We start from the raw sequence: 287,595 nt of genomic DNA, 5'->3' as shown, positions 1-287,595 counted from the left end.
GAGGAGTAGATGTTGATAACGTATCAGTGTACTTGCCTGATGGTTGAGATTGTTTGGTGGCTATATGAGAGAATGTCCTTGTTTGTGAAAAACTCACATCAGTATTTGGGGGTGATGGACAGAAAATCATGTCAATGAGTTACTATGAAATGGCTCATCAAAAAAAAATTTGTTTTACATGGTGATTGCAACATCTCTGTGGATTTGGGATTGTTTCAAAATGAAAAACAATTAATTTAAAATATTTGATACATTTTCCTTCAAGGTTGTCCATACTTGTTTCCAATTTTCTCCTCTTCTGTCTAGAATATTTAGATTCTTGCCTCCTCATTCCACTTGATGGGGTGAGTATTGAAGTCATCGATGAGCTCTATGCTCCTGAATCCAGCGGTAAGCCCCAGGCTGGGCCTCATGCCTGCCTCATCAGTGGCATCTGGCAGGTTGATCTCATCTTCCTCATTCAGCCTCCTGGCCTTCCTCCCACTTTGCTGGCTGCTCCTTCTCAGACTCCTCTGCTAATCCCTTCTTGTCTCTCCTAACTTTTAGACCTTGGGTGCCAAGGCTCAGTCCTGGGGCCTTTTCCCTATTCTTTCTCCCCTCACTCCCTTGGAGACCTCATCCAGTCTTTATCTACTACCTCTCAACCAATGAGCCTCCAACTTCTGTCTGTAGTCTGTCCTCCTCCCGAGTTCCCCACTTGTGTACCTGACTATCTGCCTGCTCACCATCTCCACTCATATGTCTAACAGGCATCTCAACTCAGCATATCCAAACCTGAGCTCCCAACCTTCTGTTGGGAAGGTTACTCTCCCCCCAATAGTCTTCCTCATCTCAGTAAAATGCAACTCCATCCTTGCTTTGCTCAGGGCAAAAACTTGAAATCGCCCTAGACAGTTTAGTGTCTTTTATATCCCATATCCAAACAGACAGCAAATGACCTTGACTCTTCTTTTCAAAGTGTATTCCAAAATCTTACCACCTCTGCTGCTTCTACCCTGCTCCAAGCCACCTTCATCACTCCTCCAGACTATTACTGTAGCGTCTAACTGGTCTCTCTTCCTCTCCCTTTGCCCACTTCAGTCCATGTCATTCCTCTAATGACCATCCTGCAGTGAATGCTCATCTCAGTCTCTTAAAAGTCCAACTCCTAGTAATGGCCCACAGGCTACCTTAGATTAGGATGCTCTAGAGGCTGATGCTGAGACAAGAGCTTGAGTACAAGAGGTTCATTTGGGAGGTCCCCAGGAGCAGAGAGAGAGAGAGAAATGGGAAAGTAAGACAGGGAAAGGAAGGTTGCCAATACAAGGTGTGTTAAAAGTGAGTTATTGCTGTGGGCACCAGGGCTTCATGCTTCTGGGGACCTCTGGGAGGCTGCCGAGGGCATGCCTCACAAGCGTTAAGGCATTTGGGTATTTATTCACCAACTCCACATTGTCTGAGAGCTACTTCCAAGGATAATAACTCCCTGACATGCCTTGCTGTATTCCTGTGGCCAGAAAAGGCCCTCAGACAGAGAGCTGCAGGGGCAGTAGGAAGCCAGAGGGTCTGCACGCATCAGTGGGCAGCGCTGAGGGGACACAGGTGGGGCACCGGCAGCACTTTCTTCAAAGGCCCCACATGATCTGACTTCTGTCCTACACCAAGTCCCCCTGTGACCTCACCTATCACTCCTGTACTTACTCCAGCCACACAAGCTTCCTTCTGGCTGTGTCTCAAACACATCATGCATGATTTTACCTGCCACAGGACCTTTGCACTCGCAGCCACCATGCCCAAAGTGCTCTTCCACCAGATATCTGCATGTCTCCCACCTTACCTTCTTTAGGGGTTTTATCTAAATGTTACCAGCTCAGCAAGGCTTCCTGGGAAAACAGATGGCACCCTCCAGTTAGAACAAGCTGAAGAGAGTTTAATAAAATACTATTACAAAAAGTGGACAGGGTTTAGGGAAACCAGAAATGGTGATGAGTCACCCTGGGACTAATAAAGGCAGCCATAGTTACCATCCCTAGGCTTGAAAGGGCAAGAAAAGGAAGATGTTCTTGGAGCTGGGTGGGCTGCATGAAAAGACTCCTGATAGGGGGTGAGGCCTTTGGATGAGGGATGCTGACCTCAGTTGTATTCTGCCCTCCAGTCTCCTGAAGGTGTTTCTCATCAGCCATGACCAAAAGAAAGGCAGAGGATAAGAGAACCATGCTGTTCACAGATGTTAGCCCACCAGGAAAAGGGCAGGAATAGAGGGACAAATGGTAGATGTCCAGTACGTTGGCTGAAATAGCAATACACACATAACTGCCTATCCCTTTCTCTGCTTCACATTTTCCCCTTGACTTAGCACCATCTAACCTATGATACGGAGAAGGCAATGGCACCCCACTCCAGTACTCTTGCCTGGAAAATCCCATGGATGGAGGAGCCTGGTAGGCTGCAGTCCACGGGGTCACTAAGAGTCAGACACGACTGAGCGACTTCACTTTCACTTTTCACTTTCATGCATTGGAGAAGGAAATGGCAACCCACTCCAGCGTTCTTGACTGGAGAGTCCCAGGGACGGGGGAGCCTGGTGGGCTGCCGTCTATGGGGTCGCACAGAGTCGGACACGACTGAAGCGACTTAGTAGTAGTAACCTATGAATGTTTTGCTTATTTATTCATTTATTTTGATGGCGCATCTCCCTCTACTGGAGCATAAGCTCCACAAGGTCAGGGATCTGCCTTCCTCTTTCACTGTTGTGCATCAGCAGCACCGGCACCAGGCTTCCCAGATGGTGCTGGTGGTAGAGAACCTGCCTGCAATACAGGAGACACGGGAGATGCAGATTTGGTCCCTGGGTTGGGAAGATCCCCTGGAGGAGGGCATGGCAACCCACTCTAGTATTCTTGCCTGGAGAATCCCATGGACAGAGGAGCCTGGCGGGCTACAGTCCATGGGGTTGCAGAGTCAGACGTGACTAAAGCGACTTAGCACACACATGCACAGCACCTACACTAGTGCTAGGCATATAGTTGAGAGAAAGTGAAAGTGTTAGTCGCTCAGTCATGTCTGACTCTTCGTGACCGCATGGACTAAGGCCTGGAGGCTCCTCTGTCCACGGGATTCTCTAGGCAAGAATACTGGAGTGGGTAGTCATTCCCTTCTCCAGGGGGTCTTCCTGACCCAGGGATAAAACCCAGGTCTCCTGCATTGTAGGCAGATTTTTTTTACCATCTGAGCCACCAAGGAAGACCATAGGCATATAGTTGGTGCTCAATAAAAAGTTTCTGATTAGTTAAGGTTGCTACTTAGCTCTGGCAGAGAGAATAACACCCCCAAATATGTCCACATCCTAAACCTAGGAATCTGTGAATGTATTAGATGTTGTGGCAAAGAACAAGTAAGGTTGCAAATATAATTCAGGTTAATCAGTTGATCTTGAAATAGTGAGATTATCCTGGATTATCTGGGTGAAAGTGAAAGTCATTCAGGTGTGTCTGGCACTTCCAGGCCAGAATACTGGAGTAGGTAGCCATTCCCTTCTCCAGGGGATCTTTCCAACCCAGGGATTGAACCCAGGTCACCTGCATTGCAGGCAGATTCTTTACCATCTTAGCCACAAAGGAAGCCCATATATCTGGTTGGGCCCAATGTAATCATGAGTCCAGAAGAGTCAGAGTCAGAGATATTTAAAGATATTACAGTACTGGCTTTGAAGATGGAGGGGGCCATGAGACAAAGAATGTGGGCAGCCTCTAGAAACTGGAAAAGTCAAAGAAACACATTCTTCCCTAGAGCCACCAGTCAGCTCCACGGACACCTTGCTTTTAGCCTGGCAAACCCATGTCAAAATTCCAATCTCTAGAACTGCATCATGATAAATTTGTGTTTTAAGACACTAAGTTTGTGGTAATAAGTCACAGCAGCAATATGAAGTTAACACAATAGTTGCTGCTTTCAGTGGCAGGAGTGTGGACTCCAGGGCTGCCCCTCTGGCCCTCGTTAGCTGTGGGATCTCACACCTTTCCTTTTCTCTGTAAATGAGACTTGATCGCTCCTTCATCCCAGGTGTGGTTGAAGGATTTGGTGAGTTAATGCGTGAAACACTCATGGCTCAGAGCCTGACCTCCTTAGAAGCCCCTCTGCTTGAACCCAGGCCCTACAAGGGCCTGGCAGACTGGAGACAAGAAGTATTTATAGAAGGATAAATACATTTCATCAAATGATGTTCCATAATAGATGTCATCTTCTCTCTGTTTTTAGGACACATTCCCACATTTAAACACATTTTTTTATTGGAGTGTAGTTGCTTTACAAAGTTGTGTTAGTTTCTGCTGTACAGCAAAGTGAATCAGCACATGTACACATATATCCCCTCCTTTGGAGATTTCCTTCCCATCTAGGCGACCATAGAGCATTGAGTAGAGTGCTCTGTGCTATACAGTAGGTTCTTACTAGTTATCTATTTCATACATAGTATCAAGAGTGTATATACGCCAGTCCCAATCTCCCAATTCATCCCACCACCCCTCTTTCTCCCTTGGTATCCATACATTTGTTCTCTATATTTGTGTCTGTATTTCTGCTTTGTAAATAAGATCGTCTACGGCTGTATTACCCTGAATGTCCCCTGTCTTGTCTGATCTCTGAACCCCTATTTTAATTTTTACTATTGTAAATAAAATTTGAGAATCTTTGTGCACAGCTTTTTTTTCCCTGAAATTTTAGCTTTCTACTTCTTCCAAACAAGAGTTCTAGTTGGCTGCAAGGCTGGTGCTCATCACACCAAGCGGGTAGGTAGCTACCTACTCTGCCTTCAGCGCAGAGTGGGCAGGTGACCACCCCCCTCCCACCCCTGGGGACAGTGAGCCCCTATGTGGTCAGCCCAGCTGGAGATGGCAGATGGGGAGGGGAAAGAAGGCAGACAAGAGGCTGTGTCTGAAGGCACTTTGACAAATTCCATTCCTGGGCTGGGCTTCCACTGGGCTCCTCCACCGGGGCATGGGAAGTAGGGGAGGCTGAGAGAATGGAGAGCCACGAGAGTAAGTGATGGTGCCGCAGTCATCTGAGCCAAGGGAGCCTCTTCGTGATGCAAGAGAAGAGTCAGGGGCCAGTTCAGCAGCTCTAGGTGGTGCCGGCCAGGATGAGCACATCCAAACCACCCTCCCTCCCGGCACTCGTCCAGGACTGAGCTCTGAAGGCTGCACACCCACTACCTGGGCAGGAGGTGAGGGTTTCCCCAGATGTCTGGGGTGGTGAGAGAGCCTGAGCTCTGAGAGCAGGGGACAGAGGAAGGGAGGTGCCAGCCTTCTGCAATGCCAGACCACTGTCCATCTGCCACCTCTGTGCTGCTGACAGTCAGTGCCCCCCAAACCCTCAGAACCTGCATCTGCAACCCAGAGGGGAGGAAAGGGTTGTGAAGTGAAGCCAGCAGGAGAACAAAGGAGGCTTTGCTGCAGAGGGAGGCACCTTCATCTGAGGCCTCCAGGGCCTGGGGAAGTGACTCACAGGGCCCCCAGGAGGGATCCACCCATGGGGGCTCTGTGGGCCTGAGAATGCAGCCCAGCTGCCCTCGGGCTGGGAAAGGGGGTGTCAGTCTCCTACTTTTGTTGGGTGGGGCCTCCCCCAGCGCTCCCCCTACTGCCCTCCCTCAGGATCTGGTATGCATCCAGCCTAGGGGCTTTGGGGATGGCCCTGTGCTCATTGGACACTGCCAGGCCCGGCTGTCGCCACTGCTTCAACTTCTGCTACTTTGGCTGCAGGCACGGGCCCCTCTGCCCAAGCTTCACTCCCACTGGCCCAGCAGGGACCTGGGCTCCCCAACTCTCGCCAGGGCCACACTGCTCCTCTGCCAGAGCGAGGCCATCAGTGCCACCCAAAGGTGGCAATGTTGGTGTCTGACTCTGTCCCAGGCTCCCTGGATCCCTGCGATGAGAGCTTGGACAGCCCTGGCAGCGCACCCCGGCTCCTCGGGCAGTTGCACAACCTCCGCCGCCGCCAACTCCACCCCCCGCCCGCCCCAATTATGCTCCTTATATTGTGTGGCAACCGGGCGAGAATTCCAGGACCTTGTGCGTACTCGTACAAATCTGCTTGGTGCTGTTTGGCTGCAGGGATAGGCGTGTCCTGTGAGCCCCGGGAAATGGGGGTGTGTTCGCGTCCAAGGGGGCGTGGCCCGCGTCCGGAGTGGGAGCAGCCGCCCCGCCCTGCTGGTGCGGACTGTTCGCCCCAGACCGCAGCTTCCGAGGGAGCCCTGGCCAGAGTCCAGGACACAGAGGAGGAAGCTCCGGTGACATTCTAGACATGGGCTTAGAGCAGCAAGCTTGGCTCCCAGCCGCTCAAGCCCGTGGCAGGTGGCGCACCTCCCACTCCGTCCAGCCAGGGATGTGGGGACCCGTGTTCTCCTGGGGGCTGGGCGGGCATCCTTCCAGGCGCTTGGCTTAGGCGTTCTAGCGCTTCCCGGGCTCCGCCCCTGCTCTTCTAAGAATTTGTCGTGGTTTGTGATGGTTATGTGAGGAGGTCCTGGGAGTCAGGGCCGGGGTGACCCAGCTGTTGTCATCCTAGAGCCATGACTCTGGGTCAAGGAGATGATTGTCCAGCTTGCTGTCAGGCCCAGAGATAGCTGTCAGGACTGGCTGTTGAGTGTAATGGAAACAAAGACGAAAATCCAAATGCAACTGACCTCTGGCCCTCTCCTTTGTGTTCCTCCTGGGGAGTGTGCCTGCTTCAGTCCCTGGATGTCTCATTAGAATTTCAAGGATGCCTCGTTCACTATGGAGGTACCACTATGGAACTACAGTCATTGGGGCTGGAGAGGTGGTTGACTCTACTTGCAAACCAAGGAATTTGGGGGTAATTCGACAGTTGTTCGATGTTGTGACCAACTTGAAAACTGTCATATGGAAAGTTCTCTTCCAGATAAGTTTACAGAGCCTCTAACAATTCTTGTGGATAAATAGATGTCTTCTCTTAGCCTTGTGGGCTGTCTTGTTCTCCAAGCACCTGCAGTGACTGGCACATGCTGACCCTCAGTCATTGGCACTCATCGGGTGACCAGGAAGATAAAGATCTTTGCAGTGAGGACCCATTTGCTGACTGAGGTCCAAAGCCACTGCAGCCACATTAGGCCACTGTTCAAGTCAAAGTTACATGATCCCAAAATAGAACAAATACTGTCCCAGGACAACCTTCCATTGGGGGTGGGAGGGAGAGATTGGAAACTGGAGTGCTTCTTCCCTGTGAATAAACAACTACTTCCAAGCAGCAGTGCCTGGATACGCATCCCAGAAGTGGTTCCCACTCTCCCTGAGCCTCTGAGGTTTGAAGAGCTCCCTGTGGATCACTCAGGTGCCTTGTTTTTCCAATTCTGGGGCTTGGGAGCAGAGAGCTGCCATCTGGCATTCCCAAACAAGATCAGCCGGGGAGCAGGGGGTAAGGTTTGGGGAGTTTTCCCAGGGGCTGGGCTCTCCTTGCATTAAAAGCTCTCAGGGCAGTGCCCCTGGACTTACAGAGGATGTGTGGCAGGGCCAGATGCGGGGGCTATAAGATCCTATTCTGACCTTCGAACCTCACTGGGGTTGGGTTCCATCTGGGTCAATCTGTGGCTCCTGAGAGAATTTCACTGCTAGCCTGACCCCTGGCAGGAAGCTGCCCCTAGCTGCCATCCATTCCTTTTTCTTTACCTCGGTCCACAAAAGGCTAACCCGTGAGCCTTTGTCTCCAGATGGGGCAAGGCTTCTCTCTACATGGAGTTGCCCACTTTGGGTGGAGAGTGGGTGAGCAGAAAGGGGGCCAGCCACATCCTCATCACATCTGAGACAAGGCCAGCATTATGTGGCTGTCAGTTTGTGGCTGAAAACATCTGCCCACCCACCTTAAAGTCAACCGAAGTCAAACTTCGGTCTGATGACCATCAATCTGTGACATCACAGTTCTTACAACATCCCTTGTCAACCCAGATGTCAGGCTCAAGGCCAGCACCTGTCCTCTCTGACCAACAGCTGGCCCTCCAGCTTGATCTAGAACTGCCCAGTGGCTTGAGTCAAGTGCTCTGCCTCAAACTGAAGATTCTCTGGCAGCTCCTGCATTTGTATGTCCCACTTTGTCATCCCCTTAGGGGAAACTCCGATCTTATGGGTCCTACTGTGTCCTCCAGGGCCACTGCAGCTGACCTCTTGTGTCTGGGGAGTCAGGAGGGTAGGAAGGGCCCAGTGGGATGGGGCCATCTTAACAGACAGCATTCTCCAGAGATCGCAGGACTGCCTCCTGGATGGGGAGCAGGGTAGCCCCCAGTCCTGTGCTCTAATTTAGGCTCAGCTAAATTGGTCTTCCCTTGGTCAGGAGCCATTTCTCGCATCCTTGCTTCTCTACCCGTTTGTCAGCTGGTTTGGTTTATATATATGCGTGCATGCCTGCTCAGTCTTTTTGCGACCCCATGAACTGCAGCCTGCCAGGCTCCTCTGTCCGTGGGATTTTCCAGGCAGGAATACTGGAGTGGGTTGCCCTTTCCTCCTCCAGGGGATCTTCCTAACCCAGTGATCTAATCTGAATCTCGTCCATTGGCAAGCGGATTCTTTACCACTGAGCCACCTGGGAAGCCCCTGGTTTACATATGCTTGCTAAGTCACTTCACTCCTGTCTGACTCTTTGCAACCCTGTGGACTATTGCCCACCAAGCTCCTCTGTCTATGGGATTTTCCAGGCAAGAACACTGGCGTGGGTTGTCATTTCCTCCTCCCAGGGGATCTTCCCAACCCATCAAAACTGTGGATTCTTTACCACTGGCTACCTGGGAAGCCCCTGGTTGACATATACTCATGAGCAAAATGAATACAGTGTAAAAGGGCCCAACTCTCCACAGCAACTCTTTACCTAGACCAAGAAGGCTCAGTATGTGGGACTAGGGCTACTCAAGGTCCTTATTCAGTGGTCAAGCCAAGTCACAAGTGTGGGGGCAGTGGCTCCAGAGTAATCCACACCAGAGTACCTTTTTGTGGCTGCCTCGGTGGATCAGAAACAAAGCGCTACAGCTAGGTGTATAATTTATAAAATATCCTTTATTTATTCTATGGAACACAGTCAAGTGGGAGCTTCGGGAAAAAAAAAATTTTTTTAAGATAATAGTGTTGTGACCTGGTTTTGAGCCCCATTGATCAGGCAGTGGCCAACATCTCCTGCTGTGGCTTTGACAAATTCTCTCCTGCACAGGCAGAGAGGTCTGGTGGGAAACAGGGAAGTGTTGGCACAGTCATCTGTCCAGTTGCTTATAATCAAGAATAATTTATGAAGAGCAGAAGTAACATTTATACTGCTGGTTTGTGATCAAGAGATGACTTACAATCTAGTGTATTCATTCCAGGAAGTATAAAAATGTTTTTACTTATTGTTTATGGGGACTTTCTTAGAATTTTAGCATTTCTTTGGGAACACAGTATTTCTCTACAAATTTAGAAATTCCCTAGATTATATAAAATCAAACTTCCTGGTTTGACTTAATTAGTAAGGAAATAATTAAGAGTAACATTCAGTAAGGTAGTTACTCTTTTTATTTATTTTTTTAGCACAATGGTTTAATCAAAGATGGTTTGCTTGAAAATGTTAGGGGATCTCCACCAATGGGCAACTATGCTGGCTATCATGCCAGAAAAATCCATAAACGCACGCACCACTGAGCTGTTTTCACCAGACTTCCTTTCTAATAAACACAACACTTCTTCCTCCTCTCAGATGTGAACCTCAGAAGCCAAAATGCCCATGTGCCAACTGTAGGCATGTTGCTGAGCAAAGAAGGCTGGCAAATCTGTCCAGCAAATTCACTCTATGGTGGGATGGCAACAGCTTTGTGGCCTTGGAGGAGTGGCTGTGCATGCCCTCCAGGCAGTACGAGGTTGGTGGCCCCTAGCAGCAGGGGAAAAGGTCCTTGCTTAGTTAGAACATAAGAACTTTGAGGGAAAATACAAACGGGCTCATTAAAAGTGGACGTCTTGTGAATACGTTCCAACTCCTCCCCCTGCAACCCCCCGACCTAGGGGACCTGCAGCTCCCCATGCTTTCGCCGGCTGCATGTCCCCAGGCTGACCTGGGCCAGGGACTGCCACCTTCTCCTACCGCTCTGTGGTGCTCCAAAGAGGACGTCAACCCTCAACCAAAAAAACCGGAGGGAAAAATCACAAACGCTGAAAACTGGGTTCAAAAGCTCCCCCGGACACCTTTGGTCTGCCTTCCCCCAGCTTGTATCTGGTTAGGGGCTGTGAATCAGAATTCAGAAACTGTGCTGCCCAGAGGGGACAAGGTACAGCCGTGAGGAAACACCCCAAAGCAATAAATAACAGCCAGCTCGGGACCCTTGTCCCTGCCCCTCCCCCAACTACCACCGCTGGTTTTTCCTCCCTGGAACCCAAGGAATCTCATCCTCAAACCTCCCTGCTGGGCACGGAATGCTGGAATCTGGTTTCCCGCTTCGGCACAGGACGGAGCCTCAGTCTTTCTCGCTTTATAGCATCATTTATGGCATGAACTAGGAACATAATGTGTTTACACAAACACACGACAATTGTACATCAGCATCTTTACAATATTAAAGGAATCATATACAAGTCTACAGGCATCGTACAAGGGGTGGGGCCGGCCGGGACGCCCCACCCGCCCAGCAGTTCTCTGCAGTTTCTCCACCCCCTGGGGAAGAGCCATCTGGGGAGGGGAAGTGTGACAAGACAGGGGGTATCCATCTTTGGGCCTGTCATCTGGGAGGCAGCAGGTCTGCGAGGACTCCAGCAGGCAGTCCTCGTTGGAATCTGGGGCCAAGAACCCAAGGTCTGACTGTGTCCAGGTCTTACTGGCAGACTAGTGTAACCATAGTTTAATTAAAAATTCAGTATGCAGGTGAGTGTGGGAAAATCAGAGTGGAGGACGGCTTCCTGAGCTGGGGAGCCAGAGGATGCTGCTGACAGATGGGCTCCTCCACCATGGGGCCCATTCCTGAGGTAAGGATGCAGCGTGGCCCCGGTGCTGATCCCGACGGGGAGTGACTCCTCTCAGAGCCCGTGAGGGTGCACACAGATAGAAACCAAAGCCCCCGGGCATAAGTAGGTCAAGTGACGCTCAAGAGTGGCCTGTGCCCCAAGCGGCAGCAAAGACAGGGTCTCGAATGGTCCCAGAGTGGTCCCTCCCCCACGCCCATACCACCCTCCTCCCAGCAGCCCCACCCCGTGGGGCCGTGTTTCAGCCCCGATGGCACTGCCATGCCTGCCCTCTGTCCCTAGAGCAGGGACCAGGAGTCTCCAAGTCCTGTTCTGCAGGAACCCGGGCAGAGGGTCCCGCAGCTCTTCCACCGCCCCCACACAGACATGCTGCCGTGTCCCACTGAGCTGAGCACCAGATAAAGAAGCAGGGGTCCTTGTAGGCCTCTCTGACTTGTGCACTGACAGTTACTTCCGTCTTAAATACTGTAGAAAAATAAGCCATCTCTGACGCAAGAGACCCACTGGAGTCTGCCGCATGGAGAAAGACGGACAGCTCCTCTGGAGTGGACCGGGGAGGCCTCTGCTGACCCTGCCTCTGCACATACAGAGCCTCCAGGGTGCTGTACCAGGCTGGGAGCCCAGGGGCCCAGATGACTGGTGGCGGAGTTCCCCCCTCGGCATCTTTGGGTCACATCCATGGTCCTCTGGTGGGCATGCCTCCAGCATCCCACATTCTGTTATGATGCCCTGGGCCTTGGGGCTCCCCAGGCGGGCTCTGGACCCTCCGGCCCACCCTCAGTCTCATGCCCACTGCTAAGCAGGCGTAGGCAGAACTCCCCAGCACTGTTTCCAGGTCCCTGGGGGTGTCCCTAGGGCCAAGGGGCCTCAGGTGGACACTGAGGCAGGGCCTAGTCCAGGGGCTCCTGCTTTATTCGGACGGCAGTGGGGGTGGGCTGTGGTCGCCGCTCCTCCCGGCAAAGCACATACTCGCTGAACTGGGAGGAGTCCACGCCCCCCCCGCAGGATGCAGCCACGCTGAAACCCCTCTGGAAGAGCCTCTCCAGGACCTGCCAGGGAAGAAACAGGGGTCAGCAAAGCCCAGCGGCAACAATCTGCCCCCCCGGGCCTGGTGGGCAGGTGGGCACTTGCCAGACCCCTTCTCCTGACAGGGGTCTGGGCACAGACACCAGCGGGGCAGCCACAGAAGGGCCAGGGCCCCTTAAGAGATAAAACCTGGATGGGTGCCATCCCACTGCCCTCGGGGGTCCACAACCTTGACTGGGCCCCTCTCTCCCAGACACATGGTCCTGGGTCCCCCTCCCCCACTGAGGCCCCAGCAACAGAGACCCGGCCCCTGGCCTCGGGGCAGCCACCTGCTTCCCTGAGCTGGGAATCCCAGATGGTTTGAGGCCTGGGGCCTGATCAGCTCAAGGGAGCTCGCGGTGGAGAGGAGTTCTCTCCCATCTCTGCAGGTCTCCATGTCCACGTGGGTTTGTGCCTCTGTGAGAGGGAGGCTCAGTCACTGTGTCTGACACCCGTGTCCTGCAACTAACTAGCAAGTTCTGAAGGACAGCCTACAGTTTTCCCTACCAAGTGCGCTCTGCCCCAACCAAGCCTGAAGCAGGAGTCTGCTCTTGGGTCTGGAAGAGCCTGCGGAAAATAGGCCCCCACTCCATCTGGGGCTCTCCAACTCTTAGACCCATGTGGGGAAAACCAGTCTAGAAATGCTCTGGGAAGCTGTGCCGTGGGTGCTGGTGGCCCCAGGTCAGCATGATGAGGAAGGGGGCTCCAAACCGCCCCCACTCTCAGCCTCTGACCTGCTGCTCCTACTGCCTGGGTTTAATTTGAAGCCAAAGTCAGACTCTGGGTGTCAAATGAAGCACACTTTGTTGAAAATACTCTAGGCCATTTTTATAGAACATCCTTTTGGAAAAAAAAAAAAAGCACAGATCAATTTTTTTAAGTCCACCCCCCAGGCGCCATCATTTAATTATGAGCGGGACATAAATTATGCATCGACACATTGTTGCCTTTTCTGTAAGATGGCACGGAGGGCCTCGCCATCCCAGGCACCCGGCCTCCCCCCCACACCAATCTCCCTCTGCCGCTGCCCCAGGGCTTCAGGGAGGCAGTGGGGGAGGAGGCAGGGGCAGTCCGGCCCTCACCTGCACCGAGTTGAGCCGGCAGTAGCCGTTGAGCGGGAAGCGGATGACGTGCGTGGGGTCCTGGTTCCAACCAGCGTTGACCGAGTTGCACATGACGTCCCCGGTCTCGGGGAAGACCTCCTCGATGAGGGCCTTCTCGCCGCTGAGCGCGATCCGCTCGCCCAGGTCCGGCGTGACCCGCACCACCAGGCAGTCGCAGGCCCGGCTGCGGCGCCGCTGCTCCTGCTCCTGCTGCCAGCGCTCCAGCTCGCGCACCATGGGCTGTAGCTGGTAATAGCGCGCCTCCTCGTACAGCAGGCTGAAGTCCTGCAGGCATGTGCATACGGTGGGGGCGGTGGGGGTCCGCCCTTCGGGCTCCGGAGCTCCGCGCCCCACTCCCGCTCAAAGTCCAGGGGAATTGTGCCCCCATCCCCACCCCCAGCACAATGTGGGCTGGGATGGTTGTCCCCATTGTACAGATGGGGAGAGTGAGGCTCCGGTGAGTGTGCCCCCCAAAATCTCTGGCCTCCGCCCAATGGCAGTGGCTGGTGTGCACCTGTCCCAGACCCCATAAGCCCTTCCATCGGGCCCCAAAGCCACGGGAGCAGCTTTATCCCCCTCCCCCGAAGCAGAGAGAAGTTTCTAGAAAGACCTGGAGGCTAGACTAGAGGAGCCTGAGGCTGTGTGGATGGTTGGGGACCCGCTGCCTTCCCTGAGAGGACAGGCTGGGGTGGGCACAAGGCAGCCCCGGCCTCCCTCCCTGGAGATGCTCACTGTCCTACAGGGAGGAGAAAGGGACCTGCCTGGGTTGGATTTTCAGCAGCAGCAGCATCTACCAGACCTTTTCTGAGCCTTTGTTTCCTCATCTATAAAATGGATGTTATCACGCAGCTCAAAGAGTGGGTGAAGCTTAAAGGTCAGCAAGGTTGCTCCCTGCCTTCGCCAGCAGTGTGAGGAGGTGTCTGGGGTGGGGCCCCACCTCTCACCAGCAGCTCAACCCCGGGCTGGCGGGCTCACACTGACCTCCCCTCAAGGCCCTGACATTGGTCCCCTGCCCCCTCAAACACATGTCCACCCACACCCACCCTAGCCCTGAGCAGCTGATGACCCATGACCCGACCACTTGGCTCAAGTCCCACTGGTGAGCCTGAGGAGCCCTGGGGGCAGGCAAGGAAGCCCAATCCCCAAAGCTGGGCCCACACCGCTGGCCCTAAGTCCCTCTGCCTGCTGACTGACCCTAGCCTTCAGAGTCACCCCAGGCCTGCCATCAGTCAAGAGCCTATCCTGTCAAGAACCACAAGAGTTCATCACAGCTTCATGCCGGGCCCCTGTTCTCATCCACTAGAGGTTTTAAATGATATCTGCAAACCAGCAACCCCCACATCCTTCCTCAAAGGCCAGAATACCTCCCCCAGACGCCCCACCAGTTCTTCCAAATAGGCGTGGAATGCTTCAGCCTGTTCTACCCTGGGCCTCCACACATCCACTCAGGGCTCAAGCTTCAGGTCAGGGGAATCCCCAAGCCCCCTGACCCCCGCTATCCACACTGTGGCTTTTGCATCTTTTTCCCAAATGTGAATCTAATCGACCACTTTGTTCCACCTTCGCTGCCTCCACCTTCCTGCTCCCTCCACATCCTTCACACAACAGATCTGAGGGTCCTGCCCCTACTCACCCTCCCTCTGCATTCAGGGCAAAACACCCAGAGTGCAAGGACCGAGGACCGGACACAGTCTGCAGCCTCTTCCTGCTCTTCCCCTCCCAGTTCACACAGCCCCAGGCTGCCACCTATCTAGCTCCCTACCCTCGCTGCTCCTCACCCCCAAGACCCTCATACCCTTCTGCCTCTGTTTCTCCATCATCACCCAGAGAAACACCCTTCCCTCCAAACCCACCCAGGCCAGCTTCCCTGTGGTTCCCTCTCACCGTACTTCCTGTTTCTCTGCCCCTGTGGAATTTAAGTGGTTTTCTGTTCAACATCTATCATCCCATAAACTATAACCACTGTGAGCACAGGACCTATGTCTGCCTCTCCCCACTGCATTTTTAGCCTGAGTTCAGTTGCTGGCATCGTTGGGTCCTCTGGGTGCCAGAAGGAAGGACATTTGCTGGTTGGAGCTGGGGTAGCCCCAGCCTGGATTTCCTGCCTCTGGGATCCCTGAGCCACAGAGGAGTCCAACCCTGGAGGCAGGACTCTCAGAACCAGGTTGGCTGCTGCAGACAGGCTCATCCCAGGACTGGGGGGTGAGAACTTTTGTTTAAAGTTCTTTTTGGTGTGGATCAGGGTGTTCCCTCTGCCAAGTGCCGACAAGGACCAGCTTTGGGAACCTCTAACTCCTGTAACTCCAGCACAAGACGGTCCTTCAGCATACAACTGGGGTAAGCGCTTGCTGTCGCTGCTTAATTGTTGTTACACCCTGATAAATAAGCTAAAAATGTGAGAAAACAAAATTAGTTTAGAAAAACTGATTTAGCCCTCGGCTCCATCGTTTAAGTTTTTATGGTTGCCATGACAACCATGGGTCCGCTTATTAAGTCACAGCGTCCCCTGTGTAATGCCACCGCACAGGCTGTGCCGGGGAGCCGCAGGCTGCGGACTTACCTTGAAGTCATCAGGAAGCAGCAGTTTGGATGTCCGCAGGAAGCTCAAGACGTAGCGGAAAATCTCCCCATCCCGGTCGATGAAATAGTGTTGCTTCAAACTGTCCAGGACAATGGGCTCGGTGCCATTGAAGAGGCGGCTTATTCTGGGAGAGATGGAAGGTGGGATGCGGGATGGAAGGGCTGGTCTACTGCCCCGCCCCCCACTCCTTAGAGCCCACCCTGCTGGATGGGTGAGAGGCATTACATGAGTGATTCTGGGACTACCCAGGCCTGAAAAGGACGTGTGCACACACCGGTGGCAGCCAGGACACCAGCGTGGCAACTAGCACAGGCAAACGCCCCATCTACACTCACAAGCCATAGGCAGAGGGAGTCACACCCAGCTCTACACCCCTGTCCGCTGACACAGGTGACAGGCCTGTAAAACTACAGTGAGACAGACGCCTTGTCCCATGCGCACAAACCCTTGCCCAACAGACCCGCCCAGAAAACCCCCACCAACCATCAGATACCCCAGCCCGCAGCCACACACCTGGTGAAGACGTGTAAACCAGCCAAGACACTCCTGGGTCACACACCTCACCCAACCTGCATGAACAAGCATTGGACACAACACACCCAGCAACAGGCACAGGGTCACACGGTCTCCGCCCTCGAGCACACCGACCACAGGCAGAACCAGACACATCCTGGCGAGGGACACACCAACAACATGAGCCCACCAGAGAGACAGCTATGCGCACTCAACAAACTTACAAATGATCCACCCACAGCTTCGGCTCAGGGCAGACCAGAGGGACGGCACATGTGGGTGCAGTCACAGGGCACAGACACCCACAGTCCAGTGTGTGCACACCTACTACAGCATGTGACACCTGCCACAGGGTGTGCACACCAGTGAGGGGGGGACTGGGAGGGAGGCAGCTCCCAGCACCCCATCCTCTGAAGGGTGCTGGTTCTGACGGAAGCATAGGACCTGAAGGACGCTCTTGGGGAGCCCCTACGCCTGGCCCCCTCCACTTCCGGGCGGAGGAACCAGGCCTCCCCACTGCCCAGGGCGGCAGGCTCTGGTTTGGCTCACGTCCCCTGCAGACCTCCCCAGTGGGGAGGGTTAGGATCCCCTGAAGAGGGGTGGGGGACATCAAGAGCTTGACTCGGGAATAGGAGGGAGGTTGGCAGGGTTTCCCCAGGGACACCACCTCGGCAGGCAGGCCACACACACGCCCCCAGATGGACTCAGCATAGCCTGGGAGAAGGGTGGCTGGATCCCGGCCCCAGGCCTCCCAGCTCAGTCTGGACAATTCAAGGCTCAGCCCCCTCAGTCTCTACCTGCAGCGGCAAGGACCTCCAGGAAAGTTCCCGTCTCCCTCGGCAGCCCATCCCACCCTCCACTCCAAGTCACCCTCTCAGGCTGTCTCACCCCTGCCACCCAGGGCAACGAGCTGGGTAGAAGCTGAGGGGTCACAGCACCCACAGCCTCTCTAGGGGCCTCCCACCAACAGTGTCTGCTCTGCTGGCCTGGCACACTCATCAGCCAGGAGGTTGAGTGACTAACCCCTTTTCACTCTGGGGACATGGCCCAGTAGGGCTGTATATAAGTCAAAGCTGCCTCATAGATGAGTGTGAGCGGGTCAGAACCCATGGAGAGGTGTGGAGCAGCCTGAGTCTGTGAAACCAGGGCTGCGGTCACCCAGATACAACTCATCTCAGAGTTCCGAAAGCCATGGAGCCCTCTTGACCTCCCCAGGCCTGGTAACAATGACAATGGGGTACCCTCCCCTGCTGGCAAGCTCTGCGGGCTCCATGCCTATTCTAGGCGTTAAATTCCCCAGACCTAACCTCAGCAGAGCACGGGCATCCAGATGTCAGAATGAAGGCCACCTAGCATGCCTGGACAGACGGGACGGAGTGAGGCTGTCAGGCACCACGGGCAGTCTTCAGCAGACCGCAGAGGGACCCCATGTGGCACCGGCAGGAAGATGGAAGAGCCACGTCTACAGGTCAGCCTCCCCACGGAACTTTCTCCAGACTTCCTGGTTGAGCTCAAGCGTTCTGTGCAACAAGCAATATTTCCAGGCCCTTTGTGTTGCAAACCCCTCAGACCATCCTGGTGGTCTAGGGGACTCCTGGTCCACCACATTCCAGGGCTGCCTGGCTTCTAGGTCGTCTTAAGGGTCCAAGGCTAGAAGGCTCTCAGTCTGTCTTATCTTGGGACTGGCTGGTTCTAGGTCTTTCCATGGTTCAGCGTCTCTTCCCAGCCTAAGGCCTCTCGTGCCCTCAGGGTCTGAAACTATCAGAGAGGTGTGCAGCCTGAGGGAAGGTTAGGGCAGTCACCTCAAAGGCACCCACTGACCCTTGTGAGGTCTTAGAGAGCCTGTTCCTACCCCGGGCCACCCTCCAAGGGAGGCTGTAAGTTTGGGGTACTGACTTCAGACGGTGTATAAGGAATAAGCTGGCCAGTTCTGACCCCAGCTGATAGGGGTCACCTTCTTTTCTCTTCTTTCTTTTTTTTAAGTTTTGGCTCTAATTTCCTGGATGTTTCAGTGGTTACACCTAGGTTTACTTCCTAGGTTCCTGGACCTTGGTGGCCTCCCACAGCCAGGATGGACACCAGCAAGGGGCTGAGATGCAGGAGCTAAGTGATGTCCAGCAAGCGTGAGGCAGACACAGGAGTCCACTCCCAGTCCTGGGCAGCTGGGCTGGGCGGGTTCCGGGCGAGGACCTTTGGCCATCCTGGGCTGACTAGCACCCATGGGGGCTCCCTGCTATGGAGCCGCCCTGACCAACCAAGAACGACAGCCCAGGCCTAGCTCTGTGGGCACAGGGTCCGAAGGGGTGAAGGCACAAGCCCCCTTATCTCACAGCATTGCCCAGGGTGGGACTTGACATCCAGAACAAGCCCCCTCCCCCGGTGACCTTAACACAATCCTCTATTTCCAGGTGACTTATACCTCAGTGACCCTGGGTGAGCCACTGATCATTTTTTCCAGAATTACTGAAAAACTGTTTTGTTTTAATTTTAACATTCACTCAAAGAAGGAAGAGAGACATCTGAAGGGCTCCAGCCAGCACAGCTGCCCAATGCACATGTCAGGCCTGGCCTGACCCACTGTCCTGACTGTCCTACAAGTCATTCCACCTCCATGACCTCTAGGCCAGAGCTTCCGTCTCAGGAGCACCTCTCCTGCGGGCCAGGCCAGGCAGAGCCATCCAGGCAGAACAGCAGATTTATCCTGAGGTTCAGCCCTGGGGAAAAATGCAGACTGCCACCCACTCTGGGCCCATCCTGGTGGCCCGAGGGTCCCACAGGTCATGGGACCACTGAGGCAGCCTGGCCAGGGGGCCTGCCCCAAAGCAGGATGTGGGGTGGCGGGGCGGGGGGGGGGGGGCGGCCAGTTTGGACAGCTAGGAGGGGAGGACCACCCCGCCTGCCAAGCTCTAGGCAGCAGCCTGGAGGCAGAATGAGGAGGCTGGTCCTTCCAGGCCTGGGCTGTGATTACTCCAGAAAGGCAAGTGTCTGATTTCCAGAAACACTTTTCAGAGAGGTGGTGGGCAAGGGTTTTATGAATGTCACTCGCAAATGTCAGCTGATTAAGGGATGATCTATCTCAAACAACGCGTGAATGCCGCAGAAGGCAAAATTGAAATGAAATAAGCAGAATCCATCTCCCATCCTAGACAGGGCCCTGCCGGTTAGTGTCAGACTCTGGCAAGTTAGCGCCAGGCCAACATAGCCGATGTGGCCTCCTGGCTGCTGCCCCCCAAGGTCCCCAGGTCACAAGTGCCCCAGGCCTAGCCTCTGTCTGCGGAGGGGGAGAGCTCCAACCACACCTGCACCCCACACCCATATTCTGAACCAGACGCTGCATCGGCCTCCAGCAGTCCCTCCTCCAGGGCACCCCCTTGGCCTCCAATGCGCTCTCTATGCAGCCACCTCCACACACTACAAATCCTTCCTCCATAAGCAACCACACGAGCGACAAGGCGGCTAGATCAGAAAGCTTCCCAGAGACATCCCTCGGCATCTGGGGGATTAATTAACTCCTCTTTTTATTTTAAATGTCTAAAACAGAGGTGATGCCCGCAGGCGTGGCCCTCCCGCTGCCAGGCCTTGGCGGTGGCCACCTTTCGGTACCCGGAACAGGCGGTCCCGGGCTCAGCCAGCAGCATGCAGCATCACCTCCCGGAGCTGCTCAGAGACCCATCCCACCTCCAGTCAGCCCTGCTGTTACATGCCAACGGAGAAACCTAGGAGAGAAATGCCCGACAGGCAAGAGCAGGGCAGTGCCTGGAGCCCCCACAGGCTCAGGAATCAGGGGTACCAGGGAGCCGGGCAGAGGGTAAAGCTCCCTGGTCAGAGATCCTTCATCTGCTGATGGTGCTATGTGGCTCATGCTTGTCCATAGCTGTGGATATCCCCGGACATCCTGGAATTCTTAGCCAGTCACTGCCACCCACCCCCTCCCAACTCCAAAGGAGCCTGCTGCTAGCCCTGAGGGTCCAGCAGTAGCCACTCAAACAAAAATGACAAATCGAAGCTGCCCCCCACCCCCATCCTTGAACTTATGCACTACCCTAGTCGTTAAGACTTGGAAATAGGATGAACTACTTCTCCCCCAGATGATCCCAAGAAGTACACCGCATGGCTCAGAACCAGTCTCCTGCACAGGCCAGGCGTGAGTCACACACAAGAGGAACCTGAAGGATCATGAGGTTCTCCAGCCAGCTGCTGGCCAGCTTCGGGTGGGGCTGGCTCTGAAAAGTGGCCTCTGCCAGTGGGTCAGGAGCTCCACCAGTACCACCAGCTCAGGGCCACAAGTCCCTGTGCTGGGCAGCCATGGGCAGGCGGGGCTGGGAGCAGGGGGACCCTGGGGAGCCCCGTGTGTCGGCTGGCAGCAGGCTTCACATGTCTCCTATGGCCACCACACGCCCTGGTGCCGTGAGGGGCTCGGCTCTTACCTGGAGTCTGGGTACTTGGTGAGCGTGGCCAGGCTGCTGGTGTACATGTGGCCGCCCACGTCGATGTGCACAGGCGCATTGGACTTCGTGAGCTGGGCTGGCAGCGGGATCCCCTGGGCGGCCAGGGGAGACACAGGCGACCGGGTGAGAGACAACCGAGACATGCTTCCTCCCTCCTGGAGATGGAAACAAGGGGCACAACAAGGGTTTCTCCACGACGGAGCTAGGCACTCCCTTGATTGCCAATGTGATCACAGATCTAATCAGATCACTTCTGCTTGTGCCTGATCACATATTCGCCTGACAAATTATGGCCACCACTGTAATTAAGTGTATTTGCATCATTTTCTTCAAAGTACCAGAGGGGGAAAAAAAAGAAAGATGCTTATTAGCAATAAGAAATCAAGAAAAAAAATTTTTTTCAAGGTGTCAGCCTCCAGGGGCATAAAACAAACTGCAAAATTCTAATTAAAGGTCGCAGGCTTATGTGTTAGATGTGAAATATCCCCTGACAAACGAATCACCAATTTGTGAATTGGGATTCAGGGGTTTTTGCAAGTTTGTCTCAGTAACGAGACACCTCTAAATTAGTGACTTCCTCAGCACCTAAGGCGTTGAGTTTTATACATGTAGTAAATTTCACATCAAATTAAGAGCATTTTTGTTTCGAGAAAATACATAATCGTACAGCCAGTCAACAGCCATCTCTTGAGCACCACGGCTATGGCTGCAAGGAAGGACAGCCAGTGAGCAGGTGCTCAGGAAGAGGGCATAAAGGGGGCCACCAGCCCCTGACCCAGCCCACCCTGCCAGCTCTCACCGCCGTGCCGGTGCTGCCGTGGGCGTGAAGCGAGGACCCGCTCGGCCGCTCCTTGCGGTGAGGCATCTAGGCTTCCATCGCTGCCCAGAACATCTGTGGGGAGCACCGACAAAACCAAACACGACTTACTCCTCAATGGTCTTGGGTGCCGTGTCTCCCAGTCAAAGACGCTTATAATTGTCCTCTCTGAACATGCTTCCCAAGACCCCATGCCCTACCACAGAGATGGCAACTAGCCTGTCCCCACACCCCAAGGCAAGCCTCTGGGCCATCGGAGATTAGTTATACACACATGCATGCACACACATTCACTCACACACGTGTTCTCAGGGCAGCTCCATGTCTGCTAATTCAGCTAATGACAGTACTGAAACATATGCTCACCATTATTGCCCCCAAAATGTTTCAGAACAAATCCGATTTGCTTGGTATTTTGGTTTCGAGCCACATTACCAAGCGTGTCTCCTCTTGCTTCAGAGAGCACCCTGGGAACCACAGCTCGGAGAGGATCCCCCACCCTCCAGGGGCTGGAGAGCCCCACCACCGCTTTAAATACGGTCTCTGCAGTGTTAACATGCAGCCTGAGACTGGCTGGACCCAGAGAAGCCTCTTCCAGCAGGAGCCAGGGAAGAGCAAAAGTCACCAAGGAAGCCGCCGCTCCCTCTGTGGCTCCTTAGAGAGGAAAACTTGTCTTTGTTTGCCCAGCCTGCACCTCTGCAGCTTCTCCCCAGGCCCCCAGAAAGGTCTTGTCTGTGCCTAATATATTCCAGATCCCCTCAGGATCAAGCCCCAAGGCATTACAGAGATGGCCAGAAGGAGACAGCAGCTCAGCTAATGAACCCTCCTGCTTCTCCCTATGGTCACTCAGCGACTCTCCTCTGTGTCCCGGCCACCTGAAATTGTCCCACAGTCTCCAGAAGCTGCCTGAAGACATTCTGCAGACCCTACGTAGGAGGGTTGGAGAAGAGCAGTTTTAAGCAGACCCTTCCACTGACCTGGGGCTGGGGAAGGTGGACACAGGGAATATCACCCTCTCCCCTCCCCCCACTGGCTTCCCCACACCTAAAGCTGTACTTACTTCTTGCAGATTTAACCCCACCCTCCCTCAAGGATTGACTTTGTGCCTTGAAATTCAACATCCAGTTTTCATACATGGACCAAGGTCGAATGAGAATCAAAGCCTGCAAATTTCAGTCTGGTCATTCTCCTAGGATTTGTTCTGCCCTCCGTGTGCTGGCAAGTTCTCTGACAGGAAACGGGGGTGGGGGTTGCCATTAGCAGACAGTGATGTTTAACTTACAGCCATCCAGGGTCGGCTGCTTTTGGCATTCCTGAGTTCCCTCAAGTTTCAAGAAAGAAAACCAGGTCACTTATCTCAAGTTCTGAGAAACCAAAACACATCTCAGGAATGGGTTCTCCTGCCCTGGGAGGCTCTGCTGGGGGGAGGAGTCAGAAGGAAAGCCGCACTGAGGATAAACTGCTGGAAGGAATTCCAATGGAAATTCTATCAAAGCGGACTTTGCCCTACTACCAGGACGCTGCTCGGAAGTGACATTTCACACCAAGTACCCATCAAAAAGCTGCTCCATCCTGTTCTCACCCAGCCTCTTTTCCATCGCAAGCACAACCTGATGTTCACGGCAAACCAGACACTCACCATTGGAAGCCCCAGGCTGTACGCCTTGACGCGAACCTCCACTGCTCCCTCCGACAAACGCATCTGTGCTGGACAAGGACCCTTTCCCCGACACCACTGCTGAGGTCAGAAGCACAAAGTGGGTGCAGGAAGAGACACAAGTTCATTCTGCCAGCACCCGCATCAAACCCACGACCCATCCCCCGCGCGGCACGGCCCTCCCGAGGTCGGCCAAGACCGCCTGTTGCAGGGGCCTCGGCGGTACCGGGCTCCACGGCCCGGCCCGCGGGTTTCCAAACTGGCTGGTATTGACCCGTTTCTCCGAACTGAGGCGGGAGCCCCGGGTCCCACGCCCGCCCGCTGCCAAGCCCCGCCCGCCAGAGCAGAGGGAAGCGAGCAGAATGCCACGCTCATTTACACACAAAATGATTTTGTGTCCCATTGTGCTCGCAGTTGTTCAGCTCTCTGGGGGTGATTAAACTGGCTGAGCTGCGGCAGCTTGAGACGATTTCACTAAATCGCTTCTTCGTGAAGTCGCTTCTTTGCTAAGCTGTTATTTTAACCATAAAAGGTAAACAGAAGGCGCCTGGAGAACTCTCTTCAGCTCTGCGCCCAGGGCGCCAGCCCCGGGGCCAGAGAGCCGGGGGCCTGCCGAGTTGTCCAGGAGGTGGGCCAGAAGGGAGGCAGGCGGGCCACCTGGCGCGCGCCTGCCTTGCCGCGTAGCCCGCCGGCCGGTGTGAACTTCGGGGCGGCCGGAGCCGGCTGGGCCCAGGCCCGCGGCGCCGCGGGGCTGGGGTGGCCGCGGAACCCAAACCGCCCGGCAGGACCGGGAGGGTGTGCGGCAGGGGCGGGGCGGAAGACGAAGTTAAATCAAGAGGCAGACACTTAGAGACCACAGATGGGAAGCTCGCCTAATTAAGGACGTAAAAGCGCTTTTGTTCTCAAAGTTTATTGTTGCCAGGGTTTAAAAAAAAATTAATTGAAACTAATGCTGTTATTCACTCGTGCAGTTAAATTCCTCCATGCACATTTGAGACACGGAGTGAAAACTTGAAGCTTATCTTTTTGCAGTCGGGGGTGGGGGCAACGGGAGGACGGAAACGCGCTCCAGCTACGGGGGAGGAGGGAGGCATTTGCGAGTGTGAGCGGTGCCCGCGTCCAGGTCAGGGGCTACCGCCGGGCAACAGGGATCCGGACGCGGCGATCGCGTCTCCGCGCGGCCCGCCTGGGGGCTCCAGACCCCGAGCGCTTGGAACGACCACCAGCGCGCCAGCCCCTCCCGCTCTGTCTCGGACTCGCGGGTGGGCGTCACGGGACGCACGTCCGTCCCGTTGGAGACTTTTCCTCGCTCTGATTTGGACACCAAGCCGGGCCCAGTCAGCCTGAAGCCCAGGCTGCGTGAGCCGGGTTTTGACCTCGGAAACTCGCTGGCCCTGCAGGGCGTTCGGCCCTGCACCGAGGCCCGAGTGCCGGGACCTGAGGAAACCCCCACCCCACGCCACCCCACCCCGCGCGGCAGGAAGCTCGCTGACCGCCAGTGAGGGGAGGGTCCACCCGGGGCGAGGGCCGGCCCACGTGGGCAATCCCCCACTCCCGCGCCAGGCCTTTGTGCTGGGTGCCCCCTCGCCGTCAGCCCCCGCCGCCCTGCACCCGGACAAAGCAGCCGCCCCCGCCCAGGTCCGAATCCCGGCCGGGCGACTTTCCGGGTATTGCAGCCACTTCGGGGACTGGGGTGCGCGTCGCTGAGTGGTGGCCGCCCGCGCGGTGCTTACCTCGGAGCCGGAGCGGCGGATCGGGCTCGGGTGCAGCCCCCGCCCCCCGCAGCCGCTGGTCTTGGGAGCCGGGCTCAGCCTCGCAGCCTGTGCTCGCTGCGCGGGTCGCTCCGGTCTCGTCCTGGAGTTACTTTCTCTCTCGCCCCCAACCCTCCCCCCACCCACCCCTCCCGCCCCGGCCCCCGCTTCGCGCGGCCCCTCGCGGCGCGGCGCGCCGGGGCCTCCCCTCCCCGCCCTCCCCTCGCCTCCTCCCCTCCTCGCGGCCGCCGCCGCCGCCTCCTCTTCGCGCCGCTCTCCGGCTGCCCTCCCGCCGCTCCCACCTCCTTTCCTCCCTCCTCTCTTCTCCAGCGGCCTTCTCCGACTGCTGGCGAGAAAACCAGCCCCCCACCTTAGCCTGTAGCCCGCGCCCCGTCTCGGCCGAGCCCGGACGCAAAGGGCAGCGATCCGGCTCAAAATTAACCCAGCGCGGCGAGCGCGAGCGGGAGCGCGCGGCGACTCCTGGCTCGGGGCTCGGCTGTGCCGCGGGGCAGAGGATTAGAGTCGCAATTAGCTCCGCGCGCCCGCGCCTGCCGCGCTCGGCGACAAAAATGCGCCGTTTCCCTTCCTTTAGCCGGGCGAGTACACCCGCCTCCCCCGGAGCCCGCGCCTTCCCGCCGGGGCCTCCGCCAGGACCCTCCCGGGAGCCGTGCGCCCAGGCCCCCGCGCCCTCCGCCGCCCAGCCCCCCGCCCCCCGCCGGCCAGCCACGCGGCGCCCAGGCCTCCTCCGGGCTCGGGAGGGGGCGGGGGAGAAGCTGATTTTAATCATTGTCATTTCATCTGATGTAATATTTCCCCGGGCGCTTTCAGCTGGGCATAAATTTTCGGCTCCCAAATAAGTAACACAGGGCACGTTTCTCACATTTCTTGACTCCTCGGTTACAAAGAGGAGAGCAGCCGCCGCCGCGGCGCCCGGGGGAAGGGGCGGGACTTGGGAAGAAAGTAGGCTGCGAGTCGGCCGGGGCAGGAGAGGAGCTGGGGGCCAGGGCCACCCCTCCCCCTCCCCGGCCGTCCTCCCTGAGTCCCTGCCCCGACTGCCCCTCTACCGGGGCGCAGCGCCGCGCGTGACGTCTGCGGACGCGCGGTCTGCCACCGCCGGGGAGGGGAGCACGGGGGCCGCCCGGCCGGCCGCCCGCGGCCAGACGCGCCATTTCCTTTCCGCGCGCGGCGCGATGGAGACGTCTACCGCCAAGACTCCTCGCGGCACCGAGGCCTGCGCTCCGGGCGTCCCCTCGATCCCCGGGTCGGCTGCCCCGTCCTCCTCTCCTACCTCCTCCTCCTCCCCTTCCTCTTTCTCCTGTTTCCCTTGCGCCCCGTCCGTCCCCCCGCCCCCACCCCCCTCCTCCTGGACCATTTCCCGGCTCCTAGGAAACGGAGCGCGGAGCCTCCGGTGCACTCCGCCCGGCCTGCACTGCGCCCCCGTCCGGCTCTCCCGGGACGCCCGGGCCAGAGCCAGGCTCGAGCTGGAGGACCGGTGCGCTCCGGCCCGGAGCGGCGCTGGGGCCCCCACCCCGAGGTCCAGCCGGATCTGGACGCCCTCTAGCGGCCTCACTCACAGGGGGCGCTCGGGGCGGCTCCGAACCCGGGCGGGGGAAGGTGGTGAGAGGAGGACCCGGTGGGGCCCTGCCTGCGTTGACCAGGGGACCTCGCGCGTGGAAAGAGCTCCTCTAACTTCTCCACGCGGGAATAAGCAGAAACTTCCCTCCAAGGGAAGGTTTTATTTATTTATTTATTTTAGAGCTCGAACTACAGGAGAAGGGGGAAATTTTCTCATTAAAGTTACATCCCTGCAGTTAGTTCAATTACTTGATATATGCAGAAGATGTTGTAAATTTATAGATTTAAATAGCTTACAAAGATGCCGCAGGCCCCATCAGTTAATTTCCTTAATTTATGGATTTTTAGCTGCTCCTAGAACAGAAAGGGGCCGTGGAAGTAGGTCAGGGATCTGTACAGCGGCTGCAGCACGGCCCAGGGGCTGCCCACCCTGCTCCCCACGCCCTGGCGCCCTCCAGACTTCTGGCTCCCAGCTCGGTCCTGACAGTACCACTCTTTGCTCTCTACAGCTGGGCCAGGCCCTGCAGGTCTGCTTTGCTCCCTGGTGACTGCCCCAGTCTCTCCAGGGCTGCTCAAGGCTAAGGAGCAGCAAAGCCCGCATCTACACCCTTCCCTTCCGGCACTGAGGGATGGACCCAAATAAGAAGGGAAGCAAGTATCCAAATACTTGGACCTCCAGTGTCCTCACTTCAGTGCTGGCTGGGATCACAAATGGAGAAGGTCATGTGTAGATAAAACAAACCTTTTCAGCCTTTGAGTGCTTAGGGGGAAGGAGGAGGCATGAGGAAGTCAGGCTCCCTTTGCAGGAGCACCAGGGTGCAGGCTCAGTCATGTTCCACTCTTTGCAGCCCTGTGGACTGCAGCCCGCTGGGCTCCTCTGTCCATGGGACTTTCCAGGCAAGAATACTGGAGTGAGTTGCCATTTCCTCCTCCAAGGGATGTTCCCCACCCAGGGGTTGAACCCCAGCCTCCTGCATCTCCTGCACTGTCGGAGGATTCTTTACTGCTGAGACACCCTGGAAGGCCCATTGAGAAACACAGATCCACTGAAAACCTGCTTATCATGGGGCTGTCCCTGTGGCTCCCATCACCCCTCACCACTCTCCCCTCACCCCCAGGTGCCTGCTAGGGCTTCTTTGTTTTGTGTTCAATATGGGTGAATATATACATATAAATTAATACTTAGAAGATGGGTATAAACCAAACTGTTTTAGGAAGCCACATGGCGATGTGATTAGTATTGGTATTCATGATTTAACATTTCTTTTCCCACTAGATGAAGTTTCTAAGATTTGCAAGGTACATGTCAAGGACGGGTGTATAAATGGATTTTTATTTATTCACAACTCCAAGACTAATTGCTTCTCTTTGCCTCAAGGCCACGAGATTGGTTTTAATATGACACTTCAAAAGTATTCATGGGACTACAGAGATAGTAAGTGTCATTGTTAAAGAGACAGATCTCACCGTGGTACTGGTGACCCTGCAAAGAGGAGGTTCCATTTCATTTTAAATTCCTCCATGTTTTTTTAAGAGTTTCACTTTATACCAACTGTATTAAAAATGCACAATTTAATTGAAATAAGAACTGACCATTTTGGAAGACCTTTATTTCCTTAATATTGCTGGGAAATTTGTTTTCATATTCCTGAATCCTTTTATTAAAGAGCTGAACTTTATACGTGTCATTAAGAAGAGTAAGTTTGGGCCATAATTTATTCTCAAGTGTTTTAAAAGTTCCCGGCTAAATGTCAACCATCTTTTACATTGAGAGACTTGGACATGGGCTGTGATAGGCACTTAATGATCTGTGGTGTATAATGTAATGGTGAGGGTTTTTTTTTAATTGAAGATGTATAATTAGAACTGAAAACATACTGAAACATCTTGTGAAATACATCTCGTTTCATTACTATAGTCCAAGAAATTGGATGTGAGTGATTGGACGAAATTGGATGTGAGTCTAATCAGAATGGAACTTGCTTTATCAGTAGATTTGACTAGCCCTTGAGCCCTTATGGTTTACATATTTTAAAAAGTGGGTTCAAACTTAAGCTTGCTTTGAGGTTGCTGTCCGTGAGTTCACACGAAGCTGATGCAGGTCGGGCCCTGCATCTAGGTGCTGTGGATAAGACAGTCTCTGGACATTTCAAAGTGGTTTCCAGTGTAATTTTGTATTTTGTTGCTGCTGTCTGCAGACTATATTTTAAGATGAAGACCTAAATAAGAAAATGAGGTCCCAGGGTCTGCTGAACTCAACCTTTTCAGAAAATCCATGACCAGATAGCAGATGAATAGGCTGTATGTAACACAGCGGCTGCTGTCTGAGAGGGGCGAGTGTGGGGTGGGGGGTATGGGGAAAAGCTGGGGTGTTGAGGCAAGGCTGTCTGCTTCCCCACCCCAGGCTGCCTGGGGTGAAAACCAGACCCCTGTAGGTCTGTGCCCACCTCCAGGCTAGAATGGAGCCAGCCTGTCCCAGAGATCACAGTCTGACATCTACTTGACCTCTTCCTCCACACCAGGAATCCCCCAGTCTTCTTTCTAGGATCCCAGTGAACCTGGAGAATAAAGGGGGTAGTGAAATGGGGGGTGGTTAGTGCTGCTCTATGCAAATGGAGCTCCTGACTGTCAGCCAGTTGACCTAGTCCCTGGAGAGTTGCAGTCCAACTATGACTGAGAGATGGGAGGTAATAAAACAGGACCACTCAGCCCTCAGGGAGTTTTGCCCAGTCCCCAACACCATGCTCTGAGGGACTTCTGCTTCTGATGGAGCGAAAGTAGAGCCCATCTGCAGGGGCTATAGACCATCCCCTCCTTCTTGCCTTCTGCCTGCAGCCCAGGTATCCTGCTCAAAGCCAAGCCACCTGCCCTCTCCAGGAGCCAGCATCAGGGTGACAATGAGACAAGACCAGGAATCCTAACATGGTGGCAGTTTGTGGATGACCTCTCGGGGATCAAAACCCCACCATTGATCAATATTCGGCATCTGAACCTTCTTCCCAAGAGAAGTTTCAGCATGTTTACCAGATTCTCAGAGTCTCTGTGAATTTGTGTGCAAGTAATAAAACTCTTGGAAGAAAAGTTATGACAAACCTAGACAGCAAATTAAAAAGCAGAGACATCACTTAGCCAACAAAGGCCCATCTAGTCAAAGCTATGGTTTTTCCAGTAGACCATGTACTGGTGTGACAGTTGGACCTAAAGAAGGCTGAGTGATGAAAACTTGATGCTTTCCAACTGCAGTGCTGGAGAAGACTCTTGAGTCCCTTGGACTGCAAGGGGATCAATCAGTCCTAAGGGAAGTCAACTCTGAATATTCATTGGAAGGACTGATGCTGAAGCTGAAGCTCCAATACTTTGGCCACCTGATGGGAAGAGCCAACTCACTGGAAAAGATCCTGATGCTGGGAAAGATTGAGGCAGGAGGAGAAGGGGGCGACAGAGGATGACATAGTTGGATGGCATCACTGACTCAGTGAACATGAGTTTGAGCAAACTCCAGGAGATGGTGAAGGACAGGGAAGCCTGGCATGCTGCAGTCCATGAGATTGCAAAGAGTTGGACATGACTTAGTGACTAAACAACAAAACCCTCACAATGGCTTCATGATCAGGAAAGTAGATTTGTTTTGTATAAAAGCCAGTGGAGGCAGAGTGGCCCTGAAGTCCACTCGGAGAGTCAGCAGAGTGTCCAGGGACCCAGGCTCCCTCCACTTTCCCCTGCCGTCCTCTGCACACCCTCCATTCTTATGCCATGTCCTGCCTGGTTTCAAAATAATGTAGTTCAAAGCTTCCTGCGCAGAGAACAAGGAGGTGCTCCTGAAACCGTTTGGTGGTGTATCAGGGGCTCCGAAGAGCTCCAGTACCATAGTCCTTTATGTCACACCCTGGGAACTTACTGAGCTACAGTTTTATAATCAAAGGAAGAGTAGGGAGGGAGAGAAGAATTTCTTTCCCTTTCTTGAGTAGATATCATGCCTCCATCATCAGCTCCTCCTCCAGGTTGAGCAGGGGAGTTTTCTTGTCCCTGTGTGTACAAGGTAAAGAAAGAAAGTGAAGTCGCTCAGTTGTGTCTGACTCTTTGTGATCCCTTGGACCGTAGCCTACCAGGCTCCTCTGTCCATGGAATTTTCCAGGCAAGAGTACTGGAGTGGGTTGCCATTTCCTTCTCCAGGCAGTCTTCCCAACCCAGGGATCGAACCCGGGTCTCCCGCATTGCAGGCAGACGCTTTACCATCTGAGTCACCAGGGAAGCCTGGTGTACATGCTAGGTCCACAAATTATCCTTTTTCATGTATGCAGAGAGCATGTCCTAGGGATCATTGACTTCCTGAGCTCACTGGGCAGGATGTGGGTCTCATGCCAACATCGCTGTATTGTTTGGGGGCACGTCTCATGCTTCTGTTGCCTGGTTTTGTTAAGCAAGCCTGCTTGGTTTTATGGTTAAGCAAACCTGCTGTCCTGAGTAATCATTAACTTACAGGGGTCTCCCATATTTTTTCTACTTACAATCTCCTAATAAGATTAACTAATCTATTAATTAATCACCTATTTTGTCCCTCTACCCTGTCCCTATCAATCCAGTGGCCCTCACAGCTCTCTCTGGCCCATCCCACTGGCCAACTTGCAAGCCATTCCCAGGGAAAATGTGAACCAGTCAGGCTTAGTCCTGGCCAGGGGGGGAGCTGGAGGTGCTGCGTGGGGAGGAAGGTAGACCCTGAGCACAGTCAGGATTTGCCTGGGGAAAGGAGGAGAGGATGGGTTTTGTGTTGGGGACCCCAGAGGTGAAGAGCTGTTGACCAGAACCCTGAGCTGGAAGGAAGGAACAAGTGTTAGTCTCTCAGTCGTGTCCAATTCTTTATAACCCCATGGACTGTAACCCGCCAGACTCTTCTGTCCATGGAATTCTCCAGGCAAGAATACTGGAGTTGGTAGCCTTTCCCTTGCCTAGGGATCGAACCCAGGACTCCAGCATTGCAGGCAGATTCTTTTACCATCTGAGCCACCAGGGCAGACCCACCTGGAAGGAAGGCAGAGCACCTGCAGAGAGGCTGCCACACAGATGATGCTCCATATCCTTCTAGAGTCCCAGGAGACAGCTGACCTGCCAAAATATGGCTGCCCCCAGGCAACCAAGCCAGGCCACTGGCCCCAGGCCCTCTGCCCTCCTCACCTCTGGCTTCGTCTCAGGTCTCTTTCTCTGCAGCTACATCAGTGAAGTCACGAGGTCCTCCCAGCAACCCCTCAAGGTTTGAAGACGAGGCTGCTCCCTGTCAACAGCACCTGGTGTTCATCAGGGCCCTTGACATGTGTGGCTCTCCCCATGACACACACAGAAAAGAATTCCAGAAATATGAGGCTGTTGCGGTCACTGGGGGCCGACGAGGCCCTCCCTAGGGTCCTGCAGGCCTCGCAGCCAGTGTCAGGCTGGCCTGGACGCCTGGGAAACACCAAATCCTGCCCCTAAATGGCTTTGTGTGGCTGCCACTCAGGCTCCAGGCAACCACTGAAGTGGCCCTGGGTCACAGGACCCCAGGGGCCCTGCGCATGCATTGACACAGGCCTCAGGGAAAAATAGAGTTGAGACAGGGAGACAGCCTTTGATCAGTCAGCAACATGCCCAGGGCTCCTTCCTCCGGCCAAAGCTCAGTATACCCACCGTCTTCCTTGTCCCAGGCAATTCATTCTCCCGGGGCCTATTCTGTAGCAGCAGTCCCCAACCTTTTTGGCACCAGGAACTGGTTTTGTGGCAGATCATTTTACCCTAGACGGGGAGCGGGGGATGGTTTCAGGATGATTGCAGCACGTTCCGTTAATTGTGTACTTTAGTTCTATTATTTCTACATCAGCTCCGCCTGGATCAGCTAGCATCAGATCTGGAGGTTGGGGACTCCTGCTGCAGGGAGACAGTCTGTATATGGCAGGAACTTGGACTTCTGAGTACAACTGGGTGACCTTCAGTTTCATCTCATGGAGTCGTGTAGCCGCCCCTGTAACGTGAGAACAGCAATAGTGCAGAGCTGCTGCCCGCGTTGGGAGATTTCAGTGTGACAGCTAACATGGAGAACTGGGCTCAGCCCAGCGTAAGCACCCTTGGAAGGAGCATGGTTGCTCGCTCTTCCAACTGACCTTCCAGAACCTCTGGTGGGGCCGTCGTTACACCCCCGGATCCTACTTCAAGCCCTGTTGGCCCAACACCTACCTACAGGAGACACCCATAAGCTAGGGAAGGTGAGTGAGAGGGAGGCCCCTTGACTGCAAGATTTCGGGGTTAAAACCTCGTGATTGTATAATTAAGATAAGCATGTATACATTAAAGGGGAGAATGTAAAGGTTGCCTAACATTTCAAGATAAAACAAACTTCAGAGAAATTTCATGCTTGCTTTGGGCCATGCCCTCGGGGTAGGGGTAGGAAGTGTCCTTAGGCTCCTCGGAGCTCAGTGCGCTTGGAGGTGGATGGAATCCCAGGTTGGGACCCAGGGGGCAAAGAGGAGGCCCCGGAGGGCATCTAGGGTCTGCTGATAAATTCTTCCCATTTTTCAAACTGTGAAACTCCTTACTGGCTTTTTTAAAGTATTTTTAAATTTGAAGAAGGACTACATGATCATTGTAAAATAAAATCAAAACCCATACACACGGTGAAATGTACAAAGGAGAAACAAAAATTGGTTTCTTCGTCCCAGGGAGCCATGAGTCAGTGATCCGGTGTTTGTTCAGCCAGTGGCCTTCCTGTTCTTGTTCACGCGGCACAGATACACACAACGCACACACAGTCAGACACACGAGCACAACCGTGGACACAGATAGTTGCACAGACATAGAAGTGGCAGACACAAAGGGAGATGCAGTGCACACACAAGCACACACAAGGTTGCACGAGTGCAGATACACCTGGGGTTGCACAGAAGCAAAGACACATGTGCATATACGTCTGAGCACCTAGGCACATGTGCACACGGGCACATGGTGCTTAAACTATGGCACCAAACTCTTCACACCAGCCTGCAGTCTGTCTTCCCCGCTACTGTGTATTTCAAAATACAGAAAATCACCTAACAAATATCTACATACCCACCACCCAGACGTGCCAAATGGTCACAGCTCCAGTATTGGCTTCAGATCCCTTTTTAAAAATCAAATGAAAAGATACAGCCCCGTTTAAACCCCTCGCCTCTTCCCCCCACCCTGTAATTGCACCCCCAAAGGTGCTACAGTCCTGAGCACATGTTGATACTTTTTGCAACACATGAATGTATTCAGAAACAATGATGACATTTGTGTGTGTGTGGAACTTTCACATAGATGGTATCCGTGGCTGCCTCCTCTTGCACTGTGTTTTGGCCACTTAACTCTTCTCACATTCCTGGTAGGCACCCTCCCTTGTCACTCCTTTGATCTGCTGGGGGCTGGGGGGCTCTGCCTCCTGCCCTGGCCCCTCCCTCAGCCAGCGCATCTGTGTGTTATGTGTCAGGGGTCCCCAAAGGCCTTTCCTGGTGGAACTGGGTCTTTGATGCTTTTGCTGAAAACTGTGGTTTCTGGCCACTATGGTGTCAGAGGGAAGGAACGGCCCCACCTCCCACCTCCATCTCCCACCTTCCACCTCCCAGCAGGCTGCTTTTGGAAGAGCTGTATGGGTAGGTGTGGTCCACTCTTCCCAGCTTCCTTCCTCCCTCTCCCTCCCCCATCCCTCATTCCCCTCCTTTCTGCCTCCTCTCCCACCCCCTCCCTTTGCCCATCCTCCTCCTCCTTCTTCAGTCCCCCTCCCTTCTCCTCCCTGCGCCTCTCTCTCTCTCCACCTCTAGGCGATGCAAGCCTCTGGCTGGAAAGCTGGAAGGTCACCCAAGGAAGTGCAAAAAGAAAAGGCATCTTGCTATATCTCAAAATATTATCTCCCGACAAATTGTTACAGCTCTGTTTTTGCATTTAGGTCTCTTATCCTCTTAGGATTAACTTTTGTTTGTGGTTTGAGGTCAGGATCTAACAAAGAATTTGTTTTTCAAAATGGCTAGCCAGTCTTCCTGGTGAATCAAGCAGTAAAAATTTTATCTTAGGATTTTGACTGGGACTTGGGAGAATGAAGGTTTGATTTTTGCTTTCTTAACAGAGGAATGTGGGATTACAGGTAAATTGTAAAAAGAAGAAAAAAATTGTGATTTTAGTAATTAGAGTTCCAAATTACGTCCCACTCCAACACACACACCCACCACCACCACCACCGTACCCACCCTGACAGTCTCATATTCCTCTTCCTAGAGAACCTCAGTTTGGTACATGATAGACTAAATTATTGATACCGTTTTTCCCTGCCTTGCAGTGGCTTTTGACATCTATACCCTTGCCAGGGCATCATGCTTGGGAGAATGTACTCCTCCAATCCCCCATCCTGGGCTTCACTGAAGGGAAGTTAGCAGATGCTGCTTAAGGAGCAGAGGCTTGAAGTGTGTGAACCTGCCTCCTGATCGAGCTTCTGCCATTGCAGGAGGAAGAAAATGCCCCAGGCTGCCACTGACCTTCCAGGCTGAGCCCCAGAACGAACCACCACGTGGGTGGGGCTGCACTAGCAACCACCAACTCGTGAGCAATAAGTGGTTGTTGTTGTATGCCACTGAAACTGTGGGTTTCTTTGTCACGCAGCAAAAGCTGACCGATACAAACTGTATCCTTGTGTGTGTGTGTGTGTGTGTGTGTGTGCGCGCGCGCCACAATCCCAATCCAATTGGAATAGGAATGTATATTCTATATATATATATATATATGTGTGTGTGTGTGTGTGTGTGTGAGATACCTTTTAGTCTATGATTTAGAATTATGTAATATATATTTATTATAGATTATATACAATATAAATAATATATAAAGTAATATACATTTATGTGTATTTGTCTGTTTATTTATTACACATCTTGGCCCACCCTTAATATTGGCAGGGTTCAGAACAAGAGGATAAGTGGAGATCCACATATCTTATGTCTAAATACTTGAAAGTGAAGGTCACTCAGTCATGTCTGACTCTTTGCATGGAATTCTCCAGGCCAGAATACTGGAGTGGGTAGCCTTTCCCTGCTCCAGGGGATCTTCCCAACCCAGGGATCGAACCCAGGTCTCCCGCATTGCAGGCGGATTCTTTACCTGCTGAGCCACCAGGGAAGCCCAAGAATACTGGAGTGGGTAGCCTATCTCTTCTCCAGCGGATCTTCCTGGATCCAGGAATTGAACCAGGGTCTCCTGCATTGCAGGTGAATTCTTTACCAGCTGAGCTATTGGGGAAGCCCAGGCAAACTCTTATTTGCAGTATGTGGGATCTAGTTCCTTGACCAGGAATCAAACCCAGGCCCTCTGCATTGAGAGCACGGAGTCTTAGCCCCTGGATCACCAGGGAAGTCCCTATTTGTCCTTTGCTTTGGTTGCCCCGGCGTGTTCCAGGTACTGCAGCTCCTGAAAGTTGTACTGGTATGATAGGTCCCTGAAACTTCACTGGGCTTACCCCCTCACCCTTTGGAGTATGTGGATCCACAACGTACTAGCTACTTCTTGTTCATTCATTCTGATGAGCACGAGGTTATTGATACAGCAGATCAATGCAATATTTTGCAAGATAGGAAGCCAATTCAGATCTTTGGGGCCTATAATTAGACAGGGGCCTGAAGAGTGAATATATTTCTGGGGTAAGACTGTGAAGGTGTACTATTAGCCATTCCAACTGAACACAAACTATTTTTTAAAGATTTATTTTGGCTGCACTAGGTCTTAGCTGCAGCATGCGGGATCTAGTTCCCTGACCAGGGATAGAACCCAGGCCTCCTGCATTGGGAGCATGCAGTCTTAGCCTCTGGACCACCAGGGAAGTCCCTGCAAACTGTTTTTGAACCTCTTTCCTGTTAAGGATAGAACGTAATGCATTTGCCAGATCAATGGCCAAGTACTACGGACTGAGGCCGTGATAATTTGCACTAGCGAGACTGTCACATTTGTCACAGCAGCTGTGATTCTGACTAGAACTTGACTGGTTTGCACTGTCATCTCTGAGATCTGTCTTGTTTTTGCAGGGGCCAAACTGGTCAGTTCCATGGAACTGTAATGAGGACCATCACCCTTTGATCCTTGAGCTTTTAAAAGGGCGCTCCAATATCTGGTACCACCCTCCCCCTCCCCCATTTGGGATGCAACATTGTGTGTTTTTTTTTAATATTTTTAAATTTTTTATTTATTTATTCTTGGCTGTGCTGGGTCTTTGTTCCTGCATGCAGGCTACTCTCTAGCTGAGATGGGTGGGCTTCTCCTTGCGGTGGCTTCTCTTGTTGCGGAGCATGGTCTCTGGGACACACAGCCTTCAGCAGCTGTGTGGCCACACAGCCTTCAGCTGCAGGGGCTCCGTTGCCCCATGGCATCTGGGATCTTAGTTCCCAGACCAGGAATCGAACCCATGTACCCTGCATTGTAAGGTGGATTCTTAACCCCTGGTCTAGCAGGGAAGTCCCCGAGATACTTTTTTTTTTTAATTTACTATCTCAGAAGGGAAAAGAAGACAGTTTCAGAGGCTTCCTCTTTGCCTACCCCACCACAAAATCTCTCACCTTCCAAGCCAAGGAGTCAAAGTGGGGTTTGTGACAATTACTGTCTCTAATTACACTTTGGGGAGTGGGGAAATGACCACTGGGTGACGCTATGGACCCACTGGATCCACTGTGAACCAGGCCTGGTCCAGTATTCCATCTATCACCTGGGCTGTAGGGCCCCACTCTAACAGAGGGCCACCACCGTACACCAGAGCTCAGCGGATCTTTATCAAGCTGGACTCTGTCTTACGTCCTAGATTTATTCAGGTGGCCTCTTTCTGCAGGACACATTTTGGAGGAGGACTGAGGTATGATCACGAGATACACTTGCTTTGTGTTACCGGCTCATCCTGCGGGCTTGGTATCTCCTTTAGTCAGTGGGTTCCGGATCTGAAAACTGACCTCCAGAAACTTGATGAGGAATCCTGACATTTTTGTTTCACTGGGAGGATTGCCCTTGGCCTCCTGACTGTCCTTTCTTGATTTCTTTGATTGTACAGCTTGAGTAGGACATTTGTTGGCTGCCCATCTATTTTATGTCCAGGGAACACCTTGTTCTCGAGGACTTGCTATAGGCCTGGTCACCTGGGGCCACTCTGACCTGACCACTCATTATAATGATTGCATCCACCTCTCTTCGGATGGGTCAGCATCACCACCAGACCGAGACTGTTTGGGGCTCCCTTGCCCTCGTTGCTGTTAGTGACCCTTGTTCCAGGAGAGCTGACCCCACCAGCTCCAGGCCCACAGAGGCGAGCCATCGTCCACCATCTCAGTGATGCTGGGCTCCTCTTAAGTGCACATTCCCTCTGCTAGGGGAAGCGGTGTGTCCACCAGGCCCTCCAGACGAGCGTACTCCTCCACTGGTTTTCCCCGCCTTAGGGCTTTAGCACATCCACTCCAGCCCACCCACTCCACAGAGCCCTTTAATTCCCCCTTCTACCATCTAACACAAAAATCCCGGCTTCCTAAACATACAGGCCATGCTGTTTTCTGTGCTTCTTTTTTAACTTTTTAAAGAGTATTGATTTATTTGGCTGCACTGGTTCTTAGCTGCGGCATGTGAACTCTTAATTGTGGCATGTGGGATCTAAGCTCCCTGACCAGGGACTGAACCCAGGTCCCCTGCATTGGGAGCTCGGAGTCTTAGCCACTGGCCCACCAGGGAAGTACCTTTCTGTGCTTCTAGCAGCATCTTTGCGCCACCTCCATGGTCCTTGTTAGGGAATCCTACATCTCAGGAAAGTGCTGTCACACCGGTAAGATTTCCCATCAGTCTAGCCTTCTGTGTCTCTCCCACCATCTGACTTTGGATGATACACCTTCAAAATCCAGTCTCACCTGTGCTGTCCTGGCTCCTGCCCCTGGGCTCTAGTTCCTTTCCTTCCTTATCAAGTCCAGCACTGCTTTGGCCCAGTCATTGTGTGATTTGACCCCCAATTACAGGTCTAGTGACCGAAAGGGGAGATGGAGGCAGATCCTGGAGGGGCTTCATAAATCGCAGAGCAGAGAGTCTGCATTTTTCCTAAAGGAATAAGGAAGTAGTAACCCTTAATAGGGAGAAGGCAATGGCACCCCACTCCAGTACTCTTGCCTGGAAAATCCCATGGATGGAGGAGGCTGGTAGGCTGCAGTCCATGGGGTCGCTAAGAGTCGGACACGACTGAGCGACTTCACTTTCACTTTTCACTTTCATGCATTGGAGAAGGAAATGGCAACCCACTCCAGTGTTCTTGCCTGGAGAATCTCAGGGACAGGGGAGTCTGGTAGGCTGCCGTCTATGGGGTCACACAGAGTCGGACACGACTGAAGTGACTTAGCATAGCATAGCAACCCTTAATAGGGGCTTCCCAGGTGGCGCTACTGGTAAAGAACCTGCCTGCCAATGCAGGAGACATAAGAGACACGACTTCCATCCCTGGGTAGGGAAGACTCCCTGGAGGAGGGCTTGGCAACCCACTCCAGTATTATTGCCTGGAGAATCCCATGGACAGAGAAGCCTGGTGGGCTACAGTCCATGGATTTGCAAAGAGTTGGACACAACTGAAGTGATTTAGCAGGAACAGCAGAGGCAGCCCTTAATAGGGAAGAATGGGTTACTTCTGCAAGGCTCAGAGGGTTCAAGAAAATCAAGGGATTTCAGATTTGGGGTGCATCAACTCAGATGTCCCATCTGAAATGTCAAGGGGCCATCCTTTCCCCATCAGAGCACAGTCTTGACACAGAGCTAAGTTAGGTTGAGTTTAATCTTCTTTGGAACTTGGCTGCTCTGAGATCCTCCTCTTTGCTCTCCCACCACAGGACTTGAGGACCTCCTTTCACACTTAGCTCTTATCTACTCTCAGCTTTTGGTTATCTTTTTTTTCAAAGGGCTAGTCAAGTTTAGCCATAGCCACCTAATTCCACTTATTTTGCTATTTCTCAGGTATCCAAATAGCTGCCCTCAGCATTGCATTTCCTTTCACAGGTGAACTATCTTGATTCATTGAAGGCGAACGTTCCAACAATTGCACCGTCAGCTTGTTGTAATCCACCTACTCCTGTCGCCAGGCAGGAGATGGGCGAACCTGCCCCCAAATCCCACCCAGCACCTGCTTTCTCAGACTCCTCAGCTCTCGCTGCTGTAGGAGGGGTTCCCCGGCAAGAGGAACTTACTAGCACGCAAGGGCTAGATAAGGGAGCGTTCCCAGGACCCAGAAGTCGCTCTCCAATGCTGTGTCAGTTTCCTGTTGCTGTTATAACAAGTTGCCGCAAACAGAGTGGCTCAGAGCAGCACAAGTTTACTACCTTACAGTCCCGGAGTTCAGAAGTTGAGAATGGGTCTGCAGGGCTGTGTTCCTTCTGAAGGCTCCAGGAAGAAGGCGTTTCCCTGCTTTTTCCAGTGTCTGGAGGCTTTCTGCCTTTCTTGGTCCGTGGCTTCTTCCTTCCATCATTCTGACCTCTGCTTCCATTGTTTCCTCTTCCTCCCTGACTCTGACCCTTCTGCTTCCTTTAAATTCTTTTTTAATTAAAAAAATTATTTCTTTACTTATTTATTTGGCTGCAGTGGGTCTTAGTGGTGGCACGCGGGATCTTTAGTTGTGGCCTTTGACATCTTAGTGGCAGCATGTGGAATCTAGCTCCCAGATGAAGGATCGAACCTGGACTTTCTGCATTGGGAACTTGGAATCTTAGCCACTGGACCACCAGGGAAGCCCCTGCCTCCCTTTATAAGGGCACTTGTGATTACATTGTGCCCCACCCCCTCCCCGGATGAGCCAGGATCACCACTCCACCTCTCAATCCTTAATAATAGTGGAGAAAATCCTTTGGCCCTGTAAACTAGCATATTCACAAGTTCTGGGGGTTAGGACGTGGACATCTTTGGGGGCCATTGTTCAGACCAGGTAGGTGGAGCTTTGAGGCTGGATGGCCCTTCAGAATTGCTGTATGAGTGTGCCGGACCTTTCGTTTCCATGTCGATTAGACACTGGGTGCACCCTGGCCTTAAGCAAGCACCTGTCTTTAGCCTACGTGTGTGCCCGCTAAGTCCCTTCAGTCGTGTCCAGCTCTTTTTGACCCCTGGGACTGCAGCCTGCCAGGCTTCTCTGTCCATGGGGTTCTCCAGGCAAGAATACTGGAGTGGGTTGCCATTTCCTCCTCCAGGGGATCTTCCTGACTCAGGAATCAAACCCATTTCTCTTGTGCCTGCTGCAGTGGCAGGTGGGGTCTTCATCACTAGCACCACCTGGGAAGCCCCTGTCTTTAGTCTAGACAATCCCATAAGAGCATTGTCTGCCAGCGGTGCTTCTGACCCTGGCGGCTCTGCCCTCCGGAGGGGCATCTGGGTGCCTCACCATGGCATCCACCACCATCCCTTTTCCTCCTTCCCTCATTGGCCACACAATCTTTTACCCCTGGACATTTGCACATGCTCTTTTCCTTCATCTCCCTCTTGTCCTGATCTGGGTGCAATCACCACTTCCTCCAGGAAGTCTTCCCTGACTTCTCTATCCAGGTCATCTGCACCACAGCCCTCCGGAGCTCAGGAAGCTGCACCTGCGGTGTTAACACATCATTAGCATCAGACTCCCCAGGTAGAGCGAGCTCTGTGAGGCAAGGATGGGGTTTGGTTTTGTTCACTACTGTGTCCCCTTCACTGAGCACAGTGTGCCTCCCACAAGTGCTCAGAAGGTATTTGTTGAATAAATGAATGAGGGGAACTATTGCTTTCTTAATTAGGTGGATACATCAAATTCGGCAGCATGAGTGGATAGCATTTGTCTATTTCTCTGCTGATGACTATTTAAAGTGTTTCCAGTGTTTTAATAGCTAGTTCACATCATGCTGCAGTGATCATTTCCTGAATATTCTTGTCTTCCTGCCTGGAGTTTCTGCAAGACAGATTTCTAGAGATGGAACTGCAGGGGCCATGAGAGTGTCCCTGGGATGGGGACTGGGTCCAGTCCCTCCCTGGGCAGCGGGGTCCCTGGCGAGTCCCCTGCCTGAGTTTCTACTGTGGGCACAGAAGGAGCAGGAGAAGTGGGTGATGCACAGTGGGACAGGGAAGCAGCAAACAGCCCTCCAGGGGAGCAGGGGTAAGCCCGATAAAGAGCCTTGGTGGCACTCCGGGTCCCAGGCTTGGGCCCCTGCAGCCCTTCTGTGTGTGTGTGTCCCCCCATCTTCCTGGGCCTCTCATCAGGTCCTCCTTCAACTGAAACTGCTGCCAACACTTTTCTTATACTTGCTACCAAAAGGTCCCAGCTGTTGTAAGCTCCAATCACGTCATTGATGTCTGAATATATGACTTTTATATTTTACATGCCTTCCTTGGGAACTGAGAGGTGTGCATGTGTGTGTGTGTGAGAGAGAGAGAGACAAAGAGACTCAGAGGGATCTGTGAAAACCTTTTTAAAAAATTTTTATTTATTCCTATTTATTTTTGGCTGTGCAGGGTCTTCGTTGTTGCGCGGGCTTTTCTCTAGCTGTGACAAGCAGGGGGCTACTCTAGCTGCGGTGTGCTGGCATTCTCATTGCGGAGGCTTTCCTTGTTGCAGAGCTCGGGTTCCAGGGCACACGGGCTTCAGCAGTTGCAGTGTGAGGGCTCAGTAGTTGCTGCTCCGCGGCTCTAGGGCACTGGCTCAATAGTTGTGGGGCACGGGCTTAGTTGCTCTGTCACGGGGGCTCTTCCTGGATTAGGGATCGAACCAGTGTCTCCTGCATTGGTAGGCAGATTCTTTACCACTGAGCCACCAGGGAAGCCCTGTGATAAACTTTTGTATATATTCCAGAGGCCTCTGAAAAGATGATGCATTCTCTGGGGGAAGTGGTGCAAAGTGACATTTATGCTATAAGCTTATCAGCGTTTCCTGAGGTTTGTGACAGGAGCTGGGGGCAGGCTGTTCCGGGAGAGTCTTTTGTGCACCTGCCCCGACTGGCTCAGACAGTAAAGAATCCGCCTGCAGTGTGGGAGCCCTGGGTTCCATCCCTGTGGTGGGAAGATCCCCTTGAGGAGGAAATGGCAGCCCACTCCAGTATTCTTGCCTGGAGAATCCCCAAGGACAGAGGAGCCTGGTGGGCTACAGTCCCTGGGGTGGCAAAGAGTCGGATACGACTGAGTGACCACATGCACACGTGCACGCACCCACCCTCCCCACCGTGTTCCTATAGGGGCAGCAGAAGCTCTCTGACCCGACTGAGTGGCTGAGGGTCGATCCTGGTGGGGGACCCACAGTCCCAGCATCATCCCACGTGCTGGGCCCTGGTTCTTAGCAGGAGCACACGGGAGCTGGCACCATGTGCCCCCAGCGCCCAGCACAGTGCCTGGCACGTGTGACGGCTCAGGAAACCTGGTGTGGATGAGTGCCCATGGCCTCTCCTCTTATGGATCTTTCTTTTTTTTTAACGTTTTTTTCTTTTTAGCCTCACCGTGAGGCATGTGGGATCCTAGTTCCCTGATTGAACCTGAGTCCCCTGCAGTGGAAGCACAGAATCTTAACCACTGGGCCACCAAGGAAGTCCTTTTCTCAAAAAAAAATTATTATTTTATCTTTTGGCCGTGCCCTGCAGAAAGTGGGATCTTAGTTCCCCAATCAGGGATCAAAACTGCAACCCCTGCATTGGAAGGTCAGAATCTTAATCACAGGGCAGCCAAGGAAGTCCCTTATGCATTTTTTTTAATGCATCTTTTTGGACATAGAAAAGCTGTCACATCTCCAGGTCTCAAAGCCCTCCTGTGGCTTCCCATTGTTTCTAGCACAAACTCCAATCTCCTTATCACCACGAAGAGGTACTGTCTTCCCCACCCCGCACACAGGAGGCAAGCGTCCTGCGGGAACTCAAGCCCACTCTGCCTGGGGGTGGGGGTGGGGGTGGCGATTCCTTGGAGGGGTGTCCTTGGAGGCAGCCCTATGGGATGACACTCTTCTCAGCCATTGGGCTCCAGAGGCCGGTCACTCCCTGCCCCAGATCAGGGCCCTCAGCCCCACCCTGGGCCCTGCGACCTCACAGACCCCATTAGGCCAGCAACCCTGGCTGCAAACCCACGGAGAGCCTGAGCCCTGAAAAATGATGGCGAACCTGGTCCTTGTGCCATTCATTCTCCTGTGACCCAGGCCTCCCCCAGGGTGGGTGCGAGGCTGGGCGCCGAGGGCACCTGCTTGGTGGGAGGTGTGGATAGTGTCTCCAAGTGAAATGCCAAGTGGAGACGAATGACTCCTGAGTTGTGGGCACCCGGTACGTGAGGCCTGGGTTGAGCCAGGCGGGGCCTGGGGGCTTGGACCCCCAGCTGTTCCCCCCACCCCTTCAAGGGGCCAGGCTGCGGGCTCTTCACCTTCACCCAGGTGCCCAGGATTTCCCAGAAACAGTTGCCTCGGCTTCATGCCTGAAACCTCAAACACAAATAATTTTCAATTTGCCTGGGAGTTTCAATCGCACAATCCAATGTTAAATAATAGATTAGATGCCTCAGGGAGAGAAACAGGATTTAAGCAGAAGAAATAAATAAAAGGAAAAGTAAAATTCAGCACATGGGCTTGGAGAGTAAGAATGCAGCTTTCCTTCCTGACCTACCTGCCTTCACTGCCCTGGTCCATCCTGTCTGGCTGGGTCGTCTTTCCCGAGTCAGCCCAAACTGCCCTTCGCCCACCTGGGTCTCCCCACCAGCAGGTCCCAGCCCCACTGCCAGGCTTTGTACCCCGAAGAGAGGCCCAACTTGCAGCCCAGGTGATGCCACCTAGTTCGCAGTCAGGCTGACTCACACACAGCAGTTCCAGATAGGTAGACACAGACTGTCCCAGGTGACAGGCAGGTGACAGGAATGACGTGACGGGGTTGGGTGCAGGCACAGGTGTGGGATGAGGGCATCCTTGGACCAAGAGTAGGCTGAAGAACGTATGTCTGTGAAGCATGACTTTCTACAAGCTCTGTGCTCCCTGCCGCCTGCTCCCCTCCCCAGCCAGCTACATTTGGTCCTTGTCATCACAAGCAATCACACCATCTCCAAGGTCACAGACACCCAACGCCCACCTTACTTCCTCTACAGAACCCTCCACCTTCCCTGCCGGCAGCCCTTCCTGCCTTCACAGCCCTTCTTGTTGAGCCCAGATCCCTTAGGCCGCTGCTTCTGTCTCCCTTTCCTTCTTTCCACCCCATGTGCCCAGCAGGAGTCTAGTTCTAACCTTTTTCTGCAGAAGCATGAGAGCACGCTGGGGGATTCCAGGGCCAGAGTGCCAGGGGCTGAATCTTGGAACATCCTCTTCATAGCTGTGCGAGCTTAGGCAAATTACATAACCTCTCTGTGTGCCAGTTTCCTCTTCTGTAAAAACTGGGAGGATAAATGACTATACCTACCTTTCAGGGTTGTGGTGACGATTACATAAGGTAATATACATGAAATGCTTAGAGCAGTCTCCAGTATAGCAGTAAAGCCAGAATTCTTAACATTGCTTCAGAGGCCTAGGAGGGAACGAAGCGGAATCCTGGTGGTTCAGTGATTAAGATTCCATGCTTCCACTGCAGGGGACATGGATTCAATCCCTGGTTGAGGAATTAAGATCCCACATGGAAAAAAAGATGAAGGCACTCGACAAGCAGAGAAGTGCATGGATTCAGGATACACTTAGGGGACAGAGAGAATGACCTCCAGGGCCAGTCGGGGATGGAAGGCTGATGAGAGGCCTGGGGAGGAAAGCTGGGAGAGATGGGAGGTGCCCTGAGACAGCCGGCAGGGATGCGGTCTGAGGTCAGGGCTGGAGGTGCCGGTTTGGGAGTCCACCCGACAGCGGAGTGTGGGTGGTGAGCTGGTCCAGGGAGCATGGTGACTGTCGAATTCAGAACATGGGATAGCTGGGGACTCAGAAGCGAGCCATTTCTGTGGGGGGGTGGGGGTGGAACTGGCAGGCAGACCACAGTGGGTTCAAGAGCAAAAGGCTGGAGGAGGCGTGAGGTGGCGGGACAAGTTTTGCAGAGAAGGAGCAGACAGAAATGGGGCCAGGGCTGGAGGGCCTCTTTGGTTTGCGGGCTAAGGCTTCTTTGGTTTTGAAGACGGGGAGCTGCTGCTGAAGCCTAATGAGCCAGCAGAGAGAGGGCAATGCCTCTGAGGAGGAGACAAGGGGCTGGGCTCTGAGACGGATTGGAGGGTGGACCCTGGCAGGGCAGGGGGAGGGGGGCAACTGGGCTTGGTGCACTTGGAGCATCAGTTTGACAGAAGACGTGAGGGCCTATCTGGCCCTCCCCTTTCCTTTCACTGCACTAAGAGGCATTCTGTCAGTTCTGCACATTTCTGTGTGCATGTGCACGCGTGCATGTGCGTGCCCGTGTAGGCATGTGTGTGTGTGTGCACCCATGTGAGCATGTGTGTGGGGTGTGGCTGTGGTCACAGAAGGCTCGGGTCACCCTCATGGACAGTGGAGGACGAATGCTTGCAGGCTGTTGGTGGCCCTGAGAGTTTTGTGATGGTGAATGTGCGGAGAGCCCAGGGGGTCCTCTCCTCTTGCAGCTGAGGGGGCAGGCTGCAGGGGTTGGCTGCTTTGGGGTTTGCCAGGGGCAGGAGACAGAAGGAACAATGGCCAAGGTGGGTCAGGGTGTGCCCCCAATCTAAGCTTGCCAAAGAGGGGAGTGAAGCCGGCAGGACTGAAGGCAGCACCCCAGCTGACCCCTGACCCCTCTGTCCGTGTGGACCGGTCTATGCCCTCCAGGGCTTCCTGAAAGCTTACCTCCTCATTAGAGGGCGCTGGGGATGTTTGGGGTCCTCCGGAGCTGGTGGGTTTGAGACTGACCTCCACGGTCTGCCTGGAGAGAGAGTTGGGGAAGCATGGTCCCCGCGGCCCCAAGGCTGGGAGGGGCAGCGGGCAGAAGACAACACAGCCTCCTCTGTGTCTGGGGCACGCTCCGGACCGCAAGAGCCACACACAACCGGGGCGTTGCTGCCACCTCGTGGACAGGCCGGGGATGCTCAGGCCGCGGATCGGGAGTGAGGATTTAGCGCCCTCTGGTGGCATAGTGCTGTCTCTGCCTGCGAAGGCGTGCGCCCTGCCGCGCCCCCTTCCCCGCGCGCTCCTTGAACTGCACTGACGTCGAGCGGGGCGGGGCAGTGGGCGTACACAAACGCTAGGGCGCCCAATCCTCTGGGTGGGATTCCAGCACCAGGTGCAGTTGCTGTGCAGCTCTGGGAGGGACTCCCTGTGCCTCAGTCTTTTCATCTATAAGGTAGAGGCGTGGTCTGGGCTGCCAGGAGGGGTGTATCAAGCTGCGCGTGGGCGTGGCCAGCATCGCACCTGCTCATCAAGAGCGCTTTGATTCATGCCGGCACATCCTCGGGCCCCACAGTTTGGAATTACTCACTTTGACCTCTGACCCCGGACCCTCGTTCTGGGCTTCAGGGGCTCTCAGGAGCAGCCTGCCAACCTACTTTCGCCCCTCCCCCCTCTTTCGGAGGCCTACCCAGAGGTGGGGGGAGGGGACCGAAGTTCCCAGGTGTCCCCACCTCCTGCAGACCCCTGGGCACTGTCTGCTGTCATTTTGCAACTGAGTCTCCTGTGCAAAGGGCCCTTCTGCACAGCGTGAGAAGTCAGGGAGCAGCGCCGGCCTCACCGTCAGGCCCGACCATCCAGAGGAACCAAAGCTCAGGGCTCGCAGGCCCTCTCCCTCGCCTGGGCCCTGTAGACCCTGGAGGCCGCCCTCTCCAGCAAGAGGAGCCAAGGCTGACACACGCCGCCAGCCTTATCCAGGGTCATTGTACCCACCAACATGGGGGCCCAGAGATGGGGCAGGATGATTTCAGCCCTGCTCAGCCCCAGACCCTCCACCCCCAGGTCCTGGAGACCACCCTGGTCCATTCCTGGGGCCGTGTGCTTAGTGCTTAGTTGCTAAGTCGTATCCGACTCTTTGCGACCCCAGGGACTATAGCCCACTAGGCACCTCTGTCCATGGGGATTCTCTAGGCAAGAATATTGGAGTGGGTTGCCATGCCCTCCTTCAGGGGATCTTCCCAACCCAGGGATTGAACCCAGGTCTCTTGCATTGCAGGCTGATTCTTTACCGTCTGAGCCACCAGGGGTCCTGGGGCCATGGATCAACACTAATCATCCTGTCCCAGCTCTGGTCCCCCAGCATTGGGTGAGATGGGGGACATACCAGGAGGAAATTCGCTTGGTTAGCCATGGGTGCTCCCCAGAGAGGAGAGGGCTGAGAGGATAGTAGGAGAGAGAGGAGACCACCTCCTGCCCTCAGGTCTCTCCTGGGGCTCCCATCCCCCGCTGAGGGGACTCAACCTGAGGATGAAATTGATAAACAAGCCCTGCCTGGAAGGGGAGAGGATGCTGGACAACTGTCCCTCCATCCACTGCCTGTCTACCACTATCTGGAGGGCCAGGGCCCATGGTGACAGCAGACGGGAGGGTTTTGTCATGTCTTGGAGCCAGAGGTGCCGCTTGGCTTGACCTGGCATCTCATCTCCCCAGAGACTCTGGGGCTCACAGGCCTCATGGGGACCTTAGGTTTGGGGGACATCTATTCTCTTTAACCGGCTTCCCAGGTGGCACTAGTGGTAAAGAACCAGCTTGCCAGTGCAGGAGATAGAAGACTTGTGGGTTCAATCCCTGGGTCAGGAAGATTCCCTGGAGGAGGGCACGACAACCCACTCCAGTATTCTCTCTTGCCTGGAGATTCCCACAGACAGAGGAGACTGGTGGGCTATAGTCCACAGGGTCGCAAAGAGTCAGACTCGATGGAAATGACTTAGTTGCACGCATTTTCTTTAACACTCAGAGAGCCGGGCTCACGTCTGGGGAGGTCTTAGCCACTATCCGGACAAAGGCCTGGTAGGGACTTCACTGTGGGTTGCCCCAGAAAGGGCCCATTTGGAGGACCAAGCCTGCAAAGGGCACTGGGGGTTCAGTGGTTATTTTTTCTAACTTAATGGACCTGCATGACCCCTGGGGGGAGCCTGTAGCCCCTTCTTGGGTCCCTGACCCAAATGGCCCCCTTCAGACTATACCCCACAAAGTGGGGAACAAAGGAGAACTGTCCACAGTACCCCCAACCCCTCAACGCATATACAGGCTCACACGCATGTACACACACTCTCACCCCAGACACAGATGCCCATAAGACAGATCCCTGCCGCACCACTCACAAATATACACAAACACAGACTCGCATGCTACCCTCCTTCCCCAGAAACACACACACACTTTCCTGTATCAACAGTTAAGTCCACTGTCTCCAAGCCCTAGGGCTACATGAGGCGGGGCTTGGGGTCTGGAGCTGGGTCCAGGACCACCTCAGTGGATCCAGGGTGAGGTCTCAGGGCTGGGCTTCTGGAGCTTGTGCTGGGGGCCATCAAATGGTGATCATGATCATGGCCTGGACTGTGTCCCCTGCCACTGCCACCAGAAGGAAAGACCCTCTTTGATGGATGTTTTGTGTGTGTGCATGCGTGCTCAGTCACTTCAGTTGTGTCTGACTCTTCAGTCATGTCCATGGACTGTAGCCCACCAGGCTCCTCTGTCCATGGGGATTCTCCAGGCAAGAACACTGGAGTGGGTTTCCACGCCCTCCTCCAGGGGATTTTCTCAACCCAGGGATGGAACCCCCGTCTCCTGTGTCTCCTGCATTGGCAGGCAGGTTCCTTACCGCTAGCGTACCTGGGAAGCCTGTGTTGTGTGTGTACATCTGCCCAACCCAGGCCTGGTTGTCTCTGTGAGATGACACAAGGTATCTTTTCCTACTTTCCAACACACACACACACACACGCTAACATGGAAGGATGGTCCCCGGGGCAATCCTGATGGTCTCCAAGCAGCAGCACTGAGTGAAGGCGCCCTGCAGGCTGCCCCAGCCTGGCTTCTGGGTCTCTCTTTGTTGAGCAGACCAGTGACATTGCCATGTGCGTACATGCTAAGTCGCTTCAGTCATGTCTGACTCTGTGGGACCCTATGGACTACAGCCTGTTAGGCTCCTCTGTCCATGGGAATCTCCAGGCAAGAATACTGGAGACACATTTGCCAAATGTGTCCTCGACCAGAGACACTGTTTCTACATGGTGAATTCTGCCTCACTTTGTGGGCACCGCAGCCCAGAAGAGGCAGTTTCTGGGTCATGGTGAGCTAGGCTCTCCCTGCCTCTTCTCACTTTGACCTGGCTCTGGCCTGGGTGTGGGTCAGCCTCTCAGCCTCTTCCTGCCTTCCACACCTTCAAGTCTCTCAGGCTCTGACCCCGGCCTCCTCCCTGCCCCTCTGAATTCCTTCTGTGCTATGATCCAGGTCGCTGTCAGCGGCAACCCAAGGAGAGGTCTTGCCCTACTCGACATTCTTGGATGCCTGTGGCCTGGAGCAAGTAGGGGGCAGCCTCAAACCCCTTGTTCTACTTTTAAACTTTCTAGAGCCCCAAAAGAAAGATGGAGTAGCTCATGCCAGCGTGAGCCTGGCTGGGATCCAGTAGCCTGTTTCACCCTTCGGACCAGCAGCATCCTGTCAGGGTCTGGGAGCTTCCGCCTTAGCACATGGGAACAGACAGGGAGCAATCTCCTGGGAGGGATCCGCAGACAGGCCACAGAAAGACCCAGGAGGGCCTGCGGCAGACTGCTGGGGGACAGGCTGACAGAAAGATGAGACCCAAAGTTTCTGACAGACAGACGGCCCTAGAAACAGCCAGGCCGCACTTCCCATTAAAACAAGACCCCAAAACTGCCGCGGTCATGCCCACACTCAGAGCTCCAACACTTTCTCTGAGACCTTTCAAGAGTCACCCTGGCTTTTGACAATTTCAGAACCATTTCTGCATGTGACAGTGGAAGCTTTTGGAGGAGGTGGTTCCTCTACAGCTTCTCCCCTCCCTCCGCCAGTGCTGGTTCAAATAGAAGCAGGCAACCCTGGCGGCTTTGAGGTGTTCTGTCAGGCGAATGAAGTCAGGGATCAAGGCTAGTGTTGGGGGGTCTGCAGATGACATCATTGGGCCAGAGCCCTGCTTATCCCGAGGTTCAGAAAGCCAGAGACAGGACTTCCCTGGTGGTCCAGTGGTTAATAATCAGCGGGCCAATGCAGGGAACACGGACTCGATCCCTGGTCTAGAAGATTCCACATGCCTCAGGGTAGTTAAGCCCATGCACCACAACTTCTGAACCTGTACCCTCTAGAGCCCGAGCTCCGCAACAAGAGAAGCCACTGCAATGAGAAACCCTCCTACTGCAACTAGAGAAAGCTTGCGCACAGTAACTAAGACCCAGCACAGCCAATAAAATAAAATAGAAAAGCAAGCCAGGGGTGGCATCATTCTCACCCGGAAATGCCACACCCCCTGAGATCCATGTGCAGTGTAGCAGTGACCGCAGGGGCAACCCCAAAGGACAGTTGGTCTGGAGAGCTTGTCAGTGCTCTGGCAGTCCCCAGAAAGCCCCCACAAAGTGCACTGATAGAAGGGCCTCCACGGGGACAGGTCTGTCTTCTTTCAGGATGAAGTGTGCCGGTACTGAGATCTCAGGACCTCGTTGGTGGCGTCCTGGCCTTGGGAGCCTGGGTGGAGACGCTACTGCGGGCCCTGAACCGGCACTGCTGGGGCCTCTGCTTCTTCTGCGCATGCCCTGGGCGGGGCCTGCAGGTGCCTGGCTCCCACTATCCTCCCAAGGGAGAAAGAGACCCAGAAAGCCCCGGGGAAGGGTCCCTGTGCTCCCGCACCAACACACAAAGTATAGACACCCCTGCTCTGGAAACCATGTGCTTTATTTCAAACCTCATTCCAAGGGAAACTCCCCCCTGGGTCATAGAAAAGCTGCAAACCCTGCGGTTTGGTTCAAGGCAATGCTAAGGGAAATCCCTTACTGCTGGGGCCCTCGTCCGCTGGGCCTCAGACTTCCCTGGTCATCCCTGGTCATCCTGACTCTTCACGGAGCTGGGTGTGGGCAGCCGGGACTCTGGAGTGTCCAGGTCACCGCCCTCCCCCCCAGCCCCTAGCATCTTCCTTATTTGAGGAGTACGGAAGGGGGTTATGGGACAAGGGCCAGCGTCTGGTCCAAGGCCTGGGCCTCTGTCCCCCCGCCGAAGGGCCTGCGCCACCCTCAGAGCCCTGTTGCTCTGGGTACATCTCTGCTCCCAGGTGAGGCCCCAAGGAGGAGTGGGATGCCCCTGCGGACCGGTGAGTGGGTGGGGCTGGCCCCGTACCTCAGTACAGGTCTGCAAAGGGCTTGGAATAGTTGAACATCAGGTAGTCCATGTAATAGAAGTCGTAGGTGCGCTGCCGCTGCAGGGTAGAGAGCTGGGCGAAGTACTGGTGGGTGATGCGGGATGTCGTCCGCGCCTCCTCCGAGTGCCGGTCCTTGAACCGGGGGAAGGTCAGGTTCCGTGGCGCGTGGATGAGGCTCAGGAAGAAGTTGGCATCGTCCTCCATGCTCTCAAACTTGCCCACAAAATCATAGTCGATGAGACAGGGGCTGCAGAGCCGGCTGACATGGTCCCAGTGGATGTCCATGCCCACCGGCCGGTGCACGTCCAGCAGGTACTGTACGAACTCGGGGAACCGTACGCCAGAGCCCGTCCGCAGGGCCTCCCGAGAGGCGTTGGCCCGGTACCGGGCCAGGATGGCCTTGCCGAAGACGGGGTGATAGTAGCTATTGGGGTGCTCGAACTTGTCGCGAAAGGCGGAGACCAGCCTCTCGAAGGGCTCGCGCACGAAGAGCATCTTGGTGTAGGTGCCCAGGCGGTGGAGGATGCCCTGGCGGTCGAAGGTGTCCAGCCGCTTGAGGGCGCTGCCGTAGTGCACGGTGTCGTGCTGGATGTCGGTGGTGGACGAGGCCAGCCCGGCCAGCACCATGAGCACGCGCTTCCAGTTGGAGCAGCCTGCCTTGGGCACCTCGCAGTACAGCACGCGGTGGCGGTCCTCCACGAAGATGCGGGACACGTGGCGGGGCGTGACCGCCCTGCGGCTGCTGCTCGCGCGGTACTTGGCGCACGCCTCCCGCATCACCCGCTTGCGCTCCCGCTGGGTCTCGCGCAGTCTGGCCCAGCGGCCGTCCAGGGCCCCGGGGGCCGGCCGGGCCAACGTGCCGGCCGAGCTGTTGGCTGGGAGGGCCGCCGCAGCCGGCATTTTCTTGATAAGCAGCCGTCGGCGGCGCTGCCGGGGTCGCAGACGGGCCCCCACGTTTAGCTGAGCTTGAGGGTCCTGGGACATCCGCAGGCTCAGGCCCCGCGGGGCGCGGCTGGACAAGTCTCGGGTAACCCTCTCCGTGGCTGCCTTAAAAGGACCATCCTGGGAACTGCCTGGTGGGAGGTCCTGGGGCGAGAAGAGAGGTTGGTTAGTAGCATGGACAGATTGGCTGGGCACTAAGGCTCCCACGGGACCAGGCACTCGCCAAGGCCGGGGTCCCTGCCTCCTCTGTGGACTGAGGTTTTCTCAAATGAGGGCGAAGGGGACAGCCTGGCCCTGCAGGATGCAACCCCTTTGGTCTGAGCCCGCATACAGTCCCCAGAGCCCCGTCTCCCCTCAAGAGTCGTGGTGTGTGTGTGGCGGGGGTTGGGGGTTGGGGGCGGGGAGCAAGTGTTATTTTGGCCACTAGATGGCGCAGGTCTCCCAGGAACAACCTCCTGGCCAGGAGGCGAAGGGGGAGCTGGTGGCCTGAAGGAACCAGGCTCAGATTTAACGCTTCTATTAGCACAGGCGGGAGCCGCCATCCACGGGAAAGGGAAATTCATGGGTCCAAGGTCCCCGGCTTTGTTCCCAAGGCTCCTGGGAAAGGCAGGACACATTTTTCTTTCCAAGAATGGATTTAATGTGAGCTCTGAATTTCTTCCCTGGCCTCCCCAACCTTCCCCAAGCCGCCCATGCTGAGATTTATCAAACTCTCAGAACTCACGTTGTGCGGCTGCTGTGGCCTGATGCTGAACTTTATTCCTAAAAAGCAAACAGAGAGGATAGTATTGGCAGTGGAAGTACCACGTGGTCTCCTGTAAGCAGTGGAACCTGCCTGTAGGTTCCTGACTGTGGGCGCCTGGGCTCGAGGGGACTTGGTGTGAGCTTGATGAAAAAACAGTTCAGGGGGCCAGGAGGAGAGGCAAGCACGGTGCAAATGCCTCTCCACTTCTCTGACCCATGTGGAGAGTGGGGGTGCAGCAAAGACTTGGTCCCATCGGCTCCCACCTGATGTTCACTTCTGAGCATCCTACATCCTAGTGTGACCTGGAGAGTCCAGACGGTGCCCCGCCCACATACCTGCTCAATGGAGCAGCTGGGAACCTCACAGGCTGCCCCCACCTCACACTGTCATTAAGACACACGGAAGGGCCCCTTCAGGAAGATCTATCCATCTTCTTTCTATGTCCTGGCTCTGTGAATATGGCACACTTGTGTCTGTACTTGGCACACAGGTCTGGGAGTGGACTCATTCCCCTTGGATTGGGGCCTCCCCACTGGCTCTGGAAAGTTCCTTCACCTCAGCATCTGCTTTGCAATTTGGGCCACTAGCTGGTCCTGGAGCTCTAGGGTGAGCTGATCTCATTCTGCCCACCCTGGTTTCCTCCAAAGGGCTGAGGAGAGCCCCACATAGTGACTGATTGCAGGCAAGCCCTTACTGGGGACAAGGGGGAGATGGAGAGAGATCAGTGCATCACTGGCCACACCCTGGATCATCCCCTCTGCCCCCCCACCCCCCGCCAAGGAGTTGCTTTGTCTGCACTGGGGCTGGGGTCACTCAGGACAAGTAAGCTTTGGAGAGGCAAATCTTTGGCCAAGAAGAGAGGATTTGGCCCATTTGAAGGGAGGTCCTGGGAGGATGAGAGGATTTCCTTCAAGGAGGCGGCACTATTTAGGAGTCTTGGCCTTCTTCCCCATCCTTACCGGGCCACGGAGGCATTGGGCTCTTCCCGCTCCTGTGCCATGTGAGTGGACATGGCTTCTCTGAGGCTTTGCCACAAGCCACAGTCACAATCAGAACCAACGATCCTTTAAACAAGCGGAGAGCTCCAGCTCCCAGCTGGCACAATGGGGCACTGCCTTAGCCACACCTGGTTGAGTTCTGGCTGCTGCTTGGGGGTGGGGGTGGGGGGTTGTTCTGAAGACACTTGCCCTGTTGTGCCTGTGCACTCGCAGAGTTCCAGTGTCTGGAGCCCAGCTGGCCAGGGGACACCCAGGCTCTCTGTCCCTGACCCAGGGACTCTGCTGATTCTTTGTGAGGTCTAGTTTTACAGGTTCAGCCCCTGCTATGACCCTGGCCTTATACTGCTCAGTCTGAGGATGTGCCCACAGTTCTTCATTCATCAGCAAGTGAGAGTGGGAGGATGTGAGGTCACCTCTGGTTTGGGAAACCTAAATTCCCTGAGCCTGCCAGGACCTTTCCCAAGACCCCAAAGAGGTGCAAGTGAAGGCACAGCTTGTCACACTGCATCTTTCATCTGCCACAGTGCTCTTCTTTGACCTCTTTGTCCAGGGACTGACCCTTCCCTGGGCAAAGGGCCGAGTGTCCACACCTTTCTGGGCATCTCCCAGCTTATGAGCATTATATGTGTGTGTGTGTGTGTGTGTGTGCATGGGTCAGCTCTGAAACAGGCCTTCCTGGCTCTTCCATGGAGAGAGGGAAGCTCCATGTAGAACTGACCGCACCCCTCAGGAGGGTGGGGTGTGAGCAGTGGGTGCTTGACCTTGAGGCAGAAGCCTCTAAAATTAAGCCCCTCACCAGGATCCCCCAGTTAGCCCACAGCCTCCTTCCCTTGGCTAGCCACCTCCTACCCCCGCTGCACTCTTTCTTCATGTGGCCTGTCCCCAGCATGAGCTTCCTAAGCTCATTTCCAGCTGATACGTGCGGGTTTCCTCCTGCAGCTGATGATCACAGATCCCTCCACCAGAAGGGCCCCTCTGCACACTCAGTTTTCCTCCACACTGCCGGGTTTCCTTAATTATTTTCTTCTGGTGACGGCAGCTGGCTCTGTTAAATCACCTCTCCTCCTCAGAGTCTCAGATACGGGAATTTACTCTGCTTGTCAATCCTGTCAGCTTGTCAGGGTGCGATGGTGCTTATTTATATTCCTTTTCTGGAGCAAATGAGTCATGCCAGATTTGGCCGAGAGTGGGGCTGAGAAGCCACTTACAGAAGGCATCTTGCCAGCAGGCAAAGTGAGACAAGGATGTGCTTGCAGAGGTCACAGCCTCTACAGCCATGACCTCCCTCTGGCACCATTCCCTCAGCCTGGAGGGTGGTGGACTGTGAGGCCTGACCCATTTTTATCTGTGCAGACTTCACAAGAGGGCCCTGAGCCTAAGGGCTTTCCAAGGCTGGTCAGGCCAGAGCTCTGAGTGCGGGCTGGCAATAAAGTTCTTGCTGACAGAGCCCAGGGCTGCATGAGTCTCCTGACCTTTTGGGCACTTTTCCCCAACAAAGCCAACCTGGCCGAAATTGCCCCCCTTGAAAAAAAAAAAGGATTACCTTGTAGAAAACCCAATAACAGATTTTATATGGAGCTTGAGTTTGCCACAAGCTGAATGGTCATGACCCTTAAACTTATGGCAGCTTGTTTGCAAAGACTGTGAGCCCGTCCCATTTGGTCACTTTGGAATAAAGAAACTTAACAATGGAATGTAACAGAAATGGCCCCATTGGCCAGAGGCTAAGTGTCCTTACTTTTTCCATCAAGGAAGTAGCTCTACATGCACTGCTCAGATAAAGGTTGAAACAAAGACCACCTGCAGCTCTAAGATGTGACAGCTAGGAGATGTCTTGGGCATCTGAGACTTGGGGGAGGGGGGCGGTGGTCTGTGCATTCCCCAGAGGACTGCATTTCAGGACCCTGGACAGCTCTGGGGAGCCAGCCAGGGAAGAGCCTCTACTGCACAACCAGGAAAGTATTGCCACCAGGGGCCCTGGAACCCATGCCATGGGGAACCTGGAGGGGGCTTGGCCTCACTATAAGACCACCTGCCAAGCCCCCAAATAGGTGTACAACGCTAATGAAAGCCACAGCCCCGCCCTCTCTTCCATCCAGTGTCACCACGCTGCCTCTCATCTCCTGTCCCCGGCCTTCACTCTGCGACAGGAACCCCCAGGGCCAGTCATGTATGCACTCTCCTTTCAGTGTCTGAGTCTCCTGTCCTCTCCCTTCAGCATAATATTAACAACCTTTAAGGGAGCCCTCTCCCCCCATACAGTAAGAAATAAACAACCACTTTCTGTCTCTGGACAGAGGACATTCGCAGAGCGGCTGAAACACATGCAGTATGATAAGAGTGAGCATCGGTGAGAATAAACAAGGCGTGAGTTATTGAGGCTGCCAACTGCGCTCCACACTGTGAGCTCTTCATTGGCTGAAGGTTTTCTTCTGAGCGTCTGGCTGAAAAAGCTTTCTGGTTACCTGCCAAGGGGAGGCAGAGGCTGATGTGAGAGTGTGTGAGGCCAGTTTCCTATAATTAGGCCAGGCAGCTTGGACCTGAGGCAGAGCTGGGGAGGGGAGGTTTCAAGCATGTGGGCTGTTGAGGGGAGGGTCCCTTGCCCACCACTCCTCTCTGAATTACAAGAGGGAGACCTGCTGGGTTGCATTCAAAAGCCACAATCCTGGATGCCCAGGACCCACTGGGGGTAGGGCTTGGAAACCAGTCTTTCAGTCAGGTTGTGTAGACAGGCAACACTGATGTGGGTCCAAACAGGACCCAAGTACTTAGAAAGGGCTGCCTCATGAGCCCCTGACCCCTTAGCCCAGGTGGGTCATTTGAGGAGAGTGATTGCTATTCTGGCTGCTCAAATTCTAGCCCTGGGCCCTGACGGGCAGTGGGGAGAGGATCCTGGCACTCTAAACACTGCAACCTTGGGGAAAGCATGGCCATCCCAAAGGAGCAGACCCACAAAGTGGGGCAGAGATGGGAGGGAACTGGAGAGGCCACAGGACACGAGTGGAAGTTCAAAGACCCTGCCCTGTCGGGAGCTTCAGACTCATGGTCCTTGGATTCCCCAGAGGTTTCTGCACTGAGCTGGGATTCCTTGGCTCCTTTCCCACAGCCTGGATCTTCTAGTGACTGAGCCCACGTGGTGGACATCCCCATGCCCACACATCCACTTATGCTGCCCATCTGGCCAGGAACTCTAGGGGTTTCAGGCTGGAGGGAGCCAGAAGGGACATTGAAGGCAAATCCCCCACTGCAGCCTGGTTCCCTCATGTGTGAGAATCAGCCTCCAGGCATCGGTCGCACCCCAGGTTCCCTGGCAGCTGCCTCTGGGGGATGAGTGCCGTCACCTGCTCTGCTGTTTCCACATCCCAATTAGAAAGAAATAGACACCTACCATGCATGCCAGGAGAAAGGCCTCCCTGCTCTGGGGCAGCTGCACAGCTGGCCAGTGTGCAGGACCTCACACAAGCGGTGATGAGCTACAAGGTGTGAAACTGGGATGCTGGCAGGAAAAAAACGCAACCAGGGCACATGTACTGCCTTCCCACTGCGGTCAGAGAGGAAACCCCAAGGGAGCTGCCAGGCTGTACTCCACAGGAAATCTGAAAGGTTTCTGAATCAGGGTCCTCCAGAGAAACAACCAATAGGAGATATATAGATATATATACATACACATTATTTGTATATCATATAGCAGGGGGATTATTTTAAGGAATTGGCTCTTGTGATTGTGGGGTTTGGGTGAAATCTGCAGGGCAGGCCAACAGGCTAGAGATCCAGGGAAGAGCTGATGGTGCAGCTCAGGTCTGAGGGCCGTCTGGAGGCAGAATTCCTGCCTTCTTTCCTCCTGTGGCCTTCAACTGATTAGATGAGGCCCACCCACGTATGGAGGGTAATCTGCTTTACTTGAAGTCTATTTTCTTTTTTTAATTAATGAGAAGGATTGGGGGGTGCTGTGCTAGGTCTCTGTTGCTGCACTCAGGCTTACTCTAGTTGTGGTGAGCAGGGGCTACTCTTTGTACAGGCTTCTCATTGCAGTGGCTTCTCTTGTTAGAGCATGGGCTGTAGGTGCATGGGCTTCAGTATTTGCAGCAAGCAGGCTCAGCAGTTGCTGCACGCAGGCCCCAGAGCACATGGACTTTAGTAATTGCAGTGCGTGGGCACTTAGCCACTCCATGGCATGTGGGATCTTCCCAGACCAGGGATCAAATCTGTATTCCCTGCATTGGCAAGCAGACTGCTGACCACTGGACCGCTAGGGAACTCCACTTAAAGTCCATTGATCTAAAGGTAATCACATCTAAAAAATTCCCTCCCAGTAACATCTAGACTGGTGTCTGACTATCTGGGCACCATAGCCTAGTCAAGTTGACATATAAACTTGACCCTCACAGGAGGTATATTAATTTCCTAGGGCTGCTCTAACAGAGTATCACAAGGCTAGCTGGTTTAAAAATAACAAAAATTTATTCTCTCACAGTTCTGGAGGCCAGATGTCTGAAATGAAGGTGTCAGCAGGGCCCTGCTTCCTCTGAATGCTCAAGAGGAGCATCCTTCCTTGCCTTGTCTAGCTATCTGGCTGCCCCAGATGCTCCTTGGCTGCAGCAGTTTACATCCAATCTCTGCCTCCATCTTTTTATCTTTGTAAGTCTTTATTGAATTTGTTACAATATTGCTTCTGTGTTGTGGTCTTTTGGCCAGGAGGCATGTTGGATCTTATCTCCCCAACCAGGGACTGAACTCACATCCTCTGCATTGGAAGGCAAAGTCTTGACTGTGGTACCACCAGGGAAGTCCCCCGTCTCCATCTTCACATGATTATTTTATGTACCTGTCTACTTGTCTCTTCTCCCTTGGCCATTCTGAATTTTTTGGTTGCTCAGTCATTGTGTCTGACTCTGCCCCTCACTATCTCCCAGTTTGCTGAAGTTCATGTCCATTGAATCAGTGATACCATCCAACCATCTCATCCTCTTTTGCCCTTTTCTTCTTTTGCCTTCAGTTTTCCCCAGCATCAGGGTATTTTCCAACAAGTCAGCTGTTTGCATCAGGTGGCCAAAGTCCTGGACATTCTGAATTAGGGCCCATCCTAATGACTTCATCTTGATGACATCAGCAAAGACCCTATATATATTATGGTCACCTTCACAGGTACTAGAGGTTGAGACTTCAACCTCTTTGGCGGGAAGTGGGCACAATTCAAGCTCATAGTGGGGGAAGGGGGAGTGACTTCAGGGGGCTTTAAGAGCACTGGCCAGAACTGCCCAGAGGAGGCGAGGGAACACTTACGCTGCAGGATTGGGTGGCCAATCAGTGACAAAGGACTGTGTTAGTTCTCTGTGTTCTTGGGACAAGGACTGTGTCAACATCTGGCACCAGGCCTGGCATACAGCAGGAGCTCAATAAATGCTTGAGGAAAAGCTGATGTTGCCTGAACTGAGAGCTGGCCCTGGAGTGGGGGATGGGTATCAGGCTTCTCCAGGGTTCTGGCTGGAGTCCACCAACCCCCAGCGGGGCTTCTCCAGCTCAGCCTGGCAGCCTGGGGAGGGTCTGTGCATCTGGTGGCAGCTGCCAGCCAAGTGGCTGGATGGAGACATGTTCTGCCCTGGCCGAGGGTCTGTCCACCCACCCAGGCTATGCGGGGTTTGGGGGTCTGGGTGGTCAGAGCAAGGACACACTCAGCTGGCTGCCTCCCACTGCCACCTGGGGGGCCCCTGGCTGGGCCTGCCTCTGGGCCCCCATGGTGGCCATTCCTCCTCTGACTCTTCCTACCAGCTCAGGCTCTGCCCTTTGGAGGGGCAAGCCCTGCCAAACCCCCCCGGCCTCTGTCTGCCTACTTGTGAGCTGCTCTGTTCCTCTGGGCCGGTTGTTAATATATGCAGATTTGATGCAAAATGGAAGTTTAAACACTCTCAGCAATTAGAGGGCAGCTTGGACTGAGGGCACAGAATTCAGATGGAAGAAGCCTCACCAAAGGGCCTTAAATTCTCACTTGTGTTCACTGGAACATTCAACTCATTAAGTTCTCTGCTAGGGCCTCAGCGCACAGCCCTGCCATCTCTGCTGCCCCCAGGGCCCAGGGCACGAAAATGGGGCTCCAGGAGAGTGGGGGGGCCAGACAAAGGTGCCGGCTGCTGCTGAAACCCAAAGATGGATGGCTCTGGGGTCAGAACCTGGACCTTGGGGAAAGGCAGGGGTCAGGCCAAACGTGCTCCCAGGCAGGACGGTGGGTGGCCCTGCAGGGCCCTGTCCTCTGGCCTCAGCCTCTGGATGGGGGAGCTTCAAGTTGTTCTGAGACAACCAAACTCACAGTGGGGTCCCACAGTGACCCCTGACCCTTGGCCCAGACTTGAGCAAGGGTTTCCTCTCCCTTAACCGAGAGACTGCACCCCGAGTCACAGCTTTTAACAAAGGGTCGGTATATTGGGCTTCCCTGGTGGCTCAGCTGGTAAAGAATCCACCTGCAATGCGGGAGACCTGGGTTCGATCCCTGGGTTGAGAAGTTCCCCTGGAGAAGGAAAAGGCTACCCACTCCAGTGTTCTGGCCTGAAGAATCCACGGACTACAGTGCATGGGGTTGTGAGAGCTGGACATGATTGAGAGACTTTCAGTATATTTAAAGGGCTTCCCAGGTGGTCAGTGGTAAAGAGACCTCCTGCTAATGCAGGAGACATGGATTTGATTCCTGGAGGAGGAAATGGCAACCCACTTCAGTATTCTTGCCTGGAAAATCCCATGGACAGAGGAGCCTGGCGGGCTGCACTCCATAGGGTCGCAGAGTCGGACATGACTGACCATGCACACACAAGTCAGTATATGTAAAAAGAGGAAAAAAAGAAAATGAGAACACTGCTTTGTGACTTAACCTCCCTGAGCTTTAGTGTCCTCATCTGGTAAAGGGGATGAAAATACCTATCTTGTGGGTCTGCAAATGTGTAAATGAAGTGATGCACAGTGCTGGGCACAGAGAGAGCTCAGAGGATGGAGGTCCCCGGCTCGTGATGCTCCCATCACCTGGGCACCTTTGCAGCGCCTGGGTTTCCCTGAGCCCAGCTCCTGCACCAGCACAGGGACTCTGGGACCTGCCTGCGGGGGAGGGAAGCGGAAATCTTCCCGTCCTGGGCAGATGGGCACCTGACGGCTCTGACTGCTCCTTGCTTTGTTTAGTGATTCCATCCCCTCGCCTCTGTGATTAGGATCCACGATTCAGCTGAGTAGTTCCCTGTCGGCTCAGCCTTGGCTGTGAATTCCCTTGGAGCTGTCAGTGTGGCGCATCGGAGCTGCCTGTCAGTCAACCAGCCAGCCTGTTAGCTGGTCTGCAAAGCTCACAGCTGTGCTGCTGCTCACCCCCACACCTCTGTCCCTCACCCAGTTGGGGGAGGGGTGTCTCTGAGCATCGTCTGTGTGCCTGCCTGTTCTCAGGGGAGGGGTCCTCAGCTCCCACTTTGAGGCTCCCCTCTGTCCGAGCCTGGGGTGACTCCATCGTGTCTGGGGGTGGGGGTGTGGCCCCCGTGCACATGCCATGCATACGCAGCTGCACTGCCACGTGTGCACGTCAATTAGAGCAGGAGTTGGTAGGTCTTGTGCTGTGTTTCACCACGAGTGCACCTGTGTGCTTCCTGCTGTGTGTTCTGGCCTGCGCTGGGTGGGGAGGGTGTGTTCACATCCAGGCACAGTTCACATGTGGCACATGCTTTAGAACAAGTCCCGCTTTTTTCTTCCTTTTACGTATTCAACCTGGGCCTGGAAGGATAAACAGGAGCGAGTGAATGCTGCTGTGAATGAGAAAGAACCCAGTTCATGACACTTGCCAGCAAAGCCACAGTGGCCCCTGGCGGCCCCCATCCCTGCCTCCCCTGCAGTATGAGACCTGTGACAGTCACAGTCACACAGGCGGCCACCATCTGTCCATTCGCCCCACACCGAGCACTGCATGTGCCAGGCAGTGTCTTAGGCACCGGTGACAGCGTCTTGGCTGTGAACGAGACAGTCATGGCTCTGCCCTCATGGAGTTTTCAGTCTAGTGAGGAGGTGAGGCACTGAACAGCAGCCTTCCATGTGTGAGGGGGCAATTTAGGATGTGGTAGGCAGCATGTGGTGGGGGATGCCAGCAATCCCAGGGCATCAGGTGAGGTCTCCCTCAGGTAGTGACAATTAATTGGCACCTGGGCTTCCTCAATGGCCCCATGGGTAAAGAACCTGCCTGCAGTTCAGGAGACACAGGGGATGCGGGTTCGAATCCTGGGTCGGGAAGATCCCCTGAAGTACGAAATGACAACCAACTCCAGTATTCTTTCTTGGAGAATTCCACGGACAGAGGATCCTGGTGGGCTATAGCCTACGGGGTCGCAGAGTCAGAAGTGACTGAGCAACTAAGTCCAAACGTGGGTAACGAGGGCATCTCTGGCAGACTTTGGTGGCCTCGCACCATGGCATCAGGTTTCATGGAAGGGCGTCAAGAAACGGCAGGACCAAGGCTGCAGAGGGCAAAGGCAGAAGGTCCTTCGCTTCTCTCCTAAGCCCTGAGGGGACGCCTAGAAGGGGTTTAAGCTGAGCGTTATTGTGAATTTAAGGGTCATTCTGAGGTGAAGAGTTGAAAACAGAGCAGAAAGTCTGGTCAACGAATGTTGCCATTGTCCGGGCGGAGATGTCTGAGGCCTGGACCCAGGTGAGGATGGCCGAATATGGAGGAAAAGGGATCTTACTCGCTGGTGGTCCAGTGCACAAGATCTCACCCTCCAATGCAGGGGGTGCAGATTTGATTCCTGGTTGGGGAGCTAAGATCCCATATGCCTCACATCCAAACTCCCCCAAACCCCAAAAAACATAAAACAGAAGCAGTATTGTAATATTCAATAAAGATGTTCCTTTAAAAAAAATCTTAAAGTGGAGAAAGATGTGAAGACTATTTCAGGAGGAATAGTCAGCAGTGGGCGTGCTGGTTAAGGTTTAACCACTGGCTCCGGGGGTGGTGGAGTGGGGGTGGGGAGGAGCCTAGTTGGTAGTGTTTGCTGATTTCCGTGGTATAAATACTCCTACCATGGCAGATTCCAAGCTACAGGTGTGAATGTGGAGTTGGGACCTCATGGGCTGGTACCAGCCGGCTCCCTGCATCAGCAGGACCCAGGGACTGACCGGGAGCAGAGTCAGGGATGCTGGCTTCTTACTTGAGCAGTGGGTGGATGCTGATGCCCCTTCCCGCAAAGGGAGGCAGATCCTGGCCAAGTCTGAGATGCCAATGGGTCTCCCAACAGCAGATATCCACGATCAGCATGATTGCCAATGTACGGCCATTTGGGGTGCCCTGCTAGGGACCAGTGCATCCATCCCTGAGCCCCTGGGCAGCCCTTTGTAGGAACCTGACTCCCCCAGGAGGCCTGAGGTGCCTCCCTCATCGAGTGGCCCCTGCAGCAGGTGGGGGGAGCACGTCAAGGAAGCATCAGCTAGATGGATTTACAGCTGAAGGAGGGGGAAGAAGGGAGGACAGGGTTAGCAGGTGTATAAGTGGGGGCGCATTTGTGATTCTTGGGGGTCAGTGACAGTGTGGGACCAGCACTTTCCAAGGACAGAGAGCAGCGCTGAGGCAGCCAGTTACCTGAAGCCCCGGCAGTGAGCCTGGCCCGAGTCCTGCCTTTGTCCTGAGCCTGTGGGGAGCCACAGCTTCAGCTCTGAGTAGCCGTGGCCAGGTTAAATGGATGGATGTAATGTTCCTCTTGTTTGGCTGTCAGGGCCCCTGGTGACCGCTCTCCAGCCAGCTCTGCAGGAAAGGGCCTAATTTGGCTTAAATATTGGTGAGTTTCCATCGGGGGTGACCAGAAAATAAAAATGAGGGAGTCATTCTGGAGCCCGAGGCTGCAGTCGGCCCACCAAGGGGCTGCCTGTTTGCAGGAAGAATGCCAACCGCACCAACTGGCCCAGGCCTGTGACAGACGCTTCTTCACTGGAGCCAAGTCAGGTCATCGGAGGCTGCCGACGGGGCAGCCTCATTACCACGGTGGCCCGACCGCAAGATAATGATCGATCTGGTTCTGGCCGGCTTCTGGATGTGACAATCCGGCCGCCGCGTCAATTACTGAGCTGGTCTGTGGCTGTCAGACCCGTCACGGCTGTTGCCTGCGATACCCTGAAAAGCGACAAAGCAAATCCTTCTAGCTGATGCTTCCCTGAAGTGTCCCCCCGCCCCCAACTGCTGCAGGGGCTGCTCGGTAAGGGAGGCGCCTCAGGCCCCCTGGGGGAGTCGGGTTCCAACAGAGCGCTGCCCAGGGGCTCAGAGATGGAAGCGCTGGTCCTTAGCAGGGTGCCCCAGATGGCCATGCATGGCCACTGATCATGCCCAGAGGGGTCCCTGGCCTTGATTCCAGCACCACCCAGGCCCATCCGGTCTCTAGGGTCTCCTCCAGCCCAGCCAAGACCCTTAAGGGGCAGCAGCATTTCAGAGGCCATCCTCTGTGTCCCTGAGCAGAATGGAGTTCCTGGTGACTCACAGATGGCAAAGGGCAGGCAGGGGACCCTGGCAGTCAACCCAGGTGTTCTCTGCCATTGGTCTGGAGAGATGCAATTCACAGCTAAACAGAACCTCAAGACAGGTCCTTGGAAGTGGAGTTGGTCCAGTCAAGGATTGGGCCACCAGCAGCTCAGGAAGTCTCTGACCCGAGGATTTGGTCAGCTCTTCTTCCCTGGTAGCTCCGATGGTAAAGAACCCACTTACAATGCAGGAGACCCAGGTTTGATCCCTGGGTTGGGAAGATCTCCTGGAGAAGGGAATGTATACCCACACCAGTATTCTTGCCTAGAGAATCCCATGGACAGAGGAGCCTGGTGGGCTACAGTCCATGGGGTTGCAATGAGTCAGATATGACTGAGTGACTAACACTTTTAGGGATTCCCTGGTGGCTCAGATGGTAAAGTATCTGCCTGTAATGCAGGAGACCCAGGTTCGATCCCTGGATCGGGAAGATCTGGAGAAGAAAATGGCTACCCACTCCAGTATTCTTGCCTGGAGAATTCCATGAACAGAGGAGACTGGTGGGCTACAGTCCATGGGGTTGCAGAATCAGACACGACTGAGTGACTATCACTTTTCCAAGAGGTAAGGCATTAACCCTGACCTTGGCAATGGCTGGCTGTGGAGATGCCCCTTCCCTGGACACCTGGCTAAAACCTACTTTCTCTCCCTTCTGGCTGGTCAGCCCTTGGCTCCTCCCAGCTCAGCACCCAGAGGTCCAATCAGCAATGGACCACACTGGGCTGACAAGGGGCTGACCACAGCAGCCCCAGGCCGTCCTCGGGAGCACAGACATCTGATCCTCCTGGCATTTGGGGGATGTCATGTTAACTCTGAGAGGCACCCTTTGCAGGGAACGTGATGTCTGTGTTTGCCTGGGTGGGGCGGGGGCTGCCGGACTCCTGGCAGGCACTGTCTGAGGTCCTTGAACATTCCCTTCAAGGCTCAGTTCTCCTCTTAGCCTTGGCCTGCGAATCAGCAGCAAAGCCCTGGAAATTAGACCTGCCCACTTTGCAAAGAGAACACGGTCCCCGTGTAATAGCTGCTCGAAGGGTGGCAAGGGTCACTGTGAACAGAGAGCTGAAGAAGATGTTCTGAGCTGTTTTTCTGCTTCCTTTGAAGTCCAACCAGCAGCTGCTCTCGGGACGACGAGCATAGATCACAGGCACAGACTTGGCCCCTCCCGGCTATGTGCATTTCCTTCCGAATTAAGACTCCTGTCTGGATTGCCGGGCACGTGTTTTAGGCATCACTTTGCAGTCGAGAATGTGCAATTCCACAAAACAAAAGCAGCCCAACTCAGGCCTCCGTCCTTCCACATCTGTGTGCAGCAGAGGTGAGGAGGGCCCACCCGCGTTAGCGTGTTTGCAGCCATCCTCTCTAGAATGAATGATTCGCTGGCTGGGTGAGAACAGCTCAGCCCACTGAGGCTTTTTCTGCAGGATTAAACGTCATTCCTTCTAATGACTTGATTTATGTCTGGAGGTTTACAGCTCCAAACAAAATATTGTGATGATGGCAATAAATCACACCAGGGATGCTTACAACGGCGACGAGCATGTTTTCTGTTTGTTAGGGAGGTGATTACAGAATGAGGTGCTGCTGTGTAACAGCATATGTGGGGCAGGGAGTGTCTGGAAGGCATCAGGCAGAGGGGCACCTGGATAGGCGGGTATCAGGCTTTGAATGCCCAAGACTTGTGTGAGAATCTGTGGCTGGAGTTGGCAGAGATTTTGGAAGAGCTGGAAACTCACAGGGAGGTACCATCATGCTGGGTACTGGGGGAGGCTCATGGTTGGTGGACATCCCGAGAATATCATCTCCAGCTTTCAGCCACTGTCTGCCCTGCTGCACCCATGCTGAGACCAAGAGCCAGCTGAGGTCGGGGCCCAGGAATCCACTCTCTCCGATTGAGAACATGAACCAACTGAGGTCAGGGCCCAGGAATCCATGCACGCTTCTGGAGGCTACATTGCTCCTCTGCGCATCAAACAGCATCTGGAACACATTGGGGCCATTTTCCAGTCTGCAGCCCTGTCTCGGGTAAAGAGAGGACCTGACTGGGCCAGGCTAGGATCACTTTGCAGGGCAAGGCTCCTGGGTAGAATGAGGGCTGATTCCACTGCAGACAGGTGCCCCTGGCTGGCATCTCTCACTCACGATCTGCAGACAGGGGTTCTCCACACACCCCCTCCCACCCCTGCCCAACACACACTCTGGAGACCTCACCCTTCAGAACAGAGTACAGAGAGACTGAAGTCAACCTCAAGGCTTAGACAGGACCCCAGCCTGGGCTCAAGAAGAATTCCACAGCCCTGCTTCCCCAGCTCCCGTCCTCAGCTGAAGTCCTGAGGTCAGCTGAAGTCAGAGTCCTCAGGTGAAGTCAGGGACGCCACCCCCGGTGCCCCCAGTGTCTGTGAATGGGAGCAGGGCAGAGGCTGGAGATGGCATGCAAGAGGGGGAACACTCGAGGGGCAGCCACAAAGCAACCTGGACCATTTCCACCAGCCCAAATGAAGCTCCCTTCTGGCCAGAAATCTGTGAGAGCACAAGCCTTTATGTTGGTAAAATGGATCCTGTCCCTGGCGTCAAACTGGGGGAAAGGTGATGTGAGGAGGCTGGACTGGGGTAAAGTTTTGGGGAGAGGTCTGCTCATCCCTCAGGCTTCCTTGGTGGTTCAGTGGTAAAGAATCCACCTGACAATGCAAGAGATGCAGGTTCGATCCCTAGGTCGGGGAGATTCCCTGTAAAAGGAAATAGCAACCCACTAATGGTATTCTTCTTGGGAAATCCCATGGACAGAGAGGCCTGGTGGGCTACAGTCCATGGGGTTGCAAAAGAACCAGACATGACTTAGCAACTAAACAACAACAACTGCTCATTGCATGGGAACACAGCGGCTCTTCTGGTCCGTGCACTCTCTTTCTAGGCAAAGAGATTGTTCTGAGAAGAGCCCAATGGCCTACAGTGCCACTGGAGGTCATGACAAGAGGCAACTCAGGGATGCTGAGCACTGGGGCAAAGTGATGTATGACCACGTATTGGTTCCAGCCGCTGCTCACGGCACATTTAACTGGGAGGTGTGGGTGGGGAAATCGGGGCGGGGGGAAGGCTCATGTGATACACACAGGATGTCTTCCACGTCAGACGTGATGCAGCACAGGTGATGGATGGGAGATGGCATGTGAGTGGCGCAGAGGATAGTGGTGGGATGAGCAGAGGATGGCATGTGGGTGGTGGTGGTGGATGGTGGGGAAACAGTTGGTGGACATGGATGGAACATGGATAGTGGGTGAATGGGTTGAGGTCTGGGGGAGGGATTTTTTTAAAACAATTTTTTAATTGGAGTATAGCTGATCCCCTGGAAAACGGGATGGCTACCCACTCCAGTATTCTTGCCTGGAGAATGCCATGGACAGAGGAGCCCTATGGGCTACAATCCATGGGGTTGCAGAGAGTTGGACAAGACTGAGCGACCAACATACACACACAGCTGACTTACAATGTCGTGTTGGTTTCAGATGCACAGCAAAGTGAATCAGCTATGCATATACATATACTTGAAGCTGCACCTCCAATACTTTGGCCACCTGATGCGAAGAGACCGTTTATTGGAAAAGACCCTGCTTCTGGGAAAGGTTGAAGGCAAAAGGGGAAGGGGCAGCAGAGAATGAGACAGTTGGATGGCCACGCTGACTCAGTGGACATGAGTCTGAGCAAGCTCTGGGAGACAGTGAAGGACAGGGTGTGCTGCGGTCCATGGTTCACAAGGAGTCAGACACAATTTAGCATCTGAACAACACACACACATATCCACTCTGTTTTAGATTCTCTTCCCATATAGGTCATTACAGAGTGCTGAGTAGAGTTCCCTGTGCTGCACAGCAGGTCCTCATTAGTTACCTATTTGATGTCTAGCAGGCTGTACATGTCACTCAGGGAAAGGACTTGAGATGGGGGTTGGGCGAGGACTGGACAGGTGGGTAGCTGGAGGGGGGACAGAGGGACAAGGAAGCTACACAGACACAGGCAGGCTCCAGCCCAGCCCCACTGGCCAACGATGCAGCCTGTGGCTGTGCCCTCCCCGGGAGCGAGATGGACAGAAAGCCCAGCCCCTGACCAGTTTTGGCTTCCCTGAGACTCAGGAGGTGGCCAGCGTACAGCAGCAGTGGTAACCCAGGACCCCCTCTGACCCCCTTGGGCCCTGAGTGTGCATCCTGGCTGCTTCAGAAGACAGCACGACCCTTTCCACCAAACGCGGAGAGCAATCTCCAGTATGTCCAGAGACAAAGCTTCTGTCTATCTTTGATGAAAACAAAGGCCAAAAAAAAAAAAAAATGTTGTCTGTTTTATAAAGTGTGGCAAATTTTGATAATGAAAACTTCAGAACATAGAAAACCGAAACCTTTCTAACTCCGGGCAGCTAAGGAATAATGGTAATGTATTTCAACTTCAAAAGCAAGAAATAACCTTTTATCACCTAATTTAATAATGTTACTGGGAAAATATGTTAAGAGAAAGTGAAAATGCTATTTAAATGATAAAATATGCTATCCTGGATGGCAAGGATTCTAATTGCCACGCTCAGAGTCCAAACACACTTCCACGCCAGCTCTGACAGACACTGCTAATGACACGGTGTCCGTAACCAGGCACGGCAGAGAGGGTCAGCGCCTCTCCTGGGATCTGCCAGAACCCGACAGCTGTCTGGGCTCCGCAGCGCTCATCAAGAGCCCTGCCTTGTGAAGTACGAACCGGTTTGGTATTAATATTAATCGGCCAACACATTAATATTAATCAGTTAATATATACTTCCCATGACAACAAGAGATAAAGGAATCTTATTATGTGGGGGATCAGGGAACACGGAATTTCTAAGTGGATTTCTTTGGGATGCATGGCATGAAGGAGCCTAAGCCTCTTAGGCATGTCGTCTCCGCAGAGAGAGGAACTGGGGCGCGCATGTGGAAATATATGAGCAGGAAGCACCCGAGGTGGGATGGATCCTCTCCGGGGCAGCAAGATGTCTCCCCTAGCTGGTGAGCTGGTTGGTGGGAACGTGGCTGTGGGGAGGTGTGGGTGGCTCCCACATCCCGTCCTCTCCGAGGAAGAACCATTCTTGCGGGGAGCAGCCTGCACAGCCCCCAAGGAGAGAATACAGTGACAGCCCTCTACCCCCAGTCTTCCCGGTCCTGATGAAAGGGGGCTGGGGAATTACTTACCTGGGGCCTGGAAGGTGCTGAGGACACAAGGGTGTCTCATGCACTTCTGCAGGGGAGGTTGTGCTGTTTTGCTTGAGCGCATGAGTCTCAGGTTACCTGTGTTGCTGGCATCCAGGCTGCTGGCCCTGTCAGTGGCAGAGCCAGGGGCCAGGCCAGACCTGGCTGACTCCAGGCCTTTGTTCTAACCATGAGGCAACACTGCCTGCCAGTGTCTGGGGACAGTAGGCTGGCCAGGCAGGGCCTCACAGCAGGTCTCACAGAGTCATCACTACTGGCCTCACATGGATAAGATGAGTACTCGGGCTGCCCACTCTGGGGTTCCTGGGAAGACCAGCCAGTTGGGCAGTGGCAGGGCCCTCTCCCACCAAGGACTGCCTTCCTGCATGCTCGCCTGCAGACAGCTTCCAGAGGCAAAGGCACATCTGAGCACAATTAACATTTTAAGCACTAATTATTTTCCTTGGGTGTCTACGTCTGAGGATCCTTCAATCTCAGTTTAATTGGAGAAAAATGGTCATCAGTTATTGAACAGCGGGAAGGCGGCTCCACGCTTCCCCAATACCGAGCCAAGCTGAGAATCATCCAGACATATGAGTCGCTGTGGGCGGGCCACAGGCAAGGGTGAGGTGGGCGGGCCTCAGGCACCCTGCCCTGCCCTCCCAGACATCTGCCCAGAAGGCTCTGGGGCCGAGTTAATTACTCGCCTTTTTGTCTTTTCCATTTTGCTCTACTTTCTGCAACAGCATCTGTTGCAAGAAAACCAAGTGCAAGAGGAAATGGGATTCATTATTAAAAGGAGAGCTTATAACGTTCCCTTCATTCCCCCTTGTACTTGATGATAATCTGAGCTCATAATGAAATCCTCAGGCCCTCCCTGGTGGGGCTGGCAGGGGGGGTCGGCAGAGGATGCCCTGGCCTGCAGCTGAGTGACACAGTGACACTGGCCCGAACAGACACTGGCTGTTCAGTCCAGTGCCCACCGCTGCCTCTCCCCTCCCCTGGGGGTGGGCACCCGCTGTCCAGGGTCTCACGGGAGAACCATAAGGTTTTCGTGCCCACACTCGTGGAAAACCGAAAGGAACGTTTTATTTTGCTTTGCCTGTTTTTTTCCCACTTTGATTCTCTCTGAGCAACCAATTAAAAGACTCATTAGTTCAGCAGCCCTGACAGGGAGCTGAGAAGGTGGCCCCCAGGAGCCTGGCGGCTGGTGAATCGGGGGAGTGAAAGCACTCTTCTGGCAGAACCTCTGTAGACAGGATGGCCTGGCCCAAGGCTGGGGGGCAGTGGGGTGGTCCGAGACACAGCCGGGTGCTAAATCTGTGGCTTCTCGGGGGACAGGCCCTCAGGTCCGAGTAGCCCTGGGGAGAAATGCACAAGAGACTCTAAGGAGAAAGGGTCTGACCCAGTGAGTGCCCTTGCTGGGGACCAGAGTCCCAGGCGAGGGCATCTAGTTGTGTGTGCAGCTGGGAAAGCTGAATTCAGCTGTGTCCATCCGTGGTCATGTGACAGTCCCCTGTCCAAGGGCATATACTCCTACCCGCTCCCCGACTCCACTGGGCCCTGTGACCCCACTCACTAATGACCCCATGGTGACACCTTCCTGCTCAGAATACCCTTCTCCAGCCCCATGTCACTCTCAGCTTCCATATCCCTGGCCTCTCCTCCTTGGGAAGGGATCTGACACAGAGCAGCCTGATGCACTGATGCAGGGTCTGGGTCTTTCCTGGCCTGACCCCGCTGGCCTGCCTCTGGGTGCCGTGGCCCCTCAATCATGTCAGCTGCCTGGGATCACCCTTGACACAGGCTCTGGCTTCACTGAGGCCCTCGGGCCTGCAGGACTCAGGTGATACAGCCTATGGACAGACAAAGGGCAGGAGCCACTCGGAGACCCGAGTGCCTGATATGTTCCCTCCCCATCCGAGGTGGGGGCCTGCTATACGTGCCTTCCCGCTGCAGGGGGCCCCTGCCTCCGTTCCCTGGAGCTCTGATCCTAGAGGGGTGGGTCTCTCATCTCAGCAACTTACCCTCAGCACCCAGAGACCACCCTGGGGGCCACTCAGGGAAGACCTCGCTCTGCTCCCACACTGAGCCTGCTGTCCTGGTCAGTGAGGATATTTGTCGATTCCAGGTACCCTTGTAGAAGCTCTGGACCCTTACAGAAGCCCACTAGGTTGGTGCCATCTTGACCCAAATGGACTCACGAAGAGACGGAGATGCACACACATGAAGCCACCCAAGGACACACAGCTGGTCAGTGGCCGAGCCAGGATCTGAGCCGAGTGCTCCTTGGCCCCGGGTCAGCTCTCCTCCCCACCACTGCTTTCTCACGGAGTCATTCCTGCCTGGAGTCAGGGTCCTGCTGAGTGAGGGACACAGGTGGCCTCGCTCCCTCTCCTCAGCACCTGGCCCCTCACCTGCACCCACAGGGCCTCTCTCAGGGTCGACTCCGGGGCAGGGGAATTTTCCTCGCTAACCCCTCTCCAGCTTCAGCCCTAGCCTCATCCAAAGCAGCATCTGGAACATCTCTGATGCCTTTAGGCACCTGTGTGCACCTGTGGGACGTGAGCTTCCCAACCTGACGTCTTTCTTTAGACTCCCCTTGGCTCTCTGCCTGCAGTCCCGGCTGCCTCCACCTGGGCTGTGGTCCCTCTTTTCCTGCGGCACCAGCTTCCAGATGAATGAAGGTGGCCTGGCCCTGAAGAGAGTCCCCACCAAGCCTGTGAGCAGCAGCAGTTCACTGGCCTGCAGACTCAGTTTCACCATCTCTATAATGGGAAATCAGTGGCTTTGTGTCCACAGGAAATTGTGTCTTCCAGAGGAAAGGGTGACGTGAACAATCTGGTGAGGGAGTGTGCAGACCACTCCCCACCCACCCCCCAGCCGTGTTCTGATGGTAGGAGCCCCTGGGTGCCCAGGTCTGGATCACAGCCTCCGTCTTCCCCTCCCCAGCAGGGAGCACTGCCCAGGCTGCAAGCAGAAGTGAACCCCCTGGAATGAAGCCTCTGGTGAAGGGAACCTGGGCTGCTGGAGGGGACAGTGCTGGCACCAGAATGCAGGGGGTACCATGTGACTCTGGGAGCAAGCCCTCCTGCTGGAAGCTGTGGCTCCATCTTCTGCCTTGGCAGGTTCCAGACCTGCTCCAGTATTTCATCTCCTCTCATGGAAAATGGCTTGATAACGATTACTGCGGGGAGGGTGGCAGGAGCTCATCCACTGGAGAGGAAAAGCAGAGTGCCCAAGCCTACAAAGTACCTGGGGTAAATTTAGATCTGAATGCTCAGTATCACAGGCTTCCCAGGTGGAGCTAGTGGTAAAGAACCCGTCTGCCAATGCAGGAGATGTAAGAGACGCGGGTTCGATCCCTGGGTCGGGAAGACCCCCTGGAGGAGGGCATGGCAACCCACCCCAGTACTCTTGCCTGGAGACTCCCTTGGATAGAGGAACCTGGTGGGCTACAGTCTATAGTGTTGCAGAGTTGGACATGACTGAAGTGACTTAGCACGCAAACTCAGTATCACATCGAGGGGTGGCCCAGCTCTCACAGCCCCTCCAGGTCAAAAGAAGAACTGCTTTGGATGAGGTGGGGGCAGATCCAGCCTCAGGCCTAAGGGCAGCCTCCCCCTTGGTTCCTGATAAGAGGTGGGCTCTGCACAGGGCAGTTCTGTCCATCATCTCCTCCTGCTGCCCATTCTGAGACAAACAGGAATCTCCAACCCCCAGACCACACTCAGAGCTTGTTAGGAGTGTAAAGTTTGCAGCCGCACCCAGGGGGCAGCTGCAGGGGGAGTCAAGACCAGCCTTGAGGCTGCTTCTACTGGTCTCTACCAAAAAGCCATGCCCTACATGTGCAGGCGAAGACAAGTTCAAAGCTCAGAAGACGTCTTTAGAATTGCTTTTGTCATGAAACATTTCATTTACTAAAAATAAAATGTGTAATAGTATAAAGAAAAAGAATACAAACATCCAGGCATTCACCACCCAGCTTAAGAAACACAGCTTTATTAAATAGTATCAACATCACCCAGATTCCCTTGGCCCCTCTCCAACATTCCCATCCTGCCCGGCCAGGATGCCCACTGCACTGAATTCTGTGTTTATCATTCCCTTGCCTTTTAAAGGTCATCTTTCTTTTGCACGTGCTTATACTCCTAAGCAACTTGTTTATTTTTGTGAAGTAGCTTGGAATTGGCCTTGGTGGGAGCAGTTACACCATAGACGTTGGACAATGTGACAGTGCCACACATCAGGGCTCGGTTGGTTTGTTCCCTGCCCCCAAAGCCCATTTACCAGCGTGTGCCTGGTTGTAGACCACCTCCAGGAGGGAGGCATCACCTTCTGGAAGAGGCTCCTGTCAGCTGAGGTCAAATCTCTGAATTAAGGGTGCAGCTGTGAGCCATTAGCAGTCCACACTCACAGTGGCAGGTGACAGGTGCATCACCAGGAAAGCAGAGCTGGGCGGGACACCCACAGCATCAACTGCAAAGAGTTATAGCAAGATCCAGATAAGATGTGGCCCCACAAATCTGTCCCCCTTGTTTTTTATTCTGTGGCTCACAGTATTTACAGGCCATTCCCCTGGAGTCAAGCACATGCTTACCAGAGCTCTTCCCAACCTGAAATTATTTATGACTTGGCATTCAGGGAGGAAAAGCAATTTTCTCGAAATGTCTGATGTCATGATATATAGTCCATTTGACATGCATGTGCCCAAGCCCACTGCTCTGCGGGTCTGCCCCTCAATTACTATTACCCTGAATTAGCAAGGAAAATTAATACTGCTTGGCAGGATACTAACTCAAATAGCATCCAAACAAAATGCCTAGAGAATCTTCTAGAAAAATACATACCTTGGAAGAAATTACCAAATGCACTGATTATTTGCCCAGAGCACCGTTTCCCAGGGCTCTTTGGTTAAGTGATGCTGGAGTGAGGTCTGGTTTCCTGGCTCATGGAGGCCCCTCCTAGCTACTCAAGGTTGCATGGCTGTGTACGGGTCACACCCCTTTACTGTAAACTCTAAGAACCGCGTGTATGCACGCTAAGTCATGTCAATCGTGTCTGACTCTGTGCAACCCCACGGACCGTAGCCCGCCAGGCTCCTCTGTCCACGGGATTCTCCGTGGACAAGAATTCTCCACAGGCAAGAATACTGGAGTGGGTTGCTATGCCCTCCTCCAGGGGATCTTCCTGACCCAGGGATCGAACCCGTGTCTCTTGTTTCCTGCATTGGCAGGTGGGTTCTTTACCACTAGCACCGCCTGCATGAATGGAGAAACAAATTGTGGCATATCCATACAGTGGAATTTGACTGTCTGTAAAAAGAAATAAGCTACACCATGGATGACGCTCACAGACCTCGCGCTGAACAAAAGAAGCCTTTCTGTACATACTGCAGTATTTCAGATAAAATTCTGCAATAGGCAAAACTAATCTCTATTGTCAGAATAAGATGGGGGGCTACCCGAGGGATGGGGTGGAGGGAGGTGAATGAGCAGGCATATAAAAGAATGTTCTGGAGGTGAAGGAAATTCTGTATATCTTGATTGGGAAGACGGTATACATTTGTCAGAACTCACTTACACAGTGTTTTCCTGTGTATAAATTATACCTCAATTAAACTGATAAAAAATTGTGTGAACACGTTTTAGAACTCTAAAGTGCCGTGTTAAAAACACTGCTATTTCCGCTTTACAGATATCATGCTCATATCTCAGAAACCAAATGGCAATACCTGGAAGGAAAAGGCTTTTATAAAACTGAAAAAAAGAAGTGAATTCAATGACATTAGCAGGAACTTCCCTGGTAGTCCACTGGCTAAGACTCCATGCTCCCAATGCACAGGGCCCAGGTTTGATGCCACACACTGCAACTAAAGATCCCACGTGTTACAACCAAGACCAAGTGCAGCCAAATAAATAAACAAAAATAAACATAAAAGTGTTTTTCTTTTTCAAATAACATTAGCTGCAGTTAATTTTCAATGATCCTTGAGTAAGCAAAGCAATTTGGGAAAAAATTGCTCTCATAAAGGAAGCCTTTAGGCAAATACGGGAGGGAGGAGCCAGGAGAGTGGGGGCCGGAAGTGCAGGGAGGCTGGGATCAGATAAGATTTGGGGATGACTGGGTGAAGTGGCCACCATGGAAGCCCGGCGACACTGCTCACAGCCGAGTTTCCCTCCAGAGAGTGCTCTAGGCGGGGCTGCAGAAAGTCGCCTCACCCAAGGTCGCATCTTCCTGGGGCTGTCTCATCCAGTGACTGGCTGATGCAGACTGTGAAGGCTGCAGCCCCTTGCATGAATTCGGGGCCATCCCAGCTCCAAAGCTCCATGTGGGGCTGGCTGGCTACATCACAGTCTGACTTCTCCCTCTGCCTGCTCTTGCTTCCCTCCCTTCCCCCACAGGTGTTGATCCAAGAGAATGCCCTCCCCACATAAATCCTGCACTTCCTCAGAGTCTGCTCTGCAGGAATCTGACCTTTGGTGCCAGAGATCTCAGAGAGTAGATGCTAAGGTGAGGGACAATGGAGTTGGTTGGCTCTTGCCTCTCTGGAAGGGTATCGAAAGACTCTCATCTTCTGCAGTGAGAGGACCAGTCCTAGGACTCACAGGAGGAGAAGCAGAGCTGCAGAGAAGGTTAATTCTCAGCCATGTCAAGCACCTGATGGAGAAGGAATGGGAACGGGAGAAATGGGGTGGGGATAGCTGGATGGATGGATGTAAAGAGGAAAGGGACTATACTCCTGAGAGAGGTGAAGGACCCAGAAATATACATAGAACTTTATTCTGAGGGTGTTAGGTGAGAAATCAGAACATCAAGTTGAATGCTGCTGCTGCTGCTAAGTCGCTTCAGTCATGTCCGACTCTGTGCAACCCCATAGACAGCAGCCCAGCAGGCTCCCCAGTGCCTAAGTTGAATAAGGAGGGACAATTTATAGGGGAGCACTTTCCTGGGATACAGGATTGAGCAGTATGGCAAGGACCCCAGATGCTGCTGCTAAAACATTGCTAGGATGGTTCTTAGAAGCACAGGGAAGGTGATGGTCCACACAAATGAAGCAGACAAGATAGAACTGCTGTGGCAGACAGTGCAGGAAGAGATCAAAAGGCTCACAAAGGTGATCATGCCGGGGTGATGAATGAAAGGCTGGAGAACTCACCACATCACTGTGTTTTGCAGGAGGACCGGGGGGTGCTCCCCTGTCTAAAGCAGTAGAGAATGCACTGGTGAGAGGGGCACCAGTATCAATGAGAAGCTCAGTAGTGGCTCTCCTATGTAGGACAGGACTGAATAAAGAGCCATCATTAGAGATCAGGAGTCCCTGTTATCAAGGGGAGATGATAGGCTCATGAAATAATATTACAAAACCTACATGGCAGTGCTCAGCCATCATAAACAAATTCTAATGAGCAGCAATGTCAGGGCATCAACCAAGAGGAGCTGACCTGCAGAAAGCTATGAAGAAGGTTAAGAGAACATGGCATCACAAGGGCAAGAAAGATGGGCAGCCATCAAGGGTACTGATCAACATATATAATGGGAAGAAGCCAAAGATGGACAACCAGGAGGCTGAGGGTAGCTGTTTCAATAAAATGGCATGATCTCTGGACCAGTTTTCAAATCCAGAACTCAATGACTGAAGGGAGGTTGGGTCCCCAAGAGGACAAACCTTCTAGTCATCATAGCAACCGTGCATAGCAGGCCTTCCTCAAAGTGACTGGCCAAATCCAAATATTTATTTGGATAAGTGCATGCTGCAGGGGTTGGGGAAAATGACACCTAAATATGTCTAGATTTTTGCCTGAGTTGACATTTGTATCTTGGGACTTGGCTCTTGGAAACCTGACCTGTCATGTAGCCTTCCTGGTAGAGTGAGAGAATATAGGGACCAGGTAATAGATTTGTCGACAAAGATCCATATAATCAAAGCCATGGTTTTTCCAGTAGTTGTGTATGGGTGTGAGAGTTGGACCATAAAGAAGGCTGAGCACTGAAGAACTGATGCTTTCAAACTGTGGTGCTGGAGAAGACTCTTGAGAGTCCCTTGGAGAGCAAGGAGATCAAACCAGTCAATCTTAAAGGAAATCAACCTTGAATATTCACTGGAAAGACTTATGCTAAGGCTGAAGCTCCAATACTTTGGCCACCTGATGCAAAGAGCCGACTCACTGGAAAAGATCCTGATGCTGGGAAAGATTGAGGGCAAGAAGAGAAGGGGATGAAAGAGGACGAGATGGCTGGATGGCATCATCAACTCAATGGACATGAGTTTGAGAAACTCTAGGAGATAGTGAAGGACAGGGAACCTGGAGTGCTGCCCTTCATGGGATCAAAAAAAATCAGACATGACTGAGCAACTGAACAACAACAATTAATGGCCCATTAGCTGCTTCAAGTCAGGCTCACAGACTCCCCCACTCCAATGGTCATTTTCCCCATTACAACTGAAATGAACACATGTGATAGATGGCAGAGGCCCTATGTCCTGACCTATGGGATAAGAGCTACCATAGTAAGGAATGCCTAGTAAGCCTTTGGAATTTACTCTACTCCCTGAGCCAAGATATTAAATCAAAGGTAATATTTAATTTTCCATTTTGCCATTCCTGGGGAAATGGCAGAGATTAGTGCTAACTTTAAAGACCTAAAAGATGCAGGAGTAGTCAAACCATCAAATTGCCATGTAATTCACCAGTCTAGTCCCTACAAATGACAAATGGATACTGGAGGATGACAGTAGATTGCTGCAGACTCTCAAGCTGTAGCCCCAACTGTAACCACTGTGTCAGGTGTGGTATCTTTGCTAGATTTACGTGGCCTCGGGTACATGGTATATGACCATGGTTTGACAAATAGATTCTTTTCCATCCCTGTCAAAAAAAGAGTATCAGAAATAGTTCACGTTGACTTGGAATGGACAACAGTAGATGTTTAGTTTGCTCCAAAACTACTTTAACTCTCCTGTCCTCTGTCATAATATAGTCCCAATAAACTTCCTGCACATAAATCTCTGTCTCAGAGTCTGCTTTCCCAAGGAAGCAAGCGTGCAAAAGCTTGAAACAGAAATACAGCTTTGCAATCAGAGGCTAAGCCCTGGTTCAAGACCTGGCAAGACTGAGGCCATCACAGAAGATCTGAGCAGAGTTGATTCAGATAGGATCATGTCCGTAACTGCAAGGACTAATAGTGTGACTGAAGCAAAAGGCAGGATTCTTTCTGGAATCTAAGCTGTACTAAGAAGCATAGCAACTAGAAATTAGGTGACTGAAACCAGGCTGAGACCAGGCACTAAGACATGCCTGAAAATGGGAACCTGTGGTGGCAACTCAGCCAACTGGAAGAAGGGAGGCTGTTTTCAGGACCACGGACAGCTCCTAATAGCTTTTTGGGGGGGGGTTGGGGGGGAGGGGCGGGCAGGTTGTGTTCTGCCAGGAGCCCTTGGAAATGCACAGTGTGAAGTCTGTCAAAAAACATCACTGTGGATAACCAGGTGAAGTCCTGGCCATTAGCATGATCAAGTGAAATGACTGCAACTGAGTCTCAACATCATGAACTTTTCAGAAAGCTCAGAAGCCAAGATGCACACATGATACCAGTTCTGGGGGCCAATACAAAAATAAAGCATTTATCTCTAGAAGGGCTCAATGTCCAGTGAGGAAGACAGGCAGGTGAACATGTAATGGCCTTCAGGGGTCCTTGAACCTCTGGAGATGGTAAGCTGGTAAGCAGGGTGTGAGTATGTGTGTGTGTGTGTGTGTGTGTACGTGTGTGTGGGGTGTGTGTGTGTGTGTGTGTGGTGTGTGTGGGTGTGTGTGTGGGTGGGTGGGTGAAAGAGAGAGAGAGAACAGGAGAAGAGAGAAAAGGAGAGGAAGAGGAAGGCCCCCAAGTGTTAAGATCTACTCTTCCAGTTGAAACTCCATGATGTGGCTTAATCTTGAGAGTCTAAGAGTATGTCTTAGGCTGCTGGCCTAGGCCTGTTTCACAGTGACTCTCCTCTGCCTAGAAAGGGTGCTTCCACTAATTCTCTGAAGTGGCCTCGGCCAGCAATGTCTCTGACCCAGACTCACTTTCAAATGGCTACACAGCCCACAGGCCACAGGGAAACCCCAAGTCTTCTTGCCTGATAGGTGCTCAGACGTTGAACTTTAGTGTGACACTCGGTTTTCATGACACAGATCTGCAAACATACCCACAGCCTTGGGGGTCACTGGGGCTGTCCTTTCACCTTCAGGGACAGGGAATTTCTGCTAAGGAACCCCACAACCCATAGTGAGGCACCCTTGTAGGAAGCTGCGAGAGGTCTGCTTGATGACCTGGCTTGACTTTCTCTACTCAGGACTTGCTGCACAAGTCTATCACAGCCTCATATTTGCATTTAATTCCAGGACAAGTTGTAGGCATTTATTACAAATTGATTTAGAAACTATTTTAAAGCACAGACTTCTTTTAAAAATTAGTATGGAAGGACTGATAAGGAATGTGACAAGGTCCCCATTCTTACTCCTGCTTCTTTCTGAGAGTTAACTTCCTCTACCTAGGCTGCACCTGACCAAAGCCTTGGCTTTAGGCTTGTCTGGTTCTCTACGTGTGTGTGTGTTAGTCACTCAGTCGTGTCTGACACTTTGCGACTCTAGGGACGGTAACCCTCCAGACTCCTCTGTCCATGGGATTCTCCAGGCAAGAATACTGGAGTGGGTAGCCATTCCTTTCTCCAGGGGATCTTCCCAAGCCAGGGACTGCACCTTTGTCTCCTGTACTGCAGGCAGATTCTTTACCATCTGAGCCACCAGGGAATGTTTATCAGCCCAAACCCCATCAGATCCCTTGATCTTCTCTTTCCAAGAGATGCCCAGAGCCTGGATGTCAGAGAAGACACAGCTCCCTACCCAGCCCTCACCCCTTCAGAAATCCATTTGTCACAGGGCATGTCTTGACCTTCCTCTCTCTATTTCCACCCACAGAGAGAAAGGGAGAAAGTGAAATGTAAGTTCATGGAGATTTTAGAAAGAGTCTCCTTTTAGGTGACTCTTGAAAATGAAGATGTCATTTTCAAACTATGACCTGAGCATTCAGGGAATATTAGAAGAGACAAACGTGTTTTTGTAAATACATAGTACCTGTGAACTCTTGGGAACAGCATTTTTGGGACTGCTGGAATAAGCCTTGAATCCCATTTAGCATACGAGCAGACAGACAATTTCATACCCATGCATTCATAAATGTAAGTACCCCTCGTGATGAAAATCACGCAGTGATTTTCAGCAAAAAGTAAATGAATGACATAATTCTTATTTATTAACTAGCCCTGAGCACACAGGATAAAACAAGTGTTATTTGGGATGAGTAAGTCCAGACATTGTATGAAGTGTCTGAGGATAATCAGAGCCTCAGGGGAGGAAGACAACTGGTCACCCAGTCTGAAGAAGGGGAGGGAAGGAAAGAGGGAATGTTTTCTGCTTCTATGACTTCCAGGGGAATGGGTGAAGATGGGGTGAGGCCAACCTTTCTCTGCTTGTTATCATTCTATCTCGTGGGAGTGGGAGAAATGTCAGCTTGGCTGGTAACAGCCATGGCTGAGAGTGGGCTGAGAAACAGATTAGGTGTTTGGAACACCTAACAGGAGAGTCACCTAAAAGGGACTGTTTCTAAAATCTCCATGAACCTACATTTCACTTTTTCCCTTTCTCTCTGCGGGTGGAAATGGAGAGAGGAAGGTCAAGACATGCCCTGTGACTTTAATTGATAACTGGATTTCTGAAGGGGTGAGGGCTGGGTAGGGAGCTGTGTCTTGAATTTGGACACAGCCCACAACAGGGAGTTCAGCTGGAAGGGAGGGAAGGCAAGATTCTCACAGTCTTAATTAATCCTGGCAATTTCCTCTCCTCCCACTGTCCCCATCTCTGGCCAGGCAAGCATGTGTGCCCTTGTTAAAGAACTTGAGCCCCATCTTTCCAGATGTCCAAAAGAAAAAAGTTAAAGTGAAGTCGCTCAGTCGTGTCCGACTCTTTGCAACCCCATGGACTGTAGCCTACCAGGCTCCTCACTCCGTGGAATTCTCCAGGCAAGAGTACTGGAGTGGGTTGCCATTTCCCTCTCCAGGGGATCTTCCCAACCCAGGGATCGAACCCGGGTCTCCCGCATTCCAGGTAGATGCTTTAACCTCTGAGCCACCAGGGAAGCCCCAGATGTCCCAGATGTCCAAGAGAACTGATATTGACATCAGAATAAAAGCACACACGTCTGTATTGGCTTTCTGACTCATTGGGTATCCATGACTCCCTGCATTGACAGAACTAAAGTTTTGCAGTAATATGGGAAAGTGTTTCATAAATTCCACTCGGCTACAGCCTCCCTGGGTTGTGGCATTTTGCCAAAAACCCAGGGATGGAGACCTAAGAATGGCCACAGAGTCTTTACAAAGGTTGACACAGGTCCTTCTGCCTCTGCAATCATGCCATCTCCCCAATTAATTTTAATGACTCTGGGAAGGGCAGAGATCAAATGTTGCGCAAATTTTTGAAACACACATTTTCAAGGCCATTTGAAGTGGCCAGTCTGTGACCCCCATCCTCTCACCCTGGCCGAGGGCAGCCAGGGAGGATGGAAGACACAGAGTCCCCAGATCAGCTCTGGGATGTTATGAGCAGGCTGAGATTATGATATATTTATCTAGCAGAATGTTCTCTAGCTACATGTCATATCCTCATCAAGAATGGGAAAAGGGTAATTGGATTTAAATGTCAAGATGTTCCCAGTGTAGGGTGGAAGGCACACATCTATTTTCTCAGCTACACTGTTTTTTTGGTCTTATGATAATGAAAACTGCAACCACTTGTTGCTGAGGATGACAGGAGAAAATTCTCCAGGATTCGGAGCTAAATGCTGAGTCACAGCCCAGGGACCAGGTGGGCGAATGGCAAATGCAGGAGTCATGCGACAGGTGGTCAGAGAAAGAGGGAGAGCCCAGCATCAGGCACGGGGACAGGTTGGGCAGAGGACAAGCTGAAGGCCCCGGGGGAGCCCCAGGGGAAGTAATGGCTACAGCACCCAGCCTGGGAGGAGGGCGTGACAAGCCCAGGTACTCCCTGAGGTTAACTCCTTCTAGGAGTTCTGTCCTGCGGCCTTTTCCTTGATTTTGTGAAGCTGACTGTAAGGACCTGACAGCAAGGGGAAGTGAACTGTCTCAGCTCTAATCCAGGCCACCCTTATCCCCGGTCACCAGGCAGGTGATTTCTACTGCGGCTTTGAATGCATTTCCCACTGGCTCTGCACTTGGATGGAGAAGGACACACCGCACATTGTTTCTTTCCTGTATGTTGGGGACAGAGCTGTGGGCTGTATCCTACAAGGCCACAGACCTCCAACTTCGTGACGGAGGGAGGTGGGGGAGCGGGGTAGTGTGCCCACTGGTGCTAGACTATCTCTTCAGGAACAGGAGGGGAGTCTGGCCAGGACACTTCCCCAGCCCCAAGCACCTGGGACTTCTGCAGTGTCCCAGCCCCCTAGACTGCCCACACACACTGTCTGCCAAGTAGGCGGCCACCCGGATTGTCCTGGCAGGCACGCACTGCGCACCTAGTCTGAGCTGAAGCAGGGCTCCCTGAGTGCCTCACAAGGGTCCTCAGGGAGATCATTTCTCTGCCAAAGCAAAGCCCTGCTCTCCAGAGAAGAGTGCATGTGTGTGCTAAGTCGCCTCGTTTGTGTCCGACTCTTTGCAACCCTATGGACTGTAGCTCACCAGGCTCCTCTGTCCATAGGACTCTCCAAGCAAGAATACTAGAGTGGTTGCCATACCCTCCTCCAGGGGATCTTCTCAACCCAGGGATTGAGCCCCTGTCTCCTGTATTGGCAGGTGGATTCTTTACCTACTGAGTCACCAGGAAAGTCCCCGCTGGAGATGCAGTGCCTGGCTAAAGAAACAGCCAGGTGGGAGGGGAACTGGGTTAGCCCAGGGTGAGGTGGGGAGCCTTTTTATGTGCCAGCAGGAAGCACCACCCACTCCTTCTCTCGGAGGGCCCGTTGCGATTCTGCCTGCATCTGGGGTTGAGCCCTGGGTTAGACTAACACCTCCTCCCCTGACAACATCCAGGCTTCTAGTTGACGAAGGGAGGCAGTCTCCCCAGGAGTTGGGATTGGAGTCCTAGAGGGCCCCCGGGGGTGGCAGGCAGGACCCCAGGGCAGTACTGAGTCTGACTTAATCAGTTCCTGGCCAGCGCTTCACTGCCGGTTCCCCCCAAAGCACCTGGACTTTGAAGTTCTCTCTAATCCACCCTCCAGCCTCCGTTCCTGCCCTTCAGGGCCCAATTCTCAGTTCAGTAAGCATGACTGACAGGAATGGAAGCAAGTCATTCAGCCTGAGGGCAGAGTTTGGACTGCTGCTAGGAACTTGGTGGGGGCTTGCTTGGAAAATCCCACGGATGGAGGGGCCTGGTAGGCTACAGTCCGTGGGGTTGCAAAGAGTCGGACACGACTGACCGACTTCACCTTACCTTACCTTCCTGGTGGCTCAGTGGTAAAGAATCTGCCTGCCAGTGCAGGAGACATGGGTTCGATCCCTGAGTCAAGAAGATCCCTTGGAGAAGGACATGGCAACCCACTGCAGTATTCTTGCTTGAAGAATCCCATGGACCGAGGAGCCTGGGGTGCTATGATCCATAGGGTCACAAAGAGTCAGACACGACTGAAGGACTAAACAACAACAGGAACTCCGAGGCGCACAGGCTTAGGAAGAGATTCCAGAGACTGCCTCTGCCCAGAGGCCTCCAGGGCCATCTCCAGGCTGAGAGTCGATGCAGGGGGGCAAGGCTAGAGACCCTTCCAAGAGGAGGCTGGGGCTCAGGTGTCTGTCTGGTCACCACAAGTTCTTGGCTTGGTTCCTCAACAGGGAGCTGTCCGCCTTATCAGTGGTGGGATGACACCTTTGAAAAATGCCCCTGGTGGCTCAGACGGTGAAGAATCCGCCTGCAGTGCAGGAGACCTGGGTTTGATCCCTGGGTCAGGAAGATCCCCTGGAGAAGGGAATGGCTACCCACTCCAGTATTCTTGCCTGGAGAATCCCACGGACAGAGGAGCCTGGCGGACTACAGTCCATGGGGTTGCAAAGAGTCGGACACGGCTGAGTGGCTTAACACACAAGGACATGGAGGAGATATTTGATTCCATTCACAGGTGTGAGTGATCCTACTGGTGGAAGGCAGAGTCTGGTTTTCTGTGGCTGATGTAGACAGAAGTGTGTGTGTGTGTGTGTGTGTGACAGAGAGAGAGAGAGAGAGAGAGTGAGGGAGAGAAGATGGACTAGGGCGGACCCCCTGGCCGTCTGTGGGCTGGGAACCAGGACATGGGTCAGTGCTCAGCTGGAGGTTGGCCCTGCCCCCTCTCCCATCCACCTCCTCACGCTGCCAGGGGTGTACTTGGTGCCTCTCCCCGTCAATCTGTGAGTTCTCTTCTCCAACCCACCCCCGCTTACTCTGCGTGTGAAGTGTTTGAAGCCTTGTCTGGAGGTGCCCCCTCACCCCCTGCTGGGAAGCAAGGTGGCTTCTGTGGTTGGATGAGGGGGTGGGAGAGGGAACCTGAAGCTGACCCCGCCTCTCCTCTCTTCCATCTCTCCCCAGCCAGGCTGTGTCCAGGGACTGTCTTTGTCTCTGCTAACAGCTGGGATTTTTCTAACAGAAAGCCAGGTCCGACATTGCTCCCTGCCAGCAAGCACATGCCTTTGAAGGTTGCCTCCTCCCAGCCCGGGGCCACGGGCTTTTCCACCTGAAATTGACTGTAGCCTCTAGCTTCTCTTGACTGAGACACAGAGGACCCCGGGACAGAGACCCTGCTCACCCTCTGCTCAACTTGATGCAGGGAGCGGGGATGTTTGCTTTGGGGACCAACTGGGGGGGTTGATGGTTGTCACCGGGACCTCACCCCCAACTGTCCAGGCACAATCTTTACTCTCCCGTCTCCTGGGTAGGAAAGGCACTCAGGGTAAATCAGAGCTCCCAGGGAGGGGTGCTAGGCCTGATGGGAGGGGCAGCTCTGGGGGCAGGAAGCTGGGTCCCCACTCCCAGTGGACTGTGGAGCTGGCTCTCCTGCCCCACACAGGTGCCCTCCCGCCTTCTCTCTGCACTGAGCTCCTATAACTGGAGTGACAAAGGCAGTGCATACTCCTTGGAGGTAGGAGCCTGGGATTTGGCCTGGCCAGCCACCACCTCCTCCCCTTCCTCCCACCCCACCCGAAGGCAGCACCCCAAGTCATGTCATGGCGGCACAGCCCAGCAGACGCACCCCAATGCTGTCTGCTCACAGAGAAAGGAGCCTTAACTTGGAGAACCCACAGACGGTCAACCAAAGTCTCTGCAGCAGGCTGTGGATGTGCAGGGGGGCCCCCAGATCCGTGCTGCTAGATGCCAGGTGTGCCACACACAGGGAGCCGCCACTCTGAGGTCACTTGTTCTCTGGGAGCTGAAGCTAAAACCAGGGCTGATCTATCAATCATACTCCATCTTGTGCAGGGAGGGTTAAGGATGGCATACAAGATAAGACAGCATAAATTAAAAGAGGGACTGACAAAGGAAAAACAAGAGAGGGGCTATAAATGGATCCTGAAGCAAAGCTGAAAGTTGCATTTCACAATGACATATTCGCTTGAGAATAGGCTGTGATATAATAAAGAATATAACTGGTCTTTGTCCTCAGGTTATTGGCAGAGAGCTTATAAAAACCCTTGGAATTTCCTGAGTGGTAGGGGTCTTTGTTATGCTAACGAAGGGACTCTTGCTGGCCCTCCTGAGAGCTTCAGGATGGGAGCTGGTCACCAGAAGAAGGGTCAACCATCTGCTTAGAGGACAGGAACTTTTCAGCCCCTGATGGAAGAGGGGTGGGGCCCTGGAGACTGAGTTCCACCCTTTGGTCAATGATTAACTGATCCTGCCTCCATTCAGAAACCTCAGCAAAAACACTGGACACTGAGGCTCAGAGGAGCTCCTGGTTAAACACAACGACGTGCCAGGAGGGTGACATGCCCTGACTCCACGGGGAAGGACGTGGACGCTCTGGATTCAGGACCTTCCCGTATCTGCTCTCTATGCGCCCTTTATAATGAAACTGTAACTGTAAACATCCCACTTCCCTGGGTTCCGTGAGGCTGTCTAACTAGTTATCAAACTTGAGGGGATCATGGGACCCCTTAATTTGAGCAGGGTGGGTAGCCTGGGGACCCCACTTGTGGCTGGAGCCTGCATGACGCTTAGCTGTATGGACTGTGGCCTCCCTGCGAGGTCTGATGCCAAGTCTTGAGTGTTGCAACTGCACTCTAGTACCCACCCCACTCCTAGTCACAGGAGAGACAACGTGGGCGCGAGCTTCCTGAGGCCCAATGCGGAACAAGGGTTCTTGCCGATCTCATCCTTAGATTAAGGGGTCATGAGCTTCAGGGAGCTGTTTTCCGGACCCTCCAAAGAAAGAGACAGCATCGCAGGGAACACATTCAGCTCTTGGCTGCGCTCACAGCCCAACGCTCAGTGTGGTGGCAGACCTGGCCGGGCTCCAGCATGTGGATGAAAGGCCCCCACACTTGCACCCCGATCTCTGCCACGTGATCAAGGTGCTGAAATGTCTCTCCTGTTTCCCCTGAGGCTATGAGCTGCTTCAGGTGGAAATGGGGTCTGAGGCAGCCAGCAAGGAAAACAGAACAACCTCATGCCTCTCCTCTGCCTAGGCTCTTCTTGGGCAAACCAGAGAATTGGGCCACACTTGGCCATGCAGGGCCCAGGGCTCCATGGGAAGAACTTGAACTTGTCTCCAATCATTGTGTGCAGGCATCCAGACACACTAAAACACATCCCATGAGCTGAAGGTCATGAGCCGAGTCCCCCTGAAACTGAGTTCCCCTACAAGTTTAGGGTTAACCTCTCTATCCAAAACTTTATTCTTTTTCCCGTCCTCTGCCTGTTTCCCTCAGGACTGAGGCGCAGCAAAGAAAAGGGGGATCGAAGCTAAGCAAGACGCTGCAGGGCCTGCCTGGGTGCAGAGGCCTTTCTGTGGCCCGTTTATGGTTCATAGAAAAAGGCTTCAGTCTCCACGGGTTTCTGTGAGTTTCAAAGAGCAGATTCAAGCAGTTACTATTTAGGGAAATGAGGGAAGGCAGAAACAAAGGAAGAACAGTCAAGAGACAACAGTTCAGCAACAAAACAGAGTCCTAGTTCCTCCTCGAAGGATATGTGGTTGTTCTGCAGGAACTAAGACCTCCCCCCACCCACCATCCAGGTGGAGGGTGGTGACAACCCGCTGAGGACAGGTGTGTAGATCCCAGACTGGCTGGCGCCAGAGGTTGATGATTGGGATTCCTGAAACACTACCAAACAATCAGAAGAAAGGCAATCCCCCTGCAGCCCTCACCCCAAATCTTACCTTTAAAAACCTTATGGCCCGGGACTTCCCTGAAAGTCCAGGGGTTAAGACTAGGAGCTCCCAAAGCAGGGAGCGTGAGTTCAATCCCTAGTCGGGGAACTAAGATCCCACATGCCACATGTTGCAGCTCCCAAAATAAACAAGCAAATGCATGCTAAGTCACTCCAGTCCTGTCTGACTCTTTGTGACCCCATGGACTGTAGCCCACCAGTCCCCTCTGTCCATGGGATTTCCCAGGCAAGAATACTGGAGTGGGTTGCCATTTCCTCCTCCAGGGGATCTTCCCAACCTAGGGATCGAACCAGCGCCTCTTAAGTCTCTTGCATTGGCAGGTAGGTTCTTTACCACTAGTACCACCTGGGAAGCCCAAATAAACAAATAAATAAAGTTTTAAAAAAAAATCACCTTATGCTCTAGCCAGCCAGGAGGATGGATTTGAGACAAGCCTATGGGGCTTCCCTGGTGGCTCAGATGGTAAAGCGTCTGCCTGCAATGCGGGAGACCTGGGTTTGACTCCTGGGTCAGGAAGATCCCCTGGAGAAGGAAATGGCAATCCACTCCAGCACTCTTGCTTGGAAAATCCCATGGATGGAGGAGCCTGATAGGCTACAGTCCATAGGGTTGCAAAGAGTCGGACAGGACTGAGCGACTTCACTTTCACTTTCACTTTCACTTTAAGTCTCACATCTTCTCGGTTGGTGCTCACTCAATTAAGAACCCTTTCTGTGCTCCGAACTCTGATGGTTCCATTTGTTTGGCTTCACTCTGATGGTTCGGTTTGTTTGTGTGTCAGATACACAAACCTGGGTTTGATAACAAAACAGCAAAGGGAGCAGCAGCAAATGCCAGACCCTGGGAAGGGCAGAGGCAACAATACTTTGGAATGAAAAAGAGGACAGGACTGCATAGCCCCAGGCTGAGCTTCATCCCCATATTATCTCATTTAATTCTCATAATGACCTTGTGAGGAAGGCTCTATGACTAATCTTACACCCAATTTACAAATAGGGAAACTAGTCTCAGAGAAGTGAAGTTTCCCTGCTTCATCCTTGCCCCACCCTAGTTGTTCCTCCACACAGCACCAGAGTGATCCTTTACAATGTAAATCAGAAAACGTTATTTCCTTGTGAAAGCGCCTCAATCACATCCCACCTGTGGCCGGCCACTCCCGAGCTGGTACCCAAGGAAGGTCCTGCCTGGTAACTTGCCTTGTGATCCCCTCTCCCTGCATGTGGGAGACCAGCCCCTAATACACAACACGCCGGAGCCAGCTAATGTGATGCATGCCACTTCTGAGGGTAAATTACAGAGACACTGAGATGCCCCCTCTGGTCTGCCCTGTCCTGCTTCCTTACTCTGAAAGAAGCCAGCTCCCAGGTTGTGAGTCATCCTATGGAGACGCCCACGCAGCAAGGAACCGAGGGAGTTCTTGGGCCTGGAAGGAACGACTCCTCCCAAAAGCCGTTTGGTTGAGCTTAGAAACAGATGCGCCCTCAGTCACACCTTCAAATGAGCCTGCCGCCCTGACTGCACCTTGACTGTGCCCCATTTCCCTCTGAACTCTCACTGGATTTCCCTCCAAGTTCCATCGGTGACTGAGGGCTGGAGCTCTTGGGATGCCCAAAAGGCAGGGCATTCTGGAACAAAACAAGGGTGGACCCATTTCATCTGCATCTCACTCCTGCTAGATGCCAGCAGAGCAGTTCCCTGCGTCTTGTCAGCACCTGGTCAGATGCTCTTCCTGCCTGTCCCCAGCCCCTCCCACAGGACAAGATGTGGTCCACAGAGGATGGATTGAAAGTTGGGCTAGAGCAGTCGGCAACATGGGTGTGAGCCTGCCTCCATCCTGAGGCCCAAGGCTCCCTCAAGGGGGCAAGCCTGCCCTAGGGTGCATTCTTTGCCTGGGAAGCCCCAGCCCCTCTGGACCCCAGCTCACAGTCTCCCAGGGAGCTGGAAGGGGTGGGGTCTACCTCCCTCCCTCCTCTGCTCCAGGCTTCCTCACACCTCTCTTCCTTAGTGGGCTGTGAGTCTTTTGAGGACAGGTCGGTTTAGTTCATGTCAGTCGCTCAGTCGTGTCTGACTCTTCGTGACCCCACGGACTGCAACACACCAGGCTTCCCTGTTCATCCCCAACTCCAAGAGCTTGCTCAAACTCATGTCCATTGAGTCACTGATGCCATCCAACCATCTCATCCTCTGTCGTCCCCTTCTCCTCCTGCCTTCAATCTTTTCCAGCATTGGGGTCTTTTCCAATGAGTCAGTTCTTTACATAAGGTGGCCAAAATATTAGAGTTTTAGCTTCAGCATCAGTCCTTCCAGTGAACATTCAGGACTAATTTCCTTTAAGATTGACTGGTTGGATCTCCTTGCAGTCCAAGGGACTCTCAAGAGTCTTCTCCAACACCACAGTTCAAAAGCATCAACTGATGCCTTTGAGGACAGGTACACAGGCCTCCCAGGCCCAACTGGATACCTGCAGCCAGCCTCAGCAAGGCCAGAGGAGAGGCCAGGAAGCTGGATGACCCAAAACTGAGTATCAGGGCACATGCTCCTGAGACTGCTGAAGCCCCTGGGACACGGTTACATGAGGTCCAGCCTGAACATGCCCCTTCTTCACCTGGCACCAGTTGGCACTACTCCATCCCCCTTCTTTGGATCTAGCAGCACATCCATCATTGAGGGCTGCGCTATGAAGTCCTGGAAAAGCCAGGGGAAGAAGCAGATGCTATCCAGGAAGGTGAGGGTACCACCACCCCTGCATAGGAGCCACCCCAAAGCAGCAGCTGCATACGACCAGATGGAGGACACAGACACCACCCCTCGCTCAGGCTGGAGCCGGGAGAGGATTCTGAACCAGATGGGGCTGTTTATTATCCTGACTTTGTCCAAGAAACGACGGGTTGGGCAGAATATACCTGAAAGAGTAGCTAAGCAATCAGGCACAAAGTGGACTGGAGTGGGTGGTCTAGAGCTAAACAACTGAAATCTATTCTGGAAATAAAGTGCTGCCAGACTTTTTGTGGACTGTCACAACGGCGGGGCTATGAGCCTGCCACGAGGCTCAGGCTGGCTGGAGCCCCCGGGCTCTGCTCGTGGCAGGCCCACATCGGGGCCCATAGTCCTGCCCTTGACCCTCTGGGGACCACCCATACATGACCCACCACAGGTGGTAGAGCCTGGCTAGGTTCCGGGCTCAGGCAGTGGGACCAGGGCAGCAAAGGGGAGGCACAGAGGTTTTTGCAAACAGCACACAGAAGCTGGCCTGGAATGCAGCCACCCACCCGCTACAGCAGGAGACGTCCCCAGGGAGCAGATTCGCTTGGCACCTGGTCACAGTAATTACTGCTGAACTTTAAAACCGAACGCAGCAAAACCGCAAATATTTAACATGTGGTCCTCCTCCCGGGGGGCACGCAGGAAACAGGAGCAAATGGCCAGCTTCACAACATGAACTCCGAGTCTGCTCACACAACAGATTAATAAAGAAGCCAGCTGAGACAAGGGACCCCCAGCGAACAGCAGCCAGCCCCCCACTCCCAGTGCCACTCCTTGGGACAGTCGCAGACTCTCAGCTCCCCTGAGGGTCACATGCCACACACGTGCACAGACACTCGTGTGCATGGATGCACCTGCTCACAGGCTTGCAGCCCCCTCCACCTGCCCTGTCCTCGGGGGGTCCCAGATCCAGGACTCCTGAGGTGATGCTAAGAGCTGCTGTGAGAGCCTCCTGGGTTAGCACGAGACTGGTCTAGCCCTGTCTTTCCATCCTAAGCTCTGCAAATGCAGGGCCTCCAGGAGGGGATGCCCACAGTGCCGGGTCTCCCTGCTGGCAGGAACCCAGATTCAGCCTTGGAGCCAGAACACACATGATTCTGAAGACAGCCATGTGTCCAGCACCGTGACCTGGGCACACCTGGGGAGCCCGACACACAGCTGTTGGCTCCTGCGTGATTCTGGACAAAGCGCATCATCCCATCACTGGAGGGGGACTCACCAGGTCGGGAGCAATGGGGGAGTGTGGCCAGGCCCAAGCTGTTGTGGGGGCTGTGGGGAGGGAGCAGCGCGGAGGCTGGGCAGATGGGAAGCCCCGATGTCCCCTTGTCCTCTGACTCCCTTGGCTCACAATCCTCAGCCCATAGCTCTCTTGCCTCTTGCCAGGGGAGCCTCTCCTTCATGGCCTGGTGGTCGTGATGAAGATGCAAACCCACAGGCACCTTTGCTAAGTGTAGGGCTGGGCACTTTATGAGGGGCAAAGAGTTGGTGGGTGTCTCTGCTCCCAGGAAAGGGACCCAGCTCCATCCTATTTCCCACCTAGCAGGGAAGTCTAGGGCTCAAGACCTTGGGCCGCCCCTAGGCTGATGCCTCACATTTAAATGGCCCAATGCCCAGGGTGGCCAGGCCCATGTGACCCGGCTCTGTCCCCTGCCCAGAGCCCCACCTTGCACTCCCAGGGAACAGCATGGCTATCTCAAGACAGCAGTGGCCCGAAGACCCTCTGCCCAGGTGCACGAAGGTCTCAGGGCAGAGCCAGGTCCATTCCAGTTCCCAGCTGACCACCCTCTTCCAGGTCCAGCGTGCCCACACCCCCATGAGTAATGCCGCTCCTGCCCCATCCTGGCTGTGCCTCTCTGGGCTAGTGGGGGCAGGCTAGAGCCCCGAGGGGCCCCATTCCAAGCATCCCCAGTGGCAAGTCCAGCTGAGCCCAGGCCCCCACCCAGTCCACCCTGAGCTGAGCCTCCCCAAAGGGTCTACCATGACCAGACAAGGGGGCACAAGGGGACACTGGGCCCCGGGGCGTAGGGTCACTTGTGGTTGGATGCCCCAGCCTGGGTCTCCCCGCCCTCCCTTCCTTCCCTGCTCACACCTTTTTAAGACCTCCCAGGGTCCCCGGTGAGGACCAGGTGGGAGGTGGGTGGGGGGGAAGGAAGAAAGAGCCACAGGAGAAACCCCCACCTCCCAGTTGGGTGGCATTCGGAACAAAGGAGGAAGGGAAGGAGGGAGGAGTCAGCCCTTTCTACTAAGGAGGACACCAAGGCCCCTTCATGTGCCAGCAGAGGGGAGCGGTCAGAGCAGGGCATGCGCTGCCTCCAAGACCGCCCCCGGGGAACAGCAGGGAGGCCAGGCTGGCGCAGTGACCAAGGAATGTGGCTGCTGGTTTTTAATTTTCACCTTTCACAAATTTCATTACCGAAAATTTCAGGTTTGAAGGGAAGGGTTGGGACTTCAGGCTCAGCTCTCAGAATGAGGGTCTGGAGGAGCCTGACAGCGACCAGTGGATGCGCTCTGGGGCGGGATGGCCCTGGGGTGCCTCTGGGACAATGGGGGTGGGGTCAGCCTGGAGCCAAAGGGAGATGCCCTTCCAAGCTTGGGACGCCCCCAGCCCTGATCAAGGCTCTGTGACATGCAGAGCCATAGACCTGGAGACCCAGGTGTGACCCCTCAACCACTCAGCTCCTGATGTACGCACACAGTGTGACACGCTTGCACACGCACGCTCACGGCCCTTGTGACTTCTGCCCCCCACCCTCAGCATGTCACATGCACAGACAGCTCCCCAGAGCTCGGACACTCACTAGCTGCCCCCTCTCTCCATCACCTGCCGGGTCCCTCCACCAGGGAACTGCCTTGGAGCAGCTCCAGTCTGGCTCCTAGCTGGGATCAGCCCAGCTGTGGCCGCTCTCTCTCTGGGCCCCCTGGAACAGCTCCAGGAGGAGGAGATGGTGGGGATGGCCCAGGCCCCTCTCTGGACCCCGCCCCTCTGTGTGCAACCTGGTCCTTCCTGCTTTGCCATGCCTGCCTTGGGCAGCAGGCCCTCAGCACACCCTCTGCTGCCCTGAGGGCTCCAAGGAGTTGGGGGGGAGGGTGGTGGAGGAGGAGACTGGCATGGGAGTGGGGGGAGGGCAGGCCCAGAAGGGCAGGCCGGGCCATCTCTGGCAGACGGGAGTCACCCAGCTGCACCGCAGGTCTGGGCCTGCTCCTGCACGCAGTGGGGGAGGGGCGTCCTCCAGGCTGCAGACGCACGTTAAGGTGTCTTCAATTATTCATGGGCACTTGGACGAGCTGCCTGCCTGCTTCCAGCAACCCGGCAGCTTCACGCAGAGAGCTGCTTGCGGCCCCTCTGGCTGAACCCCAGAGGGGCCCTGGGTGACTCCATCCAGGAAGGATCACTTGGGAGAGCAAAGACCCCACAGGCTGTACCTGACTCCGCGGGGCAGTGGGGAGAGGGGCCGGCCCAGCACCTCTCCCTTCTTCTGAGAGGCTACAAGGGGTTAGGGGCCCCACACCAGGGCACAGATACCACTTGTGGGTCAGGGTTCATCAGGAAGGGGGCAGGCAACAGAGCAGAAGATGGACAGGGCCTGCCCAGGGAGACTGGGGTAGGGTTTGGGTTTCATGGGGAGGAGACAGTTCAGGCCCTGGGTGGCTGGTAACCAGTGGAGCCTGCTCAAGGGCACATGGCCGGAGGCCATGGTCATGGAAAGCCTGAAACCAGAGCAGCTGTGCTCACCCAGGGCCTGCAGAGTGGCTGTCGTGAGCCCCCACGAAGAGCTGGGGCACCGAGGAGGTGGCCCCAGTACCCTTTAGGCTGTACCTGTTTCTGCCGGGGACGTGAGACCTACACCAGGGAGAGCAGTACCCACACCCTGCTCCTCTCACCCCACCTCCCCGTTTCCATCCTACCAGCACCCGCTGCACACTCCCCCCCACTCTCAGTCCCTGTTGTTTGGGCGGAGTGACGCGCACACACACGCCAAGAGGGACCTGTGCTCCAGCTGCACCAGCACATTAGTCCATCCCTAGCCACAGGCATGGGCTCAGGAAGGTTCAGGTGATGACAGAGCTAGGGTGACGGTGGAGGCCTGGAGATGCCGGGGCCGCCCCTGGGGAGAGACTGCCTGGGAGTAAAGCCCTTAAAGAGAAACACAGGTGAAGAAGGGAGAAGCTGGGCGCTTATGACCAGGATAGCACCCGAATACAGCCCTACCTGATGCCGTCCCTGTCAACTGAGAAGTTCCCATCAGCCCAGGACCCTTCTCCCTACAGACGCCCCTCCTCTCTCTAGCACCTGCTTCCTCCAGCAGCAAAGGGACAATGGGTAAGCACAGAGTTCCAGCCATCACTTCTCCCTTCCAGGCACCAGCTAAGGGCGCAGTGACCGTGAGATGGCCCAGAGTAGCACATCCTTCAGGCACCTTCTTCCAGAAGAGGACTCAGGAGACCTCAGGGGGCTGCAGCCTCTGGCATGTACAGCAGCACCCTGATGATGGACACAGGACCTGACACCTACCTTCATGTAGACACACACATGCACACACACTCACAGACACGGGCTTCTGTACACCAGTGCATGCACACACACAGACACTCAGATATGCACGCAGAGACGCTGGCACCTACAGGTACACACATTCTCAAATATGTTCACAGTCCTACGCACACCCCAAAGGCCGGGCTCTTACTCTCCAGGCTGCTCACATACACAGATCTGTTCACACACACAGGCACACGTGTGCACACGAGCCCAGGGCGTGCTCACATTCCCACTAAGCCACACAATCGGTGGGACTGCATGTTGGGAACGGAATCGTGACCTGGGTGAGTGCCCTCAGCTTGCGGGGGAGGTGGGCAGACTCTGACACCGCCTCCTGGTCTCCAGCAGGTCCCGGAGCAGAGCCGTGGATCTGGGGAAGGGTGAACACCAGGTGAAAAATGATTAGCTGTCACTTGGCACTTGACTGATGCCGCTTGCTCTTGGCAAAGGGCTGACACGCTATTGATCCATTTAGTGTACTCATGCCAGCAGCCCACAGCCTGAGCCAGGGCCAGCCAAAGAACGCGAGGAGCAGGGGAGACGAGGGCTGAATCGGCGTGAGGGGCGGGGATGCTGGGCCAGTGGTTTACACTGGGTGGGAAATGGTGGTTTTTCTCCAGCAACCTCATCTCGGTAGTCATGCCTCTTCAGGTTTGTGTCCTAGTCGTGAATGTCCAGCCCAGGTTGGAGAGGGGAAGGGGTGGACCCCCAGAGGTCAGAGGGAAACTTCATGACAAGACTACAGGAACCCCTGAATTTGAGGAAATATCAGCATTTGCACCTTGTTCCAGAAGAAGCTGGAAAACAAGCTTCCTCTCTGTTTCCCGAATTTAGTCCACAGGAAGGACTATAGCTTCAGTTGATCAATTAGCCTTTACTGCCCTCCCTCTGCCTTCCTTCTTATAGTACATTTACTTGTTCATCCCTCCATCAGTCTGTCTGTCCATCCATCCATTTATCCACCCATCAACCTGCCAACCCACCCACCCATCCATCCAACAGTTGATATGTCCATCTGTCTATCCAGCTGCTTGTCCACCCACCCACCATCTGTCCAACTCTCCATAAGTGCTTCCTTCTTTCCTTCTCTTTCCTTCCCTTCATCTGTCCATCTATCCATCCTTCTGTCCATTCAACACACAGCGTATTAAGCACTTAGCCTGGGCTAAGATAAGCACCCTCTGTGGTGATGAGAGGTGAGAAGGCAGCTGGAGGTGGACTGAGGCAGGAACAGACCTGGGCCCTGTCCTGGGGGTGCCCAGTTTCTGCAGACAGAGGACAGCGCACGGAGGGGAGACTAGACTGTCGTGAGCTGACTCAGGGCGCCCTCTGCTGGTGGAAAGGCAAACGCACACCTCGAAAGCCAACATGGGCTCTAGGGACCTTGGAATCGGGCTTCAGTGTGGGTCACAGCTCCCAGAAAGGGTCCCAAGGGACTGAAAATCTTCTTGTTGGGCCCTATCACCTCCCACAAGGTTTTCATTTGTGTATATGTGGACTTTGGTTTCCTGTTGCTACCCACCCGCCACATCTGGGACAAATGGCATTGAGCCTGGGGATGGCCATAGGCACAGGCCGAGGACAGACAGACCACGTCTGGTCAGACCAGCTTCCGCCACCCTGGCTTGGGCTGGGTCCAAGCACTATTACTCCCTGTGTCCAGGCTGAGCCAGAGCACAGCAACAATGGGCAGGGCCATCCGTGTTGTGGGCTCCCCCATCCCTGGCCCAGCTCTCGGGCTAGGCTGACCCTGCAGGGGGAGAGGAATCAAGGGGTGGCCTTTAGGATGGGAAGGTGGGCTCCTGCACTGCACACCTCTGCCTGCCCAGCTCCCGGCCTGCTATACCCTCATTGCTTTGGAGGGAAGGAGTCACCCAGCTCTCATCACGACGTGTGCTATAGACACTGCGGGAGCCTCAGAAGGCTAAAGGCAGGGAAGGGGCTGTCACCCTGCAGCAGGCAAATGCCAGGTGCGGCAGCAGAGCTTCAGCTGTGCACGACTTTGGCTGGTGAGCAGCAGCTGATGGGATGGAGTGTGGTGTGTAAGTGTGTGCATGTGTGTGTACGTGTTATGCGGTCTGTGATATGGTCTCTGTGTGTGGGTGTGCCATGTGATGTGAGTGTATGTGTTATGTAGTCTGTGACGTGGTCTCTGTGTGTGTGCACATGTGTGTGGACGACAGGGCCCACACAGCTCCTCCCTGGCTCTCCCAAGGTACGGGGAGTCTTGGGTCCTTTCCCTCCTCTGCCAGGTTGGTCCCTGGTCAGGAAGGTCTGGCTGGGAGTTTTCACCACTCAGAGGGGTAACTCCAAGCTTCTGTAGAAGACAGCCATTCTGGCTGCGATCCAAAAGTCTACAAGCAATAAATGCTGAAGAGGGTGTGGAGAAAAGGGAACCCTCTTACACTGTTGGTGGGAATGCAAACTAGTACAGCCACTATGGAGAACAGTGTGGAGATTCCTTAAAAAACTGGAAATAGAACTGCCTTATGATCCAGCAATCCCACTGCTGGGCATACACACTGAGGAAACCAGAATTGAAAGAGACACGTGTACCCCAATGTTCATCGCAGCACTGTTTATAATAGCCAGGACATGGAAGCAACTTAGATGTCCATCAGCAGATGAATGGATAAGAAAGCTATGGTACATATACACAATGGAGTATTACTCAGCCATTAAAAAGATTACATTTGAATCAGTTCTAATGAGGTGGATGAAACTGGAGCCTATTATACAGAGTGAAGTAAGCCAGAAAGAAAAACACCAATACAGTATACTAATGCATATATATGGAATTTAGAAAGATGGTAACAATAACCCTGTATAGGAGACAGCAAAAGAGACATTGATGTATAGAACAGTCTTTTGGACTCTGTGGGAGAGGGAGAGGGTGGGGAGATTTGGGAGAATGGCATTGAAACCTGTATAATATCATATATGAAATGAGTCGCCAGTCCAGGTTCGATGCACGATACTGGATGCTTGGGGCTGGTGCACTGGGATGACCCAGAGGGATGGTATGGGGAGGGAGGAGGGAGGAGGGTTCAGGATGGGGAACACACGTACACCTGTGGTGGATTCATTTCGATATATGGCAAAACCAATACAATATTGTAAAGTTAAAAAATAAAAAAAATAAAAAAATAAAGAAGAAGACAGCCATTCAGACAGACAGCAAGGCTGCCCCAGTCCCAAATGCTACCCACGGATTAATCAGTGCTGAAGCTCCCAAGGTGGGGAAGCTGGAGCCCAGGTGTCTCCCTGTGGCCCTACCCCGTCATCCAGTGGCTGACACCTTGAGTGTCCAGGGGCACTGTCACGACGGCCGGCAGCCTCCCTGGCTGGTTTGCAGGAGATGGTCATAAGCCATGTGAAGCCCGGCTTGCTGTGAATGGTTCTGGCTCCACTGCACACGTTTCTTTATTTCTTGTAACCAAAGTAAATTGCTCCAGGGACTTTCCTGGTGGCCCAGTGGTTAAGAATCTGCCTTGCAATGCAGGGGACAAGTGTTCAATCTCTGGATGGGAAACGTAAGATCTCATATACCACAGGGCAGCTAAGCCCAAGTGCCCCAGTTAGAGAGTCCATGCATCACAATGAAAGATCCTGCATGAGGCCACGAAGATACCACATGCTGGAACTAAGACCCAACACGGTCAAATAGACAATAAATAAATAATATAAAAATAATAAAGTAAATTGCTCCAGGCCCCATTCTGCTGAGAGGAGGCTCAGGCCCAGCCATTTTTGGCCCCCTCTCTTCCTTTGAGGGTCCTGAGAATCCCCCAGGCTTAGACAGTCTGGGCTATCCGGGAAGGCCCTCTGTCTTTTGGTTTTGCTTGACAACTGCAGGTAGGTGGAGGAACAACCCTCAAACTCTGTCCAGTCTCCCCAGATGTCCCTACAGACCCTGAGTGCTGCAACTAAAGTGTAAATAAAGAAAAAAATTTTAACTAAAAATAAAAGACCCCCCATCCCTTTTCCCAAGAACAGTTCCTCCATGAGCTCAGGCTTTCCAAAACAAACACCAGAAGTGGGGGAGTGTCTCCTCAGATATAAATACACTGCCCCCAAAGGACACACAGAGACCTCAGAAGGAAAAATTCAAACCAGGACTAAACACAGATGACTCTCACTAGGGACTATCTTGCAACTCAGCATCGCCTCTTCCTGCCTGCCCTGCAGGTCCCCCTCCCTCACAGGCACAGCGCCCCATCCTCCCACCCCAGGCCTGGGTCTCCCTCCAGGTCTGTCCTTACACCCTGGGGGGAGTCCTTGCTCTGATCCAGCTTCTCCAGTCTTAGGCCCCTGCCTCCCGACCCATGCCCACTCGACAGAAGGTATTTGCCTTATATCAAAGGAAGTGTAAACGGTTTTTAAAAAACATTTTAGCAGCTTCAGCAACAGTTTGGAAAACATGTATTATTTTGGAGGTGTCAGACGCCCGCCCTGTCTCTGGCTGTAGAGTGTCACACCTGTGACATCACCAGGGAAAGAAGGGGCTGGCGGGCAAGGCGGTTCCAGGCCATGGGAACCAAGCCTTGTGGTCCAGAGACCCCCTCGTGTGGAGCAAGACCTGGAAACCTCCTTCCGTCTCTCGAGTAGCAGCAGGGATTCAGCGTTCAAAGGGCAGCTCCACAGGCCCCACTTGCAGCCTCAGTCCTGGCCCACCCCCAAGCCCCAGGTGTCTGCGTTCAGGAAACCACTGACCAAAACTGCCCATCCTGGCCAGGCACCGCAGTGACCATCTGCACGAGTCATTTTACAACAGGAGGTCCTGGTAAGGAACACGGAACTAACAAGCCACCACCAACCAGAAGAATCTGGGAAAGGTCAAGAGGAGACAGGAGACACCAGTGCATATGTCCTACCGACCTCCAAGAATCCTCGCTGGCATCCATCTTGGCAGGGCAATGTGTGTGCCACCAGGAATGACCCTGAGTCAGAATGATTGGCCAGAAACAACCCTGAAACTAACCCCATCACCATGAAATGCGGGACTTTGAGCTGAGTCTACGCTGCTTCTGGGCCTCCCCACCTCCGACCCCTGCAGGCCAGGAGGCTTCTGGGTGGACAGTGGGTTGAACATACCCATTCATCTCATCGTCCTCCCAAGATTCTAGTGTAATGACAGCCAAGGAACAAAACAGATGGAGGCCCCATGGGAGCAGAGGGGACAGCAGATGACAGATTCCGACACGTATCTAGAACTTGGAGAGTTGGAGGGAGGGTTGTAACAGATTCTTCAGGGTGACAGAGAGGCATAGCTGAGCTTATGGAAGTGCGTGTGGAGGGCTGATCTGCTTCCCAGAACCCAGAGAGGCTCAGGACTCAGAGCAGCTCAGCCACCAGGGCTGGAGTGTGGGCTTGAAAGCCCAGCAGCCAGGCAGACTGTACCATAAGCACCACCTCACCTGGACTGTACCGAGCAGGAGATGGAACATTTCCCCTCTGAGGAAACTGCAGAGGGTCTGAGGGCTCCGGATTGGGAGGGGAGCAGGGCAGCTCTGAAATAAGAGGACTGACTGCACTCACCAGGAGTTCCTCCCTCAAGCTGGAGACTGCAAATCTCTCCGTTACGGGTTAAGTTGTGTCCTCCCCAAATTCATATGTTGAAGCCCTCAGGACTGCAGAATGTGTCTTTCAAGAGGCAGTGAAGTTAAAAGGAGGTCATGTGGGTGGGTTCTAATCCAATGTAATTGGTGTCCTTCATAAGAAGAATTCAGACATAGATAAAGATATGTGAAGACACAGGGAGGGGACTTCCCTGGTGGTCCAATGGCTAAGACTCAGCGCTCTGAATGCAGGGGTCCTGGGTTCGATCCCTGACCAGGGAACTAGATACCACATGCTGCAACTAAGCATTTGCACGCCTTAACTAAGGGTTCACACGCCCCAGCTAAAAGATTCCCTGTGCCTCAGTGCAGACCCGGCATATCCAGATCTTATAAATAAATAAATAATAATGTTTTTTCAGAGACACAAGGAGAAGACAGCTACCTGTAAGACAAGGAGACAGGCCTCAGAAGAAAGCAATGCTACCAACACCTTGGTCTTGGACTTCCAGCCACCAGGACTGTGACTAAACACATTTCTGTTGCTTGAGCCCCTTAGTCTGTGGTGGTCTGTGGTGGACCTAGCATATAGCTCACACTTCCTTGGAAGACTCCAGTTAGATGGCCGATTCCTCCCCGCACCTCATGAAGTAAAGCCCTGCCCCCAACCTTACATCAAATAATCAGGTGTTTGGCGACTTGCTCTCAACTATGAATTGACATCTAAGGGTCATCAAGCATTTGAGAACAGCGTCCAACATGACAGAGACCAAAAGAAGCAAACAGGTAAAGATGACCCCAGAGGAAACAGAAATAATTCACAAACTAGCCAGAGAACTGCAAACACCTTAAATATAAATCAATAGGGAGCTGGTTAAATAAACCAATGGCACATCTTTACAATGAAGACCTTTAGGCCATTAAAAAGGGTGAAAAGAATCTTTACATGTCTCGTGGAAAGAGATCCATCATGTAGCACCTCACGTGTGCGGACTAAGTTGATCCAGTCGTGTCCAAGTCTTTGCATCACTATGGACTGTAGCCCACCAGGATCCTCTGTCCCTGGGGATTCTCTAGGCAAGAATACTGGAGTGGGTTGCCATGCCTTCTTCCAGGGCATCTTCCCGACCCAGGGACAGAACCTGAGTCTCTTATGTCTCTGCACTGGCAAGCAGGTTCATTACCGTTAGGGACACCTGGGAAGCCCCCGTGAAGCATTAGGTGAAAGAAAACAGATTACAGTGTGAAGAATGTGATTGTGTTTATGCAAATTGCATGTATATAAGCAGGGCCTGGCAGAGGGTGGTAAGCAGGCTCACAGTGTTTATGCGTTGAGAATATCTTCTAAATGGACTCACAAATGTGCTGGTAAAAAAAAAAAATCTCTATGGCTTTCTTGACTTCTAGGCTTGCCCAGTTATCTTTGGACCCACAGAGGGCATTCCTGTTTGATCTAGAGGGCTTGGAACTCATATACTTTCCTAAAGAGGCCAGCATGAAACCAGGCACACAGACATTCAGGGACTGCTTACTGAATAAACGGATGGATGGGAGTATGGGTGGCTGGTTGGACATGATCACAGGATCTTGCAGGTAGCCAGATGACAAGCGAGGTCAGCAAATCCAGCAAAGAGGTGAGGAACATCTCGGGCGCTGAGCTATCTGCCTGCTGAAGACCTGCACACCACCAGGGCTCCTGTCACCTCCCACCTGAGCAGACAGCGATGCCCGGAAAAGGGGTTGAACCTGTTGAGTTGCCAAGGCAACCAGAAGCATGCTGGGATGCAGAGCTGACAGTCCCAGCAAGTCTTATCTTCCATTTTCTAAATCACAGCCCTATTGGCACTACCTTAAGGTCCGTCTCTATCAGTTCCCAAACCAGTCCTCTGGGTCTGCTTCCCTTCCTGCCCCTGGTTCCCAAAGCAGTCCTCTGGGTCTGCTTCCCTCCTGCCTCCAGTTCCAGGAGAAGCTGCAGGACTGAGGCCAAAACCTCTTGAGTTCCCCACACCTGGGAATGGGAGTTCCCGCTCCTGAAGGGGCTCAGATCACGCAGGAGACAAGGCAGGGGATGGGCCAGGCAGACAGTGGACTGGGAACGGCAGGCCACTCATAGCACACTCATGACTTGGACCAAACAGCAGTCCCAGGAGAGTCGGGAAAGGGAGGCCCACGGGTGTAGGGTGAGCTAGTGACTTGTTTGAAGGCAGAGCTGGAGTTCTTTACTGGTGGGAGCAGAGGGGCAGCTCAGATGGCAACAGGGTAAACATGAAAACAGCAGAGCAAGCATCCTGGACAAGCCCCCTAGAAGGAAGTGGGTATGTGGGAGAAGATGGCAGCCAGTGGCCTTGGTGCTGGGGTCAGGGGTCTGGGGAGGATGGGGCTGACTGGCTCTGCAGGGAGGGTGCAGTGGGAACCCGTGTTGGATCGAGTGCTGTGTGTCAGCAGGCTGTGCACTCCCCCAATGGGCAAGGCTGCTCGGCGAAGCTGCAGCCAAAGTCTCAAGGCTTCAGGCAGTGTGAGCAGGCCTGGTGTCAGGATCTCACACCAGGCAGGATGGGGAAGGAGGTGCTGAAGCATGGGACATGGGGAGAGCAAAGGGAGGGCCATATCCAGCTGGGTCAGGCCCCAGAGTAGGAGAGTGAGAGAACGAAAGGGCTGTCAGGATTCTGGAAGGACCCAAGCCTGGGCTCTGTCATCTGATGACAAAGGGACGTTTGCCTGTGACCCGTGATGAGGCCTGGAAGCAGAGAGGTCTGTCCCTCTCTCTAAGGCTTGCTGGGCCACTGGCGTGCATGCTAAGTCACTGCAGTCGTGTCTGACTCTTTGTGACCCTATGGAACGTAGCCCGCCAGGCTCTTCTCACCATGGGATTCTCCAGGCAAGAGTACTGGAGTGGGTTGCCATACCCTCCTCGAGGGGATCTTTCCCACCCAGGGACTGAACCCGTCTCACGTCTCCAGAACTGGCAGGCAGCTTCTTTACCACTAGTGCCACCTGGGAAGCCCTTGCTAGGCCATTCAAGTCTCCTAAACCAGCATGTCTCAACCTCCAAGTGCATTCAAACCACCTGGGAATCTTATAAAAATGCAGATTCTAATTCAGTAGATCTGGCAGCAGGCTGGAGAGTCTGCACCTTTAGGAAGCTCCCAGCGTCTTTAGGAAGCTCCCAAGCTTTGTGGACGCTTCTGGTCCACAGCCACACTTTCAGTAGCGTGATTCCGATTATGAACGCTTGCTGTCAGCCATGCAGAATCCTGGGCACAACCTAGGCCTAAAGAATCAGAATCTGCATTTTGACAGGTTGTCCAAGTGACCTGCAGTTACGTTAAAGTCTGAGAAACACTATTCTGAATCCAGTGGCTTTCAAAATTGTTTGCATAGTGGAGTTGCCTGGGGAGCTTGGAAAACTGCTTCTGCCCGGGTCTCTTTCCCCCAGGAGATTTGGATTTGATTGGTCTTGGATGGGAAGGCTGGGGCTTGGTGGGGGCAACTTGGACATCAGATTTTTAACACTTCTGCAGGGTTTCCCAGGCAGTGCTAGTGGTAAGGAACCCTCCTGCCAATGCAGGAGACATGAGACTCGAATTCGATCCCTGGGAAAATTGCCAGAGGAGGGCATGGCAACCCACTCCAGTATTCTTGCCTGGAGAATCCCATGGATAGAGGAGCCTGGCAGGCTGCAGTCCATGGAGTTGCAAAGAGTCGGACATGACTAAGTGACTGAGCATGCAGGTGACTCTAACACGCAGCCCAGGCTGAGAACCATTATTCTAAGTTGCAGCTGCCCCTTCAGGTGCCAGGTATGGAAGCTGGCTGCTCTCCCCCAGCCTTGCACTCCTCAGTCACGCTCTGTCTAGAATCCATGGCTCAAAACACCTGGCAGATTCAAAACCCCCGTCCCAGCCTCTCCAGCAATAACAACTCGAAATGCTCGGGTTTTGCCTGGTAGCTACATGCCTCAAAGAATGGAGACCCTGGGAAGGGAAAGAGGGTGGGGAGGCAACTCCCTTATCAGCACAACTGCCTACACCCTGGTGGCCTTTGAGACGGTACCTCAAAGGGCTGAGGTGGGAGCCTGCTGCTTCTTTAATGCTGCAATGGTATACCTGCCAGGGGGACCAATCCCCATTCTTCTGCTTTGAGAGGAGATGCTGCAAGATGTGGCACTTTTCACAAAACACTGTGGACTGGGAGAAGCCACAAGTAGCAAGTGGAACCTCGTTTCAACACCTGCTGAACTACGCTCATTCCTGAAATGGCAGTGAGCAAGGCCCAGGCTCCAGACCCCTTGTGTGCATCAGGGATGAACGGGTCTGTGGCAGGTGATGCTGGGTTACCTGTGGCAGGTAGGGGGTGTGAGTACCAGAAACTCCAGTGCTGGGCTCAGGGCCTCATTGTTGGATCCTGGCTGTGGTCCATGGGGTGAGGGCCACACTGGTTGGCCGGTCTCCCTCTATATAATCCTTTCTTCCCCTTTTTAGAAATATTTGTATGTTTATTTATCTGGCTGTCCTGGGTCTTAGTTGCGGCCTGAGGCATCTCCAGTCTTTGTTGCAGTGTGTGGGACCTTCGGTTGCAGCATGTGGGATCTAGTTCCCCAACCAGGGATCCAACCTGGGCTCTCGGCATTGGGAGCATGGAGCCTTAGCCACTGAGCCACTCAGGAAGTCCCTACATCGTTTCTGAAGGAGTCACAAACTAGGCCTGGAGGCTATGGGTTTTTACAGCATGTGCCTATAAAATGGATATGAGGGTGGAGAGAGATGGATGTACAGACAGGCAGGGTAGAAGGGCAGAGGGTAACGAGCAGGAACCAAGGAAGGTCCCAGCTTCCGAGCTGGGTTGGGGGGACTTCTGAGACTATGGCAAGAAGCCCCTTTTCCAGACCCTGGCTCAGGGCTGCCCCCACTCAGGATGAGGTATTTCTACTCTTAGGCTCCTATGGGACAGTCTGCTGCTGAAGGGTAAGGCCTAAAATTAAGGCTCAATGCCACGTGCTGCCTGGTGAAACTGGGAGGGCCTCCAGCAGCCCAATGCAAGCCCCCTCCCCACTCAGCTCCTGCAGAGAAGGTCCTCTAGCCAAAAAACCCATCAAGGGGACCAGACAGTTTCTGCTTACCCAAGTAGCAGGTTTCAGTGCCCCAGTGGCCTGTGGAATCATTCAAACAAGCCAGTGACATCCTCCCGTGAGACCCAGGGGCCGCTTCACCCTCCTGATACTACTAGCCTGCCTCCCGTGGCCCCTGCTTGTTCTGTCTCCCTGTGACCTGAGGGGTGTGGCATGCGGGGTCCTCCTCCCCCAGGCTGTGACTAGTCCATGGCTATTGAGCTCATCTGTCTAGTGTTGAGGGTTTACCATCCCCACACCATAGGCTGGGAATCCCCTTTTACTAAAGAGGTGAACAGGTGCTCAGCTCTACACTGAGCGGGCCCAGTGCAGAGACTCAGAAGATATACAGTTTACTTCCAAGATTGAGCCACATTGAAAAGTAAAGTCCAAAGTTTATTACTATCTCATTTTGCTTTGTAACAAGATAAAGATCTCAGAACTTTTGAATCCAATTACTGGCCCCCATGCAAGCTTCCATGTTATTCCAGTTCCTAAACCCCCACAAGATGGGTGTTTATTTTTATTATTATATTTTATTTTTTGGCTGTGCTGGGTCTTTGTTGCTGTGCCCAAGCTTTCTCGGGTTGTGGCAAGGGCGGGGGCTACTCTCTGGTTGCAGTGCTCAGGCTTCTCATTGTGGTGGCTTCTCTTGTGGAGAACAGGCTCTAGGTGTCCGGGCTTCAGTAGTTGTGGCTTGTGGGCTAAAGAGTGTGGACTCAGTAGTTGTGGTACATGGGCATGTGGAATCTTCCTGGACCAGGGACTTAACCTGGCAGGTGGATTCTTAACCACTGGACGACCAGGGAAGTCCAGGTTTTTATTATTTTTTAAAGTAAATATTTATATTCAACTACCTCACACACATGCTCAGTTGCTAAGTCATGTCTGATTCTTATGATCCCATGGACTGTAGCCCGCCAGGCTCTTCTGGATTCTCCAGGCAAGAATACTGGTGTGGGTTGCCATTTCCTACTCCAGGGGATATTCCTGACCCAGGGACCAAACATGCATTTCCTGCGCTGCAGGTAGGTTCTTTACCACTGAGCCACCAGGGAAGGATCAACAAATAGATCAGTGGAAAAGAATTAAGACACCAGAAACAAATCCTTACATTTAAAGCCAATTTATTTTGACCAAAGCAGCAAGGCGATTCAATGGCAGTGGGGAGGGGCAAGATAGCTTTCAATAAGCATTGCTAGGAAACTGGATATCTACCTGCAAAAGATCACTGTGCATTAGTCGCTGAGTCTTATCTGACCCTTTGTGACCCCATGGACTGTCAGACTCCTCTGTCCCTGGGATTTCCAGGCAAGAATACTGGAGTGGGTTGCCAGTTCCTTCTCTAGAGGATCTTCCCGACCCAGGGATGGAACCCATGTCTCTTGCATCTCCCACATTGCAAGCAGGTTCTTTACCATCTGAGCCATCAGGGAAGAAAAAGACCATAACCTCACATAAAACACAAACATTAACTCAAGATGTATCACAGACATAGACAGAAGAGCTGAAACAGGAAAACTTTAAAAGGAAAGCATAGGTGGAAAATCTGTAGAACTTTAAGCTAGGCAAAGATTTCTTACATACAACGCCAAAAGAATGATCCATAAAAGAAAAAGAGAGAGAGAGAGAGAAATGTACTTCTTCAAATTTAAAAACTCTTTGTACTTCAAAAGACACCATTAAGAAAATGAAAACACAAACCACAGATGGGAGAAATTATTTGCAAATCTAATAAGTACTTGTATCTACAAAACAAAATAACAACTCCATAAAAGACAAATAACTCAATTTAAAAGATGGGCAAAAGATCTGAATAGATATTTCACCAAAGAATATATTCAAATGACTAATAAGCAGAAGAGAATATGCTGAATCGCATTAGTCATTAGAGAAGGCAAATTAAACTTACAATGAGATACCCTCACACTCACTAGAATGCCTATAATGAAAAAGACAGATAATAACAAGTGTTGATGAGAATGTGGAGAAATGGGAACCCTCATACATGATTGGCGGGAACATAAACAGTGTAGCCATTTTGGCAACAGTTTCTTTAAAAATTCAACATAAAGCTACTAAACAATCTAGCAATTCTACTCCCAAGCATCTACCCAAGAGAAAGGAAAACATATGTTCACAGGAAGACTTGCATATGAATGTTCATAGTGACATTATTCATAACAGACAAAAAGTATAAGCATTCCACGTGTCCATCGACTGCTGAGTGGATAAACCAAGAATCCATGGATCAGAATACTGCTGAACGATAAAGAGGGATAGCTACTGATGTAGGCTACGTGATGACAAGTGATCACAAACACGATGCTAAGTGAAACAAGCCAGATGCAAAAGACTACATATTGTATGATTACATTTATGAGCAAATCTATAAAGACAGAAAGTAGATTAGTGGATGCCTGAGGCAATGGGGAGTGACTGCAAATGGCAGAGATCTGGGGAGGGGGCGGTGGCAATGAATATACCCTAAAATTGGATTGTGGCGATTACAGAGCTCTGTACATTTATTAAAAAATCACTGAAGTGTGCACTTAAAACAGGTGAATTTTATGGCATGTAAATCATACCCGAATAAAGCTGTTTTGTGTAAAAAGGCTCTGGCCGAGGGCCTGGTGGCAGGAGTCCCCTGGTGCTCACTGCTTCTCGCTAATCCGTCTCACTTTCTGGTCCTGGGATTCCACTTTCCTTCTGGAGTTTTAAGGAAGTTGTAGGTTCTGTTTTACCCAGGGTGGGTGGGTGCATCAGCTCTGTCAGTCACGCTACCGATCTTTGCTTTCTTGGGATTCTGGCACTTTCTGCTCCCGGAGGAGTGCTGTGTGTTAATCTCAGGGAAGCAAAAGGAAGAAACAAAGGACTGGCTTGGGGGAGGGATGGTCCAGCCTGGGTGTGAGCTCCACCTGACTCCTGCTGTTGGATCTGGTTCCCTCACCCCCGCTGGAGGACACAGGACAGCGGGGGTGTGGGGGGGGGGGGGTCATGCAGTGCCAATGCCCTTCCTTCCTCTTTCTCTGATGAGCAGGGAGCCCCAGCATGGTGTCAGCCTCAGACCTTAATTTGGGGCCCTAAAGTGGAAGGAAGAGGCAGTTCTAGACATCACAGGACTCCTGGGACCAGTCTGCTTTGGAAAGAGGTGGGTGGACACCAGGAATTCCCCATCACCCTACTTTTTGGGGCTTACCAGGTGGCGCAGTGGTAAAGAATCCTCCTGCCAGGAGATTCAAGAGACTCGAGTTTGATCCCTGGGTTTGGATGATGCCATGGAGTAGGAAATGGCAACCCACTCCAGTATTCTTTCCTGGAACATTCCATGGACAGAGAAGCCCGGCGGGCTACAGTCCCTGGGGGTTTCAAAGGGTCGGACACAACTGACCATGTGCACACACACACTACTCACTGCTGAGTTCCATGAGCACAGGGACCTCACGGCCCTATTCCCTGCAGATTCCCAGTGTCTGGCTGTACTGGGACTCAATAGATATCTCTAACATAAATGAACGAAAGTGGAAAAGCACCTCCTGCAGTAAGAACCCACCTCCTTCTGACCGGTGGCCTTCCTGCCCTCACTGACTGTCACCCCATTCCCAGGCAGGTGCAGGCTGGCACACATTTTGCAAGCCCTGTATATTGTACGTGCCTGATGAGCAGACTTGGTTTAGCCCAGAAAATCCTTTAATTACTGCCGCTACTTCTGGCTGGGTTCTGGGAAGGAACTAATTCAAGCAGCAATCACTCAACCTGAAATATTATGAATGTAATTTCATTATTTGGTCTGCTCCGGTCGCAGGCAGGGGGTTACAATAACTGGTTTGCCAAGTTCCTGCTGGAATGGTAATTAATTTCTCACCCACTTCTGTGGTGACAACCTGCAGACAACTCCTGCCCCGGTGCCCAAGTCACTTGCCCCAGCCCGGGCCCTGATGTGTGTGTCCCACGCTGCTTGTGGCAGGTGCGACTATCAGTGTGCACAACGAGGAGGCAGCCCCAAACTTCAGTGGGAAATGGTCCCTATGTGAGCTGCGAGCCCAAGGCACACACACACACCTCATGGTTGCATACATATACACTCCCACACAGGACCGTGAACGAGAGTCAGACACGCACACCCATTCACAGAGGTCTCTGTCCTTCACCAGTAGATCTATGAACAAATCAGAATATGTCTGCAACGCATAGGAAAGAAGTGCACTCCACACATCAGCATGGCAGTATATGCCAGCACCCCGGCTGGCCCTCCAACACTTGTGCGTCTCAGCTCTGAGTGGCGGTCAGTTGTTGTTCAGTCGCTAAGTCATGTCCAGCTCTTTGTGACCCCATAACTGCAGCACACGAGGCTTCCCTGTCCTTCACTGTCTCCCAGAGTTTGCTCAAATTCATGTCCATTGAATCAGTGACGCCATCCAACCATCATCTTCTGTCGCCCCCTTCTCTTCTTGCCCTCAATCTTTCTCAGCATCAGGGTCTTTTCCAATGAGTTGGGTCTTTGCATCCAAAGTGTTGGAGCTTCAGCTTCAGCGTCAGTTCTTCCAAGGAATATTCAGGGTTGACTTCCTTTAAGATTGACTGCTTTGATCTGTGTCTTTGGGACCCAAACACCCAGGTTCTAACTCCCTGACACTTCTGCAGATCAGTCACCTTCTGGGCGTCCCACCCCAGGTCCCATGCCTGAATGGTGAGGGGTGATCTGGTGGAGCCCCTAAGCTGGGTAGGGGCCCCTCGGGCTCCGGGAGGCCACCACTGATCAGCAGACAGCTGGAAAACTCTGCCTGGGACTGGCTTGAAGGGAATCTTGCCAAGGCTGGAAAGAGTTAATGAGTTCCTTGTCCACCAAGGAGACCTACCACCTCTCTGTCCTGGGGGTGATGGTGGGGGTGGGTAGCACAAGGAAGGTGGGAGGGGGCAGGTCTCAGCCCCGAGGAGGTTAGGGAGGTGGACGGCCCCTCTCCTTCCAGCCCATCTGACCAACAGGAGGTGCCAAGTGTGACCAACTAACTCTGAAAACACTTTCTAAAATTTGAGCAGCCACTTATAAATCAGAAGAAATGACATAACTGTATGTTACAGATGTCTTGCTTCCTTGAAAGAATAAAAAGGAAGATCTGGCTACCCTGGGCCCACATCCCACACAGAACTCTTGGCTGGAGCTGAGCAGCGGCCCTGCCCAAGGAGCCAGGAGCCATCTGTCCCAACCCCGCTCCTGGTCGTCTCCCTGGCAGCTCTGTGCAGGGACATTTTCTGATGGGCCTGGTGACCCCACACTATTTTTTACTGACATCCCCCCTCATCCCTTCCTCTTTCTTAGCTCCCTCTGTCCTGGGCACGCCCAGACCCTGAGGGCAAGGGGTGGAAAGCACTCACAGATGCTTTAGCCTTTGGGGAGCTGGGGTGGGGACCCCAGACTCCTCCCAGGCTGCCTTTTCTTCCCAGGACCTTTGCACATTGAGATATATGAGCAAAATGCGGTGAGGGGTTCACAGATCACCCCCTGGGTCCAACCCCCTGGGAACTGCCTGGACTGAGAGTCACTGGCTGGGGACTGGGCCCTTGACCTGTTTTAAAGAAAGAAAAACAGTGCTAAGTTGTGTCCCACACTTGTGACCCTGTGGACGGTAGCCCGCCAGGCTCCTCTGTCCACAAGATTCTCCAGGCAAGAATACTGGAGTGGCTTGCCATTTCCTTCTCCAGGGGATCTTCCTGACCCAGGAATCAAACCCAGGTCTCCAGCATTGCAGGTAGATTCTTTACCAACTGAGCGACGCGGGACCTGCTTTGGGGCACCCAAGCTGGGGTGAGTGGGGAGCTTGGATGGGGCCAGCCTACTCTGTAGGTGGTCAGTCTTCAGCACTTCTGAGGAGGGTTGGGAAACACTGTGGCCAGGCTGTAGGGCTCAGGGAGAGGCAGCCCCCAGTTTCCTGCCTGTACCCCAGACCAGGAGCATGGGAAGACCCCCTCCCCCCAGGGCTCCTCACCTCTCTGTTGGGAGCCAATCAGCTGTGCAGGGGCATCGGAGCAGCAGCTGTTGAGGGCAATGGAACCCATTTAAGTTTGGCTGTTTTCCCCCATATAAATAGAAAATTTTAAGTGAGAGAATTGTCCACCAAGTTTTGCCATGATCCAAGTTAAAACTGTCGGTTTCCCTGGTGGGTCACTTGCAGTGTGGGAGACCCAAGTTCGATCCCTGGGTCGGGAAGGCCCCCTGGTGAAGGGAATGGCAACTCACTCCAGTATTCTTGCCTGGGAAACCCCATGGACAGAGGAACCTGGTGGGCTATGGTCCATGGGGCCTCAAAGAGTCAGAAACTGAGCAACTAAACTTTAAAATTAAAACTGTAGAGCCACAAATCCTGAGGGATAAGCTTTATAATGGAAACATCAGTAGATACATAACAATGAGCTTCTGACTCAGATGAGATCTGCCTAAGTCCCCAGCTTCCTGCAAAGATTTTGGGAAGGACACCCATAGTGACCCTAAAGCCACATGAAAAATGTCACCATAAATGGAAAGGCAGTTGGCAGGCAGTTGGGGTTCAGGTGAGAGCCCCCACAGAGCCTGGCCAGAGGTACTCAGGTCTCAGCCCCCACACAGAGCATCCCTGATGGGCCTGCTGCACCACGGACCCACAGAGGCTTCCAGAACCGTCCTCCAGCACTTCTGTTGTCATAACTACCACCGTGACCTTTTCCGGGTTGAGAAAAAACACACACACACACACACACAAGAACCACCCGGTGACATGGAGAAAGGCGACAATCATAGCAACAGCCCTTGTCCTTGGATCAGGTTGCGGCACAGAACCACCTCTGTGCCGCCCACGTTAGCAACCTAGGACTTCTGGAAGGTTAGTGGGGCCTGGATAAGCATGTGTTAGGACCTGACTTGGCCCTTCCCCATGCTAGCAGCGAAAGTCACTGTGTCCTGAGCCCCCTCCCCATGCCCCCTCCCACCGCCCTGAGACTGCAGACCAAGTGGGGCTGAGCAGGGAAACAAGCCAGGCACGAGGCCACCCCTGGAGCCCTGTGCCTTGGGGACTGAGGTCTTGCCCTGCCCTCCTGCTCTTCCTGGCAGAGCTCTTGGGCTGAGCTGCAGGGGGTGGGGTTGACTCTGATGTCAAGTCAAGTGACCCCACTGCCACTGAAGATGCCTGGTTGGTGAATGGGCACAGAGTGGGGGAGGTGTGGGGTGCATGCCCCACTGCTGGCTGCCCAGGTAAGCTCACCGCAGCGACCCAGACCAGGTGTACTGCTGGGGCATCTCACACAGATCTTGAGCCCCCCTCCTCCTCCCTGGGTTCCTCCTATTCATTCTGGGCGGGGCAGATGGGAAAGGAGTCAACCCACACCTGAGCCCCGCTCTGGGCCCACGGAGTAGTGACTCACACTGCAGGGGAATAGAGCCTGATTCACCTCCCAGGTGGGGGCCTGGGGGCTGTGGAACAATCAGCTGCTGTGGAGACACAACCTGAAACCCGGGCTTCCGGGGGAGGCTTGAGCCTCGGAACCTCCAGCCCAGCTCAGGTCACTCAGCCCTGTCCAGCTCCACCTGGACTGGGACACAAAGGGAGACCCAGTTTCCCGGCTGCACTGTAATTTCAGAAGGGGTCTTTGTGTGGGCTGTATTAACCAAGAAGCCAGAGAAGCCCTGGGGTTTGGGCAGGGAGTCAGGCTGCCAAAGAAATCTGCTGCGTGTTGGCGAGAAATGCCCTTTGAGAAGATGGCAGAAAGACATCAGAAAATGTAAGAACTGCTGACCGTGCCGTTAACGAGTGGCAACGGGCAAGGAGTGCAAAGTGAGCCTAGGAAGGGTTTTGCAAGCAGGCAAAGCTGCGTTTGAATCTGGGTTCTGCCACTCTAGCTGCGGGACTTTGGGCAACTGACCTAACCTCTCTGAATCTAAGTTCAGGACAATGATGCCTGCATCTCACTGGGTGAAGGGAGATAAAGCAAAGCTACCCTAGACAGTGCCTGGCGCCAGTAAATGATAACTATTACTAGGCTTCATGCACACTGAAGCTTAATTACATTGTCTCATTTAAAAAATTATCATCGTACACGAGTGTAGAGCTCTGTGGTTTTCAAAGCTATCTTTGTCCATTACTTCATTAGAGCTTCACAGTGATCCTGTATTCTATTTTTAGCATTTTACTTTAGTTCCTTTAAAACATAAGTCTTGCTCTTATTGGATACGATTGTCCCAATTTTCCGTTCCGCTCTCCTTCTTAATTTCCCCACCCCGAGGAACCTTTAGCATAACAATGCCGGGACCATCTTCTATTAATATCAATTTTCAGATTACGGTGATAAGATGTCTGTTTCCTAATTTAATTAGGTGATTCCTGTATTTAGTTCCTACACGCTCATTATTTTTCATTTAGCGTCTTCTAAATGCACTGAAGGAAAAGCGAGGCTCTGGCTGGTACACCTCCAGGCTGTCTTCCGCAGTGGGGAGGGAAGAACCCAGGAAATGGGGCCACATCAGAGAGGCAGGTGCCAGGGGCCTGGGGGCTGGGGCAGTGTCTCAGGAGAGGGGATGGGGGCAAAGAAAGTCCTACTGCAGAGGGGCTCATGGTGGGCACCCCTGAGGGAGGGCTAGGTCTCTCACAAAGCTCCCCCCAAAAGCAGACCTCAAAGAAGACTCCAAAACTGGCACCCCCAGCGCCCATCAGCCCCTCTGGGCTCCGGTGCCAACACTTGAAGGCCACGTGATCTTCTTTTAAAAAAAAATAATTTATTTATTTGGCTGTGTTCAGTCTTAGTTTCAGCATGAGAGATCTTGGTTGCATCACGCAAGATCTTTTGTTATGGCGCATGGACTTCATAGTTGCCTCATCTGTGCTCTAGAGCACTCGGGCTCAGTAGCTGTGGCTCGGCCTCAGTGGCTCCATGGCATGTGAGATCACAGTTCCCTGACCAGGGACTGAACCGTGTCCCCTGTATTGCAAGGCAGTCTTAACCACTGGACCACCAGCGAAGTCCCTTGAGGGCTATGTGTTCGGACATATCCCCCTCCCTTTTCTGGCTCTCACTGATTGCCATGGAGGTCCCATGCCCCTTCATCAGTACTATTCTCTGCACAGCTCCAGGGGGCGCCCGTCACACCATCGTTTAAATCAATTCTACCCTGGAATCAGCACAGAGCAGTGTGAGTGGTGCCCCCAAAGTGTGCAGGCCCTGCCTCAACGCTCCCACTCCATCAAGGCGGGGCTCAGCCATCATGCCACGGGCTCTGGTCACCCCTGGTCCCCAACCCTCCAACTATCCACATTGACCCGACCAGCTTTCTTCCCTCTGCCAGCACAGTGATAGCTGGGCTGATCTTGCTCATTGCCCGACCTGTGGCGCCAGAAGGAACCCCCACTAAAGCCACTCAGGTTGAGGAAAGGGGGACAGGAAGCCCCAGGGCCACGCTTGGAAGGAGTACTGCTACAAGCATCCTGGCCGCAGTTCTGACTTTGAGAATCCACTGCGTTCTGTGTCACGGGGCAGGCCCTCCAGAGAACTGAAAACTCAGTTACCCAGCATTAATTTTGCTTTTGGTTTTGCATGTATGCGTGCTAAGTCACTTGAATTGCGTCTGACTCTGTGCAACCCTATGGACTGTAGCCTGCCAGGCTCCTCTGTCCATGGGATTCTCCAGGCAAGATTTCATTTCCTCCTGGAGGGGATCTTCCCGACCCAGGGATTGAACCCACGTCTCTGACGTCTCCTGCATCGGCGGGCAGGTTCTTTACCACTAGTGCCACCTGCGAAGCCCTTCTTTTTGGTTTTACCTAGCGTTAATTTTCGTTCGCTGTGGTCGCAGAAAGGCGAGGCAAGGTATGGCGAGTGAGGCAGCCTTAGTGAATCCCGGGCAGCATTTGGTGAAGAGAGTTTGAACACACACGCTTGCAGGTGCATTGTTTAGAAACACTGAGTTCTGAGAGTCCCAGCCGTGCTGATTTTGCAATGATATATTGCCAGCTACTTAACAGGATGGATCACTGCAATTACATGTCACTTCTGATATTCCCAGTCACAACAAGGAGGTGTCAGCTTCGCAAGGGTTGTAGGAAATATATATGCTGTTCCGCAATGCCGTTAGGAAAGGGTTTCAGGAGACAGACTCAAGAGGATTCCAATAAAACCCACCTGCCTGGGCAAAGCAGACGGCACCATGGAAACTGGCAGGGCTGGTTCCCCTGGCCAGGGAGGGAGTGTGGGCTTAGGCACCCGGGCTCCAGAGGCTGCCCATCCTCTGGCAGTGGAGAGGGGTCAGGATGGCCAGCACACTTCTGGTTATCCCATCACCCTCACATGGGTGAGCTGTTGAGAGCAACTCAGCAGTTACTCCTATGGCCTTTGGCCTGGTGGCATCTCAGAGTTAAAAGGATCACACCCAAACACAGGCAGTCACTGCAGGAAGAAGACAAATCCTCTGAGATTGTTCTGTAGCCTTCAGAATTGGCACGGGCAGTAACCATGGAACCAACAGTGAGAGCCACACTTTCTCTGGCCAACACAGCCCTGCTCCAGGGAACCAAAGGAGAAGTTCTGTTGATTTCTGAGTCAATTCTGGCTCTGTCAGTTCCTATGAGATATAGGGCACCATACTTAGCATCTGTCAATCCTAAAGGAAATCAACCCTGAATATTCACTGGAAGGACTGATGCTGAAGCTGAAGCTCCAACACTTTGGCCACCTGAGGAGAACTGACTCCTTGGTAAAGACTCTAATGCTGGGAAAGACTGAGGGTGGGAGGAGAAGAGGGCGACAGAGGATAAGATGGCTGGGTGGCATCACTGACTCAATGGACATGAATTTGAGCAAACTCAGGGAGACAGTGAAGGACAGAGAAGCCTGGTGTGCTGAAGTTCAAGGGGTTGCAAAGGGTTGGACATGACTGAGCGACTGGACAACAACAAACACTTAACATGCACTGGGGAGAGACACCCCTGGCTCTTCACTGCTGCTGCCAAAGGTCAGCGTCTTGTCACCTCTTGTGCCCTGGAGAAGGCAATCAAGCAAGCCACAGCTCCCCTCCTCCAGGAAGCCCTCCTGACTCCTCCAGTCAGGACTTTGCCCTCAGGTGTGTGACAGCGAAGGATTGAGTGTGTGACCTGTGTGAAAGGAGACGCAGTAGAGGAGGAGTGGGGCAGGGCGGGAGCTTTCTGCTCCTCTCACCTGTTCCTGTGATCTGTGAGTCTGCAACCCTGGGTGGAGGAGACACAGGGCTCCATACACTCTGCCTAGCATCTCAGAGGCCATCTGCCCAAAATAGAACACGCGGTCTCTACTCCCCTCCCCCAACCACTCCCTGTCTGGAGTGTCTCCCTTGATGGGTGGCACCCCAGCTCCCCTCTACCAATGCCAGAAACCCTGAGCCAGAGTCACCTTGAAACCCTGACAGCTGCCCTTCTCAGCCTCCCATCCATGTGGCTGCCAACTCTGCCCCAACCCTATGATGCCACTGAACCATCCTCTCCTGTCCTTGCCTGCCTGCCCCAGGCTTCGCCCTCTCTTCTGTCCCCACTCCACCCCTCCAAGCCGCTCTCTGCGCGCCTGAGGCCTCTTCCTCTGCTACTGTCCACAGTTTCACAACATGCAGTCACTGGAGTGGGCTCTCTGATGGCTGCTGCACCCTCAGAATCCCCAGGGCTCCCTGACTGAGCCTGCAGCAAAGGCTTGGGCCCCTGTGACACTCCAAGGGCTCATGAGAACCGGAGCCTGCCTGAGCCTTCAGCCATGAGTGTGGGTCCCTAGGTCTCACTCCAGCCCCTGATGCACTGGGAGCTCTTCCCACGCATATTTTCTCATGCGTCCTTGATCCACGCTCTGCTCTGGGCCCAGACAGGTCGGACTGAGCAAGCATCACTGGCGTTGAGAAGGCAGCAGGTGCTGTGGGCAACATTTGGCTCCCTACGGATGAATCCCAGCATGGCAGGTAACCTCTCGTACCTCAGGAGTCTTGTCTGTCAAATGGTGTAATAGTGTTTAACTCAAGGGGTCCAAAGGTATTGAATGGGCACTAAATACATGTCAGATGTGTGTCTTAGTGCTGAGCTCACAGTGAGCAACTGGGAGCATTAGCCCCCATCAGTGTTGTCTGTGTCCTCTCTGTAAGCCTTGGGACCTCATTTATTGTAAGAATTACATGCACTAAAAGCTGAAGCTCCAATACTTTGGTCATCTGATACAAAGAGCTGACTCATTGGGAAAGACTCTGATCCTGAGAAAGACTGAAGGCAAAAGGAGAAGCGGGCAGCAGAGGATGAGATGGTTGGATGGTTGGATCACTGACTCAGTGGACATGAATTTGAGCAAACTCCGAAAGACAGTGAAGGACAGGGAAACCTGGTGTGTTGCAGTCCACAGGGCGGCAAAGTGTCGTACAGGACTTAGTGACGGAACACACACGCAAACATGGAAAGGCGGACTTCCCTGGTGGTCCAGTGGTTAAGACTCCACACTCCCAGGGGGCATGGGTTCCTAAGATCCTGCATGCTAGGAGGCACAGCCACAGGGGAAAATAAAACCACATAAAGGGCTTTGCACAAGACTTGGCATGTGGTATACTTTTGTTATTACTATTATTATTCCTGGATGCCCCGGAAGTAATATCCTAGGGCTGGTTATGGACTGAGTCATCAGAGACTATCTGCAGGGCCCCCTGGGCCATCCCTGTGGCTGCCTTCCTCCCTGAGCATCCCAGCACTGGCCTCAGTCCCCAGCATCCCCACCACCCACAGTTCCACGGCTCTGGGAAAGCAAAGAGCCACTTCACTAAAACGTGGGGGTGGCCTCTTTAATAAAAATCCACTCTACAAAAACCAAGCATTTAAAAAAATAATAATCCACTCTACAAAAACCAAGCATTAAAAAAAAAAAAACAAAACACGACTATCTGTAGTGTGCTAGCAACAGAATCTGTATCATAACGTCACATTTTTGAAAACGTATCAACAAATAAGCCAATCCATGTACTGTTCATTTTGGCTTCACGGGTCACGAACAATGTCTCACCTCACCCCATTAAAACAAAATCCATCCCACTTAAAAGAATGGAGAAGAAATGGTACAATTAGAACATCACAGGAGAGGGAGGTGGGGGAGGGATGAAGCAGGAGGCTGGGTTTAGCAGTTGTAAGCTTTTATATACAGAATGGATAAACAACGAGGTCCGACTGCATAGTTCAGAGAACTGTATTCAGCATCCTATGACAATCCGTAATGGAAAAGAATATGAAACAAAAGAAGGTATATGTGTATATAACTGACTCATTTTGCTGTAAAACAATAATCAATACAACATGGCAAATCAACTATACTTCCATTTAAAAAATAAATTTCAAAAAGAACATTGAATTGTGCAGCCTCGACTGGATGGTCTAGGCCAGGGCGGCGCCAGCCTCTAGGCCACTGACCAGTTTCTGTCTGTGGCCTGTTAGGAACCAGGCTGTACAGCAGGTGAGCGGTGGGAGACAGAGCAAAGCTTCATCTGCATTTACAGCTGCTTCTCATCGCTTACATTACTGCCTGAGCTCCACCTCCTGTCAGATCAGCCGGGGCTTGAAGCATCCAGAAACCATCCCCCTGCCCTGGTCTGTGGAAAAATTGTCTTCCATGAAACTGGTCACTGATGCCACTGAGTAGGCGGAGTGCGTGAGTGCTTAGTCACTCGGTCGTGTCTGACTCTTTGTGATCCCACGGACTGTAGCCCGCCAGGCTCCTCTGTCCATGGAATTTTCCAGGAAAGAATACTGGAGTGGGGTGCCATTTCCTACTCCAGGGGATCTTCCAGATCCAGGAATCGAACCCGCGTCTCTTGAGTCTCTTGCATTAGCAGGAGAATTCTTTTACCATTGAGCCACTTAGGAAGCCACAGGGTCAGTGGCTAACCAATAACTCAAAGCTGGGCAGATGTACTCCTCCCCACAGAAGAACACAGGACCACATATGAATTCTTGCCAAAAAAGGGAAAACAAACCTATATCTGATCAACTGCTAAATTTACGTAATTTACAGGGAGTACAAGGGGCAGAAGGGTATGTTGAGCTATACCAAACAGGCACGATCAGCAAAAATCCCAACTGTGGGAAACTTACAGAACCTGTGACCCAGTTTCCTCCAGTAAACAGCAAGAGGGAAGTAAAGGCACGCAGGACATCTTAGAAACTGAGAGAAGCTTAAACGACTTGCCCACCAGTTGTAACGTGTGAGCCTTATCCAGATACTGACAAAACAAATCGGAAATAAAGATATTTATCACCTTTGTGGGATGACTAGAAATGTGAACACTGGACATTTGATGAGATCAAACAATTGTTGAATGTTAAAAGAAAGAATTCTTATCTTTTCTACTAAGAAATACACTGAAATATTTATGGCTTTATGGTTATACAGGGAAGCGGGGGAGGGGAATAAATTGGGATTAACATAAACACACTACTTTACATAAAATAGATAACTAATAAGGACCTACTGTGTAGCACAGGGAACTCTACTCAATACTCTGTAATGACGTACATGGGAAAAGAACCTAAGAAAGAGTGGATGTGGGTATACGCATAACTGATCCACTTTTCTGTACGGCAGAAACTGACACAACACTGCCAATCAACTGCACTCCAATAAGAAAATTTTTAAAAAGAAACATTTGGGGGATGTCCCTCGTGGTACAATGGATAAGTATCCCCCTGCCAATGGAGGGGACACAGGATCCCTGGTCCGGATGATCCCACATGCCGTGGAGCAACCAAGCCTGTGAGCCACAACTACTGAGCCCGTGCTCTGGGGCCTGAGAGTCAAACCTCGACGCCCATGCTCCTAGAGCACGTGCTCCGCGACACGAGAAGCCACAGCGTAAGAAGTCCTCACACCACAACTGGAAAAAGCCTGCAAACAGCAACAAAGACCCAGTGCGGCCAAACTAAACCAAGACACTTTTTAAAAAGAAATACTTATGACTGAACTGATTGGCCCTAGTATATATGCTTTGAAAAGAGAAGCGTATGGGGCTGTGGATGAGGCCCCGTTGAGGCTGCTGGGTGCTCGGGACGTGGGGTTCACTGTACTATTCTAATCCACTTCTCTGTGTGTCCCACGCTCTCCATAATACAAAGTTCTGCCTTGTATTCAAGTCTGTATATAAAGACGGGTCACTCATACACACGTGGAGAGTGCCCTCTGCACCTCCAGGGCCAGCATGTTGGGATGTGTTAGTCCCAGTTCTGGTCGGCTCTCTTCCACTTTGGGAAGGGGCAAGAGTAGTCTCCTGGGTCAAGATGTGAGTTTCCGGAGGCCTCAGGGCCTGGCAATATTGGAGACATGAAAAACAGTGGGATAGGTAGATTCTCTGACACCCAAGAACACCTAATCTTAGAATGAAGGTAGGTTAACCGGCAGTGGTTTATGTTCCAAAAGGTTTGATCTAAAATATAGCAAACATTTTGGAAAATAGCGTTTGGTTTACAGAAGTTGGCAATCCCACAGGATTGCACTTAATGCACAAAGCAGGTGAGATTTGCTGACTGGTCTCTGCAAAGTTCAGGTGCTTTTAAAAGCTGGTAGCTGCATGGGAGAAATCTGAAGGACACGCCAACCCCAAGGGACCACAAACAGCTAATGACTCTGTCCGCCTTTTCAAGCTTGTTTCTGCATCTTCACCTGACCACCCTCCCCCTCCCACCTTGGCCAACGCCACCAACAGCGGGTCCCAGACGGCATTCCCAGGAAAGTTTCTGCTACTGGAAAAAAGACCAGAAGAGCCCGTGGGGAATGTCCACTGCAGATGCCCCCACCGCTTTGACCAATCTGGATGACAGGGCAGCCTCTCTCGTCTACATCTCCCAGGGCCAAAATTCTGACTTGTCTAGGACTCTTGGGGCCAAACCACCCATGCAGCTGGATACATACACTTTGTAAGCACTGGTTTCCAACAGATAAATGTAATCAAGGTTTATGTGCACAGAGAAGACAACAGGATGGGATTGTTTCACTTGAAAGATCAGAAGAAAATTGTAACTAATGTTGTGGAAAATTACTTTGATATTGCTTTCTTGGTACCGAATCACAATTAGGCTGCCGTGAGAAGTACAGGGGAAGAATAAATGAATAGTAACAAATCAACACAAACAGCCTGTGTCAGGAACACTTTGCTCAGGGAGAGTAACGTAAGCATTACTTAAAGTTTTATGACTGCGTTTGAGGTGATTTACGTAGAACGTACAGGTGCTACGCCCAGGTGGTCCGGCTCCGTTTACAGCCAGAAGAAGGGAGCTCAAAACCCAAGCAAGCTCCACACCTGGGTCTGCCAGGTCCTTGCCATCCCCGGCTGCAGGGGGAGGCTGGCCTCAGCTTCCTGCCATCCCGCCTGCCAGTCTATGCTATGCTATGCTAAGTCACTTCAGTCGTGTCTGACTCTGTGCGACCCCATAGATGGCAGCCCACCAGGCTCACCCATCCCTGGGATTCTCCAGGCAAGAACACTGGAGTGGGTTGCCATTGCCTTCTCCAATGCATGAAAGCGAAAAGTGAAGTCACTCAGTCATATCTGACTCCCAGCGACCCCATGGACTGCAGCCTACCAGGCTCCTCCGTCCATGGGATTTTCCAGGCAAGAGTACTGGAGTGGGGTGCACCCACCCCAGAAACCCTCACTGTCCGCTGGGCCCCCACTCCACCAGTGATGGAGGTAATCCACACATGTGCACCGGGGTAGCTGTGCAGGCCATGCCAGCTGGCGAGGACAGGAATCCACAACACAAGGGGCAAGGTCTCTGTGCCGTCAGCTGCTGCAGCATGGCAGAGCACATATCGAGGTCACCAGCCAGCGACCCCACTCAGGACTATCACACCGGTCCCCAGAAGACACCACAGATGGGCACCCAGCCCCAGTGGACACCACAGACACACTCGAGTCTTCTCTCCCAGGCTGGTCCCACAGAAAGCAGACACAAGACATGAGAACCCTCTGCCCACTTGTGCCCCAACCACGCGTGCGCACACCAAGACGTGCAGAGGACACACGGCGCCGTTATCCCCAAGCCGCGCCCAGAGGCCTTTTTCGGGAGCTCGCTCCCGCTCATACAACACACAACTGCAGAGAACAACTCTGAGTGCTCTGGGTGGCGCGGCCCATGGAGCTAGGTGCTGCTCTTAGAGTCGCTGGCCACTCTGGGGCCCACATGAAGCTGCAAAGCCTCCACAGAGGGACTGGCTCAGTCACGGGTCTCTGCTTCCGAAGCTGGGAAGCAGCCAGACACATCTTTGACAGCCACCTCCGTAGAGGGTCGGGCCCAAGCATGAGTCAGCACCAGTGACTCACCACCAGCCCCAGGGGGTCTGCCTGGCGCTGGGCTGCTTCTCGCTGATGCTCAGGGATGAGACAAATGACTCACCAGCCTCTCCCGCCAGGGTCTCCAACAGCAGCTGCCAGGCCTAGCTCTGGCCTCCTGCTCCTTTCGCCTTTCCATATGGCACCTACGGGCACCCAGGCTGAGCTCAGCATGGGTGCAGGCTGCCCTGAGCATGTGAGCCGTGGCGGGCCCTGTGCCCTCCCCACTCAGGGCCAGGGACCCCCTAACACTGTGTCCCGCACTCCTGGGCTGTGGGCTGTAGGCAGGGATGGTGTGGGGAATCCCTCTGCCTAACCCTCCAGCCTCAGCGCCCCTTTCCTTCTGTCTGTGTCCAGCAGCCCAGGGGTGTCCAGCCATCAAGGACCCTCCCCTAACAAGGCCTCTGGGACCTCTGTTGTAAACGCAGGTGCTTGGCCTGGCAACCGTGCTATCCCTTCATGTGATGCCAACAATTCCTGGCCTTGGCCCCACACTGGCGGCCCTCCAGTTCGGCCGTGCTGTCTGGGGCTTGGCCACGTCTCAGTCAGAGGGGCCTTGCCTGAGCGTCCCTCTCTACCTTCTGTCCACCCTGAGGCTCCAGGACCATCCTTCCTGCTCTCCCCTCACTGCCATCCCCACCTCTGCAAGTCCAGTGGGCTGGGAGGCCGTAGGTGGGGAGGCCAGCAGGAGGCTCTTCAGCTTTACAAAGCCGGGAGGCACCGAGGCACCCCACTTTCTTGCCCAGGCTGAAGAGGCTGAATTTGAGAGGTCCCCAGCGCTGGGCAGAGAATCAGAGTCCCATTGGGGAGGCCTGGGCTCAGGGAGAAGTCACTTGTCCTCTGATATCCCAGATCATGTGGAAGAGGACCCGAGAGGTGGTGGGACCCTGAAATCTTAGTTTCACCAGAGGCAACGACCAGATGAGAGAGGGGCAGCCTGGCCATTCTTCCCAAGAGGAGTGCACGGGCCAGACGTCAGAGGTCAGAGGCCAGAACCACATGGTTGGTGGCCTGACCACAGATACAGTGCCCCCACACTGTGGCTGGTGACTGGAACCTCTGCCTTGGCCCCATGGCAGCGCAGAGGCCTGTACTTCGGGCGGGAGAGCCGGGTCAAGCAGGCAGCTGGGCCGAGTGCAAGGGCTCACCTGGTGCCTGGTGGGGGGTGAGCTCCGTGGGGTCCTGCAGGCTGATGAAGAGAAGGAGTCCTGCAGCTCCGAACAGCAGGATGGACGAGAACATGCAAGCCAGTCGCATCGTTCCTGCTCGCGGGGACATCCGGGGCTCGCTCCGGGGTCACCTCTCGGGTGCGGGAGGCACGTTCTTCCCTCATTGTCCACACTGGGCGTCCATCAGGCCAGGTCTACGGAGCAGTGGGGGAGAAAGACGGCCCATCACTGAGGCCCAGGGCCCCGGTCACTGCTCGTGACCAAGCAGAGTCCCTGGACCCCTCCACCCTTACTCACATGCGTCCCTTTGACCTTCTCAAGTCCAAGGAGGCAAAGGCTGGTCACCACCTGGGGCTGAGACACCAGCTTCCTGCCAGGGTCTCCTGTATCTGGACCTTTAGAAAAGCCACGGAGAGAGATACTCCCCAGCTCCTGCCCCGGGGGGGGGGGGGGGCCCTGGTGTGGACCCCTACCACCCACAGCCAGGGGACAGCAGCCACCCCCCACACTGTTCAGGCAGGAATCCGGGTCCCTGTGGCTCACAATTGGCCCAGTGGACAGAGAAGTTCTTGGGTCTGTCTCTGCCTTGGCTCCCATCTACAGGATGCTGGGGACAAGGGTCTCCATAGAACCAGAAGCTTTGAGAAGGGGCCTCTCAGGCCCAGAGATGTCAGAGACTGACTGACTCGCCACTGTATCAGCCAGAGCTGTCCCTGCCCCCCACAGACGGAAGGATGAGCTGGGTGGAATCATAGCCCTGCTGGATAGTCGCACCGACAGGGGCTGAAGTTCCAGCCAGATCATGGTCATCCCAGCTCTCGAAGCGGTCTGGAGCTGACACAGGGTGGCCAGACCCAGGTCTGACAGATCCCAGGCTCAGAGGCTGTGTGCCAGCAGATGGACACCTGCTGCTCCAGCCACTGCAGACCCAGGCCATGCCCATGTTGCTTGCCCCCACCCTCATTCCCCTTGAAGTAAAAGAAATGCCTACCAAGTATCCTGATACCAACTAGTGACATCAGTTGGGTCAAGCTGTGGGTCAAGACGGGGGCACCCTGGGACTTCCCTGGTGGTCCAGTGGTTAGGATTTCGAGTTTCCACAGCACGGGGCATGGGTTCGATCCCTGGTCGGGAGAACTAGGATCCTGTATGCCATGTGGCGTGGCCGAAAGAAAAAGATGACAGCTCCCCAAGGCCATCTGCCTAAAGGAAAGATGTAAGTTCCTGCAGTGGGGGGTGGGGTGGGGGTGGGCTGGGGGTGTGGCGGGGTGGTTCGAGCAAGCTATCACTTGTTCCCCTTATCTTCACCCGATCCTACCCACCTGGGTCCAGGGACATCACCCTCTTTCCACCTAAGAAGCCCTTTGGGAACTTGCCCCTGTCTGGCACAGGGCAATGCCCGAGGAAGGCTGAGGCCAGGTGGGCAGTGCCCAGTAACCCCTGAGACACAGCAGGGTGCTGATCAGGCCCCAGACCAGTGTGCCACTCAGCACAAGGATGAGCCCTGCCTGGAGTCTCCTTGGCTTGACATTCTGAACAGGGAACCCATCTCTGACCCGGCACCCAGGTGCTGGGGGAGGAAACCCCAGCTTTTGTCCCTCTGTATCCAACCTGAAGATGGGGCACGAGGCAGGAAGTGATAAACAGAGAAACCCCACCTTCCTCTGCCCAAACACACATTCCCAAGGACTAGACAGTTCTCAGCAAGGCTCTGAGGCTGAGAGTTAAATTGCAGGTTTGGGTTTCTCCCCTCTGCAGTCTCTGTAATTATTTTTTCACTCAGTTAACTTTAATTAACCTGCCCCAGGCCTCCATGCACGGGAACACGCCTGAATGCCAGGCTCTCTGAGCTGTGCAAGCAGGAGTTTCCCACGACCTCCCAGCTTTCATGTTTCAGAGGCAGTGCTGACCAGGTGCTGTTTGCCTCTGGCATTGGCTCCAGGGTTCTAGCTGGCCCTGACCTCCCTGCAACAGCCCCTCCTGCACCACACCACCCCCCCCCCCCCGTCCCGCTCCACCTTGCTACAGAGAAAGGCGGCTGCTTCCTGCCAAAACCAGGGATACCCTGCCTCCAGCTTGCAGTGGGTGAAAATGGGCAGCAACATGTCCCCAAAGGCTCAGACCCTGAAGCCCCTCAGGGTCTGCAGCCTCCCTCTCCATGGTGGCCCCAGATGGGACCATTCTGGGGACCTGGCTCATCATTCTGAAAAGACGCAGGTGCCGGAGTGCAGGCCCCAGGCTCCAGGGAAGGACAAAGCCCACAGCATGCCCAATGGCCTGCGGTCTCCCAGGACCCTCCCTCAGTGATGACAGGCCCTCTGCGCAGGACCCACAGGTTGAACTATAAGCAAGGCCATGGCTATAAGGACACCCAGCTTATGCTGGCCAAGGTGTTGATATACTGCCTGCAGACACACCAGCCTTCAGAGTGAGACACGAGGTCAGGAAACCAATCTGATCTAGGGTGAACCCCCAAATTAGGACATTTCTCAAGGTGGGGAGAAGAAAGAAGAAAGAAAGAAGGGAAGAAAGGATGGCAAGTCGATGGCCAGCAGACACAGTGGCCTGGTAAAGCAGCTAATAATGTGTTGCCCAATCTTGACCCAAAGACTATTTGATGAGGAAAAGGGACTCAGAGGCACGTGTGATCATTATTGCATTGTTTGTATGGTGGCTGGCACTGCAGAAGTGACTGCAGAAGAGCTGCTCAGTTTCCTCTTCTTTCTAATCTGTCACATGGTCACCGTTCAAGTCGGTACAGATTTCCCTCCTCCTCCAGCCATGACCTGTTCTCACTTGTTTCTGAACCAGCCCAAACTAAGCCCACCAACTGGAGCCAGGCTTCCAGCAGCCCGTGTGCCTGGAGCCAGGCTGAAGACCACATCCCTGACCCCAAATCTGGGGAGAAGAGAACACAGCCCCAGAACCTGCACTTTCACGGTGGCAGGAGCATCAATTATTCAAGCATCTCAGCTTAGAGACTCTCTCCTTGTCAGCCCCCAAGAGAATATAAGCACTCTCTCTACACCTAGGGAAGCTGGTGTTAGAGACATGCATGGCTTCCCCTGCCCAGACTTAGCTTCTACGCCTCAGACCCCAGCACCCACCCCTCCACTGGACCTTTCTCCCAGGGTTGGCTCTCACTGGAGACCATCTGATTAGCTAACTCCCTGCTTCGTGCAAACAGGAATCAAAGGTTAGCCTGCCTCCTCTCCTAGGGGAATGGTTTGCAGCCTGACTGAGTCTTCAAGGCCCCAGGAGGGAAAAAACAACATCACAGAATCTGTAGGAAACTCCTTCCTTTAAAGAGAGGTAGGTGAGAGATCACCAACAGACCACCAGACACTCCAGACGGTGGGCACATCTGATCCCCTATAGTCCCCGTGAGAGTCCTTGTCTTCAAAGTCACATGTTATTTTCAAGGCCACAGGGAGATGATGTTCAAAGGCTGTCTCCCTCTCCTGCGAGTTGAGCTGCTGCCTGGGGAGGGGACACAACAGTCAAGGCTGGAGGTGGGCTGCCCAGGACCCGACAAACACATTCACAAGCCCCCACTCCCAGTGGCATGGGTACAGGCTCAGCACACACTACATCACACCCCAATGACAAGTGGAGAACCTTCTCCTACTTCCCTTCTAAGATCAGCAGACAAGAAGAAAATTCAAATGATGGAGTGGAAGGGGGAGGGGTGAGGCAAGAAAAATAAATAGCCCATTGAGATTTCAGAAGGTCCTGCCCTCCTCACAGTTCCTAGCGCTCCCGGGGGCTTCTCTCCCTGGGGCCCCGAATGGCGTCACCAATTTTTACAGGAAGAAAGAGAAATCCAATTAATCTTGTAAACACCTCCTGGGACACAGGGCAGGGCCAAGGATTTCTCCTATTTCCGTATTTATCCGATTTAAAATTTTGTCTCTAGAAAATTCACTTCAGGGCACAAGCAAGGACTTGGGAATTCAGCCAAAATGCACGCACCTCCAGTGGCGAAGGGCCGGCAGGCAGACGGACGGACGGACGGCTCCAAGGACACACTTGGCTGCGGATGCTCCAAGGCCTGGATACTCCCCCCAGTCACCCAGAGGACCCCCTCAGGCTGTGGAGACCCACCCCTGTGCCCCACTGGAGGCAGGAGGAGGCGTCCAGCCTCGCACCGGTGGGTGCACCCACTGGGTGTGCGGGCCCCGGGCCTGGGAAAGTTCTCTGACCAGTCGCTTCCTCCTCGAACCGGCAGGAGTGAACAGTGACGTCCCTCCTGGCTGAGGGCTCTAAGAGAAGCTGCTCATCGGGAGAGAGGCTGCTATGGCAACTTGAGGAGAATGGAGCCAGACATTGCCGTCACCTTGAATCCGGCACCAAGCATTCCACAATGGCAGCAGAGGGGGCCACGCTTCCAGCTCTGCCCCCACCGAGGCCGGCGCTGGGGCTGACCCACCGGCTTCCCTCCTCAGCCTCCTGGCCTCGGTAACTCATTTGCTCTTTGCTGAAACAAAGCACACAGCCCAGTCCCCTGAGAACACCACCTCCATCTGTTTTTGTCAGAGTTCTTCCCTGTGTTCAGCTCCTGCTTACTTCTGAGATGGGGTTCTTCTCGATTTCAGCTCATTAAAATCCTACAGCTAATTAAAACTGCTCTAACGGCAGCGGCGATGGCAGCCGCAAACTCTGGGATGAGTCCCTCCAGTTTTTATGCACAGGCATAAAGTTGCAATGCTCTTTGAGGATGACGGATGGCTGCAAGGGCTCAAGACTCTGAGGTGGGGCTGCAGACTCCTGCCTCATCACTGACACGGCAGAGCGCTGACCTGGGTCCTGAAATGGGCAGGGCCCAGCCTCAGCACATCCGGGCAGGCACGACTGCCCCCCATTCCTGGGGGAAGCAATTTACTTGATAACCACTCCCTTGTTACAAGGCAGGGATTCCCTCCAATCTCCCACGCTGTCTGCAGGGAGAGAGAAAGGCGACCCCGAGGCGAAGGCCGAGGTACAAATCAGGTTCAAACAGCCCCAAACCTTGTCCCCACAGCCCCACTAGGAACACCACAGCCCAGCTCATACAAAGAGGATGAAGGGAAGCCTGCAAATACACAGCCATGGCAGGAGGGTCCTGAAAGCCTGGCCAAGATGTCACAGGCTGCAGTGTCCTCTTTGCTATTAGGAATAAACCAAACTATGGGTATCATCTCTGGCCAGAACTTATATTTTTAGGGTACTTTATTACCCTAAATAAAGGACAGGGTATGGAAAAATAATCCTACAGGTAAAAAAACTAACTCCCTCCCCACCAGCTTGCAGGTGGTATCCTCAATCTTGTGAGCGCGGGTATCTCAGTTACAGCCCTTCCTCCACTATGTGGAGAGCATTCTCATGCCTGTTTTGGACTCTTTGCTCATCTTTGTATTCCCAGCACTTAGCACAGTGCCTGGCACAGGTGATCAATAACCTTTGCCACATGTTGAATGAGTGTGAGTTAATAGAGGTGATTGGACCATCTGGAGAGAGACACTCCATGAACCTGGAATTTTAAAAAGGTCATTTCTGTTTCAGGGAGCTGAGGGTCTGTTTTGATCAGGTCTGAGCTGGAATCAGGTTCAACGAGTAGTCCAATCCTATGACGGAAGAAGAGACAAGGAACTGAGCTCCACCAGGGAACCTGACAAAACTGACCGCTCCCAAACACCCTAGGCACACTCACCACCAGGATGCCATTTCTGTATCTTCATGTCTGATAGGACAGATTTCAAAACATGGGGCTTGAAGACTAAATGATGACTCTATTTCTATATGTATGAGTATATTAGAACACACAATACAAACAAATATTTGTCATTTAGACACTGTAAAATGGATGATTTTCAAACCTTTAAAATACAGTATGATGCGAGGGAACTCCCAAACAAAACTGTAGTTTGCATTGGTCAGTCGGTTCAGTCACTCAGTTGTGTCCAACTCTTTTCGACCCCATGGACTGCAGCACACCAGGCTTTACTGTCTGTCACCAGCTCCTGGAGCTTGCTCAGACTCATGCCCACGAATTGTTGATGCCATCCAGCCATTTCATCCTCTGTTTCCCCCTTCTCCTCCTGTTTTCAATCTTTCCCAGCATCAGGGTCTTTTCTAAGGAGTCAGTTCTTTGCATCAGGTGGCCAAAGTATTGTAGTTTCAGCTTCAACATCAGTCCTTCCAATGAATATTCAGGACTGATTTCCTTTATGACTGACTGGTTTGATCTCCTTGCAGTCCAAAGGACTCTCAAGAGTCTTCTCCAACACCACAGTTCAAAAGCATCAATTCTTCAGTGCTCAGCTTTCTTTACAGTCCAACTCTCACATCCATACATGACTACTGGAAAAACCATAGTTTTTTGTTGACTAAACGGACCTTTGTCAACGAAGTAATGTCTCTGCTTTTTAATATGCTGTCTAGGTTGGTAACGGGAGAAGGCAATGGCACCCCACTCCGGTACTGTTGCCTGGAAAATCCCATGGATGGAGGAGCCTGGTAGGCTGCAGTCCATGGGGTCGCTAAGAGTCAGATACGACTGAGCAACTTCACTTTCACTTTCCACTTTCATGCATTGGAGAAGGAAATGGCAACCCACTCCAGTGTTCTTGCTTGGAGAATCCCATGGACGGAGAAGCCTGGTAGGCTGAAGTCCATGGGGTCGCACAGAGTCAGACACGACTGAAGCGACTTAGCAGCAGCAGCAGCAGGTTGGTCATAGCTTTTCTTCCAAGGAGCAAGTGTCTTTTAATTTCACAGCTGCAGTCACCATCTGCAGTGATTTTAGAGCCCCCCAAAATAAAGTTTCTTACTGTTTCCATTATTTCCCCATCTATCTGCCATGAAGCGATGGGCCCAGAAACCATGATCTTATTTTTCTGCATGTTGAGTTTTAAGCCAGCTTTTTCACTCTCCTCTTTCACTTTCATCAAGAGTCTCTTTCGTTTCTCTTCACTTTCTGCCATAAGGGTGGTGTCATCTGCATATCTGAGGTTATTGATATTTCTTCCAGCAATCTTGATTTCAGCTTGTGCATTTTGAGTGATGTATGCTGCATATAAGTTAAATAAGCATGGTGACAATATACAGCCTTGATGGACTCATTTCCATATTTGGAAGCAGTCCATTGTTCCATGTCCAGTTCTAACTGTTGCTTCTTGACCTGCATACAGATTTCTCAGGAGGCAGGTCTAGTGGTCTGGTATTCCCATCTCTTTCAGATTTTTCCACAGTTTGTTTTGATCTACACAGTCAACAGCTTTGGCATAGTCAGTAAAGCAGAAGGAGATGTTTTTCTGTAATTCTCTTGCTTTTCCTATGATCTAACACATGTTGGCAATTTGATCTCTGGTTCCTCTGTCTTCTAAAACCAGCATGAACATCTGGAAGTTCACGGTTCACATACTATTGAAACCCAGCTTGGAGAATTTTAAGCATTACTTTACTAGTGTGTGAGATGAGTGTAATTGTGTGGTAGTTTGAACATTCTTTGACATTGTCTTTCTTTGGGATTGGAATGAAAATTGACCTTTTCCAGTCCTGTGGCCAGGACTGAGGTTTCCAAATTTGCTGGCATATTGAGTGCAACACTTTCACAGCATCATCTTTTAGGACTTGAAATAGCTCAACTGGAATTCCACCATCTCCACTAGCTTTGTTCATAGTAATGCTTCCCATGGCCCAGTTGACTTCACCTTCCAGGATGTCTGGCTTAGGTGAGTGCTCATACCATCGTGGTTATCTGAGCCATGAAGATCTCCTTTGTATAGTTCTTCTGTGCATCCTTTTTTTTTTTTTTTTTAACATTAGAACCCCATGAATATCAGTTTACATGGCTTGATCAAAAACCAGTGAAAGCAATTCATGGTATAACATGAGTGAAACTTGAGGACATTATGCTGTGAAAGGAGCCAGTCACAATAAGACAAATACTGTATGATTCCATGTAGACAAACTCAGAGACAGGAAGTAGAAGAGTGGTTACCAGGGACTGCAGGGGCGAGGGAATGGGGAATTATTACTTAATGGGGACAGACTTTCAGTTGGAGAATATGAAAAAAGTTCTGGAGAAGTGCAGAGGTGATGGCTGCAGAACAATGTGAATGTACTTAATGCCTTTGGACTTAAAAATGGTTAAAATGGTTTACATTATGTATATAAATAACAACAACACTATTAATTTTACTTCAATCAAAAATCAGTGAAAGCAAACTGAGCAGAAATCACTATCTTATCATTTCACTCATCCCGCAGGTGCAGGCCCTGGGGCCAAGAAGGACCAGAATTGTCAAGTTCATGCCTGTGTGAAACATGACCAGAATAGAGAGGAAATGGGTTTACAAACCCAGGCAGCCCCCTCCCCCAAAGTGGCCAGATGTCATGGGATGCAAGCAAAGCTCAGAGCAGGGAGCCTAGGTTCTGGGCCTGGCTGTCCCTCCAGTTTAACTGTTGACCCTTAGGACTTGGTTTGCCTAATCTTGGAATCAATCTGCATCCAGAATAAGCACTGTAGATGAGTTTCCAAGTTCCTTGCAGCTCTAGGGTGTGACTAACACGTTTTGGAGAACAGAAAGACATCTTGTGAATTGTATTTGCAGGAGGCCAGTTTCAGGCAGAGCAGGTGGCACTCTGGCGAGGTGTCCCTCACCCACACCTGCTGACTGTCCCTTGCCACAAATCTGGGTCGATGCTGTGTCTCTATGGACCAAAGCTGCCAAACTGTTTCCCTTCAAGATAATCTTATCCCTATTGTAAAGGACAAAGGACCCTCATGCAAGTGTCAAACTGGAAAATACGTTCTCAGGTTCTTTCTGGTCCACAGTCATGCCTGAGGCCTGCCTGGTTGAGGCAAGTCTCTCCTGGGTCCACTCTACCTAGGTGACCACTGCTCTATGTTTGAACCCATCAAGTCCAGCTGGGACAGTGCCTCATTTAATGATAAAAATCATTTTAAGGCAGAAGTCTAAAAGTCTAAACAGAGCTAATGATTTAAGTCCCACCATGTTCATGGTCACCGTTGTCATTTAAAAATCTTTAATTTTTAAAGAATGTAAAAGGGCAACATGAGGCATCCTTGTGGTGATAGAAATGTCCTCTATTTTGACTGTATCTATGTCAATATTCTTACTGGGATACTACACTGTAGTTTTACAAGACATTACTACTGGGGGGAAATGGATAAAGGGTACACAGTATTTCTCTGTAATACTTCTTACAACCATATGTTAATCTATAATTATTTCAAAATAAGAAGTGTAATTAAAAAAATCAAGCACTTGAAAGTTACTGGCCTTTCAGCTCATGCATAATGGAAGCCAAATTCTAATGTTGTGCATGTAAATAATAGATAACATTTTCATGGATCAGCACCACCCTCTGCTCTATAAGAAACACTTTAAAGGTAAGGGAATATGCCTTTAACAGGAAAATTTGATGTGTTAGCAACTACTGGTTGATCTTTGTGCATTTTTCAATTGCAAATTGCACTTTAAAAATGCAAACAATTATTAATATTGATTTGGACTAAAACAATATTGAATTTCAATATATTTCCAGCTCTTTTATGAATTACCCTGTGGATACGTGGTGATTATGATAAAAGAGCATTTGCATGCTCGATTTCTTTTCGATGAGGAACCTTGAAGAGGGCTGATGTGATCCATGGATAATGAACTTCACAGGGACAAGGCTGGCTCCAGAGTCCTCTGCCAGGTCCTTAAACTTAGCAGCTGGAAGGAACTTTCAGGGCCACTCTCCCCTCTGGACTTTATCCAAACCAGTACCACAGAGCACAGGCTATGAACAACTGCTTTGCGAGGCCTGGAATGGGGCTTAGCGTCAGTTTTTTTTTTTAAGTTTTTAAAAATGTATTTATGTTTAATTGAAGGATAATTGCTTTACAGTATTGTGTTGCACAGTATTGTGTTGGCTTCTGCCAAACATCAACATGAATCAGCCATAGATATACCTATGTCCCCTCCTTGTTGAACCTCCCTCCAACCTCCCTCTCCATCCACCCCTCTAGGTTGTTACAGAGCCCTGGTTTGAGTTCCCTGAGTCATAGAGCAAATTTCCACTGGCTGCCTATTTTGTCCCAGAGGGGCCTGTCCTCAGCCTGTTGGGGCTTCCCTGGTAGCTCAGATGGTGAAGAATCTGCCTGCTAACGCAGGAGGCCCCGGTTCGATTCCTGGGTCGGGAAGATCCCTTGGAGAAGGGATAGGCTATCCACTCCAGTATTCTTGGGCTTCCCTGGTAACTCAGATGGTAAAGAATCTGCCTGCAATGCAGGAGACCTGGGTTTGATCCCTGGGTCAGGAAGATCCCCTAGAGGAGGGCATGACAACCCACTCTAGTATTCCTGCCTGGAGAATCCCCATGGACAGAGGCGCTTGGTGGGCTACAGTCCATGGGGTTGCAAAGAGTCAGACATGACTGAGAGATTAAGCACATCTATTTTACATACAGTAACATGTTTCCCTGTTACCCTCTCCATACATCCCACCCTCTCCTTCCTACCCACTTCCTATGTCCGTAAGTCTGTTTTCTATTTCTGTGTCTCCACTGCTGCATTGCAAATAAGTTTCTCAGTACCATCTTTCTAGATTCCATATATATGCTTTAGTATACGATATTCATTTTTCTCTTTCTGGGTGTCAGAGCTTTTAAGAGAAAAGGAATAAACATTTGTCATGCTTTGTTAATGTTCCAGACATTATGCTGGGTACTACATAAACATCCCATTTAGCTTTCACACAATAACCTCTTGAAGTAGAAATCTTTATCCCTGTTTGTCACAGGATTGGTTTTCTGTAAGGAGAGGTTGAGATAGAGTTTGGGGTGCAAGATGTGATCAAGGTTCAATATCTATGAAGAGAAAAGGGAGGAAGGGGAAGTGAGTAGAAGGAGAAGTCGGTCAGGGACACAGGTTCGACAAAGCCTTGATGGGAGCTCAGGAGTGGCTGTCGGCTGTCAGAGCGCCCAGCAGCCAGCAGAAATGGCTGTGCCTGTATGCTTCCACCTGATTCGGTAGCTGGATGCAGAGTTCCCGGGGAAGGGCATGACGTAAGATGAGGCAGTCTCCTGCAGATCTTTAGGGAGCTTACAGCTGACCCCCCTGTCCCATGGGTGGCCAGTAAGTCCTTCCTGCAAGGGGCTCGAGGAAGCATATCTCCAAGTCCTCTGCTCTGTTTTACAAATGATAAAATTAAGACCCAGAGAGACTAAACATTGTCAAGGTTACACAGTAAATAAGCCACCCCGGATCTCTTTGACTCGCTTCTTCCAAACAAAAGCGTAGATCAGACTGTCCTGACCTTCAGTTACTGAGACACGAGGGTTTGAAAGTCTCCTGAGGAACAGGCAGAAAGTTTGACTGCATAAGCAGATACCTTTGTTTCACCTCTACTAACATCTCTGCAACACACACACACGTGCCCGTGCACGCACACACATACGCTTACTTTTTGGCAATTATCTCATTGCTAATGGTAGGCGGGGACGTGGATTATTTGGGTTAAAAGTTCCCCTGACAGTACAGCCTGGAGAGCATCTTCCCTCCCAGCAGAGCTGTCGGATTTTGCCAAGAGCAGCAGACGATGTATGAAGCTGCACGGCCTCCTTTTACTTTTAGAAAGCACTGAGCTGTTCACATTTTCCAGCTGCTCTGACATCCAACAGCCACAGCAGGGAAAATTACAGGGAGGAAAAAATTGCATATTTACTTCTCAAAATTGAGAGTTGGGGTATAATATGGACAGAAAGGAGTGTATGAGTAAACCCAGAATGCCCTGGCCCCTGGCAGGGTGCAGCTGCTGCCAAGTTGCAAATGGCAATCCATAGACTCCAGAGGAGGAGAGAATGGCAAGGAGGGCTGGCTTCCTTCCAGGGAATCCCTCTCCCTGTGCTGCCCCCAGAGGACTTGCCTTTGTGTTCCCAGCTGGCAAAAGTGCCTGGCACAGAGGAGGTATTTGGGCAATGTGTGGTGAGTGATGAAAGGTTAGGAAGAGGAGGGAGGAAGGGGAGCAATGCTTGTACCCTAGAGCCAGCTGAGTCCTTTTGAAGTTGAGGTCATATGGAGCCTGGCAGATATCCCCTGGGTGTCCTGTGGGACAAAGATGGCTTTTCTGAGCTGGCTCCAGGGTTGACCACCACATTCTTGATTTTTACTAGTCCAGCATTACTGTCCCTGGATTTCTCAGAAGAGGCTGGCTCCTTCCAACCTGAGGGCTCAAAGACTAAGAATATGGCAGAACAATCAAGTCTGTTGGCTCTGTCCTGATTGTTGTGTGGAGAATCGGGTCTCTCTCAAGCTCTCAGGAAGAGCCCAAGACTGTGAGTGACCTGGAAGTTCTAATGAGTGGCTATGCATGAGGTAGGAGCCTGCCTTCTTCATAAGCTTCTGCCTCATTTCTTCCTCCACTTGACTTCGCGTATTTCAAGTCTCCTCCCCCTCAATGCCTTCCCCCTCTTTCATCACAGAGTGTTGGAAAGCCATAAATTTAGGACCAACCTCCACTCCCTTCCTTTCCCCCTACATCCAACTGTAGACTTGGTCCCCTGCACCTGTCCTATGTTTCCCAGCCTTTCGGGGTGGCTGATTCAGCACTGGGGTCATGGACAGCTCCCTACCTCCATCCCAGTTCCTGTATTGCATTTGCTGTCCTTCCCTGTTTAAAACCATCTGAGCGCCCCCAGTTCCCCCGTGGTCCAAGTTTAAATGTCTCAGCATGTCCCACAAGGCCTGTGAGCACCAAGTCTCATATTTTACCATTTCCTGACAGCCCCCAGGCCAGGCAAGGCATCTACCTTGTATGTTTTAAAGAGGCCGTGGGCTTTCCTCCAACACACGTTAACAGTGGGAAGTTAGTGTAGAGAAAAGATCATTGGACTCTGAACTGTCAGCTACTTAACATTAAATTTTCTCTCTGGGAGACTTTGGGCATCATTATTTTACATTTCTGAGCTTCAGTTTTCTCAACCAGGAAGTCAGTCTCTGGGAGACCGACAGCATAAGCTTCTTTGTGAAGATTCCTGCTGTGATGGGATGCTGTTCTGGGATGGAGGGAAGAGGCTCAGGGCAGGTAGAGTGGGCTGCTGGGTCCCCGTCCCTTCCCTGTGGAGCAGATGATCCCCACGGTTGATCTTGCCCCTCTCTCCAAATGGTTCTGTTGACTTTTTTGCTTACCTTGAACAACCTACAAGGCAAGGGTGGGGGTGGGGATGGGTCTGGCTTTTCTCTCCCTGAGCCTGTAGTCTATTTTCTGAAGTCTTGAGTCCTGGATGTCCTCATCTTTCAGTCTCAAGGACACAGGCAGGAAAGGGTTAAACCTTTACAACCTTGAACATGCCATGCTTGCCAGGCTGGAATGGTGGGCAACACCCAGTGAACTGGGAACATCTGAAAGCAGAATGGTATCCACACAGGCCCCATGTGTGCCCTGTACCACTCTGCACGTGGAGGGGGCACTTGAGTTCTGACTCTCTACAGGTTGCTAAAAACAGGAAGACACGGGTGCAAATACATATTTTTATGATATGAGACTCAGAATGGCCAATCGACGGTCTTCAGTGAAGCTTTGCTTGGAGCAGCCCATTTCCTAAAATGGGTTTTCCTGATGGCTCAGATACTAAAGAATCTGCCTGTAATGCAGGAGAACCAGGTTCTATCCCTGGGTTGGGAAGATCCCCTGAAGGAAGGCATGGCAACCCACTCCAGTATTCTTGTCTAGAGAGTCCCATGGACAGAGGAACCTGGTCAGCTACAGTCCACAGGGTCAAATAATCATATGAAATTTCAATATGAAAATTCTTTTTTAAATGACCATTGGTAGTGGATCCAAATCTTCAGATTTTCCTGTTTGTAAACTTGGATTTTTAACTTGAAATTTCCTGATTCTCCAATTGGCAAGCAATGTACATTTTAAAAATAGACTTGAGCCAATAAAAAACTCATATTCAAGTTGGATTTGGCCTGGGTTCCACTACTGCTGCCTGTGCCATGAAAAGCAAAGCCTGGATTAAAGAAAAGCACCTGATCACTGGATAAAAATGATGCCTAACAGTTCAAAGAATTTTGTGCAAGATCAGCTAAGGGGAGAAAAAGCTTATGAGTCAGTCATGTTGGAGCAAAGCTGCAGCAGCCCCGCTGGTCAGGAGTGGCTTCCTACAGCTCTGGAAGTGGATGGCACTCAGGCAGAAACAGGGGCTTCCAACCCAGGGCATCTATCTCTGCCTGGAGGACAGTCACTATGGTGAGACAGGGGAGTCATGACGTAGGATCCCCACAGAGTAGTGGCACACACACAGGCTCACATTCAAATGTACCTGTTATGGACTGAATGGTGTCCCTCCCTCCCAGTTCATAGGTTTAAGTCCTAATACCCAGTACCTCAAAATAGGATCTTATTTGAAAAGATCATTGCAGAGGTAATGAATTAGAATGAGGTTACACTGGAGGAGGGTGCACCTCTAATCTAACAGGACTGACGTTCTTGTAAAAAGGGGAAATCTGGACACAGACATGCACATGAAGAGATGTTCTGAGAGGATAAAGGCAGAGATTCACAAGCCAAGGGGATGCCAAAGACTGCAGGCAATCCCCCAGAGGCCTGGAACAGACTCCTCCTCACCATCCTCAAAGGGAACCACTTTGATCTCAGATGTCTGGACTCCAGAACTGAGACACCATGTTTGGGTTGTTTAACCACCCCCAGCCTGTGGTATTCTGTTACGGCAGCCTCAGCAAAGGAATATACCCCTGTAGCAGAAGACTCAGCCCTCACCTACAGGGCAGCATCCTTGGTGGGAGACAGAAGAGCTGGGGTGTTGCCAGGAGACCAGCTCTCGCCTGGTTCAGTGGTTGCCATCAATTGTGTTCAGTGTCAGGCTCAGCATTTGCCATGATCCCTGTGACAACCAGCATGTGTTTGGAGGTGAATAATAGAAAACCCCAGCTTGGTGGGAATCTCAAAGTTTCACAGTGTCACTCGGACTCAGGTCCTTCCTGGGGCTCTACTCCTCTACAAGCACTATAAGGGTCCCTGAGACACAGGCTGTATCCTCAGATGGCTCCTTTATGGTTGTATGATGGCTGAACCACGGTCCAGCTTGCAGCCATCCTCATTACAACAGGACAGAGAGAGTCCCATCCCCAACTGAACCCTGAGCTGATGACACCTCTGGGGCTGGGGGAACGCAGGCCTGGGTTTCCTGGAACCAGTGGAGGTGGAACTGGCCTCCCAGGAGCTGAGGCTGGGTTGAGTCCCTCCTAAACTCAAAGACTAGGGAACAAGACGTGGAGGGAGGGGTGACCTGGAACTGGCCACTGAGTTCACTGCACAGTTATCTCGTCTGCTCCATACCAAAGCTGTGTGAACAACTATACTCCCATTTTAATGATGAGGAAACAGACTCAGAGAGGCTGAGTAACTTACCCAAGGCCACACCGCTAGGAACTGGTGGTCAGATTTGAATTCAGGGCTAAGCTAAAGGACATGCATCAGATTTGAATTCAGGGCTAAGCTAAAGGACATGCTCTCCACCATTCCTCTTGCTGACTGTGGAATCAACCCTGCCTGTGACGGAGTAAGGCATATTCCAGACACTCACCAGCAGAGACCTGTATCGGTCGGGGGAGGGGGTAGAGGATGGGGGTGATCAGGGCTGCTCTGCTGCTCTCAGGATCCCTCTCTAAGCCACACCCTGCCTGCAACACTGGCCCCCTGGCTCCCAAGCAGACACTCAAGACACAGTGAGAGCTTGAGTGACCACAAGAGCGAGGAAGAGGGCCCTTGCTCATGCATGAATGCTTATGTGACTACATGGGTGCCCATATATGTGTAAAGAGGCAGACCTGTCTCTGTGACTCTGGCCTATGGATGGAGTGGGTGAAGAACCATGTACTTGTGCCTGGGTGAATATGTGCATGAGTAGACATATGTGTGCATGTGTGTGCCAATGTGTGTGGGATCCAGAACCTCTCACCTCCCTGCCCTGTGGCCACCAGCTGGGAGCAGTCCAGCTGCAGCCCAGGCTGTTCCCAGTGCCTGGACAATGACCTCAGCAGCCCTCACACCCAGCTCAGCGGTGGTCCCCCACCCCAACTGCGCTGCCTGGGGCCGGGCCTCTTCCCTGGCAGAGGAGAACAAGGCTCCCTTTTCTGCAGGGCCCAGAGGGAAGGCAGTGAGAGGCTGGGCTGTGGGGGAGCACTCAGGAGTGGCAGCCCAGCAGGACCATCTGCCATCCGTGGGGTGCCCCCCTCTCCCCGCTCCGTCCTCCTTCCGCCTCAGGGTGCATCACTCTGGAGACCCCTGGGAATTTGAAGCTAATTTTCCACGATCATTAGTGATAGAAAGACCTCAGGTTCTGCCTTTAATTAAAGTCAAACGTGGGGCTGAGGAGACGCGCTGCACGCCGGCGTCCTCTTCTCACTTGTAAAAGCCATATGCAAATAATTAAGCCAGGCATGGAAGCCATAATTAAAAATTTCACAAACCCCCTCATTAGCTGAGCAGCCTGCGTGGAGGAGTGGAACTGAGTCCCTCCCCCATGTCAGTGGCAGCTCCAACAGACGGTTAATTGGGGCTGGGGTTGGGGGAGGGCTGCACCTATGTGACTGGGCACCTGGCAACGAGCTGACAGGGTGCTGACCTCCCAGACCAGCAGTGATGACCTCTCACCTCTGTCGAGGAAGCTTCCAGCTAAGGACCAGGGCTCCCAGAGTGATGTGGGTGAATCCAAACACCCATCCACCTATCCCAGGGCGAAGAGGACCACAACACAGGACCCTGGTTCCCAAATCTCACAGCCCCTCTGGTTTGAGTCCTCATGTGTACAACTAGAGACTAGAGATGGCTCCAGCTGGACCTCATCAAAGTCCCTCCCCTCAGTGTGTCCAAGAGGTGGCGGGACCCTTGGATGGAGGCAGGCTCAGCAGACCGCTTCTCTCTCCCAGCAGCTGCATGTGCAATGGCCTTTAATCCCCCTCCATGCACACAGATATCCCCAGGCCTGGGGGCCATTGTGCAGTGAATGATCTATCTGAAGACAGAGGCCTCAGATAGGATCTCACGCCCCCAACATCCCAGAAGCATTCCATCAGCCCCAGTTTCAGTCAGCATCCGGAGAGCTGTGAGTGGAGTGACATGGCAACCTCATGGTCCCAGTCATTCTCTCTCTCTCTCTCTCTCTCTCCCCCTCCAACTCCCGAGCCTCAGCCCCTTTAGACATCTGGTCCACCTTGTGTCCTGAATTGATCCTGCCCAGCCGGTCATCGCAAGCATAATCTCCACATGTTCTCTCCCACTGCCAAATGAATATTCACTTGTCACGATCGCCACCACTTGTTTTCCATCCTTCCTGATCAATGGCACTCCTCTGAAGGAGCTGTACTTTCCAGAGGCATTGGTCAACACCTGGGAAGCTGCCCATCAAGCATGAGGACAGGATCTGTCCTGGCTGTGACCAGCCCTCCTCATCTGTAGACCACTGGCCGTGGCCGTCAGAATGTCTACACAGTTGGCTCTCAGAAACTGGCTCTCCTTTTGTGGATCTGGGGATCTTACGGGGCCACAGGAAGTCACAGGGCCGAGATCTGAGTTCCGTCCTGCTCAGGTCAATCTCAACCCAGAGGAGCCCCCATCGGAGTTTTTCACCAGGTGCCTGAACTCACCCCTTTCCACCTTCCTGGTGGCTCGGGAAACATCATTCCTCTTTCTGTCTCTCCTCTGGAGAACAGAAGGGACATGAGTCCTTCTGCCAAGGACCATCAGACACATCCCTTACCCCCTCAGCATCCTGCTTCTGGAAGCTGGCCCAGTGCAGCCTTATTCTTGTTTCTCAGCTGTCCCCAACATGCTTTGATGGGCAGTTCTGCAAGTCAGCTCAGGGTCCCTTCAATTCGCCCACCCTCCAAGTCAAGCTGCCCTGATGGTCAGAGCCCCTGCCCCACCCTCTCCTTCTGTCCCTCTGTTACTGACCAGGGTTCTTGGCTTTCCTCAATCAATAGAAATTGATAAGACCAGATAAGAAACTCACACAAGGCTTTTCTGGGGCCCCTGCTGGAGTGAGGGAGAGTGAGCTGTTTCCTTATGTGGGGTGAGGGTAGGGGTGGGTTCAGGGGTCAGGCCAGAGGGTGGCTTAGGTGGTTTGCCCACTCCTTTGGTGATGTGTGCGGGGGCATGCCCGGTACCCTGCTTTTGTTCCTGGATCTTCAGAGTGGCAGTTGGGTTTTTCGGTCTTCTTGTATCTTGTCCGTAATTCGCCCCAACTTCACGAGCACACAGTTAGTTTTAGTCACTTATAGTTTCCTTGAATTTTGTTGCTCCAGGAGATATTTGGCCAGGTGCAAGCACTGTAAGGGTCCCAGATCTCAGGTCCCAGCCTGTCTCACCTCCACATCCCCCAGTTACAAGTGCCTCTCCCTAAGAATCTGAAGTTGAAGCTCCAATACTTTGGCCACCTGATACAAAGAGCCTGGCGCTCACTGGAAAAGACCCTGATGCTGGGAAAGAGTGAAGGCGGGAGGAGAAGGAGACGACAGAGGACGAGATGGTTGGATGGCATCGACTCGATGGACATGAGTTGGAGCACACTCTGGGAAGTGGTGAAGGACAGGGAGACGTGGCATGCTGCAGTGCATGGGGGTGTAAAGAGTCGGACACAACTTAGTCACTGAACTGAACTCTTAGCCACTGACACAGGATGGTTCAATTCAGATCAGTTCAGTTCAGTGGCTCAGTCGTGTCCGACTCATCCGACACAGGATGGTACACAGAAGTAATTCATTTGGATGGGGAAGGGGACTATCCCACTAATACAAACCATTTATAAATCTTTTTGACCCAGTTTGATTCTTGAAAAGTCACTGTGAAACATTTCAGACAAAAAATATAGTAAAATAATATAAAGAACAACCAGTATACTTACCCTCAACTTAAAGAATAGGCCAATTACTAATATTTGGAGTCTCTTTTGTATTCCTTCCTACTACTTAACCCCTCCCTTCCCTCTAGAGGTAACCACAAATGTAATAAATATTTAGTCAGCACCTACTATGTGCTTGGCACTGTTTTAGGCAACAGGGATCTACTGGTGAACAAAACAGACAAAGATTCTGCCCTTGTAGAATTATGTTCCAATCAGGGCTTCCCTGGTAGCTCAGATGGTAAAGAATCTGCCTGCAATGCAAGCAACCTGGGTTTGATCTCTGGGTCGGGAAGATCGCCTGGAGAAGGAAATGGCAACCCACTCCAGTATTCTTGCCTGGAAAATCCCATGGACAGGAGAGCCTGGTGGGATATAGTCCATGAGGTCTCAAAAGAGTCGGACATGACTAAGCAACTAACACACACACACACACACACACAGGAAAGAGATAGTGCTACCAAAATAGTAAATTAGTAAATTACAAATAATACTAGAGGGTGATAAATGCTATGGAGAAAAGGAAAATAGCAGGGTGAAGGGGATAGGAGGGTTGGAGGCTAGAGTTAGTCTCAAGACCTAAGCATGTGAGTGGAGGTTTCATTGAGAAGTGCCATTCGAACCATGTGGACATCTAGGGAACAGCCTGTGCAAAGGCCCTGGGGTGGGAGCATTCCTGACACCCAGAGGGTTGGGAAAAGTGAACATAATGAAGGTGAAATGAGATAAGGTAAAAGAAGTAATAAAGGGCCAATCAGGGACCACTGAGGGCTTCCCAGGTGGCACCAGTGGTAAAGAACCCGTCTGCCAATGCAGGAGACATAAGAGACACGGGTTCAATCCCTGGGTCAGGAAGATCCCCTGGAGGAGGGCATGGCAACTCATTCCAGTATTTTCGTCTGGAGAATCCCATGGACAGAGGACCCTGGCAGGCTACGGTCCATAGAGCCGCAAAAAGTCAGACATGACTGAAGCGACTTCGCACACGTGGACCACTGAGAGGGTGCTGGCCTTGACTCAGTGAGCTGGGGAGAGAAGAAAGACATTATCTGACTTGATTTCAGCAGGACCCCTCTGGCCATGTAGGTAGGTAGGCAAGGGCAGAAACAAGCAACAGGCAATCGTAATAATCCAGGGGAGAAATTTCAGCCTCAACATGAAAGTCCACGTCTGCCATTCTCAGGAGAATTGGCACTTTCGGAAGACAGCTTTATTATGATGTTGAAAATTACATGTTTTCACTTTGATGCTCAGATATCACTGTGTGTCTCAGGTCCCCTTGCTGAGGTTTTCTCAGGTGAGTATTCTGGATCCTGAAAAAAACTGTAAGTTACTCTTTACATCAAGCCTGGCCCTCCCAGCTGGTTTTCATACCCAGCAGTGCAGGAAACTCAGCTGCCTGGTATATGTGAGCAAAATGGAAATGAGACAATGAGATGTACAGTGATGACTGAGAAGGCCCGGAGTGGCCAGGTTGCTTGGGTCCAAATCCCAGCTCCATCACTCATCAACTCTGTAGCTCCTGAGCAAGTGACTTAACTTCCTCGTGCCTCAGTTTTCCCATCTGCAAAATGGGGGTAATAATAGTTGCCTCCCCAAATTGTTGTAAAGACTGAATGAATAAAGGTGATGCTCTTAGAGAAGTGCCTGGCACACAGACAGTGCTCCGTCATGTTAGTGGCTGCTTTGGGGAAGACAAACAGAGATCCCCAAAAGTGCTTTTTGCCAGGCAAATCCATCAACCTGGACCTAAAGAAACAACTCCTTCTAGCAAAGCCTGAATATCAGCAAGAACTGGGAGCTGTGGAAGCTTCCAACAGGGGTCTCCGAGAAATGTTTCAGGGACTAAGGCTATAGGCAGACCTACAGAAAAATGTGACGTTTCTGGAAAGGGCTTCCATGAAACTGGCCCTCGAGCACTTCATCAAGAAGGGAAAATAAGCAGCCGTTCCAAGCACTATGCCTCTGCAGCCTGTGCTGGCCTTGGGCAACCTCTACAACACGTATCACGATGAGCAATGGGGTTGATATTTATTCTGAAGTTCTGTGTTTGCAAAACTATTTCAATCATGTCTGCTGAGTGTGCTGAAAACTTCACAATGATCAATTTCATAAGTTCAATGCAGTTGGTCTTTTCCCTGATGATTAAAAATATAATACAGTCAGTCGTTCAGTCTTGTCCGACTCTTTGCAACCCTCTAGACTGTAGCCTGCCAGGCTCCTCTGTCCATGGGATTTTCTAGGCAAGGATACTGGAGTGGGTTGCCACCTCCTCCTCCAGGGGATCTTCCCAACACAGGGATAGAACCCAGGTTTCCTGCATTGAAGGGCAGATTCTTTAGCACTGAGTCACTTGGAAAGCCCCAAAATATGGTAACGTCCACCTTCAGCCCATTTATTCACTAAGCACTTTTGATAATTTCAGTTCAGACCTAGAGAACCCAGTGGGCAATCCAAATTCTTTGGCATGCAAATTTTCACAGAATTAAGGAAACAGCATGGCATCCAATGCATTGGGTGGGTGTTTCTGGTTCTTGTGAGGTGTTTTTTTTTTTTTTTTTTAACAAATTAATTATTTTGCTAGCGAGGTTGACGTCTTCTTTAAAAACTGGCAAACGCTGAAACTTGGCAGAGAATGATGGAGTATATTCTGAAAATATTTATGAGGCTTTCCCTTGTATCCACACACACACACTCCTTTTCTTGAATTTGGTATTGCAAGAACACCCATAATGGAAGTCTAATATTATTTTCCAATTCAGCTCATTTACTTCGAAGAAATTTGACTCCAGTTCAGAGACATAATCAATTCTATTGGTAGTCTCCAAGGCTTAGAAAAACAGCATTTCCTCTCAGATTGGCTCCTGAGCCATGGATCACACACACCTAGGTAGCTATACATGGTTTCCTTTATCACCCATTCATCACAACTAATAGCCAAATAATAGATCTGACCTTTTGCAAAACTTTTACCCTGCCACCCTCGTAATGGATTTCCTCCAGGCTATGTTTTCAGCTTCTTCACTAAGGCAAGGTCTGGCTGCCTCAATGTAGATTTCATGGGAGTTTTCAAAAGGTGAGAATCTGTATCCTTGAAGTGTGCAAGAGTTTTGCACAGGTTGGTGACAAGATCCTGATAATGCTAGTTTCTTTCATGTGAAGCAGAGAACGACGTTTTGCAGGGAAAAATTAGACCCACAGACTTTAGAATAAACTTCATGTGATCTTGGCCCAACATTTTAAGCTATGAGGGTGGTTTGGCATGACTGCCCAGAATTTGCCAAGGAAAGTGCACCTCATCTTTGCACTACAGATAAATCTACCCTTGATATAAACCTCATGCATCATTATCATTAGTTTTGTCCCAGAAAGGGCCAAAGAAAGCAAAACTTGATGCTCAATTTGATTTGTAGATGGCAGTGTGACCTTCAGGGCCAGCAGGCAGAGGGTGGTGGGGCAAGCCAGGCACCCATCCAGACATAGGCTCCAAGAAGCAGGAATATGGCTGTGGGTTTCTTTTGCATAAAAAGTGGTGAGCACAGTGTACTGTGGTGATGGAAATGATTTTACTTTGATTTCCAGCTTGTGTAGTGTTAGGACCAACTTCAACTCTTGGAAGGGATAGAACTGAAGATGTAACAACCTCACAGTCTCTTTTTTGTGCTACTCTTTAGTAAAAACAAAAATCAAACTTTTCCCCAAAGCATATCTTCACTGTAAAACAGAAACTGCATATGTTTATGATGTATAATGGGAACTACAGTACACATGTCAACATAAACACACAATAATAGTCCACAATATACACAACACAAGTGTCACAGAGTAAAAGCTCAGAATCTCTTTCATTCAAAATTCCAGAGTCCCAGGAGAATTGAGAGAAGCTTTCCTTTCTATGGCTTGATTATGAAAATCTAATTTTATACTTTGAACCCTTTCCACAAAACACCTCTCCAATGACAAAATATTCTTTTTCAAGCCTTTCAAATCCTCCTGTCCCTCCCCAGATACTGATACACCTGCCGGAGCTTCATCTGCCTGTCCCTCTTCCTCCCATCCCCCTGGAGAATTACTACTGTTGACCCTCTGGGGAAGGTGGTGAAACAATACCACTTGTTTTTCCAAACCCTAATTGCTCAGAGATCTTCTTTCCCTCCCCCACAAAGCCACAGTACCTCTTCCCATCTTGGTCAGGACCAAGCCCCAACATCCATCATGCTGGAGGGTGGAGTTCCCCGAGGCTGTGTGTCCTCTTAGCCCGTGAATGCTCTCCAAAGGAAGGCAGAGGTAACCATCAAGGACCCACTGCATAGAACAAGCAACTCTGATCAGGATTACGTAACAACCTAAATGGGAAAGACCCTTGAGAGTCCTTTGGACTGCAAAGAGATCAAACCAGTCACTTCTAAAGGAAATCGATCCTGAATATTATTTGGAAGGGCTGATGCTGAAGCTGAAGCTCCAATACTTTGGCCACCTGATGCAAAGAGCCAACTCATTCAAAAAGACCTTGATGCTAAGAAAGACTGAAGGCAAAAGGACAAGGGGGTGACAGAGAATGAGATGGCTGGATGGCATCACCAACTCAGTGGACACGAATTTGAGTGAACTCTGGGAGATACTGGAGGACAGAAGATCCTGGCATGTTGCAGTCCATGGGGTTGCAAAGAGTCAGACATGACTTGCTGACTGAACATCAGCAACAAATGGGGGAAGGATTTGAAAAAGAATAGATACATGTATATGTATAATTGAATCACTTTGCTGTACACCTGAAACCATCACAACATTGTTAATCAACTATACTCCAAAATAAAATAAAAAGTTTTTTAAAAAAGGAAGGCAGGGGCTTACGCAACATGCCTAGTATGGAAAACCCAGGGTCCCCAAGCTCTAAGCCGCTATCCCCTGGCAACAATCACTCAGACGCAATTTAGTTAATTCCCTTCCACGTCTCGGCACTCATGGCAGCCTTCCCACATACAATAGCAGAGGGGGCAGAGTCAGGGGCATGGAGGGACCTCAGAATCATCCTTTCTCAAGCCGAGACAATTAAAAACCAAGTGTCAGAGTTGCTCTCTGCCACGTGCAGGGTTATGGCCACTCTCGTTCTTCCCCTCAGGCCCTGTTGTTTTAGGATGATATGAGGTGACTCTAAAAATGGCCAATATTTCTCTGCCGACACAAAGGCATAAATCACTACATCTTCGGTGCTTTCTTCGTGGTATTGATTCTTCTGAGAACGAAGGCAGATGGTTCCGATATGGTATCATCTCATATTCCCCCAGCCTGATTTATAGATTTCTTTGTGCATTACTGAACATAAACCAGTCTTGCATTATTTCTTGCACACTTGTCAAATTAAGGTAAGATATTCTTGTTGACCTTTAAACCTTAAAAAAAAAAAAACATTAAATATGACTGAGACATTTTCCAGCAAGCATAAAAATGAGCTGGGTCCTCAGATGCCAATTAAGAGGATGTAATTATGAAGGGGATCGTTGTGCTTTGGGTAATGACTTAAGTTTAACGTGCTCACTCAATGGAGGAAAAGAAAATAAGCTGGTTACGAATAGTTTCGTGAAAGAGACGAGAACAATTTGGCACCATTTGTCCCGTAATTTACCAAAATGGGAAGGAGCTGGGGGAGCTTGGCACCCCAGCCTTCCAGAAGGGAAGGAACGCTTCTTGAAAGGTGCAGAGAGAAGCAGCAGTGGCAAGAACCAAAATAGAGACAAGGCGGCCGTTTGCTGTGATGTTATCAAACAGAGCCGGCACCAGCCTTCAGGCTGTGTGAGGGTGTGAATTGGATCTAACTTTCAGCAGGGGAGGAAATTCCGTTTGGGCGCTGCGTTAAGGCTTTCTCCTTCGTTGTTTCTCCCTCTGCCCTTCCCACCACCAAGCCCAGAACCAGGAAAAGAGTCTCTGGGCAACATCCACACGAGGCTGGTATTGTCTGCTGGGACACAGACACAGTGAATGCTCCATTCACTCTTCTACAAACTCCACGCTTCAAGGCTAAGTGATGTTGGCTGCACCTGTGTGGCCCAGCCTCGGTATGTGCAAACCTAGGAATGCACACACGCATAGCCCATGAGGCTGACTTTGGCATGTTTGAGGTCCCTTTCAGAAAAATACCCACTCAATGCACTTTAATCATTTATGAAGCTAGTATGAAGGTTGAAAGACAAAAGCAGTACAAACAACAGTGATTACAACAATTAGTTAGGGGATACAACAGATAAAAAGATGTAAAATGTGACATCAGAAGCATAAAACATGGGGAGTGAGGGAATGGGGGAGGAATAATGTTAAGCTTTGCAGTGGGATCAAACTTAAGTTGTTACCAACTTAAAATAGACTATTACAGCTATAAGTTGTCATGTGTAAGCCTCATGGTACACAAAGCAAAAACTTATAGTAAATACACAAAAGATAAAGAGAAAGGAATATGAGCATACCTCTAAAGAAAGTTATCAAATCACAAAGAAGGCAAGAGAAGATAGAAGCAGAGAAGCACTATAAAACAGCCAGAAAACAAAGAATAAGCACATATGTATCAATAATTACTTTAAATGTACATGAACTAACTTCTCCAATTGAAAGACATAGAGGGAATTGTCTGGTGGCCAGTGGTTAAGACTCTGTGCTTCAAACGCAGGGGGCAAGGGTTTGATCCTTGGTTGGGAAATAAGATCCCACATAACATGTGGTGTGGCCAAAAAAAAAAAAAAAAGACATAGAAAGGAGATAGATACAAGAACAAGACTCATTTATATGCTGCCTATAAGAGACTCACTTTGGATGTAGGAATACAGGTAGATTGAAAGTGTAGAGTGGGAAAAGATAATCCATGCAAATGGAAACCAAAAGAAAGTTTGAATAGTTATACATCAGACAAAATGAAGTGAAGTCACTCAGTCGTGTCCGACTCTTTGCAACCTCATGGACTACAGCCTACAAGGCTCCTCTGTCCACTGAATTTTCCAGGCAAGAGTACTGGAGTGGGTTATCATTTCCTTCTCCAGGGGAGCTTCCCGACCCAGGGATCGAACCCAGGTTTCCCACATTGCAGACAGACACTTTACTGTCTGAGCCACCTTCACACCTCAAGGAACTAGAGAAAGTACAAATGAAACCCAAAATTAGTAGAAGGAAGGAAATAGAAAAGATTAGAGCAGAAATGAATGAAGAAATATGGGACGTCTCTGGTGATTAGGTGGTTAAGAATCCACCTTCTAATGCAGGGGATACAGGTTCAATTCCTGGTCATGAAACTAAGATCCCACATACCACAGGGCAACTAAGTCCATGCTCCATAACTAGAGAGAAGCCTGAATATGGCAACTACTGAGCTCGTGCACTCTGGAGCCCTCAACCTGCAATGAAAGATGCTTCATGCCGCAACTAAGACCAGACAAAGACACAAAATAAACAAATTTTTTTAAATTAATGAGACAGAGACTAAAAGGACATTAGAAAAGATCAGTGAAACTAAAAACTGGTTCTTTGAAAAGATAAACAAAATGGACAATCTTTAGCTAGACTTACCAAGAAAAAAAGAGAGATGACTCAAATAAATAAAATCAGAAATGAGAGAGGAAACAATACAACTGATATCACAGAAATACAAAAGATCAGAAGAGACTACTATGAACAATTACACATCAAGACATTTGCTGACCTAGAAAAAAATGGGTAAATTTCTAGAAATACACAACTTGTCAAGACTTAATTATGATGAAAGAGAAAATCTGAACAGGTCTTCCTCGGTGGTTAAGAACCTGCCTGCTAATTTAGGGTACATGAGTTCGATTCCTGCTCTGGGAAGATTCTACATGCAGAGGGGCAACTGAGCTTGTGGGCCACAACTACGAAGCTGGCGCTCCAGAGCCCACGTGCCTCAGTGACTGATGCCCATTCACTCTAAAGCTCATGCTCTGCAACAAAAGAAGCCACCACGATGAGAAACCCACACACTGCAACTAGCCAGTAGCCGCCACTTGTCACAACTGGAGGAAGCCCATGTGCAGCAATGAATACTCAGCACAGCCAAAAATAAAATTAATTAATTACTTAAAAAAAAAATTGGAACAGACTGATTATTAGTAAGAAGATTGAATCAGTAACCAAAAACCTCCTAACAAACAAGAGTCTAGGGCAAGACAACACCCCCTCTGGTGAATTCTACCAAATATTCAAACAAGAATTAATACCAATCCTTCTGAAACGCTTCCAAAAGACAAAAGAGGAAGAAAGGAACTCTTCTAATTCAAGGCTGCTACTGCTACTGCTAAGTCACTTCAGTCGTGTCCGACTCTGTGCGACCCCATAGACGGCAGCCCACCAGGCTCCCAAGTCCCTGGGATTCTCCAGGCAAGAACACTGGAGTGGGTTGCCATTTCCTTCTCCAAAATTCAAGGCTAACATCACTCTTATACAAAAACCAGACAAAGATGCCACAGGAAAAGAAAACTACAGACCAATATCTCCGGTGAACATAGAAGCAAAATCCCTCAACAAAACATTACCATACCAAATTCCACAATACATTAAAAGAATCATATATCATGATCAAATGGGATTTATTGCAAGAATGCAAGGATGGTGCAATGCCTGCAAATCAGTGTAATATACCACATTAAAAAATGGAAGATAAAAATCATTTGCTCATCTCAATAGACAAGTAAAAAGCATTTGACAAAATTCAACATCTATTTATTATTAAAAACTCTCAACAAAATGAGTATAGAGAGAACATACCTCAACATAATAAAGGCCATATATGACAAGCTAACAGCTGACATCATACTTAGCAGTGAAAATCTGAAAGCTTTTCCTCTAAGATCAGGAAAAAGGCAAGGATGCCCACTCTCACTACTTTTATTCAGCATAGTATTAGAAGTCCTAGCCGCAAAAAAACAGTCAAGAAAAACTAATAAATAAATAAAAGGCATGCAAACTGGAAGGGAATAAGTAAAACAGTCACTAGCTACAGATGACATATTATACATAGAAAACCCTAAAGACTCATCAAAAACTGTCAGAACTAAGAAACAGATCCAGTAAAGTTGCAGGGTACAAAATCAACACATTAAAATCTGTTGCATTTCTATATACTAAAAAGGGACTATTAGAGAAATTAGGAAAAACAATCCTATAAAATTACATCAAAAATAGAATAAGTTTAACCAAACAGGTGAAATACCTGTATATTGAAAACTTATACATGTTAACTTAAGAAACTGAAAAAGACACAAATAAATGGAAAGATATTCCATGTTGATGGACTAAAAGAATTAATATTGTTAAAATATTACTCAAAGCAATCTACAGACTCAAGGCAATTCCTATCAAAATTCCAATGACATTTTTTGCAGAAATAGCAAAATAATGCTAAAATTTACATAACCACTATAAAAGACAACAAATAGCCAAAGCAATCTTAAGAACTGGAGTAACAATCTTAAGATACCTGGAGTTAACAGGCAAATTTGGCCTTGGAGTACAAAATGAAGCAGGCCAAAGGCTAACAGAGTTTTGCCAAGAGAACTCACTGGTCAAAGCAAACACCCTCTTCCAACAACACAAGAGACGACTCTACACATGAACATCATCAGATGGTCAATACTGAAATCAGATTGACTATATTCTTTGCAGCCAAAGATGGAGAAGCTCTATACAGTCAGCAAAAACAAGACTGGGAGCTGACTGTGGCTCAGATCATGAACTCCTTATTGCCAAATTCAAACTTAAATTGACGAAAGTAGGGAAAACCACTAGACCATTCAGGTATGACCTAAATCAAATCCCTTACGATTATACAGTAGAAGTGACAAATAGATTCAAGGGATTAGATCTGATAGAGTGTCTGAAGAACTATGGATAGAGGTTTCTGATATTGTACAAGAGACAGAGATCAAGACCATCAAAAAGAAAAAGAAATTCTAAATGGCAAACGGTTCTCTGAGGAGGCCTTACAAATAGCTGAGAAAAAAAGAGAAGCTAAAGGCAAAGGAGAAAAGGGAAGATATACCCATTTGAATGCAGAGTTCCAAAGAACAGCAAGGAGAGATAAGAAAGCCTTCCTCAGTGATCAATGCAAAGAAATAGAGGAAAACAACAGAATGGGAAAGACTAGAGATCTCTTCTAGAAAGTCAGAGAAACCAAGGGAACATTTCATGCAAAGATGGGCACAATAAAGGACAGAAATGGTATGGACCTAACAGAAGCAGAAGATATTAAGATGAGGTGGCAAGAATACACAGAAGAACTATACAAAAAATATCTTTATGACCCAGATAATCATGATGGTGTGATCACTGACCTAAGCCAGACATCCTGGAACATGAAGTCAAGTGGGCCTTAGAAAGAATCACTACGAACAAAGCTAGTGGAGGTGATGGAATTCCAGTTGAGCTATTTCAAATCCTGGAAGATGATGCTGTGAAAGTGCTGCACTCAATATGCCAGCAAATCTGAAAAACTCAGCAGTGGCTGCAGGACTGGAAAAGGTAAGTTTTCATCCCAATCCCAAAGAAAGACAATGCCAAAGAATGTTCAAACTACCTGCACAGTTGCACTCATCTCACAAGATAGCAATGGCACCCCACTCCAGTACTCTTGCCTGGAAAATCCCATGGACAGAGGAGCCTGGTAGGCTGCAGTCCATGGGGTCGCTAAGAGTCGGACACGACTGAGCGACTTCACTTTCACTTTTCACTTTTCACTTTCATGCATTGGAGGAGGAAATGGCAACCCACTCCAGTGTTCTTGCCTGGAGAACCCCAGGGACGGCGGGGCCTGGTGGGCTGCCGTCTACGGGGTCGCACAGAATTGGACACGACTGAAGTGACTTAGCAGCAGTAGCAGCAGCACAAGCTAGCAAAGTAACGCTCAAAATTCTCCAAGCCAGGCTTCAACAGTATGTGAACCATGAACTTCCAGATGTTAAAGCTGGATTTAGAAAAGACAGAGGAACCAGAGATCAAATTGCCAACATGTGTTGGATCATAGAAAAAGCAAGAGAATTCCAGGAAAACATCTACTTCTGCTTTATTGACTATGCCAAGTCTTTGTGTGGATCACAACAAACTGTGGAAAATTCTTCAAAAGACGGGAATACCAGACCACTAAACCTGCCTTCTGAGAAATCTGCATGCAGGTCAAGAAGCAACAGTTAGAACTGGACATGGAATAACAGACTGGTTCCAAACCAGGAAGGGAGTACATAAAGGCTTATATTCTCACCCTGCTTATTAAATGTATATGCAGAGTACATCATGCAAAATGCCAGGCTGTATGAAGCACAAACTGGAATCAAGATTGACAGGAGAAATATCAATAACCTCAGATACGCAGATGACACCATCCTTAAAAGAGAAGAACTAAAGAGCCTCTTGATGCAAGTGAAAGAGGAGAATTAAAAAGTTGGTTTGAAACTCAACATTCATGGTTAACAAACAAATGAAAAGATGCTCAACATTGCTTATTATTAGAGAAATACAAATCAAAACTACAATGAGATATCACCTCACACCAGTTAGAATGGCCCTCCTCAAAAAGTCTACAAACAGTAAATGCTGGAGAGGGTGTGGAGAAAAGGGAACATTCTTGCACTGTTGGTGGGAATGTAAATTGATACAGCCACTACGGAAAACAGTATGGAGATTCCTTAAAAAACTAGGAATAAAACCACCATATGATCCAGCAATCTCACTCCTAGGCATATACCCAAAGGAAACCAGAATTGAAAGAGACACGTGTATCACATTGTTTATTGCAGCACTATTTACAATAGCTAGAACACGGAAGCAACCTAGATGTCCATCGACAGATGAATGGATAAGGAAGTTATACTCAAGGGAATATTACTCATTCATAAGAAGGAATGCATTTGAGTCAGTTGTAATGAGGTGGATGAACCTAGAACCTATCATACGGAGTGAAGTGAGTCAGAAAAAGAAAGATAAATACCGTATTCTAACACGTATATATATGTATATGTATATATATATATATATACGAATCTAGAAAAATGGCACTCAAGAACTTATTTACAGGGCAACAATGGAGAAACAGACATAGAGAATAGACTTATGGACATGGGGAGAGGGGAGGAGAGGGTGAGATGTATGTAGAGAGTAACATGGAAACTTACATTACCATATGTAAAATAGATAGCCAACGGGAATTTGCTGTACGTCTCAGGAAACTCAAACAGGGGCTCTGTATCAACCTAGAGGGGTGGGGTGGGGTGGGGAGGGAGATGGAAGGGAGTTTCAAAACGGAGGGGATATATGTATACCTATGGCTGATTCATGTTGAGGTTTGACAGAAAACAGTAAAATTCTGTAAAGCAATTATCCTTCAATAAAAAATAAATTAATTTTTAAAAAAACCTTCAACGTTCAGAAAACTAAGATCATGGTATCCAGTCCCATCACTTCATGGCAATAGATGGGGAAACAATGGAAACAGTAAGAGACTTTATTTTGGGGGGCTCCAAAATCACTGCAGATGATGACTGCAGCCATGAAATTAAAAGATGTTCTTTGGGAAAAAAAGCTATGACCAACCCAGACAGCATATTAAAAAGCAAAGATATTACTTTGTCAACAAAGGTCCGTCTAGTCAAAGCTATGGTTTTTCCAATAGTCATTCATGTATGGATGTGAGAATTGGACTATAAAGAAAGCTGAGCACCGAAGAATTGAGGCTTTTGAACTGTGGTGTTGGAGAAGACTCTTGAGAGTCCCTTGGACTCCAGGGAAATCAAACTAGTCAGTCGTAAAGGAAATCAGTCTTGAATATTCATTGGAAGGACTGATGCTGAAGCTAAAACTCCAATACTTTGGCCTGATGAGAAGAACTGACTTCTTAGAAAAGACCCTGATGCTGGGAAAGTTTGAAGGTGGGAGAGAACGGGACAACAGAGGATGAGATGGCATCACCAACTCGATGGACATGAGTTTGAGCAAGCTCTGGGAATTGGTGATGGACAGGGAAGCCTAGCGTGCTGTAGTCCCTGGGGCTGCAAAGAGTCAGACATGACTGAGTGACTGAACTGAACTGAATCTTAAGAAAGAACAAAGCTGGAGGCATCATGATCTCTAATTTCAAGTTACATTACAAAGCTATGGCATTTAAAACAGTATGGTGTTGGCATAAAAACAGACACATGGATCAGCTGAATAAAATAGAGATATCAGAAATAAACCCCTGCATACCTGGTCAATTAATTTATGACAAAGGAGTCAAGAATATACAATGTGGAAAAAAAGTCTTGTCAATAAATGCTGTAGAGAAAACCAGACAGACATCACACATAAAAAAATGAAACTGAACCACTCAGATCAGATCAGTCACTCAGTCGTGTCTGACTCTTTGCGACTCCATGAATTGCAGCATGCCAGGCCTCCCTGTCCATTACAAACTCTCGGAGTTCACTCAGACTCACATCCATCGAGTCAGTGATGCCATCCAGCCATCTCATCCTCTGTTGTCCCCTTCTCTTGCCCTTAATCCCTCCCAGCATCAGAGTCTTTTCCAATGAGTCAATTCTTCACATCAGGTGGCCAAAGTACTGGAGTTTCAGCTTTAGCATCATTCCTTCCAAAGATATCCCAGGGCTGATCTCCTTCAGAATGTACTGGTTGGATCTCCTTGCAGTCCAAGGGACTCTCAAGAGTCTTCTCCAACACCACAGTTCAAAAGCATCAATTTTTCAGCATTCAGCCTTCTTCACAGTCCAACTCTCACATCCATACATGACCACAGGAAAAACCATAGCCTTGACTAGACGAATCTTTGTTGGCAAAGTAATGTCTCTGCTTTTGAATATGCTATCTAGGTTGGTCATAACTTTCCTTCCAAGGAGTAAGCGTCTTTTAATTTCATGGCTGCAGTCGCCATCTGCAGTGATTTTGGAGCCCCAAAAAATAAAGTCTGACACTGTTTCCACTGTTTCCCCATCTATTTCCCATGAAGTGATGGGACCGGATGCCATGATCTTCGTTTTCTGAATGTTGAGCTTCAAGCCAACTTTTTCACTCTCCACTTTCACTTTCATCAAGAGGCTTTTGAGTTCCTCTTCACTTTCTGCCATAAGGGTGGTGTCATCTGCATATCTGAGGTTATTGATATTTCTCCCTGCAATCTTGATTCCAGCTTGTGTTTCCTCCAGTCCAGCGTTTCTCATGATGTGCTCTGTATATAAGTTAAATAAGCAGGGTGACAATATACAGCCTTGACATACTCCTTTTCCTATTTGGAACCAGTCTGTTGTTCCATGTCCAGTTCTAACTGTTGCTTCCTGACCTGCATACAGGTTTCTCAAGAGGCAGATCAGGTGGTCTGGTATTCCTATCTCTTTCAGAATTTTCCACAGTTTATTGTGATCCACACAGTCAAAGGCTTTGGCATAGTCAATAAAGAAGAAATAGATGTTTTTCTGGAACTCTCTTGCTTTTTCCATGATCCAGCGGATGTTGGCAATTTGATCTCTGGTTCCTCTGCCTTTTCTAAAACCAGGAAGTTCACAGTTCACATATTGCTGAAGCCTGGCTTGGAGAATTTTGAGCATTACTTTACTAGCGTGTGAGATGAGTGCAATTGTGCGGTAGTTTGAGCATTCTTTGGCATTGCCTTTCTTTGGGATTGGAATGAAAACTGACCTTTTCCAGTCCTGTGGCCACTGCTGAGTTTTCCAAATTTGCTGGCATATTGAGTGCAGCACTTTCACAGCATCATCTTTCAGGATTTGGAATAGCTCAACTGGAATTCTATCACCTCCACTAGCTTTGTTCATAGTGATTCTTTCTAAGGCCCACTTGACTTCACATTCCAGGATGTCTGGCTCTAGGTCAGTGATCACACCATTGTGATTATCTTGGTCGTGAAGATCTTTTTTGTACAGTTCTTCTGTGTATTCTTGCCATCTCTTCTTAATATCTTCTGCTTCTGTTAGGTCCATACCATTTCTTTCCTTTATCGAGCCCATCTTTGCATGAAATGTTCCTTTGGGATCTCTGATTTTCCTGAAGAGATCTCTAGTCTTTCCCATTCTGTTGTTTTCCTCTATTTCTTTGCATTGATCGCTGAAGAAGGCTTTCTTATCTCTTCTTGCTGTTCTTTGGAACTCTGCATTCAGATGTTTATATCTTTCCTTTTCTCCTTTGCTTTTCACTTCTTTTCCTTTCACAGCTATTTGTAAGGCCTCCCCAGACAGCCATTTTGCTTTTTTGCATTTCTTTTCCATGGGGATGATCTTGATCCTTGTCTCCTGTACAGTGTCACGAACCTCATTCCATAGTTCATCAGGTACTCTATCTATCAGATCTAGGCCCTTAAATCTATTTCTCACTTCCACTGTATAATCATAGGGGATTTGATTTAGGTCATACCTGAATGGTCTAGTGGTTTTCCCTACTTTCTTCAATTTAAGTCTGAATTTGGCAATAAGGAGTTCATGGTCTGAGCCACAGTCAACTCCTGGTCTTGTTTTTGCTGACTGTATAGAGCTTCTCCATCTTTGGCTGCAAAGAATATAATCAATCTGATTTCGGTGTTGACCATCTGGTGATGTCCATGTATAGAGTCTTCTCTTGTGTTGTTGGAAGAGGGTGTTTGTTATGACCAGTGCATTTTCTTGGCAAAACTCTATTAGTCTTTGCCCTGCTTCATTCCGTATTCCAAGGCCAAATTTGCCTGTTACTCCAGGTGTTTCTTGACTTCCTACTTTTGCATTCCGGTCCCCTATAATGAAAAGGACATCTTTTTTGGGTGTTAGTTCTAAAAGGTCTTGTAGGTCTTCATAGAACCGTTCCACTTCAGCTTCTTCAGCGTTACTGGTTGGGGCATAGACTTGGATTACTGTGATATTGAATGGTTTGCCTTGGAAACGAACAGAGATCATTCTGTCATTTTTGAGATTGCATCCAAGTACTGCATTTCTTACACCAAACACAAAAATTAACTCAAAATGGATTAAAGACTGTAAGAGCTAAAAATCATAAAACTAGAAGAAAATATAGTTTGTAAGCTCCTCAACATAGGCTTGGTGATGATTTTTTGAATCTGACACCAAATGCCAAAGTAACAAAAACAAGTTCATAGATACAAGTAACGGATTGGTGGTTGTTGGGAGGCAGGGGGCTGTGGGATAGGAGAAATAGTGAATTCTTCTGAGGGAAGCTATAAACTAATAAATTATTTAAACTACAATAAATGGAATTTTTTGCTGGAGAGGGTGTGGAAAAAAGGGAACCCTCTTACACTGTTGGTGGGAATGCAAACTAGTATAACCACTGTGGAGAACAGTGTGGAGATTCCTTAAAAAACTGGAAATAGAACTGCCTTTTGATCCAGCAATCCTACTGCTGGGCATACACACTGAGGAAACCAGAATTGAAAGAGACACGTGTACCCCAATGTTCATCGCAGCACTGTTTCTAATAGCCAGGACACGGAAGCAACCTAGATGTCCATCAGCAGATGAATGGATAAGAAAGCTATGGTACATATACACAATGGAGCATTACTCAGCCATTAAAAAGATTACATTTGAATCAGTTCTAATGAGGTGGATGAAACTGGAGCCTATTATACAGAGTGAAGTAAGCCAGAAAGAAAAACACCAATACAGTATACTAACGCATATATATGGAATTTAGAAAGATGGTAACAATAACCCTGTGTAGGAGACAGCAAAAGAGACGCTGATGTATAGATCAGTCTTTTGGACTCTGTGGGAGAGGGAGAGGGTAGGATGATTTGGGAGAATGGCATTGAAACATGTATAATATCATATATGAAACGAGTCACCAGTCCAGGTTCGATGCACGATACTGGATGCTTGGGGCTGGTGCAGTGGGACGACCCAGAGGGATGGTATGGGGAGGGAGGAGGGAGGAGGGTTCAGGATGGGGAACACATGTATACCTGTGGTGGATTCATTTTGATATATGGCAAAACCAATACAATATTGTAAAGTTAAAAATAAAATAAAATTAAAAAAAATTAAATGGAATTTTTAAAATGCCCACTTAACAATCAACCTCAAATTAAATCTACCCCCAAAGCTCACTAAGATAACAAAAGGACCACACTGATAATGCCCAGCTGCCTACTGGAGCCCTGTCTCCATCCTGTCTCCATATCTCGCATGTATGCACAGAGGCTGTCTCCACCCTTCTCCTCCGAAGGGCGAAATGCCCTAAACCCCTTTTCTGCTTGAATCAGGCTCTGAGTTCCATGGCCTGCCCAGCCACTCTCACCTTTCACTCCCTTCTTTTCTCTGCTATGATAATTCTGCACTTTCCTGGGTAAACCTGTTCTCTCTTCCTTCAGGGCTTCCCTTGTGGCTCAGCCAGTAAAGAATCTGCCCACAATGCAGGAGACCTGGGTTCAATCCCTGGGTTGGGAAGATCCCTTGGAGAAGAGAAAGGCTACCCCCTCCAGTATTCTGGCCTGGAGAATTCCATGGTCTATACAGTCCATGGGGTCGCAAAGAGTCGGACATGACTGAGCGACTTTCACTTTCTCTTCCTTCCAGGACTGATGACCTCTGTCTTTCTTTCTCTCATTACCTTGATTACCTTGACTATACAAAGACCTGGGAAACGCCAGGCAGAGAGAACTCTCCTTATGAGGCTTGGAGGAGGGGATGCTGGGGTGTCCACCTGTTAGAGATTGTTTCCCAGACACGCTTATCTGCAGGCATCTGTATGTGTATGTGCACACACACACATGCATGAGTGCTCATTCAGTGTGAAAGGAAACACACACTCCCTAGCGGTTCCCTGTCCCCCCTGGTCACACGGGGCATGAAGTGTCCAGTTCCAGACACAAGTGCTCCATCTCAAGCCACATGTCTAATTCACATGGCCTACATAACTGAGCACTAATGCATCCTTCCTGTCCTGCAGCCCATGGCGCTCAACCTCAGCCCGGTGACCCAGGAGAAAACGGGATAAGACAGAGGGGTTCTGATGCCGCAGTCAGAAGGGCTGAGGCTGGTGCCAGGAGAGACCTGGTTTTCAGCAACCAGCTGCAGGGAGGCCACTTGTCTCTTCCCAAAACTGATGACGTCACTCACCTGCCTCAATTTGACCCTGTCCACCACCTCCCCAGGGCTGGGCAGGCCACTCAGAGCCCTGTTCAGGCAAACAAAGCTTACAGAGTGCAACCGTGTGCAAGCTCAGGCTGCTCCAGACTGGCACAGGGTTGGGGAGCACCTCCCAGAAGGCTTGCTTCCTCAGAGAAGTCCTCACACTCCTTCCTGGGGCCTGGCAGCCAAGTCTCCCCTGGTCCAGATGGAAGAAGCTGCAGGACAGTGCTTAAGAAAACCAATGGTTTTTCTTTTCCCTTTGGCTTTGCAGATCCTCAGTTTTTTTCAGTAAGATAGTTCTGGTTGGATTTCTAAAATATTTCCATTTGCCTTTTTTCTCTACTTTCACACCCACCTGTGTCTTAAGGATCAATTAAACCCTGCTATGTGCTACATGCTAAGCCACTTTAGTCATATCTGACTCTTCAGGACCCTATGGACTATACCCACCCGGCTCCTCTGTCCATGGATTTCTCCAGGCAAGAATACTGGAGTGGGTTGCCATGCCCTCCTCCAGGGGATCTTCCCGACACAGGGATCAAGCCTGCATTTCCTGCGGCTCCTGCATTTCAGGCAGATTCTTTACCGTTGAGCTATAGGGAAGCCCAATTAAACCCTAGGAGTCAGCCAACTATGGCCCACAGGTCAATACCTACCAGCAATCTGTTTCTTTAAATAAAGTTTTATTGGGACACAGCAATACTCATTCATTTTCGTATCATCTATGGCTACTTCATGTTCTGACTGCAGAGTTGAGTAGTTTCAGCAGAGACCTTTTGGCTCACAGAGCCTAAGATATTTGCTACCTGGCCTTTTAAGCAAAGGTTTGCTGACCTCTGACCTGAACTACACATATAATTCACTTGTAAGTCATCAATCAAGTAACCTTTTGAGATGTCCAATAAATTGGGTAAGCCATTCAATGGGGTGTCCCAGGTGGCAGTGGTAAAAAAACTCCCTGGCCAATGGAGGAAATGCAAGAGACATGGGTCAGAAAGATGTCCCAGAGTAGGAGATGGCAACCTGCTCCAATATTCTTGCCTGGAAAATTCCAAGGACAGAGGAGCCTGGCAAAGGGTTGCAAAGAATTGGACACAACTGAGCATGCACACACACACACCACACACACACACAAGCCATTCCACACCATCACTCAAAGAAATGAAAATCCCAGAAGCTCAAGGTAAACCATATAGAATCCCACTTCTAAATCCATACATCTCTTAAAATGACACACATACACAGGGATATATTCTCATAGGAAAAAAAACTTCAAACAATACAACTAAAGATCATTTTGAAAGCTCCCCAATCCTGGGATAATTGGGCACAATTCCTTCCAGACTTCTTTCTAGCTATGCATTTATAATTATGTAAATACAGAATATACAGTTTGGGCTTTTTTGCATGCATGTATTTTTTAGCTGTAAATGTATATAAGTACATACTGTTCACAGTCTGCTTTTTAACTTAACAATACATTTTGGATATTTTTCCCAGACAGTACATACATGCTTTTTAACCATCTAGAAAATTTGAAGATTGGGTGTTGCAGATTCTAATCTCAATGCACAGAAACATCTGGAGTGGCCACTGAACTTAGCATAACCAGCTCTCCTTCTTCCCAAGAAAGAGGAGCCAGTGTCCAGAGGGCACGTCAGAAAGCAACCTTCCAGCTGATGCACTGCAGGGCCCTGGCACACACACACACCCCATCTAGCTGAAGGCAACTCCCCACCCCCGAAAGCCCTGCTCCTCCTCTACAACTTGTGCCCCATCAAGAAGTCTTTGCATGACCCTCAGCCCCTCCTGGCAGAGTCCCTAAGATCCATGACTCCAAAAACACCATTCAAAGGAGCTATTTGAAAGGAGAATCACTGTGAATTTAAATGACTTTCTCAGAAGCTTGACTTTTAAAAAAGGAAGATGAATCTGGCCCTTGCAAATACAAAACAGATTGAGAAGCTGAGCTTTGTGGAGTGACTTAAACAGGCATTCAGAGCTGGCACCCACTGGGAACAGTGCGGCAAAGGCGGGCGTCAGGAACAGGCAGAGCCTGGAACTTGGCTCATGAGCACCTGCCTCCTCCCACCTTTGAATCGCCTCTTCATTGCCCCCTGCCTTCATTATCACTCCTACCTTCACCTCTTCCCTTTATTCCACAAACCCTCACTGAGCACTGCACCCACTATGTGCCAGCTTGTATATACTGCCCTTGAAGAGGTCCCAGAGATGCCAAGACAGTCCCGAAGCAAGGGGCCATGGCATGTGGCTCTGGTCTGGGAAATGGAAGAGCCCTGTGCCTAGGACATCAAGGTGAGAACTGAAGGAGGAGAGGGGCAAGTGAAGATGGTTGAGGGGTATGAACCTCTCCCACCAGATGCATGTGATTTTCCCTTTGAAAAAGACCCACTCTGGAGACTTCCCTGGTGGTTCAATGGCTAGGACTACATGCAGGGGGCCTGGGTTCAATCCCTGGTCAGGGAACTAGATCCCACATGCCACAACTAAGACCCAGCATGGCCAAATAAGTAAATAAATATTAAAAAGAGATCCACTCCTGCTGACGGTGAACAGATCTGTGGGAGGGAGCTGCTCCGCTCATCTGCTCTAGCTATCCAGGGGAAGCATGAGTGGTGCCGGGTAAACACTGGCCATAGGCACAGGGGACCCACACACACTGGGCAGGGGCTGTACAGACTGCAGAGAAGAGCATGGCTGGGAGGTGGGCACTGCCTCTCTCCTGAAGGTCCAGCCATGATGGTCCAGCCATGGACACACTTGGGGCTCAACCTCGGGTTGGGTCCCTCTTCGTTCATTGATTGGAATCAAGACCCGTCTGCCAGCTCCACACAGCTTCTGTGCCCTCTCGTGCTAGAAAATTTCCTGCCACGAAAGCATGTATAGATGGACGTCATTCACCTGGACACCTGGGGAGTCTGGGGCTAAGGAAGGAGATCAAGCTGAGTAAGGAAAGAACATTCATGCCTGGAAAAGCAGTTGTTGGAAGGAAAGGGACTTCTGTGTTAAGGATGACAACAAACACCATTTGTCTAACTTCTTTCCTTCCAAACTTCCATTGAAAGGATCAAATAAATTTAGAAACGGGAAGGCTGGGAGTTTGAGCCTGTGTCCATGGAGGAAATTTGGTCAGGGCACAGGGCAGGAAAACACACAAACAGGAATTCCAGCCAGCCCAGTGCAGTGGGCACAGGAAGGGTGACAGGGCAGCCTCTGGGAGGTCAGGGTGCCTGGAAGAGTCCAAGGACCACAAAGGAGGTCCGGGAAAGCTTCAGGAGGACGCCAAGGGTCAGCCCCCTGGAGTGACCTCCACAGCTGGGTACTAATACATCTCACAACGTAGCTTCAGGGTCTATAAAGCAAATGATTGGCGAAAAGGAGACTTGACATTTCCCCAGTCGTAAAGCTTTTTAACGCTTTTTAAATGATAAATTATGCAAACAAAATTAAGTGAGAATATTAAAGGCTTGACTAATAAAATCTGGCACTCCCTCTCACACCTTTGTGCTCAGCGAACAGAATACAATTTTCTCAATCACTCTCAGAATATTTAGAAATATGGGCTTATATTAGACTACAGAAAAAAATCTCAATAGAAGTCATTATTTTATCATGATGCAATAAAAATAGAATCTAACAAACAAGAGAGAGGAAAAAATGTTGGCTACAGCATTGCTTTTAATAGAAAAAAGTTCAAAAAATATAAATTTCCACTAGTAGAAAAATGTTTAATTAAATTTTGGTCCATCCAAACTCTGGAATCCTATGCAACTGCTGAAAAGAATCACCTGATTCATCTAACAGAGCTCCAGAAGAAGAGAATGGGGTGCTAGTAGAAAAAGTAATAAATTGAGGGAATATGACTGAGAATGTTTCAGATCAGAAGAAATGTGATTGCTTTTTGTCCTGAAAATGTACATGCAATGCTAAAATCTGGGTAAAAAATTTAAAAATTCACCCATCTTGGTAAAGCTCTAGAAAACAAGAAAGGAAAATCTTAAACTTTACCAGAAAGAAGACAGATCATCTGCCAGCATTTAGACCACAGTAGACACGTTAGGGGCTTCCCAGTGGTGCTAGTGATAAAGAACCTGCTGATGCAGGAGACATAAGAGATGCAGGTTCGATCCCTGGGTTGGGAAGATCCCCTGGAGGAGGGCATGGCACCCCACTCTAGTATTCTTGCCTGGAAAATCGTATGGACACAGGAACCTGATGGGCTATGGCCCATAGGGCCACAAAGAGTTGAACACCACTGAAGTGACTTAGCACAGGCATCTTAGCATCAAGAGATGCTTAGAAGACAGTAGAGGAATATAATTTTTTGTAGGTGTTATAGGAAAATAAAGGTTATTCTATTCAATTATTCAAGAATGAGGGCAAAATAAAGACATTTCCAGACACCCAAAGCTGCAGGTGTGCCAGCTAAAATAAAAGAATCCTTAAAGGATATATTTCTTTAAGAAAAATGAACTCAGAATGAATGGTATTAAAAAAAACAGGAACATGGTAAAATATGTTAGCAAATTTAACTATCAACTCTACGTATTAAAAATACTATTTTTGCATTAAGGTAGCAAAAAATTCTCAACAACAAGGAAGATGGAAGGAGAAAGTGTTTAGTATGCAGTCCCCATGTGCAAAGATGCTTGATTGTTTTGGAGGACAACAGAGATAATAACTTTAGACTTGCTAAAAAATTTATAGTTAAATGTGTATGTTAACATTTTGAGGGTACTCAAATGATTAAAAAAAATCTATAGTTTTCAAATCAATAAGGAAAAAAAGAAAGGAAAAGGAAAATTGCATTGACTGGACAAGAAGTAAGAAAGGAACATAAACAGAAGCCACAAAAAAGATGATATAAATAAATCCAAAATATTAGTGATAACAATAAATATTAAGATTGTGTGTTAATTTGTTCTGTCATGTCCAAGTCTTTGCAGCCCCATGGACTACTGTAACCCACCAGGCTCCTCTCTGTTCATGGAATTTTTCAGGCAAGAATACTGGAGCAGGTTTTGCCATTTTCTACTCCAGGGGATCTTCCTGAACCAGGGATTGAACCATGTCTCTTGCTTCTCCTGCACTGGCAGGCAGATTCTTTGTCACCAGTGCCACCTGGAAAGCCCTTCAGAGATTGCTGCTGCTGCTGCTGCTGCTAAGTCGCTTCAGTCGTGTCCGACTCTGTGCAACCCCATAGATGGCAGCCCACCAGGCTTCCCTGTCCCTGGGATTCTCCAGGCAAGAACACTGGAGTGGGTTGCCATTTCCTTCTCCAATGCATGAAAGTGAAAAGTGAAAGTGAAGTCACTCAGTCGTGTCCGACTCTTAGTGACCCCACGGACTTCAGCCTACCAGGCTCCTCTGTCCATAGGATTTTCTAGGCAAAAGCACTGGAGTGGGGTGCCATTGCCTTCTCCGCTTAAGAGATTAAGCCCCTCTAATGTTTGGCGTGCTCACTATATGCCAAACTGCGGTATAAGCATTTTACATATATTGGCTTATTTAATCCTGCAAACAAGCACATGAGCTAGGGACATTATAATTACATTTTATAGATGGGGTAACTGAAGCCCCAAGAGGTTAAAGAATGTGTACAAGTGCCCGCTGCCAATAGAGAGCGGAGCCAGGATACAGACTGACTGGCACATGCAGAATCCCCAACCCATACACTCCGTCATACTCTCTGCCTTCAGAATCAGTGCTAATATACACACAGAGCCTGCTGCCAGCCAATGAAAACCATTAATTTTGATGGTAAAATCCTTTTAAAAGCAACACAGAAAGGCTGGAAGGAAGTAGCTGGAAAGGGGAATGCCAGGAAGTACTAACCAAAGGAAAGATGACATGATATTATTATCAAATAAAAGTGAGTTCAAAGCAAAAAAAGAATTAAAGGGGTAAAGAGAGGCACAACACAAGAAGAAAAAGAACAATCTGAAAAAGAAGGTATAACAATTAGGAACTTGCAGGCATCTAACAACAGAACCTCAAAATACATAAAGCCCAAAGTGGCAATCACAAGAAAAACTAACAAATGCATCATCAGAGTAGGAGATTTTAACCGGTCTCACTCAGAAATCGGAAGATCAAACCAACAGAAAAAATTAGCAAGTGTATAGAAAATTTCAAAAGCACAGTTGCAAAATTAACTTTATATATGCATGTGTATATGTGCATATATGAAATATGCAAATATAAATATATGTGTGTATTCTTATAGCCAGAAAATAGAGAAGATACATTATGTTCAAGAACATGTAAACATTTATAAAAACTGACCACATACTGAATACCAGATTACAATGTATTTTGAGGAACTAATATACTACAGATCACATTCTCTGACCACAATGTACTTATATTTATTTTTTAATAATTAAACATTTTATTAATTTATTTATTTTTGGCTGAGCTGGGTCTTTGTTACTACATGTGGGCTTTCTCTAGTTGTAGCGAGTGGGGGCTACTCTCCATTGTGGTGAGTGCTTCTCATTGTGGTGGCTTCTCGTTGCAAGTGTGGGTTCAGTAGTTGTGACTCACGGGCTCTAGAGCACTGGCTCAGTAGTGGTGGTGCACGGGCTTAGTTGCTCTACGGCACGTGGGATCTTCCCCGATCACGGATCGAACCTGTGTCCCCTGCGTTGGGAGGCGAATTCTTAACCACTGGACCACCAGGGAAGTCCCTGTACTTAATGAATGATAAACTACATACTTCATGCATTCTAAGATTTACATTTTCATATCATCTCTGAAACCATGATACATCTGACTATAGAGGGGATGTTAGAATTTAAATAGCAGTGATTTTTTTTCTTTCTTATTCTCATATAAAATGATGGTGTACATTACAGTCAGCATCAATTTAAATTTCACATAAACACAGTAGGTTTTTAAAATGTATGAGATAGAGTATTATCTAACTAGAAATTAATAACAAAAAATAAAGAGTTTTAAAATATTCTCCTGAATACCTTTTATATCAAAGAGAAAATAAAAATAACAACTTCAGACTATGAAAAATTATGATAATGACAATTTATGCACATCAAAACTTATGGAATGTAGCCAGAACTATACTCAGAGGAAATTTTTTTATCACTTTAAATGTTTTATTCTTAAAGAAAAAAGGTAACAAGTGAACTGGACATTCAACTTAAAATTAGAAAATGAACAAGATAATAAACCTTAAAAAAGGATTAAAGATGAAAGAAGAAACTACAGATCTTTCAGAGTTCAATAGCAGGATGAAAAAATTCAATAATTGTTTCTTAGAAAAGATCAATAAAATATATAAATCTCTGGTAAGTCTAATCAAAAAAGAAAGAGAGAAAAACATTAATGAGAAAGAGTTATAACCAGACATGCAAAAAAAAGCCTATTAAAATATAAGAATACCAAGTGGAATTCCATGCTAATAAATTTTAAAATCTTGATTAAATGTATGATAGTCTAGGGAAGCAGAAGCTACACACTCTGATTTAAGAAGTAGAAAAGCTGAATAGAAAATAAGTGTTGAAAACAATCATTCCCACCCCCAGAGGCGTTGTCTTCAGACGGATTTCACTGGAAAATTTCAAACCTTCAAGGAACAGAAATTTTCTATGCTATTTAAAATGTTCCGGAGGATAAAGAAAGGAGAGAAACTTCCTAATTAATTTTATGAATAACACATAACCCTGGCACCAAAACCTGCCAAAGATGAAACAAAAATAAAATCGTAGACTAATCTTGCTTGTCACTCTAGATGTAAAAATCCTAAATAAAAGATCATGGCAGACACACAGCCCCACCATCCCCACCCCCAGATCCAAATGCATGGAAGTGCTGGATAAAATATAATATCAAATAATTAAATACTTAATCAGGCTTAAAGGAAAAAAGGGAAATCTTTGGAGGCAAAAAATGAAGAGATGTGAAAACCGGAGCAATAAGCTGTCAGCTGGTGCCCAGAGGCCCAGAACAGCAGATGGCAGACCCCAGAGGCCAGAGCTACAGTGTTACTGTCCACAAGGGGCAGGAGATCCAGCCTGGCTCTCCTCTCTCAATAAGAGGAGCTGCAACTGAGCTCCTACACTACAGGGGATCTCACCTCAGTGAAATGGGGGCTGGAACATTCAACCTCTGTCTGGGGAAATACAAAAGATCTTAGAGAGAAGCAGTTTCCAGAAAGAAAGGCCATCCCAACCCTGTACTATGGCCATGAAATCCAAATTTACACCATATGTGTGGTGCTGGAGTTCCAGCATGCAGACGTAATGGGGAAAACGAGTCCCAGCTGACGCATTCATGGAACTCTCAGCAGAAACAATTTTTGAAATGTTCTGAAGCAATGCTTTTACAACCCAGGAGCCACAAAGCTACCATCAAAAAGCAAAAAAAAGAAATCACCCATCTTAAATTAGCTTGTGTAATTTTTTGCTTCCCTAGAATATCATACAGAAATTATAATCTGCTCAAGGAAATGATTCACCATGAGGGAAAATCAGCAGATAAACAAACAGAAGGATGAGCGCTCCATGAATACAATAAGGAGAAACCCAAAAAGATAATATGTTTTAAATTATTAAGTGAGTGAAAGAAAGATTAAAAATAATGAAAGAACAAAAACTACAAAAACAAGCATGCAGACTTAAAAGGTCTCCAGAGAATTTCTAGAAATAAAAAAAAACGATTGAAGTTAAAAATACAGTACAGAGTTTAATAACAGAAGATGTAGCGGCCCAGGATATAAATCTCACATTATCACCCAAAATGCATACATAGAAAGGACAAGACTGAGGTAACAAGCAAGTGAACAGATGAGACAGTCCCAGATAATACTAACAATCATGGAGACGCTGGCAAAAACGCATCCCCAGGGACTAAAACAAAGTCAGATCCTTCTAGAAAACTTACAATAATGATCTTGAGACAAGTATTAGTGTCAGTATAGAGTCTGTGAAGCATTCCAGGGAACTCTAATAACTAAGACTTACATAGAAATGACCATGCTCCAGGAGCTGTTTTAAGTACTTTACATATAAAAACTCATTTATTATCACAACAACCTAAGAGTTTGGCAGCGAGAAAACCGATAAAGAGTTTATGTAATTCTCCTCCACTATTATGCCCTGAAGTAGAGTCAGATCCATGTAGCCATCTGCAGAGTTCATGTTCATAACCAACATGCTATACCATTCCTATATATGAGGCTGGCATTTCAGAGGCTGACATCAAAAATAAAGGAAAAGAACTATTGGAAGAGATGATGTCTGAAAATGTTTCAGAACTTAAGAAAGTCATCAGATTGAATAAATGTTTCAACTTCCCAGCAGGAGAAATGAAATTATATACCTAGATATATCTGAATGAAGCTGAGGAAAATCAAAACAAAGAGAAAAATCACAAAAACAACTAGAGATAAAGACATTATCCACAAAGGACTGACAGAAAAACTCCTAGCTTCTCTGAGGAATAGTGGAGACCAAAAGGCAGCGGACTAAGTCTTCAAAGATCTTCACAACCCAGATAATTACGATGGTGTGATCACTCACCTAGAGCCAGCCATTCTGGAATGTGAAGCAAGTGGACCTTAGGAAGCATCACTACGAACAAAGCTAGTGGAGGTGATGGAATTCCAGCTGGGCTATTTCAAATCCTAAAAGATGATGCTGTGAAAGTGCTACACTCAATATGCCAGCAAATTTGGAAAACTCAGCAGTGGGGCTACAGGACTGGAAAAGGTCAGTTTTCATTCCAATCCCAAAGAAAGACAATGCCAAAGAAAGTTCAAACTACTGCACAATTGTACTCATCTCACACGCTAGCAAAGTAATGCTCAAAATTCCCCAAGCCAGGCTTCAACAATATGTGAACCGTGAACTTCCACATGTTCAAGCTGGTTTTAGAAAAGGCAGAGGAACCAGAGATCAAATTACCAACATGTGTTGGATCATCAAAAAAGCAAGAGAGTTCCAGAAAAACATCTACTTCTGCTTTATTGACTATGCCAAAGCCTTTGACTATATGCATCACAACAAACTGTGGAAAATTCTGAAAGAGATGGGAATACCAGACCACCTGACCTGCCTCTTGAGAAATCTGTATGCAAGTCAGGAAGAAACAGTTAGCACTGGACATGGAACAACAGACTGGTTCCAAATAGGAAAAGGAGTACATCAAGGCTATATATTGTTACCCTGCTTATTTAACTTACATGCGGAGTACATCATGAGAAACGCTGGACTGGAAGAAACACAAGCTGGAATCAAGACTGCTGGGAGAAATATCAATAATCTCATATATGCAGATGACACCACCCTTATGGCAGAAAGTGAAGAATAATTAAAGAGCCTCTTAATGAAAGTGAAAGAGGAGAGTGAAAAAGTTGGCTTAAAGCTCAACATTCAGAAAACTAAGATCATGGCATCCGGTCCCATCACTTCATGGCAAATAGATGGGGAAACAGTGGCAGACTTTATTTTTAGGGGCTCCAAAATCACTGCAAATGGTGACTGCAGCCATGAAATAAAAAGATGCTTACTCCCTGGAAGAAAAGTTATGACCATCCTAGACGTATTAAAAAACAGAGACATTACTTGGCCAACAAAGGTCTGTCTAGTCAAGGCTGTGTTTTTTCCAGTAGTCATGTATGGATGTGAGAGTTGGACTGTGAAGAAAGCTGAGCACCGAAGAATTGATGCTTCTGAACTGTGGTGTTGGAGAAGACTCTTGGGAGTCCCTTGGACTGCACGGAGATCCAACCAGTCCATCCTAAAGGACATCAGTCCTGAGTGTTCATTGGAAGGACTGATGTTGAAGCTGAAACTCCAATACTTTGGCCACCTGATGTGAAGAATTGACTCATTTGAAAAGACCCTGATGCTGGGAAAGATTGAAGGCAGGAGGAGAAGGGGACGACAGAGGATGAGATGGTTGGATGGCATCACCGACTCAATGGACATGAGTTTGGGTAAACTCTGGGAGTTGGTGATGGACAAGAAGGCCTGGCGTGCTGTAGTCCATGGGGTCACAAAGAGTCGGACACGACTGAGCGACTGAACTAAACTCAACTGAAAGTCTTCAAAGAGCCAAAGGAATAGAACTATCATTCCAGAGTTTTATACCTTGATTAACCCTTAAGGGCAAAATCATATTTAAATGAACAAAGTCCCAGAGAGTCTTTGGTCTTCCACACAGGTCTTTTCTGAAAGGACTACTAAAGAGTTATAAGGTTAGAAATGGAAGTTGGGACTTTCCTACTGTCCAGTGGTTAAAACTTTGCCTTCCAATGCATTTTGATCCCTGGTCAGGGAACTAAGATTCACATGCTGCATGGCCAAGAAAACCACAAAAACATAGACCAGAAGCAGTATTGTAACAAATTCAATTAAGACTTTAAAAATGGTCCACATCAAAAAAATCTTTTAAAAAAAAGAGACAGAGAGAGAGAAATGGACCCAGAGAGAAGGAAGAAGATGCGATAAGCAAAGGTGAGCAAAAAGTTGGTAAACATTTGTAAATTCAGATAATCACTAATTGTAAATAATAACAACAGTAGCAATGATTTAAAAATTGGGGAGTTTATTAACAATATAGTGCTAACTAGACAAAAGGTATGGGATGAGGAAATAATCAAAATTAATGTGTTCTACAATCATTGTGCTGCTTTGGAAGAAAGTAGAAATTTTTATTTAATTCATATTCTATTAAGCCAAGTATTCATACTTAAAAATTGAAGGTCATCATTGAAAGAATAAAAAATAGAATATATAACGTTCAAATCACTAAATGAAGCAAAAAAGAATATATGATTCATCTTTTAGAAAAGAGAGAAGATTTTTAAAAAAGAAACAATGAAAAAGCAAGGAATGTAGAAAACACAAAATAAAACAGAAAAAAGAATGCAAATACACCAGTAATCACACACACACAGAGACAGATTAATTTTGCTATGAGAAACTCTTCCAAAACATGATTTAGAAATGTTAAAAATAAAGAGAAATTACGGAGCTACAGCATCTAAAAGATAACAAAAATTGTTGTTAACAATATTAATATAAGGTAAAATAAAATCTAAGGCAAAAAAGCTTCAGTGGGGTTTTAAAAAGTTCTTAGAGAAAAAAGGAATAACTCACTAGGAAGATATAACAACCTTGAACCCGTATGCACCTAATAACAATAATATAGTTTTTTAAAATATAGAGTAAAAATTGATAAGATTACAAAGAAAAATCAACATATTGATAACCATAATAGGAGATTTTAACACATCTCATTCTGAAATTGATAAATTCAGCAACCAAACACTTAAAGATACAGGAGATACAAACAATACAATTAACAAAACTGAGCTAAAGAATGTGTATATATATAGAGAGAGAGATATAGATATAGGTAGATAAAGGAATTCTGCACCTAACAGAGGGTATATATTATTTCAAACATAATAGAACAAGAAATGACCATATACTAAGAAACAAAGCAATTCTCAACTAAAATTAAAGAATTAATAACATGCAAACCACTATCTCTGGCTATAATGCAGCAAAATTGGAAAGCAGGAAAGAAAAATACGCTCTTGAAATGCTTAAGAGTCTAAATAATTCATGAGTCAAAGAAACACAAAGGAAATTATAAAACTTCTGGCTACTGAACAAGCAGTATAATATAATAATTATGTACCCCAATAAATTAAGATTAATCCAGAAATGCATTATAGAGTGGCTCAATATTAGAATATCTATTAATATAATTGATTGCATCACTAGGTCAAAGGATAAAAATCATGTTTATCTACATAAATTAAATACATCTGCAGGGGAGGAGGAAAAAGATTACATATGTTGTTGTTTTCAGTCACTAAGTTGTGTCTGACTCCCTGTGACCCCATGGGCTGCAGTGTGCCAGGCTCCCCTGTCCTTCACTATCTCCGAGAGTTTGTTCAAACTCATGTCCGTTGAGTCACAGATAAACACGAGAAAGATAGAATACTTTGTTTTTCTAAGTTATGAAATTCTTATCCCATAGACAGCATCATGATTAATAATGAAACATTAAAGTCAGGAATAGAACCAGGGAATCCAGCTATTATTTAATATTGTCCTGAGAAGACTTGCCAATTTAATTAGAAAGGAAAATTAAATTAAAAATATATACAAATAAAAAATAAAAAGGAGTAAATCTTCATGACCTTGAGTTAGGCAAGGCATTTTTAAATACAATACCAAAGCACAGCAACAAAAGAAAAAAATTTTAAAAACTGGACTTCATAAAAGTTAAAAACTTTTGTGCTAAAAATGACACTATCAAGAAACTAATAAGATAACCCAACAGAATGAGATAAAATATTTGCAAATTATATATGTGATAAGGAACTTGTATCCAGAATATATTAACACAAAGAAATCTTACAATTTGATAGTTAACAAAATTAATTTATAGACAAAGGATCTGAATAGACATTTTCTGAGCACATGCTGAGTTGCTTCAGTCCAACCCTGTGTGACTCTGTGCGACCTTATGGAGTGCAGCCTGCCGGGCTCCTCTGTCCATGGGACTCTCCAGGCAAGAATACTGGAGTGGGTTGCCATGCCCTCCTCCAGGGGATCTTCTGGACCCAGGGATCGAAACTGTGTCTCTTATGTCTACCTGCACTGGCAGGCAGTTCTTTATTACTAGCACCACCTGGGAAGCGCAGACATTTTCCAAGGATGTACAAATGACCAAACATCAGGTAAAAAGATGCTCAAATCGTTAATCATTAGAGAAATGCAAATAAAAACTACAATGAAATCAAATACTAAACGCAAATCAAATACTACTTCACACTCACTAGGATGACTAAAATCTAAAGGACAGACAAAAACAAATTGGCAAGAAAGTGGAAAAATGAGAATACCCATACACAGCTGGTGGGAACATGAAATGGTACAGCCTTTTTGGAAAGCAGTCTGGCAGTTTCTCAAAAGGTTAAGCATACAGTTACCTAAGGACCCAGAATTTCCACTCCTCTGTATATGCCCCAAAGAGATGAAAACACACACAATCACACACACACACATACACACATACACAAAGAAATTTGCCCAATAATGTGTACACACCAACTTCATTAATCATAGCCAAAAGGTAGAAACAACCCAAATTCCATCAACTAATAAAAGGATAAAATAGTATATGCAGCACATACCTCACAATGGAATATTATTCAGCCATAAAAAGAATGAAGTGCCACAATATGAATGAACCTTGAAGTCATTATGTTAAGTAAAAAAAAGGAAAGAAAGAAACAGACCACATATTATACGACTCAATGTATAAGTCCAGAATAGGCAAACTTATACAGACAGAACGTAGGTTAGTGACTACATAGGACTGGGGAGGTATAACTAAGGAGTGACTGCTCATAAGTACAGAGTTTCTTTTGGGGGTGATGAAAATGTTACTGATGGTTGTACATCGATGTGGACATCCTGTGAACTATTAAACTGTACACTTTAAATGGGTGAATAGTATGGTATGTAATTATGTCTCAATAAAGTTGTGTGTGGGGGGTGGAGAGAGAGCGAGACAGGGAAGGAGACGGAGAACCTCCAGATTTCAGTCACCGTATTGGGACCCGCTAGTCTGTCTTCTCAGCTTTCTCTGCACTTTGCCAGAGGTTAAGTGTCTGTGCTCCGAGGATCAATGCCCTCACTTTTACCAACTTCAATGCTCTCTTACGTTCTCTGGAACTTCAAACCAGCAGCTCTCCCCTCTCCCACCTGCATCTCATTGGATCATTCCCATTGATATAATATCCTGTTATTTCTCCCAATGAAATACCAAACAACAACAAAAAACCTCTCCTCTTTCCCCTTTCCATGTCTTTGCTCTCTTTCACAGCAAAACCTGAGTGCCATGTTCACAATCTCATCTCTTGCCATTGTCTCATAGACCCACTTAAATCAGAACATTGTTTCCCCCACTTCATTGAAGCCACTCTTGCCAAGGCACATAGTGGATCCACTGGTCAACCCTTGGTCCTCATCTTACCTGACCTGCCACCAACATCTGACACAGGTACCACAAGCTCCTCCATGAAGCACCTTCTTTACTTGGCTCCTAGAACACGATGAAGGTGAAAGAGGAGACTGAAAAAGCTGGCTTAAAACTCAACATTCAAAAAACTAAGATCGTGGCTCAGATATGCAGATGACACCACCCTTATGGCAGAAAGTGAAGAGGAACTAAAAAGCCTCTTGATGAAAGTGAAAGAGGAGAGTGAAAAAGTTGGTTTAAAGATCAACATTCAGAAAACTAAGATCATGGCATCTGGTCCCATCACTTCATGGCAAATAGATGGGGGAACAACGGAAACAGTGTAGACTTTTAATTTTCTTGGGCTTCAAAATTACTGCAGATGGTGACTGCAGCCATGAAATTAAAAGACGCTTGCTCCTTGGAAGAAAAGCTATGACCAACCTAGACAGCATATTAAAAAGTAGAGACGTTACTTGACCAACAAAGGTCCGTCTACTCAAAGCTGTGATTTTTCAAGTACTCATGTATGGATGTGAGAGTTGGACCATAAAGAAAGTTGAGTGCCAAAGAATTGATGCTTTTGAACTGGAGAAGACTCTTGAGGGTCCCTTGGACTGCAGGGAGATCAAACCAGTCAATCGTAAAGGAAATCAGTCCTGAATATTCATTGGAAAGACTGATGCTGAAGCTAAAGCTCCAATACTTTGGCCACCTGATGCAAAGAGCCAACTCATTAGAAAAGACCCTGATGCTGGGAAAGATTGAAGGCAGGAGGAGAAGGGGCGACAGAGGATGAGATGGTTGGACGGCATCACTGACTCAATGGACATGAGTTTGAGCAAGCTCCGAGAGATGGTGAAGAACAATGAAGCCTGGCATGTTGTAGTCCGCGGGGTAGCAAAGAGTTGGACACAACAGAGCCACTGAACAACAACCACAAGGACACGACACTCTCCTGCATTCTTCCCACATTCCCAGTCACTTCTTGGTCTCTTCGGTTTGTCCCTTCTCATTTTCCTGACTTCTTCATGTTTGAATATTCTTGGTCTCAGTCTTTGGTCCTCTTTTCTTCTCTATCTACACTCGCTCCTTTGCTGACCTCAGTCAGTCTTATGGCTTCAAAAGGCACATGCTGATGACTCCCAAATTTATACTGCAAGCTCCTACCACTCTCTCTAACTCCAGACTCATATCTAACCAAATATTCAACATCTGCAGTGGGTTGTGTGTTGGACATCTCAAATACTGCATGTCCTTAACTGAATCCCCTCCAACACCAGTTCTGCCCTCTATCTTTCCCATCTCAACTGTGGGTAACTCCATCTTTCAAGTTGCTCAGACTAAAACTTTCTTTTCCTCACACCCCATCTATGAATAATCCATAAGGAAATCCTGTAAGCTGTCTTCAAAATCTCTGGAATCTGATGCAGACTCTCCACGTCATGCTACTATCTCGGCCCAGACCACCAGCTCTCACTGCAACAGCCTGCCAGCTCTCTTTGCCTTCATCTGGCAGCAAGAAAAGAATGATCCTCTCAAAACATAACTCGATCATGGCACACTCCCCTGTTCAAAATTCCACAGCTGCTCCCACCTCACATGGAGTAAAGTCGGATTCCTTTATCCTGCCCTGCACAACCTGAATCATCGACCGTCTCCCCATCCACCATCCCTCCCCTGGCCTCATTCCCAGCTGCCCTCCCCTCCATCTCTCCACCTCTTTGCTGTTCCTCACTCCTAGCTAAAGACCTTTCACTAAGTGTCCCTCGGCCTGGAAAATCTTTGCCTGGATCAGGATTACTCAATCTCGGCAGCAACAACACTTGGGGCCAGACAATTCTTTGTTATGGGGGCTGCTCTGTGCCTTGTAGGATGTCAAAAAGTATCTCTCGTCTGTACCCACTAGATACCAATAGCACCTCCCAAGATGTTACCAAATTCCCCAGGGCAGGCACAATCACCCCAGGTTGAGAACCACTGTCCCGGATCACCTGCCTGGCCTATGTCCTCCTTTCCTCCAAATCTCACCTTTGAGGCCTACTCTGACCCATCCATTTCCTCCTCCCCGACCCCCAGCTCCAACCCACTTTACCCTGCTTGGCTCTTCAAAGCAACTCTCATCATGGCTTCATGGGGGACTGGGATCTTCCTCTCTTTTGTTTCCTGACAGGTCCCCAGCGCCTGACACACAATTGGTTTCAATACATATTTGTTGAGTAAATGAATCAGAAGACTCAATATAGTAAAACACAATAAATAAAGTAAAAGGTCAATTTATCTGCAACCTTCTCCCAAATTTATCTATAAGTGAAAACACAGTCCCAATACAAATTTCTATTGGATAGTATTTGAAATTTGACCCAATATTTCTAAGAGTGTACCTAAATGAATAAAAACGTGATATCACACAAGCACAAGAGGAGAGTTGCCCTCTAAGGTATTACAAATATTTATTTCTAAGCTACAATCATTAAAATAGTGGGTTCTGGTACTAGAATAGACAGACAAAAACAGAAGAGACCCAAAGCAGCTCAGTAAATAAAAGAATTAAGCAAATGATGAAGCTGGCATTTTAAAAAAAGCAAGCTAAGAGTGAGTGCTCAATAAATAATGATTGGCTGGCCATTTTGCACCCGCAGTATATACGCATGTGATGTGGAAATAAATATAGAAGTAGTAATACACGCCAGGGAAATAGCTCAAAGAGTCCTAGGGAGTTGCCTCTGGGGAGCAGGACTGGGAGAGGTGGGGAGGAATGACACAGGAGATTGCTGGATATATTATACACCTTTTATTCTTATGCTTTTAAAATGACACATACATATTACCTTGATGTAAATACAAGTTATTTCAAAAAAACAATAGGCATGCCCCTCTTTAACCTGTCAAATTGACAAAGATTTAAAAAAATAAAGATTTGCTGGTATGAAAAAAGGCACACTCCTGCACCGCTGAGTCTTTCTGTAAGGTGATCTATCAGGAAGTATTAAAAGTCTTAAAAGTGGGCATACCCTTTGAGCCAACAATTCCACTTCTAGAAATTCACCCTGAAATAACACAAAGGAATACTAACAAGAACATTCACATCAACGTTCTTTAAAACTGAAAAACAAAGATGAAAACCCCCCAATATGTCCAACTGGGAATGGTTTATATAAATTATGATAAATTCATTGGAAGGAACCCCAAGTGGGTGTTAAAAGCAGGATGAAAAGAGATCCATTACCAGGGAAAGCCGTTCATGATGTATAAAGTGATTAAACAGGTTATGTGCAGTGGGCATAAAAATTATCGCATTTTTAAGAAAATGAATATGACTTATGAGTTTATGTACATAAAGTGATTTAAACAGAAGATTCTCCCACTCTGTGACGATGGATGGGAACCCCAGATACAGAGTAGTATGGGCAATGAGACTTTTCTTTTCTGCTCTTCAGGCATTCCTGCAGGGAATCACTAAGATTTGTGAAGGTGAAGGCAGAAAGCTTCAGGTGAGGTCCCTCAGGTATGGGGTGGAGGAATCTGCCCAGGTGCCTCTGATACCCATTCACCCACCAAACCCCACGCTGAGTGGTCCAGTTGGCCAGGGCTGGACTTGCCGGGATCCAGCTGTTCTTGGGGTCCAGCCAGCAGCTTGATGCCTGCAGCCCCAGCAGTGAAGACCCCCTTCCAGCAGACTGTGGATGGGGGATGTCCCAGGACAGAAGCCCCATCTGGGCAGGTCACAGCTGCCTGCAGCCCGACAGTTCTTCAGCATGGCCTTCAGTCTTGGTAGTGACCGTCCCTTTCCAGGGCTCTGGCCCTTACCCTCCAGGGGGAGAATTGATCACCTTGTCAATGAAGCTCTGGGCTCCAAATTCCTCCAGCTCAGAAGCCAAATGCAGCTTGTGGGCATATTGTTTGAGCATGTAAGACTTTGATTTTTAAATTCTGAATTAGTCTCCAGATTTTTGAAAGGGAAAGACTTCACGTTAAAATCTACCTATTGTTGAATATTCAAATATCTGGCTACCCTGAACCAATTATTGCAATGGCAGCTGGATCTGAGCTCCCTTCCCCTCTTCTGAAGAGACAAGTGTCCCTAGGCACCCCAAACTGCACCACCTCCTTTCCAGGAGGCCCCGGCTGCGCTGGCGGGGGCTGGGGAGGGGGTGTGAATTTTCCACCCGGCGGGAAAATTCCATGTCTGGGCTACATCATGCTCTCTCCCTACCTTATCAGGCCCCTCTTTCCTCTTACCATTGGCTGTGGGAACCAGTGCTCACATCCCAGTGCCTTCAGCCCCTGCTCTGATCTGTTCCTTTGGGACAGTGGGGGTTTTGTTGCAGAAAATCTCTCCAAGTTTACCCCCTATCCAAAGCAGCTCAGATCCAGGGGAGTCCTTTGAGCCTGCTGCTGCTCAAACTCTCCCCAGGGAGACCTGAACTGAAGTCAAGGCCTGGTCCCTGCCTCACCCCGGCCCTGGGCTTAAGAAGGGGACACAGAGCAGAAAGAAGCATCCCGATCTTTGGGGACTCTGATGCCAGCAAAACAGACTCACTGGGCAGACAGTTGGTTTAGGAAAACCAAAATCCCCAAGAGCTTAGTTTCCTGGAAACGCTGAGGTTTATTGGGAAGAGCTCTTGGTAGAGGCCCCTGTGAGGAAATGAGGAGGGCAGAAGTGGGCAGATGGAGAAACAGACCTCAATGCCTCATAACTCAGGCCTGAACCGGCCCCACAGGGGGATCTGGAGTGGGGATGGATGGACACAGCCAGTCATTGAATGCAGATGGGGTGTAACCTTGGGTGATTTTTTAAAAAATGTTTATTTATTTGGCTGTGCCAGGTCTTAGTTGCAGCACTAAGATCATTAGTTGTGGCACGTGGAATCTAGTTCCTTGACCAGGGATTGAACCTGGGCCCCCTGCATTGAGAGCGTAAAGTCTTAGCCACTGGACCACCAGGGAAGTCTTGTGAGGGCAATTATTTGGTGAGGAGGGATGCTGCTGGGAGCATCAGCTGCAGATATTCCCAGCAGCCCCCATAGTAGCGTCTGGCAGAGCATCACTTGGGGATGGTCAGGGAAGCATCCTGGAGGGCACTGCCAGCCTGAGCGCTAGAGGCAGCCTCTCTGGAAGAGGCAGGGATGGGGATGGGGGCTGCTCTGGGAGAGACTCCTCTCTCTCAGGCAAGGCCTTCTAGGGAGAGCTAGACACACCAGAAGAGAGTGCACTGAAAATTCAGTCACATCCCGGCATTTATTTGAAACACAACATTAATTCTGACTGTCATTAGAGTCTATTTCAATTTTGTAATAACATAAAAAGTTAAGAGTCTAATTTATTCATACAAATCTTGTTAGCATCCAATTTCCACATAATGTAACATATTCCTTAAAAAGCTGACAAAGCAGGAGAAATTAAAAACGAGGGGGAAAAAAGACATCCACGGGCGCTCGCTGTCACAAAGCAAAGGTGAGGGGGAGAGCAGAATGGCTCCAGAAAGGGCTGGAAGCTTGGAACAGGAACCAGTGGACCGTGGAGGGGCAGCTGTGCCGCCTGAAAGATCTGGGGTCATCACATCCCAGGCTGCCCCCTAGATGCTGTGGGGGGGGGCGCTCCTCTTCACTACCTGCATGGCCCCCCGTCCCAGCAAGCCTCCCTGCCCTTCCAGCTCCACCGACAGCTCCCTAACACTTTCCTCAGCAAATCCACCCTCGAGAGCCTGTAACTCCTCTTAATTACACGTCTGCAGTGTTTGCATTAGATAGCTGTCACCCTGTAATTTACCCATACATGGATTTTAATTGTACATTAATCTTTCCTACACGCCACTCCTTTGCTAGAATCCATAACAGCAGTACTTTGGGCCATTTTGTTTATTCCTTAACCAAAAATAGCTGATGACTGTAATTGCAGGCTGTCCCTCTTCTTATTTTCCAGGACTACCTGCTGTGTGCTAGGGAGAGACTCCTGTCACCTGCAGGCTGCCTGTACACATGATATTGGGCTGTTTCGCAGCTGGCATACATCTCAGAGGAAAGGGCAGCAGCAACAAGCAATCTTCCAATCACCTGCCACGCGCTCCCTGAGAGCCTCTGCTCATAGTCTTTCTCACAAGCTGAAGGATCTGGGTGCTGGGAGCACTCGCTTGGCTTAGGGACATTCTCTCAAGAGAGGATGACAAGAGAGGGCAACATGTCAACCTAAGGAATCCGCCGCTAGGAGGTTCCAAGGTCACTCAGAGAACCAGGTCAGAGAACTATAACTTACAAAGCCTTGGATGGCTGCCAGGGCCCCAGGAAGCTACATTTAGCATAAATTCTCCCAGCAGCAGGAGGAAGGTTTAACTCCCTTTCCAACAGAATCTGAATGGAATTTGTTACAGGAACATTGTGATTGAAATATCACCAATTGGTTTTTCATGACAACTCTACAGTAGATTGCAATTGTGATGGTTTTGTTGGTATGTGTGTGCATATGTGTGTGTGTGGCAGGGTGGGGGGTGGCTGTTGTATTCTCCAGCTGGCCAAGGTGGCAGGAAGAGAGCCCCATACAATATTTATGAAATCCAAATGAAGCCCTACACTGGCAGTGAGCTGATATCATAACACAGATTTCAAAACTGCCTTGACATTTGCCCAAGATCAAATCTCCCCTTTTGAAGCCCCATGAGGCTCCGTGCCAACAGTGTTATGCCCACTTGCCCCCTCCAGCAACCTTCTCCATTTAAGCCCTGTAATTAACACTAGATTGGAGGAATCGCAGGATTGGAGTGGTACAGACTAGACTAATATCAATGGAAGTCCGATTTTCCTTTGGGAAAACAGACGCTGTGGTTTTCAGCAATGAAAGACAGGAGTTTTGATAATTTTTATTGTTAAACACTTTTCGACATGCAAAACAAAGCACCAAACTGCGATGATCTCCTTATTGAAGAGGCTGTGACAGCATATTTGGATGAAGAGAGATGGGCAGAGAGGATCCATCACACATCAGTCCAGGAAACAAAAACAAAAGTGTGAAATGTATTTCCTCAGGGCCACAGATCTCGTTTGGTGGCTCAGTGGTAAAGAATTCACCTGTCAATGAAGGAGATGCAGGTTCGATCCCTGGGTTGGGAAGATCCCCTGGAGAAGGAAATGGCAACCCACTCCAGGATTCTCGCCTGGGAAATCCCATGAACAGAGAAGCCTGGAAGGCTACTGTCCATGGGGTCACAAAGAGTTGGACACGACTGAGCGATTAAAACAACAAACAACAACACAAATCTCATTTAATTGCAACCTTTGATTTGTTTCAGGAGACCCCCTTAGGAAGAGTGTCACCAGCCTTCCCAGGACCTGGGTATCAAGTCATTTCCTAAGTGGTCCCTCAGGGCATCCTCCACCCAAAGGGCTCCATCGTCTATCACCACCCAGTACCTGTGGCTTTTACAGACAAGGTTCCCCAGGTACCAGGACCCGGGAGTGGTGAAATTCTGCATGAAATGCTGCATGGGAAACACTGCATGAAATATTGTATGAGATTCAGGCCTAAGTCCCCAGAGACTGTTTACGAGTAAAAGGGGAGGGCGATTTAGTTGGGTTTTGATAAACACTTCATATAGCACATCCTAAGAGGAGCAGAATCCTTGTCAAGCATGCATCTTTATGAGCTGCCCGCCTATAAACCTTGCACGAAAGGTCCATGCTTAATGTTGGTTTGGCAGTAAATTGGCGCGATGCATGGGTCTGCTGCATCAAATTAGCATCAACCCATAAAACGTTACTGAACGATTCCTCAAATCTGCCAAGTCTTCAAATCAATTTGGAGAAAGCGTCAAAGGTTTTTTTTTTTTTTTTAACTTTGATAAACTTTTCATATTAGTTATCACAGAAGAGCATAAACCTTTCTAATCTGTCTTTTCACAAAAAAAGGTGTTGTTTTTCCCAAACTGCTTTTAGCTCTTCCATCTTTGCATACCCGCCTCCACATCACATAAACAATATGTGTCATGGATTCTTTGTTGCCCTATTTTAAAGCGATTGGTATTTAGCTCACACTGTCCCTGCCCCACAACCCTGGAGAAAATTTCTACTGACAGCAGGATGAAGTTCTCACCCCTGGCCTTTGACATGCAGAACCACGTCTCCTCCGGGAAGCCTTCTATAATTCTCCAGTGAGCTCTGATCATTGTTCTATGAGGGTCATGTCAACTAGACCAGAGTTTCCTGGGGGCTCAACACACTTCTTTCCCTGAGGACGTCACGTTTTGGACCTTCAGGGGTGGGGCTCATAGTGGGTGATCCTTGAGGAGTCATCTCCCCCTCCCCATCTCTGAGGGCCAGCCCATGTCCCCCCTTCTATAGAGCCCCTTCTGGCAGATGCTCTGGCTAGAATCCCTTGCCCTCACTCCCCAGCCCCAGAGATCTCAACCTCCCAGTCACCTCCCCATGGGTCGCATCAGAGTTGTATGTGAATCTCTCTCTGGAGCCAATGGCTGGGTCCCTGAACCAAACAAGAACAGAAGCTGGATTTGAACCTGGGTCTGACTCAGAGCTCTCATCCCCCACTGGCCATGCTCCTCTCCAAATAAAATGATGTCACACTTGAGGAGAAAAGGACCAAGCCACCCCCAAAGAAAGGAGGCTTTATCACGGTCCCCATCCAAATGTGATGCGGCAGCAACGGATGAGGTGATAACAGACATGGCGCTTTCACCTTCACTTCACCGGAGGGCATGTCCTCGGCGCCCTTTGCATGCCATCTGTGAGAGGCTGGTGTTGAAAAGCTGAGGAGGTGGCTTGGAGGGGGGATGGAGTCTTGCTTTCTACAGAGGGACCCAATGGCAGATAAGCCCATCAGGGACGAGGAGCCCAGAGGTGCTTCTAAATGGCCAGTGCCTGGAGCCCTGGGGGTGAGCACAGCTGCTGGAGGGGCTCTTTTAGAGCAGTGGTCGCCAACTTTTCTGGCACCAGGGGTCTGTTTTCTGGAAGACAATTTTTCCATGGACTGGGTGATGAGGGAGGGTGGGAATGGTTCGGGTGGTAATGTGGGCGATGGGGAGAGATAGGGAGTGGCAGATGAAGCTTCCCTTGCCCGCCACTCACCTCCTACTGGGAGGCCTGGTTCCTAACAGGCCACGGACCAATACAGGCTGGGTACCCCAGAGTTAGAGGAATGGAGCACCAGGGTGGGACACCCTCCAGGGTTGGTGAACTCAACTTCCAGAGCCCTCCTCATAGCAGCCCAGGCTTCCAACAAGCCCTGTCCAGTCATCTGGGGCGGGAGAGGACAGAAGCCAACGGGCCACGCTCTGTTGCCCGGCCCTTCATTCAGTGGGTGTTCACAGGTCCCACTCTGCACCGGGACTGTCCTAGGCACTGAGGCAGGGCTGCGCACACGACACATCGGGTGGTCTCAATGCTCCTGGGATTCGTGAAGGCAAAGAAAGACAAGCCCCGGAGAGTGCGACAGACCATGGGAATTCATCCAGTGATTCTGGGACAGGTGCCCAGGTCCCCAGCTTCATCCAGAGAAACACCTGTCTACCTGTTACCTAACAATGTGTCGGATTTACACCTGCTTGGCAGAGGGAATCACCGGCACCCTAGATATTTAAGATACTTCATGTTTTAGAGATGGAAATGAATTTTCAAATTTGTTCAAGAGTGTTTTCAATTTCAATGCATCCCTGGCCAAAAAAAAAAAAAAAATTGCATTAGTCCCCTGGGGAATAAAATGGAAATCACAGTGTGATACCTCTACACACTCATAGAAGAGCTAAAGGAAAGAAACTGACAACACAAAGTGTGGGAAAGGAAGTGGAGCAGCTGCTACTCTCAGTGCCTGGTATGTGTCAGGGGAATTAGTACCACCACTGCAGAAAACTGTTTGCCATCACCTACGGAACGAACATGGGCGTATTCTGAGACTCAGCAATTCTCTTCCAGGTACATGTTTATTAAATTGTGTACCCCACGCCCAAGACATACACGCAGGAAGGTCGACAGCAGCACTGTCCATAAGCCCCAAACTCTGAACAACCCGAATGTCAATCAACAGGAGAACCAAAAAAGAAATCGGGATGTCTTCCCACCATGGGATCCTATACAGTAACAAGAACAACTTTCCTGGTGGTCTAGTGGTTAGGATTCCAGCTTCCAGTGCAGGGACACAGGTTTGATCCCTGGTCAGGGAACTAAGATCTAACATGCCACAGGGCAACTAAGCCCACAAGTAAAGAGGGCACGCACTACACAGAGGAGCCCGTGCTCCACGACAAAGACCCAGAGCAGCCAAAAAGAAAAGGGAAAAAGAAAAGAACAAGCTACAACTGTCTACAGCCACGTGGGGAACTCTCACAAACATAATGGAAAGCCAGACACAAAGGTACGCGGACTCCACTTCTGTCAAGTTTAAAAAGAAAGAAAACCAATCCACGCCGTTATGAGTAAGAAGAGTAGTCACCCGTGCGGGAGGGGAAGCGCCTGGAAGGGGTCACAGGGATGCTGCCATGTTCTGGTCCCCACTCTGGGGCAGGGCACACAGGCCTGTTTTGTTTGCAGATATTCATTGCATCATATACCACAGTCTGTGCGCATTTCAGAGTGGATACTGTATTTAGAATAAAAAGTTTTCAAAAGGGATCCCACCTACACTGCTGGTGGGATGTAAATTGGTGCTGCCACTATGGAAAACAGCATGGAGGTTCGTCAAAAAACTAAAAATAGAGTTGCCATTCGATCCAGCAGTCCCACTCCTGGGCGTATATCCGGAGAAAACTCTAATTCAAAAAGATACACGCACCCCCACGTTCACGGCAAAACTATTCACGATAGCCAAGACAGAACAACCTAACTTCCATCAGCAGATGACGGGATAAGAAGATGTGGGACATAATACAACGGAGTATTACTCAACCGTAAAAAGGAACGAAATAGCGCCATCTGCGGTAACATGCATGGACCCAGAGAGTATCGTACTAAGCAAAGTTAATCACAAAAAGAAAGACAAATGCCATGTGATATCACTGACATGTGGAATCTCAAATATGATGCAAATGAACTTATTTACGAAACAGAAACAAACTCAAAGATATAGAGAATAGACCAATGGCTGCCAAGAGGGGTTTGGGGGAGGGAAGGACTGGGAGTGTGGGCTTAACAGATGCAAACTATGATACGTAAGATAGATAAACAATAAGATACCACTGTACAGTACAGGAAACTATATTCAATATGCTGGGATAAAACATATTGGAAAACAATATGGAAAAGAATATATATTAATATTTACATGTATAACTGAATCACCACTATATAGAAGGAATTAACACAACATGGGAAATCTCCTAAATGTCAATAATTTTTTTTTTTTTTAAAGATTTCCAATGTACTGAATACAGGACAAGGAAGAGGCATCCACAGGAGACTGCTGAGAAAGGGGACACCACTCAGTAGGGCCACATGCATCCCTAAGCCTTTGTCACATAACTAGACAAGGCCCTTGATTACCAGGTTTCCTTGCTTCTGAGATGGAGAAGGACAGTTCAGTTCAGTTCAGTCGCTCAGCCGTGTCTGACTCTTTGTGACCCCATGAATTGCAGCACACCAGGCCTCCCTGTCCATCACCATCTCCCGGAGTTCACTCAAACTCATGTCCATCGAGTCGGTGATGCCATCCAGCCATCTCATCCTCTGTCGTCCCCTTCTCCTCCTGCCCCCAATCCCTCCCAGCATCAGTCTTTTCTAATGAGTCAACTCTTCACATGAGGTGGCCAAAGTACTGGAGTTTCAGCTTTAGCATCATTCCTTCCAAAGAAATCCCAGGGCTGATCTCCTTCAGAATGGACTGGTTGGATTTCCTTGCAGTCCAAGGGACTCTCAAGAGTCTTCTCCAACACCACAGTTCAAAAGCATCAATTCTTCGGCGCTCAGCTGACTGAACCTTGGCTAAAAGACCAAACGTAGGAGTTTATGAAGACGATGAAATCACAGCAGTTGCCATCTACTGTGGGCAGGCTATCTGTTAGGCACAACAGCTCTATGAGGTGTATTCTACTGTCATCTCCGTTTTATAGGTGAGGAAACTGAGTCCCCAGTCCACAGAGTGACCACGTAGTAAAGCTGGGCCTTGAACCCAGGCCTTGAACCCAGGCCTTGAACCTGACTCCGGGATCTGGCTTCAGTCACAACCCCAGGGTGGCAGCGGGGTGGAGCGAGAGGGTGGAGCTGGTTGCCATGGCTGTCCATTGACACTTTAATTTATGGCAGAGGGAATTGAGAAGCGTTAAATAATAGGCATAGATTGTGTTTTCCCAGGGATGAATGGTCATGAAATTAAATTTGCAGATGTGCCAACCCTCAGGAGGTGAAATGACTTCAGCGGAGACGGAGGCCCGGAATCTAAGCAGGAGATGGCAAGATGGACCCAGCCTGAAGCAACGCGGTTCCCCACACACACCAAGGCAGTGCTGCTGTTCAGTTTTTCAGTCGTGTCCGACTCTTTGTGACCCCATGAACTCAGCATGCCAGGCTTCCCTGTTCTTCACCATCTCCTGGAGTTTGCTTAAACTCACATCCACTGAGTCGATGATGCCATCTAACTATCTCATCCTCTGTCACCCCTTTCTCCTCCGGCCTTCAATCTTTCTCAGGAGTAACTGCTGCGTGGGATGTCGAGGTGGCCGTGCCCACCAACAGCAGGTGGCCCCTGTACGGTGGCAGCGGCAGGCTCAGTCCCTGAGCACAGCGACAGGAAGGGGCATCCGGCTGAGGGCACCATATGGCAGCAGGTCACCACGCCCCATGCGCACACCACCCCCAGTCCTGCGCCAGCCTCCACCAAAGAGATCCAACCAAGACGTGGGAGACTGAGGGAACCACTGAGAAAAGCCCGTTGGAAGGAAGGCTCAAATTGGACCTAGATGTGTATAAGGGAGGGCTTCCCAGGTGGCCCTAGTGGTAAAGAACTCGCCTGCCAATGCAGGAGACATAAGGGACACGGGTTCAATCCCTGGGTCAAGAAGATCCCCTGGAGGAGGGCGCTTGGCAACCCACTCCAGTATTCTTGCCTAGAAAATCCCATCGGCAGAGGAGCCTGACGGGCTACAGTCCTTTGGGTCACAAAGTGTCAGACATGCCTGAAGTGATTTAGCATGAATACATGTATATAAGGGAAAGGATAAAAAAAGAATATTCCCGGTGAACGAGGCAGAAGGAGTCCCCAAAAGGCTGGCTGCATCACCCACCGTTTCCACCTGCGTAGACAAATAGCTTACATCATGAACTGGGTCAACCAGTGTAGACAGACTGCGTTGTACCTTGGGCTTAACCACCTCAGCTCTGGGAGACACAGCCTGACGGTCAGGGCCTTGTCGGAGGGTTGAGCTGAGCTCGGCCACGGGGAAGCCCCGAAAGCCAGAGTTTTAGAGTTTGTACGAAGACCCCACTGAAAGTGGGGCAGGCACAGACTAAATGGAAGATTCCAGGGCTCACACTCTTGACTCAACCAGTGTAGACAGACTGCCTGCACCATGCACTGGCTCAGTGGGTGTAGAGAGAGTATCTGCATCACACAAGGGCTCCACCAGTGTAGACAGACTGCAGGGTTAAGCGCACTCTGCCCGCCATCACTGACCACCTTCTCCATGCCAAGCTCATCTCAGCCAAGACACCAGGGAGACCAGGATTTACATCAAGCCCTGCTGCATTTCCTCGGCTTCCTCCAGACCTGGCAGGAGGTGCAGAACATGGCAGGTCCACCGTCAGTGTTTGCTGGGGGTCTGGATGCTCCCTGCAGAGCAGGGGAAGCAGAGCCCCCACATCTCAGGGCTGGAGGAGGGTCCCGGTGCCCACAGGCTGGGACAGATGGGATTTTTCCAGGGAGATGAGTCAGCCCCCCAAGAAGAGGCAGCCTCGGAAGTGGGGACAACCAGTCTGCCAAGTATGAGTCAACGTGAGCCCGGGCTAGGCACTCTCCTGGGTCACCTTTCCATTCTTGAGACTGACGAGCACAAGGGCACGACCTGTGGTCCGCAGTGGCAAGGCAGGGGCGGGGCAGCAGCCAGAATCTGAAGAGGCCAAACTCCAGGCAAAGAGCCCAGGGGCTGGAGGAATCAGCCCCAGAGAGGCCTGGGGTCCATGGAGTGGACCTGTGCCTCCCAGCATCCTCTCCTGGGCTCTCCTCCCACATCGGAGTCCAGCCCCGCCAGGGAGGAGCTGGCTCAGGGCCAGGCAGAGTGAGGACAAGGTGACAGTGACCCGGGCTGCTGCCAGCAGCTCAACACGGCCGCTCGGCTCAGGGCCCGAAGCCAGCAGCGTGGGAACAACGGGAAGCGGGGTGACTCACAGACCTGCTCCCTCCACCCGCGTTCTGGAAGACAGAGCCAGGGGGGACCCAGCTGAGGGCTGCAGGGAAGCCGGGGCCTGAGCCGAGCTCAGCCAGCCACAGGGAGCTCAGTGACATTGGAGGGGGGTTAGGAGCTTGAGGCCATGGGCAGAGTCCCTCGCAGAGGGTGGGGGCAGGCAAGGAAAGGAGAGAGAACCGAGGCAGGGCCCAGGAGAGGAGCTCTTTCTGAGTCAGGTGCCTACCAGCTGTGGGTCAGACTCAAGAGGATGGCAGCTTAAGGACCTACCAAGGATGAAACCTCTGGCCAGCAGGGGGGCATTAAGGAGGGCGTCCGATCAGCTGTCCTCATGAAAGCACCAACCCTGCGCGGTCACCTGTTGTGCGCCCGCCACGAGCCAGGCCTAAATGGTGAACGCCTGGGGGGAGGCAGCGGAAGACCCAAGGGCTCAGGGGTTGGCTGAGGAGGTGAGACAGGTGGGCAGGGCCACAGAGGCAGGGCCGCACAAGTGGCTGCCTGACTGGGGGATCGAACCCAACGAGAGTGGAGGAGCACTTGGAACATTTTGGTTCGAGGGGCCCTGCCTCAGGGTGCTGACGTCTTCCAGTCGTGGTCCTGACCATCTCACGTCCCCTCGTCTTCTCTGCTCTGCACCGAACCAGGCCCCAGTAGATTCAGGTCCACCGTCCCTCTGGAGGACCACAGCTGCCTCCCTCCAGGATTACTGCAGCCCCCTCCTCGCTGGGCTCCCTGCTCTGCAGCAGTCCCAGGTCCCTCCCTGGCCTTTGAGGCTCTTTACAGTCAGGACTCTGTGTATCTCCAACCCCATCTCCCTCTTTCACCCTGCTGGCCACATGGGCCTTCCCACAGCTCCTGGTCAGCTCCATCTCTCTCACTCATTCACATTCTGCACTGGAAAGCTCCCTCCATGCTTAGTTACAGCTCTTCTTTCAGGGCTCAGGGGGAGAGTCACCTCCTCCAGGAAGTCCTCCAGGGCCGTCGGTCTAGGTCAGATTACTCTATCGTAAATCTCTGTTTTGCAACCACACGGATATTTCCTCTACCTGTTCATCAGGGCCTAGAATCACACATGCGTTGGTGACCTGTTTAGTAATAGGGCCGTCTGGCATGGCATGAATCGGTGCGTGATGAGTGGATGGTGATGGATTTTCTGTTCCACCAGATGACAAAACCTGCAAGAGGAGGGACCACTCTTAGTTTGGCCTTTCCCAGAGCCTGATCCAGCAACAGACACCAAATACACGCTTGTGTTTGGTCACTGAATGGAGGGCGACAAGGAATCTGACACTGGGAGTATGGGACACAGCATTCTTTAGCTTTAGGTTTCAACATTAACAGTTCTAATTTAGGTCAAATAAATGTCGTTGACCAGGCCCAGCTCTAGCCTTGAGTTGGCAGGGACAGGGTGTCTTGCTCTCAGTCACCAGTAGCAAGAAGTACCGATTTCCCAGGAGTGCGTGACCTTCAAGGTGGGGAGTGGAAATGCTGGGACCCAGGCCCCCTGCCTACAGACACTCTCTGACTTCCCCAAAGGTGGCTTTCACGATGGAATTTTGCTTCTCGCTGTCAACCCACCCGGATTGCACACAGGCCGCTCCAGCCTGCCAGTGGCTGAGGATGCATCTGTGGCCAGCAGGTGCAGGCTGGAGCACCAGATCACAAATGACAGGTAGTTTTGTACAGGGTAAAAGTCACAACTTTTTCCCACGGCCAATTTGTAAGTCTCATCTTCTGTCGCCATGATTTACCGACTGCAGGGTCACACATCCTCCAGCTGGAAGGAAATGAGACGGCGTCTCCTGTGTCCTCTGCTACCTGAGCTAATGTGGCTCTGTCCTCCAGCTGCCTGAACTCAAGAGTTTCCTCTGCCTTTGGGCAGCCTTTTCCCAGGAGGGAGGGAACACAGCTGCTCTGCCGTCAGACGAGCTTTGGCAGTGGCTCCAAAGAGCTGGGGAGCCTACTGTCACCACACCGTTAGCACGCTCTTGCCTGCCCCCAGCAAACATCCCCAGGCTCCCAGATACTGTGGCCACATACACATCCAGACAATCATTCTTGATCGCTTTTTTATGTCTCGTTGTCCCGTGTCACAGTCACATTGATCTCCTTGGGCCAGCACTACATAAATTTCCTGTTTATAACTCATTACCTTTTGATTAGCTGAAAGGCTGGGTACTGGTTTCACAGTGTTTACTGACTCTAATTGCCAGTTATTCATGAAAAAGCTACCATAATCTTTTGTCCATTTTCTTGCCCATATGTTCCCTCCAAGCTCCATGTTTCTCCCACATGGTTCCCACACATGGGTAAACCAGGAAGGTGTGGCAGGTATGGCTAAGACAGGTGTCTGAGACTCTAGGCCAGGCAGCAGGCAAGAGATCGGGCACCACACCTTCCCCCATCATTCCCCCAAAGATCCCAGTGCCTACTGTATGTGCCTTCAACCAGATGCATCAGCTAGCAATGAATACAACTCCCATCTGTTCGATCGGCACAACCACAAACAGCCTATCCGGCCACCACTGACACCAACCAGAGTGATGAGCAGAGAAGCAGCCTGCACGGCATTTCCAATCAGGAGAATCTGATGTTCCTTCTTTAGAAGGTGAATTCTGAGATGAGCCCACCAGGCATATTTTCCCAACAACCATATGGCAAAAAAAAGTAGTTACTGAACTTTCTCAGACTTATTAGCTTTCATAAACAGAGATTTGAATAAATGTTTAAAAAATGAAATTCCCTTGATACTCTGTAATCAGTATATGTTCATTATGGAAACACAGCAAATATGTATGAAATTTCCCAAGTGATATCTGGCTACAAGATTAAAAAGGCATCTCCAACTGCAGGCTGAGTTACTTCTCCGGTCACAATTCAGGACAACTCTGCGAAGCCCAAGAGGTCAGACAAGGCTGTTTCTTTCCTAGCTGAAGCAGGGAAAATCAGAAGATGCTCCCTTTTGCCTGCTCAGGCAATCTGGAAGTGAGCCCCTCCCCCCACTGATTGATTGATGTCTCTCTATAAATAATTAATCTTTGACCTTGCTTTAAGAAAGCCTTGACTTTTTAATTTGGGGTCTTTTTAAAAATCAATACAGGGGGAACATAATTCACTCTCACGGAGTCTGATTCCAGGTAAATAAATAAATATGCTGTGCCTTCCCTCTGTCCCAGGGTGAATGGGCCAGGCAATGGATGGGGTCAGACTTTGCCGGGGGGGGGGGGGGTTTCTATTCAACTGCTATTGGAGTATCGATCATCCTATGAGGTTTAATTCTCTTCAGAGTTTGAATGTTATCCCTCCTTTGGGTCACTTCACAGAGGCAAGTCTGACCAAGTCTTTGGAATGCGCTTCACGCCGGCCAAGGGCTCCCCACAACACGTCCTGCCATATGCAGTGGGCTGTCTGGATTAAAACAGGGCCTCCTCCAGGGACCAGAATGTCACCCTTCCTGGTGGCCTGTCTGCCTTGCTTTGGGGACAGGAGCAGAGGGTGGCTAGGAGAGGCTATGGCAGCTGGGAAATTTTAAAGAGGGCTCTGCCACTCTTGCCTGGAGGCTGCACTGTTCTAGGGCTGGACTTAGGGAAAGTTCTCCACCCCACGGGCAAGGGTCAAGGTGAACTCAGATATGAGAGATCAGCGGAAGGAAGGGATCTTGGTAGTGCAGCTTGTAAGCAGCCCAAGGATGGGAAAGGGGCTTGTCTGCCCCTAACCCCTCTGCAACCACCACTCCTCCCCGACACTGGTCCCTTCACTCACTGGCCTCTCCTTCAGGCTCTGCTGCCAGGCCAGATTGCGGCCAAGCACAAACAGGGGGCCCAGTCCGCTTCACTTAGCAGAGCCAATCACGGCCCAGGCTCCAGCTGGGAGGCGGCCCAAGGACCAGGGTCCACCACAGTATTGGAGACTGCTAAGGGACAGGGAATCCCGGGGTTGGCCCCTACTTTTCGGCTAGGACAGACAGCCGGGCAACGAGTGCCCACAGCCCAGGGCGCTGCATGGTTGCCGCCGCGTCCAGGTCGGGGTCGCAGGGCCTGGAGCCCTAAATGTACCGCCAAAGTTAGGGGAAGAGACAGGGGTCACCTCCGACACAAGCGCCAGCACTGGCACGACTAAATCCCGCGAACGCGCCTTGGCCGGGCGGGGACAGCCTCGGGCGAGGCCAGAGCTGGTCGCAGAACTAGAAACCAGCAGCTAGAGCTGCAGCCGCCGCCGGAGCTCGGCTGGGTCCCGCGGCAAAGCGGATCCTTTCACCGCCTACTCCCGGGCTCCTGCACCACTGCACTCCTGGACACGCGCACGCACACACCTTCACAGGATCACTGACGCACATACACTCTCCTTGAGTACAAAACAGGCTGGTGCGCCGGAGAGTCGTGGGGTGAGGATGCGCGCAACTGGAACGCGGGCGCACCTTCCGCCGTAGCGTAGGAAGCCAAGAAGGTAGCCTCTAACTCCTCCCTCGAGCCTCCCCGTCACAACCTGTCCCCGAGTCCCCGTCCCCAGCGCGCGGGAAAGCTCGGGGAGCCCCCGGGCTCCGGCACGGCTCTCTCCAGGGCCGACGCTGCCTCCCCGCGCCCAGCATCCAGGGCGAAGAAGAGGAGCGGAGGATCCGCAGGGACCGAGTGAGCCCGCGGGGTGACAGTTCGCAGACGCGCGGCGACAAGCAAAATCCAAGGAGCAAAAGTCTAATTAAAGTTCCCGCTACTGGAGCCAGTCCCCAAAGTGCGGCCAAACTGGAACCCCGCGCTCTCTATCCCCGCTCGCGGCTTGGAACTCTTACCACGTCGTTTCTCGGGGCTTCTCGGGGCTGGGGCGCAGTGCAGTCCCAGGGGACCCTTCGGGGCTCCGCTCCCGGCGGAAGCCGGCACAGGGCGGGGACGGAGTGGGGCGGGGGCGCAGCGCACTTACCTGGCGCAGCCGGCGATTTCGGGGCCGCGGGAGGCTCCAGCCCCGGCGCGGTTCTCCACTGCGAATCCTCCGTTTCGGGGCGCCCGGGCTGTAGGGCGCCCTCCGCCCCGGCTAGGGCCCGGCGTCTCCTCCTGCTCCGAGCGGAGCCCCGTGAGGTCGGCGAGGCGAGAGGCGAAGGGCCGGCCACCGGAGCGCGCAGAAGAGGGAGAGGGCACGGCGGCGTGTTCCTCCTCTGTCCCCGGCTCCGGTCCGCCCCCCTCGCGTCTCCCGCTGCCGTCGTCTCCTCTCCTCACAGCCCCGCTGGATCCGGTTCTCGCGCCAGGAAGGCTCCCAGCGAAGTGCGAGCGGAGCCTCCGGCGAGGCTGGAAATAGCGCCGCGCCCGCCCGGCGCCCCGCCCCCGGCCTGGGCCCCGCCCCGCGGTGGTGGCGGCCGCGGCGGTGGCCGGGTCGGGAGGGGATCACACCTCAATCGACTCTTCCCTCCCGGGAGCTCTCGGGCGCCGCGCCCACGCGCGCTCTCCTACTCGCGCGGCCCCACGGGCGGCTAAGCTGGGAGGGAAACGCCGCTGGGCGCGGTCCGGCGGCCCGGGGGTGGGGGTGGGGATGCCCCGAGCGGCGCCCGTCTCCCAGGTTCCCCCTGAGCAGGACTCTGGGCTGCCACTTGGCTCCAGACCGCAGCCGAGCGCTGCCACTGCCTCGCTGGGTCGCACGCTGGCGCGGACCCGGGAAGAGGACAAGGCGTCACCAGAGCGGGCCGTGACCGCAGCTGGGAAGAGGGCGCGCCTAGGACCCGACGTTGCGGGGGCGCGGGGCAGGCGGAACGCAGAGGATAGATCCGAAGACTGTGAGAGGTTCCTGGGCTACAGCCTCGGTGGGTTTCAGTCAAAATCTTGGGCAGCCTCGAACTCTGTGTCCGCATGGATCCCCAAATTCCTGGGGCTCTGGATTCAGCTGAAAGTGCCCTCCTTTCAGCCCTTTCAGCTGAAAGGCTATCTCCTTGAAGTCCCTGTTGTGTCAGGGTGTAGGGGTCAGCCTGGGTCCACCAACGCCTCTACCTACGCAGCCTACAATAACAGAGTGGACACATGACATATCCATAGCCACACAACCCCAGGGCAGAGCAGGGAGGCAAAGGGAGTGGGGGGGGGGGGGGGGGGCTCTGATTCTTGTCCTTGTTCTTTAGGAGAAGCGGCAGCCCCCACCTGCAGGGGGCAAGCAGGTGCCAGGAAGGAAAGCAGGCTGGCTTTCACAGAAACTGTATGAAACTGTAAATCAGTCACCTCTTCATCTTGAAGGGATGCTCAGGATTTTCAGAAACCTTTAGGAAAATAAAGTGAAGGATGTTCACCCTCCTCTCATGTTATCTGCTGATAGGCTACCTTGATCTCCCTTAGTTCCTGCAACAACAAACCAGGCGTTATTATTCCTGTTTTATAGAGGAGGAAACTGAGGTTCAAGTTTGGCCCCAAGCATACAAGTCACAAGCCACCAAGTTGCTGGAATCCACACATCTGGAGGATGGCAGAGCTGGCACTGGGCCTGCTGATTCCAAATAGAATAGGTTGGATGCTAGGATTTCCTCTCCAAGACTTTGAGCTCAGAGACTGTCAGACCCAGGACCCTAGCCCCAGCCACAGCTCCACTGGCCACATGTTACTTCTGTGTGTATGGGAGAGGGTGAGAGGGGGTGGATGTATACAGCTGAAATCGAGGTGCTTCACCTCAGTCAGATTGGAGGGGCTTGAATACAAGGGACAAGCATTCAAATGTCAGGAAGAGCAGGGCCATTCAGTTCAGTTGTTCAGTGGTGTCCGACTCTTTGCAACCCCATGGACTACAGCACACCAGGCCTGCCTGTCCATCACCAACTCCTGGAGCTTGCTCAAACTCACGTCCATCAGGGTCTTTTCCAATGACTCAATTCTTTGCATCAGATGGCCAAAGTATTGGAGCTTCAGCTTCAGCATCAGTCCTTCCAATGAATATTCAGGACTGATTTCCTTTAGGATTGACTGGTTTGATCTCCTTGCAGTCCAAGGAGAGCAGGACAGTAGTGTCTTTATCCATCCCATGAGCAAAAGCTGTTGGAACAGAGCAGAAGGAAAGATGGCAAGAAGGAGGGCTGTGGTTGTTGGTGAAGTGAGCAGAAAGCTACTTGCCCAAGGAGGAGACCAGAGTGCACTGTCCCATCCCAGCCCCTGTGCCCTTCCTCCCTACACCTCCAGTCCCCTCTCACCACCTGGGGTCCTGGCTGTGCAGCTGGGCTGTTTGCTGAAGAAGCCTGGTGGTCAAGGGAATCTCTTCAGTACTATGCACACTCACTCAGACAAACCACCCCCCCCCGCCCCCCACACACACACACTGGGCAGTGGGGAAAGGATGCGGAGAGGAGTTTCTGTCCCCTGACCCCAGCCCTGCAGCCAGGAAGAGGCTCTGGACCATAAGTGTTTCCCCTGGATGAGTCTACACAAGTTCTACCTCCACAGGACATGTCTACACAGGTTTTCCCCAGGCCAGGCCAGCCGTGAGTGTGGCTGGTCAGGCTGTCTCAGCTGCCCTGTGCATCTGTGCACAGTGATCCGACTGGGAAGGACGGTTTTTCCATTAGCTTTTCCCACTGTACTTATTAGCACTTATTTGCATCTAATATTCAGGCAGACCCGCTAAGAATCAACAATGCTGCATTCCTTTGATATATGCTACACATTCAGTTTTGCACTCAGTCTTCCTTCTGGTTTCCAGAGGCCCTCAGGAAAATCCCCAAAGGGTGTCTGCCATCCCTGGCACCAATGTACACTGAGTTATCCTCCTCGGGATTTGCCCAGGGCTGTATGCCCTTTTTTGAAAGTCAGGCTCGGCCTCTGCGGCAAGGAAGGTAGAGAGATGCTGCAAAGCCGGCATGGAGCCCTGTGCGCGCTTACGGTTCTTGATATGTGTGTCTCTGCTGAAAGATCAGTGGCAAATTGGTCCCTTTGCATCCCAACTAAGGGAAAAAGACACATGCACTAGATGGCCTCCTGAGTCCACATCCCAGGCCCCAGGAGAGCAAACAGAGGCTTGGGAGCTCTTCTGTTGCCACCAAAGGTGTGGGTGCAGGAGGGGGCCTGTGTAGGTTTGGCTGAGGGCAGTGGGCAAACCACCTTTCCCCTGCTGGGCCCCAGACCATTCCTGGGAGCAGCAGAGATCCTTACAGGCTTGGGGCAGGGAGCTGAAGGCAGCACAGTGGGGGATGCACTTTGTGTTTGATGCAGGGCATGCAAGCCCACTGGTAGGACTGAATCCTTAGTCCTAAACCCTCCATTCTGTTGCAATGAGAAGCACCAGGGCACCGTTCTCGGGAGGCAGATGGAAGCCATCTGGAATGGCAGGTCTGGGAGTACCTGTCTCCATTATCCTGTGGGAGAAAGACGAGAATGATGGGATGGACCGGGGACCCATCTCAGCTCTCCAATGGCTAGCTGGATGGCCTTGAGTGCATCTCCTAGCCCTTCCCTGAAGCTCTGATACTTTTGTCCACCTGCTGCAAAGAGCCGACTCATTGGAAAAAGACAGGAAAAGATGAGAGAGGGAGGAGAAGGGGGCAACAGAGGATGAGAAGGTTGGATGGCATCACCGACTCAGTGGACATGAGTGTGAGCAAACTCGTGGAGATAGTGAAGGACAGGGTAGCACTGCAGTAGACCCTACTGCAGTCCGTGGGGTCTCAAAGAGTCAGACACGACTTATCGACTGAACAACAACAACCCTTCCCAGTCTGTTTCTTCATTAGCAAAATGAACAATAGACGCCACCCTGCTATAGGGCAGCAGGGTTTCACAGATAAGGTGAAGGGTGGGAAAGCATTTTGGAAAATGGAATCCATGGCTGGCCTGCTCTGACTCACACTCAGATCAGCCACCTTAGGGCTTCGGCGTCCAGCATCTGGCCCTATTGGTGGTGGTGGTGGTGGTTTGTTGCTAAGTCATGTCTGACACTTTTGCAACCCCATGGACTATAGCCCACCAGGTTCCTCTGTCCATGGGATTTCCCAGGCAAGAATACTAGAATGGGTTGCTATTTTCATCTCCAGGGGATCTTCCCGACCCAGGGATGGATCCTGTGACTCCTGCACTGGCAGATGGATTCTTTACCACTGAGCCACCAGGGAATCCCTACACTGGCCTCTAACATATCTGACCCCAGCGTTTCCCAAAGTCGGTTCAACACACCTCTGACATGCTGATTTGAGCACCATTTAGATGTGAGACTCTCTCTTGGGAAACTGGCTGCTTCGCAGCGGCTCTGAGATGGTGGCCAAGCCTCCCCCCAACCTCACCGCCCCATTTGAACAGTGAGGGGAGTGCAGCTCAGGCTCTTGAGGCCCCTCCAGGCCCGAGCTGTGATTCCACAGTTCCTAAAATCTCCTCACCTGGAAAGGAGACCCAGAGATTCCTTTGGCCACCTGGAACCTTGTCAGATGAATGTTCCTTTCCTGCCCTTTTCCTCCACTTCCCATGACCTTTCTCCTTTTCTGTCCCCTCTTTGGTTTCTGAAGAACTGGAAGAAATGGGTTGCTCTGTTTCCTTCTATGTTGAGTGGCCTGAAATTCCCTGAATGTCAGAGTGCCTGTGTGAAAGTGGGCTGCGTTAGCAATGCTGTTGGGGTTCCAGGCACCCACACATCCCAGACACCTGCTATAATTTCTCAAAACTCACCATCGTAAGAACATTTCTTTGTAAGATTTTTTTTTTTTTTGGCTGCACCGAGTCTTAGGTGCCCGATGTGGGATCTTAGTTGCAAGTTGCAGGATGTAATTCCCTGCCTGGGGATCAAACCCAGACTCCTCTGCATTGGGAGCTTGGACACTCAACTACTGGACCACCAGGGAAGTAACCAACAGTTCCTTTTTAAAGAGCGAGTTTCTGGGTCAGACTAATGTGACACCAGTGTTTGTCCTTAACACGATGAGAGTGGGGGAACAGAAAAGGTTTGCTAAGTAGCACACAGTAGAAACTGACTGTGGTTAAATTAAGTAACAAAGGAGGGCTTCTTGAAAGGACACTGGGGGTCTCAGAGCAGAGGCAGAGCCTAGCATCTGGGAAGGAGGAGAGCAGCTACTAGGGCAGAGGGTTAGAGGACCCTTGGGGTCTCCAGGAAGGGATACCCGGCTTTCCATCTAATATCCGCGCATCTGCAGATAGATTTTTGTTGACTCTAGAGTCCAAGAAGGAGCCAGATCCAAGTCCACGTCCAGCCCATCCTTGCAAACTGGGCTCAGAGCCAGCCTGGTTTCTCTCTTGAGGTCTTGCCAATTTCAAGTTCATTCTGGTGTTTCTTAATTAAAAAAAAAAAAGAAAGAAAGAAAGAAAGAAAACCACTATGGAGCTAGTCTGCTGCTGGTCACTCCTTGCGTTCCCACGAATCTTTAAGCCCCACCATCCTCTGGTGGTCAGCGTATGGTGGAGAGGGGACATCGTTGAAGAGGGTGCTTAACTGCAGGAGGGGATCCAATAGACCCTGAATATAAATGGTGGAGGTTTTTCTTCATACTTCAGGGTGAAAAGTGTAAAATTCTAGACTACTTATGTGTCACAACTCATAAATGCGATTTAATTTGGACCAAACGAATTCAGCCTTCACATCATGTGGGCTGAGTTGAAGTTTACTTGTTTGGTGTCCAAGTCAATGAGAATGGGGTAGGGGGCACATCTCCCCTACCTTGGAAGATAAACGGGCATTGACTTTTCTTGCCGCTGCGGTGTTTCTGTGCATCTATCTGTATCCAGATACAAATAAGCTCATTATGAGAAGTTCTCCCTACTCAATCAAGGTCACTTGGCTGACCTTCTTTTTTTGGGCTATGTGCTGTTAGTAATTAACTGAGGTGACTATTAAAATGAGGAATTACTGTATGACATAAATAAATGGCACTTCTTTTTAAACACTCACTGATTGGGAGAGCTTGCGGATTCTCTAGGACTCCTGGCGTCGCCCAGACTGGCACAACTCAGCTTCTTTTCTTGTGCCTACTGGTGGCTCCCCGGAGTAGAGTGGCTGTAGGTTACTCAGCTCATGCAGGGCTCTGTGGGATCTGAGAGAGGCAGTGGGGTCTCTGAGGGCAGAATTTCATCTCTAGCATCATCAGCTTGTGTGCCCTTACCACAAAAGTCATGGATCACTTCATCTCTTTCCATTATGTGGTAAGGAAGTGGGGCTTAAGTATTATCTGAGTTCCTGAGATAGCTAAAGGCGTTTTTTAAAAAAGGATGAAAACTTGAATGCTATTCTAAATTTAATGCTTCGTATTAAGAACTGGGTTTGGAGATTTTTGAAAAGAAAGGATCGCTTTGAACTGAACAAAATATTTCCACAGGAACACTCTAGAAATATTTATCAGATGCCACTGGGAGCATGCCATTGGGAAAGGAGGGGCACCCTGAGACTTCCCTGATTGGGGAGGAGGGGAATATATCATAAGATGAGCTTAGAAACGTGACTCAAAGAGGACACTCAAGTGGCGATTTCTTAACCAGACTAGAAAAACTACCTTCTAGAAGAGCCATAGGTCTGAGCCCACAGAGCTGGAAGGCAAGGTGGTCACTAAGCTCTGTTACAATGTGTACTTGTCTGAGGACAGGCACTCTCAGAATCTCCCAGATGCAGTGTTAGTCTCAAGATTTTCTCAGACCCTCCTGGCAAAGGCAACGTGTGCTTGAAACCTTGTGGGTGGCCACAGCAGAGATGGAGAAACAGCAGCAGGTCTTGCCCTTCTCCAGGCAGTCCTGAGCAAGTGGCATTTTTGAGTGTACCAGGAGCCCACACAGCACCTGGCAGCATGCATCTCTCCACCGGGACTGAAAACAAAAGCCTGGTGAATGATGCATCCAAGGAAACAAATCAGAAGTCCATCAATCAGGCAGCACGCCCTGCCCCCTCCCAGAGTGACCTCCAGGGCAGCCGATCAGAAATGCCTGTTCCTGGACCAGCATCCAAACCAGGTCCCTAACCTGCAGTCTCTGCCATCCACTCCTCTGTGCGAAGATGCTGCCACAGGAAACAGCTAAGTTAACATTGGTGGGAATCACCTGAACCTTTCTCCTGCACATGAAGGAGAAACTGGAAAAGCCTGAGAAAGTTTGATTCCTGAGCCCCTCCAGAGGTTTTTCAAGCCTGGCGTGTCACGGAGAGCCAGCCAGCCACCCAGGAAACTCCCGTCCCAGCCTTGTGAAGCCATCCCCCAGAGCAGAGAGCATGCCAAGGTCACCAGGCTTTGGAAGCAGATGACCTACTGAAGGTTTGTGGAGGAAAGGATGTCTCCAGCCTCCCAGGACTTCTGGGTGCAGAGGTGTTCTGCAGCAAAACCCTTTTGGGTACCTTGTGAAATTAAACCCTGTCAATGACAATAGAAGGCAGTTGTGGCAGAAACTGTGATAAGCAACTGCCATTTCATCGCCAAGTTCTCCCAGAGCTGAGGAAACTTGATCCTTCAGGCAGAGCCCGAGATGCTCTGGAGTTCAGAGCGCTGCCCAGTGGCGTCCTGTCAGTAGCTATGGAAACAGCGAGCCAGATGCCTCCCTATCGGCTTTTGTGCCAGAGACATCTTGCTGTCAGTAGTGTTTCAAGTTGGCTTTAAAAAAACAAGACAACCCAAATATCCTCTTTTGACACCACGCAAAGGGCCCCATGGCATGGAGGCAGTCCTGCAGGTCCCAGCATGATGCCTGTCACACTCTGTCCCTCATCCCTGTCCCTAGACAGGGCTTCCTAGCTGCCTGTTCTTAGCAATGATGTCTTAGGATCAAATAAGTCCACCTTTTGTGCCTGTCCCAGCCTTGGTGTCTTGGTCCCAAGATTTAGGGCAGAGGGGTGGGGGCAGGTGGGACATAACCCTGGTTAAAGGTGTGCTGAGATGAACCAGCTGGAGACAAGCCCAAGGGTGAAGCCCAGCCCCTACTGTGGTTTCTAGCCTCCTGCCCTTAGGCACAGACTGCCCAGCCCCACCTTCTTTGGGGAACTGCTAGAGGCAGGATGGGAGAGGCAAAGAGAAGAGCAGCTCCCAGTCAAGCAAGAAGGCAGATGGATGGACTAGAATTCAAGGCAGATCATGATGGCACCATGAGAGAGATGGTTGAGTCATCTTGCCGGGGAATCAGGGAAGGACTAAGTGGAGGAGGTGGCATTTGACCTGACCTAATCTCATCTGGCCTGTTCTTACTCGTAGACTCACAGCCACAGAGAATCAGGGGGACTATAATCCAATGTATATTAATATTTTGTTTAACATGGTATTCTTAATTAACATGAAGAATACCATAGCTAATAGATACAGCTAATGGCAAGTTGCTGTATATTATGGGGAGCTCAACCTGGTCCTCTGTGATAACCTAGAGGGGTGGGAGAGGGTGGGAGGTGTGAGGGAGGCTCAAGAGGGAGGCAACATATGTATACCTATGGCTGATTCATGATGATGTATGGCAGAAACCAACATAACATTGTAAACCAATTATCCTCCAATTAAAAATAAATAAAAAAGAATACCCTGGCATCGACAGATAAAGGACTCTCATTTCCATGCCCAGAGAAAGGGTAGACTCTACAATTAGAAGGTAGGATTGCTGAATTCTGGAAAACATGGGTAGCACTTAGAAATGACAATGTCTGGGGAAAACAATCAGAGCCTTTTGAGGGAGTAAAGAGGGTATAGACAAGGCAAGACAAGCATTTTATTTGTGTAGAATAAAAGATGTCTCATCAAAGTCAATTAAAAAATATGAAGCCTACATCATTCTATTTTCTAAAATCATAAGCGGGTTGTACCACATGAGAGATGTTTGAAACAGGGAAAGCCACTGGAGCACAGTTTAGTCTCTGTCTTGGGTTATGGTCCCCAAAGGAAGACCTAAGACAAGTATTTGGGTTCAGGAAATTTATTTGAGTGTGACCTCAGGAAGCTTAAGGCAGACCAACAACCTTTGATGGCACCAGGGAAAGCTCTAGAGAGAGAAGAGAGATACAGGAGCTTAAGGTTGAAAACATCTCCGGGGTTGAACTCAGATGGGCTAAGGGGATCAATAGGGTTTGCTACAATGTCATTATCAGCACAAGACACTCTACACAAATTACTGTTTACATAGCTTTTCTGCTCTGGTTCGGTCGTGATAAAGCATGCCTTGGTGGTGTTAAAGTGCCAATATTAAAAGTTCTCCCTGTGGTATTTTTGAGACGATGGCAGCAGTATAATTTTGAATCCCCTAATGAAAACAGCCGGGGCTTCCCAGGTGGCTCGGTGGTAAAGAATCCGCCTGCCAATGCAGGAGATGCAGGTTTGATCCGTCTGTTTGGATGATCCCCCGGAGAAGAAAATGGCAACCCACTCCAGTATTCTTACCTGAGAAATCCCATGGACAAAGGAGCCTGGTGGGCTACACAGTCCACGGAGTGGCAAATGAGTCTGACACAGCTTAGCAACTAAACGGCAACAATGAAAACAGACAGACCAGCTAGATAGTTAGACTGAAAACCAGTGGGAAACGTTCTCAATGAAACGAGGGGGCAATGGGACTTCCTGGAGGTCCAGTGGTTAGGACTCTGTGCTGCCGCTGCCATGAGTGTGGGATTCCATCCTTGCTGGGGAAACTGAACAGCCTGCAAGTCATGCAGCATGGATAAACAAATAAAAACTAACTAAAAACCTAGTGAGCAATGTATCCCCCACAAACAATAGGATAACTAGCAAAAGGAAGAAAGAGGGTGCTTGTCATGCCTGAGAGCTAGAGAGTCCCCACCTGAAACACCCAGCAGGTATTCACTGAGAAGCACAAAGATCCAGTTTTAGAACAGTAGCTGAAGCTGGGAGGGGTTTTGTCCCCTCCAACATCAGGTAAAGTGCAGAAGGCATGAGATAAGATGATTTAAAGAGGATGGAGCATCCTGAAACTGGCCAGCCCGGTCTTCCTTCCAGGAGGAGACACTGCTGAAAGAGGAATCAGAACTGAATAGAGCAGGGACAAAAGAGGGGCAGGAAACAGAAGATCCAGATAAAAGTGGAGACATGTTTATAAGAGCAAAGAATGCTGGAAATCAAACCGCAGGATCTTTTAACTGCATGAGATGAAAGAGGGAGCTTTATGAAGTTGGAAAAGCTATCTTGAACTAAACTTCTTCCTAAATGCTAAGAAAAATTAATTTCATCTTTATAGAAATGAGCACAAGAGAAGAAACAAGGTCATACTCCACACAAAGTAAAAAAAGAGAGAATAAGGAATAGAAGATCATCCCTTCAGACAATTAAAAGCATACAGAAAGACATATCTACAAACAAATAGGAAGCTATAACCTACTATTTGCAAAAACAAAAGCTGTAAGAAATTAAGGAAATGGTATAACAAACAACATAAATCAGAAATGTTAAAAAACTCAGAAATGAAATGACAAACTCAGGAAGGAATTTGAGTTAAAAAACATTTCAGAAATTAAGATTGAACTAGGAAGAACACTGGAGTAAATAAACATGACAGATATTGCACTAGAAGAAATAGGAGATTGGGAAAATGGAAAATATTAAAAATCCAAAAGAAATGAACATGATACAAAAGAGTCAAGAGAAAAGGACAAATATTGAAGCTAGATAAAGATGACTTAATGTACAGAGAATAGAAGTCCCTGAAGGAAAACACAAAAGTAGAGATCAGAACAAATATTAAAAGATATAATTCAAGGAAACCTTTCAGGAAAAAGTAAGGGTTGACATATGACCCAGCAATCCCACTACTGGGCATATACTCTGAGAAAACCGTAATTCAAAAAGACACATGTATGCCAATGTTCACTGCAGCACAATTTACATTAGCCAGGACATGGAAGCAACCTAGATGTCCAATGACAGATGAATAGATAAAGAAGATGAGGTACATATATACAATGGAATATTGCTCAGCGACGAAAAGGAACCAAACTGGGTCATCTGTAGAGGTGTGGATGGACCTAGAGCCTGTCACAGAGTGAAGTAAGTCAGAAGGAGAAAAGCAAATATCATATATTGATGCATATATGTGGAATCTAAAAGAAAAAAATGGTACAGATGAACCTATTTGCCGGGCAGGAATAGAGATGCAGACATAGAGAATGGATATGTGGACACGGGCTTTGGGGAAGGGGAGGGCGGGGTGAATTGGGAGATGAGGATCGATACTACACACTACCACATGTAAAATAATAGCTAGTGGGGAACTGCTGTGTATCTCAGGGAGCGCATCTTGGTGCTCTGAGATGACCTAGATGGGTGGGATGGAGCGGGGGTGGGGGAGATCCGAGAGGGAGGGGATACATGTATATGTATAGATGATTCACTTAGTTGTAAAGCAGAAACCAACACACAATTGCAAAGCAACTGTACTCCAATTTAAAAAAAAGAAAGAAGAAAGGGTTGAAACTACACATTGAAGGCTCATATCACGCTCTTCAGAATATCGACCCAGAATGACCAACGTCAGGGTATCATTGTTAGTAAAATAATGAGGCTTTGAAGAAAAATAAAGTTCCTTTGAGTAAGCAGAAATAGCGAATGACTTGTAAGGGGCAGAAAATTGGCTCCTTGTCAACTTTTTGACTGTAACACGTGTCATGAGAAAATAGAGGACTTTACTGAAGGTATTCAAGAAAATAAATTGTGAACCAAGGATGTAGGGAAACTGACTTTCAAGTGTAAAGGGTACAAACTCTTACCAGGGGGCAAAAATTCAGGGACTATTGGCCCCTTCCTGGGAAATCTACCAGAGAACCAAAGTGACTAGAGAAACATCAACATAAAGAGGTGAACACTAGCACTAACTATGTGGTTGTTTATGGAATTAAAAATAAACAAGGATAAAAAATGAAAGAGTATAGTATATGTAATGGCTATACATTATGATAATATAGATTATATAACAGCTATTTATTGGGCTTCCCAGGTGGCATAGTGGTACAAAAATCCACCTGCCAATGAAGGAGACACAGGAGACACAGATCCATCCCTGGGTTGGGAGGATCTCCTGGAGGGGGAAATGGCAACCTATTCCAGAGTTCTTGCCTGAAAAATCCCATGGTGAGAAGCCTAGTGGGCTATAGTCCATGGGGTCACAAGGAGTCACACATGACTGAGTGCACATACACACAGCTATTTATTAATGGGAGGAATAAGAGAATGGGGAAAGAATATGGAAACAATTTAAAAAATATTTTAAAAGTATAATAATTTTATTGTACTTCAGTTCAGTTCAGTTGCTCAGTTGTATCCTACTCTTTGCAACCCCATGAATCACAGCACACCAGGCCTCCCTGTCCCTCACCAACTCCCGGAGTTCACTCAAACTCATGTCCATCGAGTCGGTGATGCCATCCAGCCATCTCATCCTCTGTCGTCCCCTTCTCCTCCTGCCCCCAATCCCTCCCAGCATCAGAGTCTTTTCCAATGAGTCAACTCTTCGCATGAGGTGGCCAAAGTACTGGAGTTTCAGCTTCAGTATCAGTCCTTCCAATGAACACCCAGGACTGATCTCCTTTAGGATGGACTGGTGGTTTTAGGCTTAATAGAAGTCAAATAAGATCTTGTTATATCTGTCAGAAATTTGTCAGCAAAAATATAACTTGGTGTGATAAAATTCTTTTAGTTTTAATTGAGATATAGTTAACTTACAGTGTTGTTTTAGTTTCAAGTGTAGAACAAAGTGATTCAGTTACACATGTATAATATTGTAGAAATATATATTCTTTTTCAGATTGTTCTCCATTATAGGTTATTACGAGATATTGAATATAGTTCCCTGTGCTATACAGTAGGTCCTTGTTGGTTACCAAGTTTTAATGCAGTACTGTGTATATCTTAATCCCAAACTCCTAATTTATCCCCCTCACCCCCGCTTTCCTCTTGGTAACTGTAAGATTGTTTTCTATGTCCATGAGTCTATTTCTGTTTTGTAAATAAGTTCATTTGTATCATTTTTAAAATTCCACATGTAAATGATATTGTATGGTATGTGTCTTTCTCTGTCTGACTTACGTGACTTAAGATGATAATTTTTCGGTCTATCTAGGTTGCTGCAGGTGGCATTATCCCATTCCTTTTATGGCTGAGTAATATTCCATTGCACATATGTGCCCCATCTTCTTTCCCCAGTCATCTACTGATAGACATTTAGGTCGCTTCTATGTGCTGGCTGCTGTAAACAGTGCTCCTGTGAACACTGGGGTGCATGTATCTTTTCAAATTAGAGTTTTCTCCAGATATATGCCCAGGAGTAAGATTACAGGATCATATGGCAACTCTATTTTTAGTATTTTTTAAGGAATCCCTATACTGCTCTCCACAGTGACTGCACCAATTTACATTCCCACCAACAGTGCAGGCAAGTTCCTTTCTCTCCGCACCCTCTCTAGCATTCATCATGTGTAGACTTTTTAATGATGGCCATTCTGACTGGTGTGAGGTGATGCTTCATTGTTTCGTGAATAATTTTTAACAATGATGTTGATTGAGGTAGGATTAGTGTTTTACACTGAGACTTTCGTGCATGTCATAGGAGACAAAGCAAATAAGTAATAGTTGGATATTCTGATTCTGTCATCTTCTGTGCTCTTGAGAATTATGATTCTTGGGTGAGAGAAAGGAATTCAGGTATAAGAAAAATGAGTTTGAATAAATACTCAAGAATTCTCAAGTTAAATGGGAAGAATCAGTACATGCTTGTGAGGCATGGTAATCACTTTTTTTTAACTCATAGAATTAATTTTTAAGAACTGTTTTAGGTTCACAGCAAAACTGACTAGAAGGTACACAGAGCTCCCGCTCTACCGGCTCCCACTGCGGAACACAGCCTCCCCGGCCACCAGCACTCGGTGTCAGTGCGGTGTCTTTATGACAATCAGCCAACACTGACCAACCACAACCAGGGTCCACTGTTTACATTGGGGTCCCGTCTTTGTACTGTATGTTCTGTGGATTTTGACAAATGTACAGTGACGTGTACTGACCACTGTATTAATAGTATACAGAATATTTTCACTATCCTAAAAATCAGAACCATAGAGATGTAGACTTTTTGAATTGGCTTCCCTCATTTAGCAATATGTGTTTAAGTTTCTTTCATGCCTCTTTGTGGCTTGATAGCTCATTCTTTTATTTCTTTGTATACTTTGGATAGCAATCCTCTATCAGATTTTACAATATTTTCTCCCAGTCTATGGTTTATTTTTCATTTTCTTGACATTTTATGTTTTTATTAAAAAGGTAGATAGAATTCTATATCTAGAGATAACATGGAGACTTGCAGTATTAAAAGATCATGTCAAAAGGACGTGGAAACCATCTGTAAGAGGCTCCCAGGGGCCAAATATGGAACCATTTGAGCTGCAATAAAGATTATAATTGTAATGAATTGAAATCTATCAAATGTGTTTAAACCTTTAATACATAAAGCTACTTAAAACATAGTCACCTTCAGAAGAGAAAGAACAAATTTATTCTCTCAAAAGCAGGTAAATAAAGGGCAATAATCAAACATTTATCCTGCCTTTAAAATGTAAACTGCACCACTGAGTAGCCCAGCAGTGCATGAGTGGAAGCACTCAAGTTAATATATGAAAGAAAAAGGATAGAATTAGAATACCACGATTTTAAAGCCCCAGTGAATGAACGGAGCTAGGCATTGTTCAGCAACAGCTGTTAACCGCACAGAGGAGCCGCAAACTGACATTATGTGTCTCCTAATGAAATAACACGACATCACCTATGGTCTCGCCAAAAGGACTGAACTGAGTCTGGTCCAACCTCTGGATTCAGCTCCCAACTTGCAGGAGATACAGAGGAATACATTGAACGCCACCAAGAGTATCAATCAGCAGAATCCAGGCAGTGGGCACCTCTGGGTCAAAAGGCTAGATTCTTCAACAGATAAATTGTAAAGAACAGAAAGGGGTGGAGGAGGAAAGCCTGTCAGTTAAAAGAGACTCAAAAGAGAGATGGGATTTTGAAAGATGGCAAGACTACAGCACCCGTGTAGGAAGGCACTTGGGTGATAAAACTGTCAAGAAAGACAAGAGACCAGATTCCTATCAGAGTCCAGAGAGGGGTCACTTCTGTAGGGAGGACGGCAGCTGAGTTAGAAAGCAGGGACATGATGGGCATCTGTGAACATTCAGGTGAGGTTCTACTTCTTCATCTGGGTGGTGGTTGTTATAATAAATCTTCAAGGTATACATTTGTTGGGCTTATTTTCCTGTTTTATTTTACAATGAAAATACTTCTTTAAAAAAGTCCTCCTCATCCCCAGTTTCATCCTCAAGGCTGTGACTGTGACTGGTTTCCTGATATGATGTCTTAGGGCTTTGGCTCCAGAGTAAGGATGCTGGGTGTCTAATTAGAAGGACCTGACAACCCACCAGCATATATAGTCCAGAAGGCCAGAGAGCATGCCTGTCGTGTTCACTGCCATAGTCCTAGCTGCACCTGACGTGTAGAAGATGCTCAATAAATACGCGTTGAATTGATATATGACAGGAGCTGGACTCAGAGGTTTCACTTTGTTGGGATGAAATACCAATGTAATTGGTCATAGAAAAGATAACTGTGACCCCACCACAAAAAGGCCCATCTCTTCTTGTTTCTGAGTTGGTTGTATCCACAGCTCTGAGGTCAGGTTCTGGCCCACCATTGGATATCACCCACCCTGGTCACTCAGATGGTAAAGACTCCACCAGCAATGCAGGAGACTCGGGTTCGATCCCTGAGTTGGAAAGATCCCTTGGAGAAGGGACTGGCAACGCACTTCAGTATTCTTGCCTGGAGAATGCCATGGACAGATGAGCTTGGTGGGTTACAGTCCACGGGGCTGCAGAGTCAGACACGACCGAGACGCTGAACAGCGACAATGACCTGCGCAGAGATGGTCCCACTCACGATGGCATCTCCCATACTTGACTAGAAAAGGTGAGCAGGTGGTTTGTGGGACAGGAGGGAGCTTCCTCTCCCTGGAGTTTGTTTGCAGTTCTCTTCCCAGAGCACGAATACTATCTGCCCTTCCACACGCACCACCGCCCTCCTCCCGGTTTTCCAAGAGATGAGTTCTAGAAATCCCGGGGACTCTGATTCCCTACAGTCAGACCTCTGAGTCACCTATTCCAGACAGTCACTGGCTGAGATTCATCCTAGTGCAGGGAGCTGATGATTCCTTCCACATCGTCGTCATCCTTGGAAGCATCAGACTCAGAGTGACTAAGACAAGCCTGGACCTCCCCTCACAGCTTATCGCCTGGCCAGCAGACATTAAGACCTCCGTGCCTCGAAATTCCCAGGAAAGGATATAGGTTCCCTTGTCTAATAAAAAGCAGAAGAAAAATAGATTAAATCATATTTCTCTCAGGTAACCCTCTTTTCCACCAGTTAAGTACAGTAAACCTATTTTAAGAGCATCACTCAGGAGGCATAAACTTTATTTCACTGCATCGTATAATCCCCTGTAATAGAAAACCAGTAATGAGGATGCCAGCGGCAGGTGCAAAAGGCAGTTTTACATCAATAGAAAATTCAATTCTAATTAATCTCTTCACAGCCAACATAATTGAGTCTTCACGGGGACCACCTAGACTCACCCCACCCCACTCCCACTGTTCCCTTCCACGGGCCTGTCTTGCCCACTGCTGTGCTGGAATTTGTCTGGAAACAAAGGGAGAAACAAGGCTGATACCATCTCCGGCAATGTGGGTTTGCAGAGCAGTCTCTTTATTTCCATCACCAAGTTATTACTGACATCCAAGGCTCCAAGCAGTCTCAGAGGTCTTCCCTGGGTATGTAAATAGCATCCTGCTTTGTTATTTATTTCTTAGTTCTCTTCTTCCCTCCCCTGCCCCCAGGGTTGCTTTCCGGTGCTTTTTTTTTTTTCCCAAAGACATCACAAGGGTCACATCTCTCTCTGCTATCACAGTGCTCTCCACTTTTGCAGCACAAGAAAGAATTATGAGCTGGTGAGTGCCTGTGTCCTACGCACGGGTGTATGTCTTGTCGGCCTCCCCATCCTCCCTGGTTGAGGCCATAATTTGTGCATGGGTGACAGCCAGTTTAAAAGCCATTCCTGGGAAGCCATAAGAAAATGCACAGGATTCATAAACTCCCGATATTGCCTCATCTGATCTATTTCCTTCATTGCTTTCTTCTCCCGATGTTAAACTGTGATCAGCCTTGGCATGGAGCGAAGTTGCATCAGCCTCATGTTTCAGACCAGCTCTGTTAATTAAAATGCTCCCTCTCTGCCCATTTCCAATAGGCTCTCCTCCCAGGAAATGTGAGCGCACAGAAAAAGCCCAGATCAGACTTGGATTGGATCTTCACGCCCACTGTGAGCAACAAGCCAAGCAGATTTGGGTGGGGGCACTGCTCAAAAGCTACGGTCTGGCACGGAAAGAGGATGCTGCAACTTCAGAGCCCTCCTTCTTTTAAAAAAAGATTTATTTCTTTGGATGCATTGCCATGTGGAATCTTTCCTTGCGGCATGCAGGTTTCTCTCTAGTTGAGCTTCTCTCTAGTTGCAGCGTGCAGGCTCCAGAGCATGCGAGCTCAATAGCTGTGTCATGCAGGCTTAGTTGCCCTGTGGCGTGTGGGATCTTAGTTCCCCACCCGGGAATCGAACCTGCATGCCCCGCACTAGAAGGGGGATTCTTAACCATTGAGCCACCAGGGAAGTCCCTCAGAGCCTGAAGAACCCTTGAAGCAGGGTTCATGGTCCCTGAAATCAGAACAAGCAGCTTGCCAGGGTGAGTGATCTCCCACCTTATTTGGAGTCTAAGGTTTGCTTTGGATGCCTTGGAAAACTCTGTACCCTCTGTTGCTAAAGGTAGATCTGTGTTTCTGCCTCGCCTGGGTGAAGTGTTGGCACTGCCAGATGAGGTTGTGAACGTCATCGGGTGTGGGTGGAGTGGTCCTGCCCACCCAGGAGCCCATCACCTTCATCACCACCTGATACCCATTTGCCAACAGCCAAAGTCCCCAGCCAGGAATCAAGGGCTGGGCTTGAGCAGAAAATCAGGGTCCATCTCTTGCTCCCCATCATCCTTGTACCTTGGGGTCCCAGAAGCTAGGAACACTCAGTGCTTTCATGCTTGCTCCAATAAAGATAATGAGGGCAGCAGAAAGCCCAGAGGACCAAAGCAAGGCTTGGGAACGGGGTCCAGATAGACTTCTCGGCACTAGGGTTTGGGCTCTGTGGTACAGTTTGGGGTCAAAGGACCAGAAGGCTCTCTGTCAAGACTCGCTCTGTATTGATTTCCCTCAAAGACTTTGAGGTGCCCTGGTTTACCTGGACAAACACCCATTTTTAAACACACACTCACTTCCCAAACCCCTCACAGGGCCAGCCTCCATTCACCTGCTCCCCTCCCTGTCCCCCAGGGGTCATCCCTCCTCCCTTGCCTGCTTGCTGCCCACCTGTTCCTTATTGCCCTGCTGCTGTGGGTGCTGAGCTGGCTTCTTCCCTCTAGTCTTCAGGTCTGAGATCATCCTCTGGCTGCCTCTTGCTCTTCTTCTGCACTGATGGCTGGATAGAGAAGATAGGAAAGAGGTCTAAATGACCACCCTGGTGATGCTGGGAGGAGTGGGGAGGTGTTGGCACCACAATGAGTCACCATCTCCCAGGCCTACTCCCCATTCTCATATCACACCCTCGAGGTCCAGCCATCCCCACTAACCTAGAGGTGCTCACTGAAGCCCCAGACTGTTACGGGGCTAAACTAATCAAGGTCAGATAATGGAGGAGGTGGGTGCGGAAGCCTTGACCATTGGGGGGAAAGTTACCACCACTTTCTAATGTTTTAGATATTACACTGAAGGCTGGAGTCAAAACCCTTTGAGGCCTGAAATCTTGAATTTCTGTGGATTGCTATTTAGGTGACATTCAACAACAAAAATAAATTCCACAAAATCCTGTCTCCACATGGAAGTATGACTGAGGGTTATACTTCTGGAGGGTGAGACAGGGAGGGCACAGGGCCTGCCCTTAGGGAAGGCCATCAGCTCGGTCCTGCCATACTCGAACCTCTTCAGGAGAAAGCACAAACCTCCCCAGGCTGCACAGGGCCCCAGGGCTTTAGGACTTAACCCTAATCTCAGTGGAAGACTAGGTGTTGCTTTTTACAGGGGGCTCCAGCTGACACTCCTACACAGCCCCGATCCTCACTGCCTCCCCACTGATGACTCATGAGGTCTTAACTGGTCACCCTTTCTGAGTCTCATGTCCCTGTGGTCCTTCCTCCACTATGCGTCTAAAATACAACTTGTCAAGTCAGATCCACAATCTCTACCCTGGGAATTTAAAACCAGCTTCTCCTTGCTTTGCACCATTCTCTAGATATGTCACTGCTTTCCTCCTGCCTGAGATGGTTGGATGGCATCACTGACTCGATAGACATAAGTTTGAGCAAGCTCCGGGAGTTGGTGATGGACAGGGAAGCCTGGCATGCTGCAGTCCCTGGGGTTGCAAAGAGTCAGACACAACTGAGTGACTGAACCTGAACTGATATTCCTGTTCATACTGTTCTGCTGGAATGCCTGCCCTGCCACACACTGCCACCCTGTACCCTCTTGTGCCTGCTACTGCCTCTTACCCAATATTGTTCTGAGAGTCTTAGCCTGTGCAATAAGTCAAGAAAAAATATAGATATGTATAATGATGCAAAAAAGAAGGTAACTACTTGAAGATTCTGTGCTTTTTAAAAAAAAAAAATTGAAAAATGGTAAGAACATCAACAACAAAAAAAGAACTGAGATCCATAGTTTCCCTATATACAAATAGTAACTTGTTAAATATAGTGAAAAAGTCTCATTTACCATGGCAACAAAATATTTGAAATATCCAGGGATAAACCAAAAAAAATATGCAATAACTGTACCAGAAAAATCTATAAAACTGTTCTGTGAGATATAGAATAAGAGCTTAATAAATGAAGAGCCATGTTATGACATAGGAAGACTTCATAATAAAAATATTTCAGTTTTCCCTAAATTAATCTATAAATGTAACTTCAATTAAAAAAATCCCAGCGGGATTTAAGGAGAAGAACATGATAAAATTCAATTGGAAGAATTCCAAATGACCAGGAAGACCTGTTTTTTAAAGAGAAACAATGAAGGAAAATTTGGCTTATTGGCTATTGAAACAGAATATAAAGGGACGCACCTTAAAAATAGACAAAACAACAGAATAAAGAAGTGGATCCACAATAAACAAATGGATCCTCACATGTGCAGACATTTGGGATTACTAAGGATAAAGGCAGATACTTAATGAATACTTCCCTTGTGCTGCGCCCTGTTCTAGGTACTTTACACACATTGATTCGTTTAATCCTGACAACAGCTCTGGCAGGTTGGTTACTGTTACTATCCCAAGTTACAGATGAGGAAACTAAAACCAGAGAGGTTGAATAATTGGTCAGAGCGACAGACAAAGTTGGTGTAAGAAGCATAGTCTATAAATACACGTCAATGGGATAAAAGGAAGAAAATGGAATTAGATTCCTACCTCAAACCGTGTACAAAATTGGATTCCAGATGTGGGAAAGGTTTCAATGTAAGAAGAATCGAGGGTACTAGATGCTCATAGCATCACTAGTCACAGTCTCCAAAAGGTGGAGACAACCAAATGTTCACCAGCTGATGAATGGATGAGCAAAATGTGGCTTGTCCAGGCCATGGTATATTATTAACCCATGGAAAGGAACGAAGGGTTAGTACATGCTACAGTGTTACATAATCTTGAAAACATTACACTGAGTGAAAGAAACCAGGCACAAAAGGCTACATGTTGAATGATTTTATTTAAATGAAACATCCAGAACAGGTAAGTCTAGACAGGGAACTCTACTCAATACTCTTCAATGACCAAATGCTTGTGCTCAATCATGTCCGACTCTCTGCATCCACACGGACAGCAGCCCCCAGGCTCCTGTGCCGATGGAATGTCCTAGGGAAGAATACCGGAGCCGATTGCCATTTCCTATTCCAGGGGATCTCCCGACACGGGGACTGAACCCCTGTCTCTCATGTCTCCTGCAATGGCAGGCAGATTGTTTACTACTAGTGCCAACTAAGAAGCTTGTAATGACCTTTATGGGAAAAGAATCTAAAAAAGAGTGGGTATTTGTGTACGTATAACTGATTCGTTTTGCTGAACAACAGAAACTAATACAACATTGTAAATCAACAATACTCCAATAAAAATGAATTAAAACATCAGTTCAGTTCAGTTCATTCGCTCAGTCGAGTCTGACTCTTTGCGACCCCATGAATCGCAGCACGCCAGGCCTCCCTGTCCATCACCACCTTCCAGAGTTCACTCAGACTCGTGTCCATTGAGTCGGTGATGCCATCCAGCCATCTCATCCTCTGTCGTCCCCTTCTCCTCCTGCCCCCAATCCCTCCCAGCATCAGAGTCTTTTCCAATAAATCAACTCTTCACATGAGGTGGCCCAAGTATTGGAGTTTCAGCTTTAGCATCAGTCTTTACAATGAACACCCAGGACTGATCTCCTTTAGGATGGACTGGTTGGATCTCCTTACAGTCCAAGGGACTCTCTAAAGTCTTCTCCAACACCACCGTTCAAAAGTATCAATTCTTCGGTGCTCAGCTTTCTTCACAGTCCAACTCTCACATCCATACATGACCACTGGAAAAACCATAGCCTTGACTAGATGGACCTTTGTTGGCAAAGTAATATCTCTGCTTTTCAATATGCTATCTAGGTTGGTCATAACTTTCCTTCCAAGGAGTAAGCGTCTTTTAATTTCATGGCTGCAGTCACCATCTGCAGTGATTCTGGAGCCCAGAAAAACAGTCTTGACACTGTTTCCACTGTTTCCCCATCTATTTCCCATGAAGTGATGGGACCAGATGCCATGATCTTTGTTTTCTGAATGTTGAGCTTTAAGCCAACTTTTTCACTCTCCTCTTTCACTTTCATCAAGAGGCTCTTTAGTTCTTCTTCACTTTCTGCCATAAGGATGGTGTCATCTGCATATCTGAGATTATTGATATTTCTCTTGGCAATCTTGATTCCAGCTTGTGCTTCTTCCAGCCCAGCGTTTCTCATGATGTACTCTGCATAGAAGTCAAATAAGCAGGGTGACAATATACAGCCTTGACATACTCCTTTTCCTATTTGGAGCCAGTCTGTTGTTCCATGTCCAGTTCTGAGTGTTGCTTCCTGACCTGCATACATGTTTCTCAAGAGGCAGGTCAGGTGGTCTGGTATTCCCATCTCTTTCAGAATTTTCCACAGTTTCTTGTGATCCACATAGTCAAAGGCTTTGGCATAGTCAATAAAGCAGAAATAGATGTTTTTCTGGAACTCTCTTGCTTTTTCCATGATCCAGCAGATGTTGGCAATTTGATCTCTGGTTCCTCTGCCTTTTCTAAAACCAGCTTGAACATCTAGAAGTTCACGGTTCATGTACTGCTGAAGCCTGGCTTGGAGAATTTTGAGCATTACTTTACTAGCGTGTGAGATGAGTACAGTTGTGCGGTAGTTTGAGCATTGTTTGGCATTGCCTTTCTTTGGGATTGGAATGAAAACTGACCTTTTCCAGTCCTGTGGCCACTGCTGAGTTTTCCAAATTTGCTGGCATATTGAGTGTAGCACTTTCACAGCATCATCTTTTAGGATTTGAAATAGCTCCACTGGAATTCCATCACCTCCACTAGCTTTGTTCGTAGTGATTCTTTCTAAGGCCTACTTGCTTCACATTCCAGGATGTCTGGCTCTAGGTGAATGATCGCACCATCATGATTATCTTGGTCATGAAGCTCTTTTTTGTACAGTTCTTCTGTGTATTCTTGCCACTTCTTCTTAATATCTACTGCTTCTGTTAGGTCCATACCATTTCTGTCCTTTATCGAGCCCATCTTTGCATGAAATGTTCCCTTGGTATCTCTAATTTTCTTGAAGAGATGTCTAGTCTTTCCCATTCTGTTGTTTTCCTCTATTTGTTTGCATTGATCGCTGAGGAAGGCTTTCTTATCTCTCCTTGCTATTGTTTGGAACTCTGTATTCAGATGCTTATATCTTTCCTTTTCTCCTTTGCTTTTCACTTCTCTTCTTTTCACAGCTATTTGTAAGGCCTCCTCAGACAGCCATTTTGCTTTTAAATAAAGATAAATCAGAATAGGTAAATCTACAGAGACAGAAAAAAATAAGTTAGAGGAGATTTGGAAGTGACTGTTTGATGAGTATGTGTTTTTCTTTTAGTATGATGAAAATGTCTTGTAACTAGATGGAGATGATGAAAATGTCTTGTAAGTAGATGGAGATGGTTTCCCGACATTGTGAATATACTGAGTGCCATGGAACTGTAGACTTTAAAATGGTTAATGGTTGATTTTATCTTAGGTGAATTTTACCTTAAAATAGTACAAGAACACATTGTAGAAGAGTGAGTTTAACACCTTGTGGTCGAGCGTTGCTATACTGGCCTCCACTGAATCACATTCCTCTGCCCCTTTGCAGTGTGATTTTGGTGTTCCTTCCATCAGGTGTTAGTCACTCAGTCGTGTCCGACTCTTTGCGACCGCATGGACTGTAGCCCGCCAGGCTCCTCTGTCCATGGGATTCTCCAGGCAGGAATACTGGAGTGAGTTGCCATTTCCTTCTCCAGTGGATCTTCCCAACCCAGGGATCAAATCCCGGTCTCCTGCATTACAGGCAGATTCTTTATTGTTTGAGCCACCAGGGAAACCCTATTTCATCAGGAGGTAGAACCTATCTCCCTACCTCTTGAAGCTTAGGCTGGCCTCGTAACTTTCAATATGGTGTGGGGAGGTGACACTGGGACACGTCTGGATCCTCTGCTGTAAGGAATGTTACAGTTTCTACTTTACCCACTCATGCCACAAAGAAGGCCAGGCTAGCTTCTTAGAGCTGGAGACAGAATGTGTTGGAGAAATGAAAGCACCCTAGCCAAAAGCCAAAACCAACTGCAGCTTTAGCCATGTGAGTGATCTCAGATGAGATCAGCAGAAAAACCACTGCTATCCAGAGAATCATAAGAAAATGGTTAATGTTTTAAACCCCTATACTTCGGACCGGAGTGTTGGGCAGCAATAGATAACATTTGGGTGAAGGAAGGCTTTTTTTCTTTATATAGAGGTGAAAGAAAGGATAGTGACGAAATAAAAATTCACATTTTTAGGCAAGACAGGAAAAATTTAAACATGAAACCTTTCCTCTGCCCTTCAGCCTCCTCCCTCTTTCCAGTGTGCTTTGTGCACACGCATCACGTGTTAACCAGACCTACCCTGTGGCAGAAATACCTGCTCAATCTTAAGATCAATTTTCCTCTTTTGGCACCAGTCATGCAATTCCTTAGACGATAACATTCCCTTGTCAGTCCTATAAGGGGTTGCGATGACCCAGCACTCATCTTGTATGTGCAGGCATCTTAGGTGAACTTTATGTACAAAGCCAATATATCATTTCCCTTAAAGATAGAGATTGTGCAGAATAGACTAGTCAGATGCCCTGGAGAGATACTGGGCCGCACCTAATGAAAGTCCTTAGCTGAAATATTTACTTACGACCTTATTAATGCTACTAGCTATGTATTTGCCTTCCACTTATTATACAGCATTTCTTGCATTACCAAATAGCGTGACGGCCTCAGATAAAATTAATGATGACTAGGAGACTTGATTGGTCAAAAATATGTTATTGGGACTTCCTTTATGGTCCAGTGGTTAAGAATTTGCCTTGCAATGCAGGGGATGTGCGTTCGATCCCTGGTTGGGGAACTAAGATCCCACTTGCTATGGACCAGCTAGGCCTGTGAGTCACGACTACTGAGCCCGCACAGCACAACTAGAGAGTCTGTGTCCTGCAGTGAAAGTTCCCATGTGATACAATGAAGATCTGTGCAGTCAAATTAAAAAACGTTTTAAAAATATATTGTATTTTGATCAATGGTTCTAGGGCATTCCCTGGTGGCTTAATGGTTAGGATTCTAGGCTTTCAACTGCCGTGGCCCGGGATTCAATCCCTGGTCAGGGAACCGAGATCCCACAAGCTGCATGGTGTGGCCAAAAAACAAAACAAACAAATGTGTATATATATATATATGATTTCTATAAGATCGATGATTGTAATAGTACAGATTCTACATATGGGAAGGAGCAACAAGAGGGAGCCATTTCCAGGACCCTAAAAGACAGGTGGTCCAGAGGCCTTCAGTTACTGTTAACAGGGCCTGATCCAGTAATAGCACACTGAGTGTTCCATCAAGAAAATCCTCACCTGACCTAAGAATGAGCATTCCTACACGCTCCATAGGACAAATTGGCCACACAAGACCTCCCAAACTTTGGTTATAATTAAGACCAAAAAGGGATTGTAACATAAAGAATGCTGCCCACCAGCCAATTCCACACGAATCAAGTCATTAGCCACTGCAGTTGCTGATCTAAAATACACCCAGAAAGGAATTCAGAGTAAAGATCAGGATGAGACACCGTGAACCTCTGGAAAATGGATGGAACTGGCCCTCGGATATTTTCAGGAGAAGATTGTGTGAACCTAATTTCTGGCATCTTCCCATACTTAGAAAAACACTAACACCATTAACTAAGGTGTCTGTCCTGCATTTCTAGTAGCAACCTTCTATGAAGATGTGTGTGATGGCATGTTCTCCTTTGCCAAAATCACATATATACTGGCCTCCCGGTTGACTTCTTTGGAACAGTTCTCAGAACTCTCTGAGAGACTGTCTCCCAGGCTATCATCCTCAGATTGACATGAATAAAGTTTTTCATTTCTTTCTTAGATTGACTATTTATTAATTTTTTGTGGACAATAGAAATAGGACAAATTTGACTAGGTAAAAAAATGTAAAACTTGCATACAGCAAAGCCCAGACAAAACACCACTAAAAACCGGTGCTTATCCTGCTGCTGAGTCACTTCAGTCGTGTCCAACTCTGTGCGACCCCGTAGACGGCAGCCCACCAGGCTCCCCCGTCCCTGGGATTCTCCAGGCAAGAACACTGGAGTGAGTTGCCATTGCCTTCTCCAATGCATGAAAATGAAAAGTGAAAGTGAAGTCGCTCAGTTGTATCTGACTCTTCACAACCCCATGGACTGCAGCCTACCAGGCTCCTCCATCCATGGGATTTTTCCAGGCAAGAGTACTGGAGTGGGGTGCCATCGCCTTCTTCGGGTGCTTATCCTGAGGGTATATCAAAATTGTCTGGGGAACTTCTCGATGTGCACATATCAGTCACATTCCAAGACAACAGCTCAGACTCTCCAGGGTTTAGAGTGCACACATGTGGCCTTAGGTCGTGGTTAGAGCAAGGACCCTGTAGACAGGCAATAGCTTGAATCGTGCTGGCTGGTTGTGTGCCCTTGGACAAAATGTATCTCCACCTATAAAACTGGTACAATAACAGTACATGCTTCATAGGGTTATTGTTATATGGGTTACAACAAGTTCATACACGTGAATCAATTAGAACAGTGCCTGTCACATGTGTTAGTTACTCAGTTGTGTCTGATTCCTTGAGACCCCAGGGACTGTAGCCCACCAGGCTCCTCTGTTCATGAAACTCTCCAGGCAAGAATACTGGAATGGGTTTCTCCAAGGGATCTTACTGACCCAGGGATGAAACCCAGGTTTTCCTCACTGTGGGAAGATTACCTTCTGAGCCACCAGGCAAGCCCTGCCTATCATATAGAAAATAATTAATAAACGTTAGTTAACATGTGAATGGAGAAGGCAATGGCACCCCACTCCAGTACTCTTGCCTGGAAACTCCCATGGACAGAGGAGCCTGGTAGGCTACAGTCCATGGGGTCACTAAGAGTCGGACACGACTGAGCGACTTCACTTTCACTTTTCACTTTCATGCACTGGAGAAGGAAATGCCAACACACTAGTTTTCTTGCCTGGAGAATCCCAGGGACAGAAGAGCCTAGTGGGCTGCTGTCTGTGGGGTTGCACAGAGTCGGACACTACTGAAGCGACTTAGCAGCAGTAGCAGCAGCAGCAGCATGTGAATACTGAAAAATTTTCCAAGTGATTCCCATGTACCTACCCACCAAATCAGAAAACAAAATTTGACCAGAGTGTTGTGTATGTGGGCAGAGATTTGCAACATATTATGATGGGCAAAGGGCTTTCCTGGTGGCTCAGATGGTAAAGAATCTGCCTGCAATGCAAGAGACCTGGGTTCAATCCTGGGTTGGGAAGATTCCCTAGAGGAGAACATGGCAACCCACTTCAGTGGTCTTGCCTGGAGAATCCCTATGGACAGAGGAGCCTGGCATGCTGCAGTGCATGGGGTCGCAAAGAGTCGGACACCACTGAGAGACTAAGCACACAGCTGCTGCTGCTGATGCTAAGTCACTTCAGTCGTGTCCGACTCTGTGCGACCCAATAGATGGCAGCCCACCAGGCTCCTCCGTCCCTGGGATTCTCCAGGCAAGAACACTGGAGTGGGTTGCCATTTCCTTCTCCAAAGCACACAGCATGATGGGCCAAAGGTCATTGTCCTCAACCTACAGAGAGGTCTGAATAATCAGTAAGAGAAACATGTAAAAACACATACAATCAGTGCCAAAAGAAATGTAAACACAAGACAGACATTAAAAGACATTCAACTTTAATGGTCATCAGAAATATACATGAACACAATATGTTTCTGGACTTTCATATTTGCAAAATGAAAAAGGATAATTACCAATATCGATGAGCATGGGGAAAACAGGACCTTTCATACTCTGTTAAGCAGATTCTGAATTGTTACCACCTTTCTGAGACCAACATAGCAGGAATGGATGCACAATTGTAATGTGATGCATTTCTTGGTTTATCATAAGGAAATCATCAAATGGAGATTCATAAAATAAAGATACAAAGCTATTTTCAGAGCAAAGTGAATATGGCAGGACCTAGGACCTACTTTTGTAGGGCTCCCCTGCTGGCTTGAATGGCAAAGAATCTGCCTGCAGGAGACCCAGGGTCGATCCCTGGGTCAGGAAGATCCCCTGGAGAAGGGAATGGCTACCCACTCCAGCATTCTAACCTGGGGAATTCCATGGACAGAGAAGCCTGGCAGGCTACTGTCCATGGGGTCACAAAGAGTCGGACACAGCTGAGAGTCTAACACTTTCAGTTTTGTCGATACATATACAGAGGCTGTCACTAACCACTGTCCTGGCTGTTGGGTAAGGGGATGGTGGTGGGTATAATATTAGGAAGCCCAGCAGGGGCTGCAGATCCTAGGGAATTCATATCAGCCTCATTATACCCAAAGCTGATGATTTCATCTCCATCTGTCTGATTACTGAATTTTATTTTTCAGTTGGTTCGAAACCTGATAGGAAGAGAAAGGTATTGTTTATTGCTCACCTCAAATGCCAGCAAACCCTTCATCTTCCCTCATTTTTTCACAATAGGCCTGATTTGATGAGCCATTAAGCCCATCATTTAGCAACCAAAACTTGGTTGCCCTTTCTTTCCTCAAGGGCAGGAAGGGTTTAATATGCAAACCTTCCTGCAGGAGAGATGAAATATTTGCATTCTGTCTTTCCAATGCAACAAAAAGAGAAAAAAGATCAAAGAACTTGGCTTCTTTAATAAAGCAGGCTGAGCATGCAGAGTCTGCTACCACATATACGTAAAATTTATTATAAATAACTGAGAAAAAAGACTGGAGGGATGTGTAACCAAGTGGAGGTGGGGCTGGAGAGCTGAACAAGTTAATTGGATCGATGAAATCAAGGATGTTTCCTGTTTTCTTGAATTCAGTGATTTTTCTGTAATTATCATGTATTTCTCTTGAAATACAGAAGCAGTCTTTCAGAACTTTCCTTGTGGTCCAGTGGCTGACTGCGCTCCCAGTGCAGGGAGCTTGGGTTCCATCCTTGATCAGGAAACTAGATCCCACATGCCACAACCAAGACTTGGAGCAGTCAAATAAATTAAAAAATATTTAAAGAAACAACATTTTTATGCTACTGTATTTTTGTCTATCCTTCAGAGATGTCTCCCCAGTGTAAAACCATCTCTAATCCCAGTCGCTTATTTTGACAGTGTTGGTGGGTATCTAGCTGCTGTTTTGAGCAATGTACTTAAATGCTCTCAACTCCCAGCCCTGCCTCCATTCTGGACAGAGGGCTGAAACAAGGGTGGATAGTGTGGACAGGGAATGTTGCCTGCCATCCAAGTAAACCATATTGCCCATCGTTCCAGTTCTACAAGGGTCAAGATATTAGTCACTATAGCTGCTGTGCCTCATAGTACATCCTGAGGGGGTTCAGGATGAGGAAAAACAGGGTACAGTCCTTACATCGTTAAGATGTTGTGTTTTTCAGCTGCTAAGTGATGTCCAACTCTTTGCAACCCCATGAACTGCAGCACATCAGGCTTCCTTGTCCTTAACTATCTCCAGGAGTTTGCCCAAATTCATGTTCATTGAGTTGGTGATGCTATCTAACCATCTCTCCTCTGGTGCCCTCTTCTCCTTTTACCTTCAGTCTCTTCCAGCATCAGGATCTTTTCCAATAAGTCAGTTCTTTGCATCAGGTGGCCAAAGTATTGGAGCTTCAGCTTCAGCCTCAGTCCTTCCAATGAATATTCAGGGTTGATTTCCTTTAGGATTGACTGGTTTGATCTCCTTGCAGTCCAAGGGACTCTCAAGAGTCTTCTCTAGCACTACAATTCGAAAGCATCAATTATTGGGCTCTCAGCCTTCTTTATGGTCCAACTCTCACATCTGCACATGACTAATGCCTTGACTCTAAGGACCTTTGTCAGCAAAGTGATGTCTCAGCTTTTAAATGCACTGTCTAGGTTTGTCTTAGATTTTCTTCCAAGGAACAATTGTCTTTTAATTTCATGGCTGCAGTCACCATTTGCAGTGATTTTGGAGCCCAAGAATACAAAATCTGTTTCTGCTTCTACTTTTTCCTTCTATTTGCCATGAAGTGATGGGACCAGATGCCATGATCTTAGATTTTTGAATGTTAAGATGTACATCTAAGTAATAATTTCAATGAGCCAAGGCTCTTGCATTTTCCAATAAATAGAAAATCATTAACCTGAGATGCTTGTTTTCTGAGCTTTCCAGTAATCTTTTGATGTTTGATTACTTTTCTTTTTTCAGCAAAAAAACTCCTGTACATCATGGCTCCTCCCTTACCACTCAGAAGCAGTTCCTCAAAGCTCTCTGAGAACCTGTCTCTGGGGCTGTAGTCCTCAGTAAGTTCCCCAAATAAAGCATAACTTGCGATTTTTACATTATGCATTTTTGTTCAGCTGACAGCAGTTACCAAGCGGGGCGAGTCGAGATCTTCTGACCAGGAATTTGAAATCAGGCTGAGAAAGTCAGTCCTTCCGGGTGACTAAACCTGTATCCTACACAACCAGGAATGCTGGCAGCCCTGTTGGTATCCATTCCAGGCTCTGAGTGGTGGACCTTCATGAGGTACCTGTTCAGAGGTTCTACAACTTTTAAAAAACCATGTTTTCAAAAGCTTATTTATTAAGGAATAATTGCTTTACAGTGTTGTGTTTATGCCGTACAATGAAATGAATACGTATGCATGTATCCCCTCCCTCTTGGGTTCCCACCCCCTGGCCCACACGTCTAGGTCATCACGGATCACAGAGCACCACACTGAGAGCCCTGTGCTCTACGGCAGGTTCCCACCAGCTGTCTTACACATGGTGAAAGCCAAAGTCACTCAGTTGTGTCCAACTCATTGCAGCCCCATGGACTATACCATCCGTGGAATTTCCAGGTCAGAACACTGAAGTAGGTAGCCTTTCCCTTCTCCAGGTCATCTTCCCAACCCAGGGATCAAACCCAGGTCTCCCACATCGCAGGCAGACTCTTTACCAGCTAAGCCACAAGGGAAGCCCAAGAATACTGGAGTGGGAAGCCTATCCCTTCTCCGACTCAGGAATTGAACCAGGGTCTCCTGCATTGCAGGCGGATTCTTTACCAACTGAGCTATAGTGTATATTGCCAAACCCAGTCTCCCAACTCATCTTCCCCTTCCCTCCCTCTGTGTCTGCACATCCATTTTCTATATCTGCATATCTATAAAAATGAATAAATAAAATAAGCTGTGTGTTAGTCACTCAGTCATGTCCAACTCTTTGCAATCTTATGGACTGTAGCCCACCAGGCTCCTCTGTCCATGGAATTCTCCAGGCAAGAATAATGGAGTGAATAGCCATTTCCTCCTCCAGGGGATCTTCCTTACCCAGGGATCAAACCCTTATCTCCTGCATTGTGGGCAGATTCTTTACCATCTGAGTCACCAGGGAAGAATAGCTTGATAAAACAGTAAAATTTATTCATTTATATTTTTATTGCTATGTTATTTAATACATTTTATTGATTTTTAGTTCTATTAAATCTCACCCCTTTAAGTCCATTTTTTAATAGTCTGTGTGACACACCAGGAGTGTCACATAAAGCCAATTATAATCAAAATATGGTGTCATTTTGATTAAAAAAAAAAAGTAAACAGGTTTTTGTTTAAGCCTATTCTATTTGGATGGTATAATCAGCAGAGTATTAACAGACAACAAGCTTGGTACCAGAAGTGGAGTTACAAGTAGACAGTCCTTGAAAGGCAATGAGCTGTCTGAGGCAGGATGGGAGAGAGGAAGACCATGGTGAGGAATCCCATCCAACACTGAGAAACCTCTCAACTGAGACAAATGCTGGAGAAGCAATTGCGATGCTTGTTGGCTCTGGTTCCCAGGGTTAGGGGCTACAGAGAACCCTCCACAGCTAAATGGCTTAAGTTTTCACAGGAGACGTATTTACAGGAGGAAAAAAATGTCTGGCCAACAGGGACTTGGGATTCTTAGTCCCTCGAGAAATTCACAATTCTGAGCTCAGGCTCTAGCTGGGGGTAAGCCATCAAGGTGGTCAGCCCCTGCAGGAATCTTCCCCAGGGCTCCTCCCTGGAAGGACCCCACAGAACACTGGCCTGGGAACTCCCCTCATGACCAGCAGACCCTGGAGTGGCTGTTGGCCAGGGAAGCAAGTCACTGAAGAAGTGTGGAAAACAAGAATCCACAGATTCCTTCTGGGCAGGAAGAAATGGTGTCTGTTTTGGAATGGTAAGACATCTCTGTTCAGAAGGTTCTTAACATATTCCAATCCTATAAATGAAACTCACCGCTGTTCATAGGATGTGTTTTTACTCAGCCTAGGGTGGTACCACGCACAGATGGAGTCAAGTGACTTGCCCCCTGTAAAAAGAAGATGAGCTCTGAAGAGGAGCCTCATGATGGCCTGGGGGGTGGGGGGGTTCGGGGGACAGGGACAGATGGGTTTTAGGTATGCTCCACTTGGGAGGAAGTCCTCTAATCTAGGATGGGGACAGATGGACAGGGAGGAGAGACTGTTCTGTTAGCTTTATATTCCTGGATCCAGGCCTCTCAACACTGGCTGCCCTCCTGGCCTTGGGTTCCATGGATAAATACTGCATCCTTCAAAATATGTGTCCCCTTATGGTCTTCCTTGGTGGCCCAGGCGATAAACAATCTGCCTGCAATGCGGGAGACACAGGTTCAATCCATGGGTTGGGAAGATCCCCTGGAGAAGGGAATGGCAACCCACTCTAGTGTTCCTGCCTGGAGAATTCCACGGACAGAGGAGCCTGGTGGGCTACAGTCCATGGGGTCACAAACAGTCGGTCATGACTGAGCAACTAACGCTTTCAGTTTTCTTTCACATGCTCAAGTTAGCTTCAGTTGTGTTCTGTTACTTGCAACTGATAGTCTTGAATTTTTAAAATTAATTTGTTTTTTACTAAAAAGATCATAACTGAACATACTAAAAAATTCATGTAGGTCAAAGGGTAGTCAATTAAAAAAGTAGGTCTCCCTTCCCTGTTCTTTTTTTCTGGAGGCAATAACCATTAACAATTTACAGAAAGAGTTTCTATAAACCCTTTCAGGAACTGTTCATGCATATAGAAGCACTTGTATATAGCTCTTTAAACAAATAAGAGTTTAATGTATACACTCCTCTGAACTTTGATTTTTGTTCTTTTTTTACTTAATGATATCTTGTAGATCATTTCATATACTAACTCATTTTTTAAAAATTTTACTCATTAGTTTTTAATTTTAAAATCACCTAAATTATTAAGTAGTTTGATGATAGTTAACCCCTTATGAAAAGTATTAAATTAGTTTCCTTCTGTATGCATGCGTGCATGCTAAATCGCTTAGTCGTGAAACCCTATGGACTATGGCCCACCAGGCTCCTCTGTCCATGGGATTCTCAAGGCAAGAACACTGGAGTCGGTTGCCCTGCCTTCCTCCAGGGGATCTTCCTGAAACATGGATCGGGCCCACGTCTCTTATGTCTCCTGCATTGGCAGGTGGGTTCTTTACCAGTAGCGCCACCTGGGAAGCCTCTTCCTTCTGTATACCACGCACCAAAATTAATTCCAAGTGGATTAAAGATCTAATTATAACAACTGGAACTCTAAAAAGTAACAGAAGGAAACGTGGGTGAGTGATCTTCACATGGTGGATCTTTTTTTTTTTTTTCCTTTCCCATGGCGGATCTTGAGTAGGAAAAAAGTCCTCCCAGGCCTGATGTGGAAACTACAAAATCCAAGGCCCAAAGACTCAAGTGAGCCTGTGGGTTCTCCCTAGACTCTTTTTCTCCTGTAAGGAAAGAGTGTCTTGGAAAGGGCTCCCCAAAAGCAGACCCTACGATGAACACCCACGTGGTTTATTAAGGAGTTGGGCTTTCATACTCCTGCAGCTGTCAGTCATTGATTAACGGCTGGCCGAGGGACACCACCTCCCTATGCCTCTGGGCAGAGCAGCTCCTGTAACCCAGGGAGGTCCTGAGAAGTTGAAAGCACAGCTCATAGAATCAGGGCATACATGTCCCATTGTGGGGATCCAAGAAGCTGAAGGAGAAGCATCAGCTGTGTCCACTGCAGAGGGGGTCTTTCACAGAGATGGGAGCTGGGGGAGGCATGTGGGGCTCAATTCAATGCCACGGTCAGCTGGAGGCCAAGACGTGAAGCTACAACTCTGAGCTTGTGGTGAAAATCCCAAGAGGATGGGAGCCCTGGGCCCTCACACCCACAACCAGCTGGCCCCAAGCCCAAAGGCGTCTTTGGGGCAGGAGGTTTGTGCTGTGGGCTTCCCTGTAAGGGTGTGAGAAGTGCAGGAGTAGACAGAGAGGGAAGCCGACCACAGTGGGGTTACAGCCAAGGCCCAGGCCAGTCCCATGAGAGCTCTGGAGCTGGGGCAGCCCTTCCAAGTTGCCTCCTAATTGAGGCAAAGAGCAGGCCCTGACATCATTGGAGGCAGGATCACCCTGGGGAGGCATAACCTTGGGAGAGGTGCTTACTGGCTGCCAAAGTCATTCCCGTTGAAAGACACAGTGAAATTCCCAGCAGCCGAGGGGGTGGCAGCCCCAGTCCTGGAGGGGGGCCTGGGTGGCACCCCACAGAGTCTTCTCCATGAGAAGATGGGGAAGTCTCCTCTCCTGGAGGCTCCCAGCTGCGGAGCTGAGGACAAGACCAGGAAGTCGCAGATCCGAGGCCATCAGGATGGACTCACCCTCAGGGAGATCCCCTCGGTGGAGCCCTGGGGAATGTGGGAAGTAGGTGGGGGACCTCGTGTTCCCTGGCAGAGTTGCCACTGGGAGAGATCTCAGAGAAGATGTTCTCAAAAACCTGGTGAGAGGGAACACTAAGGGTCAAGGGTGAAATGCTGGCATGGGGGCTGCTCCAGCTTGGGGTCTACTCCCCCCAAGCTTTGCTGTAGGAAGGGGCATGGTCTGATAGAGTGGTCAGTGCTCCAGAGCAAGGCGGACTTCAGTGAATTCCCTGCCCCTCTCTGGGCAGAGAGGCCGTGGGCAGCTTTACCTTAGTGAAAAGGGCTCCCATGGGCTTCCCAGGCGGTGCTAGTGGTAAAGAACCCACCTGCCAATGCAGGAGACATAAGAGACTCAGGTTCGATCCTTGGATTGGGAAGATTCCCTGAAGGAGGGCAGGCAACCCACTCCATTATTCTTGCCTGGAGAATCCTATGGACAGAGGAGCCTGGCTGGCTACAGTCCACGAGGCCGCAAAGATTCAGACATGAATGAAATGACTGAGCACGAAGGGTTCCCACGGAGGGTGGCAGTGTTGTGGGGTGTGACATGGCCGGGAGCCTACTACTTGGCTTTCCAGCTGCTGGATCAGAAACGCCGAGAGAAGTGCCAGGAATGACTGGGCCTGGCCTGGCTTGGAGAGAAGGGCTGCCTTGAGGCTGGGAGGTTTGTTTTGGGCCCCATCCTCCCATCCCGGTCACCTCAACTGCTGTTGCTTCTAAACAGATTATCCTGAGAAGGAGAAGCGGAGAGGAGTGTGGGCAGCAAGGCAGCCAAGGGCCCACGGGCAGGAGCTGGACGAACGACATCCCCTTCTCAGATGAGGTTACAGCCAAGGGAAGCCCGGGGAGCCCAGAGAGGCAGTGATGGAAACAGCAGGCCAGGGCAGGGCAGGGTGTGGTCACCCAGGGAGGGTGTGGACCCCTGCACAGCTTGGGTCCAGCCGAGGGGTGGGATGGGCCCTGAGGGCAGCCTGGACTGTTGCCATTCCCTGTGCCGCCCAGTGCAGGGCGGGAGTTGGGGTCTCAGGAGGATTTGGCTTTGGGTCTGGTTGCCAGGATACAGCACAGCCCTGCCTAAGCATCCCTGGAAAGCTTGTTTCCCTGAAACACCCCCGACCAGGGCCGGAGCAGAAGGGCCGAGCCTCATTACTGGCTGAACAGACGGTTCTCAGCAAATTGTCCTCAGCAGACAGGGACGTGTGGGCAGCTCAGTCCCACGGGGAGGTCTGGGGAAGTTCCAGGCACTTGGCGCTGAGAGGAGAGGGGTTCATGCGCCCCCACATCGGGGGCAGCCAGGCTGTTGGCTGGAGGGGCTGTCAGCCAGCTCAACCCCAATGCCCCCTCTTTGGTCTCCCAGGTCTGTTGCCAGGACTCTGTGCCTCCGCCCTGACTGGACGCCCCACTCCTTGGCAGCCCATCCCCCCCGCTCCAGAGCTTGTGGGGGCCCAGGCACCAGGAGCCAAACAATATGGATTATGCCCCAAACCAGTTAGGACAACTAACAACTCAGGCCGGAGCTTGCTCACACTGGTATTGATCGTGGCCCTGCAGTGGTACGGAGGCCAGCAAGAACCAGGCTCACTTGTGCAAGATTTTCTGCCTCGCAGACACTGAAGGTTTTCATCAGCACAGTACATCTCAGGACAGTGTGTTTCTTGCCACCCGCCCCCCCCACCCCCACTGTACTCTGCAGGGATGCAAAAGTAGCAGCTCAGGCAGTCAGAGCTGGTACATTTGGGGTGCAAGCCCAGGTCCTAGGCCAAAGAGGGTTCCCTGGACTTAGGAGCCTCATTGCAACCAGCTCAGGAGAGCATTTGTGACCCAGCTCAGGTCATGCCCAGTGGAAGGACAGGGAGGGCAAAACACCCACTCACATGCCCCAGGTTTCTGATAACGGCTGCAAGACGGACTTGCTCCAGGGAGAATGTTCAAGGCGTGGATGAGACGGTAACTTCGGCATTTCATCCTCAGTGGCTCCCAACCCCCATTTGAAATGTGGTTCCTGGCAGCTGGGTTTTCTGGAAGCAGGCCCTGGTGAGGAGTGGAGGGGTGCAGGGTTGGTGGGGCAAAGAGTCTTCCTAAAGAGAAGACTGTTTCCAGTGTCCTTCAGGGCCTCGTTTAGGGAAGTCTGGACAAGTGGAGCACGCTGTGTCCGCTCAGCGGGGGGGTGGGAGAGGTGGGGAGGTGGGGCAGGCAGATCCTAAAGGAGGCAAAAGCCCTGAGATGTGGCTTCCAGAGGATGGGCCCCAGGACCATGCTCGTGGAGGCTGGTGAACATCTGGGGGACTGCAGGCCCATCAAGCCCAAGAAAGGGCTCTAGCAGTCCAGGGCGTGCTGGCCTCTGTTCCCTTCTACGGTCCGGGACCTCATCGTCTGGAATCCAAAGGGAAGGGCTGGAGGGGAGGCCGATGTGGCCAAGCCAGCAGTCACTGGAAGTGGCCTCCATGCGTGCTCTATCTGGGAAGCTCCAGCACTGGAAGTTCGTCCTTGTCCTGGAGGCTGGACATGTCCCTTGCACCCTCCACTGCCCTCTCCTTGCATGCCGCCCCCAGAGCCGAGTGGAGAGGACCACTTAAATATGGGTCATGTGAGTGTGTACCCGAAAGATGTGGGGGCCAGCCAGGAGCATAGAGCCCCTTTAGCACAGACTGTGCTCAAAGAGTCGGACACGACTGAGCCACTGAACTGAACTGAGCTGACTGTGCTCAGGAGCCCTACTAGCTCCCCCTGCAGGGGAAGTGGGACCTGCAGCTTCGCCCGTGGGCCAGCTTCCTGGAGGGCCAGAGGGCCTCCAACCAGGCAGCACCTCTCTGAACCTCTGTATAGACCGTGTCCTCTGGGAGTCCAGGGGTCCTGGCCACCGTACAAAGAGGAACTGGACCCGAGGTGCCCATCCAGGGCTGCCAGGAAGATGGAGAAAAATGCAGAAGCGCCGCCTTCCACATGCTTAGGACAATGCTTCAGGGAGACAGAGGAAGCTTCTTCAAACTGGGATCCTGGGCCCACGTGGGAAGGAGACCCTCCCTTCAGGGGCAGCAGAGGCATCCAGAATCCTGCCTCAGCTGTTCTGGGTGAGTGAGGCACCAGCCCTTACACTCAAACACTCGACCATGGGCTTCCCACCAGAAGCCTACAGAATGAGCTATTTGGGATCACCAGAACTGAAGTCTGCGCATCAGTACATTCATTATTCATCTTAGTGCTCTGCTAAGGTACCCGGTGGCCAGACCACATGACACGTCTCCCCACACACAGGCACACAGATTGTGTGTCTTGCCGGCTGTCAGCAAAGAGCTTTGTTACCATCACATCCGCAGACCACTGTGAGTCGGTCACAACCCACAGCTGCTGTTTTTCTTCACTTATCAAGGTGGGGAGTGGATATCATGTGCCGTGGAGGAAAAAATTGCTACTTGAAACTTATGTTCTCTTCCAGGTAGAAGGAGCCTAGGGAGAAAAGGTGATCATCCCAGGGCCTCCACTGTTCTTCTCAGAGGGTCTGCTCTTTGTTCTGCCCAAGTGACCCTCAGGTGTGTGTGTGTACAATTATGCACAGTCATGGTGGGCCAGGAGCCAGCTGTAGGAAGAAGAGCTGGGAATCCTGGGAACAGCCACCCCTGGGATGGAGGCGAGAGTCAGGGACCAGAAGCCAGGAGCCCAGGCCTGACATGGACACAAGTTGTGTCTAACGAGCAGCACCTCCTCCCAGGTCCACAAGCTCGCAGGTCTCAGCTTGCCTTCTTGGTTGATTTGGAGAGGTTGGGGAAGGTGGGCCGTGATGACCGAATCCCAGCGGCATGATCGAGAGCAGAGGATGAGAATTCAGCAGAAGCGGCAGCTGGAGCCAGAAGCAACATGAGAATATAATTCACCCCTACTCTCAGGCTCAGCTTTGTAGAGAAATCTCAGGAGAATTCTTAGAATTTCTGTCACGTGTGAAATATTACTTAGATCACAAGGGGCATCTGAGTTTATAGTTGTTAGGTTTTAATATTGTTTTGTTTAATTTTTTCATGTTGTTATTAAAGCAATGCAGGCACATAGTTCAAAAAGTCAAATATGACTGGAAGATTTATATAAGGAAAAATACTTCCTTGTCTTCCAATCTTGTTCCCAGAGTCAACACTTTTGCCTTCTGGACCTGCTCCCTCAGATATTCACCTTCATGTTTCCAAGCCTCATTCACAACCACAGCCCTCTCTTCAGTCGATGGCTTCTGTTGTTCTGCTTTGAATCCTACCCCGGGAATGAGTCCCTAGCTTTCCCAGGCCATCCTCTCCCTACCTCTCCTCCACTATCCCCCATCACACTTCTGGTTACAGTTACGGGCAGTGTTATTGCCTGTATGTTATTATGACCATGCAGACATTGCCTATTGTCTTTTTTAATTGTTCAAGGTGTATCTGGCTGTGCCAGGCTTAGTTGCATCACATGGTATCTTTCAGTTGTGTCGAATGAACTCTTAGTTGCAGCAGGTAGGATCTTGTTCCCTGGCCAGAGATGGAACCTGGGTCCCCCGAACTGGGAGCTCGGAGCCTTAGCCACTGGACAGCTAGAGAAGTCCCTTGTCTATTGTTAAGTCAAGAGTATATCACCAGCTCATCTCCCTTCTTATCCAACCTTGTCTTTTTTTCCCCTCTAGAGTTGTTAATTGCTTCTTTTTATTTGCCTGGTTATCAACATATATATCATTAATTTTTTTCTGTGTTTTGAAATCTCTGCCCAGTCTATTAGTAATGATTTTTGATACATAAAAAGTGAAAGTGAAAGTCACTCAGTCATGTCCGACTCTTTGTGACCCCACGGACTGTAGCCCACCAGGCTCCTCTGTCCATGGAATTCTCCAGCCCAGAATACTGGAGTGGGCAGCCGTTCCCTTCTCCAGGGGATCTTCCCAACCTAAGGATTGAACCCAGGTCTCCTGCATTGCAGGCAGATTCTTCTGAGCCACCAAGGAAGCCCTGGTGATATTAGAGTTTCCCTGGTGGGAGATAGTATTTTGATAGTAGCATTTTGATACATGCTATTATCACAATTCCTGAAGGCCACACCAGGACATTGCATGAACATACAGAAGCCCCAAGGAATATCCTAAATTTCTGAGAGAAATACAATGATAGTCAACATTTGTTAGCTGTCACAAACTACTAGCATAAGGCAGTTTACTGTTTAAATGCTACTGTGAACTACATTTCTTCAACTGATGTCACATTTTTGCAAAGCTGGGTTTTCAGCATTTACTGTGATAATACGCAAGTACTGGATAAATATCAATGTGAAACAGAAAATGAGGGTGGAGGTGTATAATCAAATTCAAAAGTCTGAGCAGCTATGCAGTGTTCAACAGGTACACACGTCTCATTAGGAAGCAATTGTGATTATTAAAGAACGAAAGTCAAATATTTTCATTTCCATTTATGTGTACTGGTTTTTCAAAAGGCTACTAGGTTGTTAAGACATGAATATTGATCAAGTTGTTCAGATCTAACTATTTAATAGGCAGAACAGTCAGGTATTGCTTTTAAACTAGGAGTACCAAGAAAAAATTACCGAGACAAGGACACCATTAACCAAAAAATCTGGGACCCTCTGCTCTAACACATTCTGTCTTACTCATCAGGATGTGTTTCATGGAATTTTCTCCTTTTTCCAATCTGCTGTAAAGCAATCACTCTAGAAGCAGCTTTCACTCTTTTCCCAATCAAACCTAGATTCCTTAAAATCTAGGAATAGAACTACCATATGACCCAACAAGGGCTTCCCAGGTGGCACGAGTGGTAAACCACCTGCCTGCCAATGCAAGAGATGTAAGAGATGCAGGTTTGATCCCTGGGTCGGGAAGATCCCCTGGAGGACAGCATGGCAATCCACTCCAGTATTCTTGCCTGGAGAATCCCATGGACAGAGGAGCCCGGTGGGCTACAGTCCATAGTGTTGCAAAGAACACTCATGCACGCATGACCCAACAATCCCACTACTGGGTATAAACCCTGAGAAAACCATAATTGAAAGAGATGAATGTACCCCAGTGTTCATTGTTGCAGCACTTTTTATAATAGCTATGACATGGAAGCAGCCTAGATGTCCATCAACAGACAAACGGAGAAGGCAATGACACCCCACTCCAGTACTCTTGCCTGGAAAATTCCATGGATGGAGGAGCCTGGTAGGCTGCAGTCCATGGGGTCACTAAGAGTCGGACACGAGAGTGACTTCACTTTCACTTTTCACTTTCATGCATTGGAGAAGGCAATGGCAACCCACTCCAGTGTTCTTGCCTGGAGAATCCCAGGGACAGGGGAGCCTGGTGGGCTGCCATCTGTGGGGTTGCACAGAGTCGGACATGACTGAAGCGACTTAGCAGCAGCAGCAGCTTGTATGTGACCAGTTGGTTCTCTCTTACTGCTTTCAAAAATTCTCTCTTTAGAGCAGTTCTCCTGGGTTCCCTTACCCTACTGCTCTCCACCCAGGTGCCCTTTCCCAATAAAATCTCTTGCTTTGTCAGCGCATGTGTCTCCTTGGACAATTCATTTCCAAGTGTTAGACAAGAGCCCAGTTTTGGGCTTGGAATGGGTCCCCCTTCCTGCAACATACCCAGAAAGGGAACTGCTGGATCATATGGAAATCTGTTTAATTTTTCAAGGAAACATCATACTTTTTTTCACAGCAGCTGCAGCATTTTACCCACCAACCATGCACAAGGGTTTCAATTCCTCCAGTTCCTAGCCAACGCTTCTTATTTTCTCTTTACTTTTTAGCGTAACAGCCATCCTGATAGATGAGAAGTGCTACCTCATCATGGTTTGGGTTTGCGCTTCCACCACGTGAAAAGGTAGAGGAGCTGTGAGAGAGAAGCAAGGTCCCATCAATTAACATTTTAAATAAGGACGTTACAACCCCTCCCCCACAGCCTCTGCCCAGGTTAAGGGTAGTTTGCAGGTGAGGGGCCAGCTTGTTTCTAAGAAGTGGGGAGGACACGGTTTTAGGCTGGGTCCAGACTTGCTTGGCTCTGGGCGCATTTCTAGAAATGCCCCTAAACAGCTGTTAATTAACCCACAGAGTTTAAAGAGACATTCTAACAGGGGTGTAAAACAAAAAAGAAAAATTCTCTATCTTTGGGTTCAGCAATTTGTATGTAAATCGGTATAGCTCTCTTTGAGTTTATCCTACGTGGAATTAGTTAAACTTTCTGGATGTTTGTATGATGTCTTTTGTCACATTTGAGACATTTTCATGATTATTTATTCAAATATTTTAATACCTTTCTCTCTCTCTCTTCTTCTGTAATTCTTATGATGCATATATTCTTATATTGATGGTATTCCATAGGTTCCTCAGTCTGTTCGTTTTCCTTCATTCTTTTTTCTTTCTGCTCCTCAGAGTGAATAATTTCAATCATCTTATCTTCAAGTTTGCTGATCCTTTCTTCTGCCTATTCAAATCTTCTGTTGAACCCCTCCTGTGATATTTTATTTCAGAATTACTGTATTTTCAGCTTTAAATTTTTTATTTGATTCCTATTTATAGCCTCTCTTTATTGAAATTCTTATTTTTAAGACATGATTTTCCAGATTTCCTTTAGTTCTTTGTTCATGGTTTCCTTTAGTTCATTGACTATATTAAAGACAGTTGACTTCATGTCTTTGACTAATAATTCCTGTGTTTGGTCTTCTTCAGGGACAGTTTCTATCAAACTTTTTTTAATCCTGTGAATGGGCATCACTTACCTGTTTATTTTGTTAATTTTGTTGTTGCTGTTGAGAACCAGACATTCTGAATATTATGTTGTGTTAATTCTGGTATTCAGATTGTCCCATTCTTCAGGAATTGCTGACTTTTGCATATTGAGGGCTGCTGCTACTACTGCTAAGTCACTTCAGTCGTGTCCGACTCTGTGTGACCCCATAGACGGCAGCCCACCAGGCTCCCCCGTCCCTGGGATTCTCCAGGCAAGAACACTGGAATGGGTTGCCATTGCCTTCTCCAATGCATCAAAGTGAAAAGTGAAAGTGAAGTTGCTCAGTTGTGTCCGATTCGTAGCGACCCCATGGACTGCAGCGTACCAGGCTCCTTGAGGACTGAGACCATCTAATTTTTTAAATTTTTTTCTAAACTATTTATGCAAAGTGTATATTCTTTACTGTGTTTGATCACTGAAAGTTCTATTCCATAGTCTCTGTGATTATTCAGTGACTCAACAAAGATTCTCTAAAATGTCTGGGAGAGGGGGTACCGTTTCTTTAAATTCCCTCATGGTGGGGAAGCTGCTTTAGTTCATGGGGCTTCAAACAATGACTGGCCTTTGTGCCAGCCCCTCAGTGATTGAAAACAGTGTTCCACAATCAAAATACAGAACTTTGTTTTTAGAGGAAAAGGTTCTTACTGCCCACTCTGACACCAGGAATTCATACTAGGGGGTGCTATCCCCATGAGTGCCTGCCAAGGAGCTGGTAGCTGGAGCATGGCCAGTACTATGTAAAATGTGAGAATTTATCAAAGCTGATAATTTCCAGATGTACAAGTTGGATTTAGAAAAGGCAGAGGAACCAGAGATCAAATTGCCAACAGCAGCTGGGTCATAGAAAAAGCAAGAGAATTTCAGAAAAACATATACTTCTGCTTCATTGACTATACTAAAGCCTTTGACTGTTTGGATCACAACAAACTGTTGAAAATTCTTAAAGAGATGGGAATACCAGACCACCTGACCTGCCTCCTGAGAAACCTGTATATCGGACAGAAAGCACCAGTTAGAACTGGACATGGAACAACAGACTGGCTCCAAACTGGGAAAGGAGTATGTCAGGGCTGCTTATTGTCACCCTGCTTATTTAACTTATATGCAGAGTACATCGTGTGAAGTGCCGGCTGGATGCAGCATAAGCTGGAATCAAGATTGCCGGGAGAAATAGCAGAAATCTCAGATATGCAGATAATACCAACCTAATAGTAGAAAGTGAAGAGAAACTAAAGAGCCTCTTGATAAAGGTGAAAGAGGAGAATGAAAAAGTTAGCTTAAAGCTCAACATTCAGAAAACTAAGATCATGGCATCCGGTCCCATCACTTCATAACAAATAGATGGGGAAACAATGGAAACAGTAACAGACTTTATTTTGGGGGGCTCCAAAATCACTGCAGACAGTGATTGCAGCCGTGAAGTTAAAAGACATTTCTTCTTGGAAATAAGGCTATGACAAACCTAGACAGCATATTAAAAAGCAGAGACATTCTTTGCTGACAAAGGTACATCTAGTTAAAGTTATGGTTTTTCCAGTAGTCATGTGCAGATGTGAGAGTTGGACCATAAAGAAGGCTGAGTGCTGAAGAATTGGTGCTTTTGAACTGTGGTGCTGGAGAAAGCTGTTGAGAGTTGAGAATCCTTGGACTGTATCGAGATCAAACCAGTCAATACAAAAGGCCGTTTCCTTTTCCAGCGGATCTTCCCAACCCAGGGATGGAACTCAGGTCTCCCGCATTGTAGACAGACGCTTTACCATCTGAGCCACCAGGGAAGTCCAATCCAAAAGGCAATCAGCCCTACATATTCATTGGAAGGACTGATGCTGAAGCTGAAGCTCTAATATTTTGGCCACTGGATGTGAAGATCCAACTCATTGGAAAAGACCCTGATGCTGGGAAAGATTGACAGCAGGAGGAGAAGGGGGCGACAGAGGATGAGATGGTTGGATGGCATCACTGACTCAATGGACATGAGTCTGAATAAACTCCAGGCGATAGTGCAGGTCAGGGAAGCCTGGTGAGCTGCAGTCCATGGCGTCGCAAAGAGTCATATGCAACTGAGCAAGTGAACAAAAACAACACCCACCAAAATTTACCAGACTCTTCAACAAGCTCTCCCCTGGAAGCTGCATGTTCAATCGGATTTCAGAGTTCCAAAATGATTGCTTCAGACCACTCCAACTAACTCAACAGTTGTTTGGATGGAAGAACAGGTTCCTGTAGCATTCTACCCTCCCATCTTCAATGACACTACCCACCCCTTCCTGTTTTTAATCACCTTAACCTCCCACCCCCAGCTTCTAGAACTCACCCCCCTGCCTCCCACTGTTATGCCTGGGCAATCTGTGGGTAATGGGCTCATGCTCACCAAGGCCCCGCTCCAGTGCACCTCCAGTGATACTCCTTGCTCTGCTCAATCAGAATGCCCTCCTCCCTCTATTTTCTGCCCTCCAAAGTTTATTGCAACCCCTCACTGCTACTCTTCCCTGGTTTGTCTTTGTCCTTGTTGGTTCATATCTTTGAAAATTGCTTTACTTTCACGGTGGCAGAGTTGGGACAGGGAAGAGAAGATGCCTGAGGTCAAGCCACTGTGTTGTGTTTGTTTGTTTAAAGTATTCATTTATTTAGGTGGGAGTTCAGTAGTTGTGGCCCCACTGCGTGTGGGATCTCAGCTCCCCGACTAGGGATCTAACCCTCATCGTCTGCTTTGGAAAGCGGATTCTTAACCCCTGGGCCACTAGGGAAGTCCCAAGCCGCTGGTTTTTAATAGGATCTCACTCCAGGTTTGGCTCCTGCTAAACCCCTTGTTCCAGCGCAAGGAAGCACTGTTACTATTTGACTGCTACTGTGTCCCTTTGTGTACTGACTATCATGGTCGGAAGACATGGTGGAATAGGAAGTTTGCAAGGGTTTGTCCAAGTAATGGCAAGATAGTCAACCCTGGGTTGCATTTAGGGAAAGATGGGTCAAAGCGGAGATTCCTGGGAATATTACAGGAGGGGATGCTGAATCTTAAGCGTGCCAGTATACAGTCTTGCTGGATTCCAAAGCAACCTGCTACTTAGGCTTTGTTCTGAGTCTAATCTGCCCTTGAACTGAATGCGTGAATAACAGGCACCTCTGATGCTATTCATATATCTATAAACCTCTAGTTGAGAAAAACGCTCAGTTTGAACATACATACTAAATTTATTCATAAACATATCCATCAGCAAAAGCTCATTCAAGGAGAATAAGCAGGGCTTCCCTGGTGGCTCAGACGGTAAAGAATCTGCCTCCAGTGCAGGAGACCCAGGTTCAATCCCTGGCTACCCACTCCAGTATTCTTGCCTGGAGAAGTCCATGGGCAGAGGAGCCTGGTGGGCTACGTATAGTCCATGGGATCACAAACAGTTGCACACGACTGAGTGAACAGTAACACTTTCACTTTCACTGATGCTAGGAGGGTGCCTGAGTCTTTAGGGTTTAAGAGGAGTAAGAGGCCTCTCCTCTGAGCGGGGCTCAGGCCCCCACACACTTGCCCATATCTAGCTGCAAACAGGTAGCAATATCCTCACAGGTGAAGTGAAAGTACCTCCTTTTTCTGTTCTTTGGTGTTTAATACTGAGTTTCAGCCCCGCTCATGATCACAGCTGCTGTCAGAGGACCTACAGGAAAATCCGTTTTTATTGAAGCTGAAAAGGTCAATTTTCTTGGACGTCTCCATGGTGAAAGTAATAAATGCAGCACATTCAGACCCAGTGTGATATTTAGGCTCTCCAGCTGGAATGACCGTTGGGAACAAACACCCGAGATTTTGATTATGTTTCTCATCTTTCCGGGCAACAGCTGTTGCAAAGGAGACCAGTTGGTTTCTACCTGGGTCACAGGGTAGGTAGGTGGTCAGGGACTTGGCAGCCCTGCTCGGTGTCGTCCAGCTTAGCCTGGACGTGTTCTCAGTGGGCCTTCCTGGCTCAGGAAAGCAGGATACCCATGCGGTCTAAAATGTGGCCCAATACTTATGTGGCTTCTGCTTCAGTTCTGTTCAGTTCAGTTGCTCAGTTGTGCCTGACTCTGCGATTCCATGGACTGCAGCACACCAGGCCTCCCTGTCCATCACCAACTCCTATCCATTGAGTCGGCGATGCCATCCAGCCATCTCATCCTCTGCATCCCCTTCTCCTCCCGCCTTCAAACTTTCCCAGCATCAGGGTCTTTTCAAATGAGTCAGTTCTTTGCGTCAGGTGGCCAAAGTATTCGAGTTTCAGCTTCAAACATCAGTCCTTCCAGTGAACATTCAGGATTGATCTCCTTTAGGATGGACTGGTTGGATCTCCTTGCAGTCCAAGGGACTCTCAAGAGTCTTCCCCAACACCACAGTTCAAAAGCATCAATTCTTCAGCGTTCAGCTTTCTTTATAGTCCAACTCTCACATTCATATGTGACCACTGGAAAAACCATAGCCTTGACTAAAGGGACCTTTGTTGGCAAAGTAATGTCTCTGCTTTTTAATATGCTATCTAGGTTGGTCATAACTTTTCTTCCAAGGAGTAAGCGTCTTATAATTTCATGGCTGCAATCACCATCTGCAGTGATTTTGGAGCCCCCCAAAATAAAGTCAGCCACTATTTCCCCATCTATTTGCCATGAAGTGATGGGACCAGATGCCATGATCTTAGTTTTCTGAATGTTGAGCTTCAAGCCAACTTTTTGACTCTCCTCTTTCACTTTCATCAAGAGGCTTTTGAGTTCCTCTTCACTTTCTGCCATAAGGGTGGTGTCATATGCATATCTGAGATTATTGATATTTCTCCCGGCAATCTTGATTCCAGCTTGTGTTTCTTCCAGTCCAGCGTTTCTCATGATGTACTCTGCATATAAGTTAAATAAGCATGGTGACAATATACAGCCTTGACGGACTCCTTTTCCTATTTGGAGCCAGTCTGTTGTTCCATGTCCAGTTCTAACTGTTGCTTCCTGACCTGCATACAGATTTCTCAAGAGGCAGATCAGGTGGTCTGGTATTCCCGTCTCTTTCAGAATTTTCCACAGTTTATTGTGATCCACACAGTCAAAGGCTTTGGCATAGTCAATAAAGCAGAAATAGATGTTTTTCTGGAACTCTCTTGCTTTTTCCATGATCCAGCGGATGTTGGCAATTTGATCTCTGGTTCCTCTGCCTTTTCTAAAACCAGCTTGAACATCAGGAAGTTCACGGTTCACGTATTGTTGAAGCCTGGCTTGGAGAATTTTGAGCATTTCTTTACTAGCGTGTGAGATGAGTGCAATTGTGCCGTAGAGCATTCTTTGGTATCGCCTTTCTTTGGGATAGGAATAGAAGCTGACCTTTTCCAGTCCTGTGTCCACTGCTGAGTTTTCCAAATTTGCTGGCATATTGCTGGCATATTGAGTGCAGCACTTTCACAGCATTATCTTTAGCTTCTGCTGATTGGGGCTTATCTTACTGATTGGCCTGAATTTGCAAGATGATAGGATCTCCCCTCTGTCTATCTTAAACTCACTTGAAGATAGGAACCCCCCTTCTGGGAAAACTTCTGGGCATTGCCAGCCTCTGACTCCCTAAGTACCCTCCTACTCTCTGGGGCAGCTGAGCAGCCTAAGCACAGGGCCGCTGAGACCCCATGGACTGTAGCCCGCCAGGCTCCTCTGTCCATGGAATTCTCCAGGCAAGAACACTGGAGTAGGTTGCCATTCCCTTCTCCAGGAAATCTTCCCGTGCCAGGGATTGAACCCGGGTCTCCTGCATTGCAGGTGGATTCTTCACTGTCTGAGCCATCAAGAAAGCCCTAGTATATCTCGCCTGGGATTAACGAGATGATGGACCCAGAGCAGGAGCAGGGAGGGGTCATCAAGAAAGCAGAGAAAGAGACGGAAAGTTCAAGATAAGGCTCCACTCAAGAAGGTCAGGGTGGGAGGGGTGGAGAGAGAAAATTTATGACCAGATCGGTGTTGATGTCTTTGTGGGTACTTATTCTTCATGAATCCAGGAGATTAGATCATTTCTCCAGCTCTCGCTCTTTCTTTAAAATATTGATTTGTTTCTTTGGCTGTGTCAGGTCTTAGTTGCAGCACACAGGACCTTCCACTGTGGCACACTGACTCTCTAGTTGTGGTGTGTGGGCTCTGGAGTGCAGGGCTCATTAGTTGCACTGCGTGGGCTTCGTTGCTCTGCAACGTGTGGGATCTTAGTTCCCCGAACAGGGATTGAACTTTCGTCCTCTGAGTTGCAAGGCAGATTCTTAATCACTGGACCGCCAGGGAAGTCCCACCAGCTCTCTTTTGTTGTTCATTTGCTTTGCTTGGTATGAAGTGAACCATTTCAACCTACAGATCTACATCTGTGCATCTTCAGATCAGCAAGATTTCCCCCTATTTAATTTTGGTATGTTTTTTCTTTTCCGCTCACTGTGTTTCATCAAATCTCTTACTCTTTCTGGATCTTCAATATCCTGTCTCCAAAGGTGTTGTCTTCTCTCTGATTACCTCCAACTTCCCTTGTTGTTTTTTTCCCCTACATCCTAAAAAAGCCTCTCAAACTCACTCTCCCGTGTTACTGAGTCAATTGTCCACAGGCCCGCTCCAGGCTTTTACTGTTTCTGATGCCTTTTAAAAGTCTGCTCCAGGAACCAAGAGTCAATTATACAGAGTGAAGTAAGTCAGAAAGAGAACAAAAATAGCATATGTTAATGCATGTGTATGGAATCTAGGGGCTTCCCAGGTGGCTCTAGTAGTGAAGAACCCACCTGCTAGTGCAGGAGACATACGAGATGTGGGTTCCATCCCTGGGTCAGGAAGATCTCCTGGAGGAGGGCATGGCAACCCACTGGAGAATCCCATGGACAGAGGGGACTGGAGGGCTACAGTCCATAGGGTTGCAAAGAGTCGGACACGATTGAGGCAACTTAGCACGCACACACGCATAAAATCTAGAAAGATGGTACCGATGAACCTATTTGCTGGGCAGCGATAGAGACACAGATATAGAGAACAAACTTATGGACCTGGCAGGTGAGGGGAAGGAGAGGGTGGGACAAATGGAGAGATTAGCATGGAAACAGATACACTACCATATATAAAGTGATAGCCAGTGGGAATTTGCTGTATGACTCAGGGAACTCAAACCAGGGCTCTGTAACAGCCTAGAGGGGTGGGATGGGGTGGGAGGTGGGAGCGAGGTTCAAGAGGGAGGAGACACATGTACACCTGTGGCTGATTCGTGTTGATGTATGGCAGAAACCAACACAATATTGTAAGCAATTATCCTTCAGTTAAAAATTAATTAATTAAATAAAATTTAAAAGACAAAAAACGTCTGCTGCAGAGCTATTTGTGTCCTTCGATCGTTTGCCCAACTTCCAGCTCCATTTTGATTATAGTTCGTTGTCATTCTCTCTCTACCTCTGGGTTTTCAGAGTCAGTATTTTCACTTTGGAAAAAAAAAAAAAATCTTCGTCTGTTTCTCAGAATAAGTATCTTCAAAATTCATGTTTTTTCATCTTCCTTGATAGTATGAAAAATATGATTTTCTGTTCTGTTCCCCTTTTCTTCAGGTGCTTGCTGTGCGGCTGAGTTCATCTCACACCTGGACTTCTGCCTGCCAAGTTGGGCATGTCCCACGAGGGTGTATCCCTCGAGCTCAGGGCAGGCTCCCTGAGGGCCGACTGAGCCCACTGCAGTGGGGAAGGGACAGTTGGAGAAGAGCCTTGACCACAGAGTTCTGCCTGGTGCGAAGACTCAGGCTTTCTAGGCTCAGCACAATCTCCTCTTGGCTGGTGGTCCCTGGGGACAAAAAGGCTCGTGGCTCTCGGGTACCCCTTCAAGTTAGAGGGTTCAGGAAGGAGTTCTCCCACACTAGTGGATGGCCAGGTCAGAGAAAGCTTTGAGCACCCCAGGGCTGCTTCTTGGTGCAATCAGGACCATGCTCATGGCCCTGCAGTTGGGGCCTCTGAAGGCCTTTGAGACATGGTGGGCACGGGCCCCCACTGTCCCCATGAGTGTGCTTGTGGCATGCCTCACCTGGAGAGGAAAGAATGTGTGTGATGCTTCATCATCATCTCCGTTACTTACTTTCCTGACACAGCACTTTTTTTAAATTGACTTTTTAAAAGATTTTTTGATATGGACCATTTTTAGTCTTTATTGAATTTGTTACAGTATTGCTTCTGTTTATATTTCGGTTTTTTGGCCGTGAGGCATGTGGGATCTTAGTTCCCCAAGAAGGGATCGAACCTGCATGCCCTACATTGGAAGACAAAGTCTTAACCACTGGACCACCAGGGAAGTCCCAACGCCACACTTCTTTTCGCTTCTTACCATACCCAGGAAAGAGGGCTGTGGGTCTATGTCAAGCCACCACCTCACCCTGGTCTCAGCTGCCCAGCCCCTGGCAGAAAGTCCTATAAATGTGGCCTATAAAACGCGGCTGCTGCTTTCCTTGAGTTTCAGCAGGACTTCCCTGATTTTTGTTTTCTCTTTTGCATGTTTTCATTTCAGAGAGGGAGAGCTGAGACCTTTCCCTTACTTGCCCTTCACACATCTCATGCCGAAGATGTGGTCTAGATGCTTTTTAACCATACATGTCAATGGCTAAAGAGTTTAATGAATCATCATTACTCCAGTGAAACTTTCCTAAGGGACAAAGAAATTTGTTTTGTAATGAGGTGGATAGTATGTCTCTGGGAAAATGTGGAGATAAAGAAAGCTCTGCTTCTTTATCTGAAGACAGGAAAATAACAGCAACCTACCTCTGGTTCTATGACTTGAATTAATTAAGACAGTCAATATCTGTGAAGCACTTAGAAGAGGGCCTGGCATGTGGAAGTGATCAATAAGTGGTGCTTAGGCCTTATTTATTATAATCAAAATCGTCACTCTGACTCCTGGTCTAACACAGCCTCCGTGGGTTAGATCACTATGTTATGCCGAAATCACATTCTGTGTTTACGTGATGTGTGGTGTGTGTCTTCAGAATACAGATGGCCTGAGGCTGGGATTATCTTCTTACCTCAAATTCAAGCTTTTACTAAAGAACATCGGTGGATAAGTATACCTCTTTCAAAGGGAAATAAAAGACCACTGTGCTGTTTGTTTCATAATCTTGTCCCAGACTCATCTAGGGATAATAAATTATATACACACACACCCACATTATACACACACCCAGATAAACACACATATACATGTGTATGTATTATATATATATATGAAAAATATGTGTATATATAGATAAATATATATGTATATGCACATGCATACATTATATTAAAATATATGTAGGTATATATGAACATATTATACATGCACATATGCACAGACAAGCATGTGTGCTAAGTTGCTTCAGTTCTGTCCATCTCTTTGCGACCCTATGGATTGCAGCCCATCAGGCTCCTCTGTCCAAGGGTTTCTCCAGGCAAGAATAATGGAGTGGGCCGCGCTGCCCTCCTCCAGGGGATCTTCCGACCCAGGGATCGAATCTGCGTCTCTTATGTCTCCTGCATTGGCAGACGGGTTCCTTACCACTAGCGTCACCCGGGAAGCCCTCAGTGGTCCATGATTGGCCCATATGCACATACACACACAATAATGACTTTGAGGGACTAATTCATACCTAATTTTGTGGCCCTTTACAACCATATTGAATGTAATTTAGGCTCTTCTTTGGGGCCCTTCTTCCCTCAGAGCCTCTGAATCCTGGAATGCAAGCCCAGAGTTCTACCCTTTTCCTAAAATTCAAAGTAAAGGACTTTTCTTTCTTCCTCTCAGAGCAAAATTAACAAACACAGACAATTCTGCCAACAAGGATGTGTGGCCTGGGCCCTGAGATCAAAGAAAAACCTTGTGCATGAGCTGATACCACAGCCACTCAGTGTCTGCACCGGGATATTTCCCCATCTCTGGACCCTGAGATGGAAGGTCTCAGGACCCTGAGGTCTTGGTCCGGCCCTGCTGTCTGGCTGGAGTGGCAGGAGAGGAGGACTGCGTGGAGGAGGTGGTGCTGTGGGCTCAGCTGACTCGGTGCAGGTCACAGGCAGCTACATAACCTCCCTGAGCTTTGGCTTTCTGGTCCAGGAACTGAGCTCACAGCACCCATCATGCGTAAAGAGGGCACCTGGGGGAGAAGTGCTCTGCAGATGGACCCCTGTTAGTCCTGCTCAGGCACTTACTTCCCCCTTTGCCTCTGGCCCAGCTGCCTGACGAGCTGTCACACTTCTGTCTCTCTGACTCCCCTCCCAAATATTGCCTGGCTCACTAGGCCGCTGTGTCACAGCCTGACTGTTGTCACCAAAGTGGCAGATTCCACTCAGTCACCAAATGCCTTACCACCCTCCAGTTCCTAGCCCCTCCCCCCCCTTCAGCTTGAAGGAAGGAAGTAAAACAGGGCTCGAGTGACTCGGCCACCCAAGGAAGAGTCTTAAACCTGGTAATGACCCTGAACCTGGAGGCTCTGCCATCAGCTAATCGCCAATAAGACTTTTTTTTTTTTAATTTAAATATATTTATTTTAATTGGAGGCTAATTACTTTACAATATTGTATTGGTTTTGCCATACATCAACATGAATCCGCCACGGGTGTACACGTGCTCCGCATCCTGAACCCCCCTCCCACCTCCCTCCCTGTACCATCCCTCTGGGTCATCCCAGTGCACCAGCCCCGAGCATCCTGAATCATGCATTGAACCTGGACTGGCGATTCGTTTCTTATATGATATTATACAGGTTTCAATGCCATTCTCCCAAATTATCCCACCCTCTCCCTCTCCCGCAGAGTCCAAAAGACTGTTCTATACATCAGTGTCTCTTTTGCTGTCTCGCATACAGGGTTATCGTTACCATCTTTCTAAATTCCATACATACGTGTTAGTATACTGTATTGGTGTTTTTCTTTCTGACTTACTTCACTCTGTATAATAGGCTCCAGTTTCATCCACCTCATTAGAACTGATTCAAATGTATTCTTTTTAATGGCTGAGTAATATTCCATTGTGTGTATGTACCACATCTTTCTTATCCATTCATCTGCTGATGGACATCTAGGTTGCTTCCATGTCCTGGCTATTATAAACAGTGTTGTGATGAACATTGGGGTACATGTGTCTGTTTCAATTTTGGTTTCCTCGGTGTGTATGACCAGCAGTGGCTTTAAGAAGAGAACAGGCATCAAGAGCAGGCAGTGAGTTCCCACCCCACTGCAACCTGGGGGTGGGGTGCTGGGGGATGCCTTGCACCCCACCCGCTGGGCAGGCTGTCCAGCACTTAGCCCAGTCTGTTCCCTGCACAGCACTGAGGCTGGTGGGTAAGAGGGCCAGCATGGGCGTTGGGGGGAAGGGGAAGACATGTACCCATCCCTCCCCCACCCCCACCCTCCTTGGCTGCAACTTTGGGTAACTCTGTGATCAACAAAGGGGCTTCCCTGGTGACTCAAACAGTAAAGAATCTGCCTGCAATGCAGGAGACCTGGGTTCGATCCCTGGGTCGGGAAGATTCCTTGAGAAGGGAATGGGAACACACTCCAGTTTTCTTGCCTGGAGAATACCAGGGACAGAGGATCCTGGTGGGCTATAGTCCAAGGGGTCTCAAAGAGTTGGACATGACAGACCAGAGTCCCTGGATCAGGAAACACAGATTGTGAGCACACACAAATACAGGCACCAATATGCTTATCCATGTGCACATGCACTTGTGCACACACACCAGGACCACACACACCCGTGCGCACATACACAAACACACAGGCATCTGGGTACCTTTTCTGTCTATGGGGCCACTGAGGCTGCTCGGGCACCTGACTGTCTTTAGATGCTCTCTCACCGCCCCCACGGCCTCCCAAGCCTGGCCTAAGCAGTGCCAGGAGGCCGTGCTGCTATTCCATTTTCCATTTTCTTCTTCTCACCAAGGAGGCCTCAGCAGCATGAGCTGCCCAAGGGTATGAGCAGTGAGCAGAGCTGCACGAGATTCATTCGAGAAGCTCCAGCGGTGGTGGTGGTGTCAGACTGTGTCAAATCCACAGTGTCAGACTTTATTTAAAAAAAAAAACACTGGACTAGACATGGATCCTCTGATGGACACTCGTGCACACATACACACACACACATTTACACACACAAATCCTCAGTGGCACACATGAGCACACTCAGAAGCTTGCATGCTCACACATGAGAAATTCACACACCAACACATGTGCATGGGCTTACACAGATGCAAGCACCCCATACACATTTTCACTCATGCACCATGCACAGCACAAACACAAGCAAGCGCAGGCATGCACACACACACACACGTAGAGTGACAAGCACACAGAAAAGCACATGCACACGAACCAGGCTGCATGACACACACACCAAATCTGGTTTGGGATTCCTTCCCTGTCTTCCTCTGCCGTCTCATTCCAGGATGGGATCCTTGGCTGAGTGGACAGGAGACACACTAACCCAGCTGACCTCCAAAAGAAGGTGTTAGTTGCTCAGTTGAGCCTGACTCTTTGCAACCCCATGGACTGTAACCTGTAGCCCTCCAGGCTCTGCTGTCCGTGGGATTCTCCAGGCAAGAATACTGGAGTGGGTAGCCATTCCCTTCTCCAGGGGATCTTCCTGATCCAGGGGTCAAACTCAGGTCTCCTGCATTGCAGGCAGATTCTTTACTGTCTGAGCCACCAGGGAAGCCCTGACCTTCAAGAGAAGGGACAGAAAACACCGGTTCTCCCTTCTAACTACTTTTCACACACAGGCCCTCTGTTAGGGAAATTTAAATGGAGGCAGTCCTGTTCAGGCTTCAGAGCAGGAGAGCAAGCCTCTGACCTGCTTCTGACCTGCCTGGACACTGCCTGGACTCCCTGCTTGCCTACAAGCACAACAATTGTTACTAACAAGTTAGGTGGCACTTTAGATAAGAGAGGAAGTGGGTCTTGGAAGTCTTCAGCCATTGGTGGTCTGGCCAACCCCCAGGGGTCTAAAAAGTTCACTCACAAGATGAAACAAACAGCATTGTAAAAGTTAAAGAGAAACCAGAGCTGCAGTTTTGCATTCACACTGATGATGGTATCAGTTTGCTGCCTGGGATTTTAAGCCGGAGCCCCCAAAACTGCAATTTGGAGTTTTGTCTGTAGGGTAGACACACTGCCTGGGACCCTTTCCCGACTGGGGCTCCACATGGCTGTTATTGTGGGACTTCCTAGTGCTGTTCAAGTCTGGATGTAGGTGTCAGCTCAATTTGGTGACATATACGCTGTTACTTCTAGTGTTTCTTTTCTTTTAATGACCCTATATTGAAACTAAGTCAAACCATCTTCCATAAAAAATGGAAATTGACTATTTGTGTGTAACAAGTGGTTTCTTTTGTTAACAAATCCTTCTCACCTAAAACAAAAGTTGACTTTTGGCAAAACACCCTCTCTCCAGGATCCCTACCTCCCCAACCCCTCCCCCATAGGAGCGATCTCCAGGTCACTCTGAACCCCAGCTCTGAGCCGCAGAGGTGCTCTCAGGAACAAGCCCAGGCACCTTAGCCTGATGCCTGTCTCACCCCAAATTGCCCCTCTCGTGGACACCCCCCCACTCCCCAACTCCCATACTCTAGGGACTCCATAGCCTCCTCCCTCCCCAGATCTCAAGGCAGTGGGTGCCTGCTTCAGATTCTGATACACCCCTCCAGGCTGGCTTGGATGGCCCATTCTCTGATGCCCCCTGCCCCCACCAGGCAGAGCCGGGCCCCCGTCCTCTGCTGTCCCTAAGCTGGGCATCCATATCTCCATGACTGTCCTGCTCACACTGTCATGTAGCTCGGCTCCATGCTCTCTGCCATACTCGAGAAATCCCTTTTGGAATCGTGGGCTCCATCTTCCTCGTCTGAATGTGCCAAGAGCCTGGCTGGCGGCAAATTCTCAATAAATATAAGTTGGCAGAATGAAGCAAGAAATGAAGGCACCAAGGGTGCAGAGTTGAAGTCAGTTCTGCTCTGTGTGGAGACGGGGACCTGGGCCAGCTGCAGAACCCTCCCTTCTCTGCTCTACTGTTTGGAGTTCAGCTGTGTCCCCAGGGGGAAGGACCTGCAGAGAAAACTCAGCTAGGTAAGTGCCATCTCCCAGGTTCGTCCATCTGCAAATGCCCGCCTTCCCCGGGAAACTCTGTTCTCTAGGTGAAAGGGAAGTAGAATCAGATGGTCTGTGTTCAAACCTGTATGAATCCAGATCCTTGACCCAAAACTTTGTACTATCACCCAGCTGTGGCTCAGATACCTCAGTCACCCTGAAGGGAAACGTTCCTCCACAGCAGAGGACAGATATCCCCTGGTGGCGGCTCCAACAGAAGGAGGTCAGTCTGTTCCCACTTCCATAGGCTGAACCTGTGCCCAGTGGACTCCTGCAAATGACAAACTTCTCTCAAAGCCCAACGTCCGGACGTCATCTTCTTTTTGTTTGGGGGCCACGCCCTGCCTCATGTGGGATCTTAGTTCCCTGACCGGGGATCGAAACTACGTCCCCTGCATTCCACGTATGGATTTTTAACCACTGGACCACAAGGGAAGTCCCATAACATCTTATCCTCACATGCCCTGGTAAAGTCAAGCTCCCCTCCCTTCACGCCCTGCCCTGCTGCTGCTGCTAAATCACTCAGTCCCATCCAACTCTTAGTGACCCCATGGACTGTAGCCCTCCAGGCTCCTCTGCCCATGGACTTCTCCAGGCAAGAATACTGGAGTGGGTTGCCATTTCCCCCTCCAGGGGCTCTTTCTGACACAGAGAATGAACCTGCATTTCCTGCATTGTATGCAGATTCTTTACCGCTGAGCCACTAGGTAAGCCCTCCCACTCTCCCCTAAGTAAGGTCACTTCACCCTGATCTTAGCAGAGGTTTTTGCCTTTTAAAGATACTACATATATTTTGGTTCTTGAGTTTCCACATTTATCATTAAAACAATTATCAGCTAAAAATGCCCTGTTTCCAAAAACAATGCAATCAGACAGCAGGAGCAGTATTTGAAGTTATAAATAACATCCTTTCTCCCTGCTCCTTGTTTGCGGCGCTATATAAATCTTTAGGTGTGCGAGTTTCATCATTACTAATGTTCTTTAAAATGTAATAAAACTTTTCTCATTAAAAAAGTCAGCCAATCAAAGTAAGCACCTCACAGACCAGCGCCGCGGTATTTGCATTGCAGAACAACTGTAATTTTATTCATGGGTTGGCATAGCCGCAGCCCATCAGTAATTAAACGTGGAACAGCTGTCACTCTGCGGCATCCAAGGCAGACGGGTTGGGATAATGAGCCCCTGTCCCTGGGCTCCGAGCAGGGGACAGACGTGGGAGGAGAGGGCTGTGCAGCCAGGGGCTGGTGTGGGCAGGGGCTGGGGTGTGCTGGATCGCTGGGCTGGGCTCAGGGCTTTCCCCAGGCTCAGCCATTCCAGGCTCCCCTCCTTGACTCTGCAGGAAGAAGGGCTTAGAGAGATAGTTGAGGGCAGGCTTACATTTGCACAGACCTTGGGCTCCTGGTGGAGATGGACTGGGGTGGGAGACACTTCTAGCTTCTACCCTATAACTTCTGTGCTCTTTGAAATAGGTTAACAGGCCGGTGGGGGATGCCTTTTGTAATTGACAGAGGTGATTTTTAAAAAGGTGCTGAGTGGTAAGAGCACAGGAAGGGAGGGGACTCTGGATTTCCCGGAGGCTTGGAGGGCTGGGTCCTAAGTCTCTAGGTATCGAAGCCAGAAGGTGTATCTACAACCTTCTGACCCAATGTGCCCATTTTGCAGATGAGGACAACTGAGGGGTGGAAAGGCACAGAGGTTTGGGGCACCTCAAGTCACTGGTAGAGCCCAGTGCAGGACTAGGGGTCTGTAGGTCTGGGTTGTAGACACCCTCAGTGGAACCCAGAGCAGTTCTGCCTCCCTCTGGGTCTCCATTTCCTCCTCTGAACAAGGAGTGGGATGGGGGAATGGGTCTTTAGGGCTCTCAGCAAAGATATCTGGGGACAGAGTCTTCCTGGGGTCCTTTTGAGGATGGACTTATTTATTTCTCATGAGCGCCAAGATGGGGAGCTGGGGGTGGTAGTACAGTTTGCTGTCTGTCTGTCTTTCTAGGAGTCCCACCCTTATACTTCTCCAATGTGCTGCTGCTGCTGCTGCGTCACTTCAGTTGTGTCCGACACTGTGTGACCCCATAGACGGCAGCCCACCAGGCTCTCCTGCCCCTGGGATTCTCCAGGCAAGAACACTGGAGTGGGTTGCCATTTCCTTCTCCAATGCATGAAAGTGAAAAAGTGAAAGTGAAGTCGCTCAGTCGTGTCCGACTCTTAGCGACCCCATGGACTGCAGCCCACCAGGCTCCTCCATCCATGGGATTTTCCAGGCAAATCTCCAATGTGCGGCATCTGCACATCGGTTTCTCTGAGGGTCTCCCTGTCTCTCCCTCCCTCTCTCTCTCTCTTCCAGGCACTTCCAGTTGTGTATGTCACCCACCCTCAGTCACAGGGGGCATGGATGATGTCTCCCAGAGCCCCCTGAGGAGCTCACATCAGGGGTCTGAAAGCAGGACCCACACTCCTGCAGACCGAGCTCCTTCCCACCACCGGATACCTGCTGACCATCCTGACCCAGGCCTCCTGCTGCTCTGGAGCCCAAGGGAAGAGGGCCTTCCTCCATGAGGGATTCTTGGCCTGTCCAGTCCCCAGGGCACTCTTGTCTTTCTTGATCGCTGGCACACTGGAGTCAGGGAAGCACTGAGCAGATTAACTGGCTAGACTGTGGCAGGAGACACAAGGCCATCCCTTCCAAAGTCTAGCCAGCCACCCCGGCTGCATTGGGGTGGAGAGCAGAGGTCTTCTGGGAGTGGACGGGCAGGTGCTGACTGTGGCCTGAGATCAGACATACTCATGCCCTGTATCCACAGTGACAAGAGTGGGCAGAGGGGACCCCACCCAGTGCCACTGGTGGGGCATTATCTGTCATGGGTGTACAGACAGTGATGGGAAGTGTCCGTGGGTCCATCTGTCTGGACGATGGCTTGTGGGAGCTTGGGGGGGTGTGACCCGGAGGGAAAGGAGGGTAGATGGGAATCTCTTAGGCCACCACTGTGGGGTGAGGATTGCCAGGTCATTGCTGGGGGAGGGAGGGGTGTCCCCATTGCCAGGCTTCTAGAACCCGAAGAAGGGGAGGCCTATAACCCAGACCCAGAGGCAGAGGTGCCTCTGTCGGACTCACACTGAGCCCTGGAGGCATGTCTGGGCATCGCCCTGTGGCTGCAAGGATTTTAGGTCCTGCTGGGCCTGGTGTCATCTGTACCTTCATGCTGGGCCTGTGACAGTGGCTGGATTTTCATACCCACCTGAACCACCTGAGGGCTGATGACAGAAAAGAATGTTTGAAGTCAGGGACCTCTGGTGAGGCTCCTGGGGGTGGGTGGAGAGAATGCCCCACTGGGTAGGTGGGGCCCATGTTCACAAGGACCAGTGAATGCTGGATAATGCCTACCCTTGAGGCCAGAGACCCTGAGAACTAGGAGGACACGGTCTGGTCATCCAGGAGAAGGGAGTCTCCTGGGCTGGTATCCCACATACCTGAGGTTTTTGGCTACTGCAGAGGTGCACAGAGAGGCCCCTGCCCAGCCTCTGGTATAGACAGAAAAAGCAAATGAAAAAGAACTGAAAACAGGAACTCACACAGATACATATATAACAGTGTTTACAGCAGCGTTCTCCACAATAGCCAACAGATGGACATAGCCCACATGCCCATCGACAGGTAAATGAATAAAGAAAATATGGTGTATGCCTATAATGGAATATTCAGATCAGATCAGTCGCTCAGTCGTGTCTGACTCTTTGCGACCCCATGAATCGCAGCACGCCAGGCCTCCCTGTCCATCACAACTCCTGGAGTTCACTGAGACTCATGTCCATGGAATATTATTCAGCCATAAATAGGAATGAAGTACTGATACATACTACAGCCTGGAAGGACCTTGAAAACAGTATACTAAGTGAAACAAGCCAGACACAAAAGAATAAATATTGTATAACTGCTCTTATATGAGGTTCCTAGGGTAGACAAATTAGTAGAAACAGAACAGTGGTTACCAGGTGCTGGGGGAAAGGAGATGGGGAGCTGTTCTATAATGTAGAGTTTCTGCTTGGGATGATTAGACTGTTCTGGAAACAAATCACAGAGATGGTGGCACAACATAGTGAATGTAACACTGAGAGCTGCTGAATTGTGCACTTAAAAATGGTTACAATGGGAAAAACGGTTAAAGTGACACGTTTTATGTTATGTGTGAAAGAGAAACTGTCACAATACTCTATGCAGTGAGAAAGGGAAAGTGTTGGTCGCTAAGTCGTGTCTGACTCTTTGTGACCCCATGGACTGTAGCCCACCAGGCTCCTCTCTCCATGGAATTCTCCAGGCCAGAGTACTGGAGTGGGTAGCTGTGCCCTTCTTCCAGAAGATCTTCTCGACTCAGGGATCAGAAACACAGATCTCCTACACTGCAAGTGGATTCTTTACCATCTGAGCCACCAGGGAATTTTACTGCAATTAAATCAGTCACAAACTGTATCTAGGAAAAAAAGAAGGAAAAGCAAGGGCTCTGAGGCATGTGAGAGTATATATGTGTGCAGTATTGTGTATCAGAGTGAGTGTGTGTGTCTCCACTGAACCAGGCAGTCTGGAGAGCCAGGAGTCCCAGGAGCCAGCTGGACGTTCTGGCCCCAGCATCTCTCTTGGTCCTTCCTTCCTGAGCAGTGGACCCATCAGATAAGCCCCGGGAATGGAGAGCATCGCTTCTCCCAACCCACCGCAGGTAGACACTGAGGCTTTCCCTGCAGCTCCCACTGCCATTTAGGACAGAGACAGGGCGTGGCTCAGAAGTTAAAGCATCTGCCTGCAATGTGGGAGACGTGGGTTCGATCCCTGGGTCAGGAAGATCCCCTGGAGAAGGAAATGGTAACCCACTCCAGTATTCTTGCCTAGAGAATCCCATGGATGGAGGAGCCTGGTGGGCTACAATCCACGGGGTCGCAAAGAGTCGGATACGACTGAGCGACTTCACTTAGGGCCTGAATCCAGCAAAGAGAGAAGGCTTCCTTGGGGCAGGGTGGTTAGGCTCCCACTGCCTGTTAGCAGCTTGGACAGATGTGGTGTCCTGGGCCAGAAGCTGATTTAGGAGAGAACACTTGCTCAGAGTAGGTGGGAGGGGTTCACACTTCTGGCCACAGTGGCTGATGGTGTTGCAGGGCTGGTGGGCACTCAGACCTGCTGGGCTCTCAGTGCAGGGCCTGGAGGCTTTGCGATGTGGAGGGAATGCTGAGGTCCATCTGCTCAGCTGAGACTTGGAAGATGCTGAGGAGCACCGCGGGCTGAGCACCATCAGTTGTGTTAGAAGCCCCCAGGAGGGGCCCTGATGGAGAAGGAGAGTGAGGTGTCTACACCGGGAGAAAGCTGCTCCTACCACCCACGAGCCTCCCAGTAAGCCCCAGGCCCCTCCTGGGCTGCGAAGTCTTCTGCTAGACCCTCCCTGCTCTCTCTTCTCACATACGTTATTTTCTATTTTTTCCCCCCATCTATGAATAGGCATGTGGTATTATGTAACATAGTTTGAGTCTTCCTGACAGACTGTTGGCTGCCTATTTATCAATGGCAACTATTTATTGGTTGACAATGGGAAATAATGATATTCACCTGACCAGTGTTCTCTTAAAGCCGTTTCTGTGACAATCAGATAAGATCAGTCACTCAGTCGTGTCCGATTCTTTGCGACCCCACGAATCGCAGCACGCCAGGCCTCCCTGTCCATCACCAACTCCCGGAGTTCACTCAGACTCATGTCCATCGAGTCAGTGATGCCATCCAGCCATCTCATCCTCTGTCGTCCCCTTCTCCTCTTGCCCCCAATCCCTCCCAGCATCAGAGTCTTTTCCAATGAGTCAACTCTTCGCATGAGGTGGCCAAAGTACTGGAGTTTCAGCTTTAGCATCATTCCTTCCAAAGAACACCCAGGGCCGATCTCCTTCAGAATGGACTGGTTGGATCTCCTTGCAGTCCAAGGTACTCTCAAGAGTCTTCTCCAACACCACAGTTCTAAAGCATCAATTCTTCAGCACTCAGCCTTCTTCACAGTCCAACTCTCACATCCATACATGACCACAGGAAAAACCATAGCCTTGACTAGACGAACTTTGGTGGCAAAGTAATGTCTCTGCTTTTGAATATGCTATCTAGGTTGGTCATAACTTTCCTTCCAAGGAGTAAACGTCTTTTAATTTCATGGCTGCAGTCACCAATCTGTAGTGATTTTGGAGCCCAGAAAAATAAAGTCTGACACTGTTTCCACTGTTTCCCCATCTATTTCCCATGAAGTGATGGGACCGGATGTCATGATCTTCGTTTTCTGAATGTTGAGCTTTAAGCCAACTTTTTAGCCTTTGACTGTGTGGATCACAATAAACTGTGGAAAATTCTGAAAGAGATGGGAATACCAGACCACTTGATCTGCCTCTTGAGAAATTTGTATGCAGGTCAGGAAGCAACAGTTAGAACTAGACATGGAACAACAGACTGGTTCCAAATAGGAAAAGGAGTTCGTCAAGGCTGTATATTGTCACCCTGCTTATTTAACTTATATGCAGAGTACATCATGAGAAATGCTGGACTGGAAGAAACACAAACTGGAATCAAGGTTGCCGGGAGAAATATCAATAACCTCAGATATGCAGATGACACCACCCTTATGGCAGAAAGTGAAGAGGAACTAAAAAGCCTCTTGATGAAGGTCTGTGACAATAATAGGGCCCAATTACATTTTTTCTTTCAGTCACTTCTGATAGATAACATATTGGAAGAAATAAAAATATCTGCGTTCCACGCTGCTCCTGACAACAGCCACGGCCGCTGATCAGGGGGACACTGTGCTTGGTGCTGAGTAAGCACTTCCCTCTGCATCCTTGTAACACACCCAGGAGACGGGTGCTACTGCCCTCCGCCTTCATAGAAGTTACATCAGCTATAATTCTTTAGATCATAGGGACTAAAGCCTGGCTCAAATAGGCTTAAACAAAAATGGGATGTGCTGGCTCCTAACCACTGGGAACAGCCCTAGCTCTAGGGCTCTGAATGGACACATGCTTGGCCCTGAACCAATCCCAGTGGCTGGGGAGTGTGACACTCTGATTGGTTACTCCAGAGTTGGCATCACAAATTCAATGGACATGAACTTGGGCAAACTCCAGGAGATGGTGAGGGAAGCCTGGCGCACTGCAGTCCATGGGGTCATGAAGAGTCGGACGCAACTTGGCGACTGAACAACCACAACCAGGGTTGGTAGGGGCCATCAGCTGCTCCAGAAGCAGGACAACAGAGAGTGGGGGGTTCCCAGAGAAGAATGAGTCACCAGAAGGCAGATGACTCCGGCTGGGTGGCAAAACCCACCATGAAAGCCAGATGTGAACTAAGGTTTGGGCAGCTCCAGAAAGCCCCACTTCTCCAACTTCCTAAGGTGTTCTGGGGTCACTGGGCTGGCATTTGTTGTTGCTGTCTAATTGCTAAGTCATGCCTGACTCTTTTGTGACCACATGGACTGTAGCTGACCAGGCTCCTCTCTCTATGGGGATTCTCCAGGCAAGAATACTGGAGTGGCTTGCTGTGCCCTTCTCCAGGGGATCTTCCAGACCAGGGATCAAACCCACGTGTCCTGCGTTGGCAGGCAGATTCTTTACCACTGAGCCACCAGCGAAGCCCCTAGATCTTTACTATTTGGCCCCTGACTGTGGCCCAGGCCTTGGGGACCTGTTTCTGTCAGCATCTCTTCTGCTCTCTCTTCTGGGAGGTGCAGGATGCTGGGGCGGGACAGCTTCGTCTAGCACAGGGAGTCCCATCGTCTAGCGATGGGGAGTCCCATCGAATTGTCACTGCAGTTACATAACTTAAGTATATGAGATGTCATTATTTTTTTAAATATACCAATAAAATTGTCTCTGATTATTTTAGTCACAATACAAATAGCCTCAATTAGAGCAGAAATAGGGCGCGGGTTTATGGCTCACATGAATCTGAGAGCAACCTCAGTTCTGAGACAAGAAAGCCAGAAGCTCCTGCCTGCCCCTGCCATGAATCCTGCGGCAAAATGTTCCCGATTCCAGCGTGGGCTCTGCAGTCACCTGTACAAGGCCCGGACTCCCATTGCTGGACTGAGACAGGGAAGGTCTTCAGCCCTGCAGGAAGTCTGCACGCCAGGCTAAGGACTCTGGTCTGTTTACAGGTCCGCACCCCTACCCTGCAGCCCGATTGTCTGTCCCTCTGTTACAGCCTGAGACCTGCAGGGCCTGGACTAGCCCCACTCTGGACCATACTCCCAGGCTCTCCTAGGCCTTTAGCTCTGTTCTGGCCCACCCAGCCCTCCCAGCCAGCCTGACTCCCAGCTTCCGTTTTACAACACAGCAATTTCCACCTTCTGCCTCCAAAGGCAGCCCTGTTGGAGAGGCCCAGGCCCTGATCCAGCCAACCCCTCCGCACCACCTCCACCCCACACACATTACAGATGGAGAAACTGAGACATCAACGGAAAAAATGGGCCAGGGTCAAACAGCAAAAGACACAGCTGACCAGGCAGCCTCAACGTTCTGCCCCCGTCCTGGGAGCCACAGGAGAGGCCAGGGCAGAGGTGGGCAGCCAGCCTTTGGCTGGAAGCCTCACGGTCCTCCCCACCCTGCTCTCCTCCGTCCCTCTCCTCTGAGAATTGGCACAGCCACTGAGACCCTGGAGAGCCCAACCCGGCCCCTTCTATGTGGTCAAGATGGAGGAGACCTCATCATGCAGTTATCGTCACAGACCGAGACTGTAAGCTGGGCTCAGCCATGGAGCCCCCAGCCCTGGGCGCACTGCCTCTCCCCTCAGGAGACTCACTTGTGTATTGCAGATTCAGTACATACAGCGGGAGATCCCACTTGACCGGAGCCACCCACCCAGGGAACAGCATCAGGGCCTGCGGACAGACAGCCAGCGCGCTCCCGTCCCACGGCGACACTGGCTGTGTGTGGCCGTGTGGCTTCTGCGGGGCTGCGGCAGGGGAGGGGTGTCTGATACATGGGGAGAGCAGTGCCCCTCAGCCCCACCCCATCTGCTCTGTCTGATGAACTTGAACCTCTTTCTCTCAAACATCTGTGAAAATGTGTTGGGGATTTTTAAAACTGGAAATTGTAGTAGCAACACAGATGAATCGGGAGAGAACTGAGATCTTCACAAAGCGACTTTTCCCATCCCAGAAAGGATCATTTCTCTCTAACTGGGCATGTCTGTTTGTCCTTTCAGTGTTTCAGGATTTTCTTCATCTGGGCCTTGTGTGTTTCCTGTTCAGTTTATATACTTTGTAGCTTTATTGATGTTGTGAATGATCCTCTTTTTTTCCCCTCCCATTTCATTTCCCAGGCAGCTATTCCCTAGTACTGGGAAACTTATGGTTTTTCCTCCATGTACCCTCCCTCAGTCCACTTTTCCAGGCTTTCTCCATGGATCAAATTGTTGTGCAATTAACATTCTTGGATCATTTCAGTAAACATAAACATATTGTCTGCCAATAATGAGAATATTGTCTTCCTAATTTGGGGGTTTTGTTTTCTCTCCATTTTCAATTTTATTGTGTTGGCTAAATACCCTTGTTTATATACACAGCTATGTATAAATTGGATAACTAACGAGAACCAACTGTGCAGCACGGGGAACTCTCCCCAGTGCTCCGTGGCGACCTCAATGGGAAGGAAATCCCCAAAACAGGGAATATATGTAAACATATAGCTGGTGGCTCAGACGATGAAGAATCTGCTTGCAATGTGGGAGACTCAGGATCGGTCCCTGGGTCGGGAAGACCCTCTGGAGAAGGGCATGGCAATCCACTCCGGTAGTCTTGCCTGGAGAATCCCATGGACAGAAAAGCCTGGTGGGCTACAGGCCACGGGGTCTCAAAGAGTTGGACACGACTGAGCAACTAACACTTTTGCTTTCTTCACTTTTCATAGCTGATTCACTTTGCTGTACACCAGAAGCTAACACAACATCATAAAGCAGCTCTGCTACACTCATTCCCCCAAGAAAACCTCATGGATAAAGGGACTAGCCTCCATCTTCTCAGTGAGGCCCTGGAGATGGACCCTTATGAGCCCTGTCAGCGTTGCCCGGGGCTGCCCTTCTCAGCACATCAACAGTTTCAAATGCCTTCCCTTCCCCCAGACTCTCTCTTTCTTCTCAGGGATCTCCAGTATCAGGCTGGGAGTGTGTGTGTGTGTGTGTGTGTGTGTGTGTGTGTGTGTGTGTGTGTGTGTTAGTTGCTCAGTAGCGTCCGACTCTTGCGGTTCCATGGACTGTAGCCTGCCAGGCTCCTCCATCCACGGAATTCTCCAGGCAAGAATACATGGCATGGAGTGGGTTGCCATGCCCTCCTCCAGGGGATCTTCCTGATCCAGGGATCAAAGTCTAGTCTCCTGCATTGCAGGTGGATTCTTTACCCTCTGAGCCACCAGGGAAGCTCCAGGCTGGGGGTGGAGGTGGGCAATCCTTCCAGCCCCTTGTGCTGGAGACTCCAAGGGAGATTTTCCTGGCTTGTCCCCACGTGTGTCTCTTCTTGAGGACCCATGGCCCCTGGGCACCACAATGCTGACCAAAGGGATGAACTTCTTTCCTGAATTAAGACCAATCTGGATATCTCCTAACAAGAGCTGTCAGGCCAGGGGGCTTCATGATCCTGGCCATAGAACCATGGTCCCTCCTCCCAACTGTGCTGTCTGATCCTCCATCCAAAACGTGTTAGTGGGCACTCATTGCTGGCCACACCCAGCACAGCGACTGGGGGTCTAGGGAAAACCAGATAAGGATGGGGGAGGAGACTCACCCTCTGTACAATGAGATTGGCTGGGTACATGGTTTAAGAATGGTGGGGGAAGCTGTTGGGCTCGAAGGTAAGAGCAGCCCCTCCTGCTTGGCTTTGCAGTTGGGTGAAGCACCCTGGGGGCAGGTGGGGGGTCACCTGGTGGAAAGAAGGGAAGAGTGTGACAGGTGAGCAGACAAAAGCCCAGAGTGTGAAAGAAACACCTACTGCCCAAGTCCTGGGTCCCAACAGGATTCCAGGTTGGACGGGAGAGGACTTGAGGCTGTGGGCAGATGGGAGTTTGGGCAGGGAGGCTTAAGGTAATGAGCTTGAACTTCATCTGGAGTGTATCAGTCTGGGGCTGAGGAGCCCATGTAAGAAAGATCACAGTTGAGGGGAAAGGGAGACAGAGGACATGCTGGAGGATTCTCCACCATCCCTAAACTAATGGTATTTTAAAAAATAATTTTACTGATTTATTTTTGGTTGCACTGGGTCTTCTCTGCTGCTTGGGTTTTTCTCTAGTTTCAGAGAGTGGGGGCTACTCTGTAGCTGCGGTGCATGGGCTTCTCATTGCGATGGCTTCTCTTGTTGCAGAGCGTGGGCTCTAGGCAAACGAGCTTCAGAAGTTGTGGTGTGTAGGCTCAACAGCTGCCATTTCTGGGCTCTAGAGCACAGACTCAACAGTGGTGGCACACAGGCTTAGTTGCTCCACAGCGTGTGGGATCTTCCCGGATCAGGAATCAAACTTGTGTCTCCTGCATTGACAGGTAGATTCTTTACCACTGAGCCACCAGGGAAGCCCCAAAGGCATTTTGATTTGACCAGTTAGAAATCTGAGATAAAGTCAGGTGATTTGGTTCCCACCACACTAAGGGAAGGGAAACAATGACAACCCCAGCTTTGGCTTAGCTCTGGCTTCCAGAGATCAGGGGAGGATACACCACAAGGGCAGTTGCCTGCTCAGATAAACCTTCATCATAGAATTGCATCATACACTAGTGATATTAAAAGGAAAAGTGTGCAACTATTAATTAGGGTAAGAAAAGTTAGGGTGACCCAGATTGCAATGGTAGCAGCACCGACATTTTAGCAGCTGCTGGCAGGATGTCTCTCCTCTCTCAAAGTCCTGCACTTTCTCTAGGAAGTCCTTGGTACTCAGCCAGCCAGGCCCTGGCAACCATGCCCTGGACTCAGGCCTGGCCAAGTGGATCTTCTTTCCTGGGAAACAGAGGTGGTGAAGCTGAGTGCCCTGTTCACAACCAGCCCCGGGAGAGGAGGAGCCTGGAACTCTGGCCCCAAGGCCTTTGGGCCACCCTGATTTTGCTCTGCCCCGTTTTTGATCCAGGGACCACCTTCATGGTATTGGTGTAGGACTGTCCAGCACCCATTCCCTCCTCTCGGGGTCTTGATTCCTCCTGTGTTCTCAGCCTGCACGGCTGGAGCTGTGCCCTACATGGGGCCAGCTTGTGACCCAGGACCCAAACCCGTCAGAATGCTGTTCCTCTGTGATGTGTCCTGTGCTGTGCGTGTGACTCTGGCCACATGGTCAGGCACCATTAGAACTAACCCCGGGGTTTTCATCTGAGCCACTGCGATGCAGTGCCTACAGTATCTCAATGGATCTACACCTGGATGGATGTGAGGAACTACCTGACCACCACCTGGAGCCCATGAAGGTCCTCAATGGGGTCAACCAGAGCCCAGAATCCATATTCTGGTGACAGTGGCTGAATCCAGCCCCGCCTAAGGCTACTCTGCCCAGGACAGGGTCTGCTTAGCTCATAGTGGACTGGTGTCTTGCCCCTTGCCACCCCAAGAGACTTTCCCATGCCCAGCATCCCTCCAGCAACCCCTTCCTCCACTTCTCTGGCTTAAGTTAGCCCGAAGGGGTTTCAGCTTCTGGGCAGAGAATCCAGCCCCAGAGGACAGCTTTGTTCAAGTTTACAAGAATGGGGAGACTCTAGGACCTCCCTGTGGCCCAGTATCTAAGACTCCATGCTCCCAATGTAGGGGGCCTGGGTCCAGTCCCTGGTCAGGGAACTGGATTTCCCATGCCTCACCTAAGAGTTCACATGCCTCTACTAAGACCTGGTGCAGTCAAATAAGTAAATGAATAAAAATATTAAAAAAAAAAAAAAAGAAAGAATAGGGAGACCTAGCTCTAGGAAGGCCCTGGAGCTGGCCCCAGTACAGGAACAGATAAACCCAGTGTTGTCTTTGGGGGGAATTCCTCCTAAGACAGACCCTGGGATGGGCCTCAAGATCACCTGGGGTACATGATACCCTGGGGCAAAGTGGCTTGAGCGGGGGGGGGGGCCTTGGTGGTGCTTGGAATGGAGGCGAGCATGCTGGTGCGGGACACCCAGGGGCCAAGGGCCTGAGGCAAGACGAAGTGAGGAGGCCTGGGTCCTGAGGCCTGGCTGTGTGGAGGTGGGTGCAGGCTGGCAAGCAGACGGGGGAGTCTGGGTTTGACACCCAGGAAATAGGACATCATGGCGGTATGATTTACTCCAGATGGGTGATCATTGATTTAGGACTCCTGACAGGTGTGCTATTCTGAAACTTGACAGAGAGAAACATTAAGTCCAGGAGTCCCCATTCTGCATGGAGCAATCCCATTTCTCTACGCCTGGTCAATTCTACAGCCAAAGCACTTTTGTCCCCTGGAGGGAGTCAGGATGGATTTGAATTAACCAGGAAGTTCTTTGACTGCTATTTTAAAACTTCTCTCTGCTACCTGGCCTGACATAATAATTACCTGCCTGTGATTTATCTCCAGCAGATTATGAGCGATGATAGGGTTTGGGGTGATAATTGAGTGTGTCAAACACCTCACCTCCTCCCTCGTCATTCAAGCTGAAACAGCGCTGGTTTTCTCTCTGGGCTGCTGGTGTTTGCTACCACCTTGCCGAGAGTGGGTTACAGAAGGAGGTGGGCATTTTGCAGTGAGTCCCGTCAGCTCACCTAGCACCCTGCTGTGCTCAGTCAGACTCAGTGGGGGTCTGTCCAGCTTGGTCTTGGACCAGCATCTTGTAAGTCACCCCTTAGATGGAGACCCACAGCCCAGATGCTAAGCCACACCTCTGCTCTCACCTTCTCCCAATATTTCCTGGGTTCCTACTGTGTGTCTGGCGCTGTTCTGGGGACACCTCAGTGAACCAAATGGAAAGATCCCTGCCCTCAGGGAGTGGGAGGGAGCATGAGGGGCAGGGCCACAGAGACTCTTAATCAATCAACAGGAAAGGACCTTCAGAGATAGATGTGCTAAAGAGGAAATGCGACAGGACTCAGGAGGGCCCTGGAAGGCAGCATTGGAAGTGGGAGCCAAGGATCCAGCCAGGAAAAGGCTGGGAGGAACAGATCAAGCAAAGGGAACAGGGAAGGGTGGGGGAGGATGGGAAGGAGATGGGGGGTGGGGGTGAGGGGAAAGTGGGGGGTGTGAGCTCAGAGAGGTTGATGGGGGCTGAGAGCAGTCTCCTGAAGCTGGGGGTGAGGTTGCCCCAGAAGGGAAGCCCCCATCCTCCCCTAGAGGAAGCCTTGGGGAAGGGGTCGCAGTGTGGCCAATAGGAAGCCCAGGATGGAGTTCTGGAGAGTCTGTAACCAGCACCATCAGCGGCTCCTGGAGGCAGAGAGGCTACATAATTGCAGGGCCTGGTAAGGAATGAAAATGCTGGGCCCCTTGTTCAAAGAACAGGGAAAAACCTTTCCCATTCTTCCGCAATCTCTCTAGCCACCTGTCATGGGGTTTTAAATTTTGCTACTTAATGCTGCTCTCCCTTGGGCATGGGGAAACATGTGGGGTGAATGCAGATCCTCATGGGTGCTCAGCATGCCACCCTGAAATTCAGAGCTTAATCTGGCCTCCTGCCTATGCTCAGACCCCCAGGAGTGGAGGGTGACAGCAGTCGCCAGATAGGGCACAGATTAGGTGGCTGGGAAGTGGGAGGTGGTGGAAGGAGGTAACTCTGGGCCCCAAAACATGTTCCATTATCCCTTTGCACTTCACTTTACAAAGCGCAAGTTCAAAGATAAAAATTATTAAGACTCTCAGGAGTAGGGGACTTCCCTGGTGGTTCAGTGGTTAAGAATCCTCCTTCCAAGGCAGGGGACACTGGTTCCATCCCTTGTTGGGAATTAAGATCCCACATGCCTTGGGGCCACTAGAGAAGCCTCCTGGCTGCAACTAATGAACCCATTTGCTCTAGAGTCTGTGCACCCATGTTCCACAACTACAGAAGCCCCTTCCCACGCCACAATGAAAAGCCTGTGTGCCTTGACAAAGGCCCAGGGCACCCCCCCCCCAAAAAAGAATCTCTAAAGTGGGAGGTTCAAACAATGTGGTATAAGAAAGGTGTTTTCAATGCTGTCTCAGCAGTGGCCAGTAGGTCTCTGTCCACACAGGAGACTTACCTCCACCCCTCCCCTGCTGAGGAAGCTTGCAACCCTTAAGCCCTGCACCCTGAACCCTGGCTGGCTGCAGCAGGGGAGTTGGATGGGGGTGCCTGGCTTGTTGGTGCTTGTGGTCTGCTGGGCACAGGGCCATAAACCATGGGGTGGTCCCACAGTGGGTATATTTCCTAAAAGGTCTCAGACCTGGGCTCTGCCCTGGTTCTGCCATCAGCTTCCTATGAGTCCTTAGGAGAGACATCATAATTCATCTTGGCCTCAGTGTATTTATCCATGAAACGGGCATAATGCCTTCTTTGTTCGAGGGTTCTGAGAGCTATGGTGAGTGTTGTGAAGGACCTGGGGGTCAAGCAGCTGCTTGGCTGGAGCTGGACTGCTGGGTCACTGGACTTAGTAGCCACATACATTAAGTTTCCATTGGCCCATGGGGAAGGGAGAGAAAAGAACTTAGAAAAATAATAATATGTAACTTTCTGGCTCGAAGAAGAGAGCAGTTGGTAGGTATCCCATTTATCAGGATGGGGAAGCGTAGGTGAGAGGGGGCAAAATCCAGAGTCTGGGTCGAGACATTCTAGGAACTGGGGCAGCATCGGTTTCTAGAAGTTTGCTCAGCATGGTTCCTTCTGCATCCTCTTCTGATGACAGAGCCTGTCCTTGATGGGCTGTGGAGTTGGGTGAGGCTGATTCCTAGCCCTGGCTTGAGTGGGTGTGACCTGACCTAGACCTGGCCAATGAGAATACCTCATTCTCTAGGCCACTCTGATTGGCTCAGTGGTGGGCACGTGACCCAAGTCAGCCAACCAGAGTCTTCCCCAAGACTTCATGGGGTGAGGCTTTCTCTGTCTTCGGAAGCTGGGATGTGGAAGTGATTTTGAAAACATGTGTGGCTTTGTTGGCTGCCAAAGGGAGTCAGCATGCCTGAGAATGAAACTGATAACACAAGGAAGCAGAGCCAAAAGAGGGAGGGTAGACACCTGATGAGGTTGCTAGAACCTCTAGATCCTGCTATACCTGAAGGAACGCAGGCCTTTGGACTTCCCAGTTGTGCAAGTCAGTCCGTTCCTTTTTTCATACAACACTATCGAGCACTTAGTAAATGTCCAAGACTGTACTGGGCACTGTGGAAAGAACATGAGTGCCGACAGACGTGGCAGAGCTCTTCAGAAGCTTACAACTTGATCTAGAGAGTGTCTGTCCAAGCCATGACTCTAACCGGAGCTTGTCAATTGAATCTTTGAGACTGTTGTGAACAACAGAGCAGATAGTATCCGTGAAGAGCAGGCTTATGAAAATGCAAGAAACTAAGGGAATGATATAAGGTGTAGTTTTAAAACAGTTCTGTGTGAAAGCAGAGAAACAGTGCTGGTGTGTAACTTTTCAGGGCCTAGAGAATCTGTGATAGGTTGGCTTGTCCTCTGTGTCAGCTCTTCTGAATGATGATTATCCTATAAAGATAATATAAGCATACTAACAAACATTTGGAACACAGAAAAATATCCCTTTTAAGCCCACAGTCCTAACACAGCTGTGGTTCAGTTCAGTTCAGTTCAGTCGCTCAGTTGTGTCTGACTCTTTGTGACCCCATGAATGCCAGGCCTCCCTGTCCATCACCAACTCCGAGTTCACCCAAACCCGTGCCCATTGAGTCGGTGATGCCATCCAACCATCTCATCCTCTGTCGTCCCCTTCTCCTCCTGCCTTCAATCTTTCCCAGCATCAGGGACTTTTCAAATGAATCAGTTCTTCACATCAGGTGGCCAAAGTCTTGGAGTTTCAGCTTCAACATCAGTTGTTCCAATGAACACCCAGGACTGATCTCCTTTAGGATGGACTGGTTGGATCTCCTTGCAGTCCAAGGGACTCTCAAGAGTCTTCTCCAACACCACAGTTCAAAAGCATCAATTCTTTGGCACTCAGCTTTCTTTATAGTCCAACTCTCACATCCATACATGACTACTGGAAAAACCATAGCCTTGACTAGATGGACCTTTGTTGGCAAAGTAATTGCTCTGCTTTTTAATATGCTGTTTAGGTTGGTCATAACTTTCCTTCCAAGGAGTAAGCATCTTTTAATTTCATGGCTGCAGTCACCATCTGCAGTGATTTTGGAGCCCAAAAAAATAAAGTCAGCCACTGTTTCCACTGTTTCCCCATCTATTTCCCATGAAGTGATGGGACCAGATGCCATGATCTTCGTTTTCTGAATGTTGAGCTTCAAGCCAACTTTTTCACTCTCCTCTTTCACTTTCATCAAGAGGCTCTTTAGTTCTTCTTCACTTTCTGCCATAAGGGTGGTGTCATCTGCATATCTGAGGTTTTTGATATTTCTCCTGGCAATCTTGATTCCAGCTTGTGTTTCTTCCAGTCCAGCGTTTCTCATGATGTACTCTGCATATAAGTTAAATAAGCATGGTGACAATATACAGCCTTGACGTACTCCTTTTCCTATTTGGAAACAGTCTGTTGTTCCATGTCCCATTCTAACTGTTGCTTCCTGACCTGCATTCAGGTTTATCAAGAGACAGGTCAGGTGGTCTGGTATTCCCATCTCTTTCAGAATTTTCCACAGTTTATTGTGATCCACACAGTCAAAGGCTTTGGCATAGTCAATAAAGCAGAAATAGATGTTTTTCTGGAACTCTCTTGCTTTTTCCATGATCCAGCGGATGTTGGCAATTTGATCTCTGGTTCCTCTGCCTTTTCTAAAACCAGCTTAAACATCTGGAAGTTCACAGTTCACGTATTGCTGAAGCCTGGCTTGGAGAATTTTGAGCATTTCTTTACTAGCGTGTGAGATGAGTGCAATTGTGCGGTAGTTTGAGCATTCTTTGGCATTGCCTTTCTTAGGGATTGGAATGAAAACTGACCTTTTCCAGTCCTGTGACTCCATTATTTGGAGAGTATGATGGTAGAGACTTTGGTGTGGTTGATTAGCCAGTGTGGTGTATTCATTATTCCATACTTGGCTCACTCTGGGCCCCAGGCCTGGCCTCAGAGGTGAGGGTACGGTGGTAGAGTGACTTGGAGGTCAGACCCACTGGGTTTGAGTCCTGCCCTATCTGTCTCCAATGCTGGAAATTTGGGTTAGATCCCTGGGTCAGGAAGATTCTCTGAAGGATGGCATGGCAACTCACTCCAGTATTCTTGCTTGGAAAATCCCACGGACAGAGGAGTCTGGAGGGCGGGCAGCAGTCCATGGTGTCTCAAAGAGTCGGACATGACTGAGTTACTAACACTTTCACTTTCTATTTGCTTAAGAACTGTGTGATCTGGGCAAGTTGCTTAGCTTCTCTGAGCCTCAGTTTCTTCATCTATAAAATGGGGATAATAATGGTACCTATTTCATCAATATATCAGGAGACTGAAATGAGATGGAACTGAGAAATGCTGGTCCTCTCCTTGCCCCCCTGCCTTAGCCACTGCATGTGCATGGCCACACACCTCTGGTCCTAGCTCTGCACCATATCCTGAGTCCTCCAGCAAGAGCCACTGATGGGGTATCAGGGGGATGTCACTTCCATAAGGAAAGGCTGCCTATCTCATGTAGGGATGTGGTGGACAGGTGTGTGCTCTCTGATTCTCTCTACACTCTTTAGGATGGGTCTGGGGTCAAAGCAAATGTCAGGGATGAATCTCCTGTTTCCTCCCGGGTCCCTGCTGCCCTATAGGCTCCTTTGAAGGCAAATCCCCTGATGTACTGATATGGAAAGCATCTCCCATGTATGGCTTTTCAGGAGACCCAGCTATGAGGGCTCACAGTCCCACCCTTGTTACCAGAGAAACTGAACTCCTCATGGCGCCTGGCTGACTGCATCCTGCTCTGCACCTGGTCATCATGTGTCAGCCTTCACTGTCTGCAGGGAACTCAACTGATGCTGGGAGAAATTATTTACACACAGCCACCATGGGGACACTATGAATTAGGAAGCTCAGGGGCTTCACAAAGCCTGCTGTGTGCCCAATTCAGGCATGTACCACCCCCAAGCACACGGGGCCACTCATTCAATACCTTCCTAGGTTGGGGTCTGTGCAGGATGCCAGGCTCTCTGAGATGTCAACAGAAGATGCTGTAGTCCCTGAACCCGGGCTACAGGAGGGGCTGGAGCATTGTCTCTGCCCAGAGAGGGGACTTGCTAGCCAGAGATCACACAACAAGTCGAGGGGCAGAGCCAGGCCTTGAATCCAGGCCCCTTGACCCTGAGCCGAGTGCTTATCTTTAGGAGGAGTTGACAAAGACAAGGAGGGTGTGTCGGCCAGAATTGGGAGGGGGCTCTCAGGTTCCTTTCACACTCCTGAGACTTCCCTGGATGGCCCTCTTCCCCATGATCTGTCTTATCATCCTGGAGATGCCAGCATGAGTGCCAGGGAAAAGGGTGGGTGCCTGCTGAGCCCAGAGGTAGTGGGTGGAGTGGTGGTTCCCCCAGAGATATGTCCACCTGGAGTCTTGGAATGTGACCTGATTTGGAATAAAGATCTTTGTGGATGTTGTTAAGGATCTCAAGATGAGATCATAAACCCAATGATGGATGTCCTTATGAGGACAGAAATAGAAAAGACACAGAGCCTGAGGGAGAAGACCACGGAAAACCAAAGGATACCAGGGCCTTCCAGCTAGGAGAGAGGCAGGGAACCATCCCCTCTCAGAGACTATGGAAGGAACCAGCCCTGCAGACAGCTCAATTTCAAACTTCTAGCTTCCAAACCATGAAAGAATAAATTTCTGTTGTTCTAAGCTACCCAGTGTGTGGTAATATGTTACAGCAGACCTAGGAAGTCAATACATCTGGGGAGTCCAGCTGAGGGCAGGGTCTCAGCCAGCCCAGCTCCTCCTGGGTCTCGGAGGAGCTTGGTCAAGGGCAAGAGCTTCATTCTGGTAGAGGTGGGGATGAGCTCGCTTACATCCTGCCTGCCTTCCACTCAAGCGTGAGTTCTAGAGGATGTCCAAGAAATGCAAAGCCAGACCGTAGATAAAGGCAGTAAAGCTAGATCTTCAGGAACCACTGCAGTAGGAGAAAGGGACTCTAGTGTAAAACTGAGCTTGGGTCCTCCATGTAGAGGCCACGGGGCGTTTTAGAGGGAGGATGAAGGGGTAGGGAGGGCTTCCCAGGTGGCGCTAGTGGTAAAGAACCTGCCTACCAACGCAAGAGACATAAGAGATGTGGGTTAGATCCCTGAGTCAGGAAGATTCCCTGGAGGAGGGCATGGCAACCCACTCCAGTTTTCCTGTCCAGAGAATCCCATGGACTGAGGAGGCTGGTGGGCTACGGTCCATAGCATTGCAAAGAGTCGGACACGACAAAAGCAACTTAGCATGCAGGCACGCACGCGTGAGGGAGTAGGAAAGGGGACTGGCAGGGGTGGGGAAGAGTCAGGGAAGTGAAAAACTGCAAAAAACAGGCAGGAGCTGGTCAGAGTGATTAGGCCCCTGGGTTTGCTCACTGGAGCTTATGGAAGTCAGCTCCTATCCTCCCCCAGACACCAGGAGACACGGGTCCCATCTTCACCATCAACTGGAACACGTAGTAAATTTATTTGGCAGTCTTGAGCTTTCCCAGACAGGAGCTTGAGGAGGGGCTGGGCTGTTCCAGGGATACAGTCTTGAGCTGGTTTTTTCTCATCCTCTCCCGTTGGTGTGGGAAGTGCATGAAGTTGTGCTAAGAGGTCGCATTCCTTACAGGCCAAGGTGGACGAGGGCTCAGAGGAGGCTGAGTTTGGTCAAAGAGAGAGTCTTTGTCAAGGAGATAGAGGCAGATGCGAGCCCCCTCTCAGCATGGAGGAAAGACAAGTCAATAGGCCTCTGGAGAGAGTGGGGTGAGTTAGAAGGAAGGACATCTGAGCAGACAGGGGGCAGAGCTGTCAGGGAAGGAAGGAAAGTCCAGACTGGACCTGAAGATGATGAAGGCAGAGCCAGCAGGGAAGCTGGCCGGGGAGCAATATATCTGATGTATGAGACTTGGAAGCACAGGAGCCAGTGAATCAGGAATGTGGAATTAGGAGAGGTGAGTGGGGACCTTGAAATATGGGACCTGGGCTGACCACAGTGGGCAGGTGGAGTAGTACCAACAGCCGGGGTCCCCATGTTGGGACCAGATGGAACATCGTTAAACCCTCTCCAGGTGATGCTAAGATGTAGCCCTGCTTGAGACTTGACTGATTTATCCTAAGGGGAATGTGCCCCTCTGAACAGCTGTGAGCAGCTGGGAGGGACGAGATCAGATCTCTTTTATTTAGAGGATCCCTGGGCAGAAGCTGGGAGAGTGTCATTGAAGGTTCTGGCAATGACCTAGGGAGAGAAGAGGAAGCCTGGTCCAGGGCAGTGGGCGTGGGAGCGGGGAGGGATTCCAGTGGTACTTGGAGGAGAGCTGGCAGCATTTGGTGACATGGGATGTGCCTGTGAAGGTGAGGTTGAGGCAGGAGGTAGATGCCCCTCCCCCCATCTCTACCCAGAGTAAAGCGATTGGAGATGCATTCCCTGTGGACCGAAACTCTAAAATATCAACAGCAGGACAATTCAGAGAGGAGATTGGCCCCTGCCCAGATAGAAGATCACTATTTCTCATTCTCGAAGTCAGGAGACCTCCCTGACTACACAAGGAGCAGAAAGGCTCCTTGGAAGTCAAAAGAGGAGTGATGCTAAGATGCTCTACCCATAGCCCTCTTTGGTAGACTCCATCTTGGCTAAGAGATGCATGTGCATCCTCATGGGAGGATCCAGAGATATACCAAATATGGACCTTGAGCCAGGCAGATCAAAATGATTGACCACAGGAGACCTGGAAGGAATGCACCATAAAAGGAATTCAAACTTCCATAAGCGTGCAGTTCATGGACTTTCCTTCTAAGTCTGCCCATGTTTCTGTCTACATGTATTGTACTCTTTTTTCCTTCTAATAAATACTTTACTTGTTTTGCTACTTTCCGTCTTTGTGGGAATTCTTTTTCTGCAAAGCTGAAGGGCCAGAGTCTTGTTCCTGACCATGGGTGTTTGGTGGTGCTCTGATCACTGAGACCTGACCTCAATCTCTGGCTGGGAACCGAAGCCCTCCTTCAAGCTGCTGCAGGCTGAGGTCACTCAGGATCAAAGTGACACCAGATTTCTTTGTGGACAGCTAACTGCATGGCTACTAAGACAGAGAATCACGATGGGCAGAGGGGCCATCAAGGAGTGACTGTGTGAGGCTATTTATCTTGCATGCCTGACTGGTGCTGTTGGGAGACACAGAAATAGAGCCAAAGGGAGTCTGACCTGGGATGAAGCTGCGGTAGTTGCCAGCACGCGGGCAGCAGTTAGAGATGGAGGACCTGCAGTAGCATCCTGGGGGGTTTCATTTTTTGAGGAATGGCTTGAGTGTCAGCAGTTGGAGAAGGTCCAAAGAGAGGCAGAAGGAAATCAGGAGAAGGTGGGCAGCTGGGAGACAAAGCAAGAGAGAGTTTTAAGAAGGAGAGAGTCATCCCCGTCTCCCTAAGATGCCAAGAAGCCGGGTAGGATGAGGCTTAAAGATGCCCAGTGGATCTGGAGGGACAAAGAGCATGGGCTGGACCAGGTCGGGCTGGCTCTCCTCCTGTCTCCTTCTCCTGGTCCCCAGGCTGAGGCTTGCCCTCTACTTGGAGCTTCAGGCAGCCCAGGTGTCAGGGGAGAAGGCAATTTTGGGGGCTCACAGGGAGAGATTTCCAGCAGGATGTAAATGCTCAGCTGGCTTTAAAACAGGAACTTCAGAGGTTAGGTTTCTTCTCCTTTCCTGCCTTAGGAAGAGGGAATGCAATTTTCCCCCTCATCTTCATGTCTCTTCCAGGACAGCCTGATTAATTATAGGAAACGTTCATTCAAGTGTCATGTACAGACTGAAAAATGAACGCTTCCTAAATGTACAGCTCTGTGCAATTTCACAAAATGAATATGCCCATGGAGCCACCCAGATGAGTCCAAAAACCTCTGTAGCTTCAGAAGTCTCTCCAGGCACTACTGGCCACAGGTTACCATGATTTTGACTTCCAACAATTTAATGAGTTTTTCCAATGTTCTTTTTAACTTTTTTCTTTTTCGCTGATTTTGTTTTTATTTTCTTATGAGCAAGTAACACATTCCTCCCTAAATTCTCTGAGGAAAGAAAAATTCTACCAAGTAAATTTAGAGATCTAACTGGCTTAATTCAATGAAACAGGGACCAGGCATCATCCCATCCAGCAGATAAAAAGGAGCTCCAAGGAGCTGCACAAAATGGAAGACTTTTATAGGCAGAAGGAGGCAGGCAGGAAAGTTATTCTAGTAAAGGGCGAATTATTTCTAGGCAAGGTCACCTCCTGTTGGGGAGGGGACCCCAATCTCAGGAGTGCTGGCCAAGTAATTCCAGATTGACTGGTCAAAGGTCACCTTCCTGGGAGAGGCTGAAACTGCAATGAGGTTAGGCATTGTCTTAGTTTGTTGATGTTGGGGCTTAGCATAAGTGACTCCATTTTAGCCTTTAAAAAAAAGTGCAAAACCCAAAGTGATATAAAAGAGTGTGTCTACTGAAAATTCTGGCTTCTATCCCTGTTCTTTTCCATTCCCCCTACCTTACAGACCACGAGTTGGCAAACTTTTTCTGAAAAGGGCCAAAGAATCAATATTTTAGGCTTGCAGTCCCTGTGCGCTCTGTTGCAATGACTCAGTTCTGCCGTTGTCATGGAAAAGCAGCCGAAGAATCACACAGCACGTGCTCTTCTGTCAGGCTGATCTCGCTCACCATCATGTTTCTGAGATTCATCTTCCCCGTGGCATAGATTCCACTGCATGAGAGTACCACTCTATTTATCCAAGCCACAGCTGATGAGTGCTTGGGTAGTCCTAGTTTGGGGCTTTTCTGGACAGGGCAGCTATGAGCAGTCTTGCCTAGGTCTGCCAGTTGACAGATGCTCATGTTTCTGCTGGACGAGCACCCAGGAATGGAGTTGCCGGGTCAGAGGTGGGCACTCCATTTTAAGGTCTCAGATGAACAGCTTCCTAAGTCATCCAAGCTGAATGTGAAGATGGAGACACAATTTGCAATGACTGGTGGAGGGACAAAGACGATGAGAGAGCAGGGACCGTGGGCAGCCTTCAGGAGACAGGAGCAGAGTGGATGGGTGGGGAGTCAGTGGAGAACTGGTGTGAAGTTGGTTGGGAGACAGAAGATCCTGCCTGGGGACCACCCTTGCCTTCCCTCTTGTGGGACTCCATTGTCCCTGTCAACTGTGCTGGGGAAGTCTGTCTTAAAGTTTCCTTGATCTTGGCTGCCAGGAGAATCAACTGAGATTTTCAAAAATCCCAAATGTTCTACCTCCATTCCTGGAAATTCTGATTCAATGGTGGTGTAGTGAAGTGCAGGCACTAGCAGCTTTTAAAGACTGTCTGGGAGATTCCAGGGAAGCCAGAAAAGAGGACCACCGGGCCTCATGTAGAAGTGGTCCCTAAGATCAATCTACCTGCCCACTGAAGACCACCCACCCACTGGTAAACTTTGTGTTGGGCAGAGCTCCCGGATATAAACAACAAGACTGGACTTAAGTAAGTGTATGCTGAAAGGATATCCTTGGGAGGGTGTGAGGCTGCTCTCAGGCCTCCTGGGACCTGGGCTGGAGAGGAACCCATGGTGGGCCGCCTTGGGGACTGCTCACTTCCTGCCCAGCTGCCTGCTCTGGCTCTGATGGCAGCTCTCCTGCAGCCTCTGTGAACCTTTTCTGCCTGAGCTGCACCCTGGACAGGACAGTGGCCGGGCTGTACTTGGGGCCTGCACACCCAGCAGCCCTCGAAAGGAGATGGGGGAACAGGGCAGCCCCAGTGACAGTGCCCAGGGGCCCTGGCAGTGTCAGGGAGGGGTGGAGAATGCTCTGCCTGTTCTGGAAGGGGCTAAACTGGGCAGGATGGACACTCCCTGGTGGACAATGGTCAGTGGCTCCCCACTGTGGACCTTTCTCACCCTCTCTCCAGTGGCCTGGATTCACCAGCAGCACTAAAGCCCTAGACACACAGGACCCAAGTGAACTCTTGCCTGGGCCCCTGGATCCAACAGAACAGAGACTGAACAGCGGTGTCCTTGGCCCCTTCCCTAAACTACCCTGCTCTTCTCACCAACAGCGTGACCTTTACCAGCCAGTTTGCATGGTTTCCCCCTCTTGCTGTGGTCACTGCTGGCATTTGCTGGCTGAGGGTGACAGTCCCTCTGTGAGCTGGCTTTGAGATAGGTCAGGGTAGAGCATGTTTCCCCCTGGGGCCACCCAGGAGGATGAAATGTGTCAGGTCCCCAGGGAGTCCCCAGAAAGCCCTCTGGAAGCCCGGTGCCCCTCTGAGCACATAAGACCTCTGAGGTCTATGGGAAGAAGTGGGGGCTGGCAGGGGGGCCTGTGGAGCAGCTCCAAACCCCCACCCTCCACGGACTGGGCCACTTCCCTCACTTCCCTCCCTCTCACTGTGGGCTCAGGTGCTAGGAGCAATCTCTGAATCCATGGAAACCACACAGGAGACAGAAATCAGAAGGGAGGAGGGGGCTGAGCACTGTCTTGAAAATCCTGGGGAGGGAGAGGGGAAATAGTCCTTTCCTCATTAGTTAAAGCCTGAAACAGCACATTTTTCTCCCTGGCAGTCACCCCATTGAGGATGGACTGGCTCCCCTTTCTCACTGGGGCATAGAAAGGACAACAGGGAGATTGCTGCTCTGGGAAGAGCCAGTAGGTCAGGAGGGTGGGGAGATGGGTCAGGGGAGGGGAGGAGGGCCTGGGGAGCAGGTGTTGCGGGGACTGTGGATCAGGCCGTGGTGGGTATGTGGAGGTGGGGGTCAGGGCTCAGGGCTCTAGGGCTGGAAAGTTGGGAAGCAGGGTTCAGGAGTGGGGAGAAGCAGAGGTGCGGAGGTAAGGATGGGAGTTGGGATGTCGCGGGGTGGAGACATGAGGTTGGTCATATAGGGTCTGGGCTCCTGTGAGCCAGAGTCGTCCCCCTGTCCAATGGCCCCAACTTTCCAGCTGTCCTCTAGCACTGCTCTGGAGTGCTGTCTGTGATCCTCATCAATAATATTAATAACCAGACCTCTTCCCGCAAAACACAAACCAACCACCGGTCTCCCCTCCCAGACAGAGTCTGACTGTGCGACTGGGGCCCCAGGAACTGGGAGGTGGGGTTGGACCAGGCTAGAAGCTGCAGAGGGTGTTGGGGGCAGCTTCAGCAGAACGCATGGCCCCACCTAAAAACAAGCTCCCCAGTTTTCAAAGGAGCTCCACAGAGTACAACTAAGATATGTTCTTTTTTAAAGTGATTTTATGTATTTGATTTTTTTAATGTGCACCCCTTTTTTGGAAAGGTTTTATTGAATTTGTGACATTATTGCTTCTGTTTTATGTTTTGATTTTCTGGCTGCGAAGTATGTGGGATCCCAGCTCCCCAACCAGGGATCAAACCTCGACCCCCTGTATTGAAAGGCAAAGTCTTAACCACTGGACCTCCAGGGAAGTCCCTACTACTTTTTAACGACACCAATGCCTGAATATAGTCTCCTTAAAAAAAAAAATTCGGCCGTTGGAGAGAGGCACAGCCCCTCCAAGTTGCCTCACAGCCCCTTCTGCTGTCTCTGAAGACAGCACCGGTGTATCTTGTTCCAGACTTCTTAAACACTTTTACAAGATAAACACATGTCCGCAGTGAATTCACAGAACTGTCTATTGTTTTACAGGCTTGTGAACATAATGATACAACACAGGATGCACTGTTCTTCAACTTTTCACTCAACAAAATGCTGTTGAGATTTTTCCAAGTCGATACCTGTAGATCTAGGACATTCCTCTTAATGCGTCTCAAACGTGAGAGCGGAAAAGGGTTCACGTGTGGATTGAACGTGCCAGACGGCTTCTAGTTTTTCGCTATCACAAATAATCCTTCAGTGAGCTTGCTGGTTTATGGCTTCTCCCTTTTAGGAGGCAGAATTTCTTTAGGGTAGATAATGAGGATTGTGACTATAGGTCAAAAGGCTTTATTTATTTTTAAAATTTTGTTTATTTTTGACTGTGCTGAGTCTTTGTTGCTGCGTGGGCTTTTCCCTTGTTGCAGAGAGTGGGGGCTGTTCTTGGTTACAGTTCATGGGCTCCTCGCTGCGGTGGCTTCTCTAGTCACGGAGCACGGCTCTAGGGCATGAGGGCTTCAACAGTTGTGGTTCCCGGGCTCTAGAGCACAGGCTCAGTAGTTGTCTTTCTAGATCAAGGATCTAACCCGTGTCTCCTGAATGCAGGAAGATTCTTTACCACTGAGCCACCAGGGAAGCCCAGAAGGCTTTATTTTAAATTTGGAGGGGGGCAGGTTATAGCTGTTTGCAAAGGGCTTCCCTGGTAGCTCAGATGGTAAAGAATCCGCCTGCAATGCGGGAGACCTGGTTTCAATCCCTGGGTTGGGAAGATCCCCTGGAGGAGGGCATGGCAACCGACTCCAGTATTTTTACCTGGAGAATCCTCATGGATAGAGGAGTCTGGCATGCTATAGTCCATGGGGTCTTAAAGAATCAACACGACTGACTGACTAAGCACAGCACACAGCACCAAAGTAGGTTTGCCGATTTATTTTCCCACAGCCTTAGAACACTTGATGGGTTACAGGTTCTTTAGGCAACAGGAACAGGGTGTCCATGGGCACCAAGGGTCCCTTGGCCAGTCCACTGTGCTTTTCCGATTGGGCCATGGGGAGGGCAGGAGGAGGGGCCTCACGGGAAAGTGGGGCGTGAAAGGGCCCTCACCGAGGGGAAGGGAGGAAATAAAGGTGTGGATGATGGAGGTGATGAGCTCAGGACCAATGCCGGGTGCCCATGCCTCATCCCTGGAGAGGCAGTGAACAGGCCCGGCATAGGAGTGCATGTGACCTGAGGGCACAAGAGAGGCTGAGCCGCCTTGGGTTACCATCCACACAGTAAGCCCCAAGTTGGCCACGAGCCACCAGTGATTGGAGTGCTGATTAAAAGTCCACATGCCTGAGCCACACCTCAACCCACCAAATCCAGATCTCTGGGGGGTGGGCTGCATGTCTGCCCCACCCTTCACCGCCCCCAACAACCACAGTGAGAGAGCTTGGAGCCTGTCCTGTGCTGGGCAGGCCTTCCCCAGGGGACTTGGACCCCTTTAGAAGGGGGTTGTCTTAGTCTTCACACAGCTAGTGCCCTTGATGATAGAAGGGACAGTCTGCTGTTGGTACCAGACCCAAAACTAAAACTGGTTCTCCCTACAGCCAGTTCTGTAGATGGGTTCAAGGAGCATCTGCAAAGATTCTGGGAGCTCTTCTCAGCCCAGTTTGGGCCTCCCTGATGGCTCAGATGGTAAAGAATTCACCTGCAATGCAGGAGACCTGGATTCAAACCCTGGGTCGGGAAGATTCCCTGGAGAAGGAAATACCCACTCCAGTATTCTTGCCTGGAGAATTCCATGGACAGAGGAGCCTTGTGGGCTATAGTCCATGGAGTCACAGAGTCAGACATGAATGAGCAATTAACACTTTCACTTTCTCCTCTAAGCAGAGGTGGTGTCCTGGGTAGATGATAGGTTGTTTCTTCTCTCAGGCCCCCTTAAAGAAGGCCTTGCTGCCCACCCCTGACCAGCCCTGCTGCCCTGGTCACTGCCCAGTCTCCCTGGGAGGAAGCTGGCAGAGGCCCCAGGCTGGGCGGGCAGCTGGCCCTCTGGGTGGATTCGTGGTCTGGGAGGGGCCGCATGCGCAGAAGCTCCTGCCTCCAGCATTTCCACTGTGAGATGATTTTCAGTAAATTCTCCTTCAAGCCCTAAATATTGATCTCCAAGCTCTGGAAATAAAATTGTAATTTTCTCAAAGACAGTTTGAACAGAACGTCCACGCAGGATGAGGAAGCAAGTGAGACCCCTGCCGGCTCCTGAAGCTGCCGGTGAACTTGGCATCGGCTACGCACCGTCTGAGACTGAACACAGTGGTAGCAACATCTTGGGTATCTGTTAGTCTTTTTTTTTTTTTTTAATTTTATTTATTTATTTGGCTGTGCCAGGTCTTAGTTGAGGCACTTGAGATCTTAGTTGTGGTATGTGGGATCTAGTTCTCTGAGCAGGGATTGAACTCAGGGGCCCTTGCATTGAGAGTGCAGAGTCTCAGCCACTAGACCACCAGGGAAGTCCCTCTGTTAATCTTTTCAACTGATACTCTGGATAGAATGACCAGCACTTGGAAGTGGGGCAGGTGTTCAGCTTGGACCGTCCGAGCCTTGGATGCAGGCAGGCGTCTCTGCAGCAGGAGGCTGGTTTTCATCCATGTGAGAAGGTGCTTTGCTTTGAAAAGAGCAGAGCTCACCTCATGTCCTGTGCTCGACCTCCCTAGAGGTTTGGGTCTGTCTGAGCAAGGGTAGCTGGGGCTTCCCAGGTGCGCTAGTGGTAATGAATCCGCCTGCCAATGCAGGAGACATAAGAGACATGGGTTCGATCCCTGGGTTAGGAAGATCTCCTGGAGGAGGGCATAGCAACACACTTCATACTCTTGCCTGGAGAATCCCAAGGACAGAGGACCTGGTGGGCTTCAGGGTACAGTCTATAGGGTTCCAAAGAGTCAGACATGACTGAAGCATGCACACGTGAGCAAGGCTAATCTAGGGGTGAACTCCCTGCTGACTGTCACCTCTCAGCTACCCCTCCAGACTACCCAGCTACAACCCCAGGCTATATGCGCCCCACACTAGCCTTGCTTTGGGGTGTGACAGTGCTGGCCAAGTTCCCAGGCCGGGCTCACTGGTTTTTGGCTCACAAGAAGCTCCATCAACTTAATCATCTGGATTTAACTGGTTCCAGTACGATCTCTATGACAGGAGCCCTCCATCCCCCTTAAAAGTCTCTTTTAGGCATTTCTCAGCGGTGGGGGGCGGGGGGCTGGTCCTCAGAGAGAGTCTTACAGAAACTCAGAGACCTCCCACTTCCTGTGCTTTAAGTCGGTTGCCCAGGAGGCCCCACCAGCGTGCCCCTGTCTGCACCACCACTGCCCAGCCTGCCTCGTGCAGCCACAGAGCCATGTGGGGGGGGGGGGGCCAGCCACATGGTGTGGCGACCACCTCTGGGTGCCAAGGTCCCTGCAGCCAGACTATGCTCCAGGTAGGGCTGAGGTGATGGTCACACTTTCTCCCCAGGGCCCCACAGTGGGTACTGCTGGGACCCTGCACTTCCCAGAGCTCTGTGTAAAAACAGCCCCTCCAGCAGCTGTCCCCAGCCTCCCCCTGGGATGGGAGTCCCAGGCTCCCCTCCCTCTGCCCTGTGTGATAACCCAGGGTCACAAACCACCCAGTGCAAAGGCTCCAAACAGCCAGTTAGATTCTGGATTCAGGGTCCGGCTCAGCAGGTTTCTGTTGGACTCATTCATGGATCTACAGTCAGTTCTCAGGTTGGCCGGGAGCTGATAATCCAAGCCAGCCTCGCCTGTGAGTCTGCTGGTCAGCAGGCTGTCCAATGGGCATCTTACATTCTGGCAGGCTGACCAGGGCATTGTTACCCAGTGGCGGGGCTCTCAAGAGCAGCAGGAGGATTCGGCTCTAGTGGGTGAGCCCCTTCTGAGGCCCCAGCTTTTTCGGATGTCTTATTATCCAAAGTCACGTGGCCACTCCAGATTCAAGGGCTGGTGAAATAGACTCTGCTTCTGGATGGGAGGGGCTAAGCATCACTAAGCAAGGATGAGGACGCAGCAAGGAGAATTTGAGGGCGATTTTGCAATCTACTGTGTGTTCCTAACCCCTCTCACAAACCTCCTTGCAGCCCCTCTTCCCTACAGGCAAATCCAGGCCTACAGGCAGAGCCCTGCTGGCTCTACAGGCAGGACCAAAAACCCCAGGTCCAGCCAGGGAGACCCTCTCTGCAGCCTTCCTTGCTCATCTATTTCCCTGCATCGCTTAAGCATCTCTGTGTTGGCTGGACTGCCAGCTCACATACAGGGACCAGGACTGGCTCACCATGGCCAGACAGCCCCAGGACCCAGCCAGTCCTCTGGAAGGGGTAAGTGCTTACCACCTTGGCTTGCAGATATGGACTCAGCCATTTGTGTCAAAGTTGCTCTGTAGGTGGGCAGGGCTGAGAGTGACCTCATAGGGCATCTCGCCCACCTTCACGCCTTAAGGATCAGGGTCCCGGTGCTTTCCTGTTGCCCCTACTTCTCACATGACCACTGAAATAAGGACGACAGCCATCCTGAGTTGGGGACTGTGCCGAGTGTCTCGTAGAATCACCCAACTAATCTCTTCAACAATCTTCTGAGCTAAGACCCATCACCCACAGTTTATTGAGGAGGAAGCTGAGGCTCAGAGAAGTTGGGTAACTTGCCCAGTGCCACATAGTGAGTCAAGTTTAAGAAAGCCAGGAATGGAACCTAGACTTCTGCATCCACATTCCCAATCTCTATATACATGCTATTGGATAATAAGCACCACAATAAATATCAGAAGTGACCCCCGCCACATTTGTTTAGTGCTAAACTGTCCCCCGGGCTTCCCTGGTAGCTCAGCTGGTAAAGAATCTGCCTGCAATGCAGGAGACCCCGGTTTGGTTCCTGGGTTGGGAAGATCCCCTGGAGAAGGGATACGCTACCCACACCAGTATTCATGGGCTTCCCTAGTGGCTCAGATGGTAAAGAATCTGCCTATAATGCGGGAGACCTGGGTTCGATCCCTGGGTTGGGAAGATTCTCTAAAGGAGGGCATGGCAACACACTCCAGTATTCTTGCCTGGAGAATCCCCATGGACAGAGGAGCCTGTTGGGCTACAGTCTATGGGGTTGCAAAGAGTCGGACATGACTTAGCGACTAAGCACAGCACAGCAAATAGTCCCCCAAGGGCCCCAGAGTTCATGGCCTCCTCTGCCCCTTGGAATTGCCTTGTTAAACAAAAGCACCTTTTCGTCTCAAAATGGGGAAGTCAGGGGACCCAGGCTTTTGATTTTGAAGTCCACATGCACTTCTTTTCTTTCTTCACTGCACAATTTCTAACTGGCTGTTCATGCTTGGGGATATTTGCTTGGCAATGTTACAGAGGCAGGACCAGCTAAGGCCTTTAGAGTTGAAGAAATGAAAAAGTGATGTATCCTCTCATGTAAACTGAAAAAAGAAAAAAACCATGAAACAAGAAAGTCACTGTTGTGTTGAAATGAAAATTGCTGCCTTCTAGACTTTTAAACTGCAACATTCAGGACTAGTCTGTCCAAGTCGAACCTTTCCAGATACTATTCGGGGGCGGCTGCCGGCCCATTGGGACCTGCAGTACTGTGTGTCACAGGGACTTATGTACATCTCCCAGCATTTTAACCATCACCTGTTTGGAGAATGGGACTCAATGAGATGCCAGGCACTCAACCCTTCCTTCCCCATCACAGAAATCCAGAGGGACAAGATGGCCAGAGTGTGGGCATGACTCTTGGGCTCAATCAGCCGCCACCTTGCCTTCAAAGAGCTTTGGTTGTGCAGAGAATGAAGCCAGGATGCTGTGATAGTCCAGGGTGATGTCCAAGAATAGGGGTAGTGGTAACAGTTTGGGGCAGCAGTGTGTGGTGTGGCCTGGCTGTGCACTTAGCTACCAGCCTATCTGGTCCCCTTCTGTTTCCTGAACCTGCCTCTCCTCCATATTGTTTCCTGACATCCCCCTGCCACATCCTCCTCTACTTGAGGTTGGCCAGACTCAGGGACTCTTGGCTACCAAGAACCCTGATGAGCATGGAGCTTAAAAAGGGAAGAGACTGCGAAGAGGTAGGCAGCCAGCCAGCCTGGGAGACTTGGCAGTCACAGGAGGGGAGTGGGAAGGGGCTGCCGGAAGGGAAGGGTGAGAGGGACGGGGGGAGACAAGGCACTGAGAAGGAAGGGTAGACAGGTGTCAGGTCAGGAGAGTGAGCAGTCACAGGTCACTCCAGTCCTGCAGGTGGCGCGGACAGGCTAGGTGGCCACTGGGGACATGGTCTGTGGGTGATTTCATGAAGAGTTGAAAGCAACTCCCTGACAGTAACCCAGGAAACAGGCAGTTGTGAACGTCAGAGAGGATTCAGTAGCTTGCAGCTGGGTAGAAGGAGAACCCATCCCCCCAGGAGATTTCTCTCCAGGACACAAGCCACAGAAACCAATTTCCCTGCGCTGGGACACAACACTCCTACCTCTGAATTTTGTTCATTTTATCAAGATTTTGAAATGTGGTAAATAAAGTTACACCAATGAATAGCCTCACGCAACATGGCAAATGCAATAAAGGTGAAAGCAATAAAAGGTGGAGAGACCAGCCACCAGGCACCAATATGACTCCAAAGAAATAAAAGTAATTATCACCTGCACAACTCGGCCAGCCCATTCCTCGTGCGCGAAAGAAAACCATTTCAGAACTTTATTTCCTATATTGAGTGTTGATAATTGGATGTATTTATAAGTCTCTCTGGAAGAAAACAGCTTGTGATTTCAAGATGAGAAAACAGTCTTCCAAACAGTGAAAAACAATATATCCCCCATTTTCACACACACACACACACACACACACACACACACACACACACACACACACACACACAAAGAGCTTGTTTCCTCCGCTGTTTTTAAGGTGCTGTTGGAATGATTTGCCTTTCCGAAGGCACCATTCCATTTCTCATCTTGAATTGCCTCGTAGACCCTGGCAGAGCACACAGAGGGGACCACTTCATCTGAGCCGGTGACGGGGCTTCCTAGGGAAGGCCCCCGGGGCTGCTGCCTGCCTCTTTTCTGCAGGAAGATGGATACCCAGGTGGGCTGGGCGGGGCCAGCGACGGCAAGAGGAGTGTGAGGTGGCGTGGGGGCTCCTCGGGGGGCTGAGGGATGGTGGTGACAGTTGTGGCGTGGCCTGGAGGAGGCAGCAGGCCAGGCTGGCCCCCGGAGTCGGAGAGCTACGGCTGCTGCTGCTGCTGACGTTGCAGAGGCTGAGGGCTGGGATCTGCCAGAACCGTGATGGAGAGGTGGCCTCCTGGGCATTTCATTTCCATCACACGCCTTCCTTCCCCACTCGGGAAGAGGTTGGGTTAGACTATACCACCCCCGCCTCCCCTTCTCACAACCCTCTCTTCTTTCTGTTCAGTCTGTTTACTGCTGGTTTTCTGAGCCCCGTCTTCCATTGTCAGAAAAAACAGAAACACAGAAACCTCACATGCCACCCCGTGTGGGGTGTCACCCTCTGAGGCTGGTGCCCCCATACAGCTGGCACAGAGCCTCTTGCCAGCTCCTCCAGCCCCAGACATGGACTCAGACCCCACTGCTCTTCTGCTCAGAAGCCCTCAGTAAACCCCCACTCATCACATACCCCCTGCTCTAGGCCCTCCCAGATGGTGGGCTCCTTGGGGATAATGCTGGGGGCCCCTCTTCCTCCTCTGCTCCCAGACCTCCAGGATCTGCATGTGGGACAGCTTGATAGCAGGGGCAGAGCCAGCATCCAATGTGGTGACACAGAGCCTTCCGGCAGACCAGCATCCTCAGTATGTAGTAGAAGATGGAACGCGCCCAGGTCCTGGCTCTTCCAGGGATGCCCCCGTGAGGCCCCGAGTCAGAGTCTGGCCAGTGGCCACCTTCGGCCAACCATCTCCAGGCAGCCAGCTTTCAGTAGTGTCCATGGAGCTGCAGGAGCATGGTGCCTGGGTCAAGCAGGGTGGGCAGAGCAGGGAAACCTGGCAGGACATGTTCTCACAGGGACAAAGGGAGCCCTGGGAGATCCAAGGAGAAGGTTTCCTGGGGCCAAGTTCCTTTG

At 50.0% G+C, this 287,595-nt stretch overlaps 2 protein-coding genes and 1 non-coding gene across 6 annotated transcripts; 1 reads left to right on the top strand and 2 right to left on the bottom strand.

The window, feature by feature from the left end:
* Positions 1 to 10,456: 10,456 nt before the first annotated feature.
* On the bottom strand, positions 10,457 to 25,018 carry KCTD15 (potassium channel tetramerization domain containing 15). 3 transcript variants are annotated; one of them, XM_019979752.2, is made up of 7 exons: positions 24,870 to 25,018; positions 23,119 to 23,217; positions 21,462 to 21,554; positions 20,642 to 20,817; positions 15,681 to 15,825; positions 13,100 to 13,405; positions 10,457 to 12,001 (listed from the first exon to the last, which is right to left on the bottom strand). In XM_019979752.2, the coding sequence occupies exons 3-7, from the start codon at positions 21,525 to 21,527 to the stop codon at positions 11,843 to 11,845; spliced, it is 852 nt and encodes a 283-aa protein (XP_019835311.1). In that variant the 5' UTR covers positions 21,528 to 21,554; positions 23,119 to 23,217; positions 24,870 to 25,018; the 3' UTR covers positions 10,457 to 11,842. The 3 variants fall into 3 exon arrangements, with proteins under 3 accessions (XP_019835311.1, XP_019835312.1, XP_019835313.1); XM_019979753.2 differs by having other exon boundaries at positions 23,119 to 23,214; XM_019979754.2 differs by lacking the exon at positions 24,870 to 25,018 and adding an exon at positions 23,520 to 23,864 and having other exon boundaries at positions 23,119 to 23,214.
* Positions 25,019 to 51,198: 26,180 nt separating this feature from the next.
* On the bottom strand, positions 51,199 to 196,369 carry CHST8 (carbohydrate sulfotransferase 8). 2 transcript variants are annotated; one of them, XM_070770919.1, is made up of 4 exons: positions 196,248 to 196,369; positions 124,926 to 125,140; positions 53,343 to 53,380; positions 51,199 to 52,762 (listed from the first exon to the last, which is right to left on the bottom strand). In XM_070770919.1, exons 2-4 carry the CDS (start codon positions 125,053 to 125,055, stop codon positions 51,656 to 51,658), a joined length of 1,275 nt encoding a protein of 424 aa, XP_070627020.1. In that variant the 5' UTR covers positions 125,056 to 125,140; positions 196,248 to 196,369; the 3' UTR covers positions 51,199 to 51,655. The 2 variants fall into 2 exon arrangements, with proteins under 2 accessions (XP_070627020.1, XP_070627021.1); XM_070770920.1 differs by lacking the exon at positions 196,248 to 196,369 and adding an exon at positions 128,919 to 129,019.
* TRNAY-GUA (transfer RNA tyrosine (anticodon GUA)) lies at positions 65,239 to 65,310 on the top strand. Its single transcript has one exon. It is a non-coding gene; the product is annotated as a tRNA-Tyr (tRNA).
* Positions 196,370 to 287,595: the final 91,226 nt, after the last annotated feature.

The sequence above is a fragment of the Bos indicus genome, chromosome 18, assembly GCF_029378745.1.
Source record: "Bos indicus isolate NIAB-ARS_2022 breed Sahiwal x Tharparkar chromosome 18, NIAB-ARS_B.indTharparkar_mat_pri_1.0, whole genome shotgun sequence".
Taxonomy (NCBI): Eukaryota; Metazoa; Chordata; class Mammalia; order Artiodactyla; family Bovidae; genus Bos; species Bos indicus.
The sequence above is the reverse complement of the archived record's forward strand: the minus strand, read 5'-3'. Positions and strand labels throughout refer to the sequence as shown.

What these genes read in the sequence shown, in the direction of transcription:
- KCTD15 (XM_019979752.2), bottom strand. Translation starts at nt 21,527, where the DNA reads ATGCCTCACCGCAAGGAGCGGCCGAGCGGGTCCTCGCTTCACGCCCAC. An exon ending in ACGGCAGCACCGGCACGGCG is followed by an intron (nt 20,818 to 21,461) that starts GTGAGAGCTGGC and finishes TTCCATCTCCAG; the next exon opens with GAGGGAGGAAGCATGTCTCG. An exon ending in GCCGGCTCAACTCGGTGCAG is followed by an intron (nt 12,002 to 13,099) that starts GTGAGGGCCGGA and finishes CTTCCCTGGCAG; the next exon opens with GTCCTGGAGAGGCTCTTCCA.
- CHST8 (XM_070770919.1), bottom strand. Translation starts at nt 125,055, where the DNA reads ATGTCCCCGCGAGCAGGAACGATGCGACTGGCTTGCATGTTCTCGTCC. An exon ending in CACCCCCCACCAGGCACCAG is followed by an intron (nt 53,381 to 124,925) that starts GTGAGCCCTTGC and finishes TTTGCTTTTTAG; the next exon opens with GAATAAAGTTCAGCATCAGG. An exon ending in GGCCACAGCAGCCGCACAAC is followed by an intron (nt 52,763 to 53,342) that starts GTGAGTTCTGAG and finishes TTCTCGCCCCAG; the next exon opens with GACCTCCCACCAGGCAGTTC.